This window comes from Pleurodeles waltl, chromosome 4_1, assembly GCF_031143425.1.
Source record: "Pleurodeles waltl isolate 20211129_DDA chromosome 4_1, aPleWal1.hap1.20221129, whole genome shotgun sequence".
Lineage (NCBI taxonomy): Eukaryota > Metazoa > Chordata > Amphibia > Caudata > Salamandridae > Pleurodeles > Pleurodeles waltl.
In genome coordinates this window covers 39,378,823-39,594,904 of record NC_090442.1, presented here as the reverse complement: position 1 = coordinate 39,594,904, position 216,082 = coordinate 39,378,823, and the positions used below count along the sequence as shown (strand labels likewise).

Sequence of the window (216,082 nt, the reverse complement as noted above, 5' to 3'; positions counted from 1 at the left end):
TGGTTGAATCTTTTTCTCACAGCACCCAACTTATCTTTACATACAAACTGGAAACACACTCTTACAATACTCCTTTCACTCTCACTCATTAAGAAAGCCCAATGCAAACTGCACAATCAGTCACGTTATGCCTTCAGCATTGCTACTTTTCTGTCTTTCTGCCATACCAAAGTACCTCTTCATAAATGCCACGGATATGCAATACGTATACAACAATATGACATGGCACAATCATTCTTAACAGAACTGTGGGTAGATGCAGTGCAGGGAGTGTGTGCGTGCAGAAAGCAGAAACTATGCATGCGTAGAAACTCTATGATTTTCTCCAGGAATAATGCAAATTATCCCTCAGAAAAAGTATAGTACTAGAGAAGAATCATAAAGGATTGACACAATTGCTGCCTTTGCTGTTGTCCCAGTTGTGTAATCTGTCAAGGACTGGTCTCTTGCAGATTGAGGCACCTAGTTGCAATTGTGTGGTATAAATCACCCTTACAACCATTTTTGCTATAAACTTGAGATCTTTCTGAGATACTATCTCACAGACTTCTTATGAATGAGGAACTCTGAAATTGTCACATTCCAATTTGTACGTCCTTAAAACTATGCTGGTTATTCAAATGGGCAGATTGTTTTTTAAATTCCTTTCTGTCTCGAGTTGTAGTTATATTGATACAGTGGCATAATTGTTGAATGATATATATTGGTTTGATTGAAATATGTTCGTAGAGGTGGTGATAGGCTTTCTGTGTCTGTCTGAGAGCAAGGACCGGTTAACGTCTTTTTCCAAGAGCAGTTTGTTGTGAAAGGTATCAGGCAAAGGAGTATGTATTGTGATGTGGTTCTCTGACTGCTTCTGTCCACATGCCAAAAGTTCCAAGGCCCTATGATAGAACAAAAACTGTAAGATTGAAGTGGTGGGTGCCGGAGGTTTAAAATGGTCATTTTAATTAAAGACAGAAAAGTGAAACGAATGACTGCAGAAGTACTGTATGTGGCCATGAACTGAGATGAAAGGATGATTTTGGAACTCTGTCTTGCAGATTACCCTCAATGCCGCAATGGAGAGGGCACTACTCTCACAGACCAGAGTGTGTAAGTTTAAGTCTATCTGAGGTGCACACCCTGAACTAATACATTTTTAATGAAACCTAATCATATTGTTTACTCTTCCTTGTAGCTTCTTGCCAGGGTGATAGTATATTGCAACAGAACCATTCCACTTCTTCACTGAAAAGAGTCATGCTGGTTACCCAAATGTGCAGCGTGTCATTTTATACAGCTTTCTTTATTGAAATTAAACTTGGACTCACTTGAAATATTCTCTTTCACAATGAATGTTTTGAGCTGCTGTGAATTTTATTTCTAGAGGTGGTGACAGGCTTTCAGGTACGTGCTTAGGTCAAGGCCCTGTTCATGTCACTTGTATAAGCTAATTCAGGGAGCAAATTAGCAAGTCAAGAAATGGGAAGTCTGAAATACTGTCAAAGCAGTTTCATTCTCTTTTCAAATAATCCAAAAATACCATTGCAGCATAAAACAGAGTATTCAATAAAAGAAGAAAGGAGGATTAACGGCAAAAAAGCACATCATAAGATATGAAACTTTGGAAATTATCTAGATATTGTTTGAAAAAACTCCTTTGATGGAAAGAAGATGAAGAACGGTGTGGGATCCTGACCTGCGCAACTGTAATTGATATGTTCCACATCCAATCATACACCTAACCCTAAACACCCAAACATATTGCAGTCAGTGACCATGTGGCCTAATGGATAAAGCATCTGACTTCATATCAGAAGATTGAGGGTTTGAGTCCCTTTGTGGTTGAATCTTTTTCTCACAGCACCCAACTTATCTTTACATACAAACTGGAAACACACTCTTACAATACTCCTTTCACTCTCACTCATTAAGAAAGCCCAATGCAAACTGCACAATCAGTCACGTTATGCCTTCAGCATTGCTACTTTTCTGTCTTTCTGCCATACCAAAGTACCTCTTCATAAATGCCACGGATATGCAATACGTATACAACAATATGACATGGCACAATCATTCTTAACAGAACTGTGGGTAGATTCAGTGCAGGGAGTGTGTGCGTGCAGAAAGCAGAAACTATGCATGCGTAGAAACTCTATGATTTTCTCCAGGAATAATGCAAATTGTCCCTCAGAAAAAGTATAGTACTAGAGAAGAATCATAAAGGATTGACACAATTGCTGCCTTTGCTGTTGCCCCAGTTGTGTAATCTGTCAAGGACTGGTCTCTTGCAGATTGTGGCACCTAGTTGCAATTGTGTGGTAAAAATCACACTTACAACCATTTTTGCTATAAACTTGAGATGTTTCTGAGATACTATCTCACAGACTTCTTATGAATGAGGAACTCTGAAATTGTCACATTCCAATTTGTACGTCCTTAAAACTATGCTGGTTATTCAAATGGGCAGATTGTTTTTTAAATTCCTTTCTGTCTCGAGTTGTAGTTATATTGATACAGAGGCATAATTGTTGAATGATATATATTGGTTTGATTGAAATATGTTCGTAGAGGTGGTGATAGGCTTTCTGTGTCTGTCTGAGAGCAAGGACCGGTTAACGTCTTTTTCCAAGAGCAATTTGTTGTGAAAGGTATCAGGCAAAGGAGTATGTATTGTGATGTGGTTCTCTAACTGCTTCTGTCCACTTGCCAAAAGTTCCAAGGCCCTATGATAGCACAAAAACGGTAAGATTGAAGTGGTGGGTGCCGGAGGTTTAAAATGGTCAGTTTAATTAAAGACAGAAAAGTGAAACGAATGACTGCAGAAATACTGTATGTGGCCATGAACTGAGATGAAAGGATGATTTTGGAACTCTGTCTTGCAGATTACCCTCAATGCCGCAATGGATAGGGCACTACTCTCACAGACCAGGGTGTGTAAGTTTAAGTCTATCTGAGGTGCACACCCTGAACTAATACATTTTTGCTGAAACCTAATCATATTGTTTACTCTTCCTCGTAGCAGCTTGCCAGGGTGATAGTATATTGCAACAGAACCATTCCACTTCTTCACTGAAAAGAGTCATGCTGGTTACCCAAATGTGCAGCGTGTCATTTTATACAGCTTTCTTTATTGAAATTAAACTTGGACTCACTTGAAATATTCTCTTTCAAAATGAATGTTTTGAGCTGCTGTGAATTTTATTTCTAGAGGTGGTGACAGGCTTTCAGGTACGTGCTTAGGTCAAGGCCCTGTTCATGTCACTTGTATAAGCTAATGCAGGGAGCAAATTAGCAAGTCAAGAAATGGGAAGTCTGAACTACTGTCAAAGCAGTTTCATTCTCTTTTCAAATAATCCAAAAATACCATTGCAGCATAAAACAGAGTAGTCAATAAAAGAAGAAAGGAGGATTAACGGCAAAAAAGCACATCATAAGATATGAAACTTTGGAAATTATCTAGATATTGTTTGAAAAAACTCCTTTGATGGAAAGAAGATGAAGAATGGGATCCTGTCCTGCGCACCTGTAATTGATATGTTCCTCATCCATTCATACCACCTAACCCTAAACACCCAAACATACTGCAGTCAATGATCATGTGGCCTAATGGATAAGGCGTCTGACTTCGGATCAGAAGATTGAGGGTTCGAGTCCCTTCATGGTTGAGTCTTTTTCTCACAGCACCCAACTTATCTTTACATACAAACTGGAAACACACTCTTACAATACTCCTTTCACTCTCACTCATTAAGAAAGCCCAATGCAAACTGCACAATCAGTCACGTTATGCCTTCAGCATGGCTACTTTTCTGTGTTTCTGCCATACCAAAGTACCTCTTCATAAATTGCCCCGATATGCAATACGTATACATCAATATGACATGGCACAATCATTCTTAACAGAACTGTGGGTAGATGCAGTGCAGGGAGTGTGTGCGTGCAGAAAGCAGAAACTATGCATGCGTAGAAACTCTATGATTTTCTCCAGGAATAATGAAAATTGTCCCTCAGAAAAAATATAGTACTGGAGAAGAATCATAAAGGATTGACACAGTTGCTGCCTTTGCTGTTGCCCCAATTGCGTAATCTGTCAAGGACTGGTCTCTTGCAGATTGAGGCACCTAATTGCAATTGTGTGGTAAAAATCACCCTTACAACCATTTTTGCTATAAACTTGAGATCTTTCTAAGATACTATCTCACCGACTTCTTATGAATGAGGAACTCTGAAATTGTCACATTCCAATTTGTACGTCCTTAAAACTCTGCTGGTTATTCAAATGGGCAGATTGTTTTTTAAATTCCTTTCTGTCTCGAGTTGTAGTTATATTGATACAGAGGCATAATTGTTGAATGATATATATTGGTTTGACTGAAATATGTTCGTAGAGGTGGTGATAGGCTTTCTGTGTCTGTCTGAGAGCAAGGACCGGTTAACGTCTTTTTCCAAGAGCAGTTTGTTGTGAAAGGTATCAGGCAAAGGAGTATGTATTGTGATGTGGTTCTCTGACTGATTCTGTCCACTTGCCAAAAGTTCCAAGGCCCTATGATAGCACAAAAACGGTAAGATTGAAGTGGTGGGTGCCGGAGGTTTAAAATGGTCAGTTTAATTAAAGACAGAAAAGTGAAACGAATGACTGCAGAAATACTGTATGTGGCCATGAACTGAGATGAAAGGATGATTTTGGAACTCTGTCTTGCAGATTACCCTCAATGCCGCAATGGATAGGGCACTACTCTCACAGACCAGGGTGTGTAAGTTTAAGTCTATCTGAGGTGCACACCCTGAACTAATACATTTTTGCTGAAACCTAATCATATTGTTTACTCTTCCTCGTAGCAGCCTGCCAGGATGATAGTATATTGCAACAGAACCATTCCACTTCTTCACTGAAAAGAGTCATGCTGGTTACCCAAATGTGCAGCGTGTCATTTTATACAGCTTTCTTTATTGAAATTAAACTTGGACTCACTTGAAATATTCTCTTTCAAAATGAATGTTTTGAGCTGCTGTGAATTTTGTTTCTAGAGGTGGTGACAGGCTTTCAGGTACGTGCTTAGGTCAAGGCCCTGTTCATGTCACTTGTATAAGCTAATTCAGGGAGCAAATTAGCAAGTCAAGAAATGGGAAGTCTGAACTACTGTCAAAGCAGTTTCATTCTCTTTTCAAATAATCCAAAAATACCATTAGAGCATAAAACAGAGTATTCAATAAAAGAAGAAAGGAGGATTAGCAGCAAAAAAGCACAGCATAAGATATGAAACTTTGGAAATTATCTAGATATTGTTTGAAAAAACTCCTTTGATGGAAAGAAGATGAAGAACGGTATGGGATCCTGTCCTGCGCACCTGTAATTGATATGTTCCACATCCAATCATACACCTAACCCTAAACACCCAAACATATCACAGTCAGTCACTATGTGGCCTAATGGATAAGGCGTCTGACTTTGGATCTGAAGATTGAGGGTACGAGTCCCTTCGTGGTTGAGTCTTTTTCTCACAGCACCCAACTTATCTTTACATACAAACTGGAGGCACACTCTTACAATACTCCTTTCACTCTCACTCATTTAGAAAGCCCAATGCAAACTGCACAATCAGTCACGTTATGCCTTCAGCATTGCTACTTTTCTGTCTTTCTGCCATACCAAAGTACCTCTTCATAAATGCCATGGATATGCAATACGTATGCAACAATATGACACAGCACAATCATTCTTAACAGAACTGTGGGTAGATGCAGTGCAGGGAGTGTGTGCGTGCAGAAAGCAGAAACTATGCATGCGTAGAAGCTCTATGATTTTCTCCAGGAAAAATGCTAATTGTCCCTCAGAAAAAATATAGTACTGGAGAAGAATCATAAAGGATTGACACAATTGCTGCCTTTGCTGTTGCCCCAATTGTGTAATCTGTCAAGGACTGGTCTCTTGCAGACTGAGGCACCTAGTTGCAATTGTGTGGTATAAATCACCCTTACAACCATTTTTGCTATAATCTTGAGATCTTTCTGAGATACTATCTCACAGACTTCTTATGAATGAGGAACTCTGAAATTGTCACATTCCAATTTGTACGTCCTTAAAACTATGCTGGTTATTCAAATGAGCAGATTGCTTTTTAAATTCCTTTCTGTCTCGAGTTGTAGTTATATTGATACAGAGGCATAATTGTTGAATGATATATATTGGTTTGATTGAAATATGTTCGTAGAGGTGGTGATAGGCTTTCTGTGTCTGTCTGAGAGCAAGGACCGGTTAACGTCTTTTTCCAAGAGCAGTTTGTTGTGAAAGGTATCAGGCAAAGGAGTATGTATTGTGATGTGGTTCTCTGACTGATTCTGTCCACTTGCCAAAAGTTCCAAGGCCCTATGATAGCACAAAAACTGTAAGATTGAAGTGGTGGGTGCCGGAGGTTTAAAATGGTCAGTTTAATTAAAGACAGAAAAGTGAAACGAATGACTGCAGAAATACTGTATGTGGCCATGAACTGAGATGAAAGGATGATTTTGGAACTCTGTCTTGCAGATTACCCTCAATGCCGCAATGGATAGGGAACTACTCTCACAGACCAGGGTGTGTAAGTTTAAGTCTATCTGAGGTGCACACCCTGAACTAATACATTTTTGCTGAAACCTAATCATATTGTTTACTCTTCCTCGTAGCAGCTTGCCAGGGTGATAGTATATTGCAACAGAACCATTCCACTTCTTCACTGAAAAGAGTCATGCTGGTTACCCAAATGTGCAGCGTGTCATTTTATACAGCTTTCTTTATTGAAATGAAACTTGGGCTCACTTGAAATATTCTCTTTCAAAATGAATGTTTTGAGCTGCTGTGAATTTTATTTCTAGAGGTGGTGACAGGCTTTCAGGTACATGCTTAGGTCAAGGCCCTGTTCATGTCACTTGTATAAGCTAATTCAGGGAGCAAATTAGCAAGTCAAGAAATGGGAAGTCTGAACTACTGTCAAAGCAGTTTCATTCTCTTTTCAAATAATCCAAAAATACCATTGCAGCATAAAACAGAGTATTCAATAAAAGAAGAAAGGAGGATTAACGGCAAAAAAGCACAGCATAAGATATGAAACTTTGGAAATTATCTAGATATTGTTTGAAAAAACTCCTTTGATGGAAAGAAGATGAAGAACGGTATGGGATCCTGTCCTGCGCACCTGTAACTGATATGTTCCACATCCATTCATACCACCTAACCCTAAACACCCAAACATATTGCAGTCAGTGACCATGTGGCCTAATGGATAAGGCGTCTGACTTCGGATCAGAAGATTGAGTATTCGAGTCTCTTCATGGTTGATTCTTTTTCTCACAGCACCCAACTTATCTTTACATACAAACTGGAAAAACACTCTTACAATACTCCTTTCACTCTCACTCATTAAGAAAGCCCAATGTAAACTGCACAATCAGTCACGTTATGCCTTCAGCATTGCTACTTTTCTGTCTTTCTGCCATACCAAAGTACCTCTTCATAAATTGCAAAGATATGCAATACGTATACAACAATATGACATGGCACAATCATTCTGAACAGAACTGTGGGTAGATTCAGTGCACGGAGTGTGTGCGTGCAGAAAGCAGAAACTATGCATGGGTAGAAGCTCTATGATTTTCTCCAGGAATAATGCAAATTGTCCCTAAGAAAAAATATAGTACTAGAGAAGAATCATAAAGGATTGAAACAATTGCTGCCTTTCCTGTTGCCCCAGTTGTGTAATCTGTCAAGGACTGGTCTCTTGCAGATTGAGGCACCTAGTTGCAATTGTGTGGTAAAAATCACCCTTACAACCATTTTTGCTATAAACTTGAGATCTTTCTGAGATACTATCTCACAGACCTCTTATGAATAAGGAACTCTGAAATTGTCACATTCCAATTTGTACGTCCTTAAAACTATGCTGGTTATTCAAATGGGCAGATTGTTTTTAAAATCCTTTCTGTCTCGAGTTGTAGTTATATTGATACAGAGGCAAAATTGTTGAATGATATATATTGGTTAGATTGAAATATGTTCGTAGAGGTGGTGATAGGCTTTCTGTGTCTGTCTGAGAGCAAGGACCGGTTAACGTCTTTTTCCAAGAGCAGTTTGTTGTGAAAGGTATCAGGCAAAGAAGTATGTATTGTGATGTGGTTCTCTGACTGATTCTGTCCACTTGCCAAAAGTTCCAAGGCCCTATGATAGCACAAAAACTGTAAGATTGAAGTGGTGGGTGCCGGAGGTTTAAAATGGTCAGTTTAATTAAAGACAGAAAAGTGAAACGAATGACTCCAGAAATACTGTATGTGGCCATGAACTGAGATGAAAGGATGATTTTGGAACTCTGTCTTCCAGATTACCCTCAATGCCGCAATGGATAGGGCACTACTCTCACAGACCAGGGTGTGTAAGTTTAAGTCTATCTGAGGTGCACACCCTGAACTAACACATTTTTGCTGAAACCTAATCATATTGTTTACTCTTCCTCGTAGCAGCTTGCCAGGGTGATAGTATATTGCAACAGAACCATTCCACTTCTTCACTGAAAAGAGTCATGCTGGTTACCCAAATGCGCAGCGTGTCATTTTATACAGCTTTCTTTATTGAAATTAAACTTGGACTCACTTGAAATATTCTCTTTCAAAATGAATGTTTTGAGCTGCTGTGAATTTTATTTCTAGAGGTGGTGACAGGCTTTCAGGTACGTGCTTAGGTCAAGGCCCTGTTCATGTCACTTGTATAAGCTAATTCAGGGAGCAAATTAGCAAGTCAAGAAATGGGAAGTCTGAACTACTGTCAAAGCAGTTTCATTCTCTTTTCAAATAATCCAAAAATACCATTGCAGCATAAAACAGAGTATTCAATAACAGAAGAAAGGAGGATTAACGGCAAAAAAGCACAGCATAAGATATGAAACTTTGGAAATTATCTAGATATTGTTTGAAAAAACTCCTTTGATGGAAAGAAGATGAAGAACGGTATGGGATCGTGTCCTGCACACAGGTAATTGATATGTTCCACATCCAATCATGCACCTAACCCTAAACACCCAAACATATTGCAGTCAGTGACCATGTGGCCTAATGGATAAGGCGTCTGACTTCGGATCATAACATTGAGGGTTTGAGTCCCTTCATGGTTTAGTCTTTTTCTCACAGCACCCAACTTATCTTTACATACAAACTGGAGGCACACTCTTACAATACTCCTTTCACTCTCACTCATTCAGAAAGCCCAATGCAAACTGCACAATCAGTCACGTTATGCCTTCAGCATTGCTACTTTTCTGTCTTTCTGCCATACCAAAGTACCTCTTCATAAATGCCTTGGATATGCAATACGTATACAACAATATGACATGGCACAATCATTCTGAACAGAACTGTGGGTAGATTCAGTGCAGGGAGTGTGTGCGTGCAGAAAGCAGAAACTATGCATGGGTAGAAGCTCTATGATTTTCTCCAGGAATAATGCAAATTGTCCCTCAGAAAAAGTATTGTACTAGAGAAGAATCATAAAGGATTGACACAATTGCTGCCTTTGCTGTTGCCCCAGTTGTGTAATCTGTCAAGGACTGGTCTCTTGCAGATTGAGGCACCTAGTTGCAATTGTGTGGTAAAAATCACCCTTACAACCATTTTTGCTATAAACTTGAGATCTTTCTGAGATACTATCTCACAGACTTCTTATGAATGAGGAACTCTGAAATTGTCACATTCCATGTTGTACGTGCTTAAAACTCTGCTGGTTATTCAAATGGGCAGATTGTTTTTTAAATTCCTTTCTGTCTCGAGTTGTAGTTATGTTGATAGAGAGGCATAATTGTTTAATGATATATATTGGTTTGATTGAAATATGTTCGTAGAGGTGGTGATAGGCTTTCTGTGTCTGTCTGAGAGCAAGGACCGGTTAACGTCTTTTTCCAAGAGCTGTTTGTTATGAAAGGTATCAGGCAAAGGAGTATGTATTGTGATGTGGTTCTCTGACTGCTTCTGTCCACTTGCCAAAAGTTCCAAGAGCCTATGATAGCACAAAAACGGTAAGATTGAAGTGGTGGGTGCCGGAGGTTTAAATGGTCAGTTTAATTAAAGACAGAAAAGTGAAACGAATGACTGCAGAAATACTGTATGTGGCCATGAACTGAGATGAAAGGATGATTTTGGAACTCAGTCTTTCAGATTTACCCTCAATGCCGCAATGGATAGGGCACTACTCTCACAGACCAGGGTGTGTAAGTTTAAGTCTATCTGAGGTGCACACCCTGAACTAATACATTTTTGCTGAAACCTAATAATATTGTTTACTCTTCCTCGTAGCAGCTTGCCAGGGTGATAGTATATTGCAACAGAACCATTCCACTTCTTCACTGAAAAGAGTCATACTGGTTACCCAAAGGTGCAGCGTGTCATTTTATACAGCTTTCTTTATTGAAATTAAACTTGGACTCACTTGAAATATCCTCTTTCAAAATGAATGTTTTGAGCTGCTGTGAATTTTATTTCTAGAGGTGGTGACAGGCTTTCAGGTACGTGCTTAGGTCAAGGCCCTGTTCATGTCACTTGTATAAGCTAATTCATGGAGCAAATTAGCAAGTCAAGAAATGGGAAGTCTGAACTACTGTCAAAGCAGTTTCATTCTCTTTTCAAATAATCCAAAAATACCATTGCAGCATAAAACAAAGTATTCAATAAAAGAAGAAAGGAGGATTAACGGCAAAAAAACACATCATAAGATATGAAACTTTGGAAATTATCTAGATATTGTTTGAAAAAACTCCTTTGATGGAAAGAAGATGAAGAACGGTATGGGATCCTGTCCTGCACAGCTGTAATTGATGTGTTCCACATCCAATCATACACCTAACCCTAATCACCCAAACATATTGCAGGCAGTGACCATGTGGCCTAATGGATAAGGCGTCTGACTTTGGATCAGAAGATTGAAGGTTTGAGTCCCTTCGTGGTTGAGTCTTTTTCTCACAGCACCCAACTTATCTTTACATACAAACTGGAGGCAAACTCTTACAATACTCCTTTCACTCTCACTCATTCAGAAAGCCCAATACAAACTGCACAATCAGTCATGTTATGCCTTCAGCATTGCTACTTTTCTGTCTTTCTGCCATACCAAAGTACCTCTTCATAAATGCCTTGGATATGCAATACGTATACAACAATATGACATGGCACAATCATTCTGAACAGAACTTTGGGTAGATTCAGTGCAGGGAGTGTGTGCGTGCAGAAAGCAGAAACTATGCATGGGTAGAAGCTCTATGATTTTCTCCAGGAATAATGCAAATTGTCCCTCAGAAAAAGTATTGTAATAGAGAAGAATCATAAAGGATTGACACAATTGCTGCCTTTGCTGTTGCCCCAGTTGTGTAATCTGTCAAGGACTGGTCTCTTGCAGATTGAGGCACCTAGTTGCAATTGTGTGGTAAAAATCACCATTACAACCATTTTTGCTATAAACTTGAGATCTTTCTGAGATACTATCTCACAGACTTCTTATGAATGAGGAACTCTGAAATTGTCACATTCCAATTTGTACGTCCTTAAAACTCTGCTGGTTATTCAAATGGGCAGATTGTTTTTTAAATTCCTTTCTGTCTCGAGTTGTAGTTATATTGATACAGAGGCATAATTGTTGAATGATATATATTGGTTTGAATGAAATTTTTTCGTAGAGGTGGTGATAGGCTTTCTGTGTCTGTCTGAGAGCAAGAACCGGTTAACGTCTTTTTCCAAGAGCAGTTTGTTGTGAAAGGTATCAGGCAAAGGAGTATGTATTGTGATGTGGTTCTCTGACTGCTTCTGTCCACTTGCCAAAAGTTCCAAGAGCCTATGATAGCACAAAAACGGTAAGATTGAAGTGGTGGGTGCCGGAGGTTTAAAATGGTCAGTTTAATTAAAGACAGAAAAGTGAAATGAATGACTGCAGAAATACTGTATGTGGCCATGAACTGAGATGAAAGGATGATTTTGGGACTCTGTCTTGCAGATTTACCCTCAATGCCGCAATGGATAGGGCACTACTCTCACAGACCAGGGTGTGTAAGTTTAACTCTATCTGAGGTGCACACCCTGAACTAATACATTTTTGCTGAAACCTAATCATATTGTTTACTCTTCCTCGTAGCAGCTTGCCAGGGTGATAGTATATTGCAACAGAACCATTCCACTTCTTCACTGAAAAGAGTCATACTGGTTACCCAAATGTGCAGCGTGTCATTTTATACAGCTTTCTTTATTGAAATTAAACTTGGACTCACTTGAAATATTCTCTTTCAAAATTAATGTTTTGAGCTGCTGTGAATTTTATTTCTAGAGGTGGTGACAGGCTTTCAGGTACGTGCTTAGGTCAAGGCCCTGTTCATGTCACTTGTATAAGCTAATTCAGGGAGCAAATTAGCAAGTCAAGAAATGGGAAGTCTGAACTACTGTCAAAGCAGTTTCATTCTCTTTTCAAATAATCCAAAAATACCATTGCAGCATAAAACAGAGTATTCAATAAAAGAAGAAAGGAGGATTAACGGCAAAAAAGCACATCATAAGATATGAAACTTTGGAAATTATCTAGATATTGTTTGAAAAAACTCCTTTGATGGAAAGAAGATGAAGAACGGTATGGGATCCTGTCCTGCGCACCTGTACTTGATATGTTCCACATCCATTCATACCACCTAACCCTAAACACCCAAACATATAGCAGTCAGTGACCATGGGCCTAATGGATAAGGCGTCTGACTTCGGATCAGAAGATTGAGGGTTCAAGTCCCTTCATGGTTGAGTCTTTTTCTCACAGCACCCAACTTATCTTTACATTCAAACTGGAGGCACACTCTTACAATACTCCTTTCACTCTCACTCATTAAGAAAGCCCAATACAAACTGCACAATCAGTCACGTTATGCCTTCAGCATTGCTACTTTTCTGTCTTTCTGCCATACCAAAGTACCTCTTCATAAATGCCTTGGATATGCAATACGTATACAACAATATGACATGGCACAATCATTCTGAACAGAACTGTGGGTAGATTCAGTGCAGGGAGTGTGTGCGTGCAGAAAGCAGAAACTATGCATGGGTAGAAGCTCTATGATTTTCTCCAGGAATAATGCAAATTGTCCCTCAGAAAAAGTATAGTACTAGAGAAGAATCATAAAGGATTGACACAATTGCTGCCTTTGCTGTTGCCCCAGTTGTGTAATCTGTCAAGGACTGGTCTCTTGCAGATTGAGGCACCTAGTTGCAATTGTGTGGTAAAAATCACCGTCACAACCATTTTTGCTATAAACTTGAGATCTTTCTGAGATACTATCTCACAGACTTCTTATGAATGAGGAACTCTGAAATTGTCACATTCCAATTTGTACGTCCTTAAAACTCTGCTGGTTATTCAAATGGGCAGATTGTTTTTTAAATTCCTTTCTGTCTCGAGTTGTAGTTATATTGATACAGAGGCATAATTGTTGAATGATATATATTGGTGTTAGAAATGGGGTCTTTGGTTGACAGTCAGGTTACCCCCTGTTCAAGCAAGGACCCTCACTCTAGTTAGGATAAAAGAGAATCACCCGCAGCTAACCCCTGCTTACCCCCTTGGTAGCTTGGCAGAGCAGTAGGCTTAACCTCAGAGTGCTGGGCGTAAAGTATTTGTACCAACACACACAGTAACTTAATGAAAACACTACAAAATGACACAACACCAGTTTAGAAAAATAGGAAATATTTATCTAGACAAAACAAGACCAAAACGACAAAAATCCAACATACACAAGTCAAGTTATGATTTTTTTAAAGGTTTAAAATAAAAAGAGTCTTTAGGTAGTTGTAACACCACACTAGCGCTGCTAGCGTGAAAAATGTACCTGGTTTGCGTCAAAAATAACCCCGCACGGGCGGTGTGCGTCGAAAGTAACCCTGCACGGCTGTGTGCGTCGAAAACAACTCGGCACGGCGGTGCGCGTTGAAAAAGCCAGCCACGCGACGGTCCGAAAGTCCCGCGGCGCAGGTTGCGATCTCTCAGCCTTCGTCAGCGATGCTGCGCGTCGTTTCTCCTGCTCCGGGCGTCGATTCTCCGGTCGCGTTTCCTGCGGCGTCGTTTCTCAGCTGCGGAGCCGGCGTTGCGTCGTTTTTTCAGCCGCGATCGGATTCGCATCGATCTTTTCTCCGCACGGCGCTCGGTGCGTGTATTTTTGTCCTTAGGCTGCCAGCCTCTCCTTTCAGGGTCCCAGGAACTGGAAGGGCACCACAGAGCAGAGTAGGGGTCTCTCCAGAGACTCCAGGTGCTGGCAGGAAGAAGTCTTTGCTATCCCTGAGACTTCAATAACAGGAGGCAAGCTCTACATCAAGCCCTTGGAGATTTCTTCTTCAAGATGGAAGGCACACAAAGTCCAGTCTTTGCCCTCTTACTCTGGCAGAAGCAGCACTGCAGGAAAGCTCCACAAAGCACAGTCACAGGCAGGGCAGCACTTGTTCCTCAGCGATCAGCTCTTCTCCAGGCAGAGGTTCCCCTTGATTCCAGAAGTGTTTCTAAAGTTTGTAAGTTTGGGTGCCCTTCTTATACCCATTTTAGTCTTTGAAGTCACCTTTCTTCAAAGGGGACTCACACCTTCTTGTGAAATCATGCCTTGCCCAGGCAAGGCCTCAGACACACACCAGGGGGCTGGAGACAGCATTGTCAGAGGCAGGCACAGTCCTTTCAGATGAGAGTGACCACTCCACCCCTCCCTCCTAGCAGAGATGGCTAATCAGGAAATGCAGATCACACCCCAGCTCCCTTTGTGTCACTGTCTGGTGTGAGGTGAAAAACAACCCAACTGTCAAACTGACCCAGACAGGGAAGCCACAACCAAGGCAGAGTCACAGAATGGTTTAAGCAAGAAAATGCTCACTTTCTAAAAGTGGCATTTCCAACCTCACAATCTTAAAATCAACTTTACTAAAAGATGTATTTTTAAATTGTGAGTTCAGGGATCCCAAACTCCACATGTCCATCTACTCTCTAGGGGAATCTACACTTTAATCATATGTAAAGGTAGCCCCCATATTATCCTATGAGAGAGAGACAGACCTTGCAACAGTGAAAACGAAATTGGCAGTATTTCACTGTCAGGACATATAAACCACATTACTATATGTCCTACCATATCCATACACTGCACCCTGCCCTTGGGGCTACCTAGGGCATACCTTAGGGGTGCCTTACATGTAAGGAAAGGGAAGGTTTAGGCCTGGCAAGTGGGTACACTTGCCAAGTCGAATTTACAGTGTAAAAATACACATACAGACACTGCAGTGGCAGGTCTGAGACATGATTACAGAGCTACTTATGTGGGGGGCACAACCAGTGCTGCAGGCCCACTCGTAACATTTGATTTACAGGCCCTGGCACCTCTAGTGCACCTTACTAGGGACTTACTAGTAAATCAAATATGCCAATCATGGATAAACCACTTACATACAATTTAAACAGGAGAGCATATGCACTTTAGCACTGATTAGCAGTGGTAAAGTGCTCAGAGTTGAAAAGCCAACAGCAACATGTCAGAAAAACATAGGAGGCAGGAGGCGAAAAAGACTGGGGATGACCCTGCATAAGCAAAAGTCCAACAATTGGTTTGATTGAAATATGTTCGTAGAGGTGGTGATAGGCTTTCTGTGTCTGTCTGAGAGCAAGGACGGGTTAACGTCTTTTTCCAAGAGCAGTTTGTTGTGAAAGGTATCAGGCAAAGGAGTATGTATTGTGATGTGGTTCTCTGACTGCTTCTGTCCACTTGCCAAAAGTTCCAAGAGCCTATGATAGCACAAAAATGGTAAGATTGAAGTGGTGGGTGCCGGGGTTTAAAATGGTCAGTTTAATTAAAGACAGAAAAGTGAAACGAATGACTGCAGAAATACTGTATGTGGCCATGAACTGAGATGAAAGGATGATTTTGGAACTCTGTCTTGCAGATTACCCTCAATGCTGCAATGGATAGGGCACTACTCTCACAGACCAGGGTCTGTAAGTTTAAGTCTATGTGAGGTGCACACCCTGAACTAATACATTTTTGCTGAAATCTAATCATATTGTTTACTCTTCCTCGTAGCAGCTTGCCCGGGTGATAGTATATTGGAACAGAACCATTCCACTTCTTCACTGAAAAGAGTCAAGCTGGTTACACAAATGTGCAGCGTGTCATTTTATACTACTTTCTTTATTGAAATTAAACTTGGACTCACTTGAAATATTCTCTTTCAAAATGAATGTTTTGAGCTGCTGTGAATTTTATTTCTAGAGGTGGTGACAGGCTTTCAGGTATGTGCTTAGGTCAAGGCCCTGTTCATGTCACTTGTATAAGCTAATTCAGGGAGCAAATTAGCAAGTCAAGAAATGGGAAGTCTGAACTACTGTCAAAGCAGTTTCATTCTCTTTTCAAATAATCCAAAAATACCATTGCAGCATAAAACAGAGTATTCAATAATAGAAGAAAGGAGGATTAACGGCAAAAAAGCACAGCATAAGATATGAAACTTTGGAAATTATCTAGATATTGTTTGAAAAAACTCCTTTGATGGAAAGAAGATGAAGAACGGTATGGGATCCTGTCCTGCACACAGGTAATTGATATCTTCCACATCCAATCATACACCTAACCCTAAACACCCAAACATATTGCAGTCAGTGACCATGTGGCCTAATGGATAAGGCGTCTGACTTTGGATCGTAACATTGAGGGTTCGAGTTCCTTCATGGTTGAGTCTTTTTCTCACTGCTCCCAACTTATCTTTACATACAAACTGGAGGCACACTCTTACAATACTCCTTTCACTCTCACTCATTCAGAAAGCCCAATGCAAACTGCACAATCAGTCACGTTATGCCTTCAGCATTGCTACTTTTCTGTCTTTCTGCCATACCAAAGTACCTCTTCATAAATGCCTTGGATATGCAATACGTACACAACAATATGACATGGCACAATCATTCCGAACAGAACTGTGGGTAGATTCAGTGCAGGGAGTGTGTGCGTGCAGAAAGCAGAAACTATGCATGGGTAGAAGCTCTATGATTTTCTCCAGGAATAATGCAAATTGTCCCTCAGAAAAAGTATTGTACTAGAGAAGAATCATAAAGGATTGACAAAATTGCTGCCTTTGCTGTTGCCCCAGTTGTGTAATCTGTCAAGGACTGGTCTCTTGCAGATTGAGGCACCTAGTTGCAATTGTGTGGTAAAAATCACCCTTACAACCATTTTTGCTATAAACTTGAGATCTTTCTGAGATACTATCTCACAGACTTCTTATGAATGAGGAACTCTGAAATTGTCACATTCCATGTTGTACGTCCTTAAAACTCTGCTGGTTATTCAAATGGGCAGATTGTTTTTTAAATTCGTTTCTGTCTCGAGTTGTAGTTATGTTGATAGAGAGGCATAATTGTTTAATGATATATATTGGTTTGATTGAAATATGTTCGTAGAGGTGGTGATAGCCTTTCTGTGTCTGTCTGAGAGCAAGGACCGGTTAACGTCTTTTTCCAAGAGCTGTTTGTTATGAAAGGTATCAGGCAAAGGAGTATGTATTGTGATGTGGTTCTCTGACTGCTTCTGTCCACTTGCCAAAAGTTCCAAGGCCATATGATAGCACAAAAACGGTAAGATTGAAGTGGTGGGTGCCGGAGGTTTAAAATGGTCAGTTTAATTAAAGACAGAAAAGTGAAACGAATGACTGCAGAAATACTGTATGTGGCCATGAACTGAGATGAAAGGATGATTTTGGAACTCTGTCTTGCAGATTACCCTCAATGCCGCAATAGATAGGGCACTACTCTCACAGACCAGGGTGTGTAAGTTTAAGTCTATCTGAGGTGCACACCCTGAACTAATAAATTTTTGCTGAAACCTAATCATATTGTTTACTCTTCCTCATAGCAGCTTGCCAGGGTGATAGTATATTGCAACAGAACCATTCCACTTCTTCACTGAAAAGTGTCATGCTGGTTACCCAAATGAGCAGCGTGTCATTTTATACAGCTTTCTTTATTGAAATTAAACTTGGACTCACTTGAAATATTCTCTTTCAAAATGAATGTTTTGAGCTGCTGTGACTTTTATTTCTAGAGGTGGTGACAGGCTTTCAGGTACGTGCTTAGGTCAAGGCCCTGTTCATGTCACTTGTATAAGCTAATTCAGGGAGCAAATTAGCAAGTCAAGAAATGGGAAGTCTGAACTACTGTCAAAGCAGTTTCATTCTCTTTTCAAATAATCCAAAAATACCATTGCAGCATAAAACAAAGTATTCAATAAAAGAAGAAAGGAGGATTAACAGCAAAAAAGCACATCATAAGATATGAAACTTTGGAAATTATCTAGATATTGTTTGAAAAAACTCCTTTGATGGAAAGAAGATGAAGAACGGTATGGGATCCTGTCCTGCGCACCTGAAATTGATATGTTCCACATACATTCATACCACCTAAGCATAAAACACACAAACATATTGCTGTCAGTGACCATGCGGCCTAATGGTAAAGGCGTCTGACTTCGGATCAGAAGATTGAGGGTTCGAATCCCTTCATGGTTGAGTCTTTTAATCACAGCACCCAACTTATCTTTACATACAAACTGGAAACACACTCTTACAATACTCCTTTCACTCTCACTCATTAAGAAAGCCCAATGCAAACTGCACAATCAGTCACGTTATGCCTTCAGCATTGCTACTTTTCTGTCTTTCTGCCATACCAAAGTACCTCTTCATAAATGCCTTGGATATGCAATACGTATACAACAATATGACATGGCACAATCATTCTGAACAGAACTGTGGGTAGATTCAGTGCAGGGAGTGTGTGCGTGCAGAAAGCAGAAACTATGCATGGGTAGAAGCTCTATGATTTTCTCCAGGAATAATGCAAATTGTCCCTCAGAAAAAGTATACTACTAGAGAAGAATCATAAAGGATTGACACAATTGCTGCCTTTGCTGTGGCCCCAGTTGTGTAATCTGTCAAGGACTGGTCTCTTGCAGATTGAGGCACATAGTTGCAATTGTGTGGTAAAAATCACCCTTACAACCATTTTTGCTATAAACTTGAGATCTTTCTGAGATACTATCTCACAGACTTCTTATGAATGAGGAACTCTGAAATTGTCATATTCCAATTTGTACGTCCTTAAAACTATGCTGGTTATTCAAATGGGCAGATTGTTTTTTAAATTCCTTTCTGTCTCTAGTTGTAGTTATATTGATACAGAGGCATAATTGTTGAATGATATATATTGGTTTGATTGAAATATGTTCGTAGAGGTGGTGATAGGCTTTCTGTGTCTGTCTGAGAGCAAGGACCGGTTAACGTCTTTTTCCAAGAGCAGTTTATTGTGAAAGGTATCAGGCAAAGGAGTATGTATTGTGATGTGGTTCTCTGACTGCTTCTGTCCACTTGCCAAAAGTTCCAAGGCCCTATGATTGCACAAAAACGGTAAGATTGAAGTGGTGGGTGCCGGAGGTTTAAAATGGTCAGTTTAATTAAAGACAGAAAAGTGAAACGAATGACTGCAGAAATACTGTATGTGGCCATGAACTGAGATGAAAGGATGATTTTGGAACTCTGTCTTGCAGATTACCCTCAATGCCGCAATGGATAGGGCACTACTCTCACAGACCAGGGTGTGTAAGTTTAAGTCTATCTGAGGTGCACACCCTGAACTAATACATTTTTGCTGAAACCTAATCATATTGTTTACTCTTCCTCGTAGCAGCTTGCCAGGGTGATAGTATATTGCAACAGAACCATTCCACTTCTTCACTGAAAAGAGTCATGCTGGTTACCCAAATATGCAGCTTGTCATTTTATACAGCTTTCTTTATTGAAATTAAACTTGGACTCACTTGAAATATTCTCTTTCAAAATGAATGTTTGAGCTGCTGTGAATTTTATTTCTAGAGGTGGTGACAGGCTTTCAGGTACGTGCGTAGGTCAAGGCCCTGTTCATGTCACTTGTATAAGCTAATTCAGGGAGCAAATTAGCAAGTCAAGAAATGGGAAGTCTGAACTACTGTCAAAGCAGTTTCATTCTCTTTTCAAATAATCCAAAAATACCATTGCAGCATAAAACAGAGTATTCAATAAAAGAAGAAAGGAGGATTAACGGCAAAAAAGCACAGCATAAGATATGAAACTTTGGAAATTATCTAGATATTGTTTGAAAAAACTCCTTTGATGGAAAGAAGATGAAGAACGGTATGGGATCCTGTCCTGCGCACCTGTAATTGATATGTTCCACATCCATTCATACCACCTAACCCTAAACACCCAAACATGTTGCAGTCAGTGACCATGTGGCCTAATGGATAAGGCGTCTGACTTCGGATCAGAAGATTGAGGGTTCGAGTCCCTTCATGGTTGAGTCTTTTTCTCACAGCACCCAACTTATCTTTACATACAAACTGGAAACACACTCTTACAATACTCCTTTCACTCTCACTCATTAAGAAAGCCCAATGCAAACTGCACAATCAGTCACGTTATGCCTTCAGCATTGCTACTTTTCTGTCTTTCTGCCATACCAAAGTACCTCTTCATAAATGCCATGGAGATGCAATACGTATACAACAATATGACATGGCACAATCATTCTGAACAGAACTGTGGGTAGATTCAGTGCAGGAAGTGTGTGCGTGCAGAAAGCAGAAACTATGCATGGGTAGAAGCTCTATGATTTTCTCCAGGAATAATGCAAATTGTCCCTCAGAAAAAGTATAGTACTAGAGAAGAATCATAAAGGATTGACACAATTGCTGCCTTTGCTGTGGCCCCAGTTGTGTAATCTGTCAAGGACTGGTCTCTTGCAGATTGAGGCACCTAGTTGCAATTGTGTGGTAAAAATCACCCTTACAACCATTTTTGCTATAAACTTGAGATCTTTCTGAGATACTATCTCACAAACTTCTTATGAATGAGGAACTCTGAAATTGTCATATTCCAATTTGTACGTCCTTAAAACTATGCTGGTTATTCAAATGGGCAGATTGTTTTTTAAATTCCTTTCTGTCTCGAGTTGTAGTTATATTGATACAGAGGCATAATTGTTGAATGATATATATTGGTTTGATTGAAATATGTTCGTAGAGGTGGTGATAGGCTTTCTGTGTCTGTCTGAGAGCAAGGACCGGTTAACGTCTTTTTCCAAGAGCTGTTTGTTATGAAAGGTATCAGGCAAAGGAGTATGTATTGTGATGTGGTTCTCTGACTGCTTCTGTCCACTTGCCAAAAGTTCCAAGGCCATATGATAGCACAAAAAAGGTAAGATTGAAGTGGTGGGTGCCGGAGGTTTAAAATGGTCAGTTTAATTAAAGACAGAAAAGTGAAACGAATGACTGCAGAAATACTGTATGTGGCCATGAACTGAGATGAAAGGATGATTTTGGAACTCTGTCTTGCAGATTACCCTCAATGCCGCAATAGATAGGGCACTACTCTCACAGACCAGGGTGTGTAAGTTTAAGTCTATCTGAGGTGCACACCCTAAACTAATAAATTTTTGCTGAAACCTAATCATATTGTTTACTCTTCCTCATAGCAGCTTGCCAGGGTGATAGTATATTGCAACAGAACCATTCCACTTCTTCACTGAAAAGTGTCATGCTGGTTACCCAAATGAGCAGCGTGTCATTTTATACAGCTTTCTTTATTGAAATTAAACTTGGACTCACTTGAAATATTCTCTTTCAAAATGAATGTTTTGAGCTGCTGTGAATTTTATTTCTAGAGGTGGTGACAGGCTTTCAGGTACGTGCTTAGGTCAAGGCCCTGTTCATGTCACTTGTATAAGCTAATTCAGGGAGCAAATTAGCAAGTCAAGAAATGGGAAGTCTGAACTACTGTCAAAGCAGTTTCATTCTCTTTTCAAATAATCCAAAAATACCATTGCAGCATAAAACAAAGTATTCAATAAAAGAAGAAAGGAGGATTAACAGCAAAAAAGCACATCATAAGATATGAAACTTTGGAAATTATCTAGATATTGTTTGAAAAAACTCCTTTGATGGAAAGAAGATGAAGAACGGTATGGGATCCTGTCCTGCGCACCTGAAATTGATATGTTCCACATACATTCATACCACCTAAGCATAAAACACACAAACATATTGCTGTCAGTGACCATGCGGCCTAATGGTAAAGGCGTCTGACTTCGGATCAGAAGATTGAGGGTTTGAGTCCCTTCATGGTTGAGTCTTTTTCTCACAGCACCCAAATTATCTTTACATACAAACTGGAAACACACTCTTACAATACTCCTTTCACTCTCACTCATTAAGAAAGCCCAATGCAAACTGCACAATCAGTCACGTTATGCCTTCAGCATTGCCACTTTTCTGTCTTTCTGCCATACCAAAGTACCTCTTCATAAATGCCTTGGATATGCAATACGTATACAACAATATGACATGGCACAATCATTCTGAACAGAACTGTGGGTAGATTCAGTGCAGGGAGTGTGTGCGTGCAGAAAGCAGAAACTATGCATGGGTAGAAGCTCTATGATTTTCTCCAGGAATAATGCAAATTGTCCCTCAGAAAAAGTATACTACTAGAGAAGAATCATAAAGGATTGACACAATTGCTGCCTTTGCTGTGGCCCCAGTTGTGTAATCTGTCAAGGACTGGTCTCTTGCAGATTGAGGCACCTAGTTGCAATTGTGTGGTAAAAATCACCCTTACAACCATTTTTGCTATAAACTTGAGATCTTTCTGAGATACTATCTCACAGACTTCTTATGAATGAGGAACTCTGAAATTGTCATATTCCAATTTGTACGTCCTTAAAACTATGCTGGTTATTCAAATGGGCAGATTGTTTTTTAAATTCCTTTCTGTCTCTAGTTGTAGTTATATTGATACAGAGGCATAATTGTTGAATGATATATATTGGTTTGATTGAAATATGTTCGTAGAGGTGGTGATAGGCTTTCTGTGTCTGTCTGAGAGCAAGGACCGGTTAACGTCTTTTTCCAAGAGCAGTTTATTGTGAAAGGTATCAGGCAAAGGAGTATGTATTGTGATGTGGTTCTCTGACTGCTTCTGTCCACTTGCCAAAAGTTCCAAGGCCCTATGATTGCACAAAAACGGTAAGATTGAAGTGGTGGGTGCCGGAGGTTTAAAATGGTCAGTTTAATTAAAGACAGAAAAGTGAAACGAATGACTGCAGAAATACTGTATGTGGCCATGAACTGAGATGAAAGGATGATTTTGGAACTCTGTCTTGCAGATTACCCTCAATGCCGCAATGGATAGGGCACTACTCTCACAGACCAGGGTGTGTAAGTTTAAGTCTATCTGAGGTGCACACCCTGAACTAATACATTTTTGCTGAAACCTAATCATATTGTTTACTCTTCCTCGTAGCAGCTTGCCAGGGTGATAGTATATTGCAACAGAACCATTCCACTTCTTCACTGAAAAGAGTCATGCTGGTTACCCAAATATGCAGCTTGTCATTTTATACAGCTTTCTTTATTGAAATTAAACTTGGACTCACTTGAAATATTCTCTTTCAAAATGAATGTTTGAGCTGCTGTGAATTTTATTTCTAGAGGTGGTGACAGGCTTTCAGGTACGTGCTTAGGTCAAGGCCCTGTTCATGTCACTTGTATAAGCTAATTCAGGGAGCAAATTAGCAAGTCAAGAAATGGGAAGTCTGAACTACTGTCAAAGCAGTTTCATTCTCTTTTCAAATAATCCAAAAATACCATTGCAGCATAAAACAGAGTATTCAATAAAAGAAGAAAGGAGGATTAATGGCAAAAAAGCACAGCATAAGATATGAAACTTTGGAAATTATCTAGATATTGTTTGAAAAAACTCCTTTGATGGAAAGAAGATGAAGAACGGTATGGGATCCTGTCCTGCGCACCTGTAATTGATATGTTCCACATCCATTCATACCACCTAACCCTAAACACCCAAACATGTTGCAGTCAGTGACCATGTGGCCTAATGGATAAGGCGTCTGACTTCGGATCAGAAGATTGAGGGTTCGAGTCCCTTCATGGTTGAGTCTTTTTCTCACAGCACCCAACTTATCTTTACATACAAACTGGAAACACACTCTTACAATACTCCTTTCACTCTCACTCATTAAGAAAGCCCAATGCAAACTGCACAATCAGTCACGTTATGCCTTCAGCATTGCTACTTTTCTGTCTTTCTGCCATACCAAAGTACCTCTTCATAAATGCCATGGAGATGCAATACGTATACAACAATATGACATGGCACAATCATTCTGAACAGAACTGTGGGTAGATTCAGTGCAGGAAGTGTGTGCGTGCAGAAAGCAGAAACTATGCATGGGTAGAAGCTCTATGATTTTCTCCAGGAATAATGCAAATTGTCCCTCAGAAAAAGTATAGTACTAGAGAAGAATCATAAAGGATTGACACAATTGCTGCCTTTGCTGTGGCCCCAGTTGTGTAATCTGTCAAGGACTGGTCTCTTGCAGATTGAGGCACCTAGTTGCAATTGTGTGGTAAAAATCACCCTTACAACCATTTTTGCTATAAACTTGAGATCTTTCTGAGATACTATCTCACAGACTTCTTATGAATGAGGAACTCTGAAATTGTCATATTCCAATTTGTACGTCCTTAAAACTATGCTGGTTATTCAAATGGGCAGATTGTTTTTTAAATTCCTTTCTGTCTCGAGTTGTAGTTATATTGATACAGAGGCATAATTGTTGAATGATATATATTGGTTTGATTGAAATATGTTCGTAGAGGTGGTGATAGGCTTTCTGTGTCTGTCTGAGAGCAAGGACCGGTTAACGTCTTTTTCCAAGAGCAGTTTATTGTGAAAGGTATCAGGCAAAGGAGTATGTATTGTGATGTGGTTCTCTGACTGCTTCTGTCCACTTGCCAAAAGTTCCAAGAGCCTATGATAGCACAAAAACGGTAAGATTGAAGTGGTGGGTGCCGGAGGTTTAAAATGGTCAGTTTAATTAAAGACAGAAAAGTGAAATGAATGACTGCAGAAATACTGTATGTGGCCATGAACTGAGATGAAAGGATGATTTTGGGACTCTGTCTTGCAGATTTACCCTCAATGCCGCAATGGATAGGGCACTACTCTCACAGACCAGGGTGTGTAAGTTTAACTCTATCTGAGGTGCACACCCTGAACTAATACATTTTTGCTGAAACCTAATCATATTGTTTACTCTTCCTCGTAGCAGCTTGCCAGGGTGATAGTATATTGCAACAGAACCATTCCACTTCTTCACTGAAAAGAGTCATACTGGTTACCCAAATGTGCAGCGTGTCATTTTATACAGCTTTCTTTATTGAAATTAAACTTGGACTCACTTGAAATATTCTCTTTCAAAATGAATGTTTTGAGCTGCTGTGAATTTTATTTCTAGAGGTGGTGACAGGCTTTCAGGTACGTGCTTAGGTCAAGGCCCTGTTCATGTCACTTGTATAAGCTAATTCAGGGAGCAAATTAGCAAGTCAAGAAATGGGAAGTCTGAACTACTGTCAAAGCAGTTTAATTCTCTTTTCAAATAATCCAAAAATACCATTGCAGCATAAAACAGAGTATTCAATAAAATAAGAAAGGAGTATTAACGGCAAAAAAGCACATCATAAGATATGAAACTTTGGAAATTATCTAGATATTGTTTGAAAAAACTCCTTTGATGGAAAGAAGATGAAGAACGGTATGGGATCCTGTCCTGCGCACCTGTACTTGATATGTTCCACATCCATTCATACCACCTAACCCTAAACACCCAAACATATAGCAGTCAGTGACCATGGGCCTAATGGATAAGGCGTCTGACTTCGGATCAGAAGATTGAGGGTTCAAGTCCCTTCATGGTTGAGTCTTTTTCTCACAGCACCCAACTTATCTTTACATACAAACTGGAGGCACACTCTTACAATACTCCTTTCACTCTCACTCATTAAGAAAGCCCAATACAAACTGCACAATCAGTCACGTTATGCCTTCAGCATTGCTACTTTTCTGTCTTTCTGCCATACCAAAGTACCTCTTCATAAATGCCACGGATATGCAATACGTATACAACAATATGACATGGCACAATCATTCTGAACAGAACTGTGGGTAGATTCAGTGCAGGGAGTGTGTGCGTGCAGAAAGCAAAAACTATGCATGGGTAGAAGCTCTATGATTTTCTCCAGGAATAATGCAAATTGTCCCTCAGAAAAAGTATAGTACTAGAGAAGAATCATAAAGGATTGACACAATTGCTGCCTTTGCTGTTGCCCCAGTTGTGTAATCTGTCAAGGACTGGTCTCTTGCAGATTGAGGCACCTAGTTGCAATTGTGTGGTAAAAATCACCCTTACAACCATTTTTGCTATAAACTTGAGATCTTTCTGAGATACTATCTCACAGACTTCTTATGAATGAGGAACTCTGAAATTGTCACATTCCAATTTGTACGTCCTTAAAACTCTGCTGGTTATTCAAATGGGCAGATTGTTTTTTAAATTCCTTTCTGTCTCGAGTTGTAGTTATATTGATACAGAGGCATAATTGTTGAATGATATATATTGGTTTGATTGAAATATGTTCGTAGAGGTGGTGATAGGCTTTCTGTGTCTGTCTGAGAGCAAGGACGGGTTAACGTCTTTTTCCAAGAGCAGTTTGTTGTGAAAGGTATCAGGCAAAGGAGTATGTATTGTGATGTGGTTCTCTGACTGCTTCTGTCCACTTGCCAAAAGTTCCAAGAGCCTATGATAGCACAAAAATGGTAAGATTGAAGTGGTGGGTGCCGGAGGTTTAAAATGGTCAGTTTAATTAAAGACAGAAAAGTGAAACGAATGAATGCAGAAATACTGTATGTGGCCATGAACTGAGATGAAAGGATGATTTTGGAACTCTGTCTTGCAGATTACCCTCAATGCTGCAATGGATAGGGCACTACTCTCACAGACCAGGGTCTGTAAGTTTAAGTCTATGTGAGGTGCACACCCTGAACTAATACATTTTTGCTGAAATCTAATCATATTGTTTACTCTTCCTCGTAGCAGCTTGCCAGGGTGATAGTATATTGGAACAGAACCATTCCACTTCTTCACTGAAAAGAGTCAAGCTGGTTACACAAATGTGCAGCGTGTCATTTTATACTACTTTCTTTATTGAAATTAAACTTGGACTCACTTGAAATATTCTCTTTCAAAATGAATGTTTTGAGCTGCTGTGAATTTTATTTCTAGAGGTGGTGACAGGCTTTCAGGTATGTGCTTAGGTCAAGGCCCTGTTCATGTCACTTGTATAAGCTAATTCAGGGAGCAAATTAGCAAGTCAAGAAATGGGAAGTCTGAACTACTGTCAAAGCAGTTTCATTCTCTTTTCAAATAATCCAAAAATACCATTGCAGCATAAAACAGAGTATTCAATAACAGAAGAAAGGAGGATTAACGGCAAAAAAGCACAGCATAAGATATGAAACTTTGGAAATTATCTAGATATTGTTTGAAAAAACTCCTTTGATGGAAAGAAGATGAAGAACGGTATGGGATCCTGTCCTGCACACAGGTAATTGATATGTTCCACATCCAATCATGCACCTAACCCTAAACACCCAAACATATTGCAGTCAGTGACCATGTGGCCTAATGGATAAGGCGTCTGACTTCGGATCATAACATTGAGGGTTCGAGTCCCTTCATGGTTGAGTCTTTTTCTCACAGCACTCAACTTATCTTTACATACAAACTGGAGGCACACTCTTACAATACTCCTTTCACTCTCACTCATTCAGAAAGCCCAATGCAAACTGCACAATCAGTCACGTTATGCCTTCAGCATTGCTACTTTTCTGTCTTTCTGCCATACCAAAGTACCTCTTCATAAATGCCTTGGATATGCAATACGTATACAACAATATGACATGGCACAATCATTCTGAACAGAACTGTGGGTAGATTCAGTGCAGGGAGTGTGTGCGTGCAGAAAGCAGAAACTATGCATGGGTAGAAGCTCTATGATTTTCTCCAGGAATAATGCAAATTGTCCCTCAGAAAAAGTATTGTACTAGAGAAGAATCATAAAGGATTGACACAATTGCTGCCTTTGCTGTTGCCCCAGTTGTGTAATCTGTCAAGGACTGGTCTCTTGCAGATTGAGGCACCTAGTTGCAATTGTGTGGTAAAAATCACCCTTACAACCATTTTTGCTATAAACTTGAGATCTTTCTGAGATACTATCTCACAGACTTCTTATGAATGAGGAACTCTGAAATTGTCACATTCCATGTTGTACGTCCTTAAAACTCTGCTGGTTATTCAAATGGGCAGATTGTTTTTTAAATTCCTTTCTGTCTCGAGTTGTAGTTATGTTGATAGAGAGGCATAATTGTTTAATGATATATATTGGTTTGATTGAAATATGTTCGTAGAGGTGGTGATAGGCTTTCTGTGTCTGTCTGAGAGCAAGGACCGGTTAACGTCTTTTTCCAAGAGCTGTTTGTTATGAAAGGTATCAGGCAAAGGAGTATGTATTGTGATGTGGTTCTCTGACTGCTTCTGTCCACTTGCCAAAAGTTCCAAGAGCCTATGATAGCACAAAAACGGTAAGATTGAAGTGGTGGGTGCCGGAGGTTTAAAATGGTCAGTTTAATTAAAGACAGAAAAGTGAAACGAATGACTGCAGAAATACTGTATGTGGCCATGAACTGAGATGAAAGGATGATTTTGGAACGCAGTCTTGCAGATTTACCCTCAATGCCGCAATGGATAGGGCACTACTCTCACAGACCAGGGTGTGTAAGTTTAAGTCTATCTGAGGTGCACACCCTGAACTAATAAATTTTTGCTGAAACCTAATAATATTGTTTACTCTTCCTCGTAGCAGCTTGCCAGGGTGATAGTATATTGCAACAGAACCATTCCACTTCTTCACTGAAAAGAGTCATACTGGTTACCCAAATGTGCAGCGTGTCATTTTATACAGCTTTCTTTATTGAAATTAAACTTGGACTCACTTGAAATATTCTCTTTCAAAATGAATGTTTTGAGCTGCTGTGAATTTTATTTCTAGAGGTGGTGACAGGCTTTCAGGTACGTGCTTAGGTCAAGGCCCTGTTCATGTCACTTGTATAAGCTAATTCATGGAGCAAATTAGCAAGTCAAGAAATGGGAAGTCTGAACTACTGTCAAAGCAGTTTCATTCTCTTTTCAAATAATCCAAAAATACCATTGCAGCATAAAACAAAGTATTCAATAAAAGAAGAAAGGAGGATTAACGGCAAAAAAACACATCATAAGATATGAAACTTTGGAAATTATCTAGATATTGTTTGAAAAAACTCCTTTGATGGAAAGAAGATGAAGAACGGTATGGGATCCTGTCCTGCACAGCTGTAATTGATGTGTTCCACATCCAATCATACACCTAACCCTAATCACCCAAACATATTGCAGGCAGTGACCATGTGGCCTAATGGATAAGGCGTCTGACTTTGGATCAGAAGATTGAAGGTTTGAGTCCCTTCGTGGTTGAGTCTTTTTCTCACAGCACCCAACTTATCTTTACATACAAACTGGAGGCAAACTCTTACAATACTCCTTTCACTCTCACTCATTCAGAAAGCCCAATACAAACTGCACAATCAGTCATGTTATGCCTTCAGCATTGCTACTTTTCTGTCTTTCTGCCATACCAAAGTACCTCTTCATAAATGCCTTGGATATGCAATACGTATACAACAATATGACATGGCACAATCATTCTGAACAGAACTTTGGGTAGATTCAGTGCAGGGAGTGTGTGCGTGCAGAAAGCAGAAACTATGCATGGGTAGAAGCTCTATGATTTTCTCCAGGAATAATGCAAATTGTCCCTCAGAAAAAGTATTGTACTAGAGAAGAATCATAAAGGATTGACACAATTGCTGCCTTTGCTGTTGCCCCAGTTGTGTAATCTGTCAAGGACTGGTCTCTTGCAGATTGAGGCACCTAGTTGCAATTGTGTGGTAAAAATCACCATTACAACCATTTTTGCTATAAACTTGAGATCTTTCTGAGATACTATCTCACAGACTTCTTATGAATGAGGAACTCTGAAATTGTCACATTCCAATTTGTACGTCCTTAAAACTCTGCTGGTTATTCAAATGGGCAGATTGTTTTTTAAATTCCTTTCTGTCTCGAGTTGTAGTTATATTGATACAGAGGCATAATTGTTGAATGATATATATTGGTTTGAATGAAATTTTTTCGTAGAGGTGGTGATAGGCTTTCTGTGTCTGTCTGAGAGCAAGAACCGGTTAACGTCTTTTTCCAAGAGCAGTTTGTTGTGAAAGGTATCAGGCAAAGGAGTATGTATTGTGATGTGGTTCTCTGACTGCTTCTGTCCACTTGCCAAAAGTTCCAAGAGCCTATGATAGCACAAAAACGGTAAGATTGAAGTGGTGGGTGCCGGAGGTTTAAAATGGTCAGTTTAATTGAAGACAGAAAAGTGAAATGAATGACTGCAGAAATACTGTATGTGGCCATGAACTGAGATGAAAGGATGATTTTGGGACTCTGTCTTGCAGATTTACCCTCAATGCCGCAATGGATAGGGCACTACTCTCACAGACCAGGGTGTGTAAGTTTAACTCTATCTGAGGTGCACACCCTGAACTAATACATTTTTGCTGAAACCTAATCATATTGTTTACTCTTCCTCGTAGCAGCTTGCCAGGGTGATAGTATATTGCAACAGAACCATTCCACTTCTTCACTGAAAAGAGTCAAGCTGGTTACACAAATGTGCAGCGTGTCATTTTATACTACTTTCTTTATTGAAATTAAACTTGGACTCACTTGAAATATTCTCTTTCAAAATGAATGTTTTGAGCTGCTGTGAATTTTATTTCTAGAGGTGGTGACAGGCTTTCAGGTATGTGCTTAGGTCAAGGCCCTGTTCATGTCACTTGTATAAGCTAATTCAGGGAGCAAATTAGCAAGTCAAGAAATGGGAAGTCTGAACTACTGTCAAAGCAGTTTCATTCTCTTTTCAAATAATCCAAAAATACCATTGCAGCATAAAACAGAGTATTCAATAATAGAAGAAAGGAGGATTAACGGCAAAAAAGCACAGCATAAGATATGAAACTTTGGAAATTATCTAGATATTGTTTGAAAAAACTCCTTTGATGGAAAGAAGATGAAGAACGGTATGGGATCCTGTCCTGCACACAGGTAATTGATATCTTCCACATCCAATCATACACCTAACCCTAAACACCCAAACATATTGCAGTCAGTGACCATGTGGCCTAATGGATAAGGCGTCTGACTTCGGATCATAACATTGAGGGTTCGAGTCCCTTCATGGTTGAGTCTTTTTCTCACTGCTCCCAACTTATCTTTACATACAAACTGGAGGCACACTCTTACAATACTCCTTTCACTCTCACTCATTCAGAAAGCCCAATGCAAACTGCACAATCAGTCACGTTATGCCTTCAGCATTGCTACTTTTCTGTCTTTCTGCCATACCAAAGTACCTCTTCATAAATGCCTTGGATATGCAATACGTACACAACAATATGACATGGCACAATCATTCCGAACAGAACTGTGGGTAGATTCAGTGCAGGGAGTGTGTGCGTGCAGAAAGCAGAAACTATGCATGGGTAGAAGCTCTATGATTTTCTCCAGGAATAATGCAAATTGTCCCTCAGAAAAAGTATTGTACTAGAGAAGAATCATAAAGGATTGACACAATTGCTGCCTTTGCTGTTGCCCCAGTTGTGTAATCTGTCAAGGACTGGTCTCTTGCAGATTGAGGCACCTAGTTGCAATTGTGTGGTAAAAATCACCCTTACAACCATTTTTGCTATAAACTTGAGATCTTTCTGAGATACTATCTCACAGACTTCTTATGAATGAGGAACTCTGAAATTGTCACATTCCATGTTGTACGTCCTTAAAACTCTGCTGGTTATTCAAATGGGCAGATTGTTTTTTAAATTCCTTTCTGTCTCGAGTTGTAGTTATGTTGATAGAGAGGCATAATTGTTTAATGATATATATTGGTTTGATTGAAATATGTTCGTAGAGGTGGTGATAGGCTTTCTGTGTCTGTCTGAGAGCAAGGACCGGTTAACGTCTTTTTCCAAGAGCTGTTTGTTATGAAAGGTATCAGGCAAAGGAGTATGTATTGTGATGTGGTTCTCTGACTGCTTCTGTCCACTTGCCAAAAGTTCCAAGGCCATATGATAGCACAAAAACGGTAAGATTGAAGTGGTGGGTGCCGGAGGTTTAAAATGGTCAGTTTAATTAAAGACAGAAAAGTGAAACGAATGACTGCAGAAATACTGTATGTGGCCATGAACTGAGATGAAAGGATGATTTTGGAACTCTGTCTTGCAGATTACCCTCAATGCCGCAATAGATAGGGCACTACTCTCACAGACCAGGGTGTGTAAGTTTAAGTCTATCTGAGGTCCACACCTTGAACTAATAAATTTTTGCTGAAACCTAATCATATTGTTTACTCTTCCTCATAGCAGCTTGCCAGGGTGATAGTATATTGCAACAGAACCATTCCACTTCTTCACTGAAAAGTGTCATGCTGGTTACCCAAATGAGCAGGGTGTCATTTTATACAGCTTTCTTTATTGAAATTAAACTTGGACTCACTTGAAATATTCTCTTTCAAAATGAATGTTTTGAGCTGCTGTGACTTTTATTTCTAGAGGTGGTGACAGGCTTTCAGGTACGTGCTTAGGTCAAGGCCCTGTTCATGTCACTTGTATAAGCTAATTCAGGGAGCAAATTAGCAAGTCAAGAAATGGGAAGTCTGAACTACTGTCAAAGCAGTTTCATTCTCTTTTCAAATAATCCAAAAATACCATTGCAGCATAAAACAAAGTATTCAATAAAAGAAGAAAGGAGGATTAACAGCAAAAAAGCACATCATAAGATATGAAACTTTGGAAATTATCTAGATATTGTTTGAAAAAACTCCTTTGATGGAAAGAAGATGAAGAACGGTATGGGATCCTGTCCTGCGCACCTGAAATTGATATGTTCCACATACATTCATACCACCTAAGCATAAAACACACAAACATATTGCTGTCAGTGACCATGCGGCCTAATGGTAAAGGCGTCTGACTTCGGATCAGAAGATTGAGGGTTCGAGTCCCTTCATGGTTGAGTCTTTTTCTCACAGCACCCAACTTATCTTTACATACAAACTGGAAACACACTCTTACAATACTCCTTTCACTCTCACTCATTAAGAAAGCCCAATGCAAACTGCACAATCAGTCACGTTATGCCTTCAGCATTGCTACTTTTCTGTCTTTCTGCCATACCAAAGTACCTCTTCATAAATGCCTTGGATATGCAATACGTATACAACAATATGACATGGCACAATCATTCTGAACAGAACTGTGGGTAGATTCAGTGCAGGGAGTGTGTGCGTGCAGAAAGCAGAAACTATGCATGGGTAGAAACTCTATGATTTTCTCCAGGAATAATGCAAATTGTCCCTCAGAAAAAGTATACTACTAGAGAAGAATCATAAAGGATTGACACAATTGCTGCCTTTGCTGTGGCCCCAGTTGTGTAATCTGTCAAGGACTGGTCTCTTGCAGATTGAGGCACCTAGTTGCAATTGTGTGGTAAAAATCACCCTTACAACCATTTTTGCTATAAACTTGAGATCTTTCTGAGATACTATCTCACAGACTTCTTATGAATGAGGAACTCTGAAATTGTCATATTCCAATTTGTACGTCCTTAAAACTATGCTGGTTATTCAAATGGGCAGATTGTTTTTTAAATTCCTTTCTGTCTCTAGTTGTAGTTATATTGATACAGAGGCATAATTGTTGAATGATATATATTGGTTTGATTGAAATATGTTCGTAGAGGTGGTGATAGGCTTTCTGTGTCTGTCTGAGAGCAAGGACCGGTTAACGTCTTTTTCCAAGAGCAGTTTATTGTGAAAGGTATCAGGCAAAGGAGTATGTATTGTGATGTGGTTCTCTGACTGCTTCTGTCCACTTGCCAAAAGTTCCAAGGCCCTATGATTGCACAAAAACGGTAAGATTGAAGTGGTGGGTGCCGGAGGTTTAAAATGGTCAGTTTAATTAAAGACAGAAAAGTGAAACGAATGACTGCAGAAATACTGTATGTGGCCATGAACTGAGATGAAAGGATGATTTTGGAACTCTGTCTTGCAGATTACCCTCAATGCCGCAATAGATAGGGCACTACTCTCACAGACCAGGGTGTGTAAGTTTAAGTCTATCTGAGGTGCACACCCTGAACTAATACATTTTTGCTGAAACCTAATCATATTGTTTACTCTTCCTCGTAGCAGCTTGCCAGGGTGATAGTATATTGCAACAGAACCATTCCACTTCTTCACTGAAAAGTGTCATGCTGGTTACCCAAATGAGCAGCGTGTCATTTTATACAGCTTTCTTTATTGAAATTAAACTTGGACTCACTTGAAATATTCTCTTTCAAAATGAATGTTTTGAGCTGCTGTGACTTTTATTTCTAGAGGTGGTGACAGGCTTTCAGGTACGTGCTTAGGTCAAGGCCCTGTTCATGTCACTTGTATAAGCTAATTCAGGGAGCAAATTAGCAAGTCAAAAAATGGGAAGTCTGAACTACTGTCAAAGCAGTTTCATTCTCTTTTCAAATAATCCAAAAATACCATTGCAGCATAAAACAGAGTATTCAATAAAAGAAGAAAGGAGGATTAACAGCAAAAAAGCACATCATAAGATATGAAACTTTGGAAATTATCTAGATATTGTTTGAAAAAACTCCTTTGATGGAAAGAAGATGAAGAACGGTATGGGATCCTGTCCTGCGCACCTGTAATTGATATGTTCCACATCCATTCATACCACCTAACCCTAAACAACCAAACATATTGCTGTCAGTGACCATGTGGCCTAATGGATAAGGCGTCTGACTTCGGATCAGGAGATTGAGGGTTCGAGTCCCTTCATGGTTGAGTCTTTTTCTCACAGCACCCAACTTATCTTTACATACAAACTGGAGGCACACTCTTACAATACTCCTTTCACTCTCACTCATTAAGAAAGCCCAATACAAACTGCACAATCAGTCACGTTATGCCTTCAGCATTGCTACTTTTCTGTCTTTCTGCCATACCAAAGTACCTCTTCATAAATGCCTTGGATATGCAATACGTATACAACAATATGACATGGCACAATCATTCTGAACAGAACTGTGGGTAGATTCAGTGCAGGGAGTGTGTGCGTGCAGAAAGCAGAAACTATGCATGGGTAGAAGCTCTATGATTTTCTCCAGGAATAATGCAAATTGTCCCTCAGAAAAAGTATAGTACTAGAGAAGAATCATAAAGGATTGACACAATTGCTGCCTTTGCTGTTGCCCCAGTTGTGTAATCTGTCAAGGACTGGTCTCTTGCAGATTGAGGCACCTAGTTGCAATTGTGTGGTAAAAATCACCCTTACAACCATTTTTGCTATAAACTTGAGATCTTTCTGAGATACTATCTCACAGACTTCTTATGAATGAGGAACTCTGAAATTGTCACATTCCAATTTGTACCTCCTTAAAACTCTGCTGGTTATTCAAATGGGCAGATTGTTTTTTAAATTCCTTTCTGTCTCGAGTTGTAGTTATATTGATACAGAGGCATAATTGTTGAATGATATATATTGGTTTGATTGAAATATGTTCGTAGAGGTGGTGATAGGCTTTCTGTGTCTGTCTGAGAGCAAGGACGGGTTAACGTCTTTTTCCAAGAGCAGTTTGTTGTGAAAGGTATCAGGCAAAGTAGTATGTATTGTGATGTGGTTCTCTGACTGCTTCTGTCCACTTGCCAAAAGTTCCAAGAGCCTATGATAGCACAAAAATGGTAAGATTGAAGTGGTGGGTGCCGGGGTTTAAAATGGTCAGTTTAATTAAAGACAGAAAAGTGAAACGAATGACTGCAGAAATACTGTATGTGGCCATGAACTGAGATGAAAGGATGATTTTGGAACTCTGTCTTGCAGATTACCCTCAATGCTGCAATGGATAGGGCACTACTCTCACAGACCAGGGTCTGTAAGTTTAAGTCTATGTGAGGTGCACACCCTGAACTAATACATTTTTGCTGAAATCTAATCATATTGTTTACTCTTCCTCGTAGCAGCTTGCCAGGGTGATAGTATATTGGAACAGAACCATTCCACTTCTTCACTGAAAAGAGTCAAGCTGGTTACACAAATGTGCAGCGTGTCATTTTATACTACTTTCTTTATTGAAATTAAACTTGGACTCACTTGAAATATTCTCTTTCAAAATGAATGTTTTGAGCTGCTGTGAATTTTATTTCTAGAGGTGGTGACAGGCTTTCAGGTATGTGCTTAGGTCAAGGCCCTGTTCATGTCACTTGTATAAGCTAATTCAGGGAGCAAATTAGCAAGTCAAGAAATGGGAAGTCTGAACTACTGTCAAAGCAGTTTCATTCTCTTTTCAAATAATCCAAAAATACCATTGCAGCATAAAACAGAGTATTCAATAATAGAAGAAAGGAGGATTAACGGCAAAAAAGCACAGCATAAGATATGAAACTTTGGAAATTATCTAGATATTGTTTGAAAAAACTCCTTTGATGGAAAGAAGATGACGAACGGTATGGGATCCTGTCCTGCACACAGGTAATTGATATCTTCCACATCCAATCATACACCTAACCCTAAACACCCAAACATATTGCATTCAGTGACCATGTGGCCTAATGGATAAGGCGTCTGACTTCGGATCATAACATTGAGGGTTCGAGTCCCTTCATGGTTGAGTCTTTTTCTCACTGCTCCCAACTTATCTTTACATACAAACTGGAGGCACACTCTTACAATACTCCTTTCACTCTCACTCATTCAGAAAGCCCAATGCACACTGCACAATCAGTCACGTTATGCCTTCAGCATTGCTACTTTTCTGTCTTTCTGCCATACCAAAGTACCTCTTCATAAATGCCTTGGATATGCAATACGTACACAACAATATGACATGGCACAATCATTCCGAACAGAACTGTGGGTAGATTCAGTGCAGGGAGTGTGTGCGTGCAGAAAGCAGAAACTATGCATGGGTAGAAGCTCTATGATTTTCTCCAGGAATAATGCAAATTGTCCCTCAGAAAAAGTATTGTACTAGAGAAGAATCATAAAGGATTGACACAATTGCTGCCTTTGCTGTTGCCCCAGTTGTGTAATCTGTCAAGGACTGGTCTCTTGCAGATTGAGGCACCTAGTTGCAATTGTGTGGTGAAAATCACCCTTACAACCATTTTTGCTATAAACTTGAGATCTTTCTGAGATACTATCTCACAGACTTCTTATGAATGAGGAACTCTGAAATTGTCACATTCCATGTTGTACGTCCTTAAAACTCTGCTGGTTATTCAAATGGGCAGATTGTTTTTTAAATTCGTTTCTGTCTCGAGTTGTAGTTATGTTGATAGAGAGGCATAATTGTTTAATGATATATATTGGTTTGATTGAAATATGTTCGTAGAGGTGGTGATAGGCTTTCTGTGTCTGTCTGAGAGCAAGGACCGGTTAACGTCTTTTTCCAAGAGCTGTTTGTTATGAAAGGTATCAGGCAAAGGAGTATGTATTGTGATGTGGTTCTCTGACTGCTTCTGTCCACTTGCCAAAAGTTCCAAGGCCATATGATAGCACAAAAACGGTAAGATTGAAGTGGTGGGTGCCGGAGGTTTAAAATGGTCAGTTTAATTAAAGACAGAAAAGTGAAACGAATGACTGCAGAAATACTGTATGTGGCCATGAACTGAGATGAAAGGATGATTTTGGAACTCTGTCTTGCAGATTACCCTCAATGCCGCAATAGATAGGGCACTACTCTCACAGACCAGGGTGTGTAAGTTTAAGTCTATCTGAGGTGCACACCCTGAACTAATAAATTTTTGCTGAAACCTAATCATATTGTTTACTCTTCCTCATAGCAGCTTGCCAGGGTGATAGTATATTGCAACAGAACCATTCCACTTCTTCACTGAAAAGTGTCATGCTGGTTACCCAAATGAGCAGCGTGTCATTTTATACAGCTTTCTTTATTGAAATTAAACTTGGACTCACTTGAAATATTCTCTTTCAAAATGAATGTTTTGAGCTGCTGTGACTTTTATTTCTAGAGGTGGTGACAGGCTTTCAGGTACGTGCTTAGGTCAAGGCCCTGTTCATGTCACTTGTATAAGCTAATTCAGGGAGCAAATTAGCAAGTCAAGAAATGGGAAGTCTGAACTACTGTCAAAGCAGTTTCATTCTCTTTTCAAATAATCCAAAAATACCATTGCAGCATAAAACAAAGTATTCAATAAAAGAAGAAAGGAGGATTAACAGCAAAAAAGCACATCATAAGATATGAAACTTTGGAAATTATCTAGATATTGTTTGAATAAACTCCTTTGATGGAAAGAAGATGAAGAACGGTATGGGATCCTGTCCTGCGCACCTGAAATTGATATGTTCCACATACATTCATACCACCTAAGCATAAAACACACAAACATATTGCTGTCAGTGACCATGCGGCCTAATGGTAAAGGCGTCTGACTTCGGATCAGAAGATTGAGGGTTCGAGTCCCTTCATGGTTGAGTCTTTTTCTCACAGCACCCAACTTATCTTTACATACAAACTGGAAACACACTCTTACAATACTCCTTTCACTCTCACTCATTAAGAAAGCCCAATGCAAACTGCACAATCAGTCACGTTATGCCTTCAGCATTGCTACTTTTCTGTCTTTCTGCCATACCAAAGTACCTCTTCATAAATGCCTTGGATATGCAATACGTATACAACAATATGACATGGCACAATCATTCTGAACAGAACTGTGGGTAGATTCAGTGCAGGGAGTGTGTGCGTGCAGAAAGCAGAAACTATGCATGGGTAGAAGCTCTATGATTTTCTCCAGGAATAATGCAAATTGTCCCTCAGAAAAAGTATACTACTAGAGAAGAATCATAAAGGATTGACACAATTGCTGCCTTTGCTGTGGCCCCAGTTGTGTAATCTGTCAAGGACTGGTCTCTTGCAGATTGAGGCACCTAGTTGCAATTGTGTGGTAAAAATCACCCTTACAACCATTTTTGCTATAAACTTGAGATCTTTCTGAGATACTATCTCACAGACTTCTTATGAATGAGGAACTCTGAAATTGTCATATTCCAATTTGTACGTCCTTAAAACTATGCTGGTTATTCAAATGGGCAGATTGTTTTTTCAATTCCTTTCTGTCTCTAGTTGTAGTTATATTGATACAGAGGCATAATTGTTGAATGATATATATTGGTTTGATTGAAATATGTTCGTAGAGGTGGTGATAGGCTTTCTGTGTCTGTCTGAGAGCAAGGACCGGTTAACGTCTTTTTCCAAGAGCAGTTTATTGTGAAAGGTATCAGGCAAAGGAGTATGTATTGTGATGTGGTTCTCTGACTGCTTCTGTCCACTTGCCAAAAGTTCCAAGGCCCTATGATTGCACAAAAACTGTAAGATTGAAGTGGTGGGTGCCGGAGGTTTAAAATGGTCAGTTTAATTAAAGACAGAAAAGTGAAACGAATGACTGCAGAAATACTGTATGTGGCCATGAACTGAGATGAAAGGATGATTTTGGAACTCTGTCTTGCAGATTACCCTCAATGCCGCAATGGATAGGGCACTACTCTCACAGACCAGGGTGTGTAAGTTTAAGTCTATCTGAGGTGCACACCCTGAACTAATACATTTTTGCTGAAACCTAATCATATTGTTTACTCTTCCTCGTAGCAGCTTGCCAGGGTGATAGTATATTGCAACAGAACCATTCCACTTCTTCACTGAAAAGAGTCATGCTGGTTACCCAAATATGCAGCTTGTCATTTTATACAGCTTTCTTTATTGAAATTAAACTTGGACTCACTTGAAATATTCTCTTTCAAAATTAATGTTTGAGCTGCTGTGAATTTTATTTCTAGAGGTGGTGACAGGCTTTCAGGTACGTGCTTAGGTCAAGGCCCTGTTCATGTCACTTGTATAAGCTAATTCAGGGAGCAAATTAGCAAGTCAAGAAATGGGAAGTCTGAACTACTGTCAAAGCAGTTTCATTCTCTTTTCAAATAATCCAAAAATACCATTGCAGCATAAAACAGAGTATTCAATAAAAGAAGAAAGGAGGATTAACGGCAAAAAAGCACAGCATAAGATATGAAACTTTGGAAATTATCTAGATATTGTTTGAAAAAACTCCTTTGATGGAAAGAAGATGAAGAACGGTATGGGATCCTGTCCTGCGCACCTGTAATTGATATGTTCCACATCCATTCATACCACCTAACCCTAAACACCCAAACATGTTGCAGTCAGTGACCATGTGGCCTAATGGATAAGGCGTCTGACTTCGGATCAGAAGATTGAGGGTTCGAGTCCCTTCATGGTTGAGTCTTTTTCTCACAGCACCCAACTTATCTTTACATACAAACTGGAAACACACTCTTACAATACTCCTTTCACTCTCACTCATTAAGAAAGCCCAATGCAAACTGCACAATCAGTCACGTTATGCCTTCAGCATTGCTACTTTTCTGTCTTTCTGCCATACCAAAGTACCTCTTCATAAATGCCATGGAGATGCAATACGTATACAACAATATGACATGGCACAATCATTCTGAACAGAACTGTGGGTAGATTCAGTGCAGGAAGTGTGTGCGTGCAGAAAGCAGAAACTATGCATGGGTAGAAGCTCTATGATTTTCTCCAGGAATAATGCAAATTGTCCCTCAGAAAAAGTATAGTACTAGAGAAGAATCATAAAGGATTGACACAATTGCTGCCTTTGCTGTGGCCCCAGTTGTGTAATCTGTCAAGGACTGGTCTCTTGCAGATTGAGGCACCTAGTTGCAATTGTGTGGTAAAAATCACCCTTACAACCATTTTTGCTATAAACTTGAGATCGTTCTGAGATACTATCTCACAGACTTCTTATGAATGAGGAACTCTGAAATTGTCATATTCCAATTTGTACGTCCTTAAAACTATGCTGGTTATTCAAATGGGCAGATTGTTTTTTAAATTCCTTTCTGTCTCGAGTTGTAGTTATATTGATACAGAGGCATAATTGTTGAATGATATATATTGGTTTGATTGAAATATGTTCGTAGAGGTGGTGATAGGCTTTCTGTGTCTGTCTGAGAGCAAGGACCGGTTAACGTCTTTTTCCAAGAGCAGTTTATTGTGAAAGGTATCATGCAAAGGAGTATGTATTGTGATGTGGTTCTCTGACTGCTTCTGTCCACTTCCCAAAAGTTCCAAGGCCCTATGATTGCACAAAAACGGTAAGATTGAAGTGGTGGGTGCCGGAGGTTTAAAATGGTCAGTTTAATTAAAGACAGAAAAGTGAAACGAATGACTGCAGAAATACTGTATGTGGCCATGAACTGAGATGAAAGGATGATTTTGGAACTCTGTCTTGCAGATTACCCTCAATGCCGCAATAGATAGGGCACTACTCTCACAGACCAGGGTGTGTAAGTTTAAGTCTATCTGAGGTGCACACCCTGAACTAATACATTTTTGCTGAAACCTAATCATATTGTTTACTCTTCCTCGTAGCAGCTTGCCAGGGTGATAGTATATTGCAACAGAACCATTCCACTTCTTCACTGAAAAGTGTCATGCTGGTTACCCAAATGAGCAGCGTGTCATTTTATACAGCTTTCTTTATTGAAATTAAACTTGGACTCACTTGAAATATTCTCTTTCAAAATGAATGTTTTGAGCTGCTGTGACTTTTATTTCTAGAGGTGGTGACAGGCTTTCAGGTACGTGCTTAGGTCAAGGCCCTGTTCATGTCACTTGTATAAGCTAATTCAGGGAGCAAATTAGCAAGTCAAGAAATGGGAAGTCTGAACTACTGTCAAAGCAGTTTCATTCTCTTTTCAAATAATCCAAAAATACCATTGCAGCATAAAACAGAGTATTCAATAAAAGAAGAAAGGAGGATTAACAGCAAAAAAGCACATCATAAGATATGAAACTTTGGAAATTATCTAGATATTGTTTGAAAAAACTCCTTTGATGGAAAGAAGATGAAGAACGGTATGGGATCCTGTCCTGCGCACCTGTAATTGATATGTTCCACATCCATTCATACCACCTAACCCTAAACAACCAAACATATTGCTGTCAGTGACCATGTGGCCTAATGGATAAGGCGTCTGACTTCGGATCAGGAGTTTGAGGGTTCAAGTCCCTTCATGGTTGAGTCTTTTTCTCACAGCACTCAACTTATCTTTACATACAAACTGGAAACACACTCTTACAATACTCCTTTCACTCTCAATCATTAAGAAAGCCCAATGCAAACTGCACAATCAGTCACGTTATGCCTTCAGCATTGCTACTTTTCTGTCTTTCTGCCATACCAAAGTACCTCTTCATAAATGCCATGGATATGCAATACGTATACAACAATATGACATGGCACAATCATTCTGAACAGAACTGTGGGTAGATTCAGTGCAGGGAGTGTGTGCGTGCAGAAAGCAGAAACTATGCATGGGTAGAAGCTCTATGATTTTCTCCAGGAATAATGCAAATTGTCCCTCAGAAAAAGTATAGTACTAGAGAAGAATCATAAAGGATTGACACAATTGCTGCCTTTGCTGTTGCCCCAGTTGTGTAATCTGTCAAGGACTGGTCTCTTGCAGATTGAGGCACCTAGTTGCAATTGTGTGGTAAAAATCACCCTTACAACCATTTTTGCTATAAACTTGAGATCTTTCTGAGATACTATCTCACAGACTTCTTATGAATGAGGAACTCTGAAATTGTCACATTCCAATTTGTACGTCCTTAAAACTATGCTGGTTATTCAAATGGGCAGATTGTTTTTTAAATTCCTTTCTGTCTCTAGTTGTAGTTATATTGATACAGAGGCATAATTCTTGAATGATATATATTGGTTTGATTGAAATATGTTCATAGAGGTGGTGATAGGCTTTCTTTGTCTGTCTGAGAGCAAGGACCGGTTAACGTCTTTTTCCAAGAGCAGTTTGTTGTGAAAGGTATCAGGCAAATGAGTATGTATTGTGATGTGGTTCTCTGACTGCTTCTGTCCACTTGCCAAAAGTTCCATGGCCCTATGATAGCACAAAAACTGTAAGATTGAAGTGGTGGGTGCCGGAGGTTTAAAATGGTCAGTTTAATTAAAGACAGAAAAGTGAAACGAATGACTGCAGAAATACTGTATGTGGCCATGAAATGAGATGAAAGGATGATTTTGGAACTCTGTCTTGCAGATTACCCTCAATGCCGCAATGGATAGGGCACTACTCTCACAGACCAGGGTGTGTAAGTTTAAGTCTATCTGAGGTGCACACCCTGAACTAATACCTTTTTGCTGAAACCTAATCATATTGTTTACTCTTCCTCGTAGCAGCTTGCCAGGGTGATAGTATATTGCAACAGAACCATTCCACTTCTTCACTGAAAAGAGTCATGCTGGTTACCCAAATATGCAGCTTGTCATTTTATACAGCTTTCTTTATTGAAATTAAACTTGGACTCACTTGAAATATTCTCTTTCAAAATGAATGTTTGAGCTGCTGTGAATTTTATTTCTAGAGGTGGTGACAGGCTTTCAGGTACGTGCTTAGGTCAAGGCCCTGTTCATGTCACTTGTATAAGCTAATTCAGGGAGCAAATTAGCAAGTCAAGAAATGGGAAGTCTGAACTACTGTCAAAGCAGTTTCATTCTCTTTTCAAATAATCCAAAAATACCATTGCAGCATAAAACAGAGTATTCAATAAAAGAAGAAAGGAGGATTAACGGCAAAAAAGCACAGCATAAGATATGAAACTTTGGAAATTATCTAGATATTATTTGAAAAAACTCCTTTGATGGAAAGAAGATGAAGAACGGTATGGGATCCTGTCCTGCGCAACTGTAATTGATATGTTCCACATCCATTCATACCACCTAACCCTAAACACCCAAAGATATTGCAGTCAGTGACCATGTGGCCTAATGGATAAGGCGTCTGACTTCGGATCAGAAGATTGAGGGTTCGAGTCCCTTCATGGTTGAGTCTTTTTCTCACAGCACCCAACTTATCTTTACATACAAACTGGAAACACACTCTTACAATACTCCTTTCACTCTCACTCATTAAGAAAGCCCAATGCAAACTGCACAATCAGTCACGTTATGCCTTCAGCATTGCTACTTTTCTGTCTTTCTGCCATACCAAAGTACCTCTTCATAAATGCCACGGATATGCAATACGTATACAACAATATGACATGGCACAATCATTCCGAACAGAACTGTGGGTAGATTCAGTGCAGGGAGTGTGTGCGTGCAGAAAGCAGAAACTATGCATGGGTAGAAGCTCTATGATTTTCTCCAGGAATAATGCAAATTGTCCCTCAGAAAAAGTATAGTACTAGAGAAGAATCATAAAGGATTGACACAATTGCTGCCTTTGCTGTTGCCCCAGTTGTGTAATCTGTCAAGGACTGGTCTCTTGCAGATTGAGGCACCTAGTTGCAATTGTGTGGTAAAAATCACCCTTACAACCATTTTTGCTATAAACTTGAGATCTTTCTGAGATACTATCTCACAGACTTCTTATGAATGAGGAACTCTGAAATTGTCACGTTCCAATTTGTACGTCCTTAAAACTATGCTGGTTATTCAAATGGGCAGATTGTTTTTTAAATTCCTTTCTGTCTCTAGTTCTAGTTATATTGATACAGAGGCATAATTGTTGAATGATATATATTGGTTTGATTGAAATATGTTCATAGAGGTGGTGATAGGCTTTCTTTGTCTGTCTGAGAGCAAGGACCGGTTAACGTCTTTTTCCAAGAGCAGTTTGTTGTGAAAGGTATCAGGCAAATGAGTATGCATTGTGATGTGGTTCTCTGACTGCTTCTGTCCACTTGCCAAAAGTTCCATGGCCCTATGATAGCACAAAAACTGTAAGATTGAAGTGGTGGGTGCCGGAGGTTTAAAATGGTCAGATTAATTAAAGACAGAAAAGTGAAACGAATGACTGCAGAAATACTGTATGTGGCCATGAACTGAGATGAAAGGATGATTTTGGAACTCTGTCTTGCAGATTACCCTCAATGCCGCAATGGATAGGGCACTACTCTCACAGACCAGGGTGTGTAAGTTTAAGTCTATCTGAGGTGCACACCCTGAACTAATACATTTTTGCTGAAACCTAATCATATTGTTTACTCTTCCTCGTAGCAGCTTGCCAGGGTGATAGTATATTGCAACAGAACCATTCCACTTCTTCACTGAAAAGAGTCATGCTGGTTACCCAAATATGCAGCTTGTCATTTTATACAGCTTTCTTTATTGAAATTAAACTTGGACTCACTTGAAATATTCTCTTTCAAAATGAATGTTTGAGCTGCTGTGAATTTTATTTCTAGAGGTGGTGACAGGCTTTCAGGTACGTGCTTAGGTCAAGGCCCTGTTCATGTCACTTGTATAAGCTAATTCAGGGAGCAAATTAGCAAGTCAAGAAATGGGAAGTCTGAACTACTGTCAAAGCAGTTTCATTCTCTTTTCAAATAATCCAAAAATACCATTGCAGCATAAAACAGAGTATTCAATAAAAGAAGAAAGGAGGATTAACGGCAAAAAAGCACAGCATAAGATATGAAACTTTGGAAATTATCTAGATATTGTTTGAAAAAACTCCTTTGATGGAAAGAAGATGAAGAACGGTATGGGATCCTGTCCTGCGCACCTGTAATTGATATGTTCCACATCCATTCATACCACCTAACCCTAAACACCCAAGCATGTTGTAGTCAGTGACCATGTGGCCTAATGGATAAGGTGTCTGACTTTGGATCAGAAGATTGAGGGTTCGAATTCCTTCAGGGTTGAGTCTTTTTCTCACAGCACCCAACTTATCTTGACATACAAACTGGAAACACACTCTTACAATACTCCTTTCACTCTCACTCATTAAGAAAGCCCAATGCAAACTGCACAATCAGTCACGTTATGCCTTCAGCATTGCTACTTTTCTGTCTTTCTGCCATACCAAAGTACCTCTTCATAAATGCCATGGATATGCAATACGTATACAACAATATGACATGGCACAATCATTCTGAACAGAACTGTGGGTAGATTCAGTGCAGGAAGTGTGTGCGTGCAGAAAGCAGAAACTATGCATGGGTAGAAGCTCTATGATTTTCTCCAGGAATAATGCAAATTGTCCCTCAGAAAAAGTATAGTACTAGAGAAGAATCATAAAGGATTGACACAATTGCTGCCTTTGCTGTTGCCCCAGTTGTGTAATCTGTCAAGGACTGGTCTCTTGCAGATTGAGGCACCTAGTTGCAATTGTGTGGTAAAAATCACCCTTACAACCATTTTTGCTATAAACTTGAGATCTTTCTGAGATACTATCTCACAGACTTCTTATGAATGAGGAACTCTGAAATTGTCATATTCCAATTTGTACGTCCTTAAAACTATGATGGTTATTCAAATGGGCAGATTGTTTTTAAATTCCTTTCTGTCTCGAGTTGTAGTTATATTGATACAGAGGCATAATAGTTGAATGATATATATTGGTTTGATTGAAATATGTTCGTAGAGGTGGTGATAGGCTTTCTGTGTCTGTCTGAGAGCAAGGACCGGTTAACGTCTTTTTCCAAGAGCAGTTTATTGTGAAAGGTATCAGGCAAAGGAGTATGTATTGTGATGTGGTTCTCTGACTGCTTCTGTCCACTTGCCAAAAGTTCCAAGGCCCTATGATTGCACAAAAACGGTAAGATTGAAGTGGTGGGTGCCGGAGGTTTAAAATGGTCAGTTTAATTAAAGACAGAAAAGTGAAACGAATGACTGCAGAAATACTGTATGTGGCCATGAACTGAGATGAAAGGATGATTTTGGAACTCTGTCTTGCAGATTACCCTCAATGCCGCAATAGATAGGGCACTACTCTCACAGACCAGGGTGTGTAAGTTTAAGTCTATCTGAGGTGCACACCCTGAACTAATACATTTTTGCTGAAACCTAATCATATTGTTTACTCTTCCTCGTAGCAGCTTGCCAGGGTGATAGTATATTGCAACAGAACCATTCCACTTCTTCACTGAAAAGTGTCATGCTGGTTACCCAAATGAGCAGCGTGTCATTTTATACAGCTTTCTTTATTGAAATTAAACTTGGACTCACTTGAAATATTCTCTTTCAAAATGAATGTTTTGAGCTGCTGTGACTTTTATTTCTAGAGGTGGTGACAGGCTTTCAGGTACGTGCTTAGGTCAAGGCCCTGTTCATGTCACTTGTATAAGCTAATTCAGGGAGCAAATTAGCAAGTCAAGAAATGGGAAGTCTGAACTACTGTCAAAGCAGTTTCATTCTCTTTTCAAATAATCCAAAAATACCATTGCAGCATAAAACAGAGTATTCAATAAAAGAAGAAAGGATGATTAACAGCAAAAAAGCACATCATAAGATATGAAACTTTGGAAATTATCTAGATATTGTTTGAAAAAACTCCTTTGATGGAAAGAAGATGAAGAACGGTATGGGATCCTGTCCTGCGCACCTGTAATTGATATGTTCCACAGCCATTCATACCACCTAACCCTAAACAACCAAACATATTGCTGTCAGTGACCATGTGGCCTAATGGATAAGGCGTCTGACTTCGGATCAGGAGATTGAGGGTTCGAGTCCCTTCATGGTTGAGTCTTTTTCTCACAGCACTCAACTTATCTTTACATACAAACTGGAAATACACTCTTACAATACTCCTTTCACTCTCACTCATTAAGAAAGCCCAATGCAAACTGCACAATCAGTCACGTTATGCCTTCAGCATTGCTACTTTTCTGTCTTTCTGCCATACCAAAGTACCTCTTCATAAATGCCACGGATATGCATTACGTATACAACAATATGACATGGCACAATCATTCCGAACAGAACTGTGGGTAGATTCAGTGCAGGGAGTGTGTGCGTGCAGAAAGCAGAAACTATGCATGGGTAGAAGCTCTATGATTTTCTCCAGGAATAATGCAAATTGTCCCTCAGAAAAAGTATAGTAGTAGAGAAGAATCATAAAGGATTGACACAATTGCTGCCTTTGCTGTTGCCCCAGTTGTGTAATCTGTCAAGGACTGGTCTCTTGCAGATTGAGGCACCTAGTTGCAATTGTGTGGTAAAAATCACCCTTACAACCATTTTTGCTATAAACTTGAGATCTTTCTGAGATACTATCACACAGACTTCTTATGAATGAGGAACTCTGAAATTGTCACATTCCAATTTGTACGTCCTTAAAACTATGCTGGTTATTCAAATGGGCAGATTGTTTTTTAAATTCCTTTCTGTCTCTAGTTGTAGTTATATTGATACAGAGGCATAATTGTTGAATGATATATATTGGTTTGATTGAAATATGTTCATAGAGGTGGTGATAGGCTTTCTTTGTCTGTCTGAGAGCAAGGACCGGTTAACGTCTTTTTCCAAGAGCAGTTTGTTGTGAAAGGTATCAGGCAAATGAGTATGTATTGTGATGTGGTTCTCTGACTGCTTCTGTCCACTTGCCAAAAGTTCCATGGCCCTATGATAGCACAAAAACTGTAATATTGAAGTGGTGGGTGCCGGAGGTTTAAAATGGTCAGTTTAATTAAAGACAGAAAAGTGAAACGAATGACTGCAGAAATACTGTATGTGGCCATGAACTGAGATGAAAGGATGATTTTGGAACTCTGTCTTGCAGATTACCCTCAATGCCGCAATGGATAGGGCACTACTCTCACAGACCAGGGTGTGTAAGTTTAAGTCTATCTGAGGTGCACACCCTGAACTAATACCTTTTTGCTGAAACCTAATCATATTGTTTACTCTTCCTCGTAGCAGCTTGCCAGGGTGATAGTATATTGCAACAGAACCATTCCACTTCTTCACTGAAAAGAGTCATGCTGATTACCCAAATATGCAGCTTGTCATTTTATACAGCTTTCTTTATTGAAATTAAACTTGGACTCACTTGAAATATTCTCTTTCAAAATGAATGTTTGAGCTGCTGTGAATTTTATTTCTAGAGGTGGTGACAGGCTTTCAGGTACGTGCTTAGGTCAAGGCCCTGTTCATGTCACTTGTATAAGCTAAATCAGGGAGCAAATTTGCAAGTCAAGAAATGGGAAGTCTGAACTACTGTCAAAGCAGTTTCATTCTCTTTTCAAATAATCCAAAAATACCATTGCAGCATAAAACAGAGTATTCAATAAAAGAAGAAAGGAGGATTAACGGCAAAAAAGCACAGCATAAGATATGAAACTTTGGAAATTATCTAGATATTGTTTGAAAAAACTCCTTTGATGGAAAGAAGATGAAGAACGGTATGGGATCCTGTCCTGTGCACCTGTAATTGATATGTTCCACATCCATTCATACCACCTAACCCTAAACACCCAAACATATTGCAGTCAGTGACCATGTGGCCTAATGGATAAGGCGTCTGACTTCAGATCAGGAGATTGAGGGTTCGAGTCCCTTCATGGTTGAGTCTTTTTCTCACAGCACTCAACTTATCTTTACATACAAACTGGAAATACACTCTTACAATACTCCTTTCACTCTCACTCATTAAGAAAGCCCAATGCAAACTGCACAATCAGTCACGTTATGCCTTCAGCATTGCTACTTTTCTGTCTTTCTGCCATACCAAAGTACCTCTTCATAAATGCCACGGATATGCAATACGTATACAACAATATGACATGGCACAATCATTCCGAACAGAACTGTGGGTAGATTCAGTGCAGGGAGTGTGTGCGTGCAGAAAGCAGAAACTATGCATGGGTAGAAGCTCTATGATTTTCTCCAGGAATAATGCAAATTGTCCCTCAGAAAAAGTATAGTACTAGAGAAGAATCATAAAGGATTGACACAATTGCTGCCTTTGCTGTTGCCCCAGTTGTGTAATCTGTCAAGGACTGGTCTCTTGCAGATTGAGGCACCTAGTTGCAATTGTGTGGTAAAAATCACCCTTACAACCATTTTTGCTATAAACTTGAGATCTTTCTGAGATACTATCTCACAGACTTCTTATGAATGAGGAACTCTGAAATTGTCACATTCCAATTTGTACGTCCTTAAAACTATGCTGGTTATTCAAATGGGCAGATTGTTTTTTAAATTCCTTTCTGTCTCGAGTTATAGTTATATTGATACAGAGGCATAATTGTTGAATGATATATATTGGTTTGATTGAAATATGTTCGTAGAGGTGGTGATAGGCTTTCTGTGTCTGTCTGAGAGCAAGGACCGGTTAACGTGTTTTTCCAAGAGCAGTTTATTGTGAAAGGTATCAGGCAAAGGAGTATGTATTGTGATGTGGTTCTCTGACTGCTTCTGCCCACTTGCCAAAAGTTCCAAGGCCCTATGATAGCACAAAAACAGTAAGATTGAAGTGGTGGGTGCCGGAGGTTTAAAATGGTCAGTTTAATTAAAGACAGAAAAGTGAAACGAATGACTGCAGAAATACTGTATGTGGCCATGAACTGAGATGAAAGGATGATTTTGGAACTCTGTCTTGCAGATTACCCTCAATGCCGCAATAGTTAGGGCACTACTCTCACAGACCAGGGTGTGTAAGTTTAAGTCTATCTGAGGTGCACACCCTGAACTAATACATTTTTGCTGAAACCTAATCATATTGTTTACTCTTCCTCGTAGCAGCTTGCCAGGGTGATAGTATATTGCAACAGAACCATTCCACTTCTTCACTGAAAAGTGTCATGCTGGTTACCCAAATGTGCAGCGTGTCATTTTATACAGCTTTCTTTATTGAAATTAAACTTGGACTCACTTGAAATATTCTCTTTCAAAATGAATGTTTTGAGCTGCTGTGAATTTTATTTCTAGAGGTGGTGACAGGCTTTCAGGTACGTGCTTAGGTCAAGGCCCTGTTCAGGTCACTTGTATAAGCTAATTCAGGGAGCAAATTAGCAAGTCAAGAAATGGGAAGTCTGAACTACTGTCAGTTCATTCTCTTTTCAAATAATCCAAAAATACCATTGCAGCATAAAACAGAGTATTCAATAAAAGAAGAAAGGAGGATTAACGGCAAAAAAGCACAGCATAAGATATGAAACTTTGGAAATTATCTAGATATTGTTTGAAAAAACTCCTTTGATGGAAAGAAGATGAAGAACGGTATGGGATCCTGTCCTGCGCACCTGTAATTGATATGTTCCACATCCATTCATACCACCTAACCCTAAACACCCAAACATGTTGCAGTCAGTGACCATGTGGCCTAATGGATAAGGCGTCTGACTTCGGATCAGAAGATTGAGGGTTCGAGTCCCTTTATGGTTGAGTCTTTTTCTCACAGCACCCAACTTATCTTTACATACAAACTGGAAACACACTCTTACAATACTCCTTTCACTCTCACTCATTAAGAAAGCCCAATGCAAACTGCACAATCAGTCACGTTATGCCTTCAGCATTGCTACTTTTCTGTCTTTCTGCCATACCAAAGAACCCCTTCATAAATGCCATGGATATGCAATACGTATACAACAATATGACATGGCACAATCATTCTGAACAGAACTGTGGGTAGATTCAGTGCAGGGAGTGTGTGCGTGCAGAAAGCAGAAACTATGCATGGGTAGAAGCTCTATGATTTTCTCCAGGAATAATGCAAATTGTCCCTCAGAAAAAGTATAGTACTAGAGAAGAATCATAAAGGATTGACACAATTGCTGCCTTTGCTGTTGCCCCAGTTGTGTAATCTGTCAAGGACTGGTCTCTTGCAGATTGAGTCACCTAGTTGCAATTGTGTGGTAAAAATCACCCTTACAACCATTTTTGCTATAAACTTGAGATCTTTCTGAGATACTATCTCACAGACTTCTTATGAATGAGGAACTCTGAAATTGTCACATTCCAATTTGTACGTCCTTAAAACTCTGCTGGTTATTCAAATGGGCAGATTGTTTTTTAAATTCCTTTCTGTCTCGAGTTGTAGTTATATTGATACAGAGGCATAATTGTTGAATGATATATATTGGTTTGATTGAAATATGTTTGTAGAGGTGGTGATAGGCTTTCTGTGTCTGTCTGAGAGCAAGGACCGGTTAACGTGTTTTTCCAAGAGCAGTTTGTTGTGAAAGGTATCAGGCAAAGAAGTATGTATTGTGATGTGGTTCTCTGACTGCTTCTGTCCACTTGCCAAAAGTTCCAAGGCCCTATGATAGCACAAAAACGGTAAGATTGAAGTGGTGGGTGCCGGAGGTTTAAAATGGTCAGTTTAATTAAAGACAGAAAAGTGAAACGAATGACTGCAGAAATACTGTATGAGGCCATGAACTGAGATGAAAGGATGATTTTGGAACTCTGTCTTGCAGATTACCCTCAATGCCGCAATGGATAGGGCACTACTCTCACAGACCAGGGTGTGTAAGTTTAAGTCTATCTGAGGTGCACACCCTGAACTAATACATTTTTGCTGAAACCTAATCATATTGTTTACTCTTCTTCGTAGCAGCTTGCCAGGGTGATAGTATATTGCAACAGAACCATTCCACTTCTTCACTGAAAAGAGTCATGCTGGTTACCCAAATGTGCAGCGTGTCATTTTATACAACTTTCTTTATTGAAATTAAACTTGGACTCACTTGAAATATTCTCTTTCAAAATGAATGTTTTGAGCTGCTGTGAATTTTATTTCTAGAGGTGGTGACAGGCTTTCAGGTACGTGCTTAGGTCAAGGCCCTGTTCATGTCACTTGTATAAGCTAATTCAGGGAGCAAATTAGCAAGTCAAGAAATGGGAAGTCTGAACTACTGTCAAAGCAGTTTCATTCTCTTTTCAAATAATCCAAAAATACCATTGCAGCATAAAACAGAGTATTCAATAAAAGAAGAAAGGAGGATTAACGGCAAAAAAGCACAGCATAAGATATGAAACTTTGGAAATTATCTAGATATTGTTTGAAAAAACTCCTTTGATGGAAAGAAGATGAAGAACGGTATGGGATCCTGTCCTGCGCACCTGTAATTGATATGTTCCACATCCATTCATACCACCTAACCCTAAACACCCAAACATGTTGCAGTCAGTGACCATGTGGCCTAATGGATAAGGCGTCTGACTTCAGATCAGAACATTGAGGGTTCGAGTCCCTTCATGGTTGAGTCTTTTTCTCACAGCACCCAACTTATCTTCACATACAAACTGGAAACACACTCTTACAATACTCCTTTCACTCTCACTCATTAAGAAAGCCCAATGCAAACTGCACAATCAGTCACGTTATACCTTCAGCATTGCTACTTTTCTGTCTTTCTGCCATACCAAAGTACCTCTTCATAAATGCCTTGGATATGCAATACGTATACAACAATATGACATGGCACAATCATTCTGAACAGAACTGTGGGTAGATTCAGTGCAGGGAGTGTGTGCGTGCAGAAAGCAGAAACTATGCATGGGTAGAAGCTCTATGATTTTCTCCAGGAATAATGCAAATTGTCCCTCAGAAAAAGTATAGTACTAGAGAAGAATCATAAAGGATTGACACAATTGCTGCCTTTGCTGTTGCCCCAGTTGTGTAATCTGTCAAGGACTGGTCTCTTGCAGATTGAGGCACCTAGTTGCAATTGTGTGGTAAAAATCACCCTTACAACCATTTTTGCTATAAACTTGAGATCTTTCTGAGATACTATCTCACAGACTTCTTATGAATGAGGAACTCTGAAATTGTCATATTCCAATTTGTACGTCCTTAAAACTATGCTGGTTATTCAAATGGGCAGATTGTTTTTTAAATTCCTTTCTGTCTCGAGTTGTAGTTATATTGATACAGAGGCATAATTGTTGAATGATATATATTGGTTTGATTGAAATATGTTCGTAGAGGTGGTGATAGGCTTTCTGTGTCTGTCTGAGAGCAAGGACCGGTTAACGTCTTTTTCCAAGAGCAGTTTATTGTGAAAGGTATCAGGCAAAGGAGTATGTATTGTGATGTGGTTCTCTGACTGCTTCTGTCCACTTGCCAAAAGTTCCAAGGCCCTATGATTGCACAAAAACGGTAAGATTGAAGTGGTGGGTGCCGGAGGTTTAAAATGGTCAGTTTAATTAAAGACAGAAAAGTGAAACGAATGACTGCAGAAATACTGTATGTGGCCATGAACTGAGATGAAAGGATGATTTTGGAACTCTGTCTTGCAGATTACCCTCAATGCCGCAATAGATAGGGCACTAATCTCACAGACCAGGGTGTGTAAGTTTAAGTCTATCTGAGGTGCACACCCTGAACTAATACATTTTTGCTGAAACCTAATCATATTGTTTACTCTTCCTCGTAGCAGCTTGCCAGGGTGATAGTATATTGCAACAGAACCATTCCACTTCTTCACTGAAAAGTGTCATGCTGGTTACCCAAATGAGCAGCGTGTCATTTTATACAGCTTTCTTTATTGAAATTAAACTTGGACTCACTTGAAATATTCTCTTTCAAAATGAATGTTTTGAGCTGCTGTGACTTTTATTTCTAGAGGTGGTGACAGGCTTTCAGGTACGTGCTTAGGTCAAGGCCCTGTTCATGTCACTTGTATAAGCTAATTCAGGGAGCAAATTAGCAAGTCAAGAAATGGGAAGTCTGAACTACTGTCAAAGCAGTTTCATTCTCTTTTCAAATAATCCAAAAATACCATTGCAGCATAAAACAGAGTATTCAATAAAAGAAGAAAGGAGGATTAACAGCAAAAAAGCACATCATAAGATATGAAACTTTGGAAATTATCTAGATATTGTTTGAAAAAACTCCTTTGATGGAAAGAAGATGAACAACGGTATGGGATCCTGTCCTGCGCACCTGTAATTGATATGTTCCACATCCATTCATACCACCTAACCCTAAACACCCAAACATATTGCTTTCAGTGACCATGTGGCCTAATGGATAAGGCGTCTGACTTTGGATCAGGAGATTGAGGGTTCGAGCCCCTTCATGGTTGAGTCATTTTCTCACAGCACTCAACTTATCTTTACATACAAACTGGAAATACACTCTTACAATACTCCTTTCACTCTCACTCATTAAGAAAGCCCAATGCAAACTGCACAATCAGTCATGTTATGCCTTCAGCATTGCTACTTTTCTGTCTTTCTGCCATACCAAAGTACCTCTTCATAAATGCCACGGATATGCAATACGTATACAACAATATGACATGGCACAATCATTCCGAACAGAACTGTGGGTAGATTCAGTGCAGGGAGTGTGTGCGTGCAGAAAGCAGAAACTATGCATGGGTAGAAGCTCTATGATTTTCTCCAGGAATAATGCAAATTGTCCCTCAGAAAAAGTATAGTACTAGAGAAGAATCATAAAGGATTGACACAATTGCTGCCTTTGCTGTTGCCCCAGTTGTGTAATCTGTCAAGGACTGGTCTCTTGCAGATTGAGGCACCTAGTTGCAATTGTGTGGTAAAAATCACCCTTACAACCATTTTTGCTATAAACTTGAGATCTTTCTGAGATACTATCTCACAGACTTCTTATGAATGAGGAACTCTGAAATTGTCACATTCCAATTTGTACGTCCTTAAAACTATGCTGGTTATTCAAATGGGCAGATTGTTTTTTAAATTCCTTTCTGTCTCTAGTTGTAGTTATATTGATACAGAGGCATAATTCTTGAATGATATATATTGGTTTGATTGAAATATGTTCATAGAGGTGGTGATAGGCTTTCTGTGTCTGTCTGAGAGCAAGGACCGGTTAACGTCTTTTTCCAAGAGCAGTTTGTTGTGAAAGGTATCAGGCAAATGAGTATGTATTGTGATGGGTTCTCTGACTGCTTCTGTCCACTTGCCAAAAGTTCCATGGCCCTATGATAGCACAAAAACTGTAAGATTGAAGTGGTGGGTGCCGGAGGTTTAAAATGGTCAGTTTAATTAAAGACAGAAAAGTGAAACGAATGACTGCAGAAATACTGTATGTGGCCATGAACTGAGATGAAAGGATGATTTTGGAACTCTGTCTTGCAGATTACCCTCAATGCCGCAATGGATAGGGCACTACTCTCACAGACCAGGGTGTGTAAGTTTAAGTCTATCTGAGGTGCACACCCTAAACTAATACATTTTTGCTGAAACCTAATCATATTGTTTACTCTTCCTCGTAGCAGCTTGCCAGGGTGATAGTATATTGCAACAGAACCATTCCACTTCTTCACTGAAAAGAGTCATGCTGGTTACCCAAATATGCAGCTTGTCATTTTATAAAGCTTTCTTTATTGAAATTAAACTTGGACTCACTTGAAATATTCTCTTTCAAAATGAATGTTTGAGCTGCTGTGAATTTTATTTCTAGAGGTGGTGACAGGCTTTCAGGTACGTGCTTAGGTCAAGGCCCTGTTCATGTCACTTGTATAAGCTAATTCAGGGAGCAAATTAGCAAGTCAAGAAATGGGAAGTCTGAACTACTGTCAAAGCAGTTTCATTCTCTTTTCAAATAATCCAAAAATACCATTGCAGCATAAAACAGAGTATTCAATAAAAGAAGAAAGGAGGATTAACAGCATAAAAGCACAGCATAAGATATGAAACTTTGGAAATTATCTAGATATTGTTTGAAAAAACTCCTTTGATGGAAAGAAGATGAAGAACGGTATGGGATCCTGTCCTGCGCACCTGTAATTGATATGTTCTACATCCATTCATACCACCTAACCCTAAACACCCAAACATGTTGCAGTCAGTGACCATGTGGCCTAATGGATAAGGCGTCTGACTTCGGATCAGAAGATTGAGGGTTCGAGTCCCTTCATGGTTGAGTCTTTTTCTCACAGCACCCAACTTATCTTTACATACAAACTGGAAACACACTCTTACAATACTCCTTTCACTCTCACTCATTAAGAAAGCCCAATGCAAACTGCACAATCAGTCACGTTATGCCTTCAGCATTGCTACTTTTCTGTCTTTCTGCCATACCAAAGTACCTCTTCATAAATGCCATGGATATGCAATACGTATACAACTATATGACATGGCACAATCATTCTGAACAGAACTGTGGGTAGATTCAGTGCAGGGAGTGCGTGCGTGCAGAAAGCAGAAACTATGCATGGGTAGAAGCTCTATGATTTTCTCTAGGAATAATGCAAATTGTCCCTCAGAAAAAGTATAGTATTAGAGAAGAATCATAAAGGATTGACACAATTGCTGCCTTTGCTGTTGCCCCAGTTGTGTAATCTGTCAAGGACTGGTCTCTTGCAGATTGAGTCACCTAGTTGCAATTGTGTGGTAAAAATCACCCTTACAACCATTTTTGCTATAAACTTGAGATCTTTCTGAGATACTATCTCACAGACTTCTTATGAATGAGGAACTCTGAAATTGTCACATTCCAATTTGTACGTCCTTAAAACTCTGCTGGTTATTCAAATGGGCAGATTGTTTTTTAAATTCCTTTCTGTCTCGAGTTGTAGTTATATTGATACAGAGGCATAATTGTTGAATGATATATATTGGTTTGATTGAAATATGTTCGTAGAGGTGGTGATAGGCTTTCTGTGGCTGTCTGAGAGCAAGGACCGGTTAACGTGTTTTTCCAAGAGCAGTTTGTTGTGAAAGGTATCAGGCAAAGAAGTATGTATTGTGATGTGGTTCTCTGACTGCTTCTGTCCACTTGCCAAAAGTTCCAAGGCCCTATGATAGCACAAAAACGGTAAGATTGAAGTGGTGGGTGCCGGAGGTTTAAAATGGTCAGTTTAATTAAAGACAGAAAAGTGAAACGAATGACTGCAGAAATACTGTATGAGGCCATGAACTGAGATGAAAGGATGATTTTGGAACTCTGTCTCGCAGATTACCCTCAATGCCGCAATGGATAGGGCACTACTCTCACAGACCAGGGTGTGTAAGTTTAAGTCTATCTGAGGTGCACACCCTGAACTAATAAATTTTTGCTGAAACCTAATCATATTGTTTACTCTTCCTCGTAGCAGCTTGCCAGGGTGATAGTATATTGCAACAGAACCATTCCACTTCTTCACTGAAAAGAGTCATGCTGGTTACCCAAATGTGCAGCGTGTCATTTTATACAACTTTCTTTATTGAAATTAAACTTGGACTCACTTGAAATATTCTCTTTCAAAATGAATGTTTTGAGCTGCTGTGAATTTTATTTCTAGAGGTGGTGACAGGCTTTCAGGTACGTGCTTAGGTCAAGGCCCTGTTCATGTCACTTGTATAAGCTAATTCAGGGAGCAAATTAGCAACTTAAGAAATGGGAAGTCTGAACTACTGTCAAAGCAGTTTCATTCTCTTTTCAAATAATCCAAAAATACCATTGCAGCATAAAACAGAGTATTCAATAAAAAAAGAAAGGAGGATTAACAGCAAAAAAGCACAGCATAAGATATGAAACTTTGGAAATTATCTAGATATTGTTTGAAAAAACTCCTTTGATGGAAAGAAGATGAAGAACGGTATGGGATCCTGTCCTGCGCACCTGTAATTGATATGTTCCACATTCATTCATACCACCTAACCCTAAACACCCAAACATGTTGCAGTCAGTGACCATGTGGCCTAATGGATAAGGTGTCAGACTTCAGATCAGAAGATTGAGGGTTCGAGCCCCTTCATGGTTGAGTCTTTTTCTCACAGCACCCAACTTATCTTTACATACAAACTGGAAACACACTCTTACAATACTCCTTTCACTCTCACTCATTAAGAAAGCCCAATGCAAACTGCACAATCAGTCACGTTATGCCATCAGCATTGCTACTTTTCTGTCTTTCTGCCATACCAAAGTACCTCTTCATAAATGCCACGGATATGCAATACGTATACAACAATATGACATGGCACAATCATTCTGAACAGAACTGTGGGTAGATTCAGTGCAGGGAGTGTGTGCGTGCAGAAAGCAGAAACTATGCATGGGTAGAAGCTCTATGATTTTCTCCAGGAATAATGCAAATTGTCCCTCAGAAAAAGTATAGTACTAGAGAAGAATCATAAAGGATTGACACAATTGCTGCCTTTGCTGTTGCCCCAGTTGTGTAATCTGTCAAGGACTGGTCTCTTGCAGATTGAGGCACCTAGTTGCAATTGTGTGGTAAAAATCACCCTTACAACCATTTTTGCTATAAACTTGAGATCTTTCTGAGATACTATCTCACAGACTTCTTATGAATGAGGAACTCTGAAATTGTCACATTCCAATTTGTACGTCCTTAAAACTATGCTGGTTATTCAAATGGGCAGATTGTTTTTTAAATTCCTTTCTGTCTCGAGTTATAGTTATATTGATACAGAGGCATAATTGTTGAATGATATATATTGGTTTGATTGAAATATGTTCGTAGAGGTGGTGATAGGCTTTCTGTGTCTGTCTGAGAGCAAGGACCGGTTAACGTCTTTTTCCAAGAGCAGTTTATTGTGAAAGGTATCAGGCAAAGGAGTATGTATTGTGATGTGGTTCTCTGACTGCTTCTGCCCACTTGCCAAAAGTTTCAAGGCCCTATGATAGCACAAAAACGGTAAGATTGAAGTGGTGGGTGCCGGAGGTTTAAAATGGTCAGTTTAATTAAAGACAGAAAAGTGAAACGAATGACTGCAGAAATACTGTATGTGGCCATGAACTGAGATGAAAGGATGATTTTGGAACTCTGTCTTGCAGATTACCCTCAATGCCGCAATAGATAGGGCACTACTCTCACAGACCAGGGTGTGTAAGTTTAAGTCTATCTGAGGTGCACACCCTGAACTAATACATTTTTGCTGAAACCTAATCATATTGTTTACTCTTCCTCGTAGCAGCTTGCCAGGGTGATAGTATATTGCAACAGAACCATTCCACTTCTTCACTGAAAAGTGTCATGCTGGTTACCCAAATGCGCAGCGTGTCATTTTATACAGCTTTCTTTATTGAAATTAAACTTGGACTCACTTGAAATATTCTCTTTCAAAATGAATGTTTTGAGCTGCTGTGAATTTTATTTCTAGAGGTGGTGACAGGCTTTCAGGTACGTGCTTAGGTCAAGGCCCTGTTCAGGTCACTTGTATAAGCTAATTCAGGGAGCAAATTAGCAAGTCAAGAAATGGGAAGTCTGAACTACTGTCAGTTCATTCTCTTTTCAAATAATCCAAAAATACCATTGCAGCATAAAACAGAGTATTCAATAAAAGAAGAAAGGAGGATTAACGGCAAAAAAGCACAGCATAAGATATGAAACTTTGGAAATTATCTAGATATTGTTTGAAAAAACTCCTTTGATGGAAAGAAGATGAAGAACGGTATGGGATCCTGTCCTGCGCACCTGTAATTGATATGTTCCACATCCATTCATACCACCTAACCCTAAACACATAAACATATTGCTGTCAGTGACCATGTGGCCTAATGGATAAGGCATCTGACTTCGGATCAGAAGATTGAGTGTTTGAGTACCTTCATGGTTGAGACTTTTCATCACAGCACCCAACTTATCTTTACATACAAACTGGAAATACACTCTTACAATACTCCTTTCACTCTCACTCATTAAGAAAGCCCAATGCAAACTGCACAATCAGTCACGTTATGCCTTCAGCATTGCTACTTTTCTGTCTTTCTGCCATACCAAAGTACCTCTTCATAAATGCCACGGATATGCAATACGTATACAACAATATGACATGGCACAATCATTCCGAACAGAACTGTGGGTAGATTCAGTGCAGGGAGTGTGTGCGTGCAGAAAGCAGAAACTATGCATGGGTAGAAGCTCTATGATTTTCTCCAGGAATAATGCAAATTGTCCCTCAGAAAAAGTATAGTACTAGAGAAGAATCATAAAGGATTGACACAATTGATGCCTTTGCTGTTGCCCCAGTTGTGTAATCTGTCAAGGACTGGTCTCTTGCAGATTGAGGCACCTAGTTGCAATTGTGTGGTAAAAATCACCCTTACAACCATTTTTGCTATAAACTTGAGATCTTTCTGAGATACTATCTCACAGACTTCTTATGAATGAGGAACTCTGAAATTGTCACATTCCAATTTGTACGTCCTTAAAACTCTGCTGGTTATTCAAATGGGCAGATTGTTTTTTAAATTCCTTTCTGTCTCGAGTTGTAGTTTTATTGATACAGAGGCATAATTGTTGAATGATATATATTGGTTTGATTGAAATATGTTCGTAGAGGTGGTGATAGGCTTTCTGTGTCTGTCTGAGAGCAAGGACCGGTTAACGTCTTTTTCCAAGAGCAGTTTGTTGTGAAAGGTATCAAGCAAAGGAGTATGTATTGTGATGTGGTTCTCTGACTGCTTCTGTCCACTTGCCAAAAGTTCCAAGGCCCTATGATAGCACAAAAACAGAAAGATTGAAGTGGTGGGTGCCGGAGGTTTAAAATGGTCAGTTTAATTAAAGACAGAAAAGTGAAACGAATGACTGCAGAAATACTGTATGTGGCCATGAACTGAGATGAAAGGATGATTTTGGAACTCTGTCTTGCAGATTACCCTCAATGCCGCAATGGATAGGGCACTACTCTCACAGACCAGGGTGTGTAAGTTTAAGTCTATCTGAGGTGCACACCCTGAACTAATACATTTTTGCTGAAACCTAATCATATTGTTTACTCTTCCTCGTAGCAGCTTGCCAGGGTGATAGTATATTGCAACAGAACCATTCCACTTCTTCACTGAAAAGAGTCATGCTGGTTACCCAAATGAGCAGCGTGTCATTTTATACAGCTTTCTTTATTGAAATTAAACTTGGACTCACTTGAAATATTCTCTTTCAAAATGAATGTTTTGAGCTGCTGTGACTTTTATTTCTAGAGGTGGTGACAGGCTTTCAGGTACGTGCTTAGGTCAAGGCCCTGTTCATGTCACTTGTATAAGCTAATTCAGGGAGCAAATTAGCAAGTCAAGAAATGGGAAGTCTGAACTACTGTCAAAGCAGTTTCATTCTCTTTTCAAATAATCCAAAAATACCATTGCAGCATAAAACAGAGTATTCAATAAAAGAAGAAAGGAGGATTAACAGCAAAAAAGCACATCATAAGATATGAAACTTTGGAAATTATCTAGATATTGTTTGAAAAAACTCCTTTGATGGAAAGAAGATGAAGAACGGTATGGGATCCTGTCCTGCGCACCTGTAATTGATATGTTCCACATCCATTCATACCACCTAACCCTAAACAACCAAACATATTGCTGTCAGTGACCATGTGGCCTAATGGATAAGGCGTCTGACTTCGGATCAGGAGTTTGAGGGTTCGAGTCCCTTCATGGTTGAGTCTTTTTCTCACAGCACTCAACTTATCTTTACATACAAACTGGAAACACACTCTTACAATACTCCTTTCACTCTCACTCATTAAGAAAGCCCAATGCAAACTGCACAATCAGTCACGTTATGCCTTCAGCATTGCTACTTTTCTGTCTTTCTGCCATACCAAAGTACCTCTTCATAAATGCCATGGATATGCAATACGTATACAACAATATGACATGGCACAATCATTCTGAACAGAACTGTGGGTAGATTCAGTGCAGGGAGTGTGTGCGTGCAGAAAGCAGAAACTATGCATGGGTAGAAGCTCTATGATTTTCTCCAGGAATAATGCAAATTGTCCCTCAGAAAAAGTATAGTACTAGAGAAGAATCATAAAGGATTGACACAATTGCTGCCTTTGCTGTTGCCCCAGTTGTGTAATCTGTCAAGGACTGGTCTCTTGCAGATTGAGGCACCTAGTTGCAATTGTGTGGTAAAAATCACCCTTACAACCATTTTTGCTATAAACTTGAGATCTTTCTGAGATACTATCTCACAGACTTCTTATGAATGAGGAACTCTGAAATTGTCACGTTCCAATTTGTACGTCCTTAAAACTATGCTGGTTATTCAAATGGGCAGATTGTTTTTTAAATTCCTTTCTGTCTCTAGTTCTAGTTATATTGATACAGAGGCATAATTGTTGAATGATATATATTGGTTTGATTGAAATATGTTCATAGAGGTGGTGATAGGCTTTCTTTGTCTGTCTGAGAGCAAGGACCGGTTAACGTCTTTTTCCAAGAGCAGTTTGTTGTGAAAGGTATCAGGCAAATGAGTATGCATTGTGATGTGGTTCTCTGACTGCTTCTGTCCACTTGCCAAAAGTTCCATGGCCCTATGATAGCACAAAAACTGTAAGATTGAAGTGGTGGGTGCCGGAGGTTTAAAATGGTCAGATTAATTAAAGACAGAAAAGTGAAACGAATGACTGCAGAAATACTGTATGTGGCCATGAACTGAGATGAAAGGATGATTTTGGAACTCTGTCTTGCAGATTACCCTCAATGCCGCAATGGATAGGGCACTACTCTCACAGACCAGGGTGTGTAAGTTTAAGTCTATCTGAGGTGCACACCCTGAACTAATACATTTTTGCTGAAACCTAATCATATTGTTTACTCTTCCTCGTAGCAGCTTGCCAGGGTGATAGTATATTGCAACAGAACCATTCCACTTCTTCACTGAAAAGAGTCATGCTGGTTACCCAAATATGCAGCTTGTCATTTTATACAGCTTTCTTTATTGAAATTAAACTTGGACTCACTTGAAATATTCTCTTTCAAAATGAATGTTTGAGCTGCTGTGAATTTTATTTCTAGAGGTGGTGACAGGCTTTCAGGTACGTGCTTAGGTCAAGGCCCTGTTCATGTCACTTGTATAAGCTAATTCAGGGAGCAAATTAGCAAGTCAAGAAATGGGAAGTCTGAACTACTGTCAAAGCAGTTTCATTCTCTTTTCAAATAATCCAAAAATACCATTGCAGCATAAAACAGAGTATTCAATAAAAGAAGAAAGGAGGATTAACGGCAAAAAAGCACAGCATAAGATATGAAACTTTGGAAATTATCTAGATATTGTTTGAAAAAACTCCTTTGATGGAAAGAAGATGAAGAACGGTATGGGATCCTGTCCTGCGCACCTGTAATTGATATGTTCCACATCCATTCATACCACCTAACCCTAAACACCCAAGCATGTTGTAGTCAGTGACCATGTGGCCTAATGGATAAGGTGTCTGACTTTGGATCAGAAGATTGAGGGTTCGAATTCCTTCAGGGTTGAGTCTTTTTCTCACAGCACCCAACTTATCTTGACATACAAACTGGAAACACACTCTTACAATACTCCTTTCACTCTCACTCATTAAGAAAGCCCAATGCAAACTGCACAATCAGTCACGTTATGCCTTCAGCATTGCTACTTTTCTGTCTTTCTGCCATACCAAAGTACCTCTTCATAAATGCCATGGATATGCAATACGTATACAACAATATGACATGGCACAATCATTCTGAACAGAACTGTGGGTAGATTCAGTGCAGGAAGTGTGTGCGTGCAGAAAGCAGAAACTATGCATGGGTAGAAGCTCTATGATTTTCTCCAGGAATAATGCAAATTGTCCCTCAGAAAAAGTATAGTACTAGAGAAGAATCATAAAGGATTGACACAATTGCTGCCTTTGCTGTTGCCCCAGTTGTGTAATCTGTCAAGGACTGGTCTCTTGCAGATTGAGGCACCTAGTTGCAATTGTGTGGTAAAAATCACCCTTACAACCATTTTTGCTATAAACTTGAGATCTTTCTGAGATACTATCTCACAGACTTCTTATGAATGAGGAACTCTGAAATTGTCATATTCCAATTTGTACGTCCTTAAAACTATGATGGTTATTCAAATGGGCAGATTGTTTTTAAATTCCTTTCTGTCTCGAGTTGTAGTTATATTGATACAGAGGCATAATAGTTGAATGATATATATTGGTTTGATTGAAATATGTTCGTAGAGGTGGTGATAGGCTTTCTGTGTCTGTCTGAGAGCAAGGACCGGTTAACGTCTTTTTCCAAGAGCAGTTTATTGTGAAAGGTATCAGGCAAAGGAGTATGTATTGTGATGTGGTTCTCTGACTGCTTCTGTCCACTTGCCAAAAGTTCCAAGGCCCTATGATTGCACAAAAACGGTAAGATTGAAGTGGTGGGTGCCGGAGGTTTAAAATGGTCAGTTTAATTAAAGACAGAAAAGTGAAACGAATGACTGCAGAAATACTGTATGTGGCCATGAACTGAGATGAAAGGATGATTTTGGAACTCTGTCTTGCAGATTACCCTCAATGCCGCAATAGATAGGGCACTACTCTCACAGACCAGGGTGTGTAAGTTTAAGTCTATCTGAGGTGCACACCCTGAACTAATACATTTTTGCTGAAACCTAATCATATTGTTTACTCTTCCTCGTAGCAGCTTGCCAGGGTGATAGTATATTGCAACAGAACCATTCCACTTCTTCACTGAAAAGTGTCATGCTGGTTACCCAAATGAGCAGCGTGTCATTTTATACAGCTTTCTTTATTGAAATTAAACTTGGACTCACTTGAAATATTCTCTTTCAAAATGAATGTTTTGAGCTGCTGTGACTTTTATTTCTAGAGGTGGTGACAGGCTTTCAGGTACGTGCTTAGGTCAAGGCCCTGTTCATGTCACTTGTATAAGCTAATTCAGGGAGCAAATTAGCAAGTCAAGAAATGGGAAGTCTGAACTACTGTCAAAGCAGTTTCATTCTCTTTTCAAATAATCCAAAAATACCATTGCAGCATAAAACAGAGTATTCAATAAAAGAAGAAAGGATGATTAACAGCAAAAAAGCACATCATAAGATATGAAACTTTGGAAATTATCTAGATATTGTTTGAAAAAACTCCTTTGATGGAAAGAAGATGAAGAACGGTATGGGATCCTGTCCTGCGCACCTGTAATTGATATGTTCCACAGCCATTCATACCACCTAACCCTAAACAACCAAACATATTGCTGTCAGTGACCATGTGGCCTAATGGATAAGGCGTCTGACTTCGGATCAGGAGATTGAGGGTTCGAGTCCCTTCATGGTTGAGTCTTTTTCTCACAGCACTCAACTTATCTTTACATACAAACTGGAAATACACTCTTACAATACTCCTTTCACTCTCACTCATTAAGAAAGCCCAATGCAAACTGCACAATCAGTCACGTTATGCCTTCAGCATTGCTACTTTTCTGTCTTTCTGCCATACCAAAGTACCTCTTCATAAATGCCACGGATATGCATTACGTATACAACAATATGACATGGCACAATCATTCCGAACAGAACTGTGGGTAGATTCAGTGCAGGGAGTGTGTGCGTGCAGAAAGCAGAAACTATGCATGGGTAGAAGCTCTATGATTTTCTCCAGGAATAATGCAAATTGTCCCTCAGAAAAAGTATAGTAGTAGAGAAGAATCATAAAGGATTGACACAATTGCTGCCTTTGCTGTTGCCCCAGTTGTGTAATCTGTCAAGGACTGGTCTCTTGCAGATTGAGGCACCTAGTTGCAATTGTGTGGTAAAAATCACCCTTACAACCATTTTTGCTATAAACTTGAGATCTTTCTGAGATACTATCACACAGACTTCTTATGAATGAGGAACTCTGAAATTGTCACATTCCAATTTGTACGTCCTTAAAACTATGCTGGTTATTCAAATGGGCAGATTGTTTTTTAAATTCCTTTCTGTCTCTAGTTGTAGTTATATTGATACAGAGGCATAATTGTTGAATGATATATATTGGTTTGATTGAAATATGTTCATAGAGGTGGTGATAGGCTTTCTTTGTCTGTCTGAGAGCAAGGACCGGTTAACGTCTTTTTCCAAGAGCAGTTTGTTGTGAAAGGTATCAGGCAAATGAGTATGTATTGTGATGTGGTTCTCTGACTGCTTCTGTCCACTTGCCAAAAGTTCCATGGCCCTATGATAGCACAAAAACTGTAATATTGAAGTGGTGGGTGCCGGAGGTTTAAAATGGTCAGTTTAATTAAAGACAGAAAAGTGAAACGAATGACTGCAGAAATACTGTATGTGGCCATGAACTGAGATGAAAGGATGATTTTGGAACTCTGTCTTGCAGATTACCCTCAATGCCGCAATGGATAGGGCACTACTCTCACAGACCAGGGTGTGTAAGTTTAAGTCTATCTGAGGTGCACACCCTGAACTAATACCTTTTTGCTGAAACCTAATCATATTGTTTACTCTTCCTCGTAGCAGCTTGCCAGGGTGATAGTATATTGCAACAGAACCATTCCACTTCTTCACTGAAAAGAGTCATGCTGATTACCCAAATATGCAGCTTGTCATTTTATACAGCTTTCTTTATTGAAATTAAACTTGGACTCACTTGAAATATTCTCTTTCAAAATGAATGTTTGAGCTGCTGTGAATTTTATTTCTAGAGGTGGTGACAGGCTTTCAGGTACGTGCTTAGGTCAAGGCCCTGTTCATGTCACTTGTATAAGCTAAATCAGGGAGCAAATTTGCAAGTCAAGAAATGGGAAGTCTGAACTACTGTCAAAGCAGTTTCATTCTCTTTTCAAATAATCCAAAAATACCATTGCAGCATAAAACAGAGTATTCAATAAAAGAAGAAAGGAGGATTAACGGCAAAAAAGCACAGCATAAGATATGAAACTTTGGAAATTATCTAGATATTGTTTGAAAAAACTCCTTTGATGGAAAGAAGATGAAGAACGGTATGGGATCCTGTCCTGTGCACCTGTAATTGATATGTTCCACATCCATTCATACCACCTAACCCTAAACACCCAAACATATTGCAGTCAGTGACCATGTGGCCTAATGGATAAGGCGTCTGACTTCAGATCAGGAGATTGAGGGTTCGAGTCCCTTCATGGTTGAGTCTTTTTCTCACAGCACTCAACTTATCTTTACATACAAACTGGAAATACACTCTTACAATACTCCTTTCACTCTCACTCATTAAGAAAGCCCAATGCAAACTGCACAATCAGTCACGTTATGCCTTCAGCATTGCTACTTTTCTGTCTTTCTGCCATACCAAAGTACCTCTTCATAAATGCCACGGATATGCAATACGTATACAACAATATGACATGGCACAATCATTCCGAACAGAACTGTGGGTAGATTCAGTGCAGGGAGTGTGTGCGTGCAGAAAGCAGAAACTATGCATGGGTAGAAGCTCTATGATTTTCTCCAGGAATAATGCAAATTGTCCCTCAGAAAAAGTATAGTACTAGAGAAGAATCATAAAGGATTTACACAATTGCTGCCTTTGCTGTTGCCCCAGTTGTGTAATCTGTCAAGGACTGGTCTCTTGCAGATTGAGGCACCTAGTTGCAATTGTGTGGTAAAAATCACCCTTACAACCATTTTTGCTATAAACTTGAGATCTTTCTGAGATACTATCTCACAGACTTCTTATGAATGAGGAACTCTGAAATTGTCACATTCCAATTTGTACGTCCTTAAAACTATGCTGGTTATTCAAATGGGCAGATTGTTTTTTAAATTCCTTTCTGTCTCGAGTTATAGTTATATTGATACAGAGGCATAATTGTTGAATGATATATATTGGTTTGATTGAAATATGTTCGTAGAGGTGGTGATAGGCTTTCTGTGTCTGTCTGAGAGCAAGGACCGGTTAACGTGTTTTTCCAAGAGCAGTTTATTGTGAAAGGTATCAGGCAAAGGAGTATGTATTGTGATGTGGTTCTCTGACTGCTTCTGCCCACTTGCCAAAAGTTCCAAGGCCCTATGATAGCACAAAAACAGTAAGATTGAAGTGGTGGGTGCCGGAGGTTTAAAATGGTCAGTTTAATTAAAGACAGAAAAGTGAAACGAATGACTGCAGAAATACTGTATGTGGCCATGAACTGAGATGAAAGGATGATTTTGGAACTCTGTCTTGCAGATTACCCTCAATGCCGCAATAGTTAGGGCACTACTCTCACAGACCAGGGTGTGTAAGTTTAAGTCTATCTGAGGTGCACACCCTGAACTAATACATTTTTGCTGAAACCTAATCATATTGTTTACTCTTCCTCGTAGCAGCTTGCCAGGGTGATAGTATATTGCAACAGAACCATTCCACTTCTTCACTGAAAAGTGTCATGCTGGTTACCCAAATGTGCAGCGTGTCATTTTATACAGCTTTCTTTATTGAAATTAAACTTGGACTCACTTGAAATATTCTCTTTCAAAATGAATGTTTTGAGCTGCTGTGAATTTTATTTCTAGAGGTGGTGACAGGCTTTCAGGTACGTGCTTAGGTCAAGGCCCTGTTCAGGTCACTTGTATAAGCTAATTCAGGGAGCAAATTAGCAAGTCAAGAAATGGGAAGTCTGAACTACTGTCAGTTCATTCTCTTTTCAAATAATCCAAAAATACCATTGCAGCATAAAACAGAGTATTCAATAAAAGAAGAAAGGAGGATTAACGGCAAAAAAGCACAGCATAAGATATGAAACTTTGGAAATTATCTAGATATTGTTTGAAAAAACTCCTTTGATGGAAAGAAGATGAAGAACGGTATGGGATCCTGTCCTGCGCACCTGTAATTGATATGTTCCACATCCATTCATACCACCTAACCCTAAACACCCAAACATGTTGCAGTCAGTGACCATGTGGCCTAATGGATAAGGCGTCTGACTTCGGATCAGAAGATTGAGGGTTCGAGTCCCTTTATGGTTGAGTCTTTTTCTCACAGCACCCAACTTATCTTTACATACAAACTGGAAACACACTCTTACAATACTCCTTTCACTCTCACTCATTAAGAAAGCCCAATGCAAACTGCACAATCAGTCACGTTATGCCTTCAGCATTGCTACTTTTCTGTCTTTCTGCCATACCAAAGAACCCCTTCATAAATGCCATGGATATGCAATACGTATACAACAATATGACATGGCACAATCATTCTGAACAGAACTGTGGGTAGATTCAGTGCAGGGAGTGTGTGCGTGCAGAAAGCAGAAACTATGCATGGGTAGAAGCTCTATGATTTTCTCCAGGAATAATGCAAATTGTCCCTCAGAAAAAGTATAGTACTAGAGAAGAATCATAAAGGATTGACACAATTGCTGCCTTTGCTGTTGCCCCAGTTGTGTAATCTGTCAAGGACTGGTCTCTTGCAGATTGAGTCACCTAGTTGCAATTGTGTGGTAAAAATCACCCTTACAACCATTTTTGCTATAAACTTGAGATCTTTCTGAGATACTATCTCACAGACTTCTTATGAATGAGGAACTCTGAAATTGTCACATTCCAATTTGTACGTCCTTAAAACTCTGCTGGTTATTCAAATGGGCAGATTGTTTTTTAAATTCCTTTCTGTCTCGAGTTGTAGTTATATTGATACAGAGGCATAATTGTTGAATGATATATATTGGTTTGATTGAAATATGTTTGTAGAGGTGGTGATAGGCTTTCTGTGTCTGTCTGAGAGCAAGGACCGGTTAACGTGTTTTTACAAGAGCAGTTTGTTGTGAAAGGTATCAGGCAAAGAAGTATGTATTGTGATGTGGTTCTCTGACTGCTTCTGTCCACTTGCCAAAAGTTCCAAGGCCCTATGATAGCACAAAAACGGTAAGATTGAAGTGGTGGGTGCCGGAGGTTTAAAATGGTCAGTTTAATTAAAGACAGAAAAGTGAAACGAATGACTGCAGAAATACTGTATGAGGCCATGAACTGAGATGAAAGGATGATTTTGGAACTCTGTCTTGCAGATTACCCTCAATGCCGCAATGGATAGGGCACTACTCTCACAGACCAGGGTGTGTAAGTTTAAGTCTATCTGAGGTGCACACCCTGAACTAATACATTTTTGCTGAAACCTAATCATATTGTTTACTCTTCTTCGTAGCAGCTTGCCAGGGTGATAGTATATTGCAACAGAACCATTCCACTTCTTCACTGAAAAGAGTCATGCTGGTTACCCAAATGTGCAGCGTGTCATTTTATACAACTTTCTTTATTGAAATTAAACTTGGACTCACTTGAAATATTCTCTTTCAAAATGAATGTTTTGAGCTGCTGTGAATTTTATTTCTAGAGGTGGTGACAGGCTTTCAGGTACGTGCTTAGGTCAAGGCCCTGTTCATGTCACTTGTATAAGCTAATTCAGGGAGCAAATTAGCAAGTCAAGAAATGGGAAGTCTGAACTACTGTCAAAGCAGTTTCATTCTCTTTTCAAATAATCCAAAAATACCATTGCAGCATAAAACAGAGTATTCAATAAAAGAAGAAAGGAGGATTAACGGCAAAAAAGCACAGCATAAGATATGAAACTTTGGAAATTATCTAGATATTGTTTGAAAAAACTCCTTTGATGGAAAGAAGATGAAGAACGGTATGGGATCCTGTCCTGCGCACCTGTAATTGATATGTTCCACATCCATTCATACCACCTAACCCTAAACACCCAAACATGTTGCAGTCAGTGACCATGTGGCCTAATGGATAAGGCGTCTGACTTCAGATCAGAACATTGAGGGTTCGAGTCCCTTCATGGTTGAGTCTTTTTCTCACAGCACCCAACTTATCTTCACATACAAACTGGAAACACACTCTTACAATACTCCTTTCACTCTCACTCATTAAGAAAGCCCAATGCAAACTGCACAATCAGTCACGTTATACCTTCAGCATTGCTACTTTTCTGTCTTTCTGCCATACCAAAGTACCTCTTCATAAATGCCTTGGATATGCAATACGTATACAACAATATGACATGGCACAATCATTCTGAACAGAACTGTGGGTAGATTCAGTGCAGGGAGTGTGTGCGTGCAGAAAGCAGAAACTATGCATGGGTAGAAGCTCTATGATTTTCTCCAGGAATAATGCAAATTGTCCCTCAGAAAAAGTATAGTACTAGAGAAGAATCATAAAGGATTGACACAATTGCTGCCTTTGCTGTTGCCCCAGTTGTGTAATCTGTCAAGGACTGGTCTCTTGCAGATTGAGGCACCTAGTTGCAATTGTGTGGTAAAAATCACCCTTACAACCATTTTTGCTATAAACTTGAGATCTTTCTGAGATACTATCTCACAGACTTCTTATGAATGAGGAACTCTGAAATTGTCATATTCCAATTTGTACGTCCTTAAAACTATGCTGGTTATTCAAATGGGCAGATTGTTTTTTAAATTCCTTTCTGTCTCGAGTTGTAGTTATATTGATACAGAGGCATAATTGTTGAATGATATATATTGGTTTGATTGAAATATGTTCGTAGAGGTGGTGATAGGCTTTCTGTGTCTGTCTGAGAGCAAGGACCGGTTAACGTCTTTTTCCAAGAGCAGTTTATTGTGAAAGGTATCAGGCAAAGGAGTATGTATTGTGATGTGGTTCTCTGACTGCTTCTGTCCACTTGCCAAAAGTTCCAAGGCCCTATGATTGCACAAAAACGGTAAGATTGAAGTGGTGGGTGCCGGAGGTTTAAAATGGTCAGTTTAATTAAAGACAGAAAAGTGAAACGAATGACTGCAGAAATACTGTATGTGGCCATGAACTGAGATGAAAGGATGATTTTGGAACTCTGTCTTGCAGATTACCCTCAATGCCGCAATAGATAGGGCACTAATCTCACAGACCAGGGTGTGTAAGTTTAAGTCTATCTGAGGTGCACACCCTGAACTAATACATTTTTGCTGAAACCTAATCATATTGTTTACTCTTCCTCGTAGCAGCTTGCCAGGGTGATAGTATATTGCAACAGAACCATTCCACTTCTTCACTGAAAAGTGTCATGCTGGTTACCCAAATGAGCAGCGTGTCATTTTATACAGCTTTCTTTATTGAAATTAAACTTGGACTCACTTGAAATATTCTCTTTCAAAATGAATGTTTTGAGCTGCTGTGACTTTTATTTCTAGAGGTGGTGACAGGCTTTCAGGTACGTGCTTAGGTCAAGGCCCTGTTCATGTCACTTGTATAAGCTAATTCAGGGAGCAAATTAGCAAGTCAAGAAATGGGAAGTCTGAACTACTGTCAAAGCAGTTTCATTCTCTTTTCAAATAATCCAAAAATACCATTGCAGCATAAAACAGAGTATTCAATAAAAGAAGAAAGGAGGATTAACAGCAAAAAAGCACATCATAAGATATGAAACTTTGGAAATTATCTAGATATTGTTTGAAAAAACTCCTTTGATGGAAAGAAGATGAACAACGGTATGGGATCCTGTCCTGCGCACCTGTAATTGATATGTTCCACATCCATTCATACCACCTAACCCTAAACACCCAAACATATTGCTTTCAGTGACCATGTGGCCTAATGGATAAGGCGTCTGACTTCGGATCAGGAGATTGAGGGTTCGAGCCCCTTCATGGTTGAGTCATTTTCTCACAGCACTCAACTTATCTTTACATACAAACTGGAAATACACTCTTACAATACTCCTTTCACTCTCACTCATTAAGAAAGCCCAATGCAAACTGCACAATCAGTCATGTTATGCCTTCAGCATTGCTACTTTTCTGTCTTTCTGCCATACCAAAGTACCTCTTCATAAATGCCACGGATATGCAATACGTATACAACAATATGACATGGCACAATCATTCCGAACAGAACTGTGGGTAGATTCAGTGCAGGGAGTGTGTGCGTGCAGAAAGCAGAAACTATGCATGGGTAGAAGCTCTATGATTTTCTCCAGGAATAATGCAAATTGTCCCTCAGAAAAAGTATAGTACTAGAGAAGAATCATAAAGGATTGACACAATTGCTGCCTTTGCTGTTGCCCCAGTTGTGTAATCTGTCAAGGACTGGTCTCTTGCAGATTGAGGCACCTAGTTGCAATTGTGTGGTAAAAATCACCCTTACAACCATTTTTGCTATAAACTTGAGATCTTTCTGAGATACTATCTCACAGACTTCTTATGAATGAGGAACTCTGAAATTGTCACATTCCAATTTGTACGTCCTTAAAACTATGCTGGTTATTCAAATGGGCAGATTGTTTTTTAAATTCCTTTCTGTCTCTAGTTGTAGTTATATTGATACAGAGGCATAATTCTTGAATGATATATATTGGTTTGATTGAAATATGTTCATAGAGGTGGTGATAGGCTTTCTGTGTCTGTCTGAGAGCAAGGACCGGTTAACGTCTTTTTCCAAGAGCAGTTTGTTGTGAAAGGTATCAGGCAAATGAGTATGTATTGTGATGGGTTCTCTGACTGCTTCTGTCCACTTGCCAAAAGTTCCATGGCCCTATGATAGCACAAAAACTGTAAGATTGAAGTGGTGGGTGCCGGAGGTTTAAAATGGTCAGTTTAATTAAAGACAGAAAAGTGAAACGAATGACTGCAGAAATACTGTATGTGGCCATGAACTGAGATGAAAGGATGATTTTGGAACTCTGTCTTGCAGATTACCCTCAATGCCGCAATGGATAGGGCACTACTCTCACAGACCAGGGTGTGTAAGTTTAAGTCTATCTGAGGTGCACACCCTAAACTAATACATTTTTGCTGAAACCTAATCATATTGTTTACTCTTCCTCGTAGCAGCTTGCCAGGGTGATAGTATATTGCAACAGAACCATTCCACTTCTTCACTGAAAAGAGTCATGCTGGTTACCCAAATATGCAGCTTGTCATTTTATAAAGCTTTCTTTATTGAAATTAAACTTGGACTCACTTGAAATATTCTCTTTCAAAATGAATGTTTGAGCTGCTGTGAATTTTATTTCTAGAGGTGGTGACAGGCTTTCAGGTACGTGCTTAGGTCAAGGCCCTGTTCATGTCACTTGTATAAGCTAATTCAGGGAGCAAATTAGCAAGTCAAGAAATGGGAAGTCTGAACTACTGTCAAAGCAGTTTCATTCTCTTTTCAAATAATCCAAAAATACCATTGCAGCATAAAACAGAGTATTCAATAAAAGAAGAAAGGAGGATTAACAGCATAAAAGCACAGCATAAGATATGAAACTTTGGAAATTATCTAGATATTGTTTGAAAAAACTCCTTTGATGGAAAGAAGATGAAGAACGGTATGGGATCCTGTCCTGCGCACCTGTAATTGATATGTTCTACATCCATTCATACCACCTAACCCTAAACACCCAAACATGTTGCAGTCAGTGACCATGTGGCCTAATGGATAAGGCGTCTGACTTCGGATCAGAAGATTGAGGGTTCGAGTCCCTTCATGGTTGAGTCTTTTTCTCACAGCACCCAACTTATCTTTACATACAAACTGGAAACACACTCTTACAATACTCCTTTCACTCTCACTCATTAAGAAAGCCCAATGCAAACTGCACAATCAGTCACGTTATGCCTTCAGCATTGCTACTTTTCTGTCTTTCTGCCATACCAAAGTACCTCTTCATAAATGCCATGGATATGCAATACGTATACAACTATATGACATGGCACAATCATTCTGAACAGAACTGTGGGTAGATTCAGTGCAGGGAGTGCGTGCGTGCAGAAAGCAGAAACTATGCATGGGTAGAAGCTCTATGATTTTCTCTAGGAATAATGCAAATTGTCCCTCAGAAAAAGTATAGTATTAGAGAAGAATCATAAAGGATTGACACAATTGCTGCCTTTGCTGTTGCCCCAGTTGTGTAATCTGTCAAGGACTGGTCTCTTGCAGATTGAGTCACCTAGTTGCAATTGTGTGGTAAAAATCACCCTTACAACCATTTTTGCTATAAACTTGAGATCTTTCTGAGATACTATCTCACAGACTTCTTATGAATGAGGAACTCTGAAATTGTCACATTCCAATTTGTACGTCCTTAAAACTCTGCTGGTTATTCAAATGGGCAGATTGTTTTTTAAATTCCTTTCTGTCTCGAGTTGTAGTTATATTGATACAGAGGCATAATTGTTGAATGATATATATTGGTTTGATTGAAATATGTTCGTAGAGGTGGTGATAGGCTTTCTGTGGCTGTCTGAGAGCAAGGACCGGTTAACGTGTTTTTCCAAGAGCAGTTTGTTGTGAAAGGTATCAGGCAAAGAAGTATGTATTGTGATGTGGTTCTCTGACTGCTTCTGTCCACTTGCCAAAAGTTCCAAGGCCCTATGATAGCACAAAAACGGTAAGATTGAAGTGGTGGGTGCCGGAGGTTTAAAATGGTCAGTTTAATTAAAGACAGAAAAGTGAAACGAATGACTGCAGAAATACTGTATGAGGCCATGAACTGAGATGAAAGGATGATTTTGGAACTCTGTCTCGCAGATTACCCTCAATGCCGCAATGGATAGGGCACTACTCTCACAGACCAGGGTGTGTAAGTTTAAGTCTATCTGAGGTGCACACCCTGAACTAATAAATTTTTGCTGAAACCTAATCATATTGTTTACTCTTCCTCGTAGCAGCTTGCCAGGGTGATAGTATATTGCAACAGAACCATTCCACTTCTTCACTGAAAAGAGTCATGCTGGTTACCCAAATGTGCAGCGTGTCATTTTATACAACTTTCTTTATTGAAATTAAACTTGGACTCACTTGAAATATTCTCTTTCAAAATGAATGTTTTGAGCTGCTGTGAATTTTATTTCTAGAGGTGGTGACAGGCTTTCAGGTACGTGCTTAGGTCAAGGCCCTGTTCATGTCACTTGTATAAGCTAATTCAGGGAGCAAATTAGCAACTTAAGAAATGGGAAGTCTGAACTACTGTCAAAGCAGTTTCATTCTCTTTTCAAATAATCCAAAAATACCATTGCAGCATAAAACAGAGTATTCAATAAAAAAAGAAAGGAGGATTAACAGCAAAAAAGCACAGCATAAGATATGAAACTTTGGAAATTATCTAGATATTGTTTGAAAAAACTCCTTTGATGGAAAGAAGATGAAGAACGGTATGGGATCCTGTCCTGCGCACCTGTAATTGATATGTTCCACATTCATTCATACCACCTAACCCTAAACACCCAAACATGTTGCAGTCAGTGACCATGTGGCCTAATGGATAAGGTGTCAGACTTCGGATCAGAAGATTGAGGGTTCGAGCCCCTTCATGGTTGAGTCTTTTTCTCACAGCACCCAACTTATCTTTACATACAAACTGGAAACACACTCTTACAATACTCCTTTCACTCTCACTCATTAAGAAAGCCCAATGCAAACTGCACAATCAGTCACGTTATGCCATCAGCATTGCTACTTTTCTGTCTTTCTGCCATACCAAAGTACCTCTTCATAAATGCCACGGATATGCAATACGTATACAACAATATGACATGGCACAATCATTCTGAACAGAACTGTGGGTAGATTCAGTGCAGGGAGTGTGTGCGTGCAGAAAGCAGAAACTATGCATGGGTAGAAGCTCTATGATTTTCTCCAGGAATAATGCAAATTGTCCCTCAGAAAAAGTATAGTACTAGAGAAGAATCATAAAGGATTGACACAATTGCTGCCTTTGCTGTTGCCCCAGTTGTGTAATCTGTCAAGGACTGGTCTCTTGCAGATTGAGGCACCTAGTTGCAATTGTGTGGTAAAAATCACCCTTACAACCATTTTTGCTATAAACTTGAGATCTTTCTGAGATACTATCTCACAGACTTCTTATGAATGAGGAACTCTGAAATTGTCACATTCCAATTTGTACGTCCTTAAAACTATGCTGGTTATTCAAATGGGCAGATTGTTTTTTAAATTCCTTTCTGTCTCGAGTTATAGTTATATTGATACAGAGGCATAATTGTTGAATGATATATATTGGTTTGATTGAAATATGTTCGTAGAGGTGGTGATAGGCTTTCTGTGTCTGTCTGAGAGCAAGGACCGGTTAACGTCTTTTTCCAAGAGCAGTTTATTGTGAAAGGTATCAGGCAAAGGAGTATGTATTGTGATGTGGTTCTCTGACTGCTTCTGCCCACTTGCCAAAAGTTTCAAGGCCCTATGATAGCACAAAAACGGTAAGATTGAAGTGGTGGGTGCCGGAGGTTTAAAATGGTCAGTTTAATTAAAGACAGAAAAGTGAAACGAATGACTGCAGAAATACTGTATGTGGCCATGAACTGAGATGAAAGGATGATTTTGGAACTCTGTCTTGCAGATTACCCTCAATGCCGCAATAGATAGGGCACTACTCTCACAGACCAGGGTGTGTAAGTTTAAGTCTATCTGAGGTGCACACCCTGAACTAATACATTTTTGCTGAAACCTAATCATATTGTTTACTCTTCCTCGTAGCAGCTTGCCAGGGTGATAGTATATTGCAACAGAACCATTCCACTTCTTCACTGAAAAGTGTCATGCTGGTTACCCAAATGCGCAGCGTGTCATTTTATACAGCTTTCTTTATTGAAATTAAACTTGGACTCACTTGAAATATTCTCTTTCAAAATGAATGTTTTGAGCTGCTGTGAATTTTATTTCTAGAGGTGGTGACAGGCTTTCAGGTACGTGCTTAGGTCAAGGCCCTGTTCAGGTCACTTGTATAAGCTAATTCAGGGAGCAAATTAGCAAGTCAAGAAATGGGAAGTCTGAACTACTGTCAGTTCATTCTCTTTTCAAATAATCCAAAAATACCATTGCAGCATAAAACAGAGTATTCAATAAAAGAAGAAAGGAGGATTAACGGCAAAAAAGCACAGCATAAGATATGAAACTTTGGAAATTATCTAGATATTGTTTGAAAAAACTCCTTTGATGGAAAGAAGATGAAGAACGGTATGGGATCCTGTCCTGCGCACCTGTAATTGATATGTTCCACATCCATTCATACCACCTAACCCTAAACACATAAACATATTGCTGTCAGTGACCATGTGGCCTAATGGATAAGGCATCTGACTTCGGATCAGAAGATTGAGTGTTTGAGTACCTTCATGGTTGAGACTTTTCATCACAGCACCCAACTTATCTTTACATACAAACTGGAAATACACTCTTACAATACTCCTTTCACTCTCACTCATTAAGAAAGCCCAATGCAAACTGCACAATCAGTCACGTTATGCCTTCAGCATTGCTACTTTTCTGTCTTTCTGCCATACCAAAGTACCTCTTCATAAATGCCACGGATATGCAATACGTATACAACAATATGACATGGCACAATCATTCCGAACAGAACTGTGGGTAGATTCAGTGCAGGGAGTGTGTGCGTGCAGAAAGCAGAAACTATGCATGGGTAGAAGCTCTATGATTTTCTCCAGGAATAATGCAAATTGTCCCTCAGAAAAAGTATAGTACTAGAGAAGAATCATAAAGGATTGACACAATTGATGCCTTTGCTGTTGCCCCAGTTGTGTAATCTGTCAAGGACTGGTCTCTTGCAGATTGAGGCACCTAGTTGCAATTGTGTGGTAAAAATCACCCTTACAACCATTTTTGCTATAAACTTGAGATCTTTCTGAGATACTATCTCACAGACTTCTTATGAATGAGGAACTCTGAAATTGTCACATTCCAATTTGTACGTCCTTAAAACTCTGCTGGTTATTCAAATGGGCAGATTGTTTTTTAAATTCCTTTCTGTCTCGAGTTGTAGTTTTATTGATACAGAGGCATAATTGTTGAATGATATATATTGGTTTGATTGAAATATGTTCGTAGAGGTGGTGATAGGCTTTCTGTGTCTGTCTGAGAGCAAGGACCGGTTAACGTCTTTTTCCAAGAGCAGTTTGTTGTGAAAGGTATCAAGCAAAGGAGTATGTATTGTGATGTGGTTCTCTGACTGCTTCTGTCCACTTGCCAAAAGTTCCAAGGCCCTATGATAGCACAAAAACAGAAAGATTGAAGTGGTGGGTGCCGGAGGTTTAAAATGGTCAGTTTAATTAAAGACAGAAAAGTGAAACGAATGACTGCAGAAATACTGTATGTGGCCATGAACTGAGATGAAAGGATGATTTTGGAACTCTGTCTTGCAGATTACCCTCAATGCCGCAATGGATAGGGCACTACTCTCACAGACCAGGGTGTGTAAGTTTAAGTCTATCTGAGGTGCACACCCTGAACTAATACATTTTTGCTGAAACCTAATCATATTGTTTACTCTTCCTCGTAGCAGCTTGCCAGGGTGATAGTATATTGCAACAGAACCATTCCACTTCTTCACTGAAAAGAGTCATGCTGGTTACCCAAATGAGCAGCGTGTCATTTTATACAGCTTTCTTTATTGAAATTAAACTTGGACTCACTTGAAATATTCTCTTTCAAAATGAATGTTTTGAGCTGCTGTGACTTTTATTTCTAGAGGTGGTGACAGGCTTTCAGGTACGTGCTTAGGTCAAGGCCCTGTTCATGTCACTTGTATAAGCTAATTCAGGGAGCAAATTAGCAAGTCAAGAAATGGGAAGTCTGAACTACTGTCAAAGCAGTTTCATTCTCTTTTCAAATAATCCAAAAATACCATTGCAGCATAAAACAGAGTATTCAATAAAAGAAGAAAGGAGGATTAACAGCAAAAAAGCACATCATAAGATATGAAACTTTGGAAATTATCTAGATATTGTTTGAAAAAACTCCTTTGATGGAAAGAAGATGAAGAACGGTATGGGATCCTGTCCTGCGCACCTGTAATTGATATGTTCCACATCCATTCATACCACCTAACCCTAAACAACCAAACATATTGCTGTCAGTGACCATGTGGCCTAATGGATAAGGCGTCTGACTTCGGATCAGGAGTTTGAGGGTTCGAGTCCCTTCATGGTTGAGTCTTTTTCTCACAGCACTCAACTTATCTTTACATACAAACTGGAAACACACTCTTACAATACTCCTTTCACTCTCACTCATTAAGAAAGCCCAATGCAAACTGCACAATCAGTCACGTTATGCCTTCAGCATTGCTACTTTTCTGTCTTTCTGCCATACCAAAGTACCTCTTCATAAATGCCATGGATATGCAATACGTATACAACAATATGACATGGCACAATCATTCTGAACAGAACTGTGGGTAGATTCAGTGCAGGGAGTGTGTGCGTGCAGAAAGCAGAAACTATGCATGGGTAGAAGCTCTATGATTTTCTCCAGGAATAATGCAAATTGTCCCTCAGAAAAAGTATAGTACTAGAGAAGAATCATAAAGGATTGACACAATTGCTGCCTTTGCTGTTGCCCCAGTTGTGTAATCTGTCAAGGACTGGTCTCTTGCAGATTGAGGCACCTAGTTGCAATTGTGTGGTAAAAATCACCCTTACAACCATTTTTGCTATAAACTTGAGATCTTTCTGAGATACTATCTCACAGACTTCTTATGAATGAGGAACTCTGAAATTGTCACATTCCAATTTGTACGTCCTTAAAACTATGCTGGTTATTCAAATGGGCAGATTGTTTTTTAAATTCCTTTCTGTCTCTAGTTGTAGTTATATTGATACAGAGGCATAATTCTTGAATGATATATATTGGTTTGATTGAAATATGTTCATAGAGGTGGTGATAGGCTTTCTGTGTCTGTCTGAGAGCAAGGACCGGTTAACGTCTTTTTCCAAGAGCAGTTTGTTGTGAAAGGTATCAGGCAAATGAGTATGTATTGTGATGTGGTTCTCTGACTGCTTCTGTCCACTTGCCAAAAGTTCCATGGCCCTATGATAGCACAAAAACTGTAAGATTGAAGTGGTGGGTGCCGGAGGTTTAAAATGGTCAGTTTAATTAAAGACAGAAAAGTGAAACGAATGACTGCAGAAATACTGTATGTGGCCATGAAATGAGATGAAAGGATGATTTTGGAACTCTGTCTTGCAGATTACCCTCAATGCCGCAATGGATAGGGCACTACTCTCACAGACCAGGGTGTGTAAGTTTAAGTCTATCTGAGGTGCACACCCTGAACTAATACCTTTTTGCTGAAACCTAATCATATTGTTTACTCTTCCTCGTAGCAGCTTGCCAGGGTGATAGTATATTGCAACAGAACCATTCCACTTCTTCACTGAAAAGAGTCATGCTGGTTACCCAAATATGCAGCTTGTCATTTTATACAGCTTTCTTTATTGAAATTAAACTTGGACTCACTTGAAATATTCTCTTTCAAAATGAATGTTTGAGCTGCTGTGAATTTTATTTCTAGAGGTGGTGACAGGCTTTCAGGTACGTGCTTAGGTCAAGGCCCTGTTCATGTCACTTGTATAAGCTAATTCAGGGAGCAAATTAGCAAGTCAAGAAATGGGAAGTCTGAACTACTGTCAAAGCAGTTTCATTCTCTTTTCAAATAATCCAAAAATACCATTGCAGCATAAAACAGAGTATTCAATAAAAGAAGAAAGGAGGATTAACGGCAAAAAAGCACAGCATAAGATATGAAACTTTGGAAATTATCTAGATATTATTTGAAAAAACTCCTTTGATGGAAAGAAGATGAAGAACGGTATGGGATCCTGTCCTGCGCAACTGTAATTGATATGTTCCACATCCATTCATACCACCTAACCCTAAACACCCAAAGATATTGCAGTCAGTGACCATGTGGCCTAATGGATAAGGCGTCTGACTTCGGATCAGAAGATTGAGGGTTCGAGTCCCTTCATGGTTGAGTCTTTTTCTCACAGCACCCAACTTATCTTTACATACAAACTGGAAACACACTCTTACAATACTCCTTTCACTCTCACTCATTAAGAAAGCCCAATGCAAACTGCACAATCAGTCACGTTATGCCTTCAGCATTGCTACTTTTCTGTCTTTCTGCCATACCAAAGTACCTCTTCATAAATGCCACGGATATGCAATACGTATACAACAATATGACATGGCACAATCATTCCGAACAGAACTGTGGGTAGATTCAGTGCAGGGAGTGTGTGCGTGCAGAAAGCAGAAACTATGCATGGGTAGAAGCTCTATGATTTTCTCCAGGAATAATGCAAATTGTCCCTCAGAAAAAGTATAGTACTAGAGAAGAATCATAAAGGATTGACACAATTGCTGCCTTTGCTGTTGCCCCAGTTGTGTAATCTGTCAAGGACTGGTCTCTTGCAGATTGAGGCACCTAGTTGCAATTGTGTGGTAAAAATCACCCTTACAACCATTTTTGCTATAAACTTGAGATCTTTCTGAGATACTATCTCACAGACTTCTTATGAATGAGGAACTCTGAAATTGTCACGTTCCAATTTGTACGTCCTTAAAACTATGCTGGTTATTCAAATGGGCAGATTGTTTTTTAAATTCCTTTCTGTCTCTAGTTCTAGTTATATTGATACAGAGGCATAATTGTTGAATGATATATATTGGTTTGATTGAAATATGTTCATAGAGGTGGTGATAGGCTTTCTTTGTCTGTCTGAGAGCAAGGACCGGTTAACGTCTTTTTCCAAGAGCAGTTTGTTGTGAAAGGTATCAGGCAAATGAGTATGCATAGTGATGTGGTTCTCTGACTGCTTCTGTCCACTTGCCAAAAGTTCCATGGCCCTATGATAGCACAAAAACTGTAAGATTGAAGTGGTGGGTGCCGGAGGTTTAAAATGGTCAGATTAATTAAAGACAGAAAAGTGAAACGAATGACTGCAGAAATACTGTATGTGGCCATGAACTGAGATGAAAGGATGATTTTGGAACTCTGTCTTGCAGATTACCCTCAATGCCGCAATGGATAGGGCACTACTCTCACAGACCAGGGTGTGTAAGTTTAAGTCTATCTGAGGTGCACACCCTGAACTAATACATTTTTGGTGAAACCTAATCATATTGTTTACTCTTCCTCGTAGCAGCTTGCCAGGGTGATAGTATATTGCAACAGAACCATTCCACTTCTTCACTGAAAAGAGTCATGCTGGTTACCCAAATATGCAGCTTGTCATTTTATACAGCTTTCTTTATTGAAATTAAACTTGGACTCACTTGAAATATTCTCTTTCAAAATGAATGTTTGAGCTGCTGTGAATTTTATTTCTAGAGGTGGTGACAGGCTTTCAGGTACGTGCTTAGGTCAAGGCCCTGTTCATGTCACTTGTATAAGCTAATTCAGGGAGCAAATTAGCAAGTCAAGAAATGGGAAGTCTGAACTACTGTCAAAGCAGTTTCATTCTCTTTTCAAATAATCCAAAAATACCATTGCAGCATAAAACAGAGTATTCAATAAAAGAAGAAAGGAGGATTAACGGCAAAAAAGCACAGCATAAGATATGAAACTTTGGAAATTATCTAGATATTGTTTGAAAAAACTCCTTTGATGGAAAGAAGATGAAGAACGGTATGGGATCCTGTCCTGCGCACCTGTAATTGATATGTTCCACATCCATTCATACCACCTAACCCTAAACACCCAAGCATGTTGTAGTCAGTGACCATGTGGCCTAATGGATAAGGCGTCTGACTTCGGATCAGAAGATTGAGGGTTCTAATTCCTTCATGGTTGAGTCTTTTTCTCACAGCACCCAACTTATCTTGACATACAAACTGGAAACACACTCTTACAATACTCCTTTCACTCTCACTCATTAAGAAAGCCCAATGCAAACTGCACAATCAGTCACGTTATGCCTTCAGCATTGCTACTTTTCTGTCTTTCTGCCATACCAAAGTACCTCTTCATAAATGCCATGGATATGCAATACGTATACAACAATATGACATGGCACAATCATTCTGAACAGAACTGTGGGTAGATTCAGTGCAGGAAGTGTGTGCGTGCAGAAAGCAGAAACTATGCATGGGTAGAAGCTCTATGATTTTCTCCAGGAATAATGCAAATTGTCCCTCAGAAAAAGTATAGTACTAGAGAAGAATCATAAAGGATTGACACAATTGCTGCCTTTGCTGTTGCCCCAGTTGTGTAATCTGTCAAGGACTGGTCTCTTGCAGATTGAGGCACCTAGTTGCAATTGTGTGGTAAAAATCACCCTTACAACCATTTTTGCTATAAACTTGAGATCTTTCTGAGATACTATCTCACAGACTTCTTATGAATGAGGAACTCTGAAATTGTCATATTCCAATTTGTACGTCCTTAAAACTATGATGGTTATTCAAATGGGCAGATTGTTTTTTAAATTCCTTTCTGTCTCGAGTTGTAGTTATATTGATACAGAGGCATAATTGTTGAATGATATATATTGGTTTGATTGAAATATGTTCGTAGAGGTGGTGATAGGCTTTCTGTGTCTGTCTGAGAGCAAGGACCGGTTAACGTCTTTTTCCAAGAGCAGTTTATTGTGAAAGGTATCAGGCAAAGGAGTATGTATTGTGATGTGGTTCTCTGACTGCTTCTGTCCACTTGCCAAAAGTTCCAAGGCCCTATGATTGCACAAAAACGGTAAGATTGAAGTGGTGGGTGCCGGAGGTTTAAAATGGTCAGTTTAATTAAAGACAGAAAAGTGAAACAAATGACTGCAGAAATACTGTATGTGGCCATGAACTGAGATGAAAGGATGATTTTGGAACTCTGTCTTGCAGATTACCCTCAATGCCGCAATAGATAGGGCACTACTCTCACAGACCAGGGTGTGTAAGTTTAAGTCTATCTGAGGTGCACACCCTGAACTAATACATTTTTGCTGAAACCTAATCATATTGTTTACTCTTCCTCGTAGCAGCTTGCCAGGGTGATAGTATATTGCAACAGAACCATTCCACTTCTTCACTGAAAAGTGTCATGCTGGTTACCCAAATGAGCAGCGTGTCATTTTATACAGCTTTCTTTATTGAAATTAAACTTGGACTCACTTGAAATATTCTCTTTCAAAATGAATGTTTTGAGCTGCTGTGACTTTTATTTCTAGAGGTGGTGACAGGCTTTCAGGTACGTGGTTAGGTCAAGGCCCTGTTCATGTCACTTGTATAAGCTAATTCAGGGAGCAAATTAGCAAGTCAAGAAATGGGAAGTCTGAACTACTGTCAAAGCAGTTTCATTCTCTTTTCAAATAATCCAAAAATACCATTGCAGCATAAAACAGAGTATTCAATAAAAGAAGAAAGGATGATTAACAGCAAAAAAGCACATCATAAGATATGAAACTTTGGAAATTATCTAGATATTGTTTATAAAAACTCCTTTGATGGAAAGAAGATGAAGAACGGTATGGGATCCTGTCCTGCGCACCTGTAATTGATATGTTCCACATCCATTCATACCACCTAACCCTAAACAACCAAACATATTGCTGTCAGTGACCATGTGGCCTAATGGATAAGGCGTCTGACTTCGGATCAGGAGATTGAGGGTTCGAGTCCCTTCATGGTTGAGTCTTTTTCTCACAGCACTCAACTTATCTTTACATACAAACTGGAAATACACTCTTACAATACTCCTTTCACTCTCACTCATTAAGAAAGCCCAATGCAAACTGCACAATCAGTCACGTTATGCCTTCAGCATTGCTACTTTTCTGTCTTTCTGCCATACCAAAGTACCTCTTCATAAATGCCACGGATATGCAATACGTATACAACAATATGACATGGCACAATCATTCCGAACAGAACTGTGGGTAGATTCAGTGCAGGGAGTGTGTGCGTGCAGAAAGCAGAAACTATGCATGGGTAGAAGCTCTATGATTTTCTCCAGGAATAATGCAAATTGTCCCTCAGAAAAAGTATAGTAGTAGAGAAGAATCATAAAGGATTGACACAATTGCTGCCTTTGCTGTTGCCCCAGTTGTGTAATCTGTCAAGGACTGGTCTCTTGCAGATTGAGGCACCTAGTTGCAATTGTGTGGTAAAAATCACCCTTACAACCATTTTTGCTATAAACTTGAGATCTTTCTGAGATACTATCACACAGACTTCTTATGAATGAGGAACTCTGAAATTGTCACATTCCAATTTGTACGTCCTTAAAACTATGCTGGTTATTCAAATGGGCAGATTGTTTTTTAAATTCCTTTCTGTCTCTAGTTGTAGTTATATTGATACAGAGGCATAATTGTTGAATGATATATATTGGTTTGATTGAAATATGTTCATAGAGGTGGTGATAGGCTTTCTTTGTCTGTCTGAGAGCAAGGACCGGTTAACGTCTTTTTCCAAGAGCAGTTTGTTGTGAAAGGTATCAGGCAAATGAGTATGTATTGTGATGTGGTTCTCTGACTGCTTCTGTCCACTTGCCAAAAGTTCCATGGCCCTATGATAGCACAAAAACTGTAATATTGAAGTGGTGGGTGCCGGAGGTTTAAAATGGTCAGTTTAATTAAAGACAGAAAAGTGAAACGAATGACTGCAGAAATACTGTATGTGGCCATGAACTGAGATGAAAGGATGATTTTGGAACTCTGTCTTGCAGATTACCCTCAATGCCGCAATGGATAGGGCACTACTCTCACAGACCAGGGTGTGTAAGTTTAAGTCTATCTGAGGTGCACACCCTGAACTAATACCTTTTTGCTGAAACCTAATCATATTGTTTACTCTTCCTCGTAGCAGCTTGCCAGGGTGATAGTATATTGCAACAGAACCATTCCACTTCTTCACTGAAAAGAGTCATGCTGATTACCCAAATATGCAGCTTGTCATTTTATACAGCTTTCTTTATTGAAATTAAACTTGGACTCACTTGAAATATTCTCTTTCAAAATGAATGTTTGAGCTGCTGTGAATTTTATTTCTAGAGGTGGTGACAGGCTTTCAGGTACGTGCTTAGGTCAAGGCCCTGTTCATGTCACTTGTATAAGCTAAATCAGGGAGCAAATTTGCAAGTCAAGAAATGGGAAGTCTGAACTACTGTCAAAGCAGTTTCATTCTCTTTTCAAATAATCCAAAAATACCATTGCAGCATAAAACAGAGTATTCAATAAAAGAAGAAAGGAGGATTAACGGCAAAAAAGCACAGCATAAGATATGAAACTTTGGAAATTATCTAGATATTGTTTGAAAAAACTCCTTTGATGGAAAGAAGATGAAGAACGGTATGGGATCCTGTCCTGTGCACCTGTAATTGATATGTTCCACATCCATTCATACCACCTAACCCTAAACACCCAAACATATTGCAGTCAGTGACCATGTGGCCTAATGGATAAGGCGTCTGACTTCGGATCAGAAGATTGAGGGTTTGAGTCCCTTCATGGTTGAGTCTTTTTCTCACAGCACCCAACTTATCTTTACATACAAACTGGAAATACACTCTTACAATACTCCTTTCACTCTCACTCATTAAGAAAGCCCAATGCAAACTGCACAATCAGTCACGTTATTCCTTCAGCATTGCTACTTTTCTGTCTTTCTGCCATACCAAAGTACCTCTTCATAAATGCCTTGGATATGCAATACGTATACAACAATATGACATGGCACAATCATTCTGAACAGAACTGTGGGTAGATTCAGTGCAGGGAGTGTGTGCGTTCAGAAAGCAGAAACTATGCATGGATAGAAGCTCTATGATTTTCTACAGGAATAATGCAAATTGTCCCTCAGAAAAAGTATAGTACTAGAGAAGAATCATAAAGGATTGACACAATTGCTGCCTTTGCTGTTGCCCCAGTTGTGTAATCTGTCAAGGACTGGTCTCTTGCAGATTGAGGCACCTAGTTACAATTGTGTGGTAAAAATCACCCTTACAACCATTTTTGCTATAAACTTGAGATCTTTCTGAGATACTATCTCACAGACTTCTTATGAATGAGGAACTCTGAAATTGTCATATTCCAATTTGTACGTCCTTAAAACTATGCTGGTTATTCAAATGGGCAGATTGTTTTTTTAATTCCTTTCTGTCTCGAGTTGTAGTTATATTGATACAGAGGCATAATTGTTGAATGATATATATTGGTTTGATTGAAATATGTTCGTAGAGGTGGTGATAGGCTTTCTGTGTCTGTCTGAGAGCAAGGACCGGTTAACGTCTTTTTCCAAGAGCAGTTTATTGTGAAAGGTATCAGGCAAAGGAGTATGTATTGTGATGTGGTTCTCTGACGGCTTCTGTCCACTTGCCAAAAGTTCCAAGGCCCTATGATTGCACAAAAACGGTAAAATTGAAGTGGTGGGTGCCGCAGGTTTAAAATGGTCAGTTTAATTAAAGACAGAAAAGTGAAACGAATGACTGCAGAAATACTGTATGTGGCTATGAACTGAGATGAAAGGATGATTTTGGAACTCTGTCTTGCAGATTACCCTCAATGCCGCAATAGATAGGGCACTACTCTCACAGACCAGGGTGTGTAAGTTTAAGTCTATCTGAGGTGCACACCCTGAACTAATACATTTTTGCTGAAACCTAATCATATTGTTTACTCTTCCTCGTAGCAGCTTGCCAGGGTGATAGTATATTGCAACAGAACCATTCCACTTCTTCACTGAAAAGTGTCATGCTGGTTACCCAAATGAGCAGCGTGTCATTTTATACAGCTTTCTTTATTGAAATTAAACTTGGACTCACTTGAAATATTCTCTTTCAAAATGAATGTTTTGAGCTGCTGTGACTTTTATTTCTAGAGGTGGTGTCAGGCTTTCAGGTACGTGCTTAGGTCAAGGCCCTGTTCATGTCACTTGTATAAGCTAATTCAGGGAGCAAATTAGCAAGTCAAGAAATGGGAAGTCTGAACTACTGTCAAAGCAGTTTCATTCTCTTTTCAAATAATCCAAAAATACCATTGCAGCATAAACAGAGTATTCAATAAAAGAAGAAAGGAGGATTAACAGCAAAAAAGCACATCATAAGATATGAAACTTTGGAAATTATCTAGATATTGTTTGAAAAAACTCCTTTGATGGAAAGAAGATGAAGAACGGTATGGGATCCTGTCCTGCGCACCTGTAATTGATATGTTCCACATCCATTCATACCACCTAACCCTAAACAACCAAACATATTGCTGTTAGTGACCATGTGGCCTAATGGATAAGGCGTCTGACTTCGGATCAGGAGATTGAGGGTTCGAGTCCCTTCATGGTTGAGTCTTTTTCTCACAGCACTCAACTTATCTTTACATACAAACTGGAAATACACTCTTACAATACTCCTTTCACTCTCACTCATTAAGAAAGCCCAATGCAAACTGCACAATCAGTCACGTTATGCCTTCAGCATTGCTACTTTTCTGTCTTTCTGCCATACCAAAGTACCTCTTCATAAATGCCACGGATATGCAATACGTATACAACAATATGACATGACACAATCATTCCGAACAGAACTGTGGGTAGATTCAGTGCAGGGAGTGTGTGCGTGCAGAAAGCAGAAACTATGCATGGGTAGAAGCTCTATGATTTTCTCCAGGAATAATGCAAATTGTCCCTCAGAAAAAGTATAGTACTAGAGAAGAATCATAAAGGATTGACACAATTGCTGCCTTTGCTGTTGCCCCAGTTGTGTAATCTGTCAAGGACTGGTCTCTTGCAGATTGAGGCACCTAGTTGCAATTGTGTGGTAAAAATCACCCTTACAACCATTTTTGCTATAAACTTGAGATCTTTCTGAGATACTATCTCACAGACTTCTTATGAATGAGGAACTCTGAAATTGTCACATTCCAATTTGTACGTCCTTAAAACTATGCTGGTTATTCAAATGGGCAGATTGTTTTTTAAATTCCTTTCTGTCTCTAGTTGTAGTTATATTGATACAGAGGCATAATTCTTGAATGATATATATTGGTTTGATTGAAATATGTTCATAGAGGTGGTGATAGGCTTTCTGTGTCTGTCTGAGAGCAAGGACCGGTTAACGTCTTTTTCCAAGAGCAGTTTGTTGTGAAAGGTATCAGGCAAATGAGTATGTATTGTGATGTGGTTCTCTGACTGCTTCTGTCCACTTGCCAAAAGTTCCATGGCCCTATGATAGCACAAAAACTGTAAGATTGAAGTGGTGGGTGCCGGAGGTTTAAAATGGTCAGTTTAATTAAAGACAGAAAAGTGAAACGAATGACTGCAGAAATACTGTATGTGGCCATGAACTGAGGTGAAAGGATGATTTTGGAACTCTGTCTTGCAGATTACCCTCAATGCCGCAATGGATAGGGCACTACTCTCACAGACCAGGGTGTGTAAGTTTAAGTCTATCTGAGGTGCACACCCTGAACTAATACATTTTTGCTGAAACCTAATCATATTGTTTACTCTTCCTCGTAGCAGCTTGCCAGGGTGATAGTATATTGCAACAGAACCATTCCACTTATTCACTGAAAAGAGTCATGCTGGTTACCCAAATATGCAGCTTGTCATTTTATACAGCTTTCTTTATTGAAATTAAACTTGGACTCACTTGAAATATTCTCTTTCAAAATGAATGTTTGAGCTGCTGTGAATTTTATTTCTAGAGGTGGTGACAGGCTTTCAGGTACGTGCTTAGGTCAAGGCCCTGTTCATGTCACTTGTATAAGCTAATTCAGGGAGCAAATTAGCAAGTCAAGAAATGGGAAGTCTGAACTACTGTCAAAGCAGTTTCATTCTCTTTTCAAATAATCCAAAAATACCATTGCAGCATAAAACAGAGTATTCAATAAAAGAAGAAAGGAGGATTAACGGCAAAAAAGCACAGCATAAGATATGAAACTTTGGAAATTATCTAGATATTGTTTGAAAAAACTCCTTTGATGGAAAGAAGATGAAGAACGGTATGGGATCCTGTCCTGCGCACCTGTAATTGATATGTTCCACATCCATTCATACCACCTAACCCTAAACACCCAAACATGTTGCAGTCAGTGACCATGTGGCCTAATGGATAAGGCGTCTGACTTCGGATCAGAAGATTGAGGGTTCGAGTCCCTTCATGGCTGAGTCTTTTTCTCACAGCACCCAACTTATCTTTACATACAAACTGGAAACACACTCTTACAATACTCCTTTCACTCTCACTCATTAAGAAAGCCCAATGCAAACTGCACAATCAGTCACGTTATGCCTTCAGCATTGCTACTTTTCTGTCTTTCTGCCATACCAAAGTACCTCTTCATAAATGCCATGGATATGCAATACGTATACAACAATATGACATGGCACAATCATTCTGAACAGAACTGTGGGTAGATTCAGTGCAGGGAGTGTGTGCGTGCAGAAAGCAGAAACTATGCATGGATAGAAGCTCTATGATTTTCTCCAGGAATAATGCAAATTGTCCCTCAGAAAAAGTATAGTACTAGAGAAGAATCATAAAGGATTGACACAATTGCTGCCTTTGCTGTTGCCCCAGTTGTGTAATCTGTCAAGGACTGGTCTCTTGCAGATTGAGGCACCTAGTTACAATTGTGTGGTAAAAATCACCCTTACAACCATTTTTGCTATAAACTTGAGATCTTTCTGAGATACTATCTCACAGACTTCTTATGAATGAGGAACTCTGAAATTGTCATATTCCAATTTGTACGTCCTTAAAACTATGCTGGTTATTCAAATGGGCAGATTGTTTTTTTAATTCCTTTCTGTCTCGAGTTGTAGTTATATTGATACAGAGGCATAATTGTTGAATGATATATATTGGTTTGATTGAAATATGTTCGTAGAGGTGGTGATAGGCTTTCTGTGTCTGTCTGAGAGCAAGGACCGGTTAACGTCTTTTTCCAAGAGCAGTTTATTGTGAAAGGTATCAGGCAAAGGAGTATGTATTGTGATGTGGTTCTCTGACGGCTTCTGTCCACTTGCCAAAAGTTCCAAGGCCCTATGATTGCACAAAAACGGTAAAATTGAAGTGGTGGGTGCCGCAGGTTTAAAATGGTCAGTTTAATTAAAGACAGAAAAGTGAAACGAATGACTGCAGAAATACTGTATGTGGCTATGAACTGAGATGAAAGGATGATTTTGGAACTCTGTCTTGCAGATTACCCTCAATGCCGCAATAGATAGGGCACTACTCTCACAGACCAGGGTGTGTAAGTTTAAGTCTATCTGAGGTGCACACCCTGAACTAATACATTTTTGCTGAAACCTAATCATATTGTTTACTCTTCCTCGTAGCAGCTTGCCAGGGTGATAGTATATTGCAACAGAACCATTCCACTTCTTCACTGAAAAGTGTCATGCTGGTTACCCAAATGAGCAGCGTGTCATTTTATACAGCTTTCTTTATTGAAATTAAACTTGGACTCACTTGAAATATTCTCTTTCAAAATGAATGTTTTGAGCTGCTGTGACTTTTATTTCTAGAGGTGGTGTCAGGCTTTCAGGTACGTGCTTAGGTCAAGGCCCTGTTCATGTCACTTGTATAAGCTAATTCAGGGAGCAAATTAGCAAGTCAAGAAATGGGAAGTCTGAACTACTGTCAAAGCAGTTTCATTCTCTTTTCAAATAATCCAAAAATACCATTGCAGCATAAACAGAGTATTCAATGAAAGAAGAAAGGAGGATTAACAGCAAAAAAGCACATCATAAGATATGAAACTTTGGAAATTATCTAGATATTGTTTGAAAAAACTCCTTTGATGGAAAGAAGATGAAGAACGGTATGGGATCCTGTCCTGCGCACCTGTAATTGATATGTTCCACATCCATTCATACCACCTAACCCTAAACAACCAAACATATTGCTGTTAGTGACCATGTGGCCTAATGGATAAGGCGTCTGACTTCGGATCAGGAGATTGAGGGTTCGAGTCCCTTCATGGTTGAGTCTTTTTCTCACAGCACTCAACTTATCTTTACATACAAACTGGAAATACACTCTTACAATACTCCTTTCACTCTCACTCATTAAGAAAGCCCAATGCAAACTGCACAATCAGTCACGTTATGCCTTCAGCATTGCTACTTTTCTGTCTTTCTGCCATACCAAAGTACCTCTTCATAAATGCCACGGATATGCAATACGTATACAACAATATGACATGGCACAATCATTCCGAACAGAACTGTGGGTAGATTCAGTGCAGGGAGTGTGTGCGTGCAGAAAGCAGAAACTATGCATGGGTAGAAGCTCTATGATTTTCTCCAGGAATAATGCAAATTGTCCCTCAGAAAATGTATAGTACTAGAGAAGAATCATAAAGGATTGACACAATTGCTGCCTTTGCTGTTGCCCCAGTTGTGTAATCTGTCAAGGACTGGTCTCTTGCAGATTGAGGCACGTAGTTGCAATTGTGTGGTAAAAATCACCCTTACAACCATTTTTGCTATAAACTTGAGATCTTTCTGAGATACTATCTCACAGACTTCTTATGAATGAGGAACTCTGAAATTGTCACATTCCAATTTGTACGTCCTTAAAACTATGCTGGTTATTCAAATGGGCAGATTGTTTTTTAAATTCCTTTCTGTCTCTAGTTGTAGTTATATTGATACAGAGGCATAATTCTTGAATGATATATATTGGTTTGATTGAAATATGTTCATAGAGGTGGTGATAGGCTTTCTGTGTCTGTCTGAGAGCAAGGACCGGTTAACGTCTTTTTCCAAGAGCAGTTTGTTGTGAAAGGTATCAGGCAAATGAGTATGTATTGTGATGTGGTTCTCTGACTGCTTCTGTCCACTTGCCAAAAGTTCCATGGCCCTATGATAGCACAAAAACTGTAAGATTGAAGTGGTGGGTGCCGGAGGTTTAAAATGGTCAGTTTAATTAAAGACAGAAAAGTGAAACGAATGACTGCAGAAATACTGTATGTGGCCATGAACTGAGGTGAAAGGATGATTTTGGAACTCTGTCTTGCAGATTACCCTCAATGCCGCAATGGATAGGGCACTACTCTCACAGACCAGGGTGTGTAAGTTTAAGTCTATCTGAGGTGCACACCCTGAACTAATACATTTTTGCTGAAACCTAATCATATTGTTTACTCTTCCTCGTAGCAGCTTGCCAGGGTGATAGTATATTGCAACAGAACCATTCCACTTATTCACTGAAAAGAGTCATGCTGGTTACCCAAATATGCAGCTTGTCATTTTATACAGCTTTCTTTATTGAAATTAAACTTGGACTCACTTGAAATATTCTCTTTCAAAATGAATGTTTGAGCTGCTGTGAATTTTATTTCTAGAGGTGGTGACAGGCTTTCAGGTACGTGCTTAGGTCAAGGCCCTGTTCATGTCACTTGTATAAGCTAATTCAGGGAGCAAATTAGCAAGTCAAGAAATGGGAAGTCTGAACTACTGTCAAAGCAGTTTCATTCTCTTTTCAAATAATCCAAAAATACCATTGCAGCATAAAACAGAGTATTCAATAAAAGAAGAAAGGAGGATTAACGGCAAAAAAGCACAGCATAAGATATGAAACTTTGGAAATTATCTAGATATTGTTTGAAAAAACTCCTTTGATGGAAAGAAGATGAAGAACGGTATGGGATCCTGTCCTGCGCACCTGTAATTGATATGTTCCACATCCATTCATACCACCTAACCCTAAACACCCAAACATGTTGCAGTCAGTGACCATGTGGCCTAATGGATAAGGCGTCTGACTTCGGATCAGAAGATTGAGGGTTCGAGTCCCTTCATGGTTGAGTCTTTTTCTCACAGCACCCAACTTATCTTTACATTCAAACTGGAAACACACTCTTACAATACTCCTTTCACTCTCACTCATTAAGAAAGCCCAATGCAAACTGCACAATCAGTCACGTTATGCCTTCAGCATTGCTACTTTTCTGTCTTTCTGCCATACCAAAGTACCTCTTCATAAATGCCATGGATATGCAATACGTATACAACAATATGACATGGCACAATCATTCTGAACAGAACTGTGGGTAGATTCAGTGCAGGGAGTGCGTGCGTGCAGAAAGCAGAAACTATGCATGGGTAGAAGCTCTATGATTTTCTCCAGGAATAATGCAAATTGTCCCTCAGAAAAAGTATAGTACTAGAGAAGAATCATAAAGGATTGACACAATTGCTGCCTTTGCTGTTGCCCCAGTTGTGTAATCTGTCAAGGACTGGTCTCTTGCAGATTGAGTCACCTAGTTGCAATTGTGTGGTAAAAATCACCCTTACAACCATTTTTGCTATAAACTTGAGATCTTTCTGAGATACTATCTCACAGACTTCTTATGAATGAGGAACTCTGAAATTGTCACATTCCAATTTGTACGTCCTTAAAACTCTGCTGGTTATTCAAATGGGCAGATTGTTTTTTAAATTCCTTTCTGTCTCGAGTTGTAGTTATATTGATACAGAGGCATAATTGTTGAATGATATATATTGGTTTGATTGAAATATGTTCGTAGAGGTGGTGATAGGCTTTCTGTGTCTGTCTGGGAGCAAGGACCGGTTAACGTGTTTTTCCAAGAGCAGTTTGTTGTGAAAGGTATCAGGCAAAGAAGTATGTATTGTGATGTGGTTCTCTGACTGCTTCTGTCCACTTGCCAAAAGTTCCAAGGCCCTATGATAGCACAAAAACGGTAAGATTGAAGTGGTGGGTGCCGGAGGTTTAAAATGGTCAGTTTAATTAAAGACAGAAAAGTGAAACGAATGACTGCAGAAATACTGTATGAGGCCATGAACTGAGATGAAAGGATGATTTTGGAACTCTGTCTTGCAGATTACCCTCAATGCCGCAATGGATAGGGCACTACTCTCACAGACCAGGGTGTGTAAGTTTAAGTCTATCTGAGGTGCACACCCTGAACTAATACATTTTTGCTGAAACCTAATCATATTGTTTACTCTTCCTCGTAGCAGCTTGCCAGGGTGATAGTATATTGCAACAGAACCATTCCACTTCTTCACTGAAAAGAGTCATGCTGGTTACCCAAATGTGCAGCGTGTCATTTTATACAACTTTCTTTATTGAAATTAAACTTGGACTCACTTGAAATATTCTCTTTCAAAATGAATGTTTTGAGCTGCTGTGAATTTTATTTCTAGAGGTGGTGACAGGCTTTCAGGTACGTGCTTAGGTCAAGGCCCTGTTCATGTCACTTGTATTAGCTAATTCAGGGAGCAAATTAGCAAGTTAAGAAATGGGAAGTCTGAACTACTGTCAAAGCAGTTTCATTCTCTTTTCAAATAATCCAAAAATACCATTGCAGCATAAAAAAGAGTATTCAATAAAAAAAGAAAGGAGGATTAACGGCAAAAAAGCACAGCATAAGATATGAAACTTTGGAAATTATCTAGATATTGTTTGAAAAAACTCCTTTGATGGAAAGAAGATGAAGAACGGTATGGGATCCTGTCCTGCGCACCTGTAATTGATATGTTCCACATCCATTCATACCACCTAACCCTAAACACCCAAACTTATTGCAGTCAGTGACCATGTGGCCTAATGGATAAGGCGTTCGACTTCGGATCAGAACATTGAGGGTTCGAGTCCCATCATAGTTGAGTCTTTTTCTCACAGCACCCAACTTATCTTTACATACAAACTGGAAACACACTCTTACAATACTCCTTTCACTCTCACTCATTAAGAAAGCCCAATGCAAACTGCACAATCAGTCACGTTATGCCTTCAGCATTGCTACTTTTCTGTCTTTCTGCCATACCAAAGAACCTCTTCATAAATGCCATGGATATGCAATACGTATACAACAATATGACATGGCACAATCATTCTGAAAAGAACTGTGGGTAGATTCAGTGCAGGGAGTGTGTGCGTGCAGAAAGCAGAAACTATGCATGGGTAGAAGCTCTATGATTTTCTCCAGGAATAATGCAAATTGTCCCTCAGAAAAAGTATAGTACTAGAGAAGAATCATAAAGGATTGACACAATTGCTGCCTTTGCTGTTGCCCCAGTTGTGTAATCTGTCAAGGACTGGTCTCTTGCAGATTGAGGCACCTAGTTGCAATTGTGTGGTAAAAATCACCCTTACAACCATTTTTGCTATAAACTTGAGATCTTTCTGAGATACTATCTCACAGACTTCTTATGAATGAGGAACTCTGAAATTGTCACATTCCAATTTGTACGTCCTTAAAACTATGCTGGTTATTCAAATGGGCAGATTGTTTTTTAAATTCCTTTCTGTCTCGAGTTATAGTTATATTGATACAGAGGCATAATTGTTGAATGATATATATTGGTTTGATTGAAATATGTTCGTAGAGGTGGTGATAGGCTTTCTGTGTCTGTCTGAGAGCAAGGACCGGTTAACGTGTTTTTCCAAGAGCAGTTTATTGTGAAAGGTATCAGGCAAAGGAGTATGTATTGTGATGTGGTTCTCTGACTGCTTCTGCCCACTTGCCAAAAGTTCCAAGGCCCTATGATAGCACAAAAACAGTAAGATTGAAGTGGTGGGTGCCGGAGGTTTAAAATGGTCAGTTTAATTAAAGACAGAAAAGTGAAACGAATGACTGCAGAAATACTGTATGTGGCCATGAACTGAGATGAAAGGATGATTTTGGAACTCTGTCTTGCAGATTACCCTCAATGCCGCAATAGATAGGGCACTACTCTCACAGACCAGGGTGTGTAAGTTTAAGTCTATCTGAGGTGCACACCCTGAACTAATACATTTTTGCTGAAACCTAATCATATTGTTTACTCTTCCTCGTAGCAGCTTGCCAGGGTGATAGTATATTGCAACAGAACCATTCCACTTCTTCACTGAAAAGTGTCATGCTGGTTACCCAAATGTGCAGCGTGTCATTTTATACAGCTTTCTTTATTGAAATTAAACTTGGACTCACTTGAAATATTCTCTTTCAAAATGAATGTTTTGAGCTGCTGTGAATTTTATTTCTAGAGGTGGTGACAGGCTTTCAGGTACGTGCTTAGGTCAAGGCCCTGTTCAGGTCACTTGTATAAGCTAATTCAGGGAGCAAATTAGCAAGTCAAGAAATGGGAAGTCTGAACTACTGTCAGTTCATTCTCTTTTCAAATAATCCAAAAATACCATTGCAGCATAAAACAGAGTATTCAATAAAAGAAGAAAGGAGGATTAACGGCAAAAAAGCACAGCATAAGATATGAAACTTTGGAAATTATCTAGATATTGTTTGAAAAAACTCCTTTGATGGAAAGAAGATGAAGAACGGTATGGGATCCTGTCCTGCGCACCTGTAATTGATATGTTCCACATCCATTCATACCACCTAACCCTAAACACCCAAACATGTTGCAGTCAGTGACCATGTGGCCTAATGGATAAGGCGTCTGACTTCGGATCAGAAGATTGAGGGTTCGAGTCCCTTTATGGTTGGGTCTTTTTCTCACAGCACCCAACTTATCTTTACATACAAACTGGAAACACACTCTTACAATACTCCTTTCACTCTCACTCATTAAGAAAGCCCAATGCAAACTGCACAATCAGTCACGTTATGCCTTCAGCATTGCTACTTTTCTGTCTTTCTGCCATACCAAAGAACCCCTTCATAAATGCCATGGATATGCAATACGTATACAACAATATGACATGGCACAATCATTCTGAACAGAACTGTGGGTAGATTCAGTGCAGGGAGTGTGTGCGTGCAGAAAGCAGAAACTATGCATGGGTAGAAGCTCTATGATTTTCTCCAGGAATAATGCAAATTGTCCCTCAGAAAAAGTATAGTACTAGAGAAGAATCATAAAGGATTGACACAATTGCTGCCTTTGCTGTTGCCCCAGTTGTGTAATCTGTCAAGGACTGGTCTCTTGCAGATTGAGGCACCTAGTTGCAATTGTGTGGTAAAAATCACCCTTACAACCATTTTTGCTATAAACTTGAGATCTTTCTGAGATACTATCTCACAGACTTCTTATGAATGAGGAACTCTGAAATTGTCATATTCCAATTTGTACGTCCTTAAAACTATGCTGGTTATTCAAATGGGCAGATTGTTTTTTAAATTCCTTTCTGTCTCGAGTTGTAGTTATATTGATACAGAGGCATAATTGTTGAATGATATATATTGGTTTGATTGAAATATGTTCGTAGAGGTGGTGATAGGCTTTCTGTGTCTGTCTGAGAGCAAGGACCGGTTAACGTCTTTTTCCAAGAGCAGTTTATTGTGAAAGGTATCAGGCAAAGGAGTATGTATTGTGATGTGGTTCTCTGACTGCTTCTGTCCACTTGCCAAAAGTTCCAAGGCCCTATGATTGCACAAAAACGGTAAGATTGAAGTGGTGGGTGCCGGAGGTTTAAAATGGTCAGTTTAATTAAAGACAGAAAAGTGAAACGAATGACTGCAGAAATACTGTATGTGGCCATGAACTGAGATGAAAGGATGATTTTGGAACTCTGTCTTGCAGATTACCCTCAATGCCGCAATAGATAGGGCACTAATCTCACAGACCAGGGTGTGTAAGTTTAAGTCTATCTGAGGTGCACACCCTGAACTAATACATTTTTGCTGAAACCTAATCATATTGTTTACTCTTCCTCGTAGCAGCTTGCCAGGGTGATAGTATATTGCAACAGAACCATTCCACTTCTTCACTGAAAAGTGTCATGCTGGTTACCCAAATGAGCAGCGTGTCATTTTATACAGCTTTCTTTATTGAAATTAAACTTGGACTCACTTGAAATATTCTCTTTCAAAATGAATGTTTTGAGCTACTGTGACTTTTATTTCTAGAGGTGGTGACAGGCTTTCAGGTACGTGCTTAGGTCAAGGCCCTGTTCATGTCACTTGTATAAGCTAATTCAGGGAGCAAATTAGCAAGTCAAGAAATGGGAAGTCTGAACTACTGTCAAAGCAGTTTCATTCTCTTTTCAAATAATCCAAAAATACCATTGCAGCATAAAACAGAGTATTCAATAAAAGAAGAAAGGAGGATTAACAGCAAAAAAGCACATCATAAGATATGAAACTTTGGAAATTATCTAGATATTGTTTGAAAAAACTCCTTTGATGGAAAGAAGATGAACAACGGTATGGGATCCTGTCCTGCGCACCTGTAATTGATATGTTCCACATCCATTCATACCACCTAACCCTAAACACCCAAACATATTGCTTTCAGTGACCATGTGGCCTAATGGATAAGGCGTCTGACTTCGGATCAGGAGATTGAGGGTTCGAGCCCCTTCATGGTTGAGTCATTTTCTCACAGCACTCAACTTATCTTTACATACAAACTGGAAATACACTCTTACAATACTCCTTTCACTCTCACTCATTAAGAAAGCCCAATGCAAACTGCACAATCAGTCACGTTATGCCTTCAGCATTGCTACTTTTCTGTCTTTCTGCCATACCAAAGTACCTCTTCATAAATGCCACGGATATGCAATACGTATACAACAATATGACATGGCACAATCATTCCGAACAGAACTGTGGGTAGATTCAGTGCAGGGAGTGTGTGCGTGCAGAAAGCAGAAACTATGCATGGGTAGAAGCTCTATGATTTTCTCCAGGAATAATGCAAATTGTCCCTCAGAAAAAGTATAGTACTAGAGAAGAATCATAAAGGATTGACACAATTGCTGCCTTTGCTGTTGCCCCAGTTGTGTAATCTGTCAAGGACTGGTCTCTTGCAGATTGAGGCACCTAGTTGCAATTGTGTGGTAAAAATCACCCTTACAACCATTTTTGCTATAAACTTGAGATCTTTCTGAGATACTATCTCACAGACTTCTTATGAATGAGGAACTCTGAAATTGTCACATTCCAATTTGTACGTCCTTAAAACTATGCTGGTTATTCAAATGGGCAGATTGTTTTTTAAATTCCTTTCTGTCTCTAGTTGTAGTTATATTGATACAGAGGCATAATTCTTGAATGATATATATTGGTTTGATTGAAATATGTTCATAGAGGTGGTGATAGGCTTTCTGTGTCTGTCTGAGAGCAAGGACCGGTTAACGTCTTTTTCCAAGAGCAGTTTGTTGTGAAAGGTATCAGGCAAATGAGTATGTATTGTGATGGGTTCTCTGACTGCTTCTGTCCACTTGCCAAAAGTTCCATGGCCCTATGATAGCACAAAAACTGTAAGATTGAAGTGGTGGGTGCCGGAGGTTTAAAATGGTCAGTTTAATTAAAGACAGAAAAGTGAAACGAATGACTGCAGAAATACTGTATGTGGCCATGAACTGAGATGAAAGGATGATTTTGGAACTCTGTCTTGCAGATTACCCTCAATGCCGCAATGGATAGGGCACTACTCTCACAGACCAGGGTGTGTAAGTTTAAGTCTATCTGAGGTGCACACCCTAAACTAATACATTTTTGCTGAAACCTAATCATATTGTTTACTCTTCCTCGTAGCAGCTTGCCAGGGTGATAGTATATTGCAACAGAACCATTCCACTTCTTCACTGAAAAGAGTCATGCTGGTTACCCAAATATGCAGCTTGTCATTTTATAAAGCTTTCTTTATTGAAATTAAACTTGGACTCACTTGAAATATTCTCTTTCAAAATGAATGTTTGAGCTGCTGTGAATTTTATTTCTAGAGGTGGTGACAGGCTTTCAGGAACGTGCTTAGGTCAAGGCCCTGTTCATGTCACTTGTATAAGCTAATTCAGGGAGCAAATTAGCAAGTCAAGAAATGGGAAGTCTGAACTACTGTCAAAGCAGTTTCATTCTCTTTTCAAATAATCCAAAAATACCATTGCAGCATAAAACAGAGTATTCAATAAAAGAAGAAAGGAGGATTAACAGCATAAAAGCACAGCATAAGATATGAAACTTTGGAAATTATCTAGATATTGTTTGAAAAAACTCCTTTGATGGAAAGAAGATGAAGAACGGTATGGGATCCTGTCCTGCGCACCTGTAATTGATATGTTCCACATCCATTCATACCACCTAACCCTAAACACCCAAACATGTTGCAGTCAGTGACCATGTGGCCTAATGGATAAGGCGTCTGACTTCGGATCAGAAGATTGAGGGTTCGAGTCCCTTCATGGTTGAGTCTTTTTCTCACAGCACCCAACTTATCTTTACATACAAACTGGAAACACACTCTTACAATACTCCTTTCACTCTCACTCATTAAGAAAGCCCAATGCAAACTGCACAATCAGTCACGTTATGCCTTCAGCATTGCTACTTTTCTGTCTTTCTGCCATACCAAAGTACCTCTTCATAAATGCCATGGATATGCAATACGTATACAACTATATGACATGGCACAATCATTCTGAACAGAACTGTGGGTAGATTCAGTGCAGGGAGTGCGTGCGTGCAGAAAGCAGAAACTATGCATGGGTAGAAGCTCTATGATTTTCTCTAGGAATAATGCAAATTGTCCCTCAGAAAAAGTATAGTATTAGAGAAGAATCATAAAGGATTGACACAATTGCTGCCTTTGCTGTTGCCCCAGTTGTGTAATCTGTCAAGGACTGGTCTCTTGCAGATTGAGTCACCTAGTTGCAATTGTGTGGTAAAAATCACCCTTACAACCATTTTTGCTATAAACTTGAGATCTTTCTGAGATACTATCTCACAGACTTTTTATGAATGAGGAACTCTGAAATTGTCACATTCCAATTTGTACGTCCTTAAAACTCTGCTGGTTATTCAAATGGGCAGATTGTTTTTTAAATTCCTTTCTGTCTCGAGTTGTAGTTATATTGATACAGAGGCATAATTGTTGAATGATATATATTGGTTTGATTGAAATATGTTCGTAGAGGTGGTGATAGGCTTTCTGTGGCTGTCTGAGAGCAAGGACCGGTTAACGTGTTTTTCCAAGAGCAGTTTGTTGTGAAAGGTATCAGGCAAAGAAGTATGTATTGTGATGTGGTTCTCTGACTGCTTCTGTCCACTTGCCAAAAGTTCCAAGGCCCTATGATAGCACAAAAACGGTAAGATTGAAGTGGTGGGTGCCGGAGGTTTAAAATGGTCAGTTTAATTAAAGACAGAAAAGTGAAACGAATGACTGCAGAAATACTTTATGAGGCCATGAACTGAGATGAAAGGATGATTTTGGAACTCTGTCTCGCAGATTACCCTCAATGCCGCAATGGATAGGGCACTACTCTCACAGACCAGGGTGTGTAAGTTTAAGTCTATCTGAGGTGCACACCCTGAACTAATACATTTTTGCTGAAACCTAATCATATTGTTTACTCTTCCTCGTAGCAGCTTGCCAGGGTGATAGTATATTGCAACAGAACCATTCCACTTCTTCACTGAAAAGAGTCATGCTGGTTACCCAAATGTGCAGCGTGTCATTTTATACAACTTTCTTTATTGAAATTAAACTTGGACTCACTTGAAATATTCTCTTTCAAAATGAATGTTTTGAGCTGCTGTGAATTTTATTTCTAGAGGTGGTGACAGGCTTTCAGGTACGTGCTTAGGTCAAGGCCCTGTTCATGTCACTTGTATAAGCTAATTGAGGGAGCAAATTAGCAACTTAAGAAATGGGAAGTCTGAACTACTGTCAAAGCAGTTTCATTCTCTTTTCAAATAATCCAAAAATACCATTGCAGCATAAAACAGAGTATTCAATAAAAAAAGAAAGGAGGATTAACAGCAAAAAAGCACAGCATAAGATATGAAACTTTGGAAATTATCTAGATATTGTTTGAAAAAACTCCTTTGATGGAAAGAAGATGAAGAACGGTATGGGATCCTGTCCTGCGCACCTGTAATTGATATGTTCCACATTCATTCATACCACCTAACCCTAAACACCCAAACATGTTGCAGTCAGTGACCATGTGGCCTAATGGATAAGGTGTCAGACTTCGGATCAGAAGATTGAGGGTTCGAGCCCCTTCATGGTTGAGTCTTTTTCTCACAGCACCCAACTTATCTTTACATACAAACTGGAAACACACTCTTACAATACTCCTTTCACTCTCACTCATTAAGAAAGCCCAATGCAAACTGCACAATCAGTCACGTTATGCCATCAGCATTGCTACTTTTCTGTCTTTCTGCCATACCAAAGTACCTCTTCATAAATGCCACGGATATGCAATACGTATACAACAATATGACATGGCACAATCATTCTGAACAGAACTGTGGGTAGATTCAGTGCAGGGAGTGTGTGCGTGCAGAAAGCAGAAACTATGCATGGGTAGAAGCTCTATGATTTTCTCCAGGAATAATGCAAATTGTCCCTCAGAAAAAGTATAGTACTAGAGAAGAATCATAAAGGATTGACACAATTGCTGCCTTTGCTGTTGCCCCAGTTGTGTAATCTGTCAAGGACTGGTCTCTTGCAGATTGAGGCACCTAGTTGCAATTGTGTGGTAAAAATCACCCTTACAACCATTTTTGCTATAAACTTGAGATCTTTCTGAGATACTATCTCACAGACTTCTTATGAATGAGGAACTCTGAAATTGTCACATTCCAATTTGTACGTCCTTAAAACTATGCTGGTTATTCAAATGGGCAGATTGTTTTTTAAATTCCTTTCTGTCTCGAGTTATAGTTATATTGATACAGAGGCATAATTGTTGAATGATATATATTGGTTTGATTGAAATATGTTCGTAGAGGTGGTGATAGGCTTTCTGTGTCTGTCTGAGAGCAAGGACCGGTTAACGTCTTTTTCCAAGAGCAGTTTATTGTGAAAGGTATCAGGCAAAGGAGTATGTATTGTGATGTGGTTCTCTGACTGCTTCTGCCTACTTGCCAAAAGTTTCAAGGCCCTATGATAGCACAAAAACGGTAAGATTGAAGTGGTGGGTGCCGGAGGTTTAAAATGGTCAGTTTAATTAAAGACAGAAAAGTGAAACGAATGACTGCAGAAATACTGTATGTGGCCATGAACTGAGATGAAAGGATGATTTTGGAACTCTGTCTTGCAGATTACCCTCAATGCCGCAATAGATAGGGCACTACTCTCACAGACCAGGGTGTGTAAGTTTAAGTCTATCTGAGGTGCACACCCTGAACTAATACATTTTTGCTGAAACCTAATCATATTGTTTACTCTTCCTCGTAGCAGCTTGCCAGGGTGATAGTATATTGCAACAGAACCATTCCACTTCTTCACTGAAAAGTGTCATGCTGGTTACCCAAATGCGCAGCGTGTCATTTTATACAGCTTTCTTTATTGAAATTAAACTTGGACTCACTTGAAATATTCTCTTTCAAAATGAATGTTTTGAGCTGCTGTGAATTTTATTTCTAGAGGTGGTGACAGGCTTTCAGGTACGTGCTTAGGTCAAGGCCCTGTTCAGGTCACTTGTATAAGCTAATTCAGGGAGCAAATTAGCAAGTCAAGAAATGGGAAGTCTGAACTACTGTCAGTTCATTCTCTTTTCAAATAATCCAAAAATACCATTGCAGCATAAAACAGAGTATTCAATAAAAGAAGAAAGGAGGATTAACGGCAAAAAAGCACAGCATAAGATATGAAACTTTGGAAATTATCTAGATATTGTTTGAAAAAACTCCTTTGATGGAAAGAAGATGAAGAACGGTATGGGATCCTGTCCTGCGCACCTGTAATTGATATGTTCCACATCCATTCATACCACCTAACCCTAAACACATAAACATATTGCTGTCAGTGACCACGTGGCCTAATGGATAAGGCATCTGACTTCGGATCAGAAGATTGAGTGTTTGAGTACCTTCATGGTTGAGACTTTTCATCACAGCACCCAACTTATCTTTACATACAAACTGGAAATACACTCTTACAATACTCCTTTCACTCTCACTCATTAAGAAAGCCCAATGCAAACTGCACAATCAGTCACGTTATGCCTTCAGCATTGCTACTTTTCTGTCTTTCTGCCATACCAAAGTACCTCTTCATAAATGCCACGGATATGCAATACGTATACAACAATATGACATGGCACAATCATTCCGAACAGAACTGTGGGTAGATTCAGTGCAGGGAGTGTGTGCGTGCAGAAAGCAGAAACTATGCATGGGTAGAAGCTCTATGATTTTCTCCAGGAATAATGCAAATTGTCCCTCAGAAAAAGTATAGTACTAGAGAAGAATCATAAAGGATTGACACAATTGCTGCCTTTGCTGTTGCCCCAGTTGTGTAATCTGTCAAGGACTGGTCTCTTGCAGATTGAGGCACCTAGTTGCAATTGTGTGGTAAAAATCACCCTTACAACCATTTTTGCTATAAACTTGAGATCTTTCTGAGATACTATCTCACAGACTTCTTATGAATGAGGAACTCTGAAATTGTCACATTCCAATTTGTACGTCCTTAAAACTCTGCTGGTTATTCAAATGGGCAGATTGTTTTTTAAATTCCTTTCTGTCTCGAGTTGTAGTTTTATTGATACAGAGGCATAATTGTTGAATGATATATATTGGTTTGATTGAAATATGTTCGTAGAGGTGGTGATAGGCTTTCTGTGTCTGTCTGAGAGCAAGGACCGGTTAACGTCTTTTTCCAAGAGCAGTTTGTTGTGAAAGGTATCAGGCAAAGGAGTATGTATTGTGATGTGGTTCTCTGACTGCTTCTGTCCACTTGCCAAAAGTTCCAAGGCCCTATGATAGCACAAAAACAGAAAGATTGAAGTGGTGGGTGCCGGAGGTTTAAAATGGTCAGTTTAATTAAAGACAGAAAAGTGAAACGAATGACTGCAGAAATACTGTATGTGGCCATGAACTGAGATGAAAGGATGATTTTGGAACTCTGTCTTGCAGATTACCCTCAATGCCGGAATGGATAGGGCACTACTCTCACAGACCAGGGTGTGTAAGTTTAAGTCTATCTGAGGTGCACACCCTGAACTAATACATTTTTGCTGAAACCTAATCATATTGTTTACTCTTCCTCGTAGCAGCTTGCCAGGGTGATAGTATATTGCAACAGAACCATTCCACTTCTTCACTGAAAAGAGTCATGCTGGTTACCCAAATGTGCAGCGTGTCATTTTATACAACTTTCTTTATTGAAATTAAACTTGGACTCACTTGAAATATTCTCTTTCAAAATGAATGTTTTGAGCTGCTGTGAATTTTATTTCTAGAGGTGGTGACAGGCTTTCAGGTACGTGCTTAGGTCAAGGCCCTGTTCATGTCACTTGTATAAGCTAATTCAGGGAGCAAATTAGCAAGTCAAGAAATGGGAAGTCTGAACTACTGTCAAAGCAGTTTCATTCTCTTTTCAAATAATCCAAAAATACCATTGCAGCATAAAACAGAGTATTCAATAAAAGAAGAAAGGAGGAGTAACGCCAAAAAAGCACAGCATAAGATATGAAACTTTGGAAATTATCTAGATACTGTTTGAAAAAACTCCTTTGATGGAAAGAAGATGAAGAACGGTATGGGATCCTGTCCTGCACACCTGTAATTGATATGTTCCACATCCATTCATACCACCTAACCCTAAACACCCAAACATGTTGCAGTCAGTGACCATGTGGCCTAATGGATAAGGCGTCTGACTTCGGATCAGAAGATTGAGGGTTCGAGTCCCTTCATGGTTAAGTCTTTTTCTCACAGCACCCAACTTATCTTTACATACAAACTGGAAACACACTCATACAATACTCCTTTCACTCTCACTCATTAAGAAAGCCCAATGCAAACTGCACAATCAGTCACGTTATACCTTCAGCATTGCTACTTTTCAATCTTTCTGCCATACCAAAGTACCTCTTCATAAATGCAATGGATATGCAATACGTATACAACAATATGACATGGCACAATCATTCTGAACAGAACTGTGGGTAGATTCAGTGCAGGGAGTGTGTGCGTGCAGAAAGAAGAAACTATGCATGGGTAGAAGCTCTATGATTTTCTCCAGGAATAATGCAAATTGTCCCTCAGAAAAAGTATAGTACTAGAGAAGAATCATAAAGGATTGACACAATTGCTGCCTTTGCTGTTGCCCCAGTTGTGTAATCTGTCAAGGACTGGTCTCTTGCAGATTGAGTCATCTAGTTGCAATTGTGTGGTAAAAATCACCCTTACAACCATTTTTGCTATAAACTTGAGATCTTTCTGAGATACTATCTCACAGACTTCTTATGAATGAGGAACTCTGAAATTGTCACATTCCAATTTGTACGTCCTTAAAACTCTGCTGGTTATTCAAATGGACAGATTGTTTTTTAAATTCCTTTCTGTATCGAGTTGTAGTTATATTGATACAGAGGCATAATTGTTGAATGATATATATTGGTTTGATTGAAATATGTTCGTAGAGGTGGTGATAGGCTTTCTGTGTCTGTCTGAGAGCAAGGACCGGTTAACGTCTTTTTCCAAGAGCAGTTTGTTGTGAAAGGTATCAGGCAAAGGAGTATGTATTGTGATGTGGTTCTCTGACTGCTTCTGTCCACTTGCCAAAAGTTCCAAGGCCCTATGATAGCACAAAACCGGTAAGATTGAAGTAGTGGGTGCCGGAGGTTTAAAATGGTCAGTTTAATTAAAGACAGAAAAGTGAAACGAATGACTGCAGAAATACTGTATGTGGCCATGAACTGAGATGAAAGGATGATTTTGGAACTCTGTCTTGCAGATTACCCTCAATGCCGCAATGGATAGGGCACTACTCTCACAGACCAGGGTGTGTAAGTTTAAGTCTATCTGAGGTGCTGATGACGCAGAAATGAAGGTTTTACATTTATTAGCGCATAAACGTAGTGCTGCAATAATCAAGTGTGACTTTAACCGAACTAATAAAGATTGTACGGGGACAAATGTGCCCTCAGAGTAGTTCGCCAACATTTATAAGCGTGCTTTATATAACGTGATGTATTAGAATTGTACTAATCTGACATAACCGTAAACGTGTGCCATGATTTGCTTGTTTGAAATGTTTTAACTTAGCATAACTTCAGTGGAGGCTTCGGCCTAGTTGCCTTGTCTCACGGTTTAGATGCTCGTGTTTTTCTAATGTGCTAATAAACGTGTATTCCTGCTTGAAGCTGTACTTTTCCAGTGAGATCGGTTCACATGCTTATCTTTAAGGTTTCGTGCCAGCCTGGCATCTTCTTCTTTGCTCCAAGGTCAATCTGCAGGTGCAGACAATGGAAGCTCTGAAAGTGAGTTAATTGGTAAAATATGTTGCAACTTACGTTCCCGACTCCAAGGATAATGTATGCCTAGGTAGAAGCTTGTGAATTGTTGTTTTTGATTGGACAATTTGAAGCCAACCTATGAACCCTCCAATGGAAGACCCTACTGGATTTGAACTGTTGTTTATTTAAACCTGGTGCACAAGAAGAAAGCAGCCATTGCCATTTTTAGCCATCAGCCTTTGGCCATTACCCACTGCACCCATGGAGGACATTATTGCCCATTAGCCATTACCCGCCATTTGCAGGACATTGCAGCCATTATGGCCCATCTAACCGACCTCGTCATTTTGCCATCTTCTACGATGCCAATTGATGTTCGACGCCATTTTGAATGAGACTTTGATGCTTTCTCTAATCGAGAGAAAGAGACTTTAAGAAATTCTCGCCCTAGAGACTTTAACTTTGATCTGTCCCTTTGCATAAAGTAGTAGTTTTGTCCTTTTATCTTGCCGCTGTGAGGCAATTGCCCCGTCCACCCCGCCCCTTTGCCCCGTCCCATGCTGATCGGAAACCGGTACCTGTGAGACGAAGACTTCCTTGAATGCTGATTGAATTTGGTAAATATGAAAGGAAAATGTACAATTGCATTGTGTTTCTTTTTTTGGTAACCAACTGCTGATTTTTGATAAGAGCCCTAGTTAGGAGTTTTCCAAATCAATGTTGCTAAATTGTTTTTGCATGAAGTCCCACATGCAGATGCTAATTTGAGGTTAGATGAGGATTCATTTGTTGCACGATGCAATTTGAGACCTTGTTATGCTGACTAATGTATGCAATTAGCTCATTACAGATTATAGTTTTAGTGGTTTGCGTTGCTATTATCGAATGCATTGTTATTCAAATGCTGCATAGATTGCATCTTTTTCGCCGTTATGGACAGCTATTAATGTTCATTTACATCTATCATTTGGTGTTGAGACACATTTATATCGTGCTAGCTTTGTTAATATAGGGAAATAAATTCATTAACTTTGAATAAACTGGTGTGGTTATTCATGCCCGAAAGGTCATGGTTCGCCGAAATGTTTTCTGGATTAATTGTGAAGTGTTATGTTGATCAGGGCATTGCTTATGTTCGTTATTGATTATTGATTTGATTAAATTGATTAATCTCGGGTGAAGAGAGCCCCACTTGGTCAAAAGATTCATCGACCCAAGAGCGTCCAAATACAGGTAATTTATTAGGAAGGAACGCTCTATCAGAGGTAATGGTTTCGCCCTTTGGGACCCCACTCGAGAGGTAATGGTTTCGCCCTTTGGGACCCTGCTCGAGAGGTAACGGTTACGCCCTTTGGGACCCCCACTCGAGAGGTATATGGTGTTGAATTAGATTTTTTCTTGGGTAAAACAGATTGAGAGAATGATGATGCCCTAAGTCCCCCGCGACTTTCCCGGGATCTCGGAGCTTGCGAATGGAGAGAATGGAGGTGTGAAATCGGCGTTGGCGGTACTAGTGACGGCATGAGTGAAGTCAGGGTTTTGCGCTTGCACAGCTTATTGCCGCAGATTGTTTGAAAAGGTTGCGAGGATTTTAGAGAATAGCGGAGGTGCGACTCTGAGTGTGAGAGTAGGGAAGTCGTCGAACTTCATGTGCATGTGGCGCTTTGTGCAGAAAAAGGTCCACGTGGTTGTTGTTGTTGAGACGGGCCCTGCAAAGTCAAGAGACTCCGGAGTATGTTGAAAAGTGTATGAGACACTTGTTTTATGTTGTGGTCTGGTCGGTTTAATAGGTTGACCGGGCGTGGTCAACGAGTCGGTACGTGTGTTAAGGGAGTGAAAGAAAACTTCGACTTCGGGCTTTGACAAATTCTAAGTGCACTAGAATAGATCATTGACAAGTTGAGAGCAGAGTCTGCGGGTCAGGATTTGCTTGCGAAAGTGGGGACCGAGAAAGATGGAATAACTGCCGAGGCTAGTGAAAAATCCCTAAGGTCCTGAAGCGATTGTGTTACCCTTCCTGTAGTAAACCGACAGATCTGTTTTATTATTATTTGGTTGCTCACGATACATGCCAGAAGTTGTTACGAGAGGAGCGGAGTGAAGGAGGACAAGCCGCGAGGCTTTGTCAGCCGCAGTGTGTGTGAGTGTGACGTCACTAGGAGCCGCGCTGGGATAGGTTGGTTGCAAAGAAGGGCCGTGCACGGATTGGACGCAGTCCGTGGGGCTCGATTGGAAGGGGAAAGGCAGGCGAAGAGTATTCCGGGAATTAAAGTCACTTATTGATTACAAACTTTGTGAAATAAAAGACGAGAAAATGAAATTTTTTAAAGCATTAAAGAGTGCGATGAAGGGGGAGTCTTACATTAAAGTGAGCGTAGGAGAGGAGACGCCACCCGATGGTACACCAGCTTACATTGTAATGGAGGAAAAAGGGGTAGCTCCGTGCCTTTGGCTAAAGCAATGGCACAAGCTGACAGAGAAACATGGGAGCGTAGCGTTCCCGATCCATGGGACATTCAATATAAGGATCCTAGAGAATTTTAGATTTGCGATGTACGACATGAAGGTACCTCCAAGGCCAGCACAGTTTGAGGCTCTAGCGATTTGGGAACTAATGGCTAGACAACAACAGCAAAAGAAGTTCGAGACCAGGATAAGAAAGGTAGAAAAGACACTAGCGGACGCTAGGTGGGATAATGCACAGAAGGTGTGGAGGTCAGATATATTGCAGGGGATAAAATTGTTTCCCGCAATTGCTAAGGAAGAAGAGGCGACAGGCAAGAAAGCTACCTGTAAGACAAACAGGAGGTGTTCCAAAGATAGAGAGGACGAGGAAAAGTTAAGGAGAGAAGAAGAGTTAGAGGATGAGGAGTTAATCATGCAATTGCTGAACGACCGTCCACCACCTTATGCAGAGAGTGGACAAGGTCCAAGTACCAGTTCTGCCCCTCCGGCACCGGTACAGAATAATGAAACTCCGAGTTCAGAAACGCCATCGGGATCTAAGGACCCGAGTTTACTGTTCACCCCGCAGATACCGCAGGTTAGGAGAATATATCCAGATGTGCCTATATTGAAAACAGCAGAAAATTATCAGCCGCAGGTCCCAAGGTACTACAGCACTGACAACAGTACGGGAATGACCCTAGATCCAACTGTAATGGGAGTACAGAATGGTCGCAACCCAACATTGGCACAAGCTGAATCAACCCAGTTTTTGATGCCTCAAAAGCAGATGCAGGGGGGAACCGCACATGCTCAGATGACGGGGAGTCAGACGGGCATGCCGGCAATGATGACCCATAGTGTGGGAATGAACATGCCTCAGAACATGGGGAATGGACAGAACCCAGATGCGATATCCCTACCCATTACTGTAGGTCCACCGGTACCTTTGTACATTCAGCCTAACTCAGGTATGAGCGGTCAAGGATCAATGGTGCAGAGTGGGACGGAAAGGAGGTGCATACAAAACACTCCAGCGGCTCTGCCAACTGGATCTGGGTCCTTGATGGAGTTTAGTCCCATATGTGCTCAGTCAACAGTGGTGAGGTCGAGTCCCCCACTGATGATACCGCTATCATCGAACACTGAAAAGTTGCCGCAACCATCAATGGCAGTCGATGTGAATGCTACACTGATGGGGTTGAATGCGCAACAGCTGACACAGTGGTTCAACAGTTTGAATTCCACACAAAGCTCAGCCAGTGGGAAGGGAGAAGACTATCTGAATAGGGTCAGGTTGAACATGGAAGCAGAAGAATTGGTGGAAGGGACTATGGGTTTGAATAGGTTAGAGTCCTACTCGGAAGAAGAGCTGAGGTATCTATGTCCTAGGATTACGAAAGAAGTGAACAAGGTACATAGAAGGTTGCAAGAAATAGCTGACAAAAACGGGGTTGAGATAGACAAGACAAAACACTTGAGCAGGAGCTATAGATTGGATTTCGGGACCACAGACTTTGAACACATGAGGTCAGCAGGCATGAAAACGCACCTTAGAGAATTGCTGCACAGTGCACAAGTGTGGGGGTGCTTAGACAAATGGGAAAGCAGATGGGCAAAGAAAAAGGAAAAGAGGAAAGACAGTGTCCCAGAGCACAACGAGAAAAGATCACAGAGTAGTGATGCAATAACCATGTTACCAATGAGGGAGACAGCAGGGGGAAAATTAATACATGTACCGTGGCACAGAAGCGACATTCAGTCTTTTACGGATGATTTTCCCAAACTGAGAGAGAAACCGATTGAATGGTATCAACAGACTGATAGGTTTGTGAAGCTTCCAAAATGTCTTTGGGAAGACCTGAACACCCTCTTTGAGATTGTGGTTCCGGCAGATTTGTGGGAAGACTGCAAAAGGGCTGTAGGTTGGCCGACAAGTGAACCAGAGAGAGACAGGGATACGGGTGCACCATCACCTATGGTAATGAGCTTGTACTATAAGGTGATTGAGCATTTGAAGACGAAGGTTGCCGCGAAAAATGTGGATTGGCAGAAGATTGATCGAACTGCCCAAGAGGCTAAAGAGTCGATTCATGGTTACTATGAGAGGTTGTTGAAGGCGTTCAAGAACTACAGTGGCACGGAAACAATAGAGGCGAAGGACATGCTTCATTTTGTGTTTAGATTTGTGGAAGGGCTGAGACCAAAGATAAGTCAGATGATAAAGACGCATTTGATTTGTTGGCAGTCGAAACCTATTGATGAGGTGTTGAATTATGCGAAATACTGTAGCGACGAAATTGAAGTGAAACAGAAAAGGTTGAAAGAGAAAGTGATGGTGATGCAACTTAAAGCAGCTCAGACAGGTCTGCAAGGGTTGCAAGGGTTCCAACAGCAGATACCGCAGCCGCAGCCACAGGGAAATATGGTGTTTCAGCCACAGGCGAGAGGCAGAGGCAGAGGAGGCTTTGGGAGTAATGGTCCGGATTTGAACACTGTTGCGATTCCGAATGGTGTGCAGGCAATGAAAAGGGTGATGCCGTGTCACGCGTGCGGAATCGTCGGTCATTGGAAACGCGAGTGCCCGATGGTGGTGCAGGAAGGTGCAGGTGTTGGTCAGAAAAACAACGATGTCAATGCATTCCAGACAATGAGGGGACCGAAAATGAGAGGTCCAAACCCAAATTTTCAGACCATAAATCAGCTGCAGGGATTACAGCCCATGCAACCGCAGCAGATGCAGATGCCCCGTATGCAGATGACGCAAATGCAGCCAATGCAACAGCAGTTTCCCATGGTACCTAATCAGCAAATGCAAATACCTTTGGCACCAGTGAGTCAGCAGCAAGTGATGGTTCCTCCACAGGTCTCGGGTCAGGTGATGAATACAAATGGCACCGTACAACAGTTCCCATTACACAGTGAGAATGGAATAAACAATGTATGGGAGAGTGAAAGTTCAGATGAGGAAGGAAATTGTGTGCTTGCAGCATCCTTGGAAGTTGATCAAAAGGGTCCATATGTGGAGGGAAGAGTTATGGGTCATAGTGTTTCATTCTTGGTTGACACAGGAGCCACACGTTCAACTGTTAGGAGCATTGAAGTACCAAATTTGCCACTCTCAGGGAGAACAGTTCAAGTAGTGGGAGTAGCAAACAGGCACCTGACGAACCCAATCAAAGATCCAGTACCAGTCAGAATTGGTAACTATCAAGGGTCACATAAATTTGTGGTATGTGACTCAAGCCCGATAGCACTGTTAGGGAGAGACCTATTGTGCAAATTGGGATGTTCGATTATGTGTTCGAACGATGGAATTAGAATTCAGACGAGCAGTGATGGGGAAGAAGAGGAGAGTGTAGAGGGGGATGAGATGGAAACTGTCGATGAAGAATATCCTCTGATTAACCTTTTTCCGATGATAACTGAAGAAGATATTCCAGCTGAATTACGGGAAACAGTCGGAAAGGAAGTGTGGGATATGACAGGAAAAGAGGTGGGATTGATGAAAGGAGTGGAACCAGTGAAAGTGACCGTAAAACCCAATGTAACTTTTCCCCAGACCCCACAATACCACATGGCACAAGACACCCTCATGAAAGTCGCCCAACTCATTGACGAGTTTGTAAAACAGGGAGTACTGAAAGAAGTGTTAAGCAGTCCATGTAATTCACCAATCATGGGACTAATAAAGCTGAGTGGAAAGGTCCGAATAGTGCAGGACTTGAGGAAAATAAATGACATCATAATTAAATGCTGCCCTGTAGTACCGAATCCAGCTGTGATAATGTTTCAAGTCCCTTGCGATGCCGAGTGGTTCTCAGTCATTGACTTGTCACAAGCATTCTTTTCGGTGCCTCTTCATGAGGACAGCCAATTTCTCTTTTGTTTCAAATTCTTAGACAGAGTTTACAGTTGGTGTCGAATTCCTCAAGGGTTTTCGGAGTCACCGTCAATTTTCAATCAGATTCTAAAGAAAGACTTGGAAGCGTTAGAATTGCCATTCGAGTCAACCCTAGTACAGTACATCGATGACTTACTGATTGCATCTAAGACAGAAAGTGGCTGCACAGCCGACACCATTGCTCTACTGAACCATTTGGGAAGGAATGGACACAAGGTGTCTCCTTCAAAGTTGCAGTTCTGTCAGAAGAAAGTAAAATACTTGGGTCATCAAATAGAGAAAGGGTCACGGAGAATAATGAAGGAAAGAATAACAAGTGTACTTCAAATGAGTCCACCAAAGACGAGGAGGGAGGTGAGGAAGTTTTTGGGGATGGTGAGCGACTGTCGCCAGTGGATTCCCAACTTTTCAACTCTAGCAAAGCCTTTACTGAAACTGACCCAGAAGGATGCCTTGGATGAAATTGAGCTGAAAGGAGATGAGATGGATGCTTTTATTGAATTGAAAGAATGCATGTGCAGGGATCCAGCTTTAGGTATGCCTGATTACACAAAGCCTTTCACATTGTTTTGTCATGAACGTGATGCATGTTCTTTGTCTGTCTTGACCCAAGCCCATGGTGGCATAAACAGACCAGTAGCGTATTTTTCAGCTACTTTGGATCCGGTCGCAGCAGCACTGCCAGGGTGTTTGCGCGCCGTAGCAGCAGTTGGTATCAGCCTCACTCAGAGTGAAGGAATAGTGATGGGACACCCATTAACAGTCATGGTCCCTCACTCAGTTGAGATACTTTTGACCCGCTCCCGAACGCAACACATGACTAGAGCAAGACTCACAAGGTATGAAACAATAATTCTGGGCTCACCGAATGTGCAGCTGAAAAGGTGCACTACGTTGAATCCAGCAACCTTGCTTCCCGGTGAAAATGCTGAAATTGAGAACGCTGAAGACGTCGAGCATGACTGAATTTTGCACAAAACCCCGACCTGACATTAAGGATACTAAGCTTGATGAAAATGACCAAATTGTTTTTGTTGATGGGTCATGTTTAAGAGATGCATTGGGAATTTTGAAAGCAGGATATGCTGTATGTACTGTAACAGGTGTCTTGGAAGCATCCTGGCTTCAAGGAGTCTATTCCGCACAAGTAGCAGAGCTTGTAGCCCTTACAAGAGCATGCCAACTGTCTACATTGATGAAGGTTACCATTTACACTGATAGTCAGTACGGGTTTGGAATTGTGCACGACTTTGGGCAACTATGGTCACAGAGAGGTTTCCTGACCTCTTCAGGGTCCCCAGTGAAAAACGGGGAGAGAATAAGGGAATTGTTACACGCCATTCAGATGCCAGCCGAAATTGCAGTGGTAAAGTGTAGTGCTCATACAAAAGGACAGGACTATGTTTCCCTGGGAAATGCATATGCGGATCAAGTCGCAAGATTTTGTGCCTTGAACTGTGTATTGCTCAGGGATGAATGGAATTTGATAAGTGAACCAGAACTCGAACCAGCTGAAGCATTTGCCTTGAAGGTCGTAGATACAATGGATGAACTAAAAGCATTACAGAATAGCGTCAGGGAGGATGAAAGAGTTTCCTGGATTAAGTCACAATGCACAAGGAGACCAGATGAGTTATGGGTTTCAAATGAGGGAAAATTTGTTTTACCAAATAGTCTCTTATCGCAGCTAGCGCGGTTCTATCATGGGCAGGCTCACCTAGGGAGAGATGCCATGATAAGATTGTTCAAAACTGATTGGTTTAACCCCAGATTCCGTCAAGTTGCAGAAGCAGTTTGCCATTGTTGTGTCATTTGTCAGCAGATTAACCCAGGAAAGGGAACGGTTGTGAACGTGAGCCACATTGGCAGGGCGGGAGGCCCGTTCAGCAGAATGCAGATGGACTTTATTGAGATGCCTGTGCATGGAGGTCTGAAGTATGTGTTGGTGATTGTGTGCATTTTTAGTCACTGGATTGAAGCATACCCCACACGTAGAAATGACAGCCTTACAGTTGCAAAACTATTGTTGAGGGAGTTGATACCACGTTTCGGATTCCCGATCTCTTTAGAATCAGATAGAGGAAGTCACTTCAATAACGAGGTGATAAAGTTACTTTGCACAGCGCTGAACATTGAGCAAAAACTGCATTGTAGCTATCGCCCTGAGGCCTCAGGACTGGTGGAGCAGATGAATGGTACACTGAAATCAAGAATGGCGAAAATATGTGCATCGACAAATTTGAAATGGCCTGACGCATTGCCTTTGATGTTAATGTCAATGAGAAACACCACTGACAGAAAGACTGGATTGTCCCCGCACGAAATTCTCATGGGCAGGGCCATGAGACTTCCTGCAGTTCCCGCAAACGTGCTTTTGAATATTACAGATGATATGGTGTTAGACTACTGCAAAGGTCTGGCTGACGTGGTTCGCTCTTTCTCTCACCAGGTGGAAGCAACCACCTTGTCACCGATCCAAGGTCCAGGACACACACTGAAAGCAGGTGACTGGGTCGTGATAAAGAAGCACGTGAGGAAGTCGTGTCTGGAACCCCGTTGGAAAGGCCCTTTCTAAGTGATCCTGACGACCACTACCGCTGTGAAGTGTGCGGGAGTTCCCAACTGGATTCACGCCAGTCATACAAAGAAGGTGTTGTGTCCCACAGATGAGGAAGTTGAAGCGCTGAAACTGCCAGTAACTGATAACAAAGTGCCGAGCGCTGAGACAGAGCAAAACAGAACTAGAAGCGAACAGGCAGAAATAAAAGAGAGAGAAATATTCTCTGAGGACGAAACAGCCGATTCACTTGGGGAAGACCAAGGAGAAACCTCAGACAGAGATGAAGCAGCTGAAGGTGACAAAGAGCCTGAAGCAGCTGAGGGTGACAAAGAGCCTGAAGCAGCTGAGGGTAGCAAAGAGCCTGAAGCAGCTGAAGGTAACAAAGAGCCTGAAGCAGCTGAAGGTAACAAAGAGCCTGGAGAAAGTAACGGTGACAAAGGGCTCGAAAGAGGTGAAGAAGCAGGAGAGCCTGATCAGAGGAGGGCTTTCCCAGAAGCAGACGGTACAGAAAAAGAAAAGAAAAACCTGATTGACTCCCCAGAAGGAGGGGACAAGGCAGAACAGAACGAAGCTGTTCAAACTTCCACAGAAGAGATCGCAGGTCCATCAAGTGGACACAGTGCAAAGAGAAGACCAAGTGTATCACCAGTAAAACTAAGAACTAGAGAAACGTTGAACGACAGTGAAAGGCCAAGAGTGAAAGAGAAAAGAAAGGAAGTGTCTGTCGTGGTACCAACATCAAGTGAAGAAAAAGACTTGGCCAAAGAGGAAAGTACCAGTGAGGCAGAATCGAAGAGAGATGCAAAATTGAAAAGGAAAAGGATACCAAACAGGAGATATTCCGGTCCAGAATGGGCATATGTAGTCAATGACGATTGGACCGACGAATTTGTATCTCTTAGCCTCGAGAACGAAGAAGAAGAGATACCAATAGAAAAGAAAAGTTTTATGGACACTGTTGATTGAAAGGGTGATAAATGACATTGCTTGCTATAATCTAACGTGATACAACCAGCTGAGACATTGCTAAACCGGATGAGACATTTGCTAACTTGATAAGACTTTGATAACCTGATTGACTCTTAAACCCGATTTGAGACAACGTTGCTAACTGATAAAAGACTGAGTTATTGCTGAATTGAGACAAATGCTGCTAACCGATAAGTGACTGGGCTCCTGAAGAAAACTGTGTGAACATTGCGCTCGTTCAGCTTTGTAACTAATTGCTAAATCGTTTCTTTATAAGTGCTTCTAGCTCTCTGATTCTATACAGATCATGGCTACACAAAACAGTAGAGTGAAATATTGTAAATATGCGTGTATAGGCTTGATAACCGCATGTGTACTAATAATAATGGCAATAGTGCTTGCAACGCGTGGTAAGGGTGAGAATGAGAAAATTGATGCTTCTACTTCTGCTCCTGTTACTGTCACTGAATTAACCGCATTGAAAAGACTAGAATTAGATGAGAGACACTTGCATGATAAGAAGGAACTTTCGTATAATGTTTTCTATCGCCTACTAACAGAATATGTTGAGACTATGGATGCGAAAGATTGTTATGTGTGTACACAGATACCGACATCGGTAACGGAAGGGGTGACTTATCACCACATGCCTCTTACATATGGGATTACATGTAGTTTAGTAACTTCTAGATTTTATGGTCAAACTAACATACAGTATTTTTATTCAAATTATGATGTTACCTTTGCATATGTTCCTATAATAACGCAACTAAGCCAGATTGCTAAAGATTGGGATGCTAAAATAATGAGGGAATTTTTCGAGCCAATGCAACCTTTTGAAACAGCTCACGCTCATAGGGAAAACCTTACCTGCTCGCTCTCTGCAGTAGAAATAAGCTTTTTAGATCGCACAGATGATAGAAGGGCACAAATGAATGCGAAATTAGAAAAAGAGCTAAGTAAGAGGACTTCAGTAGATAATTATGCTTTTGCCGCAATAAAAACACAAGGGAGAATAGCTTTAGACGCTTGGCATGTAGGGAAATTTTGTATATATCGTGGTGAATCTTATTATGATAACATTTTCGTGGGAGCGAGTGAATGTAAACATACGTTTATCTTTAAGGCCAAATGGACATTCATGCTGAACGGACTTGACCCTGTCATACCTGGTGTATATTACATTTGTGGGCATAAGGCCTATTATCGTCTTCCAAAGGGATGGTGGGGGAGATGTTATTTGGGTACAGTGTTCCCAAAGGTTTATCAACTGGATGACCTATCGGTGATTCCAAAGACGTCTGGATCTCATCGTATCCAGAAAAGAGAGACCGCAGCTGCTGTGGTAGGAGATATATTTGGAGCCATGATTCCTTCATTGGGAGTTGTGTTGAATTCCATCAAAATAAGAAAGTTGTCTACTATAGTGGATAACATGTTGACAAAGTTTTCAGGTGCTATAATCCTGATGGATGCTGAACTTGCAGCAGAAAGAGCTATGACTCTTCAAAACAGGCTTGCCTTAGACATTCTTTTAGCAAAGGATGGTGGCGTTTGCAAAATGCTTGGTGCGCGTCACTGTTGCACGTATATACCAGACAACAGTGTGAAGATTAAAACAATGCTTGCAAATCTAACAAAAGAGAGTGCAGACTTGAAGGAATTGAAAGAACCAGGAGTTTGGGAGAAGGTTGGAAAGGGAGTTGCTTCAGTGGGAAATTGGCTTGGTGGCATTTGGAATGGAATATTACTAAAAATAATACAGGGAATACTAATAGTACTAATTTGCATCTTAGGGATTTGGGGAATAAAGAGGGGAATACTAATGATCATGGCAAGAATTAAGAGAAGGAAGGAAGAGAAAATGATGAAAAGAATGGCAGAAGAATACAAGGCAAGAACAAGGGGAACTAAAAGGCAAAGAGAACTGACAGAATTTTTATGGAACAAAATTTGTGGGAATAGTTTTGTGTGATGACAAATAGTCATCAGAGGAGGGATTGATGACGCAGAAATGAAGGTTTTACATTTATTAGCGCATAAACGTAGTGCTGCAATAATCAAGTGTGACTTTAACCGAACTAATAAAGATTGTACGGGGACAAATGTGCCCTCAGAGTAGTTCGCCAACATTTATAAGCGTGCTTTATATAACGTGATGTATTAGAATTGTACTAATCTGACATAACCGTAAACGTGTGCCATGATTTGCTTGTTTGAAATGTTTTAACTTAGCATAACTTCAGTGGAGGCTTCGGCCTAGTTGCCTTGTCTCACGGTTTAGATGCTCGTGTTTTTCTAATGTGCTAATAAACGTGTATTCCTGCTTGAAGCTGTACTTTTCCAGTGAGATCGGTTCACATGCTTATCTTTAAGGTTTCGTGCCAGCCTGGCATCTTCTTCTTTGCTCCAAGGTCAATCTGCAGGTGCAGACAATGGAAGCTCTGAAAGTGAGTTAATTGGTAAAATATGTTGCAACTTACGTTCCCGACTCCAAGGATAATGTATGCCTAGGTAGAAGCTTGTGAATTGTTGTTTTTGATTGGACAATTTGAAGCCAACCTATGAACCCTCCAATGGAAGACCCTACTGGATTTGAACTGTTGTTTATTTAAACCTGGTGCACAAGAAGAAAGCAGCCATTGCCATTTTTAGCCATCAGCCTTTGGCCATTACCCACTGCACCCATGGAGGACATTATTGCCCATTAGCCATTACCCGCCATTTGCAGGACATTGCAGCCATTATGGCCCATCTTACCGACCTCGTCATTTTGCCATCTTCTACGATGCCAATTGATGTTCGACGCCATTTTGAATGAGACTTTGATGCTTTCTCTAATCGAGAGAAAGAGACTTTAAGAAATTCTCGCCCTAGAGACTTTAACTTTGATCTGTCCCTTTGCATAAAGTAGTAGTTTTGTCCTTTTATCTTGCCGCTGTGAGGCAATTGCCCCGTCCACCCCGCCCCTTTGCCCCGTCCCATGCTGATCGGAAACCGGTACCTGTGAGACGAAGACTTCCTTGAATGCTGATTGAATTTGGTAAATATGAAAGGAAAATGTACAATTGCATTGTGTTTCTTTTTTTGGTAACCAACTGCTGATTTTTTATAAGAGCCCTAGTTAGGAGTTTTCCAAATCAATGTTGCTAAATTGTTTTTGCATGAAGTCCCACATGCAGATGCTAATTTGAGGTTAGATGAGGATTCATTTGTTGCACGATGCAATTTGAGACCTTGTTATGCTGACTAATGTATGCAATTAGCTCATTACAGATTATAGTTTTAGTGGTTTGCGTTGCTATTATCGAATGCATTGTTATTCAAATGCTGCATATATTGCATCTTTTTCGCCGTTATGGACAGCTATTAATGTTCATTTACATCTATCATTTGGTGTTGAGACACATTTATATCTTGCTAGCTTTGTTAATATAGGGAAATAAATTCATTAACTTTGAATAAACTGGTGTGGTTATTCATGGCCGAAAGGTCATGGTTCGCCGAAATGTTTTCTGGATTAATTGTGAAGTGTTATGTTGATCAGGGCATTGCTTATGTTCGTTATTGATTATTGATTTGATTAAATTGATTAATCTCGGGTGAAGAGAGCCCCACTTGGTCAAAAGATTCATCGACCCAAGAGCGTCCAAATACAGGTAATTTATTAGGAAGGAACGCTCTATCAGTGCACACCCTGAACTAATACATTTTTGCTGAAACCTAATCATATTGTTTACTCTTCCTCGTAGCAGCTTACCAGGGTGATAGTATATTGCAACAGAACCATTCCACTTCTTCACTGAAAAGAGTCATGCTGGTTACCCAAATGTGCAGCGTGTCATTTTATACAACTTTCTTTATTGAAATGAAACTTGGACTCACTTGAAATATTCTCTTTCAAAATGAATGTTTTGAGCTGCTGTGAATTTTATTTCTAGAGGTGGTGACAGGCTTTCAGGTACGTGCTTAGGTCAAGGCCCTGTTCATGTCACTTGTATAAGCTAATTCAGGGAGCAAATTAGCAAGTCAAGAAATGGGAAGTCTGAACTACTGTCAAAGCAGTTTCATTCTCTTTTCAAATATTCCAAAAATACCATTGCACGATAAAACAGAGTATTCAATAAAAGAAGAAAGGAGGATTAACGCCAAAAAAGCACAGCATAAGATATGAAACTTTGGAAATTATCTAGATATTGTTTGAAAAAACTCCTTTGATGGAAAGAAGATGAAGAACGGTATGGGATCCTGTCCTGCGCACCTGTAATTGATATGTTCCACATCCATTCATACCACCTAACCCTAAACACCCAAACATATTGCAGTCAGTGACCATGTGGCCTAATGGATAAGGCGTCTGACTTCGGATCAGAACATTGAGGGTTCTACTCCCTTCATGGTTGAGTCTTTTTCTCACAGCACCCAACTTATCTTCACATACAAACTGGAAACACACTCTTACAATACTCCTTTCACTCTCACTCATTAGGAAAGCCCAATGCAAACTGCACAATCAGTCACGTTATGAGATCAGCATTGCTACTTTTCTGTCTTTCTGCCATACCAAAGTACCTCTTCATAAATGCCACAGATATGCAATACGTATACAACAATATGACATGGCACAATCATTCTGAACAGAACTGTGGGTAGATTCAGTGCAGTGAGTGTGTGCGTGCAGAAAGCAGAAACTATGCATGGGTAGAAGCTCTATGATTTTCTCCAGGAATAATGCAAATTGTCGCTCAGAAAAAGTATAGTACTAGAGAAGAATCATAAAGGATTGACACAATGGCTGCCTTTGCTGTTGCCCCAGTTGTGTAATCTGTCAAGGACTGGTCTCTTGCAGATTGAGGCACCTAGTTGTAATTGTGTGGTAAAAATCACCCTTACAACCATTTTTGCTATAAACGTGAGATCTTTCTGAGATACTATCTCACAGACTTCTTATGAATGAGGAACTCTGAAATTGTCACATTCCAATTTGTACGTCCTTAAAACTCTGCTGGTTATTCAAATGGGCAGATTGTTTTTTAAAATCCTTTCTGTCTCGAGTTGTAGTTTTTTGATACAGAGGCATAATTGTTAAATGATATATATTGGTTTGATTGAAATATGTTCGTAGAGGTGGTGATAGGCTTTCTGTGTCTGTCTGAGAGCAAGGACCGGTTAACGTCTTTTTCCAAGAGCAGTTTGTTGTGAAAGGTATCAGGCAAAGGAGTATGTATTGTGATGTGGTTCTCTGACTGCTTCTGTCCACTTGCCAAAAGTTCCAAGGCCCTATGATAGCACAAAAACAGAAAGATTGAAGTGGTGGGTGCCGGAGGTTTAAAATGGTCAGTTTAATTAAAGACAGAAAAGTGAAACGAATGACTGCAGAAATACTGTATGTGGCCATGAACTGAGATGAAAGGATGATTTTGGAACTCTGTCTTGCAGATTACCCTCAATGCCGCAATGGATAGGGCACTACTCTCACAGACCAGGGTGTGTAAGTTTAAGTCTATCTGAGGTGCACACCCTGAACTAATACATTTTTGCTGAAACCTAATCATATTGTTTACTCTTCCTCGTAGCAGCTTGCCAGGGTGATAGTATATTGCAACAGAACCATTCCACTTCTTCACTGAAAAGAGTCATGCTGGTTACCCAAATGTGCAGCGTGTCATTTTATACAACTTTCTTTATTGAAATTAAACTTGGACTCACTTGAAATATTCTCTTTCAAAATGAATGTTTTGAGCTGCTGTGAATTTTATTTCTAGAGGTGGTGACAGGCTTTCAGGTACGTGCTTAGGTCAAGGCCCTGTTCATGTCACTTGTATAAGCTAATTCAGGGAGCAAATTAGCAAGTCAAGAAATGGGAAGTCTGAACTACTGTCAAAGCAGTTTCATTCTCTTTTCAAATAATCCAAAAATACCATTGCAGCATAAAACAGAGTATTCAATAAAAGAAGAAAGGAGGAGTAACGCCAAAAAAGCACAGCATAAGATATGAAACTTTGGAAATTATCTAGATACTGTTTGAAAAAACTCCTTTGATGGAAAGAAGATGAAGAACGGTATGGGATCCTGTCCTGCACACCTGTAATTGATATGTTCCACATCCATTCATACCACCTAACCCTAAACACCCAAACATGTTGCAGTCAGTGACCATGTGGCCTAATGGATAAGGCGTCTGACTTCGGATCAGAAGATTGAGGGTTCGAGTCCCTTCATGGTTAAGTCTTTTTCTCACAGCACCCAACTTATCTTTACATACAAACTGGAAACACACTCATACAATACTCCTTTCACTCTCACTCATTAAGAAAGCCCAATGCAAACTGCACAATCAGTCACGTTATACCTTCAGCATTGCTACTTTTCAATCTTTCTGCCATACCAAAGTACCTCTTCATAAATGCAATGGATATGCAATACGTATACAACAATATGACATGGCACAATCATTCTGAACAGAACTGTGGGTAGATTCAGTGCAGGGAGTGTGTGCGTGCAGAAAGAAGAAACTATGCATGGGTAGAAGCTCTATGATTTTCTCCAGGAATAATGCAAATTGTCCCTCAGAAAAAGTATAGTACTAGAGAAGAATCATAAAGGATTGACACAATTGCTGCCTTTGCTGTTGCCCCAGTTGTGTAATCTGTCAAGGACTGGTCTCTTGCAGATTGAGTCATCTAGTTGCAATTGTGTGGTAAAAATCACCCTTACAACCATTTTTGCTATAAACTTGAGATCTTTCTGAGATACTATCTCACAGACTTCTTATGAATGAGGAACTCTGAAATTGTCACATTCCAATTTGTACGTCCTTAAAACTCTGCTGGTTATTCAAATGGACAGATTGTTTTTTAAATTCCTTTCTGTATCGAGTTGTAGTTATATTGATACAGAGGCATAATTGTTGAATGATATATATTGGTTTGATTGAAATATGTTCGTAGAGGTGGTGATAGGCTTTCTGTGTCTGTCTGAGAGCAAGGACCGGTTAACGTCTTTTTCCAAGAGCAGTTTGTTGTGAAAGGTATCAGGCAAAGGAGTATGTATTGTGATGTGGTTCTCTGACTGCTTCTGTCCACTTGCCAAAAGTTCCAAGGCCCTATGATAGCACAAAACCGGTAAGATTGAAGTAGTGGGTGCCGGAGGTTTAAAATGGTCAGTTTAATTAAAGACAGAAAAGTGAAACGAATGACTGCAGAAATACTGTATGTGGCCATGAACTGAGATGAAAGGATGATTTTGGAACTCTGTCTTGCAGATTACCCTCAATGCCGCAATGGATAGGGCACTACTCTCACAGACCAGGGTGTGTAAGTTTAAGTCTATCTGAGGTGCTGATGACGCAGAAATGAAGGTTTTACATTTATTAGCGCATAAACGTAGTGCTGCAATAATCAAGTGTGACTTTAACCGAACTAATAAAGATTGTACGGGGACAAATGTGCCCTCAGAGTAGTTCGCCAACATTTATAAGCGTGCTTTATATAACGTGATGTATTAGAATTGTACTAATCTGACATAACCGTAAACGTGTGCCATGATTTGCTTGTTTGAAATGTTTTAACTTAGCATAACTTCAGTGGAGGCTTCGGCCTAGTTGCCTTGTCTCACGGTTTAGATGCTCGTGTTTTTCTAATGTGCTAATAAACGTGTATTCCTGCTTGAAGCTGTACTTTTCCAGTGAGATCGGTTCACATGCTTATCTTTAAGGTTTCGTGCCAGCCTGGCATCTTCTTCTTTGCTCCAAGGTCAATCTGCAGGTGCAGACAATGGAAGCTCTGAAAGTGAGTTAATTGGTAAAATATGTTGCAACTTACGTTCCCGACTCCAAGGATAATGTATGCCTAGGTAGAAGCTTGTGAATTGTTGTTTTTGATTGGACAATTTGAAGCCAACCTATGAACCCTCCAATGGAAGACCCTACTGGATTTGAACTGTTGTTTATTTAAACCTGGTGCACAAGAAGAAAGCAGCCATTGCCATTTTTAGCCATCAGCCTTTGGCCATTACCCACTGCACCCATGGAGGACATTATTGCCCATTAGCCATTACCCGCCATTTGCAGGACATTGCAGCCATTATGGCCCATCTAACCGACCTCGTCATTTTGCCATCTTCTACGATGCCAATTGATGTTCGACGCCATTTTGAATGAGACTTTGATGCTTTCTCTAATCGAGAGAAAGAGACTTTAAGAAATTCTCGCCCTAGAGACTTTAACTTTGATCTGTCCCTTTGCATAAAGTAGTAGTTTTGTCCTTTTATCTTGCCGCTGTGAGGCAATTGCCCCGTCCACCCCGCCCCTTTGCCCCGTCCCATGCTGATCGGAAACCGGTACCTGTGAGACGAAGACTTCCTTGAATGCTGATTGAATTTGGTAAATATGAAAGGAAAATGTACAATTGCATTGTGTTTCTTTTTTTGGTAACCAACTGCTGATTTTTGATAAGAGCCCTAGTTAGGAGTTTTCCAAATCAATGTTGCTAAATTGTTTTTGCATGAAGTCCCACATGCAGATGCTAATTTGAGGTTAGATGAGGATTCATTTGTTGCACGATGCAATTTGAGACCTTGTTATGCTGACTAATGTATGCAATTAGCTCATTACAGATTATAGTTTTAGTGGTTTGCGTTGCTATTATCGAATGCATTGTTATTCAAATGCTGCATAGATTGCATCTTTTTCGCCGTTATGGACAGCTATTAATGTTCATTTACATCTATCATTTGGTGTTGAGACACATTTATATCGTGCTAGCTTTGTTAATATAGGGAAATAAATTCATTAACTTTGAATAAACTGGTGTGGTTATTCATGCCCGAAAGGTCATGGTTCGCCGAAATGTTTTCTGGATTAATTGTGAAGTGTTATGTTGATCAGGGCATTGCTTATGTTCGTTATTGATTATTGATTTGATTAAATTGATTAATCTCGGGTGAAGAGAGCCCCACTTGGTCAAAAGATTCATCGACCCAAGAGCGTCCAAATACAGGTAATTTATTAGGAAGGAACGCTCTATCAGAGGTAATGGTTTCGCCCTTTGGGACCCCACTCGAGAGGTAATGGTTTCGCCCTTTGGGACCCTGCTCGAGAGGTAACGGTTACGCCCTTTGGGACCCCCACTCGAGAGGTATATGGTGTTGAATTAGATTTTTTCTTGGGTAAAACAGATTGAGAGAATGATGATGCCCTAAGTCCCCCGCGACTTTCCCGGGATCTCGGAGCTTGCGAATGGAGAGAATGGAGGTGTGAAATCGGCGTTGGCGGTACTAGTGACGGCATGAGTGAAGTCAGGGTTTTGCGCTTGCACAGCTTATTGCCGCAGATTGTTTGAAAAGGTTGCGAGGATTTTAGAGAATAGCGGAGGTGCGACTCTGAGTGTGAGAGTAGGGAAGTCGTCGAACTTCATGTGCATGTGGCGCTTTGTGCAGAAAAAGGTCCACGTGGTTGTTGTTGTTGAGACGGGCCCTGCAAAGTCAAGAGACTCCGGAGTATGTTGAAAAGTGTATGAGACACTTGTTTTATGTTGTGGTCTGGTCGGTTTAATAGGTTGACCGGGCGTGGTCAACGAGTCGGTACGTGTGTTAAGGGAGTGAAAGAAAACTTCGACTTCGGGCTTTGACAAATTCTAAGTGCACTAGAATAGATCATTGACAAGTTGAGAGCAGAGTCTGCGGGTCAGGATTTGCTTGCGAAAGTGGGGACCGAGAAAGATGGAATAACTGCCGAGGCTAGTGAAAAATCCCTAAGGTCCTGAAGCGATTGTGTTACCCTTCCTGTAGTAAACCGACAGATCTGTTTTATTATTATTTGGTTGCTCACGATACATGCCAGAAGTTGTTACGAGAGGAGCGGAGTGAAGGAGGACAAGCCGCGAGGCTTTGTCAGCCGCAGTGTGTGTGAGTGTGACGTCACTAGGAGCCGCGCTGGGATAGGTTGGTTGCAAAGAAGGGCCGTGCACGGATTGGACGCAGTCCGTGGGGCTCGATTGGAAGGGGAAAGGCAGGCGAAGAGTATTCCGGGAATTAAAGTCACTTATTGATTACAAACTTTGTGAAATAAAAGACGAGAAAATGAAATTTTTTAAAGCATTAAAGAGTGCGATGAAGGGGGAGTCTTACATTAAAGTGAGCGTAGGAGAGGAGACGCCACCCGATGGTACACCAGCTTACATTGTAATGGAGGAAAAAGGGGTAGCTCCGTGCCTTTGGCTAAAGCAATGGCACAAGCTGACAGAGAAACATGGGAGCGTAGCGTTCCCGATCCATGGGACATTCAATATAAGGATCCTAGAGAATTTTAGATTTGCGATGTACGACATGAAGGTACCTCCAAGGCCAGCACAGTTTGAGGCTCTAGCGATTTGGGAACTAATGGCTAGACAACAACAGCAAAAGAAGTTCGAGACCAGGATAAGAAAGGTAGAAAAGACACTAGCGGACGCTAGGTGGGATAATGCACAGAAGGTGTGGAGGTCAGATATATTGCAGGGGATAAAATTGTTTCCCGCAATTGCTAAGGAAGAAGAGGCGACAGGCAAGAAAGCTACCTGTAAGACAAACAGGAGGTGTTCCAAAGATAGAGAGGACGAGGAAAAGTTAAGGAGAGAAGAAGAGTTAGAGGATGAGGAGTTAATCATGCAATTGCTGAACGACCGTCCACCACCTTATGCAGAGAGTGGACAAGGTCCAAGTACCAGTTCTGCCCCTCCGGCACCGGTACAGAATAATGAAACTCCGAGTTCAGAAACGCCATCGGGATCTAAGGACCCGAGTTTACTGTTCACCCCGCAGATACCGCAGGTTAGGAGAATATATCCAGATGTGCCTATATTGAAAACAGCAGAAAATTATCAGCCGCAGGTCCCAAGATACTACAGCACTGACAACAGTACGGGAATGACCCTAGATCCAACTGTAATGGGAGTACAGAATGGTCGCAACCCAACATTGGCACAAGCTGAATCAACCCAGTTTTTGATGCCTCAAAAGCAGATGCAGGGGGGAACCGCACATGCTCAGATGACGGGGAGTCAGACGGGCATGCCGGCAATGATGACCCATAGTGTGGGAATGAACATGCCTCAGAACATGGGGAATGGACAGAACCCAGATGCGATATCCCTACCCATTACTGTAGGTCCACCGGTACCTTTGTACATTCAGCATAACTCAGGTATGAGCGGTCAAGGATCAATGGTGCAGAGTGGGACGGAAAGGAGGTGCATACAAAACACTCCAGCGGCTCTGCCAACTGGATCTGGGTCCTTGATGGAGTTTAGTCCCATATGTGCTCAGTCAACAGTGGTGAGGTCGAGTCCCCCACTGATGATACCGCTATCATCGAACACTGAAAAGTTGCCGCAACCATCAATGGCAGTCGATGTGAATGCTACACTGATGGGGTTGAATGCGCAACAGCTGACACAGTGGTTCAACAGTTTGAATTCCACACAAAGCTCAGCCAGTGGGAAGGGAGAAGACTATCTGAATAGGGTCAGGTTGAACATGGAAGCAGAAGAATTGGTGGAAGGGACTATGGGTTTGAATAGGTTAGAGTCCTACTCGGAAGAAGAGCTGAGGTATCTATGTCCTAGGATTACGAAAGAAGTGAACAAGGTACATAGAAGGTTGCAAGAAATAGCTGACAAAAACGGGGTTGAGATAGACAAGACAAAACACTTGAGCAGGAGCTATAGATTGGATTTCGGGACCACAGACTTTGAACACATGAGGTCAGCAGGCATGAAAACGCACCTTAGAGAATTGCTGCACAGTGCACAAGTGTGGGGGTGCTTAGACAAATGGGAAAGCAGATGGGCAAAGAAAAAGGAAAAGAGGAAAGACAGTGTCCCAGAGCACAACGAGAAAAGATCACAGAGTAGTGATGCAATAACCATGTTACCAATGAGGGAGACAGCAGGGGGAAAATTAATACATGTACCGTGGCACAGAAGCGACATTCAGTCTTTTACGGATGATTTTCCCAAACTGAGAGAGAAACCGATTGAATGGTATCAACAGACTGATAGGTTTGTGAAGCTTCCAAAATGTCTTTGGGAAGACCTGAACACCCTCTTTGAGATTGTGGTTCCGGCAGATTTGTGGGAAGACTGCAAAAGGGCTGTAGGTTGGCCGACAAGTGAACCAGAGAGAGACAGGGATACGGGTGCACCATCACCTATGGTAATGAGCTTGTACTATAAGGTGATTGAGCATTTGAAGACGAAGGTTGCCGCGAAAAATGTGGATTGGCAGAAGATTGATCGAACTGCCCAAGAGGCTAAAGAGTCGATTCATGGTTACTATGAGAGGTTGTTGAAGGCGTTCAAGAACTACAGTGGCACGGAAACAATAGAGGCGAAGGACATGCTTCATTTTGTGTTTAGATTTGTGGAAGGGCTGAGACCAAAGATAAGTCAGATGATAAAGACGCATTTGATTTGTTGGCAGTCGAAACCTATTGATGAGGTGTTGAATTATGCGAAATACTGTAGCGACGAAATTGAAGTGAAACAGAAAAGGTTGAAAGAGAAAGTGATGGTGATGCAACTTAAAGCAGCTCAGACAGGTCTGCAAGGGTTGCAAGGGTTCCAACAGCAGATACCGCAGCCGCAGCCACAGGGAAATATGGTGTTTCAGCCACAGGCGAGAGGCAGAGGCAGAGGAGGCTTTGGGAGTAATGGTCCGGATTTGAACACTGTTGCGATTCCGAATGGTGTGCAGGCAATGAAAAGGGTGATGCCGTGTCACGCGTGCGGAATCGTCGGTCATTGGAAACGCGAGTGCCCGATGGTGGTGCAGGAAGGTGCAGGTGTTGGTCAGAAAAACAACGATGTCAATGCATTCCAGACAATGAGGGGACCGAAAATGAGAGGTCCAAACCCAAATTTTCAGACCATAAATCAGCTGCAGGGATTACAGCCCATGCAACCGCAGCAGATGCAGATGCCCCGTATGCAGATGACGCAAATGCAGCCAATGCAACAGCAGTTTCCCATGGTACCTAATCAGCAAATGCAAATACCTTTGGCACCAGTGAGTCAGCAGCAAGTGATGGTTCCTCCACAGGTCTCGGGTCAGGTGATGAATACAAATGGCACCGTACAACAGTTCCCATTACACAGTGAGAATGGAATAAACAATGTATGGGAGAGTGAAAGTTCAGATGAGGAAGGAAATTGTGTGCTTGCAGCATCCTTGGAAGTTGATCAAAAGGGTCCATATGTGGAGGGAAGAGTTATGGGTCATAGTGTTTCATTCTTGGTTGACACAGGAGCCACACGTTCAACTGTTAGGAGCATTGAAGTACCAAATTTGCCACTCTCAGGGAGAACAGTTCAAGTAGTGGGAGTAGCAAACAGGCACCTGACGAACCCAATCACAGATCCAGTACCAGTCAGAATTGGTAACTATCAAGGGTCACATAAATTTGTGGTATGTGACTCAAGCCCGATAGCACTGTTAGGGAGAGACCTATTGTGCAAATTGGGATGTTCGATTATGTGTTCGAACGATGGAATTAGAATTCAGACGAGCAGTGATGGGGAAGAAGAGGAGAGTGTAGAGGGGGATGAGATGGAAACTGTCGATGAAGAATATCCTCTGATTAACCTTTTTCCGATGATAACTGAAGAAGATATTCCAGCTGAATTACGGGAAACAGTCGGAAAGGAAGTGTGGGATATGACAGGAAAAGAGGTGGGATTGATGAAAGGAGTGGAACCAGTGAAAGTGACCGTAAAACCCAATGTAACTTTTCCCCAGACCCCACAATACCACATGGCACAAGACACCCTCATGAAAGTCGCCCAACTCATTGACGAGTTTGTAAAACAGGGAGTACTGAAAGAAGTGTTAAGCAGTCCATGTAATTCACCAATCATGGGACTAATAAAGCTGAGTGGAAAGGTCCGAATAGTGCAGGACTTGAGGAAAATAAATGACATCATAATTAAATGCTGCCCTGTAGTACCGAATCCAGCTGTGATAATGTTTCAAGTCCCTTGCGATGCCGAGTGGTTCTCAGTCATTGACTTGTCACAAGCATTCTTTTCGGTGCCTCTTCATGAGGACAGCCAATTTCTCTTTTGTTTCAAATTCTTAGACAGAGTTTACAGTTGGTGTCGAATTCCTCAAGGGTTTTCGGAGTCACCGTCAATTTTCAATCAGATTCTAAAGAAAGACTTGGAAGCGTTAGAATTGCCATTCGAGTCAACCCTAGTACAGTACATCGATGACTTACTGATTGCATCTAAGACAGAAAGTGGCTGCACAGCCGACACCATTGCTCTACTGAACCATTTGGGAAGGAATGGACACAAGGTGTCTCCTTCAAAGTTGCAGTTCTGTCAGAAGAAAGTAAAATACTTGGGTCATCAAATAGAGAAAGGGTCACGGAGAATAATGAAGGAAAGAATAACAAGTGTACTTCAAATGAGTCCACCAAAGACGAGGAGGGAGGTGAGGAAGTTTTTGGGGATGGTGAGCGACTGTCGCCAGTGGATTCCCAACTTTTCAACTCTAGCAAAGCCTTTACTGAAACTGACCCAGAAGGATGCCTTGGATGAAATTGAGCTGAAAGGAGATGAGATGGATGCTTTTATTGAATTGAAAGAATGCATGTGCAGGGCTTCAGCTTTAGGTATGCCTGATTACACAAAGCCTTTCACATTGTTTTGTCATGAACGTGATGCATGTTCTTTGTCTGTCTTGACCCAAGCCCATGGTGGCATAAACAGACCAGTAGCGTATTTTTCAGCTACTTTGGATCCGGTCGCAGCAGCACTGCCAGGGTGTTTGCGCGCCGTAGCAGCAGTTGGTATCAGCCTCACTCAGAGTGAAGGAATAGTGATGGGACACCCATTAACAGTCATGGTCCCTCACTCAGTTGAGATACTTTTGACCCGCTCCCGAACGCAACACATGACTAGAGCAAGACTCACAAGGTATGAAACAATAATTCTGGGCTCACCGAATGTGCAGCTGAAAAGGTGCACTACGTTGAATCCAGCAACCTTGCTTCCCGGTGAAAATGCTGAAATTGAGAACGCTGAAGACGTCGAGCATGACTGAATTTTGCACAAAACCCCGACCTGACATTAAGGATACTAAGCTTGATGAAAATGACCAAATTGTTTTTGTTGATGGGTCATGTTTAAGAGATGCATTGGGAATTTTGAAAGCAGGATATGCTGTATGTACTGTAACAGGTGTCTTGGAAGCATCCTGGCTTCAAGGAGTCTATTCCGCACAAGTAGCAGAGCTTGTAGCCCTTACAAGAGCATGCCAACTGTCTACATTGATGAAGGTTACCATTTACACTGATAGTCAGTACAGGTTTGGAATTGTGCACGACTTTGGGCAACTATGGTCACAGAGAGGTTTCCTGACCTCTTCAGGGTCCCCAGTGAAAAACGGGGAGAGAATAAGGGAATTGTTACACGCCATTCAGATGCCAGCCGAAATTGCAGTGGTAAAGTGTAGTGCTCATACAAAAGGACAGGACTATGTTTCCCTGGGAAATGCATATGCGGATCAAGTCGCAAGATTTTGTGCCTTGAACTGTGTATTGCTCAGGGATGAATGGAATTTGATAAGTGAACCAGAACTCGAACCAGCTGAAGCATTTGCCTTGAAGGTCGTAGATACAATGGATGAACTAAAAGCATTACAGAATAGCGTCAGGGAGGATGAAAGAGTTTCCTGGATTAAGTCACAATGCACAAGGAGACCAGATGAGTTATGGGTTTCAAATGAGGGAAAATTTGTTTTACCAAATAGTCTCTTATCGCAGCTAGCGCGGTTCTATCATGGGCAGGCTCACCTAGGGAGAGATGCCATGATAAGATTGTTCAAAACTGATTGGTTTAACCCCAGATTCCGTCAAGTTGCAGAAGCAGTTTGCCATTGTTGTGTCATTTGTCAGCAGATGAACCCAGGAAAGGGAACGGTTGTGAACGTGAGCCACATTGGCAGGGCGGGAGGCCCGTTCAGCAGAATGCAGATGGACTTTATTGAGATGCCTGTGCATGGAGGTCTGAAGTATGTGTTGGTGATTGTGTGCATTTTTAGTCACTGGATTGAAGCATACCCCACACGTAGAAATGACAGCCTTACAGTTGCAAAACTATTGTTGAGGGAGTTGATACCACGTTTCGGATTCCCGATCTCTTTAGAATCAGATAGAGGAAGTCACTTCAATAACGAGGTGATAAAGTTACTTTGCACAGCGCTGAACATTGAGCAAAAACTGCATTGTAGCTATCGCCCTGAGGCCTCAGGACTGGTGGAGCAGATGAATGGTACACTGAAATCAAGAATGGCGAAAATATGTGCATCGACAAATTTGAAATGGCCTGACGCATTGCCTTTGATGTTAATGTCAATGAGAAACACCACTGACAGAAAGACTGGATTGTCCCCGCACGAAATTCTCATGGGCAGGGCCATGAGACTTCCTGCAGTTCCCGCAAACGTGCTTTTGAATATTACAGATGATATGGTGTTAGACTACTGCAAAGGTCTGGCTGACGTGGTTCGCTCTTTCTCTCACCAGGTGGAAGCAACCACCTTGTCACCGATCCAAGGTCCAGGACACACACTGAAAGCAGGTGACTGGGTCGTGATAAAGAAGCACGTGAGGAAGTCGTGTCTGGAACCCCGTTGGAAAGGCCCTTTCTAAGTGATCCTGACGACCACTACCGCTGTGAAGTGTGCGGGAGTTCCCAACTGGATTCACGCCAGTCATACAAAGAAGGTGTTGTGTCCCACAGATGAGGAAGTTGAAGCGCTGAAACTGCCAGTAACTGATAACAAAGTGCCGAGCGCTGAGACAGAGCAAAACAGAACTAGAAGCGAACAGGCAGAAATAAAAGAGAGAGAAATATTCTCTGAGGACGAAACAGCCGATTCACTTGGGGAAGACCAAGGAGAAACCTCAGACAGCGATGAAGCAGCTGAAGGTGACAAAGAGCCTGAAGCAGCTGAGGGTGACAAAGAGCCTGAAGCAGCTGAGGGTAGCAAAGAGCCTGAAGCAGCTGAAGGTAACAAAGAGCCTGAAGCAGCTGAAGGTAACAAAGAGCCTGGAGAAAGTAACGGTGACAAAGGGCTCGAAAGAGGTGAAGAAGCAGGAGAGCCTGATCAGAGGAGGGCTTTCCCAGAAGCAGACGGTACAGAAAAAGAAAAGAAAAACCTGATTGACTCCCCAGAAGGAGGGGACAAGGCAGAACAGAACGAAGCTGTTCAAACTTCCACAGAAGAGATCGCAGGTCCATCAAGTGGACACAGTGCAAAGAGAAGACCAAGTGTATCACCAGTAAAACTAAGAACTAGAGAAACGTTGAACGACAGTGAAAGGCCAAGAGTGAAAGAGAAAAGAAAGGAAGTGTCTGTCGTGGTACCAACATCAAGTGAAGAAAAAGACTTGGCCAAAGAGGAAAGTACCAGTGAGGCAGAATCGAAGAGAGATGCAAAATTGAAAAGGAAAAGGATACCAAACAGGAGATATTCCGGTCCAGAATGGGCATATGTAGTCAATGACGATTGGACCGACGAATTTGTATCTCTTAGCCTCGAGAACGAAGAAGAAGAGATACCAATAGAAAAGAAAAGTTTTATGGACACTGTTGATTGAAAGGGTGATAAATGACATTGCTTGCTATAATCTAACGTGATACAACCAGCTGAGACATTGCTAAACCGGATGAGACATTTGCTAACTTGATAAGACTTTGATAACCTGATTGACTCTTAAACCCGATTTGAGACAACGTTGCTAACTGATAAAAGACTGAGTTATTGCTGAATTGAGACAAATGCTGCTAACCGATAAGTGACTGGGCTCCTGAAGAAAACTGTGTGAACATTGCGCTCGTTCAGCTTTGTAACTAATTGCTAAATCGTTTCTTTATAAGTGCTTCTAGCTCTCTGATTCTATACAGATCATGGCTACACAAAACAGTAGAGTGAAATATTGTAAATATGCGTGTATAGGCTTGATAACCGCATGTGTACTAATAATAATGGCAATAGTGCTTGCAACGCGTGGTAAGGGTGAGAATGAGAAAATTGATGCTTCTACTTCTGCTCCTGTTACTGTCACTGAATTAACCGCATTGAAAAGACTAGAATTAGATGAGAGACACTTGCATGATAAGAAGGAACTTTCGTATAATGTTTTCTATCGCCTACTAACAGAATATGTTGAGACTATGGATGCGAAAGATTGTTATGTGTGTACACAGATACCGACATCGGTAACGGAAGGGGTGACTTATCACCACATGCCTCTTACATATGGGATTACATGTAGTTTAGTAACTTCTAGATTTTATGGTCAAACTAACATACAGTATTTTTATTCAAATTATGATGTTACCTTTGCATATGTTCCTATAATAACGCAACTAAGCCAGATTGCTAAAGATTGGGATGCTAAAATAATGAGGGAATTTTTCGAGCCAATGCAACCTTTTGAAACAGCTCACGCTCATAGGGAAAACCTTACCTGCTCGCTCTCTGCAGTAGAAATAAGCTTTTTAGATCGCACAGATGATAGAAGGGCACAAATGAATGCGAAATTAGAAAAAGAGCTAAGTAAGAGGACTTCAGTAGATAATTATGCTTTTGCCGCAATAAAAACACAAGGGAGAATAGCTTTAGACGCTTGGCATGTAGGGAAATTTTGTATATATCGTGGTGAATCTTATTATGATAACATTTTCGTGGGAGCGAGTGAATGTAAACATACGTTTATCTTTAAGGCCAAATGGACATTCATGCTGAACGGACTTGACCCTGTCATACCTGGTGTATATTACATTTGTGGGCATAAGGCCTATTATCGTCTTCCAAAGGGATGGTGGGGGAGATGTTATTTGGGTATAGTGTTCCCAAAGGTTTATCAACTGGATGACCTATCGGTGATTCCAAAGACGTCTGGATCTCATCGTATCCAGAAAAGAGAGACCGCAGCTGCTGTGGTAGGAGATATATTTGGAGCCATGATTCCTTCATTGGGAGTTGTGTTGAATTCCATCAAAATAAGAAAGTTGTCTACTATAGTGGATAACATGTTGACAAAGTTTTCAGGTGCTATAATCCTGATGGATGCTGAACTTGCAGCAGAAAGAGCTATGACTCTTCAAAACAGGCTTGCCTTAGACATTCTTTTAGCAAAGGATGGTGGCGTTTGCAAAATGCTTGGTGCGCGTCACTGTTGCACGTATATACCAGACAACAGTGTGAAGATTAAAACAATGCTTGCAAATCTAACAAAAGAGAGTGCAGACTTGAAGGAATTGAAAGAACCAGGAGTTTGGGAGAAGGTTGGAAAGGGAGTTGCTTCAGTGGGAAATTGGCTTGGTGGCATTTGGAATGGAATATTACTAAAAATAATACAGGGAATACTAATAGTACTAATTTGCATCTTAGGGATTTGGGGAATAAAGAGGGGAATACTAATGATCATGGCAAGAATTAAGAGAAGGAAGGAAGAGAAAATGATGAAAAGAATGGCAGAAGAATACAAGGCAAGAACAAGGGGAACTAAAAGGCAAAGAGAACTGACAGAATTTTTATGGAACAAAATTTGTGGGAATAGTTTTGTGTGATGACAAATAGTCATCAGAGGAGGGATTGATGACGCAGAAATGAAGGTTTTACATTTATTAGCGCATAAACGTAGTGCTGCAATAATCAAGTGTGACTTTAACCGAACTAATAAAGATTGTACGGGGACAAATGTGCCCTCAGAGTAGTTCGCCAACATTTATAAGCGTGCTTTATATAACGTGATGTATTAGAATTGTACTAATCTGACATAACCGTAAACGTGTGCCATGATTTGCTTGTTTGAAATGTTTTAACTTAGCATAACTTCAGTGGAGGCTTCGGCCTAGTTGCCTTGTCTCACGGTTTAGATGCTCGTGTTTTTCTAATGTGCTAATAAACGTGTATTCCTGCTTGAAGCTGTACTTTTCCAGTGAGATCGGTTCACATGCTTATCTTTAAGGTTTCGTGCCAGCCTGGCATCTTCTTCTTTGCTCCAAGGTCAATCTGCAGGTGCAGACAATGGAAGCTCTGAAAGTGAGTTAATTGGTAAAATATGTTGCAACTTACGTTCCCGACTCCAAGGATAATGTATGCCTAGGTAGAAGCTTGTGAATTGTTGTTTTTGATTGGACAATTTGAAGCCAACCTATGAACCCTCCAATGGAAGACCCTACTGGATTTGAACTGTTGTTTATTTAAACCTGGTGCACAAGAAGAAAGCAGCCATTGCCATTTTTAGCCATCAGCCTTTGGCCATTACCCACTGCACCCATGGAGGACATTATTGCCCATTAGCCATTACCCGCCATTTGCAGGACATTGCAGCCATTATGGCCCATCTTACCGACCTCGTCATTTTGCCATCTTCTACGATGCCAATTGATGTTCGACGCCATTTTGAATGAGACTTTGATGCTTTCTCTAATCGAGAGAAAGAGACTTTAAGAAATTCTCGCCCTAGAGACTTTAACTTTGATCTGTCCCTTTGCATAAAGTAGTAGTTTTGTCCTTTTATCTTGCCGCTGTGAGGCAATTGCCCCGTCCACCCCGCCCCTTTGCCCCGTCCCATGCTGATCGGAAACCGGTACCTGTGAGACGAAGACTTCCTTGAATGCTGATTGAATTTGGTAAATATGAAAGGAAAATGTACAATTGCATTGTGTTTCTTTTTTTGGTAACCAACTGCTGATTTTTTATAAGAGCCCTAGTTAGGAGTTTTCCAAATCAATGTTGCTAAATTGTTTTTGCATGAAGTCCCACATGCAGATGCTAATTTGAGGTTAGATGAGGATTCATTTGTTGCACGATGCAATTTGAGACCTTGTTATGCTGACTAATGTATGCAATTAGCTCATTACAGATTATAGTTTTAGTGGTTTGCGTTGCTATTATCGAATGCATTGTTATTCAAATGCTGCATATATTGCATCTTTTTCGCCGTTATGGACAGCTATTAATGTTCATTTACATCTATCATTTGGTGTTGAGACACATTTATATCTTGCTAGCTTTGTTAATATAGGGAAATAAATTCATTAACTTTGAATAAACTGGTGTGGTTATTCATGGCCGAAAGGTCATGGTTCGCCGAAATGTTTTCTGGATTAATTGTGAAGTGTTATGTTGATCAGGGCATTGCTTATGTTCGTTATTGATTATTGATTTGATTAAATTGATTAATCTCGGGTGAAGAGAGCCCCACTTGGTCAAAAGATTCATCGACCCAAGAGCGTCCAAATACAGGTAATTTATTAGGAAGGAACGCTCTATCAGTGCACACCCTGAACTAATACATTTTTGCTGAAACCTAATCATATTGTTTACTCTTCCTCGTAGCAGCTTACCAGGGTGATAGTATATTGCAACAGAACCATTCCACTTCTTCACTGAAAAGAGTCATGCTGGTTACCCAAATGTGCAGCGTGTCATTTTATACAACTTTCTTTATTGAAATGAAACTTGGACTCACTTGAAATATTCTCTTTCAAAATGAATGTTTTGAGCTGCTGTGAATTTTATTTCTAGAGGTGGTGACAGGCTTTCAGGTACGTGCTTAGGTCAAGGCCCTGTTCATGTCACTTGTATAAGCTAATTCAGGGAGCAAATTAGCAAGTCAAGAAATGGGAAGTCTGAACTACTGTCAAAGCAGTTTCATTCTCTTTTCAAATATTCCAAAAATACCATTGCACGATAAAACAGAGTATTCAATAAAAGAAGAAAGGAGGATTAACGCCAAAAAAGCACAGCATAAGATATGAAACTTTGGAAATGATCTAGATATTGTTTGAAAAAACTCCTTTGATGGAAAGAAGATGAAGAATGGTATGGGATCCTGTCCTGCGCACCTGTAATTGATATGTTCCACATCCATTCATACCACCTAACCCTAAACACCCAAACATATTGCAGTCAGTGACCATGTGGCCTAATGGATAAGGCGTCTGACTTCGGATCAGAACATTGAGGGTTCTACTCCCTTCATGGTTGAGTCTTTTTCTCACAGCACCCAACTTATCTTCACATACAAACTGGAAACACACTCTTACAATACTCCTTTCACTCTCACTCATTAGGAAAGCCCAATGCAAACTGCACAATCAGTCACGTTATGAGATCAGCATTGCTACTTTTCTGTCTTTCTGCCATACCAAAGTACCTCTTCATAAATGCCACAGATATGCAATACGTATACAACAATATGACATGGCACAATCATTCTGAACAGAACTGTGGGTAGATTCAGTGCAGTGAGTGTGTGCGTGCAGAAAGCAGAAACTATGCATGGGTAGAAGCTCTATGATTTTCTCCAGGAATAATGCAAATTGTCGCTCAGAAAAAGTATAGTACTAGAGAAGAATCATAAAGGATTGACACAATGGCTGCCTTTGCTGTTGCCCCAGTTGTGTAATCTGTCAAGGACTGGTCTCTTGCAGATTGAGGCACCTAGTTGTAATTGTGTGGTAAAAATCACCCTTACAACCATTTTTGCTATAAACGTGAGATCTTTCTGAGATACTATCTCACAGACTTCTTATGAATGAGGAACTCTGAAATTGTCACATTCCAATTTGTACGTCCTTAAAACTCTGCTGGTTATTCAAATGGGCAGATTGTTTTTTAAAATACTTTCTGTCTCGAGTTGTAGTTTTTTGATACAGAGGCATAATTGTTAAATGATATATATTGGTTTGATTGAAATATGTTCGTAGAGGTGGTGATAGGCTTTCTGTGTCTGTCTGAGAGCAAGGACCGGTTAACGTCTTTTTCCAAGAGCAGTTTGTTGTGAAAGGTATCAGGCAAAGGAGTATGTATTGTGATGTGGTTCTCTGACTGCTTCTGTCCACTTGCCAAAAGTTCCAAGGCCCTATGATAGCACAAAAACAGAAAGATTGAAGTGGTGGGTGCCGGAGGTTTAAAATGGTCAGTTTAATTAAAGACAGAAAAGTGAAACGAATGACTGCAGAAATACTGTATGTGGCCATGAACTGAGATGAAAGGATGATTTTGGAACTCTGTCTTGCAGATTACCCTCAATGCCGCAATGGATAGGGCACTACTCTCACAGACCAGGGTGTGTAAGTTTAAGTCTATCTGAGGTGCACACCCTGAACTAATACATTTTTGCTGAAACCTAATCATATTGTTTACTCTTCCTCGTAGCAGCTTGCCAGGGTGATAGTATATTGCAACAGAACCATTCCACTTCTTCACTGAAAAGAGTCATGCTGGTTACCCAAATGTGCAGCGTGTCATTTTATACAACTTTCTTTATTGAAATTAAACTTGGACTCACTTGAAATATTCTCTTTCAAAATGAATGTTTTGAGCTGCTGTGAATTTTATTTCTAGAGGTGGTGACAGGCTTTCAGGTACGTGCTTAGGTCAAGGCCCTGTTCATGTCACTTGTATAAGCTAATTCAGGGAGCAATTTAGCAAGTCAAGAAATGGGAAGTCTGAACTACTGTCAAAGCAGTTTCATTCTCTTTTCAAATAATCCAAAAATACCATTGCAGCATAAAACAGAGTATTCAATAAAAGAAGAAAGAAGGATTAACGGCAAAAAAGCACATCATAAGATATGAAACTTTGGAAATTATCTAGATATTGTTTGAAAAAACTCCTCTGATGGAAAGAAGATGAAGAACGGTATGGGATCCTGTCCTGCGCACCTGTAATTGATATGTTCCACATCCATTCATACCACCTAACCCTAAACACCCAATCATATTGCAGTCAGTGACCATGTGGCCTACTGGATAAGGCGTCTGACTTAGGATCAGAAGATTGAGGGTTCGAGTCCCTTCATGGTTGAGTCTTTTTCTCACAGCACCCAACTTATCTTTACATACAAACTGGAAACATACTCTTACAATACTCCTTTCACTCTCACTCATTAAGAAAGCCCAATGCAAACAGCACAATCAGTCACGTTATGCCTTCAGCATTGCTACTTTTCTGTCTTTCTGCCATACCAAAGTACCTCTTCATAAATGCCACGGATATGCAATACGTATACAACAATATGACATGGCACAATCATTCTGAACAGAACTGTGGGTAGAGTCAGTGCAGGGAGTGTGTGCGTGCAGAAAGCAGAAACTATGCATGGGTAGAAGCTCTATGATTTTCTCCAGGAATAATGCAAATTGTCCCTCAGAAAAAGTATACTACTAGAGAAGAATAATAAAGGATTGACACAATTGCTGCCTTTGCTGTTGCCCCAGTTGTGTAATCTGTCAAGGACTGGTCTCTTGCAGATTGAGGCACCTAGTTGTAATTGTGTGATAAAAATCACCCTTACAACCATTTTTGCTATAAACTTGAGATCTTTCTGAGATTCTATCTCACAGACTTCTTATAAATGAGGAACTCTGAAATTGTCACATTCCAATTTGTACGTCCTTAAAACTCTGCTGGTTATTCAAATGGGCAGATTGTTTTTTAAATTCCTTTCTGTCTCGAGTTGTAGTTATATTGATACAGAGGCATAATTGTTGAATGATATATATTGGTTTGATTGAAATATGTTCGTAGAGGTGGTGATAGGCTTTCTGTGTCTGTCTGAGAGCAAGGACCGGTTAACGTCTTTTTCCAAGAGCAGTTTGTTGTGAAAGGTATCAGGCAAAGGAGTATGTATTGTGATGTGGTTCTCTGACTGCTTCTGTCCACTTGCCAAAAGTTCCAAGGCCCTATGATAGCACAAAAACGGTAAGATTGAAGTGGTGGGTGACGGAGGTTTAAAATGGTCAGTTTAATTAAAGACAGAAAAGTGAAACGAATGACTGCAGAAATACTGTATGTGGCCATGAACTGAGATGAAAGGATGATTTTGGAACTCTGTCTTGCAGATTACCCTCAATGCCGCAATGGATAGGGCACTACTCTCACAGACCAGGGTGTGTAAGTTTAAGTCTATCTGAGGTGCACACCCTGAACTAATACATTTTTGCTGAAACCTAATCATATTGTTTACTCTTCCTCGTAGCAGCTTGCCAGGGTAATAGTATATTGCAACAGAACCATTCCACTTCTTCACTGAAAAGAGTCATGCTGGTTACCCAAATGTGCAGCGTGTCATTTTATACAACTTTCTTTATTGAAATTAAACTTGGACTCACTTGAAATATTCTCTTTCAAAATGAATGTTTTGAGCTGCTGTGAATTTTATTTCTAGAGGTGGTGACAGGCTTTCAGGTACGTGCTTAGGTCAAGGCCCTGTTCATGTCACTTGTATAAGCTAATTCAGGGAGCAATTTAGCAAGTCAAGAAATGGGAAGTCTGAACTACTGTCAAAGCAGTTTCATTCTCTTTTCAAATAATCCAAAAATACCATTGCAGCATAAAACAGAGTATTCAATAAAAGAAGAAAGAAGGATTAACGGCAAAAAAGCACATCATAAGATATGAAACTTTGGAAATTATCTAGATATTGTTTGAAAAAACTCCTTTGATGGAAAGAAGATGAAGAACGGTATGGGATCCTGTCCTGCGCACCTGTAATTGATATGTTCCACATCCATTCATACCACCTAACCCTAAACACCCAAACATATTGCAGTCAGTGACCATGTGGCCTAATGGATAAGGCGTTCGACTTCGGATCAAAACATCGAGGGTTCGAGTCCCTTCATGGTTGAGTCTTTTTCTCACAGCACCCAACTTATCTTCACATACAAACTGGAAACACACTCTTACAATACTCCTTTCACTCTCACTCATTAAGAAAGCCCAATGCAAACTGCACAATCAGTCACGTTATGCCATCAGCATTACTACTTTTCTGTCTTTCTGCCATACCAAAGTACCTCTTCATAAATGCCACGGATATGCAATACGTATACAACAATATGACATGGCACAATCATTCTGAACAGAACTGTGGGTAGATTCAGTGCAGGGAGTGTGTGCGTGCAGAAAGCAGAAACTATGCATGGGTAGAAGCTCTATGATTTTCTCCAGGAATAATGCAAATTGTCCCTCAGAAAAAGTATAGTACTAGAGAAGAATCATAAAGGATTGACACAATTACTGCCTTTGCTGTTGCCCCAGTTGTGTAATCTGTCAAGGACTGGTCTCTTGCAGATTGAGGCACCTAGTTGCAATTGTGTGGTAAAAATCACCCTTACAACCATTTTTGCTATAAACTTGAGATCTTTCTGAGATACTATCTCACAGACTTCTTATGAATGAGGAACTCTGAAATTGTCACATTCCAATTTGTACGTCCTTAAAACTATGCTGGTTATTCAAATGGGCAGATTGTTTTTTAAATTCCTTTCTGTCTCGAGTTATAGTTATATTGATACAGAGGCATAATTGTTGAATGATATATATTGGTTTGATTGAAATATGTTCGTAGAGGTAGTGATAGGCTTTCTGTGTCTGTCTGAGAGCAAGGACCGGTTAACGTGTTTTTCCAAGAGCAGTTTATTGTGAAAGGTATCAGGCAAAGGAGTATGTATTGTGATGTGGTTCTCTGACTGCTTCTGCCCACTTGCCAAAAGTTCCAAGGCCCTATGATAGCACAAAAACAGTAAGATTGAAGTGGTGGGTGCCGGAGGTTTAAAATGGTCAGTTTAATTAAAGACAGAAAAGTGAAACGAATGACTGCAGAAATACTGTATGTGCCAAGAACTGAGATGAAAGGATGATTTTGGAACTCTGTCTTGCAGATTACCCTCAATGCCGCAATAGATAGGGCACTACTCTCACAGACCAGGGTGTGTAAGTTTAAGTCTATCTGAGGTGCACACCCTGAACTAATACATTTTTGCTGAAACCTAATCATATTGTTTATTCTTCCTCGTAGCAGCTTGCCAGGGTGATAGTATATTGCAACAGAACCATTCCACTTCTTCACTGAAAAGTGTCATGCTGGTTACCCAAATATGCAGCGTGTCATTTTATACAGCTTTCTTTATTGAAATTAAACTTGGACTCACTTGAAATATTCTCTTTCAAGATGAATGTTTTGAGCTGCTGTGAATTTTATTTCTAGAGGTGGTGACAGGCTTTCAGGTACGTGCTTAGGTCAAGGCCCTGTTCAGGTCACTTGTATAAGCTAATTCAGGGAGCAAATTAGCAAGTCAAGAAATGGGAAGTCTGAACTACTGTCAGTTCATTCTCTTTTCAAATAATCCAAAAATACCATTGCACCATAAAACAGAGTATTCAATAAAAGAAGAAAGGAGGATTAACAGCAAAAAAGCACATCATAAGATATGAAACTTTGGAAATTATCTAGATATTGTTTGAAAAAACTCCTTTGATGGAAAGAAGATGAACAACGGTATGGGATCCTGTCCTGCGCACCTGTAATTGATATGTTCCACATCCATTCATACCACCTAACCCTAAACACCCAAACATATTGCTTTCAGTGACCATGTGGCCTAATGGATAAGGCGTCTGACTTCGGATCAGGAGATTGAGGGTTCGAGCCCCTTCATGGTTGAGTCATTTTCTCACAACACTCAACTTATCTTTACATACAAACTGGAAATACACTCTTACAATACTCCTTTCACTCTCACTCATTAAGAAAGCCCAATGCAAACTGCACAATCAGTCACGTTATGCCTTCAGCATTGCTACTTTTCTGTCTTTCTGCCATACCAAAGTACCTCTTCATAAATGCCACGGATATGCAATACGTATACAACAATATGACATGGCACAATCATTCCGAACAGAACTGTGGGTAGATTCAGTGCAGGGAGTGTGTGCGTGCAGAAAGCAGAAACTATGCATGGGTAGAAGCTCTATGATTTTCTCCAGGAATAATGCAAATTGTCCCTCAGAAAAAGTATAGTACTAGAGAAGAATCATAAAGTATTGACACAATTGCTGCCTTTGCTGTTGCCTCAGTTGTGTAATCTGTCAAGGACTGGTCTCTTGCAGATTGAGGCACCTAGTTGCAATTGTGTGGTAAAAATCACCCTTACAACCATTTTTGCTATAAACTTGAGATCTTTCTGAGATACTATCTCACAGACTTCTTATGAATGAGGAACTCTGAAATTGTCACATTCCAATTTGTACGTCCTTAAAACTATGCTGGTTATTCAAATGGGCAGATTGTTTTTTAAATTCCTTTCTGTCTCTAGTTGTAGTTATATTGATACAGAGGCATAATTCTTGAATGATATATATTGGTTTGATTGAAATATGTTCATAGAGGTGGTGATAGGCTTTCTGTGTCTGTCTGAGAGCAAGGACCGGTTAACGTCTTTTTCCAAGAGCAGTTTGTTGTGAAAGGTATCAGGCAAATGAGTATGTATTGTGATGTGGTTCTCTGACTGCTTCTGTCCACTTGCCAAAAGTTCCATGGCCCTATGATAGCACAAAAACTGTAAGATTGAAGTGGTGGGTGCCGGAGGTTTAAAATGGTCAGTTTAATTAAAGACAGAAAAGTGAAACGAATGACTGCAGAAATACTGTATGAGGCCATGAACTGAGATGAAAGGATGATTTTGGAACTCTGTCTCGCAGATTACCCTTAATGCCGCAATGGATAGGGCACTACTCTCACAGACCAGGGTGTGTAAGTTTAAGTCTATCTGAGGTGCACACCCTGAACTAATACATTTTTGCTGAAACCTAATCATATTGTTTACTCTTCCTCGTAGCAGCTTGCCAGGGTGATAGTATATTGCAACAGAACCATTCCACTTCTTCACTGAAAAGAGTCATGCTGGTTACCCAAATGTGCAGCGTGTCATTTTATACAACTTTCTTTATTGAAATTAAACTTGGACTCACTTGAAATATTCTCTTTCAAAATGAATGTTTTGAGCTGCTGTGAATTTTATTTCTAGAGGTGGTGACAGGCTTTCAGGTACGTGTTTAGGTCAAGGCCCTGTTCATGTCACTTGTATAAGCTAATTCAGGGAGCAAATTAGCAAGTTAAGAAATGGGAAGTCTGAACTACTGTCAAAGCAGTTTCATTCTCTTTTCAAATAATCCAAAAATACCATTGCAGCATAAAACAGAGTATTCAATAAAAAAAGAAAGGAGGATTAACAGCAAAAAAGCACAGCATAAGATATGAAACTTTGGAAATTATCTAGATATTGTTTGAAAAAACTCCTTTGATGGAAAGAAGATGAAGAACGGTATGGGATCCTGTCCTGCGCACCTGTAATTGATATGTTCCACATTCATTCATACCACCTAACCCTAAACACCCAAACATGTTGCAGTCAGTGACCATGTGGCCTAATGGATAAGGTGTCTGACTTCGGATCAGAAGATTGAGGGTTCGAGTCCCTTCATGGTTGAGTCTTTTTCTCACAGCACCCAACTTATCTTTACATACAAACTGGAAACACACTCTTACAATACTCCTTTCACTCTCACTCATTAAGAAAGCCCAATGCAAACTGCACAATCAGTCACGTTATGCCATCAGCATTGCTACTTTTCTGTCTTTCTGCCATACCAAAGTACCTCTTCATAAATGCCACGGATATGCAATACGTATACAACAATATGACATGGCACAATCATTCTGAACAGAACTGTGGGTAGATTCAGTGCAGGGAGTGTGTGCGTGCAGAAAGCAGAAACTATGCATGGGTAGAAGCTCTATGATTTTCTCCAGGAATAATGCAAATTGTCCCTCAGAAAAAGTATAGTACTAGAGAAGAATCATAAAGGATTGACACAATTGCTGCCTTTGCTGTTGCCCCAGTTGTGTAATCTGTCAAGGACTGGTCTCTTGCAGATTGAGGCACCTAGTTGCAATTGTGTGGTAAAAATCACCCTTACAACCATTTTTGCTATAAACTTGAGATCTTTCTGAGATACTATCTCACAGACTTCTTATGAATGAGGAACTCTGAAATTGTCACATTCCAATTTGTACGTCCTGAAAACTATGCTGGTTATTCAAATGGGCAGATTGTTTTTTAAATTCCTTTCTGTCTCGAGTTATAGTTATATTGATACAGAGGCATAATTGTTGAATGATATATATTGGTTTGATTGAAATATGTTCGTAGAGGTGGTGATAGGCTTTCTGTGTCTGTCTGAGAGCAAGGACCGGTTAACGTCTTTTTCCAAGAGCAGTTTATTGTGAAAGGTATCAGGCAAAGGAGTATGTATTGTGATGTGGTTCTCTGACTGCTTCTGCCCACTTGCCAAAAGTTTCAAGGCCCTATGATAGCACAAAAACGGTAAGATTGAAGTGGTGGGTGCCGGAGGTTTAAAATGGTCAGTTTAATTAAAGACAGAAAAGTGAAACGAATGACTGCAGAAATACTGTATGTGGCCATGAACTGAGATGAAAGGATGATTTTGGAACTCTGTCTTGCAGATTACCCTCAATGCCGCAATAGATAGGGCACTACTCTCACAGACCAGGGTGTGTAAGTTTAAGTCTATCTGAGGTGCACACCCTGAACTAATACATTTTTGCTGAAACCTAATCATATTGTTTACTCTTCCTCGTAGCAGCTTGCCAGGGTGATAGTATATTGCAACAGAACCATTCCACTTCTTCACTGAAAAGTGTCATGCTGGTTACCCAAATGTGCAGCGTGTCATTTTATACAGCTTTCTTTATTGAAATTAAACTTGGACTCACTTGAAATATTCTCTTTCAAAATGAATGTTTTGAGCTGCTGTGAATTTTATTTCTAGAGGTGGTGACAGGCTTTCAGGTACGTGCTTAGGTCAAGGCCCTGTTCAGGTCACTTGTATAAGCTAATTCAGGGAGCAAATTAGCAAGTCAAGAAATGGGAAGTCTGAACTACTGTCAAAGCAGTTTCATTCTCTTTTCAAATAATCCAAAAATACCATTGCAGCATAAAACAGAGTATTCAATAAAAAAAGAAAGGAGGATTAACGGCAAAAAAGCACAGCATAAGATATGAAACTTTGGAAATTATCTAGATATGGTTTGAAAAAACTCCTTTGATGGAAAGAAGATGAAGAACGGTATGGGATCCTGTCCTGCGCACCTGTAATTGATATGTTCCACATCCATTCATACCACCTAACCCTAAACACCCAAACATATTGCAGTCAGTGACCATGTGGCCTAATGGATAAGGCGTCTGACTTCGGATCAGAACATTGAGGGTTCGAGTCCCTGCATGGTTGAGTCTTTTTCTCACAGCACCCAACTTATCTTTACATACAAACTGGAAACACACTCTTACAATACTCCTTTCACTCTCACTCATTAAGAAAGCCCAATGCAAACTGCACAATCAGTCACGTTATGCCTTCAGCATTGCTACTTTTCTGTCTTTCTGCCATACCAAAGTACCTCTTCATAAATGCCTTGGATATGCAATACGTATACAACAATATGACATGGCACAATCATTCTGAACAGAACTGTGGGTAGATTCAGTGCAGGGAGTGTGTGCGTGCAGAAAGCAGAAACTATGCATGGATAGAAGCTCTATGATTTTCTCCAGGAATAATGCAAATTGTCCCTCAGAAAAAGTATAGTACTAGAGAAGAATCATAAAGGATTGACACAATTGCTGCCTTTGCTGTTGCCCCAGTTGTGTAATCTGTCAAGGACTGGTCTCTTGCAGATTGAGGCACCTAGTTGCAATTGTGTGGTAAAAATCACCATTACAACCATTTTTGCTATAAACTTGAGATCTTTCTAAGATACTATCTCACAGACTTCTTATGAATGAGGAACTCTGAAATTGTCATATTCCAATTTGTACGTCCTTAAAACTATGCTGGTTATTCAAATGGGCAGATTGTTTTTTAAATTCCTTTCTGTCTCGAGTTGTAGTTATATTGATACAGAGGCATAATTGTTGAATGATATATATTGGTTTGATTGAAATATGTTCGTTGAGGTGGTGATAGGCTTTCTGTGTCTGTCTGAGAGCAAGGACCGGTTAACGTCTTTTTCCAAGAGCAGTTTATTGTGAAAGGTATCAGGCAAAGGAGTATGTATTGTGATGTGGTTCTCTGACTGCTTCTGTCCACTTGCCAAAAGTTCCAAGGCCCTATGATTGCACAAAAACGGTAAGATTGAAGTGGTGGGTGCCGGAGGTTTAAAATGGTCAGTTTAATTAAAGACAGAAAAGTGAAACGAATGACTGCAGAAATACTGTATGTGGCCATGAACTGAGATGAAAGGATGATTTTGGAACTCTGTCTTGCAGATTACCCTCAATGCCGCAATAGATAGGGCACTACTCTCACAGACCAGGGTGTGTAAGTTTAAGTCTATCTGAGGTGCACACCCTGAACTAATACATTTTTGCTGAAACCTAATCATATTGTTTACTCTTCCTCGTAGCAGCTTGCCAGGGTGATAGTATATTGCAACAGAACCATTCCACTTCTTCACTGAAAAGTGTCATGCTGGTTACCCAAATGAGCAGCGTGTCATTTTATACAGCTTTCTTTATTGAAATTAAACTTGGACTCACTTGAAATATTCTCTTTCAAAATGAATGTTTTGAGCTGCTGTGACTTTTATTTCTAGAGGTGGTGACAGGCTTTCAGGTACGTGCTTAGGTCAAGGCCCTGTTCATGTCACTTGTATAAGCTAATTCAGGGAGCAAATTAGCAAGTCAAGAAATGGGAAGTCTGAACTACTGTCAAAGCAGTTTCATTCTCTTTTCAAATAATCCAAAAATACCATTGCAGCATAAAACAGAGTATTCAATAAAAGAAGAAAGGAGGATTAACAGCAAAAAAGCACATCATAAGATATGAAACTTTGGAAATTATCTAGATATTGTTTGAAAAAACTCCTTTGATGGAAAGAAGATGAAGAACGGTATGGGATCCTGTCCTGCGCACCTGTAATTGATATGTTCCACATCCATTCATACCACCTAACCCTAAACAACCAAACATATTGCTGTCAGTGACCATGTGGCCTAATGGATAAGGCGTCTGACTTCGGATCAGGAGATTGAGGGTTCAAGTCCCTTCATGGTTGAGTCTTCTTCTCACAGCACTCAACTTATCTTTACATACAAACTGGAAATACACTCTTGCAATACTCCTTTCACTCTCACTCATTAAGAAAGCCCAATGAAAACTGCACAATCAGTCACGTTATGCCTTCAGCATTGCTACTTTTCTGTCTTTCTGCCATACCAAAGTACCTCTTCATAAATGCCTTGGATATGCAATACGTATACAACAATATGACATGGCACAATCATTCCGAACAGAACTGTGGGTAGATTCAGTGCAGGGAGTGTGTGCGTGCAGAAAGCAGAAACTATGCATGGATAGAAGCTCTATGATTTTCTCCAGGAATAATGGAAATTGTCCCTCAGAAAAAGTATAGTACTAGAGAAGAATCATAAAGGATTGACACAATTGCTGCCTTTGCTGTTGCCCCAGTTGTGTAATCTGTCAAGGACTGGTCTCTTGCAGATTGAGGCACCTAGTTGCAATTGTGTGGTAAAAATCACCCTTACAACCATTTTTGCTATAAACTTGAGATCTTTCTGAGATACTATCTCACAGACTTCTTATGAATGAGGAACTCTGAAATTGTCATATTCCAATTTGTACGTCCTTAAAACTATGCTGGTTATTCAAATGGGCAGATTGTTTTTTAAATTCCTTTCTGTCTCGAGTTGTAGTTATATTGATACAGAGGCATAATTGTTGAATGATATATATTGGTTTGATTGAAATATGTTCGTAGAGGTGGTGATAGGCTTTCTGTGTCTGTCTGAGAGCAAGGACCGGTTAACGTCTTTTTCCAAGAGCAGTTTATTGTGAAAGGTATCAGGCAAAGGAGTATGTATTGTGATGTGGTTCTCTGACTGCTTCTGTCCACTTGCCAAAAGTTCCAAGGCCCTATGATTGCACAAAAACGGTAAGATTGAAGTGGTGGGTGCCGGAGGTTTAAAATGGTCAGTTTAATTAAAGACAGAAAAGTGAAACGAATGACTGCAGAAATACTGTATGTGGCCATGAACTGAGATGAAAGGATGATTTTGGAACTCTGTCTTGCAGATTACCCTCAATGCCGCAATAGATAGGGCACTAATCTCACAGACCAGGGTGTGTAAGTTTAAGTCTATCTGAGGTGCACACCCTGAACTAATAAATTTTTGCTGAAACCTAATCATATTGTTTACTCTTCCTCGTAGCAGCTTGCCAGGGTGATAGTATATTGCAACAGAACCATTCCACTTCTTCACTGAAAAGTGTCATGCTGGTTACCCAAATGAGCAGCGTGTCATTTTATACAGCTTTCTTTATTGAAATTAAACTTGGACTCACTTGAAATATTCTCTTTCAAAATGAATGTTTTGAGCTGCTGTGACTTTTATTTCTAGAGGTGGTGACAGGCTTTCAGGTACGTGCTTAGGTCAAGGCCCTGTTCATGTCACTTGTATAAGCTAATTCAGGGAGCAAATTAGCAAGTCAAGAAATGGGAAGTCTGATCTACTGTCAAAGCAGTTTCATTCTCTTTTCAAATAATCCAAAAATACCATTGCAGCATAAAACAGAGTATTCAATAAAAGAAGAAAGGAGGATTAACAGCAAAAAAGCACATCATAAGATATGAAACTTTGGAAATTATCTAGATATTGTTTGAAAAAACTCCTTTGATGGAAAGAAGATGAAGAACGGTATGGGATCCTGTCCTGCGCACCTGTAATTGATATGTTCCACATCCATTCATACCACCTAACCCTAAACAACCAAACATATTGCTGTCAGTGACCATGTGGCCTAATGGATAAGGTGTCTGACTTGGGATCAGGAGATTGAGGGTTCGAGTCCCTTCATGGTTGAGTCTTTTTCTCACAGCACTCAACTTATCTTTACATACAAACTGGAAATACACTCTTACAATACTCCTTTCACTCTCACTCATTAATAAAGCCCAATGCAAACTGCACAATCAGTCACGTTATGCCTTCAGCATTGCTACTTTTCTGTCTTTCTGCCATACCAAAGTACCTCTTCATAAATGCCACGGATATGCAAAACGTATACAACAATATGACATGGCACAATCATTCCGAACAGAACTGTGGGTAGATTCAGTCCAGGGAGTGTGTGCGTGCAGAAAGCAGAAACTATGCATGGGTAGAAGCTCTATGATTTTCTCCAGGAATAATGCAAATTGTCCCTCAGAAAAAGTATAGTACTAGAGAAGAATCATAAAGGATTGACACAATTGCTGCCTTTGCTGTTGCCCCAGTTGTGTAATCTGTCAAGGACTGGTCTCTTGCAGATTGAGGCACCTAGTTGCAATTGTGTGGTAAAAATCACCCTTACAACCATTTTTGCTATAAACTTGAGATCTTTCTGAGATACTATCTCACAGACTTCTTATGAATGAGGAACTCTGAAATTGTCACATTCCAATTTGTACGTCCTTAAAACTATGCTGGTTATTCAAATGGGCAGATTGTTTTTTAAATTCCTTTCTGTCTCTAGTTGTAGTTATATTGATACAGAGGCATAATTCTTGAATGATATATATTGGTTTGATTGAAATATGTTCATAGAGGTGGTGATAGGCTTTCTGTGTCTGTCTGAGAGCAAGGACCGGTTAACGTCTTTTTCCAAGAGCAGTTTGTTGTGAAAGGTATCAGGCAAATGAGTATGTATTGTGATGTGGTTCTCTGACTGCTTCTGTCCACTTGCCAAAAGTTCCATGGCCCTATGATAGCACAAAAACTGTAAGATTGAAGTGGTGGGTGCCGGAGGTTTAAAATGGTCAGTTTAATTAAAGACAGAAAAGTGAAACGAATGACTGCAGAAATACTGTATGTGGCCATGAACTGAGATGAAAGGATGATTTTGGAACTCTGTCTTGCAGATTACCCTCAATGCCGCAATGGATAGGGCACTACTCTCACAGACCAGGGTGTGTAAGTTTAAGTCTATCTGAGGTGCACACCCTGAACTAATACATTTTTGCTGAAACCTAATCATATTGTTTACTCTTCCTCGTAGCAGCTTGCCAGGGTGATAGTATATTGCAACAGAACCATTCCACTTCTTCACTGAAAAGAGTCATGCTGGTTACCCAAATATGCAGCTTGTCATTTTATACAGCTTTCTTTATTGAAATTAAACTTGGACTCACTTGAAATATTCTCTTTCAAAATGAATGTTTGAGCTGCTGTGAACTTTATTTCTAGAGGTGGTGACAGGCTTTCAGGTACGTGCTTAGGTCAAGGCCCTGTTCATGTCACTTGTATAAGCTAATTCAGGGAGCAAATTAGCAAGTCAAGAAATGGGAAGTCTGAACTACTGTCAAAGCAGTTTCATTCTCTTTTCAAATAATCCAAAAATACCATTGCAGCATAAAACAGAGTATTCAATAAAAGAAGAAAGGAGGATTAACGGCAAAAAAGCACAGCATAAGATATGAAACTTTGGAAATTATCTAGATATTGTTTGAAAAAACTCCTTTGATGGAAAGAAGATGAAGAACGGTATGGGATCCTGTCCTGCGCACCTGTAATTGATATGTTCCACATCCATTCATACCACCTAACCCTAAACACCCAAACATGTTGCAGTCAGTGACCATGTGGCCTAATGGATAAGGCGTCTGACTTCGGATCAGAAGATTGAGGGTTCGAGTCCCTTCATGGTTGAGTCTTTTTCTTACAGCACCCAACTTATCTTTACATACAAACTGGAAACACACTCTTACAATACTCCTTTCACGCTCACTCATTAAGAAAGCCAAATGCAAACTGCACAATCAGTCACGTTATGCCTTCAGCATTGCTACTTTTCTGTCTTTCTGCCATACCAAAGTACCTCTTCATAAATGCCATGGATATGCAATACGTATACAACAATATGACATGGCACAATCATTCTGAACAGAACTATGGGTAGATTCAGTGCAGGGAGTGTGTGCGTGCAGAAAGCAGAAACTATGCATGGGTAGAAGCTCTATGATTTTCTCCAGGAATAATGCAAATTGTCCCTCAGAAAAAGTATAGTATTAGAGAAGAATCATAAAGGATTGACACAATTGCTGCCTTTGCTGTTGCCCCAGTTGTGTAATCTGTCAAGGACTGGTCTCTTGCAGATTGAGTCACCTAGTTGCAATTGTGTGGTAAAAATCACCCTTACAACCATTTTTGCTATAAACTTGAGATCTTTCTGAGATACTATCTCACAGACTTCTTATGAATGAGGAACTCTGAAATTGTCACATTCCAATTTGTACGTCCTTAAAACTCTGCTGGTTATTCAAATGGGCAGATTGTTTTTTAAATTCCTTTCTGTCTCGAGTTGTAGTTATATTGATACAGAGGCATAATTGTTGAATGATATATATTGGTTTGATTGAAATATGTTCGTAGAGGTGGTGATAGGCTTTCTGTGTCTGTCTGAGAGCAAGGACCGGTTAACATGTTTTTCCAAGAGCAGTTTATTGTGAAAGGTATCAGGCAAAGGAGTATGTATTGTGATGTGGTTCTCTGACTGCTTCTGCCCACTTGCCAAAAGTTCCAAGGCCCTATGATAGCACAAAAACAGTAAGATTGAAGTGGTGGGTGCCGGAGGTTTAAAATGGTCAGTTTAATTAAAGACAGAAAAGTGAAACGAATGACTGCAGAAATACTGTATGTGGCCATGAACTGAGATGAAAGGATGATTTTGGAACTCTGTCTTGCAGATTACCCTCAATGCCGCAATGGATATGGCACTACTCTCACAGACTAGGGTGTGTAAGTTTAAGTCTATCTGAGGTGCACACCCTGAACTAATACATTTTTGCTGAAACCTAATCATATTGTTTACTCTTCCTCGTAGCAGCTTGCCAGGGTGATAGTATATTGCAACAGAACCATTCCACTTCTTCACTGAAAAGTGTCATGCTGGTTACCCAAATGTGCAGCGTGTCATTTTATACAGCTTTCTTTATTGAAATTAAACTTGGACTCACTTGAAATATTCTCTTTCAAAATGAATGTTTTGAGCTGCTGTGAATTTTATTTCTAGAGGTGGTGACAGGCTTTCAGGTACGTGCTTAGGTCAAGGCCCTGTTCATGTCACTTGTATAAGCTAATTCAGGGAGCAAATTAGCAAGTCAAGAAATGGGAAGTCTGAACTACTGTCAAAGCAGTTTCATTCTCTTTTCAAATAATCCAAAAATACCATTGCAGCATAAAACAGAGTATTCAATAAAAAAAGAAAGGAGGATTAACGGCAAAAAAGCACAGCATAAGATATGAAACTTTGGAAATTATCTAGATATTGTTTGAAAAAACTCCTTTGATGGGAAGAAGATGAAGAACGGTATGGGATCCTGTCCTGCGCACCTGTAATTGATATGTTCCACATCCATTCATACCACCTAACCCTAAACACCCAAACATATTGCAGTCAGTGACCATGTGGCCTAATGGATAAGGCGTCTGACTTCGGATCAGAACATTGAGGGTTCGAGTCCCTTCATGGTTGAGTCTTTTTCTCACAGCACCCAACTTATCTTCACATACAAACTGGAAACACACTCTTACAATACTCCTTTCACTCTCACTCATTAAGAAAGCCCAATGCAAACTGCACAATCAGTCACGTTATGCCATCAGCATTGCTACTTTTCTGTCTTTCTGCCATACCAAAGTACTTTTTCATAAATGCCACGGATATGCAATACGTATACAACAATATGACATGGCACAATCATTCTGAACAGAACTGTGGGTAGATTCAGTGCAGGGAGTGTGTGCGTGCAGAAAGCAGAAACTATGCATGGGTAGAAGCTCTATGATTTTCTCCAGGAATAATGCAAATTGTCCCTCAGAAAAAGTATAGTACTAGAGAAGAATCATAAAGGATTGACACAATTGCTGTCTTTGCTGTTGCCCCACTTGTGTAATCTGTCAAGGACTGGTCTCTTGCAGATTGAGTCACCTAGTTGCAATTGTGTGGTAAAAATCACCCTTACAACCATTTTTGCTATAAACTTGAGATCTTTCTGAGATACTATCTCACAGACTTCTTATGAATGAGGAACTCTGAAATTGTCACATTCAAATTTGTACGTCCTTAAAACTCTGCTGGTTATTCAAATGGGCAGATTGTTTTTTAAATTCCTTTCTGTCTCGAGTTGTAGTTATATTGATACAGAGGCATAATTGTTGAATGATATATATTGGTTTGATTGAAATATGTTCGTAGAGGTGGTGATAGGCTTTCTGTGTCTGTCTGAGAGCAAGGACTGGTTAACGTGTTTTTCCAAGAGCAGTTTGTTGTGAAAGGTATCAGGCAAAGAAGTATGTATTGTGATGTGGTTCTCTGACTGCTTCTGTCCACTTGCCAAAAGTTCCAAGGCCCTATGATAGCACAAAAACGGTAAGATTGAAGTGGTGGGTGCCGGAGGTTTAAAATGGTCAGTTTAATTAAAGACAGAAAAGTGAAACGAATGACTGCAGAAATACTGTATGAGGCCATGAACTGAGATGAAAGGATGATTTTGGAACTCTGTCTTGCAGATTACCCTCAATGCCGCAATGGATAGGGCACTACTCTCACAGACCAGGGTGTGTAAGTTTAAGTCTATCTGAGGTGCACACCCTGAACTAATACATTTTTGCTGAAACCTAATCATATTGTTTACTCTTCCTCGTAGCAGCTTGCCAGGGTGATAGTATATTGCAACAGAACCATTTCACTTCTTCACTGAAAAGAGTCATGCTGGTTACCCAAATGTGCAGCGTGTCATTTTATACAACTTTCTTTATTGAAATTAAACTTGGACTCACTTGAAATATTCTCTTTCAAAATGAATGTTTTGAGCTGCTGTGAATTTTATTTCTAGAGGTGGTGACAGGCTTTCAGGTACGTGCTTAGGTCAAGGCCCTGTTCAGGTCACTTGTATAAGCTAATTCAGGGAGCAAATTAGCAAGTCAAGAAATGGGAAGTCTGAACTACTGTCAGTTCATTCTCTTTTCAAATAATCCAAAAATACCATTGCAGCATAAAACAGAGTATTCAATAAAAGAAGAAAGGAGGATTAACAGCAAAAAAGCACATCATAAGATATGAAACTTTGGAAATTATCTAGATATTGTTTGAAAAAACTCCTTTGATGGAAAGAAGATGAAGAACGGTATGGGATCCTGTCCTGCGCACCTGTAATTCATATGTTCCACATCCATTCATACCACCTAACCCTAAACACATAAACATATTGCTGTCAGTGACCATGTGGCCTAATGGATAAGGCATCTGACTTCGGATCAGAAGATTGAGTGTTTGAGTACCTTCATGGTTGAGACTTTTCATCACAGCACCCAACTTATCTTTACATACAAACTGGAAATACACTCTTACAATACTCCTTTCACTCTCACTCATTAAGAAAGCCCAATGCAAACTGCACAATCAGTCACGTTATGCCTTCAGCATTGCTACTTTTCTGTCTTTCTGCCATACCAAAGTACCTCTTCATAAATGCCACGGATATGCAATACGTATACAACAATATGACATGGCACAATCATTCCGAACAGAACTGTGGGTAGATTCAGTGCAGGGAGTGTGTGCGTGCAGAAAGCAGAAACTATGCATGGGTAGAAGCTCTATGATTTTCTCCAGGAATAATGCAAATTGTCCCTCAGAAAAAGTATAGTACTAGAGAAGAAACATAAAGGATTGACACAATTGCTGCCTTTGCTGTTGCCCCAGTTGTGTAATCTGTCAAGGACTGGTCTCTTGCAGATTGAGGCACCTAGTTGCAATTGTGTGGTAAAAATCACCCTTACAACCATTTTTGCTATAAACTTGAGATCTTTCTGAGATACTATCTCACAGACTTCTTATGAATGAGGAACTCTGAAATTGTCACATTCCAATTTGTACGTCCTTAAAACTCTGCTGGTTATTCAAATGGGCAGATTGTTTTTTAAATTCCTTTCTGTCTCGAGTTGTAGTTTTATTGATACAGAGGCATAATTGTTGAATGATATATATTGGTTTGATTGAAATATGTTCGTAGAGGTGGTGATAGGCTTTCTGTGTCTGTCTGAGAGCAAGGACCGGTTAACGTCTTTTTCCAAGAGCAGTTTGTTGTGAAAGGTATCAGGCAAAGGAGTATGTATTGTGATGTGGTTCTCTGACTGCTTCTGTCCACTTGCCAAAAGTTCCAAGGCCCTATGATAGCACAAAAACAGAAAGATTGAAGTGGTGGGTGCCGGAGGTTTAAAATGGTCAGTTTAATTAAAGACAGAAAAGTGAAACGAATGACTGCAGAAATACTGTATGTGGCCATGAACTGAGATGAAAGGATGATTTTGGAACTCTGTCTTGCAGATTACCCTCAATGCCGCAATGGATAGGGCACTACTCTCACAGACCAGGGTGTGTAAGTTTAAGTCTATCTGAGGTGCACACCCTGAACTAATACATTTTTGCTGAAACCTAATCATATTGTTTACTCTTCCTCGTAGCAGCTTGCCAGGGTGATAGTATATTGCAACAGAACCATTCCACTTCTTCACTGAAAAGAGTCATGCTGGTTACCCAAATGTGCAGCGTGTCATTTTATACAACTTTCTTTATTGAAATTAAACTTGGACTCACTTGAAATATTCTCTTTCAAAATGAATGTTTTGAGCTGCTGTGAATTTTATTTCTAGAGGTGGTGACAGGCTTTCAGGTACGTGCTTAGGTCAAGGCCCTGTTCATGTCACTTGTATAAGCTAATTCAGGGAGCAAATTAGCAAGTCAAGAAATGGGAAGTCTGAACTACTGTCAAAGCAGTTTCATTCTCTTTTCAAATAATCCAAAAATACCATTGCAGCATAAAACAGAGTATTCAATAAAAGAAGAAAGGAGGAGTAACGCCAAAAAAGCACAGCATAAGATATGAAACTTTGGAAATTATCTAGATACTGTTTGAAAAAACTCCTTTGATGGAAAGAAGATGAAGAACGGTATGGGATCCTGTCCTGCGCACCTGTAATTGATATGTTCCACATCCATTCATACCACCTAACCCTAAACACCCAAACATGTTGCAGTCAGTGACCATGTGGCCTAATGGATAAGGCGTCTGACTTCGGATCAGAAGATTGAGGGTTCGAGTCCCTTCATGGTTAAGTCTTTTTCTCACAGCACCCAACTTATCTTTACATACAAACTGGAAACACACTCATACAATACTCCTTTCACTCTCACTCATTAAGAAAGCCCAATGCAAACTGCACAATCAGTCACGTTATACCTTCAGCATTGCTACTTTTCAATCTTTCTGCCATACCAAAGTACCTCTTCATAAATGCAATGGATATGCAATACGTATACAACAATATGACATGGCACAATCATTCTGAACAGAACTGTGGGTAGATTCAGTGCAGGGAGTGTGTGCGTGCAGAAAGAAGAAACTATGCATGGGTAGAAGCTCTATGATTTTCTCCAGGAATAATGCAAATTGTCCCTCAGAAAAAGTATAGTACTAGAGAAGAATCATAAAGGATTGACACAATTGCTGCCTTTGCTGTTGCCCCAGTTGTGTAATCTGTCAAGGACTGGTCTCTTGCAGATTGAGTCATCTAGTTGCAATTGTGTGGTAAAAATCACCCTTACAACCATTTTTGCTATAAACTTGAGATCTTTCTGAGATACTATCTCACAGACTTCTTATGAATGAGGAACTCTGAAATTGTCACATTCCAATTTGTACGTCCTTAAAACTCTGCTGGTTATTCAAATGGACAGATTGTTTTTTAAATTCCTTTCTGTATCGAGTTGTAGTTATATTGATACAGAGGCATAATTGTTGAATGATATATATTGGTTTGATTGAAATATGTTCGTAGAGGTGGTGATAGGCTTTCTGTGTCTGTCTGAGAGCAAGGACCGGTTAACGTCTTTTTCCAAGAGCAGTTTGTTGTGAAAGGTATCAGGCAAAGGAGTATGTATTGTGATGTGGTTCTCTGACTGCTTCTGTCCACTTGCCAAAAGTTCCAAGGCCCTATGATAGCACAAAAACGGTAAGATTGAAGTGGTGGGTGCTGGAGGTTTAAAATGGTCAGTTTAATTAAAGACAGAAAAGTGAAACGAATGACTGCAGAAATACTGTATGTGGCCATGAACTGAGATGAAAGGATGATTTTGGAACTCTGTCTTGCAGATTACCCTCAATGCCGCAATGGATAGGGCACTACTCTCACAGACCAGGGTGTGTAAGTTTAAGTCTATCTGAGGTGCTGATGACGCAGAAATGAAGGTTTTACATTTATTAGCGCATAAACGTAGTGCTGCAATAATCAAGTGTGACTTTAACCGAACTAATAAAGATTGTACGGGGACAAATGTGCCCTCAGAGTAGTTCGCCAACATTTATAAGCGTGCTTTATATAACGTGATGTATTAGAATTGTACTAATCTGACATAACCGTAAACGTGTGCCATGATTTGCTTGTTTGAAATGTTTTAACTTAGCATAACTTCAGTGGAGGCTTCGGCCTAGTTGCCTTGTCTCACGGTTTAGATGCTCGTGTTTTTCTAATGTGCTAATAAACGTGTATTCCTGCTTGAAGCTGTACTTTTCCAGTGAGATCGGTTCACATGCTTATCTTTAAGGTTTCGTGCCAGCCTGGCATCTTCTTCTTTGCTCCAAGGTCAATCTGCAGGTGCAGACAATGGAAGCTCTGAAAGTGAGTTAATTGGTAAAATATGTTGCAACTTACGTTCCCGACTCCAAGGATAATGTATGCCTAGGTAGAAGCTTGTGAATTGTTGTTTTTGATTGGACAATTTGAAGCCAACCTATGAACCCTCCAATGGAAGACCCTACTGGATTTGAACTGTTGTTTATTTAAACCTGGTGCACAAGAAGAAAGCAGCCATTGCCATTTTTAGCCATCAGCCTTTGGCCATTACCCACTGCACCCATGGAGGACATTATTGCCCATTAGCCATTACCCGCCATTTGCAGGACATTGCAGCCATTATGGCCCATCTTACCGACCTCGTCATTTTGCCATCTTCTACGATGCCAATTGATGTTCGACGCCATTTTGAATGAGACTTTGATGCTTTCTCTAATAGAGAGAAAGAGACTTTAAGAAATTCTCGCCCTAGAGACTTTAACTTTGATCTGTCCCTTTGCATAAAGTAGTAGTTTTGTCCTTTTATCTTGCCGCTGTGAGGCAATTGCCCCGTCCACCCCGCCCCTTTGCCCCGTCCCATGCTGATCGGAAACCGGTACCTGTGAGATGAAGACTTCCTTGAATGCTGATTGAATTTGGTAAATATGAAAGGAAAATGTACAATTGCATTGTGTTTCTTTTTTTGGTAACCAACTGCTGATTTTTGATAAGAGCCCTAGTTAGGAGTTTTCCAAATCAATGTTGCTAAATTGTTTTTGCATGAAGTCCCACATGCAGATGCTAATTTGAGGTTAGATGAGGATTCATTTGTTGCACGATGCAATTTGAGACCTTGTTATGCTGACTAATGTATGCAATTAGCTCATTACAGATTATAGTTTTAGTGGTTTGCGTTGCTATTATCGAATGCATTGTTATTCAAATGCTGCATAGATTGCATCTTTTTCGCCGTTATGGACAGCTATTAATGTTCATTTACATCTATCATTTGGTGTTGAGACACATTTATATCGTGCTAGCTTTGTTAATATAGGGAAATAAATTCATTAACTTTGAATAAACTGGTGTGGTTATTCATGCCCGAAAGGTCATGGTTCGCCGAAATGTTTTCTGGATTAATTGTGAAGTGTTATGTTGATCAGGGCATTGCTTATGTTCGTTATTGATTATTGATTTGATTAAATTGATTAATCTCGGGTGAAGAGAGCCCCACTTGGTCAAAAGATTCATCGACCCAAGAGCGTCCAAATACAGGTAATTTATTAGGAAGGAACGCTCTATCAGAGGTAATGGTTTCGCCCTTTGGGACCCCACTCGAGAGGTAATGGTTTCGCCCTTTGGGACCCTGCTCGAGAGGTAACGGTTACGCCCTTTGGGACCCCCACTCGAGAGGTATATGGTGTTGAATTAGATTTTTTCTTGGGTAAAACAGATTGAGAGAATGATGATGCCCTAAGTCCCCCGCGACTTTCCCGGGATCTCGGAGCTTGCGAATGGAGAGAATGGAGGTGTGAAATCGGCGTTGGCGGTACTAGTGACGGCATGAGTGAAGTCAGGGTTTTGCGCTTGCACAGCTTATTGCCGCAGATTGTTTGAAAAGGTTGCGAGGATTTTAGAGAATAGCGGAGGTGCGACTCTGAGTGTGAGAGTAGGGAAGTCGTCGAACTTCATGTGCATGTGGCGCTTTGTGCAGAAAAAGGTCCACGTGGTTGTTGTTGTTGAGACGGGCCCTGCAAAGTCAAGAGACTCCGGAGTATGTTGAAAAGTGTATGAGACACTTGTTTTATGTTGTGGTCTGGTCGGTTTAATAGGTTGACCGGGCGTGGTCAACGAGTCGGTACGTGTGTTAAGGGAGTGAAAGAAAACTTCGACTTCGGGCTTTGACAAATTCTAAGTGCACTAGAATAGATCATTGACAAGTTGAGAGCAGAGTCTGCGGGTCAGGATTTGCTTGCGAAAGTGGGGACCGAGAAAGATGGAATAACTGCCGAGGCTAGTGAAAAATCCCTAAGGTCCTGAAGCGATTGTGTTACCCTTCCTGTAGTAAACCGACAGATCTGTTTTATTATTATTTGGTTGCTCGCGATACATGCCAGAAGTTGTTACGAGAGGAGCGGAGTGAAGGAGGACAAGCCGCGAGGCTTTGTCAGCCGCAGTGTGTGTGAGTGTGACGTCACTAGGAGCCGCGCTGGGATAGGTTGGTTGCAAAGAAGGGCCGTGCACGGATTGGACGCAGTCCGTGGGGCTCGATTGGAAGGGGAAAGGCAGGCGAAGAGTATTCCGGGAATTAAAGTCACTTATTGATTACAAACTTTGTGAAATAAAAGACGAGAAAATGAAATTTTTTAAAGCATTAAAGAGTGCGATGAAGGGGGAGTCTTACATTAAAGTGAGCGTAGGAGAGGAGACGCCACCCGAAGGTACACCAGCTTACATTGTAATGGAGGAAAAAGGGGTAGCTCCGTGCCTTTGGCTAAAGCAATGGCACAAGCTGACAGAGAAACATGGGAGCGTAGCGTTCCCGATCCATGGGACATTCAATATAAGGATCCTAGAGAATTTTAGATTCGCGATGTACGACATGAAGGTACCTCCAAGGCCAGCACAGTTTGAGGCTCTAGCGATTTGGGAACTAATGGCTAGACAACAACAGCAAAAGAAGTTCGAGACCAGGATAAGAAAGGTAGAAAAGACACTAGCGGACGCTAGGTGGGATAATGCACAGAAGGTGTGGAGGTCAGATATATTGCAGGGGATAAAATTGTTTCCCGCAATTGCTAAGGAAGAAGAGGCGACAGGCAAGAAAGCTACCTGTAAGACAAACAGGAGGTGTTCCAAAGATAGAGAGGACGAGGAAAAGTTAAGGAGAGAAGAAGAGTTAGAGGATGAGGAGTTAATCATGCAATTGCTGAACGACCGTCCACCACCTTATGCAGAGAGTGGACAAGGTCCAAGTACCAGTTCTGCCCCTCCGGCACCGGTACAGAATAATGAAACTCCGAGTTCAGAAACGCCATCGGGATCTAAGGACCCGAGTTTACTGTTCACCACCGCAGATACCGCAGGTTAGGAGAATATACCCAGATGTGCCTATATTGAAAACAGCAGAAAATTATCAGCCGCAGGTCCCAAGGTACTACAGCAGTGACAACAGTACGGGAATGACCCTAGATCCAACTGTAATGGGAGTACAGAATGGTCGCAACCCAACATTGGCACAAGCTGAATCAACCCAGTTTTTGATGCCTCAAAAGCAGATGCAGGGGGGAACCGCACATGCTCAGATGACGGGGAGTCAGACGGGCATGCCGGCAATGATGACCCATAGTGTGGGAATGAACATGCCTCAGAACATGGGGAATGGACAGAACCCAGATGCGATATCCCTACCCATTACTGTAGGTCCACCGGTACCTTTGTACATTCAGCCTAACTCAGGTATGAGCGGTCAAGGATCAATGGTGCAGAGTGGGACGGAAAGGAGGTGCATACAAAACACTCCAGCGGCTCTGCCAACTGGATCTGGGTCCTTGATGGAGTTTAGTCCCATATGTGCTCAGTCAACAGTGGTGAGGTCGAGTCCCCCACTGATGATACCGCTATCATCGAACACTGAAAAGTTGCCGCAACCATCAATGGCAGTCGATGTGAATGCTACACTGATGGGGTTGAATGCGCAACAGCTGACACAGTGGTTCAACAGTCTGAATTCCACACAAAGCTCAGCCAGTGGGAAGGGAGAAGACTATCTGAATAGGGTCAGGTTGAACATGGAAGCAGAAGAATTGGTGGAAGGGACTATGGGTTTGAATAGGTTAGAGTCCTACTCGGAAGAAGAGCTGAGGTATCTATGTCCTAGGATTACGAGAGAAGTGAACAAGGTACATAGAAGGTTGCAAGAAATAGCTGACAAAAACGGGGTTGAGATAGACAAGACAAAACACTTGAGCAGGAGCTATAGATTGGATTTCGGGACCACAGACTTTGAACACATGAGGTCAGCAGGCATGAAAACGCACCTTAGAGAATTGCTGCAGAGTGCACAAGTGTGGGGGTGCTAAGACAAATGGGAAAGCAGATGGGCAAAGAAAAAGGAAAAGAGGAAAGACAGTGTCCCAGAGCACAACGAGAAAAGATCACAGAGTAGTGATGCAATAACCATGTTACCAATGAGGGAGACAGCAGGGGGAAAATTAATACATGTACCGTGGCACAGAAGCGACATTCAGTCTTTTACGGATGATTTTCCCAAACTGAGAGAGAAACCGATTGAATGGTATCAACAGACTGATAGGTTTGTGAAGCTTCCAAAATGTCTTTGGGAAGACCTGAGCACCCTCTTTGAGAATGTGGTTCCGGCAGATTTGTGGGAAGACTGCAAAAGGGCTGTAGGTTGGCCGACAAGTGAACCAGAGAGAGACAGGGATACGGGTGCACCATCACCTATGGTAATGAGCTTGTACTATAAGGTGATTGAGCATTTGAAGACGAAGGTTGCCGCGAAAAATGTGGATTGGCAGAAGATTGATCGAACTGCCCAAGAGGCTAAAGAGTCGATTCATGGTTACTATGAGAGGTTGTTGAAGGCGTTCAAGAACTACAGTGGCACGGAAACAATAGAGGCGAAGGACATGCTTCATTTTGTGTTTAGATTTGTGGAAGGGCTGAGACCAGAGATAAGTCAGATGATAAAGACGCATTTGATTTGTTGGCAGTCGAAACCTATTGATGAGGTGTTGAATTATGCGAAATACTGTAGCGACGAAATTGAAGTGAAACAGAAAAGGTTGAAAGAGAAAGTGATGGTGATGCAACTTAAAGCAGCTCAGACAGGTCTGCAAGGGTTGCAAGGGTTCCAACAGCAGATACCGCAGCCGCAGCCACAGGGAAATATGGTGTTTCAGCCACAGGCGAGAGGCAGAGGCAGAGGAGGCTTTGGGAGTAATGGTCCGGATTTGAACACTGTTGCGATTCCGAATGGTGTGCAGGCAATGAAAAGGGTGATGCCGTGTCACGCGTGCGGAATCATCGGTCATTGGAAACGCGAGTGCCCGATGGTGGTGCAGGAAGGTGCAGGTGTTGGTCAGAAAAACAACGATGTCAATGCATTCCAGACAATGAGGGGACCGAAAATGAGAGGTCCAAACCCAAATTTTCAGACCATAAATCAGCTGCAGGGATTACAGCCCATGCAACCGCAGCAGATGCAGATGCCCCGTATGCAGATGACGCAAATGCAGCCAATGCAACAGCAGTTTCCCATGGTACCTAATCAGCAAATGCAAATACCTTTGGCACCAGTGAGTCAGCAGCAAGTGATGGTTCCTCCACAGGTCTCGGGTCAGGTGATGAATACAAATGGCACCGTACAACAGTTCCCATTACACAGTGAGAATGGAATAAACAATGTATGGGAGAGTGAAAGTTCAGATGAGGAAGGAAATTGTGTGCTTGCAGCATCCTTGGAAGTTGATCAAAAGGGTCCATATGTGGAGGGAAGAGTTATGGGTCATAGTGTTTCATTCTTGGTTGACACAGGAGCCACACGTTCAACTGTTAGGAGCATTGAAGTACCAAATTTGCCACTCTCAGGGAGAACAGTTCAAGTAGTGGGAGTAGCAAACAGGCACCTGACGAACCCAATCACAGATCCAGTACCAGTCAGAATTGGTAACTATCAAGGGTCACATAAATTTGTGGTATGTGACTCAAGCCCGATAGCACTGTTAGGGAGAGACCTATTGTGCAAATTGGGATGTTCGATTATGTGTTCGAACGATGGAATTAGAATTCAGACGAGCAGTGATGGGGAAGAAGAGGAGAGTGTAGAGGGGGATGAGATGGAAACTGTCGATGAAGAATATCCTCTGATTAACCTTTTTCCGATGATAACTGAAGAAGATATTCCAGCTGAATTACGGGAAACAGTCGGAAAGGAAGTGTGGGATATGACAGGAAAAGAGGTGGGATTGATGAAAGGAGTGGAACCAGTGAAAGTGACCGTAAAACCCAATGTAACTTTTCCCCAGACCCCACAATACCACATGGCACAAGACACCCTCATGAAAGTCGCCCAACTCATTGACGAGTTTGTAAAACAGGGAGTACTGAAAGAAGTGTTAAGCAGTCCATGTAATTCACCAATCATGGGACTAATAAAGCCGAGTGGAAAGGTCCGAATAGTGCAGGACTTGAGGAAAATAAATGACATCATAATTAAATGCTGCCCTGTAGTACCGAATCCAGCTGTGATAATGTTTCAAGTCCCTTGCGATGCCGAGTGGTTCTCAGTCATTGACTTGTCACAAGCATTCTTTTCGGTGCCTCTTCATGAGGACAGCCAATTTCTCTTTTGTTTCAAATTCTTAGACAGAGTTTACAGTTGGTGTCGAATTCCTCAAGGGTTTTCGGAGTCACCGTCAATTTTCAATCAGATTCTAAAGAAAGACTTGGAAGCGTTAGAATTGCCATTCGAGTCAACCCTAGTACAGTACATCGATGACTTACTGATTGCATCTAAGACAGAAAGTGGCTGCACAGCCGACACCATTGCTCTACTGAACCATTTGGGAAGGAATGGACACAAGGTGTCTTCTTCAAAGTTGCAGTTCTGTCAGAAGAAAGTAAAATACTTGGGTCATCAAATAGAGAAAGGGTCACGGAGAATAATGAAGGAAAGAATAACAAGTGTACTTCAAATGAGTCCACCAAAGACGAGGAGGGAGGTGAGGAAGTTTTTGGGGATGGTGAGCGACTGTCGCCAGTGGATTCCCAACTTTTCAACTCTAGCAAAGCCTTTACTGAAACTGACCCAGAAGGATGCCTTGGATGAAATTGAGCTGAAAGGAGATGAGATGGATGCTTTTATTGAATTGAAAGAATGCATGTGCAGGGCTCCAGCTTTAGGTATGCCTGATTACACAAAGCCTTTCACATTGTTTTGTCATGAACGTGATGCATGTTCTTTGTCTGTCTTGACCCAAGCCCATGGTGGCATAAACAGACCAGTAGCGTATTTTTCAGCTACTTTGGATCCGGTCGCAGCAGCACTGCCAGGGTGTTTGCGCGCCGTAGCAGCAGTTGGTATCAGCCTCACTCAGAGTGAAGGAATAGTGATGGGACACCCATTAACAGTCATGGTCCCTCACTCAGTTGAGATACTTTTGACCCGCTCCCGAACGCAACACATGACTAGAGCAAGACTCACAAGGTATGAAACAATAATTCTGGGCTCACCGAATGTGCAGCTGAAAAGGTGCACTACGTTGAATCCAGCAACCTTGCTTCCCGGTGAAAATGCTGAAATTGAGAACGCTGAAGACGTCGAGCATGACTGAATTTTGCACAAAACCCCGACCTGACATTAAGGATACTAAGCTTGATGAAAATGACCAAATTGTTTTTGTTGATGGGTCATGTTTAAGAGATGCATTGGGAATTTTGAAAGCAGGATATGCTGTATGTACTGTAACAGGTGTCTTGGAAGCATCCTGGCTTCAAGGAGTCTATTCCGCACAAGTAGCAGAGCTTGTAGCCCTTACAAGAGCATGCCAACTGTCTACATTGATGAAGGTTACCATTTACACTGATAGTCAGTACGGGTTTGGAATTGTGCACGACTTTGGGCAACTATGGTCACAGAGAGGTTTCCTGACCTCTTCAGGGTCCCCAGTGAAAAACGGGGAGAGAATAAGGGAATTGTTACACGCCATTCAGATGCCAGCCGAAATTGCAGTGGTAAAGTGTAGTGCTCATACAAAAGGACAGGACTATGTTTCCCTGGGAAATGCATATGCGGATCAAGTCGCAAGATTTTGTGCCTTGAACTGTGTATTGCTCAGGGATGAATGGAATTTGATAAGTGAACCAGAACTCGAACCAGCTGAAGCATTTGCCTTGAAGGTCGTAGATACAATGGATGAACTAAAAGCATTACAGAATAGCGTCAGGGAGGATGAAAGAGTTTCCTGGATTAAGTCACAATGCACAAGGAGACCAGATGAGTTATGGGTTTCAAATGAGGGAAAATTTGTTTTACCAAATAGTCTCTTATCGCAGCTAGCGCGATTCTATCATGGGCAGGCTCACCTAGGGAGAGATGCCATGATAAGATTGTTCAAAACTGATTGGTTTAACCCCAGATTCCGTCAAGTTGCAGAAGCAGTTTGCCATTGTTGTGTCATTTGTCAGCAGATGAACCCAGGAAAGGGAACGGTTGTGAACGTGAGCCACATTGGCAGGGCGGGAGGCCCGTTCAGCAGAATGCAGATGGACTTTATTGAGATGCCTGTGCATGGAGGTCTGAAGTATGTGTTGGTGATTGTGTGCATTTTTAGTCACTGGATTGAAGCATACCCCACACGTAGAAATGACAGCCTTACAGTTGCAAAACTATTGTTGAGGGAGTTGATACCACGTTTCGGATTCCCGATCTCTTTAGAATCAGATAGAGGAAGTCACTTCAATAACGAGGTGATAAAGTTACTTTGCACAGCGCTGAACATTGAGCAAAAACTGCATTGTAGCTATCGCCCTGAGGCCTCAGGACTGGTGGAGCAGATGAATGGTACACTGAAATCAAGAATGGCGAAAATATGTGCATCGACAAATTTGAAATGGCCTGACGCATTGCCTTTGATGTTAATGTCAATGAGAAACACCACTGACAGAAAGACTGGATTGTCCCCGCACGAAATTCTCATGGGCAGGGCCATGAGACTTCCTGCAGTTCCCGCAAACGCGCTTTTGAATATTACAGATGATATGGTGTTAGACTACTGCAAAGGTCTGGCTGACGTGGTTCGCTCTTTCTCTCACCAGGTGGAAGCAACCACCTTGTCACCGATCCAAGGTCCAGGACACACACTGAAAGCAGGTGACTGGGTCGTGATAAAGAAGCACGTGAGGAAGTCGTGTCTGGAACCCCGTTGGAAAGGCCCTTTCTAAGTGATCCTGACGACCACTACCGCTGTGAAGTGTGCGGGAGTTCCCAACTGGATTCACGCCAGTCATACAAAGAAGGTGTTGTGTCCCACAGATGAGGAAGTTGAAGCGCTGAAACTGCCAGTAACTGATAACAAAGTGCCGAGCGCTGAGACAGAGCAAAACAGAACTAGAAGCGAACAGGCAGAAATAAAAGAGAGAGAAATATTCTCTGAGGAAGAAACAGCTGATTCACTTGGGGAAGACCAAGGAGAAACCTCAGACAGCGATGAAGCAGCTGAAGGTGACAAAGAGCCTGAAGCAGCTGAGGGTGACAAAGAGCCTGAAGCAGCTGAGGGTAGCAAAGAGCCTGAAGCAGCTGAAGGTAACAAAGAGCCTGAAGCAGCTGAAGGTAACAAAGAGCCTGGAGAAAGTAACGGTGACAAAGGGCTCGAAAGAGGTGAAGAAGCAGGAGAGCCTGATCAGAGGAGGGCTTTCCCAGAAGCAGACGGTACAGAAAAAGAAAAGAAAAACCTGATTGACTCCCCAGAAGGAGGGGACAAGGCAGAACAGAACGAAGCTGTTCAAACTTCCACAGAAGAGATCGCAGGTCCATCAAGTGGACACAGTGCAAAGAGAAGACCAAGTGTATCACCAGTAAAACTAAGAACTAGAGAAACGTTGAACGACAGTGAAAGGCCAAGAGTGAAAGAGAAAAGAAAGGAAGTGTCTGTCGTGGTACCAACATCAAGTGAAGAAAAAGACTTGGCCAAAGAGGAAAGTACCAGTGAGGCAGAATCGAAGAGAGATGCAAAATTGAAAAGGAAAAGGATACCAAACAGGAGATATTCCGGTCCAGAATGGGCATATGTAGTCAATGACGATTGGACCGACGAATTTGTATCTCTTAGCCTCGAGAACGAAGAAGAAGAGATACCAATAGAAAAGAAAAGTTTTATGGACACTGTTGATTGAAAGGGTGATAAATGACATTGCTTGCTATAATCTAACGTGATACAACCAGCTGAGACATTGCTAAACCGGATGAGACATTTGCTAACTTGATAAGACTTTGATAACCTGATTGACTCTTAAACCCGATTTGAGACAACGTTGCTAACTGATAAAAGACTGAGTTATTGCGACAAATGCTGCTAACCGATAAGTGACTGGGCTCCTGAAGAAAAACTGAGTGAACATTGCGCTCGTTCAGCTTTATAACTAATTGCTAAATCGTTTCTTTATAAGTGCTTCTAGCTCTCTGATTCTATACAGATCATGGCTACACAAAACAGTAGAGTGAAATATTGTAAATATGCGTGTATAGGCTTGATAACCGCATGTGTACTAATAATAATGGCAATAGTGCTTGCAACGCGTGGTAAGGGTGAGAATGAGAAAATTGATGCTTCTACTTCTGCTCCTGTTACTGTCACTGAATTAACCGCATTGAAAAGACTAGAATTAGATGAGAGACACTTGCATGATAAGAAGGAACTTTCGTATAATGTTTTCTATCGCCTACTAACAGAATATGTTGAGACTATGGATGCGAAAGATTGTTATGTGTGTACACAGATACCGACATCGGTAACGGAAGGGGTGACTTATCACCACATGCCTCTTACATATGGGATTACATGTAGTTTAGTAACTTCTAGATTTTATGGTCAAACTAACATACAGTATTTTTATTCAAATTATGATGTTACCTTTGCATATGTTCCTATAATAACGCAACTAAGCCAGATTGCTAAAGATTGGGATGCTAAAATAATGAGGGAATTTTTCGAGCCAATGCAACCTTTTGAAACAGCTCACGCTCATAGGGAAAACCTTACCTGCTCGCTCTCTGCAGTAGAAATAAGCTTTTTAGATCGCACAGATGATAGAAGGGCACAAATGAATGCGAAATTAGAAAAAGAGCTAAGTAAGAGGACTTCAGTAGATAATTATGCTTTTGCCGCAATAAAAACACAAGGGAGAATAGCTTTAGACGCTTGGCATGTAGGGAAATTTTGTATATATCGTGGTGAATCTTATTATGATAACATTTTCGTGGGAGCGAGTGAATGTAAACATACGTTTATCTTTAAGGCCAAATGGACATTCATGCTGAACGGACTTGACCCTGTCATACCTGGTGTATATTACATTTGTGGGCATAATTCCTATTATCGTCTTCCAAAGGGATGGTGGGGGAGATGTTATTTGGGTATAGTGTTCCCAAAGGTTTATCAACTGGATGACCTATCGGTGATTCCAAAGACGTCTGGATCTCATCGTATCCAGAAAAGAGAGACCGCAGCTGCTGTGGTAGGAGATATATTTGGAGCCATGATTCCTTCATTGGGAGTTGTGTTGAATTCCATCAAAATAAGAAAGTTGTCTACTATAGTGGATAACATGTTGACAAAGTTTTCAGGTGCTATAATCCTGATGGATGCTGAACTTGCAGCAGAAAGAGCTATGACTCTTCAAAACAGGCTTGCCTTAGACATTCTTTTAGCAAAGGATGGTGGCGTTTGCAAAATGCTTGGTGCGCGTCACTGTTGCACGTATATACCAGACAACAGTGTGAAGATTAAAACAATGCTTGCAAATCTAACAAAAGAGAGTGCAGACTTGAAGGAATTGAAAGAACCAGGAGTTTGGGAGAAGGTTGGAAAGGGAGTTGCTTCAGTGGGAAATTGGCTTGGTGGCATTTGGAATGGAATATTACTAAAAATAATACAGGGAATACTAATAGTACTAATTTGCATCTTAGGGATTTGGGGAATAAAGAGGGGAATACTAATGATCATGGCAAGAATTAAGAGAAGGAAGGAAGAGAAAATGATGAAAAGAATGGCAGAAGAATACAAGGCAAGAACAAGGGGAACTAAAAGGCAAAGAGAACTGACAGAATTTTAATGGAATAAAATTTGTGGGAATAGTTTTGTGTGATGACAAATAGTCATCAGAGGAGGGATTGATGACGCAGAAATGAAGGTTTTACATTTATTAGCGCATAAACGTAGTGCTGCAATAATCAAGTGTGACTTTAACCGAACTAATAAAGATTGTACGGGGACAAATGTGCCCTCAGAGTAGTTCGCCAACATTTATAAGCGTGCTTTATATAACGTGATGTATTAGAATTGTACTAATCTGACATAACCGTAAACGTGTGCCATGATTTGCTTGTTTGAAATGTTTTAACTTAGCATAACTTCAGTGGAGGCTTCGGCCTAGTTGCCTTGTCTCACGGTTTAGATGCTCGTGTTTTTCTAATGTGCTAATAAACGTGTATTCCTGCTTGAAGCTGTACTTTTCCAGTGAGATCGGTTCACATGCTTATCTTTAAGGTTTCGTGCCAGCCTGGCATCTTCTTCTTTGCTCCAAGGTCAATCTGCAGGTGCAGACAATGGAAGCTCTGAAAGTGAGTTAATTGGTAAAATATGTTGCAACTTACGTTCCCGACTCCAAGGATAATGTATGCCTAGGTAGAAGCTTGTGAATTGTTGTTTTTGATTGGACAATTTGAAGCCAACCTATGAACCCTCCAATGGAAGACCCTACTGGATTTGAACTGTTGTTTATTTAAACCTGGTGCACAAGAAGAAAGCAGCCATTGCCATTTTTAGCCATCAGCCTTTGGCCATTACCCACTGCACCCATGGAGGACATTATTGCCCATTAGCCATTACCCGCCATTTGCAGGACATTGCAGCCATTATGGCCCATCTTACCGACCTCGTCATTTTGCCATCTTCTACGATGCCAATTGATGTTCGACGCCATTTTGAATGAGACTTTGATGCTTTCTCTAATCGAGAGAAAGAGACTTTAAGAAATTCTCGCCCTAGAGACTTTAACTTTGATCTGTCCCTTTGCATAAAGTAGTAGTTTTGTCCTTTTATCTTGCCGCTGTGAGGCAATTGCCCCGTCCACCCCGCCCCTTTGCCCCGTCCCATGCTGATCGGAAACCGGTACCTGTGAGACGAAGACTTCCTTGAATGCTGATTGAATTTGGTAAATATGAAAGGAAAATGTACAATTGCATTGTGTTTCTTTTTTTGGTAACCAACTGCTGATTTTTGATAAGAGCCCTAGTTAGGAGTTTTCCAAATCAATGTTGCTAAATTGTTTTTGCATGAAGTCCCACATGCAGATGCTAATTTGAGGTTAGATGAGGATTCATTTGTTGCACGATGCAATTTGAGACCTTGTTATGCTGACTAATGTATGCAATTAGCTCATTACAGATTATAGTTTTAGTGGTTTGCGTTGCTATTATCGAATGCATTGTTATTCAAATGCTGCATAGATTGCATCTTTTTCGCCGTTATGGACAGCTATTAATGTTCATTTACATCTATCATTTGGTGTTGAGACACATTTATATCGTGCTAGCTTTGTTAATATAGGGAAATAAATTCATTAACTTTGAATAAACTGGTGTGGTTATTCATGGCCGAAAGGTCATGGTTCGCCGAAATGTTTTCTGGATTAATTGTGAAGTGTTATGTTGATCAGGGCATTGCTTATGTTCGTTATTGATTATTGATTTGATTAAATTGATTAATCTCGGGTGAAGAGAGCCCCACTTGGTCAAAAGATTCATCGACCCAAGAGCGTCCAAATACAGGTAATTTATTAGGAAGGAACGCTCTATCAGTGCACACCCTGAACTAATACATTTTTGCTGAAACCTAATCATATTGTTTACTCTTCCTCGTAGCAGCTTACCAGGGTGATAGTATATTGCAACAGAACCATTCCACTTCTTCACTGAAAAGAGTCATGCTGGTTACCCAAATGTGCAGCGTGTCATTTTATACAACTTTCTTTATTGAAATGAAACTTGGACTCACTTGAAATATTCTCTTTCAAAATGAATGTTTTGAGCTGCTGTGAATTTGATTTCTAGAGGTGGTGACAGGCTTTCAGGTACGTGCTTAGGTCAAGGCCCTGTTCATGTCACTTGTATAAGCTAATTCAGGGAGCAAATTAGCAAGTCAAGAAATGGGAAGTCTGAACTACTGTCAAAGCAGTTTCATTCTCTTTTCAAATAATCCAAAAATACCATTGCACGATAAAACAGAGTATTCAATAAAAGAAGAAAGGAGGATTAACGCCAAAAAAGCACAGCATAAGATATGAAACTTTGGAAATTATCTAGATATTGTTTGAAAAAACTCCTTTGATGGAAAGAAGATGAAGAACGGTATGGGATCCTGTCCTGCGCACCTGTAATTGATATGTTCCACATCCATTCATACCACCTAACCCTAAACACCCAAACATATTGCAGTCAGTGACCATGTGGCCTAATGGATAATGCGTCTGACTTCGGATCAGAACATTGAGGGTTCTACTCCCTTCATGGTTGAGTCTTTTTCTCACAGCACCCAACTTATCTTCACATACAAACTGGAAACACACTCTTACAATACTCCTTTCACTCTCACTCATTAGGAAAGCCCAATGCAAACTGCACAATCAGTCACGTTATGCCATCAGCATTGCTACTTTTCTGTCTTTCTGCCATACCAAAGTACCTCTTCATAAATGCCACAGATATGCAATACGTATACAACAATATGACATGGCACAATCATTCTGAACAGAACTGTGGGTAGATTCAGTGCAGGGAGTGTGTGCGTGCAGAAAGCAGAAACTATGCATGGGTAGAAGCTCTATGATTTTCTCCAGGAATAATGCAAATTGTCGCTCAGAAAAAGTATAGTACTAGAGAAGAATCATAAAGGATTGACACAATGGCTGCCTTTGCTGTTGCCCCAGTTGTGTAATCTGTCAAGGACTGGTCTCTTGCAGATTGAGGCACCTAGTTGTAATTGTGTGGTAAAAATCACCCTTACAACCATTTTTGCTATAAACGTGAGATCTTTCTGAGATACTATCTCACAGACTTCTTATGAATGAGGAACTCTGAAATTGTCACATTCCAATTTGTACGTCCTTAAAACTCTGCTGGTTATTCAAATGGGCAGATTGTTTTTTAAATTCCTTTCTGTCTCGAGTTGTAGTTTTATTGATACAGAGGCATAATTGTTGAATGATATATATTGGTTTGATTGAAATATGTTCGTAGAGGTGGTGATAGGCTTTCTGTGTCTGTCTGAGAGCAAGGACCGGTTAACGTCTTTTTCCAAGAGCAGTTTGTTGTGAAAGGTATCAGGCAAAGGAGTATGTATTGTGATGTGGTTCTCTGACTGCTTCTGTCCACTTGCCAAAAGTTCCAAGGCCCTATGATAGCACAAAAACAGAAAGATTGAAGTGGTGGGTGCCGGAGGTTTAAAATGGTCAGTTTAATTAAAGACAGAAAAGTGAAACGAATGACTGCAGAAATACTGTATGTGGCCATGAACTGAGATGAAAGGATGATTTTGGAACTCTGTCTTGCAGATTACCCTCAATGCCGCAATGGATAGGGCACTACTCTCACAGACCAGGGTGTGTAAGTTTAAGTCTATCTGAGGTGCACACCCTGAACTAATACATTTTTGCTGAAACCTAATCATATTGATTACTCTTTCTCGTAGCAGCTTGCCAGGGTGATAGTATATTGCAACAGAACCATTCCACTTCTTCACTGAAAAGAGTCATGCTGGTTACCCAAATGTGCAGCGTGTCATTTTATACAACTTTCTTTATTGAAATTAAACTTGGACTCACTTGAAATATTCTCTTTCAAAATGAATGTTTTGAGCTGCTGTGAATTTTATTTCTAGAGGTGGTGACAGGCTTTCAGGTACGTGCTTAGGTCAAGGCCCTGTTCATGTCACTTGTATAAGCTAATTCAGGGAGCAAATTAGCAAGTCAAGAAATGGGAAGTCTGAACTACTGTCAAAGCAGTTTCATTCTCTTTTCAAATAATCCAAAAATACCATTGCAGCATAAAACAGAGAATTCAATAGAAGAATAAAGGAGGATTAACGGCAAAAAAGCACATCATAAGATATGTCTACTTTGGAAATTATCTAGATATTGTTTGAAAAAACTCCTTTGATGGAAAGAAGATGAAGAACGGTATGGGATCCTGTCCTGCGCAACTGTAATTGATATGTTCCACATTCATTCATACCACCTAACCCTAAACACCCAAACATGTTACAGTCAGTGACCATGTGGCCTAATGGATAAGGCGTCTGACTTCAGATCAGAAGATTGAGGGTTCGAGTCCCTTCATGGTAAAGTCTTTTTCTCACAGCACCCAACTTATCTTTACATACAAACTGGAAACACACTCTTACAATACTCCTTTCACTCTCACTCATTAAGAAAGCCCAATGCAAACTGCACAGTCAGTCACGTTATACCTTCAGCATTGCTACTTTTCAATCTTTCTGCCATACCAAAGTACCTCTTCATAAATGCAATGGATATGCAATACGTATACAACAATATGACATGGCACAATCATTCTGAACAGAACTGTGGGTAGATTCAGTGCAGGGAGTGTGTGCGTGCAGAAAGCAGAAACTATGCATGGGTAGAAGCTCTATGATTTTCTCCAGGAATAATGCAAATTGTCCCTCAGAAAAAGTATAGTACTAGAGAAGAATCATAAAGGATTGACACAATTGCTGCCTTTGCTGTTGCCCCAGTTGTGTAATCTGTCAAGGACTGGTCTCTTGCAGATTGAGTCATCTAGTTGCAATTGTGTGGTAAAAATCACCCTTACAACCATTTTTGCTATAAACTTGAGATCTTTCTGAGATACTATCTCACAGACTTCTTATGAATGAGGAACTCTGAAATTGTCACATTCCAATTTGTACGTCCTTAAAACTCTACTGGTTATTCTAATGGACAGATTGTTTTTTAAATTCCTTTCTGTATCGAGTTGTAGTTATATTGATACAGAGGCATAATTGTTGAATGATATATATTGGTTTGATTGAAATATGTTCGTAGAGGTGGTGATAGGCTTTCTGTGTCTGTCTGAGAGCAAGGACCGGTTAACATGTTTTTCCAAGAGCAGTTTGTTGTGAAAGGTATCAGGCAAAGGAGTATGTATTGTGATGTGGTTCTCTGACTGCTTCTGTCTGCTTGCCAAAAGTTCCAAGGCCCTATGATAGCACAAAAACAGTAAGATTGAAGTGGTGGGTGCCGGAGGTTTAAAATGGTCAGTTTAATTAAAGACAGAAAAGTGAAACGAATGACTGCAGAAATACTGTATGTGGCCATGAACTGAGATGAAAGGATGATTTTGGAACTCTGTCTTGCAGATTACCCTCAATGCCGCAATGGATAGGGCACTACTCTCACAGACCAGGGTGTGTAAGTTTAAGTCTATCTGAGGTGCACACCCTGAACTAATACATTTTTGCTGAAACCTAATCATATTGTTTACTCTTCCTCGTAGCAGCTTTCCAGGGTGATAGTATATTGCAACAGAACCATTCCACTTCTTCACTGAAAAGAGTCATGCTGGTTACCCAAATGTGCATTGTGTCATTTTATACAACTTTCTTTATTGAAATTAAACTTGGACTCACTTGAAATATTCTCTTTCAAAATGAATGTTTTGAGCTGCTGTGAATTTTATTTCTAGAGGTGGTGACAGGCTTTCAGGTACATGCTTAGGTCAAGGCCCTGTTCATGTCACTTGTATAAGCTAATTCAGGGAGCAAATTAGCAAGTCAAGAAATGGGAAGTCTGAACTACTGTCAAAGCAGTTTCATTCTCTTTTCAAATAATCCAAAAATACCATTGCAGCATAAAACAGAGTATTCAATAAAAGAAGAAAGGAGGATTAACGCCAAAAAAGCACATCATAAGATATGAAACTTTGGAAATTATCTAGATATTGTTTGAAAAAACTCCTTTGATGGAAAGAAGATGAAGAACGGTATGGGTGTGCGCACCTGTAATTGATATGTTCCACATCCATTCATACCACCTAACCCTAAACACACAAACATATTGCAGTCAGTGACCATGTGGCCTAATGGATAAGGCGTCTGACTTCGGATCAGAGCATTGAGGGTTCTACTCCCTTCATGGTTGAGTCTTTTTCTCACAGCACCCAACTTATCTTCACATACAAACTGGAAACACACTCTTACAATACTCCTTTCACTCTCACTCATTAGGAAAGCCCAATGCAAACTGCACAATCTGTCACGTTATGCCATCAGCATTGCTACTTTTCTGTCTTTCTGCCATACCAAAGTACCTCTTCATAAATGCCACAGATATGCAATCCGTATACAACAATATGACATGGCACAATCATTCTGAACAGAACTGTGGGTAGATTCAGTGCAGGGACTGTGTGCGTGCAGAAAGCAGAAACTATGCATGGGTAGAAGCTCTATGATTTTCTCCAGGAATAATGCAAATTGTCGCTCAGAAAAAGTATAGTACTAGAGAAGAATCATAAAGGATTGACACAATGGCTGCCTTTGCTGTTGCCCCAGTTGTGTAATCTGTCAAGGACTGGTCTCTTGCAGATTGAGGCACCTAGTTGTAATTGTGTGGTAAAAATCACCCTTACAACCATTTTTGCTATAAACGTGAGATCTTTCTGAGATACTATCTCACAGACTTCTTATGAATGAGGAACTCTGAAATTGTCACATTCCATTTTGTATGTCCTTAAAACTCTGCTGGTTATTCAAATGGGCAGATTGTTTTTTAAATTCCTTTCTGTCTCGAGTTGTAGTTTTATTGATACAGAGGAATAATTGTTGAATGATATATATTGGTTTGATTGAAATATGTTCGTAGAGGTGGTGATAGGCTTTCTGTGTCTGTCTGAGAGCAAGGACCGGTTAACGTCTTTTTCCAAGAGCAGTTTGTTGTGAAAGGTATCAGGCAAAGGAGTATGTATTGTGATGTGGTTCTCTGACTGCTTCTGTCCACTTGCCAAAAGTTCCAAGGCCCTATGATAGCACAAAAACAGAAAGATTGAAGTGGTGGGTGCCGGAGGTTTAAAATGGTCAGTTTAATTAAAGACAGAAAAGTGAAACGAATGACTGCAGAAATACTGTATGTGGCCATGAACTGAGATGAAAGGATGATTTTGGAACTCTGTCTTGCAGATTACCCTCAATGCCGCAATGGATAGGGCACTACTCTCACAGACCAGGGTGTGTAAGTTTAAGTCTATCTGAGGTGCACACCCTGAACTAATACATTTTTGCTGAAACCTAATCATATTGTTTACTCTTCCTCGTAGCAGCTTGCCAGGGTGATAGTATATTGCAACAGAACCATTCCACTTCTTCACTGAAAAGAGTCATGCTGGTTACCCAAATGTGCAGCGTGTCATTTTATACAACTTTCTTTATTGAAATTAAACTTGGACTCACTTGAAATATTCTCTTTCAAAATGAATGTTTTGAGCTGCTGTGAATTTTATTTCTAGAGGTGGTGACAGGCTTTCAGGTACGTGCTTAGGTCAAGGCCCTGTTCATGTCACTTGTATAAGCTAATTCAGGGAGCAAATTAGCAAGTCAAGAAATGGGAAGTCTGAACTACTGTCAAAGCAGTTTCATTCTCTTTTCAAATAATCCAAAAATACCATTGCAGCATAAAACAGAGTATTCAATAAAAGAAGAAAGGAGGATTAACGCCAAAAAAGCACAGCATAAGATATGAAACTTTGGAAATTATCTAGATATTGTTTGAAAAAACTCCTTTGATGGAAAGAAGATGAAGAACTGTATGGGATCCTGTCCTGCGCACCTGTAATTGATATGTTCCACATCCATTCATACCACCTAACCCTAAACACCCAAACATATTGCAGTCAGTGACCATGTGGCCTAATGGCTAAGGCGTCTGACTTCGGATCAGAAGATTGAGGGTTCGAGTCCTTTCATGGTTGAGTCTTTTTCTCACAGCACCCAACTTATCTTTACATACAAACTGGAAACATACTCTTACAATACTCCTTTCACTTTCACTCATTAAGAAAGCCCAATGCAAACAGCACAATCAGTCACGTTATGCCTTCAGCATTGCTACTTTTCTGTCTTTCTGCCATACCAAAGTACCTCTTCATAAATGCCACGGATATGCAATACGTATACAACAATATGACATGGCACAATCATTCTGAACAGAACTGTGGGTAGATTCAGTGCAGGGAGTGTGTGCGTGCAGAAAGCAGAAACTATGCATGGGTAGAAGCTCTATGATTTTCTCCAGGAATAATGCAAATTGTCCCTCAGAAAAAGTATACTACTAGAGAAGAATCATAAAGGATTGACACAATTGCTGCCTTTGCTGTTGCCCCAGTTGTGTAATCTGTCAAGGACTGGTCTCTTGCAGATTGAGGCACCTAGTTGTAATTGTGTGATAAAAATCACCCTTACAACCATTTTTGCTATAAACTTGTGATCTTTCTGAGATTCTATCTCACAGACTTCTTATGAATGAGGAACTCTGAAATTGTCACATTCCAATTTGTACGTCCTTAAAACTCTGCTGGTTATTCAAATGGGCAGATTGTTTTTTAAATTCCTTTCTGTCTCGAGTTGTAGTTATATTGATACAGAGGCATAATTGTTGAATGATATATATTGGTTTGATTGAAATATGTTCGTAGAGGTGGTGATAGGCTTTCTGTGTCTGTCTGAGAGCAAGGACCGGGTAACGTCTTTTTCCAAGAGCAGTTTGTTGTGAAAGGTATCAGGCAAAGGAGTATGTATTGTGATGTGGTTCTCTGACTGCTTCTGTCCACTTGCCAAAAGTTCCAAGGCCCTATGATAGCACAAAAACGGTAAGATTGAAGTGGTGGGTGCCGGAGGTTTAAAATGGTCAGTTTAATTAAAGACAGAAAAGTGAAACGAATGACTGCAGAAATACTGTATGTGGCCATGAACTGAGATGAAAGGATGATTTTGGAACTCTGTCTTGCAGATTACCCTCAATGCCGCAATGGATAGGGCACTACTCTCACAGACCAGGGTGTGTAAGTTTAAGTCTATCTGAGGTGCACACCCTGAACTAATACATTTTTGCTGAAACCTAATCATATTGTTTACTCTTCCTCGTAGCAGCTTGCCAGGGTGATAGTATATTGCAACAGAACCATTCCACTTCTTCACTGAAAAGAGTCATGCTGGTTACCCAAATGTGCAGCGTGTCATTTTATACAACTTTCTTTATTGAAATTAAACTTGGACTCACTTGAAATATTCTCTTTCAAAATGAATGTTTTGAGCTGCTGTGAATTTTATTTCTAGAGGTGGTGACAGGCTTTCAGGTACGTGCTTAGGTCAAGGCCCTGTTCATGTCACTTGTATAAGCTAATTCAGGGAGCAAATTAGCAAGTCAAGAAATGGGAAGTCTGAACTACTGTCAAAGCAGTTTCATTCTCTTTTCAAATAATCCAAAAATACCATTGCAGCATAAAACAGAGTATTCAATAGAAGAATAAAGGAGGATTAACGGCAAAAAAGCACATCATAAGATATGAAACTTTGGAAATTATCTAGATATTGTTTGAAAAAACTCCTTTGATGGAAAGAAGATGAAGAACGGTATGGGATCCTGTCCTGCGCACCTGTAATTGATATGTTCCACATTCATTCATACCATCTAACCCTAAACACCCAAACATGTTGCAGTCAGTGACCATGTGGCCTAATGGATAAGGCGTCTGACTTCGGATCAGAAGATTGAGGGTTCGAGTCCCTTCATGGTTAAGTCTTTTTCTCACAGCACCCAACTTATCTTGACATACAAACTGGAAACACACTCTTACAATACTCCTTTCACTCTCACTCATTAAGAAAGCCCAATGCAAACTGCACAATCAGTCACGTTATACCTTCAGCATTGCTACTTTTCAATCTTTCTGCCATACCAAAGTACCTCTTCATAAATGCAATGGATATGCAATACGTATACAACAATATGACATGGCACAATCATTCTGAACAGAACTGTGGGTAGATTCAGTGCAAGGAGTGTGTGCGTGCAGAAAGCAGAAACTATGCATGGGTAGAAGCTCTATGATTTTCTCCAGGAATAATGCAAATTGTCCCTCAGAAAAAGTATAGTACTAGAGAAGAATCATAAAGGATTGACACAATTGCTGCCTTTGCTGTTGCCCCAGTTGTGTAATCTGTCAAGGACTGGTCTCTTGCAGATTGAGTCATCTAGTTGCAATTGTGTGGTAAAAATCACCCTTACAACCATTTTTGCTATAAACTTGAGATCTTTCTGAGATACTATCTCACAGACTTCTTATGAATGAGGAACTCTGAAATTGTCACATTCCAATTTGTACGTCCTTAAAACTCTGCTGGTTATTCAAATGGACAGATTGTTTTTTAAATTCCTTTCTGTATCGAGTTGTAGTTATATTGATACAGAGGCATAATTGTTGAATGATATATATTGGTTTGATTGAAATATGTTCGTAGAGGTGGTGATAGGCTTTCTGTGTCTGTCTGAGAGCAAGGACCGGTTAACATGTTTTTCCAAGAGCAGTTTGTTGTGAAAGGTATCAGGCAAAGGAGTATGTATTGTGATGTGGTTCTCTGACTGCTTCTGTCCGCTTGCCAAAAGTTCCAAGGCCCTATGATAGCACAAAAACGGTAAGATTGAAGTGGTGGGTGCCGGAGGTTTAAAATGGTCAGTTTAATTAAAGACAGAAAAGTGAAACGAATGACTGCAGAAATACTGTATGTGGCCATGAACTGAGATGAAAGGATGATTTTGGAACTCTGTCTTGCAGATTACCCTCAATGCCGCAATGGATAGGGCACTACTCTCACAGACCAGGGTGTGTAAGTTTAAGTCTATCTGAGGTGCACACCCTGAACTAATACATTTTTGCTGAAACCTAATCATATTGTTTACTCTTCCTCGTAGCAGCTTTCCAGGGTGATAGTATATTGCAACAGAACCATTCCACTTCTTCACTGAAAAGAGTCATGCTGGTTACCCAATAGTGCATCGTGTCATTTTATACAACTTTCTTTATTGAAATTAAACTTGGACTCACTTGAAATATTCTCTTTCAAAATGAATGTTTTGAGCTGCTGTGAATTTTATTTCTAGAGGTGGTGACAGGTTTTCAGGTACATGCTTAGGTCAAGGCCCTGTTCATGTCACTTGTATAAGCTAATTCAGGGAGCAAATTAGCAAGTCAAGAAATGGGAAGTCTGAACTAATGTCAAAGCAGTTTCATTCTCTTTTCAAATAATCCAAAAATACCATTGCAGCATAAAACAGAGTATTCAATAAAAGAAGAAAGGAGGATTAACGGCAAAAAAGCACAGCATAAGATATGAAACTTTGGAAATTATCTAGATATTGTTTGAAAAAACTCCTTTGATGGAAAGAAGATGAAGAACGGTATGGGATCCTGTCCTGCGCACCTGTAATTGATATGTTCCACATCCATTCATACCACCTAACCCTAAACACCCAAACATATTGCAGTCAGTGACCATGTGGCCTAATGGATATGGCGTCTGACTTCGGATCAGAGCATTGAGGGTTCTACTCCCTTCATGGTTGAGTCTTTTTCTCACAGCACCCAACTTATCTTCACATACAAACTGGAAACACACTCTTACAATACTCCTTTCACTCTCACTCATTAGGAAAGCCCAATGCAAACTGCACAATCTGTCACGTTATGCCATCAGCATTGCTACTTTTCTATCTTTCTGCCATACCAAAGTACCTCTTCATAAATGCCACAGATATGCAATACGTATACAACAATATGACATGGCACAATCATTCTGAACAGAACTGTGGGTAGATTCAGTGCAGGGAGTGTGTGCGTGCAGAAAGCAGAAACTATGCATGGGTAGAAGCTCTATGATTTTCTCCAGGAATAATGCAAATTGTCCCTCAGAAAAAGTATAGTACTAGAGAAGAATCATAAAGGATTGACACAATGGCTGCCTTTGTTGTTGCCCCAGTTGTGTAATCAGTCAAGGACTGGTCTCTTGCAGATTGAGGCACCTAGTTGTAATTGTGTGGTAAAAATCACCCTTACAACCATTTTTGCTATAAACGTGAGATCTTTCTGAGATACTATCTCACAGACTTCTTATGAATGAGGAACTCTGAAATTGTCACATTCCAATTTGTACGTCCTTAAAACTCTGCTGGTTATTCAAATGGGCAGATTGTTTTTTAAATTCCTTTCTGTCTCGAGTTGTAGTTTTATTGATACAGAGGCATAATTGTTGAATGATATATACTGGTTTGATTGAAATATGTTCGTAGAGGTGGTGATAGGCTTTCTGTGTCTGTCTGAGAGCAAGGACCGGTTAACGTCTTTTTCCAAGAGCAGTTTGTTGTGAAAGGTATCAGGCAAAGGAGTATGTATTGTGATGTGGTTCTCTGACTGCTTCTGTCCACTTGCCAAAAGTTCCAAGGCCCTATGATAGCACAAAAACAGAAAGATTGAAGTGGTGGGTGCCGGAGGTTTAAAATGGTCAGTTTAATTAAAGACAGAAAAGTGAAACGAATGACTTCAGAAATACTGTATGTGGCCATGAACTGAGATGAAAGGATGATTTTGGAACTCTGTCTTGCAGATTACCCTCAATGCCGCAATGGATAGGGCACTACTCTCACAGACCAGGGTGTGTAAGTTTAAGTCTATCTGAGGTGCACACCCTGAACTAATACATTTTTGCTGAAACCTAATCATATTGTTTACTCTTCCTCGTAGCAGCTTGCCAGGGTGATAGTATATTGCAACAGAACCATTCCACTTCTTCACTGAAAAGAGTCATGCTGGTTACCCAAATGTGCAGCGTGTCATTTTATACAACTTTCTTTATTGAAATTAAACTTGGACTCACTTGAAATATTCTCTTTCAAAATGAATGTTTTGAGCTGCTGTGAATTTTATTTCTAGAGGTGGTGACAGGCTTTCAGGTACGTGCTTAGGTCAAGGCCCTGTTCATGTCACTTGTATAAGCTAATTCAGGGAGCAAATTAGCAAGTCAAGAAATGGGAAGTCTGAACTACTGTCAATGCAGTTTCATTCTCTTTTCAAATAATCCAAAAATACCATTGCAGCATAAAACAGAGTATTCAATAAAAGAAGAAAGGAGGAGTAACGCCAAAAAAGCACAGCATAAGATATGAAACTTTGGAAATTATCTAGATACTGTTTGAAAAAACTCCTTTGATGGAAAGAAGATGAAGAACGGTATGGGATCCTGTCCTGCGCACCTGTAATTGATATGTTCCACATCCATTCATACCACCTAACCCTAAACACCCAAACATGTTGCAGTCAGTGACCATGTGGCCTAATGGATAAGGCGTCTGACTTCGGATCAGAAGATTGAGGGTTCGAGTCCCTTCATGGTTAAGTCTTTTTCTCACAGCACCCAACTTATCTTTACATACAAACTGGAAACACACTCTTACAATACTCCTTTCACTCTCACTCATTAAGAAAGCCCAATGCAAACTGCACAATCAGTCACGTTATACCTTCAGCATTGCTACTTTTCAATCTTTCTGCCATACCAAAGTACCTCTTCATAAATGCAATGGATATGCAATACGTATACAACAATATGACATGGCACAATCATTCTGAACAGAACTGTGGGTAGATTCAGTGCAGGGAGTGTGTGCGTGCAGAAAGAAGAAACTATGCATGGGTAGAAGCTCTATGATTTTCTCCAGGAATAATGCAAATTGTCCCTCAGAAAAAGTATAGTACTAGAGAAGAATCATAAAGGATTGACACAATTGCTGCTTTGCTGTTGCCCCAGTTGTGTAATCTGTCAAGGACTGGTCTCTTGCAGATTGAGTTATCTAGTTGCAATTGTGTGGTAAAAATCACCCTTACAACCATTTTTGCTATAAACTTGAGATCTTTCTGAGATACTATCTCACAGACTTCTTATGAATGAGGAACTCTGAAATTGTCACATTCCAATTTGTACTTCCTTAAAACTCTGCTGGTTATTCAAATGGACAGATTGTTTTTTAAATTCCTTTCTGTATCGAGTTGTAGTTATATTGATACAGAGGCATAATTGTTGAATGATATATATTGGTTTGATTGAAATATGTTCGTAGAGGTGGTGATAGGCTTTCTGTGTCTGTCTGAGAGCAAGGACCGGTTAACGTCTTTTTCCAAGAGCAGTTTGTTGTGAAAGGTATCAGGCAAAGGAGTATGTATTGTGATGTGGTTCTCTGACTGCTTCTGTCCACTTGCCAAAAGTTCCAAGGCCCTATGATAGCACAAAAACGGTAAGATTGAAGTGGTGGGTGCCGGAGGTTTAAAATGGTCAGTTTAATTAAAGACAGAAAAGTGAAACGAATGACTGCAGAAATACTGTATGTGGCCATGAACTGAGATGAAAGGATGATTTTGGAACTCTGTCTTGCAGATTACCCTCAATGCCGCAATGGATAGGGCACTACTCTCACAGACCAGGGTGTGTAAGTTTAAGTCTATCTGAGGTGCACACCCTGAACTAATACATTTTTGCTGAAACCTAATCATATTGATTACTCTTCCTCGTAGCAGCTTGCCAGGGTGATAGTATATTGCAACAGAACCATTCCACTTCTTCACTGAAAAGAGTCATGCTGGTTACCCAAATGTGCAGCGTGTCATTTTATACAACTTTCTTTATTGAAATTAAACTTGGACTCACTTGAAATATTCTCTTTCAAAATGAATGTTTTGAGCTGCTGTGAATTTTATTTCTAGAGGTGGTGACAGGCTTTCAGGTACGTGCTTAGGTCAAGGCCCTGTTCATGTCACTTGTATAAGCTAATTCAGGGAGCAAATTAGCAAGTCAAGAAATGGGAAGTCTGAACTACTGTCAAAGCAGTTTCATTCTCTTTTCAAATAATCCAAAAATACCATTGCAGCATAAAACAGAGTATTCAATAGAAGAATAAAGGAGGATTAACGGCAAAAAAGCACATCATAAGATATGAAACTTTGGAAATTATCTAGATATTGTTTGAAAAAACTCCTTTGATGGAAAGAAGATGAAGAACGGTATGGGATCCTGTCCTGCGCAACTGTAATTGATATGTTCCACATTCATTCATACCACCTAACCCTAAACACCCAAACATGTTACAGTCAGTGACCATGTGGCCTAATGGATAAGGCGTCTGACTTCGGATCAGAAGATTGAGGGTTCGAGTCCCTTCATGGTTAAGTCTTTTTCTCACAGCACCCAACTTATCTTTACATACAAACTGGAAACACACTCTTACAATACTCCTTTCACTCTCACTCATTAAGAAAGCCCAATGCAAACTGCACAATCAGTCACGTTATACCTTCAGCATTGCTACTTTTCAATTTTTCTGCCATACCAAAGTACCTCTTCATAAATGCAATGGATATGCAATACGTATACAACAATATGACATGGCACAATCATTCTGAACAGAACTGTGGGTAGATTCAGTGCAGGGAGTGTGTGCGTGTAGAAAGCAGAAACTATGCATGGGTAGAAGCTCTATGATTTTCTCCAGGAATAATGCAAATTGTCCCTCAGAAAAAGTATAGTACTAGAGAAGAATCATAAAGGATTGACACAATTGCTGCCTTTGCTGTTGCCCCAGTTGTGTAATCTGTCAAGACTGGTCTCTTGCAGATTGAGTCATCTAGTTGCAATTGTGTGGTAAAAATCACCCTTACAACCATTTTTGCTATAAACTTGAGATCTTTCTGAGATACTATCTCACAGACTTCTTATGAATGAGGAACTCTGAAATTGTCACATTCCAATTTGTACGTCCTTAAAACTCTGCTGGTTATTCAAATGGACAGATTGTTTTTTAAATTCCTTTCTGTATCGAGTTGTAGTTATATTGATACAGAGGCATAATTGTTGAATGATATATATTGGTTTGATTGAAATATGTTCGTAGAGGTGGTGATAGGCTTTCTGTGTCTGTCTGAGAGCAAGGACCGGTTAACATGTTTTTCCAAGAGCAGTTTGTTGTGAAAGGTATCAGGCAAAGGAGTATGTATTGTGATGTGGTTCTCTGACTGCTTCTGTCCGCTTGCCAAAAGTTCCAAGGCCCTATGATAGCACAAAAACGGTAAGATTGAAGTGGTGGGTGCCGGAGGTTTAAAATGGTCAGTTTAATTAAAGACAGAAAAGTGAAACGAATGACTGCAGAAATACTGTATGTGGCCATGAACTGAGATGAAAGGATGATTTTGGAACTCTGTCTTGCAGATTACCCTCAATGCCGCAATGGATAGGGCACTACTCTCACAGACCAGGGTGTGTAAGTTTAAGTCTATCTGAGTTGCACACCCTGAACTAATACATTTTTGCTGAAACCTAATCATATTGTTTACTCTTCCTCGTAGCAGCTTTCCAGGGTGATAGTATATTGCAACAGAACCATTCCACTTCTTCACTGAAAAGAGTCATGCTGGTTACCCAAATGTGCATCGTGTCATTTTATACAACTTTCTTTATTGAAATTAAACTTGGACTCACTTGAAATATTCTCTTTCAAAATGAATGTTTTGAGCTGCTGTGAATTTTATTTCTAGAGGTGGTGACAGGCTTTCAGGTACATGCTTAGGTCAAGGCCCTGTTCATGTCACTTGTATAAGCTAATTCAGGGAGCAAATTAGCAAGTCAAGAAATGGGAAGTCTGAACTACTGTCAAAGCAGTTTCATTCTCTTTTCAAATAATCCAAAAATACCATTGCAGCATAAAACAGAGTATTCAATAAAAGAAGAAAGGAGGATTAACGCCAAAAAAGCACATCATAAGATATGAAACTTTGGAAATTATCTAGATATTGTTTGAAAAAACTCCTTTGATGGAAAGAAGATGAAGAACGGTATGGGATCCTGTCCTGTGCACCTGTAATTGATATGTTCCACATCCATTCATACCACCTAACCCTAAACACACAAACATATTGCAGTCAGTGACCATGTGGCCTAATGGATAAGGCGTCTGACTTCGGATCAGAGCATTGAGGGTTCTACTCCCTTCATGGTTGAGTCTTTTTCTCACAGCACCCAACTTATCTTCACATACAAACTGGAAACACACTCTTACAATACTCCTTTCACTCTCACTCATTAGGAAAGCCCAATGCAAACTGCACAATCTGTCACGTTATGCCATCAGCATTGCTACTTTTCTGTCTTTCTGCCATACCAAAGTACCTCTTCATAAATGCCACAGATATGCAATCCGTATACAACAATATGACATGGCACAATCATTCTGAACAGAACTGTGGGTAGATTCAGTTCAGGGAGTGTGTGCGTGCAGAAAGCAGAAACTATGCATGGGTAGAAGCTCTATGATTTTCTCCAGGAATAATGCAAATTGTCCCTCAGAAAAAGTATACTACTAGAGAAGAATCATAAAGGATTGACACAATTGCTGCCTTTGCTGTTGCCCCAGTTGTGTAATCTGTCAAGGACTGGTCTCTTGCAGATTGAGGCACCTAGTTGTAATTGTGTGATAAAAATCACCCTTACAACCATTTTTGCTATAAACTTGAGATCTTTCTGAGATTCTATCTCACAGACTTCTTATGAATGAGGAACTCTGAAATTGTCACATTCCAATTTGTACGTCCTTAAAACTCTGCTGGTTATTCAAATGGGCAGATTGTTTTTTAAATTCCTTTCTGTCTCGAGTTGTAGTTATATTGATACAGAGGCATAATTGTTGAATGATATATATTGGTTTGATTGAAATATGTTCGTAGAGGTGGTGATAGGCTTTCTGTGTCTGTCTGAGAGCAAGGACCGGGTAACGTCTTTTTCCAAGAGCAGTTTGTTGTGAAAGGTATCAGGCAAAGGAGTATGTATTGTGATGTGGTTCTCTGACTGCTTCTGTCCACTTGCCAAAAGTTCCAAGGCCCTATGATAGCACAAAAACGGTAAGATTGAAGTGGTGGGTGCCGGAGGTTTAAAATGGTCAGTTTAATTAAAGACAGAAAAGTGAAACGAATGACTGCAGAAATACTGTATGTGGCCATGAACTGAGATGAAAGGATGATTTTGGAACTCTGTCTTGCAGATTACCCTCAATGCCGCAATGGATAGGGCACTACTCTCACAGACCAGGGTGTGTAAGTTTAAGTCTATCTGAGGTGCACACCCTGAACTAATACATTTTTGCTGAAACCTAATCATATTGTTTACTCTTCCTCGTAGCAGCTTGCCAGGGTGATAGTATATTGCAACAGAACCATTCCACTTCTTCACTGAAAAGAGTCATGCTGGTTACCCAAATGTGCAGCATGTCATTTTATACAACTTTCTTTATTGAAATTAAACTTGGACTCACTTGAAATATTCTCTTTCAAAATGAATGTTTTGAGCTGCTGTGAATTTTATTTCTAGAGGTGGTGACAGGTTTTCAGGTACATGCTTAGGTCAAGGCCCTGTTCATGTCACTTGTATAAGCTAATTCAGGGAGCAAATTAGCAAGTCAAGAAATGGGAAGTCTGAACTAATGTCAAAGCAGTTTCATTCTCTTTTCAAATAATCCAAAAATACCATTGCAGCATAAAACAGAGTATTCAATAAAAGAAGAAAGGAGGATTAACGAAGAAAAAGCACATCATAAGATATGAAACTTTGGAAATTATCTAGATATTGTTTGAAAAAACTCCTTTGATGGAAAGAAGATGAAGAACGGTATGGGATCCTGTCCTGCGCAACTGTAATTGATATGTTCCACATTCATTCATACCACCTAACCCTAAACACCCAAACATGTTACAGTCAGTGACCATGTGGCCTAATGGATAAGGCGTCTGACTTCAGATCAGAAGATTGAGGGTTCGAGTCCCTTCATGGTAAAGTCTTTTTCTCACAGCACCCAACTTATCTTTACATACAAACTGGAAACACACTCTTACAATACTCCTTTCACTCTCACTCATTAAGAAAGCCCAATGCAAACTGCACAGTCAGTCACGTTATACCTTCAGCATTGCTACTTTTCAATCTTTCTGCCATACCAAAGTACCTCTTCATAAATGCAATGGATATGCAATACGTATACAACAATATGACATGGCACAATCATTCTGAACAGAACTGTGGGTAGATTCAGTGCAGGGAGTGTGTGCGTGCAGAAAGCAGAAACTATGCATGCGTAGAAGCTCTATGATTTTCTCCAGGAATAATGCAAATTGTCCCTCAGAAAAAGTATAGTACTAGAGAAGAATCATAAAGGATTGACACAATTGCTGCCTTTGCTGTTGCCCCAGTTGTGTAATCTGTCAAGGACTGGTCTCTTGCAGATTGAGTCATCTAGTTGCAATTGTGTGGTAAAAATCACCCTTACAACCATTTTTGCTATAAACTTGAGATCTTTCTGAGATACTATCTCACAGACTTCTTATGAATGAGGAACTCTGAAATTGTCACATTCCAATTTGTACGTCCTTAAAACTCTACTGGTTATTCTAATGGACAGATTGTTTTTTAAATTCCTTTCTGTATCGAGTTGTAGTTATATTGATACAGAGGCATAATTGTTGAATGATATATATTGGTTTGATTGAAATATGTTCGTAGAGGTGGTGATAGGCTTTCTGTGTCTGTCTGAGAGCAAGGACCGGTTAACATGTTTTTCCAAGAGCAGTTTGTTGTGAAAGGTATCAGGCAAAGGAGTATGTATTGTGATGTGGTTCTCTGACTGCTTCTGTCTGCTTGCCAAAAGTTCCAAGGCCCTATGATAGCACAAAAACAGTAAGATTGAAGTGGTGGGTGCCGGAGGTTTAAAATGGTCAGTTTAATTAAAGACAGAAAAGTGAAACGAATGACTGCAGAAATACTGTATGTGGCCATGAACTGAGATGAAAGGATGATTTTGGAACTCTGTCTTGCAGATTACCCTCAATGCCGCAATGGATAGGGCACTACTCTCACAGACCAGGGTGTGTAAGTTTAAGTCTATCTGAGGTGCACACCCTGAACTAATACATTTTTGCTGAAACCTAATCATATTGTTTACTCTTCCTCGTAGCAGCTTTCCAGGGTGATAGTATATTGCAACAGAACCATTCCACTTCTTCACTGAAAAGAGTCATGCTGGTTACCCAAATGTGCATTGTGTCATTTTATACAACTTTCTTTATTGAAATTAAACTTGGACTCACTTGAAATATTCTCTTTCAAAATGAATGTTTTGAGCTGCTGTGAATTTTATTTCTAGAGGTGGTGACAGGCTTTCAGGTACATGCTTAGGTCAAGGCCCTGTTCATGTCACTTGTATAAGCTAATTCAGGGAGCAAATTAGCAAGTCAAGAAATGGGAAGTCTGAACTACTGTCAAAGCAGTTTCATTCTCTTTTCAAATAATCCAAAAATACCATTGCAGCATAAAACAGAGTATTCAATAAAAGAAGAAAGGAGGATTAACGCCAAAAAAGCACATCATAAGATATGAAACTTTGGAAATTATCTAGATATTGTTTGAAAAAACTCCTTTGATGGAAAGAAGATGAAGAACGGTATGGGTGTGCGCACCTGTAATTGATATGTTCCACATCCATTCATACCACCTAACCCTAAACACACAAACATATTGCAGTCAGTGACCAAGTGGCCTAATGGATAAGGCGTCTGACTTCGGATCAGAGCATTGAGGGTTCTACTCCCTTCATGGTTGAGTCTTTTTCTCACAGCACCCAACTTATCTTCACATACAAACTGGAAACACACTCTTACAATACTCCTTTCACTCTCACTCATTAGGAAAGCCCAATGCAAACTGCACAATCTGTCACGTTATGCCATCAGCATTGCTACTTTTCTGTCTTTCTGCCATACCAAAGTACCTCTTCATAAATGCCACAGATATGCAATCCGTATACAACAATATGACATGGCACAATCATTCTGAACAGAACTGTGGGTAGATTCAGTGCAGGGAGTGTGTGCGTGCAGAAAGCAGAAACTATGCATGGGTAGAAGCTCTATGATTTTCTCCAGGAATAATGCAAATTGTCGCTCAGAAAAAGTATAGTACTAGAGAAGAATCATAAAGGATTGACACAATGGCTGCCTTTGCTGTTGCCCCAGTTGTGTAATCTGTCAAGGACTGGTCTCTTGCAGATTGAGGCACCTAGTTGTAATTGTGTGGTAAAAATCACCCTTACAACCATTTTTGCTATAAACGTGAGATCTTTCTGAGATACTATCTCACAGACTTCTTATGAATGAGGAACTCTGAAATTGTCACATTCCAATTTGTATGTCCTTAAAACTCTGCTGGTTATTCAAATGGGCAGATTGTTTTTTAAATTCCTTTCTGTCTCGAGTTGTAGTTTTATTGATACAGAGGAATAATTGTTGAATGATATATATTGGTTTGATTGAAATATGTTCGTAGAGGTGGTGATAGGCTTTCTGTGTCTGTCTGAGAGCAAGGACCGGTTAACGTCTTTTTCCAAGAGCAGTTTGTTGTGAAAGGTATCAGGCAAAGGAGTATGTATTGTGATGTGGTTCTCTGACTGCTTCTGTCCACTTGCCAAAAGTTCCAAGGCCCTATGATAGCACAAAAACAGAAAGATTGAAGTGGTGGGTGCCGGAGGTTTAAAATGGTCAGTTTAATTAAAGACAGAAAAGTGAAACGAATGACTGCAGAAATACTGTATGTGGCCATGAACTGAGATGAAAGGATGATTTTGGAACTCTGTCTTGCAGATTACCCTCAATGCCGCAATGGATAGGGCACTACTCTCACAGACCAGGGTGTGTAAGTTTAAGTCTATCTGAGGTGCACACCCTGAACTAATACATTTTTGCTGAAACCTAATCATATTGTTTACTCTTCCTCGTAGCAGCTTGCCAGGGTGATAGTATATTGCAACAGAACCATTCCACTTCTTCACTGAAAAGAGTCATGCTGGTTACCCAAATGTGCAGCGTGTCATTTTATACAACTTTCTTTATTGAAATTAAACTTGGACTCACTTGAAATATTCTCTTTCAAAATGAATGTTTTGAGCTGCTGTGAATTTTATTTCTAGAGGTGGTGACAGGCTTTCAGGTACGTGCTTAGGTCAAGGCCCTGTTCATGTCACTTGTATAAGCTAATTCAGGGAGCAAATTAGCAAGTCAAGAAATGGGAAGTCTGAACTACTGTCAAAGCAGTTTCATTCTCTTTTCAAATAATCCAAAAATACCATTGCAGCATAAAACAGAGTATTGAATAGAAGAATAAAGGAGGATTAACGGCAAAAAAGCACATCATAAGATATGAAACTTTGGAAATTATCTAGATATTGTTTGAAAAAACTCCTTTGATGGAAAGAAGATGAAGAACTGTATGGGATCCTGTCCTGCGCACCTGTAATTGATATGTTCCACATCCATTCATACCACCTAACCCTAAACACCCAAACATATTGCAGTCAGTGACCATGTGGCCTAATGGATAAGGCGTCTGACTTCGGATCAGAAGATTGAGGGTTCGAGTCCTTTCATGGTTGAGTCTTTTTCTCACAGCACCCAACTTATCTTTACATACAAACTGGAAACATACTCTTACAATACTCCTTTCACTCTCACTCATTAAGAAAGCCCAATGCAAACAGCACAATCAGTCACGTTATGCCTTCAGCATTGCTACTTTTCTGTCTTTCTGCCATACCAAAGTACCTCTTCATAAATGCCACGGATATGCAATACGTATACAACAATATGACATGGCACAATCATTCTGAACAGAACTGTGGGTAGATTCAGTGCAGGGAGTGTGTGCGTGCAGAAAGCAGAAACTATGCATGGGTAGAAGCTCTATGATTTTCTCCAGGAATAATGCAAATTGTCCCTCAGAAAAAGTATACTACTAGAGAAGAATCATAAAGGATTGACACAATTGCTGCCTTTGCTGTTGCCCCAGTTGTGTAATCTGTCAAGGACTGGTCTCTTGCAGATTGAGGCACCTAGTTGTAATTGTGTGATAAAAATCACCCTTACAACCATTTTTGCTATAAACTTGTGATCTTTCTGAGATTCTATCTCACAGACTTCTTATGAATGAGGAACTCTGAAATTGTCACATTCCAATTTGTACGTCCTTAAAACTCTGCTGGTTATTCAAATGGGCAGATTGTTTTTTAAATTCCTTTCTGTCTCGAGTTGTAGTTATATTGATACAGAGGCATAATTGTTGAATGATATATATTGGTTTGATTGAAATATGTTCGTAGAGGTGGTGATAGGCTTTCTGTGTCTGTCTGAGAGCAAGGACCGGGTAACGTCTTTTTCCAAGAGCAGTTTGTTGTGAAAGGTATCAGGCAAAGGAGTATGTATTGTGATGTGGTTCTCTGACTGCTTCTGTCCACTTGCCAAAAGTTCCAAGGCCCTATGATAGCACAAAAACGGTAAGATTGAAGTGGTGGGTGCCGGAGGTTTAAAATGGTCAGTTTAATTAAAGACAGAAAAGTGAAACGAATGACTGCAGAAATACTGTATGTGGCCATGAACTGAGATGAAAGGATGATTTTGGAACTCTGTCTTGCAGATTACCCTCAATGCCGCAATGGATAGGGCACTACTCTCACAGACCAGGGTGTGTAAGTTTAAGTCTATCTGAGGTGCACACCCTGAACTAATACATTTTTGCTGAAACCTAATCATATTGTTTACTCTTCCTCGTAGCAGCTTGCCAGGGTGATAGTATATTGCAACAGAACCATTCCACTTCTTCACTGAAAAGAGTCATGCTGGTTACCCAAATGTGCAGCGTGTCATTTTATACAACTTTCTTTATTGAAATTAAACTTGGACTCACTTGAAATATTCTCTTTCAAAATGAATGTTTTGAGCTGCTGTGAATTTTATTTCTAGAGGTGGTGACAGGCTTTCAGGTACGTGCTTAGGTCAAGGCCCTGTTCATGTCACTTGTATAAGCTAATTCAGGGAGCAAATTAGCAAGTCAAGAAATGGGAAGTCTGAACTACTGTCAAAGCAGTTTCATTCTCTTTTCAAATAATCCAAAAATACCATTGCAGCATAAAACAGAGTATTCAATAGAAGAATAAAGGAGGATTAACGGCAAAAAAGCACATCATAAGATATGAAACTTTGGAAATTATCTAGATATTGTTTGAAAAAACTCCTTTGATGGAAAGAAGATGAAGAACGGTATGGGATCCTGTCCTGCGCACCTGTAATTGATATGTTCCACATTCATTCATACCACCTAACCCTAAACACCCAAACATGTTGCAGTCAGTGACCATGTGGCCTAATGGATAAGGCGTCTGACTTCGGATCAGAAGATTGAGGGTTCGAGTCCCTTCATGGTTAAGTCTTTTTCTCACAGCACCCAACTTATCTTGACATACAAACTGGAAACACACTCTTACAATACTCCTTTCACTCTCACTCATTAAGAAAGCCCAATGCAAACTGCACAATCAGTCACGTTATACCTTCAGCATTGCTACTTTTCAATCTTTCTGCCATACCAAAGTACCTCTTCATAAATGCAATGGATATGCAATACGTATACAACAATATGACATGGCACAATCATTCTGAACAGAACTGTGGGTAGATTCAGTGCAAGGAGTGTGTGCGTGCAGAAAGCAGAAACTATGCATGGGTAGAAGCTCTATGATTTTCTCCAGGAATAATGCAAATTGTCCCTCAGAAAAAGTATAGTACTAGAGAAGAATCATAAAGGATTGACACAATTGCTGCCTTTGCTGTTGCCCCAGTTGTGTAATCTGTCAAGGACTGGTCTCTTGCAGATTGAGTCATCTAGTTGCAATTGTGTGGTAAAAATCACCCTTACAACCATTTTTGCTATAAACTTGAGATCTTTCTGAGATACTATCTCACAGACTTCTTATGAATGAGGAACTCTGAAATTGTCACATTCCAATTTGTACGTCCTTAAAACTCTGCTGGTTATTCAAATGGACAGATTGTTTTTTAAATTCCTTTCTGTATCGAGTTGTAGTTATATTGATACAGAGGCATAATTGTTGAATGATATATATTGGTTTGATTGAAATATGTTCGTAGAGGTGGTGATAGGCTTTCTGTGTCTGTCTGAGAGCAAGGACCGGTTAACATGTTTTTCCAAGAGCAGTTTGTTGTGAAAGGTATCAGGCAAAGGAGTATGTATTGTGATGTGGTTCTCTGACTGCTTCTGTCCGCTTGCCAAAAGTTCCAAGGCCCTATGATAGCACAAAAACGGTAAGATTGAAGTGGTGGGTGCCGGAGGTTTAAAATGGTCAGTTTAATTAAAGACAGAAAAGTGAAACGAATGACTGCAGAAATACTGTATGTGGCCATGAACTGAGATGAAAGGATGATTTTGGAACTCTGTCTTGCAGATTACCCTCAATGCCGCAATGGATAGGGCACTACTCTCACAGACCAGGGTGTGTAAGTTTAAGTCTATCTGAGGTGCACACCCTGAACTAATACATTTTTGCTGAAACCTAATCATATTGTTTACTCTTCCTCGTAGCAGCTTTCCAGGGTGATAGTATATTGCAACAGAACCATTCCACTTCTTCACTGAAAAGAGTCATGCTGGTTACCCAAATGTGCATCGTGTCATTTTATACAACTTTCTTTATTGAAATTAAACTTGGACTCACTTGAAATATTCTCTTTCAAAATGAATGTTTTGAGCTGCTGTGAATTTTATTTCTAGAGGTGGTGACAGGTTTTCAGGTACATGCTTAGGTCAAGGCCCTGTTCATGTCACTTGTATAAGCTAATTCAGGGAGCAAATTAGCAAGTCAAGAAATGGGAAGTCTGAACTAATGTCAAAGCAGTTTCATTCTCTTTTCAAATAATCCAAAAATACCATTGCAGCATAAAACAGAGTATTCAATAAAAGAAGAAAGGAGGATTAACGGCAAAAAAGCACAGCATAAGATATGAAACTTTGGAAATTATCTAGATATTGTTTGAAAAAACTCCTTTGATGGAAAGAAGATGAAGAACGGTATGGGATCCTGTCCTGCGCACCTGTAATTGATATGTTCCACATCCATTCATACCACCTAACCCTAAACACCCAAACATATTGCAGTCAGTGACCATGTGGCCTAATGGATAAGGCGTCTGACTTCGGATCAGAGCATTGAGGGTTCTACTCCCTTCATGGTTGAGTCTTTTTCTCACAGCACCCAACTTATCTTCACATACAAACTGGAAACACACTCTTACAATACTCCTTTCACTCTCACTCATTAGGAAAGCCCAATGCAAACTGCACAATCTGTCACGTTATGCCATCAGCATTGCTACTTTTCTGTCTTTCTGCCATACCAAAGTACCTCTTCATAAATGCCACAGATATGCAATACGTATACAACAATATGACATGGCACAATCATTCTGAACAGAACTGTGGGTAGATTCAGTGCAGGGAGTGTGTGCGTGCAGAAAGCAGAAACTATGCATGGGTAGAAGCTCTATGATTTTCTCCAGGAATAATGCAAATTGTCCCTCAGAAAAAGTATAGTACTAGAGAAGAATCATAAAGGATTGACACAATGGCTGCCTTTGTTGTTGCCCCAGTTGTGTAATCAGTCAAGGACTGGTCTCTTGCAGATTGAGGCACCTAGTTGTAATTGTGTGGTAAAAATCACCCTTACAACCATTTTTGCTATAAACGTGAGATCTTTCTGAGATACTATCTCACAGACTTCTTATGAATGAGGAACTCTGAAATTGTCACATTCCAATTTGTACGTCCTTAAAACTCTGCTGGTTATTCAAATGGGCAGATTGTTTTTTAAATTCCTTTCTGTCTCGAGTTGTAGTTTTATTGATACAGAGGCATAATTGTTGAATGATATATACTGGTTTGATTGAAATATGTTCGTAGAGGTGGTGATAGGCTTTCTGTGTCTGTCTGAGAGCAAGGACCGGTTAACGTCTTTTTCCAAGAGCAGTTTGTTGTGAAAGGTATCAGGCAAAGGAGTATGTATTGTGATGTGGTTCTCTGACTGCTTCTGTCCACTTGCCAAAAGTTCCAAGGCCCTATGATAGCACAAAAACAGAAAGATTGAAGTGGTGGGTGCCGGAGGTTTAAAATGGTCAGTTTAATTAAAGACAGAAAAGTGAAACGAATGACTTCAGAAATACTGTATGTGGCCATGAACTGAGATGAAAGGATGATTTTGGAACTCTGTCTTGCAGATTACCCTCAATGCCGCAATGGATAGGGCACTACTCTCACAGACCAGGGTGTGTAAGTTTAAGTCTATCTGAGGTGCACACCCTGAACTAATACATTTTTGCTGAAACCTAATCATATTGTTTACTCTTCCTCGTAGCAGCTTGCCAGGGTGATAGTATATTGCAACAGAACCATTCCACTTCTTCACTGAAAAGAGTCATGCTGGTTACCCAAATGTGCAGCGTGTCATTTTATACAACTTTCTTTATTGAAATTAAACTTGGACTCACTTGAAATATTCTCTTTCAAAATGAATGTTTTGAGCTGCTGTGAATTTTATTTCTAGAGGTGGTGACAGGCTTTCAGGTACGTGCTTAGGTCAAGGCCCTGTTCATGTCACTTGTATAAGCTAATTCAGGGAGCAAATTAGCAAGTCAAGAAATGGGAAGTCTGAACTACTGTCAATGCAGTTTCATTCTCTTTTCAAATAATCCAAAAATACCATTGCAGCATAAAACAGAGTATTCAATAAAAGAAGAAAGGAGGAGTAACGCCAAAAAAGCACAGCATAAGATATGAAACTTTGGAAATTATCTAGATACTGTTTGAAAAAACTCCTTTGATGGAAAGAAGATGAAGAACGGTATGGGATCCTGTCCTGCGCACCTGTAATTGATATGTTCCACATCCATTCATACCACCTAACCCTAAACACCCAAACATGTTGCAGTCAGTGACCATGTGGCCTAATGGATAAGGCGTCTGACTTCGGATCAGAAGATTGAGGGTTCGAGTCCCTTCATGGTTAAGTCTTTTTCTCACAGCACCCAACTTATCTTTACATACAAACTGGAAACACACTCTTACAATACTCCTTTCACTCTCACTCATTAAGAAAGCCCAATGCAAACTGCACAATCAGTCACGTTATACCTTCAGCATTGCTACTTTTCAATCTTTCTGCCATACCAAAGTACCTCTTCATAAATGCAATGGATATGCAATACGTATACAACAATATGACATGGCACAATCATTCTGAACAGAACTGTGGGTAGATTCAGTGCAGGGAGTGTGTGCGTGCAGAAAGAAGAAACTATGCATGGGTAGAAGCTCTATGATTTTCTCCAGGAATAATGCAAATTGTCCCTCAGAAAAAGTATAGTACTAGAGAAGAATCATAAAGGATTGACACAATTGCTGCTTTGCTGTTGCCCCAGTTGTGTAATCTGTCAAGGACTGGTCTCTTGCAGATTGAGTTATCTAGTTGCAATTGTGTGGTAAAAATCACCCTTACAACCATTTTTGCTATAAACTTGAGATCTTTCTGAGATACTATCTCACAGACTTCTTATGAATGAGGAACTCTGAAATTGTCACATTCCAATTTGTACTTCCTTAAAACTCTGCTGGTTATTCAAATGGACAGATTGTTTTTTAAATTCCTTTCTGTATCGAGTTGTAGTTATATTGATACAGAGGCATAATTGTTGAATGATATATATTGGTTTGATTGAAATATGTTCGTAGAGGTGGTGATAGGCTTTCTGTGTCTGTCTGAGAGCAAGGACCGGTTAACGTCTTTTTCCAAGAGCAGTTTGTTGTGAAAGGTATCAGGCAAAGGAGTATGTATTGTGATGTGGTTCTCTGACTGCTTCTGTCCACTTGCCAAAAGTTCCAAGGCCCTATGATAGCACAAAAACGGTAAGATTGAAGTGGTGGGTGCCGGAGGTTTAAAATGGTCAGTTTAATTAAAGACAGAAAAGTGAAACGAATGACTGCAGAAATACTGTATGTGGCCATGAACTGAGATGAAAGGATGATTTTGGAACTCTGTCTTGCAGATTACCCTCAATGCCGCAATGGATAGGGCACTACTCTCACAGACCAGGGTGTGTAAGTTTAAGTCTATCTGAGGTGCACACCCTGAACTAATACATTTTTGCTGAAACCTAATCATATTGATTACTCTTCCTCGTAGCAGCTTGCCAGGGTGATAGTATATTGCAACAGAACCATTCCACTTCTTCACTGAAAAGAGTCATGCTGGTTACCCAAATGTGCAGCGTGTCATTTTATACAACTTTCTTTATTGAAATTAAACTTGGACTCACTTGAAATATTCTCTTTCAAAATGAATGTTTTGAGCTGCTGTGAATTTTATTTCTAGAGGTGGTGACAGGCTTTCAGGTACGTGCTTAGGTCAAGGCCCTGTTCATGTCACTTGTATAAGCTAATTCAGGGAGCAAATTAGCAAGTCAAGAAATGGGAAGTCTGAACTACTGTCAAAGCAGTTTCATTCTCTTTTCAAATAATCCAAAAATACCATTGCAGCATAAAACAGAGTATTCAATAGAAGAATAAAGGAGGATTAACGGCAAAAAAGCACATCATAAGATATGAAACTTTGGAAATTATCTAGATATTGTTTGAAAAAACTCCTTTGATGGAAAGAAGATGAAGAACGGTATGGGATCCTGTCCTGCGCAACTGTAATTGATATGTTCCACATTCATTCATACCACCTAACCCTAAACACCCAAACATGTTACAGTCAGTGACCATGTGGCCTAATGGATAAGGCGTCTGACTTCGGATCAGAAGATTGAGGGTTCGAGTCCCTTCATGGTTAAGTCTTTTTCTCACAGCACCCAACTTATCTTTACATACAAACTGGAAACACACTCTTACAATACTCCTTTCACTCTCACTCATTAAGAAAGCCCAATGCAAACTGCACAATCAGTCACGTTATACCTTCAGCATTGCTACTTTTCAATTTTTCTGCCATACCAAAGTACCTCTTCATAAATGCAATGGATATGCAATACGTATACAACAATATGACATGGCACAATCATTCTGAACAGAACTGTGGGTAGATTCAGTGCAGGGAGTGTGTGCGTGTAGAAAGCAGAAACTATGCATGGGTAGAAGCTCTATGATTTTCTCCAGGAATAATGCAAATTGTCCCTCAGAAAAAGTATAGTACTAGAGAAGAATCATAAAGGATTGACACAATTGCTGCCTTTGCTGTTGCCCCAGTTGTGTAATCTGTCAAGACTGGTCTCTTGCAGATTGAGTCATCTAGTTGCAATTGTGTGGTAAAAATCACCCTTACAACCATTTTTGCTATAAACTTGAGATCTTTCTGAGATACTATCTCACAGACTTCTTATGAATGAGGAACTCTGAAATTGTCACATTCCAATTTGTACGTCCTTAAAACTCTGCTGGTTATTCAAATGGACAGATTGTTTTTTAAATTCCTTTCTGTATCGAGTTGTAGTTATATTGATACAGAGGCATAATTGTTGAATGATATATATTGGTTTGATTGAAATATGTTCGTAGAGGTGGTGATAGGCTTTCTGTGTCTGTCTGAGAGCAAGGACCGGTTAACATGTTTTTCCAAGAGCAGTTTGTTGTGAAAGGTATCAGGCAAAGGAGTATGTATTGTGATGTGGTTCTCTGACTGCTTCTGTCCGCTTGCCAAAAGTTCCAAGGCCCTATGATAGCACAAAAACGGTAAGATTGAAGTGGTGGGTGCCGGAGGTTTAAAATGGTCAGTTTAATTAAAGACAGAAAAGTGAAACGAATGACTGCAGAAATACTGTATGTGGCCATGAACTGAGATGAAAGGATGATTTTGGAACTCTGTCTTGCAGATTACCCTCAATGCCGCAATGGATAGGGCACTACTCTCACAGACCAGGGTGTGTAAGTTTAAGTCTATCTGAGTTGCACACCCTGAACTAATACATTTTTGCTGAAACCTAATCATATTGTTTACTCTTCCTCGTAGCAGCTTTCCAGGGTGATAGTATATTGCAACAGAACCATTCCACTTCTTCACTGAAAAGAGTCATGCTGGTTACCCAAATGTGCATCGTGTCATTTTATACAACTTTCTTTATTGAAATTAAACTTGGACTCACTTGAAATATTCTCTTTCAAAATGAATGTTTTGAGCTGCTGTGAATTTTATTTCTAGAGGTGGTGACAGGCTTTCAGGTACATGCTTAGGTCAAGGCCCTGTTCATGTCACTTGTATAAGCTAATTCAGGGAGCAAATTAGCAAGTCAAGAAATGGGAAGTCTGAACTACTGTCAAAGCAGTTTCATTCTCTTTTCAAATAATCCAAAAATACCATTGCAGCATAAAACAGAGTATTCAATAAAAGAAGAAAGGAGGATTAACGCCAAAAAAGCACATCATAAGATATGAAACTTTGGAAATTATCTAGATATTGTTTGAAAAAACTCCTTTGATGGAAAGAAGATGAAGAACGGTATGGGATCCTGTCCTGTGCACCTGTAATTGATATGTTCCACATCCATTCATACCACCTAACCCTAAACACACAAACATATTGCAGTCAGTGACCATGTGGCCTAATGGATAAGGCGTCTGACTTCGGATCAGAGCATTGAGGGTTCTACTCCCTTCATGGTTGAGTCTTTTTCTCACAGCACCCAACTTATCTTCACATACAAACTGGAAACACACTCTTACAATACTCCTTTCACTCTCACTCATTAGGAAAGCCCAATGCAAACTGCACAATCTGTCACGTTATGCCATCAGCATTGCTACTTTTCTGTCTTTCTGCCATACCAAAGTACCTCTTCATAAATGCCACAGATATGCAATCCGTATACAACAATATGACATGGCACAATCATTCTGAACAGAACTGTGGGTAGATTCAGTTCAGGGAGTGTGTGCGTGCAGAAAGCAGAAACTATGCATGGGTAGAAGCTCTATGATTTTCTCCAGGAATAATGCAAATTGTCCCTCAGAAAAAGTATACTACTAGAGAAGAATCATAAAGGATTGACACAATTGCTGCCTTTGCTGTTGCCCCAGTTGTGTAATCTGTCAAGGACTGGTCTCTTGCAGATTGAGGCACCTAGTTGTAATTGTGTGATAAAAATCACCCTTACAACCATTTTTGCTATAAACTTGAGATCTTTCTGAGATTCTATCTCACAGACTTCTTATGAATGAGGAACTCTGAAATTGTCACATTCCAATTTGTACGTCCTTAAAACTCTGCTGGTTATTCAAATGGGCAGATTGTTTTTTAAATTCCTTTCTGTCTCGAGTTGTAGTTATATTGATACAGAGGCATAATTGTTGAATGATATATATTGGTTTGATTGAAATATGTTCGTAGAGGTGGTGATAGGCTTTCTGTGTCTGTCTGAGAGCAAGGACCGGGTAACGTCTTTTTCCAAGAGCAGTTTGTTGTGAAAGGTATCAGGCAAAGGAGTATGTATTGTGATGTGGTTCTCTGACTGCTTCTGTCCACTTGCCAAAAGTTCCAAGGCCCTATGATAGCACAAAAACGGTAAGATTGAAGTGGTGGGTGCCGGAGGTTTAAAATGGTCAGTTTAATTAAAGACAGAAAAGTGAAACGAATGACTGCAGAAATACTGTATGTGGCCATGAACTGAGATGAAAGGATGATTTTGGAACTCTGTCTTGCAGATTACCCTCAATGCCGCAATGGATAGGGCACTACTCTCACAGACCAGGGTGTGTAAGTTTAAGTCTATCTGAGGTGCACACCCTGAACTAATACATTTTTGCTGAAACCTAATCATATTGTTTACTCTTCCTCGTAGCAGCTTGCCAGGGTGATAGTATATTGCAACAGAACCATTCCACTTCTTCACTGAAAAGAGTCATGCTGGTTACCCAAATGTGCAGCATGTCATTTTATACAACTTTCTTTATTGAAATTAAACTTGGACTCACTTGAAATATTCTCTTTCAAAATGAATGTTTTGAGCTGCTGTGAATTTTATTTCTAGAGGTGGTGACAGGTTTTCAGGTACATGCTTAGGTCAAGGCCCTGTTCATGTCACTTGTATAAGCTAATTCAGGGAGCAAATTAGCAAGTCAAGAAATGGGAAGTCTGAACTAATGTCAAAGCAGTTTCATTCTCTTTTCAAATAATCCAAAAATACCATTGCAGCATAAAACAGAGTATTCAATAAAAGAAGAAAGGAGGATTAACGAAGAAAAAGCACATCATAAGATATGAAACTTTGGAAATTATCTAGATATTGTTTGAAAAAACTCCTTTGATGGAAAGAAGATGAAGAACGGTATGGGATCCTGTCCTGCGCAACTGTAATTGATATGTTCCACATTCATTCATACCACCTAACCCTAAACACCCAAAAATATTACAGTCAGTGACCATGTGGCCTAATGGATAAGGCGTCTGACTTCAGATCAGAAGATTGAGGGTTCGAGTCCCTTCATGGTAAAGTCTTTTTCTCACAGCACCCAACTTATCTTTACATACAAACTGGAAACACACTCTTACAATACTCCTTTCACTCTCACTCATTAAGAAAGCCCAATGCAAACTGCACAGTCAGTCACGTTATACCTTCAGCATTGCTACTTTTCAATCTTTCTGCCATACCAAAGTACCTCTTCATAAATGCAATGGATATGCAATACGTATACAACAATATGACATGGCACAATCATTCTGAACAGAACTGTGGGTAGATTCAGTGCAGGGAGTGTGTGCGTGCAGAAAGCAGAAACTATGCATGCGTAGAAGCTCTATGATTTTCTCCAGGAATAATGCAAATTGTCCCTCAGAAAAAGTATAGTACTAGAGAAGAATCATAAAGGATTGACACAATTGCTGCCTTTGCTGTTGCCCCAGTTGTGTAATCTGTCAAGGACTGGTCTCTTGCAGATTGAGTCATCTAGTTGCAATTGTGTGGTAAAAATCACCCTTACAACCATTTTTGCTATAAACTTGAGATCTTTCTGAGATACTATCTCACAGACTTCTTATGAATGAGGAACTCTGAAATTGTCACATTCCAATTTGTACGTCCTTAAAACTCTACTGGTTATTCTAATGGACAGATTGTTTTTTAAATTCCTTTCTGTATCGAGTTGTAGTTATATTGATACAGAGGCATAATTGTTGAATGATATATATTGGTTTGATTGAAATATGTTCGTAGAGGTGGTGATAGGCTTTCTGTGTCTGTCTGAGAGCAAGGACCGGTTAACATGTTTTTCCAAGAGCAGTTTGTTGTGAAAGGTATCAGGCAAAGGAGTATGTATTGTGATGTGGTTCTCTGACTGCTTCTGTCTGCTTGCCAAAAGTTCCAAGGCCCTATGATAGCACAAAAACAGTAAGATTGAAGTGGTGGGTGCCGGAGGTTTAAAATGGTCAGTTTAATTAAAGACAGAAAAGTGAAACGAATGACTGCAGAAATACTGTATGTGGCCATGAACTGAGATGAAAGGATGATTTTGGAACTCTGTCTTGCAGATTACCCTCAATGCCGCAATGGATAGGGCACTACTCTCACAGACCAGGGTGTGTAAGTTTAAGTCTATCTGAGGTGCACACCCTGAACTAATACATTTTTGCTGAAACCTAATCATATTGTTTACTCTTCCTCGTAGCAGCTTTCCAGGGTGATAGTATATTGCAACAGAACCATTCCACTTCTTCACTGAAAAGAGTCATGCTGGTTACCCAAATGTGCATTGTGTCATTTTATACAACTTTCTTTATTGAAATTAAACTTGGACTCACTTGAAATATTCTCTTTCAAAATGAATGTTTTGAGCTGCTGTGAATTTTATTTCTAGAGGTGGTGACAGGCTTTCAGGTACATGCTTAGGTCAAGGCCCTGTTCATGTCACTTGTATAAGCTAATTCAGGGAGCAAATTAGCAAGTCAAGAAATGGGAAGTCTGAACTACTGTCAAAGCAGTTTCATTCTCTTTTCAAATAATCCAAAAATACCATTGCAGCATAAAACAGAGTATTCAATAAAAGAAGAAAGGAGGATTAACGCCAAAAAAGCACATCATAAGATATGAAACTTTGGAAATTATCTAGATATTGTTTGAAAAAACTCCTTTGATGGAAAGAAGATGAAGAACGGTATGGGTGTGCGCACCTGTAATTGATATGTTCCACATCCATTCATACCACCTAACCCTAAACACACAAACATATTGCAGTCAGTGACCATGTGGCCTAATGGATAAGGCGTCTGACTTCGGATCAGAGCATTGAGGGTTCTACTCCCTTCATGGTTGAGTCTTTTTCTCACAGCACCCAACTTATCTTCACATACAAACTGGAAACACACTCTTACAATACTCCTTTCACTCTCACTCATTAGGAAAGCCCAATGCAAACTGCACAATCTGTCACGTTATGCCATCAGCATTGCTACTTTTCTGTCTTTCTGCCATACCAAAGTACCTCTTCATAAATGCCACAGATATGCAATCCGTATACAACAATATGACATGGCACAATCATTCTGAACAGAACTGTGGGTAGATTCAGTGCAGGGAGTGTGTGCGTGCAGAAAGCAGAAACTATGCATGGGTAGAAGCTCTATGATTTTCTCCAGGAATAATGCAAATTGTCGCTCAGAAAAAGTATAGTACTAGAGAAGAATCATAAAGGATTGACACAATGGCTGCCTTTGCTGTTGCCCCAGTTGTGTAATCTGTCAAGGACTGGTCTCTTGCAGATTGAGGCACCTAGTTGTAATTGTGTGGTAAAAATCACCCTTACAACCATTTTTGCTATAAACGTGAGATCTTTCTGAGATACTATCTCACAGACTTCTTATGAATGAGGAACTCTGAAATTGTCACATTCCAATTTGTATGTCCTTAAAACTCTGCTGGTTATTCAAATGGGCAGATTGTTTTTTAAATTCCTTTCTGTCTCGAGTTGTAGTTTTATTGATACAGAGGAATAATTGTTGAATGATATATATTGGTTTGATTGAAATATGTTCGTAGAGGTGGTGATAGGCTTTCTGTGTCTGTCTGAGAGCAAGGACCGGTTAACGTCTTTTTCCAAGAGCAGTTTGTTGTGAAAGGTATCAGGCAAAGGAGTATGTATTGTGATGTGGTTCTCTGACTGCTTCTGTCCACTTGCCAAAAGTTCCAAGGCCCTATGATAGCACAAAAACAGAAAGATTGAAGTGGTGGGTGCCGGAGGTTTAAAATGGTCAGTTTAATTAAAGACAGAAAAGTGAAACGAATGACTGCAGAAATACTGTATGTGGCCATGAACTGAGATGAAAGGATGATTTTGGAACTCTGTCTTGCAGATTACCCTCAATGCCGCAATGGATAGGGCACTACTCTCACAGACCAGGGTGTGTAAGTTTAAGTCTATCTGAGGTGCACACCCTGAACTAATACATTTTTGCTGAAACCTAATCATATTGTTTACTCTTCCTCGTAGCAGCTTGCCAGGGTGATAGTATATTGCAACAGAACCATTCCACTTCTTCACTGAAAAGAGTCATGCTGGTTACCCAAATGTGCAGCGTGTCATTTTATACAACTTTCTTTATTGAAATTAAACTTGGACTCACTTGAAATATTCTCTTTCAAAATGAATGTTTTGAGCTGCTGTGAATTTTATTTCTAGAGGTGGTGACAGGCTTTCAGGTACGTGCTTAGGTCAAGGCCCTGTTCATGTCACTTGTATAAGCTAATTCAGGGAGCAAATTAGCAAGTCAAGAAATGGGAAGTCTGAACTACTGTCAAAGCAGTTTCATTCTCTTTTCAAATAATCCAAAAATACCATTGCAGCATAAAACAGAGTATTCAATAGAAGAATAAAGGAGGATTAACGGCAAAAAAGCACATCATAAGATATGAAACTTTGGAAATTATCTAGATATTGTTTGAAAAAACTCCTTTGATGGAAAGAAGATGAAGAACTGTATGGGATCCTGTCCTGCGCACCTGTAATTGATATGTTCCACATCCATTCATACCACCTAACCCTAAACACCCAAACATATTGCAGTCAGTGACCATGTGGCCTAATGGATAAGGCGTCTGACTTCGGATCAGAAGATTGAGGGTTCGAGTCCTTTCATGGTTGAGTCTTTTTCTCACAGCACCCAACTTATCTTTACATACAAACTGGAAACATACTCTTACAATACTCCTTTCACTCTCACTCATTAAGAAAGCCCAATGCAAACAGCACAATCAGTCACGTTATGCCTTCAGCATTGCTACTTTTCTGTCTTTCTGCCATACCAAAGTACCTCTTCATAAATGCCACGGATATGCAATACGTATACAACAATATGACATGGCACAATCATTCTGAACAGAACTGTGGGTAGATTCAGTGCAGGGAGTGTGTGCGTGCAGAAAGCAGAAACTATGCATGGGTAGAAGCTCTATGATTTTCTCCAGGAATAATGCAAATTGTCCCTCAGAAAAAGTATACTACTAGAGAAGAATCATAAAGGATTGACACAATTGCTGCCTTTGCTGTTGCCCCAGTTGTGTAATCTGTCAAGGACTGGTCTCTTGCAGATTGAGGCACCTAGTTGTAATTGTGTGATAAAAATCACCCTTACAACCATTTTTGCTATAAACTTGTGATCTTTCTGAGATTCTATCTCACAGACTTCTTATGAATGAGGAACTCTGAAATTGTCACATTCCAATTTGTACGTCCTTAAAACTCTGCTGGTTATTCAAATGGGCAGATTGTTTTTTAAATTCCTTTCTGTCTCGAGTTGTAGTTATATTGATACAGAGGCATAATTGTTGAATGATATATATTGGTTTGATTGAAATATGTTCGTAGAGGTGGTGATAGGCTTTCTGTGTCTGTCTGAGAGCAAGGACCGGGTAACGTCTTTTTCCAAGAGCAGTTTGTTGTGAAAGGTATCAGGCAAAGGAGTATGTATTGTGATGTGGTTCTCTGACTGCTTCTGTCCACTTGCCAAAAGTTCCAAGGCCCTATGATAGCACAAAAACGGTAAGATTGAAGTGGTGGGTGCCGGAGGTTTAAAATGGTCAGTTTAATTAAAGACAGAAAAGTGAAACGAATGACTGCAGAAATACTGTATGTGGCCATGAACTGAGATGAAAGGATGATTTTGGAACTCTGTCTTGCAGATTACCCTCAATGCCGCAATGGATAGGGCACTACTCTCACAGACCAGGGTGTGTAAGTTTAAGTCTATCTGAGGTGCACACCCTGAACTAATACATTTTTGCTGAAACCTAATCATATTGTTTACTCTTCCTCGTAGCAGCTTGCCAGGGTGATAGTATATTGCAACAGAACCATTCCACTTCTTCACTGAAAAGAGTCATGCTGGTTACCCAAATGTGCAGCGTGTCATTTTATACAACTTTCTTTATTGAAATTAAACTTGGACTCACTTGAAATATTCTCTTTCAAAATGAATGTTTTGAGCTGCTGTGAATTTTATTTCTAGAGGTGGTGACAGGCTTTCAGGTACGTGCTTAGGTCAAGGCCCTGTTCATGTCACTTGTATAAGCTAATTCAGGGAGCAAATTAGCAAGTCAAGAAATGGGAAGTCTGAACTACTGTCAAAGCAGTTTCATTCTCTTTTCAAATAATCCAAAAATACCATTGCAGCATAAAACAGAGTATTCAATAGAAGAATAAAGGAGGATTAACGGCAAAAAAGCACATCATAAGATATGAAACTTTGGAAATTATCTAGATATTGTTTGAAAAAACTCCTTTGATGGAAAGAAGATGAAGAACGGTATGGGATCCTGTCCTGCGCACCTGTAATTGATATGTTCCACATTCATTCATACCACCTAACCCTAAACACCCAAAGATGTTGCAGTCAGTGACCATGTGGCCTAATGGATAAGGCGTCTGACTTCGGATCAGAAGATTGAGGGTTCGAGTCCCTTCATGGTTAAGTCTTTTTCTCACAGCACCCAACTTATCTTGACATACAAACTGGAAACACACTCTTACAATACTCCTTTCACTCTCACTCATTAAGAAAGCCCAATGCAAACTGCACAATCAGTCACGTTATACCTTCAGCATTGCTACTTTTCAATCTTTCTGCCATACCAAAGTACCTCTTCATAAATGCAATGGATATGCAATACGTATACAACAATATGACATGGCACAATCATTCTGAACAGAACTGTGGGTAGATTCAGTGCAAGGAGTGTGTGCGTGCAGAAAGCAGAAACTATGCATGGGTAGAAGCTCTATGATTTTCTCCAGGAATAATGCAAATTGTCCCTCAGAAAAAGTATAGTACTAGAGAAGAATCATAAAGGATTGACACAATTGCTGCCTTTGCTGTTGCCCCAGTTGTGTAATCTGTCAAGGACTGGTCTCTTGCAGATTGAGTCATCTAGTTGCAATTGTGTGGTAAAAATCACCCTTACAACCATTTTTGCTATAAACTTGAGATCTTTCTGAGATACTATCTCACAGACTTCTTATGAATGAGGAACTCTGAAATTGTCACATTCCAATTTGTACGTCCTTAAAACTCTGCTGGTTATTCAAATGGACAGATTGTTTTTTAAATTCCTTTCTGTATCGAGTTGTAGTTATATTGATACAGAGGCATAATTGTTGAATGATATATATTGGTTTGATTGAAATATGTTCGTAGAGGTGGTGATAGGCTTTCTGTGTCTGTCTGAGAGCAAGGACCGGTTAACATGTTTTTCCAAGAGCAGTTTGTTGTGAAAGGTATCAGGCAAAGGAGTATGTATTGTGATGTGGTTCTCTGACTGCTTCTGTCCGCTTGCCAAAAGTTCCAAGGCCCTATGATAGCACAAAAACGGTAAGATTGAAGTGGTGGGTGCCGGAGGTTTAAAATGGTCAGTTTAATTAAAGACAGAAAAGTGAAACGAATGACTGCAGAAATACTGTATGTGGCCATGAACTGAGATGAAAGGATGATTTTGGAACTCTGTCTTGCAGATTACCCTCAATGCCGCAATGGATAGGGCACTACTCTCACAGACCAGGGTGTGTAAGTTTAAGTCTATCTGAGGTGCACACCCTGAACTAATACATTTTTGCTGAAACCTAATCATATTGTTTACTCTTCCTCGTAGCAGCTTTCCAGGGTGATAGTATATTGCAACAGAACCATTCCACTTCTTCACTGAAAAGAGTCATGCTGGTTACCCAAATGTGCATCGTGTCATTTTATACAACTTTCTTTATTGAAATTAAACTTGGACTCACTTGAAATATTCTCTTTCAAAATGAATGTTTTGAGCTGCTGTGAATTTTATTTCTAGAGGTGGTGACAGGTTTTCAGGTACATGCTTAGGTCAAGGCCCTGTTCATGTCACTTGTATAAGCTAATTCAGGGAGCAAATTAGCAAGTCAAGAAATGGGAAGTCTGAACTAATGTCAAAGCAGTTTCATTCTCTTTTCAAATAATCCAAAAATACCATTGCAGCATAAAACAGAGTATTCAATAAAAGAAGAAAGGAGGATTAACGGCAAAAAAGCACAGCATAAGATATGAAACTTTGGAAATTATCTAGATATTGTTTGAAAAAACTCCTTTGATGGAAAGAAGATGAAGAACGGTATGGGATCCTGTCCTGCGCACCTGTAATTGATATGTTCCACATCCATTCATACCACCTAACCCTAAACACCCAAACATATTGCAGTCAGTGACCATGTGGCCTAATGGATAAGGCGTCTGACTTCGGATCAGAGCATTGAGGGTTCTACTCCCTTCATGGTTGAGTCTTTTTCTCACAGCACCCAACTTATCTTCACATACAAACTGGAAACACACTCTTACAATACTCCTTTCACTCTCACTCATTAGGAAAGCCCAATGCAAACTGCACAATCTGTCACGTTATGCCATCAGCATTGCTACTTTTCTGTCTTTCTGCCATACCAAAGTACCTCTTCATAAATGCCACAGATATGCAATACGTATACAACAATATGACATGGCACAATCATTCTGAACAGAACTGTGGGTAGATTCAGTGCAGGGAGTGTGTGCGTGCAGAAAGCAGAAACTATGCATGGGTAGAAGCTCTATGATTTTCTCCAGGAATAATGCAAATTGTCCCTCAGAAAAAGTATAGTACTAGAGAAGAATCATAAAGGATTGACACAATGGCTGCCTTTGTTGTTGCCCCAGTTGTGTAATCAGTCAAGGACTGGTCTCTTGCAGATTGAGGCACCTAGTTGTAATTGTGTGGTAAAAATCACCCTTACAACCATTTTTGCTATAAACGTGAGATCTTTCTGAG

At 40.1% G+C, this 216,082-nt stretch overlaps 55 non-coding genes across 55 annotated transcripts; all 55 read left to right on the top strand.

The window, feature by feature from the left end:
* The first annotated feature begins 3,577 nt into the window (after window positions 1-3,577).
* Window positions 3,578-3,650, top strand: TRNAR-UCG (transfer RNA arginine (anticodon UCG)). Its single transcript has one exon. It is a non-coding gene; the product is annotated as a tRNA-Arg (tRNA).
* Window positions 3,651-18,479: 14,829 nt separating this feature from the next.
* TRNAR-UCG (transfer RNA arginine (anticodon UCG)) lies at window positions 18,480-18,552 on the top strand. The gene has a single exon. It is a non-coding gene; the product is annotated as a tRNA-Arg (tRNA).
* A 1,751-nt stretch (window positions 18,553-20,303) lies between these two features.
* TRNAR-UCG (transfer RNA arginine (anticodon UCG)) lies at window positions 20,304-20,376 on the top strand. The gene has a single exon. It is a non-coding gene; the product is annotated as a tRNA-Arg (tRNA).
* A 3,577-nt stretch (window positions 20,377-23,953) lies between these two features.
* Window positions 23,954-24,026, top strand: TRNAR-UCG (transfer RNA arginine (anticodon UCG)). Its single transcript has one exon. It is a non-coding gene; the product is annotated as a tRNA-Arg (tRNA).
* A 3,576-nt stretch (window positions 24,027-27,602) lies between these two features.
* TRNAR-UCG (transfer RNA arginine (anticodon UCG)) lies at window positions 27,603-27,675 on the top strand. Its single transcript has one exon. It is a non-coding gene; the product is annotated as a tRNA-Arg (tRNA).
* A 3,577-nt stretch (window positions 27,676-31,252) lies between these two features.
* TRNAR-UCG (transfer RNA arginine (anticodon UCG)) lies at window positions 31,253-31,325 on the top strand. Its single transcript has one exon. It is a non-coding gene; the product is annotated as a tRNA-Arg (tRNA).
* Window positions 31,326-33,078: 1,753 nt separating this feature from the next.
* TRNAR-UCG (transfer RNA arginine (anticodon UCG)) lies at window positions 33,079-33,151 on the top strand. The gene has a single exon. It is a non-coding gene; the product is annotated as a tRNA-Arg (tRNA).
* A 1,752-nt stretch (window positions 33,152-34,903) lies between these two features.
* On the top strand, window positions 34,904-34,976 carry TRNAR-UCG (transfer RNA arginine (anticodon UCG)). The gene has a single exon. It is a non-coding gene; the product is annotated as a tRNA-Arg (tRNA).
* Window positions 34,977-36,726: 1,750 nt separating this feature from the next.
* On the top strand, window positions 36,727-36,799 carry TRNAR-UCG (transfer RNA arginine (anticodon UCG)). Its single transcript has one exon. It is a non-coding gene; the product is annotated as a tRNA-Arg (tRNA).
* A 1,753-nt stretch (window positions 36,800-38,552) lies between these two features.
* On the top strand, window positions 38,553-38,625 carry TRNAR-UCG (transfer RNA arginine (anticodon UCG)). Its single transcript has one exon. It is a non-coding gene; the product is annotated as a tRNA-Arg (tRNA).
* Window positions 38,626-40,376: 1,751 nt separating this feature from the next.
* TRNAR-UCG (transfer RNA arginine (anticodon UCG)) lies at window positions 40,377-40,449 on the top strand. The gene has a single exon. It is a non-coding gene; the product is annotated as a tRNA-Arg (tRNA).
* A 1,752-nt stretch (window positions 40,450-42,201) lies between these two features.
* TRNAR-UCG (transfer RNA arginine (anticodon UCG)) lies at window positions 42,202-42,274 on the top strand. Its single transcript has one exon. It is a non-coding gene; the product is annotated as a tRNA-Arg (tRNA).
* Window positions 42,275-44,025: 1,751 nt separating this feature from the next.
* Window positions 44,026-44,098, top strand: TRNAR-UCG (transfer RNA arginine (anticodon UCG)). Its single transcript has one exon. It is a non-coding gene; the product is annotated as a tRNA-Arg (tRNA).
* Window positions 44,099-47,673: 3,575 nt separating this feature from the next.
* Window positions 47,674-47,746, top strand: TRNAR-UCG (transfer RNA arginine (anticodon UCG)). Its single transcript has one exon. It is a non-coding gene; the product is annotated as a tRNA-Arg (tRNA).
* Window positions 47,747-51,316: 3,570 nt separating this feature from the next.
* On the top strand, window positions 51,317-51,389 carry TRNAR-UCG (transfer RNA arginine (anticodon UCG)). Its single transcript has one exon. It is a non-coding gene; the product is annotated as a tRNA-Arg (tRNA).
* A 3,577-nt stretch (window positions 51,390-54,966) lies between these two features.
* On the top strand, window positions 54,967-55,039 carry TRNAQ-UUG (transfer RNA glutamine (anticodon UUG)). The gene has a single exon. It is a non-coding gene; the product is annotated as a tRNA-Gln (tRNA).
* A 1,750-nt stretch (window positions 55,040-56,789) lies between these two features.
* Window positions 56,790-56,862, top strand: TRNAR-UCG (transfer RNA arginine (anticodon UCG)). The gene has a single exon. It is a non-coding gene; the product is annotated as a tRNA-Arg (tRNA).
* A 5,396-nt stretch (window positions 56,863-62,258) lies between these two features.
* TRNAR-UCG (transfer RNA arginine (anticodon UCG)) lies at window positions 62,259-62,331 on the top strand. Its single transcript has one exon. It is a non-coding gene; the product is annotated as a tRNA-Arg (tRNA).
* Window positions 62,332-65,906: 3,575 nt separating this feature from the next.
* On the top strand, window positions 65,907-65,979 carry TRNAR-UCG (transfer RNA arginine (anticodon UCG)). The gene has a single exon. It is a non-coding gene; the product is annotated as a tRNA-Arg (tRNA).
* Window positions 65,980-69,549: 3,570 nt separating this feature from the next.
* Window positions 69,550-69,622, top strand: TRNAR-UCG (transfer RNA arginine (anticodon UCG)). The gene has a single exon. It is a non-coding gene; the product is annotated as a tRNA-Arg (tRNA).
* A 3,577-nt stretch (window positions 69,623-73,199) lies between these two features.
* On the top strand, window positions 73,200-73,272 carry TRNAR-UCG (transfer RNA arginine (anticodon UCG)). Its single transcript has one exon. It is a non-coding gene; the product is annotated as a tRNA-Arg (tRNA).
* Window positions 73,273-75,022: 1,750 nt separating this feature from the next.
* On the top strand, window positions 75,023-75,095 carry TRNAR-UCG (transfer RNA arginine (anticodon UCG)). The gene has a single exon. It is a non-coding gene; the product is annotated as a tRNA-Arg (tRNA).
* Window positions 75,096-80,491: 5,396 nt separating this feature from the next.
* Window positions 80,492-80,564, top strand: TRNAR-UCG (transfer RNA arginine (anticodon UCG)). Its single transcript has one exon. It is a non-coding gene; the product is annotated as a tRNA-Arg (tRNA).
* Window positions 80,565-82,315: 1,751 nt separating this feature from the next.
* TRNAR-UCG (transfer RNA arginine (anticodon UCG)) lies at window positions 82,316-82,388 on the top strand. Its single transcript has one exon. It is a non-coding gene; the product is annotated as a tRNA-Arg (tRNA).
* Window positions 82,389-85,964: 3,576 nt separating this feature from the next.
* On the top strand, window positions 85,965-86,037 carry TRNAR-UCG (transfer RNA arginine (anticodon UCG)). Its single transcript has one exon. It is a non-coding gene; the product is annotated as a tRNA-Arg (tRNA).
* A 1,751-nt stretch (window positions 86,038-87,788) lies between these two features.
* On the top strand, window positions 87,789-87,861 carry TRNAR-UCG (transfer RNA arginine (anticodon UCG)). The gene has a single exon. It is a non-coding gene; the product is annotated as a tRNA-Arg (tRNA).
* A 1,751-nt stretch (window positions 87,862-89,612) lies between these two features.
* Window positions 89,613-89,685, top strand: TRNAR-UCG (transfer RNA arginine (anticodon UCG)). Its single transcript has one exon. It is a non-coding gene; the product is annotated as a tRNA-Arg (tRNA).
* Window positions 89,686-91,436: 1,751 nt separating this feature from the next.
* On the top strand, window positions 91,437-91,514 carry TRNAR-UCG (transfer RNA arginine (anticodon UCG)). The gene has a single exon. It is a non-coding gene; the product is annotated as a tRNA-Arg (tRNA).
* A 1,746-nt stretch (window positions 91,515-93,260) lies between these two features.
* TRNAR-UCG (transfer RNA arginine (anticodon UCG)) lies at window positions 93,261-93,333 on the top strand. Its single transcript has one exon. It is a non-coding gene; the product is annotated as a tRNA-Arg (tRNA).
* Window positions 93,334-95,084: 1,751 nt separating this feature from the next.
* Window positions 95,085-95,157, top strand: TRNAR-UCG (transfer RNA arginine (anticodon UCG)). The gene has a single exon. It is a non-coding gene; the product is annotated as a tRNA-Arg (tRNA).
* Window positions 95,158-98,728: 3,571 nt separating this feature from the next.
* Window positions 98,729-98,801, top strand: TRNAR-UCG (transfer RNA arginine (anticodon UCG)). Its single transcript has one exon. It is a non-coding gene; the product is annotated as a tRNA-Arg (tRNA).
* A 1,752-nt stretch (window positions 98,802-100,553) lies between these two features.
* On the top strand, window positions 100,554-100,626 carry TRNAR-UCG (transfer RNA arginine (anticodon UCG)). The gene has a single exon. It is a non-coding gene; the product is annotated as a tRNA-Arg (tRNA).
* A 1,750-nt stretch (window positions 100,627-102,376) lies between these two features.
* TRNAR-UCG (transfer RNA arginine (anticodon UCG)) lies at window positions 102,377-102,449 on the top strand. Its single transcript has one exon. It is a non-coding gene; the product is annotated as a tRNA-Arg (tRNA).
* Window positions 102,450-107,845: 5,396 nt separating this feature from the next.
* On the top strand, window positions 107,846-107,918 carry TRNAR-UCG (transfer RNA arginine (anticodon UCG)). The gene has a single exon. It is a non-coding gene; the product is annotated as a tRNA-Arg (tRNA).
* A 17,571-nt stretch (window positions 107,919-125,489) lies between these two features.
* Window positions 125,490-125,562, top strand: TRNAR-UCG (transfer RNA arginine (anticodon UCG)). The gene has a single exon. It is a non-coding gene; the product is annotated as a tRNA-Arg (tRNA).
* A 17,571-nt stretch (window positions 125,563-143,133) lies between these two features.
* TRNAL-UAG (transfer RNA leucine (anticodon UAG)) lies at window positions 143,134-143,206 on the top strand. Its single transcript has one exon. It is a non-coding gene; the product is annotated as a tRNA-Leu (tRNA).
* A 1,752-nt stretch (window positions 143,207-144,958) lies between these two features.
* On the top strand, window positions 144,959-145,031 carry TRNAR-UCG (transfer RNA arginine (anticodon UCG)). Its single transcript has one exon. It is a non-coding gene; the product is annotated as a tRNA-Arg (tRNA).
* A 1,745-nt stretch (window positions 145,032-146,776) lies between these two features.
* On the top strand, window positions 146,777-146,849 carry TRNAR-UCG (transfer RNA arginine (anticodon UCG)). The gene has a single exon. It is a non-coding gene; the product is annotated as a tRNA-Arg (tRNA).
* Window positions 146,850-148,601: 1,752 nt separating this feature from the next.
* On the top strand, window positions 148,602-148,674 carry TRNAR-UCG (transfer RNA arginine (anticodon UCG)). Its single transcript has one exon. It is a non-coding gene; the product is annotated as a tRNA-Arg (tRNA).
* Window positions 148,675-150,426: 1,752 nt separating this feature from the next.
* Window positions 150,427-150,499, top strand: TRNAR-UCG (transfer RNA arginine (anticodon UCG)). Its single transcript has one exon. It is a non-coding gene; the product is annotated as a tRNA-Arg (tRNA).
* Window positions 150,500-152,251: 1,752 nt separating this feature from the next.
* Window positions 152,252-152,324, top strand: TRNAR-UCG (transfer RNA arginine (anticodon UCG)). The gene has a single exon. It is a non-coding gene; the product is annotated as a tRNA-Arg (tRNA).
* A 1,752-nt stretch (window positions 152,325-154,076) lies between these two features.
* Window positions 154,077-154,149, top strand: TRNAP-UGG (transfer RNA proline (anticodon UGG)). The gene has a single exon. It is a non-coding gene; the product is annotated as a tRNA-Pro (tRNA).
* Window positions 154,150-155,900: 1,751 nt separating this feature from the next.
* Window positions 155,901-155,973, top strand: TRNAR-UCG (transfer RNA arginine (anticodon UCG)). Its single transcript has one exon. It is a non-coding gene; the product is annotated as a tRNA-Arg (tRNA).
* A 1,752-nt stretch (window positions 155,974-157,725) lies between these two features.
* On the top strand, window positions 157,726-157,798 carry TRNAR-UCG (transfer RNA arginine (anticodon UCG)). Its single transcript has one exon. It is a non-coding gene; the product is annotated as a tRNA-Arg (tRNA).
* A 3,571-nt stretch (window positions 157,799-161,369) lies between these two features.
* TRNAR-UCG (transfer RNA arginine (anticodon UCG)) lies at window positions 161,370-161,442 on the top strand. The gene has a single exon. It is a non-coding gene; the product is annotated as a tRNA-Arg (tRNA).
* Window positions 161,443-182,652: 21,210 nt separating this feature from the next.
* TRNAR-UCG (transfer RNA arginine (anticodon UCG)) lies at window positions 182,653-182,725 on the top strand. Its single transcript has one exon. It is a non-coding gene; the product is annotated as a tRNA-Arg (tRNA).
* Window positions 182,726-184,477: 1,752 nt separating this feature from the next.
* On the top strand, window positions 184,478-184,550 carry TRNAR-UCG (transfer RNA arginine (anticodon UCG)). Its single transcript has one exon. It is a non-coding gene; the product is annotated as a tRNA-Arg (tRNA).
* A 3,577-nt stretch (window positions 184,551-188,127) lies between these two features.
* TRNAR-UCG (transfer RNA arginine (anticodon UCG)) lies at window positions 188,128-188,200 on the top strand. The gene has a single exon. It is a non-coding gene; the product is annotated as a tRNA-Arg (tRNA).
* Window positions 188,201-189,951: 1,751 nt separating this feature from the next.
* TRNAR-UCG (transfer RNA arginine (anticodon UCG)) lies at window positions 189,952-190,024 on the top strand. The gene has a single exon. It is a non-coding gene; the product is annotated as a tRNA-Arg (tRNA).
* Window positions 190,025-197,243: 7,219 nt separating this feature from the next.
* TRNAR-UCG (transfer RNA arginine (anticodon UCG)) lies at window positions 197,244-197,316 on the top strand. Its single transcript has one exon. It is a non-coding gene; the product is annotated as a tRNA-Arg (tRNA).
* Window positions 197,317-199,068: 1,752 nt separating this feature from the next.
* TRNAR-UCG (transfer RNA arginine (anticodon UCG)) lies at window positions 199,069-199,141 on the top strand. Its single transcript has one exon. It is a non-coding gene; the product is annotated as a tRNA-Arg (tRNA).
* A 3,577-nt stretch (window positions 199,142-202,718) lies between these two features.
* TRNAR-UCG (transfer RNA arginine (anticodon UCG)) lies at window positions 202,719-202,791 on the top strand. The gene has a single exon. It is a non-coding gene; the product is annotated as a tRNA-Arg (tRNA).
* Window positions 202,792-204,542: 1,751 nt separating this feature from the next.
* Window positions 204,543-204,615, top strand: TRNAR-UCG (transfer RNA arginine (anticodon UCG)). Its single transcript has one exon. It is a non-coding gene; the product is annotated as a tRNA-Arg (tRNA).
* Window positions 204,616-211,834: 7,219 nt separating this feature from the next.
* On the top strand, window positions 211,835-211,907 carry TRNAR-UCG (transfer RNA arginine (anticodon UCG)). The gene has a single exon. It is a non-coding gene; the product is annotated as a tRNA-Arg (tRNA).
* A 1,752-nt stretch (window positions 211,908-213,659) lies between these two features.
* On the top strand, window positions 213,660-213,732 carry TRNAR-UCG (transfer RNA arginine (anticodon UCG)). Its single transcript has one exon. It is a non-coding gene; the product is annotated as a tRNA-Arg (tRNA).
* Window positions 213,733-216,082: the final 2,350 nt, after the last annotated feature.